This window comes from Platichthys flesus, chromosome 9, assembly GCF_949316205.1.
Source record: "Platichthys flesus chromosome 9, fPlaFle2.1, whole genome shotgun sequence".
Lineage (NCBI taxonomy): Eukaryota > Metazoa > Chordata > Actinopteri > Pleuronectiformes > Pleuronectidae > Platichthys > Platichthys flesus.
Window position 1 is genome coordinate 3,448,101 of NC_084953.1, and position 284,973 is coordinate 3,733,073.

General features: G+C 42.9%; 12 protein-coding genes, 1 long non-coding RNA gene and 1 other non-coding gene across 21 annotated transcripts in view; 9 read left to right on the forward strand and 5 right to left on the reverse strand.

Moving 5' to 3' along the window:
- Positions 1-33,524: 33,524 nt before the first annotated feature.
- LOC133961142 (uncharacterized) lies at positions 33,525-37,856 on the reverse strand. Its single transcript, XR_009921968.1, has 3 exons — positions 37,590-37,856; positions 35,886-36,094; positions 33,525-33,606 (listed from the first exon to the last, which is right to left on the reverse strand). It is a non-coding gene; the product is annotated as an uncharacterized LOC133961142 (long non-coding RNA).
- A 24,137-nt stretch (positions 37,857-61,993) lies between these two features.
- LOC133960787 (complement factor H-like) lies at positions 61,994-75,275 on the forward strand. Its single transcript, XM_062395626.1, has 25 exons — positions 61,994-62,152; positions 62,253-62,447; positions 62,620-62,725; positions 62,801-62,877; positions 62,973-63,155; positions 63,821-64,003; positions 64,139-64,333; positions 64,432-64,611; positions 65,112-65,276; positions 65,413-65,580; positions 66,073-66,231; positions 66,522-66,710; positions 66,796-66,981; positions 67,713-67,895; positions 68,030-68,224; positions 68,323-68,502; positions 70,459-70,620; positions 70,823-71,002; positions 71,466-71,571; positions 71,684-71,760; positions 72,746-72,934; positions 73,049-73,237; positions 73,439-73,618; positions 74,068-74,247; positions 74,660-75,275. Exons 1-25 carry the CDS (start codon positions 62,083-62,085, stop codon positions 74,848-74,850), a joined length of 4,068 nt encoding a protein of 1,355 aa, XP_062251610.1. The 5' UTR covers positions 61,994-62,082; the 3' UTR covers positions 74,851-75,275.
- Positions 75,276-76,244: 969 nt separating this feature from the next.
- On the forward strand, positions 76,245-79,980 carry LOC133961041 (complement factor H-like). 2 transcript variants are annotated; one of them, XM_062395978.1, is made up of 8 exons: positions 76,245-76,430; positions 76,531-76,725; positions 76,917-77,149; positions 77,910-78,092; positions 78,228-78,422; positions 78,521-78,700; positions 78,863-79,042; positions 79,639-79,980. In XM_062395978.1, the coding sequence occupies exons 2-8, from the start codon at positions 76,697-76,699 to the stop codon at positions 79,827-79,829; spliced, it is 1,191 nt and encodes a 396-aa protein (XP_062251962.1). In that variant the 5' UTR covers positions 76,245-76,430; positions 76,531-76,696; the 3' UTR covers positions 79,830-79,980. The 2 variants fall into 2 exon arrangements, with proteins under 2 accessions (XP_062251962.1, XP_062251961.1); XM_062395977.1 differs by having other exon boundaries at positions 76,247-76,430; positions 76,967-77,149.
- Positions 79,981-83,252: 3,272 nt separating this feature from the next.
- On the reverse strand, positions 83,253-101,596 carry aspm (assembly factor for spindle microtubules). Its single transcript, XM_062396228.1, has 26 exons — positions 101,245-101,596; positions 99,975-100,118; positions 98,045-99,584; positions 97,817-97,912; positions 97,606-97,701; positions 97,365-97,511; positions 96,664-96,903; positions 96,508-96,575; positions 96,294-96,435; positions 95,955-96,085; positions 95,626-95,801; positions 95,178-95,323; positions 94,231-94,316; positions 93,938-94,150; positions 93,218-93,422; positions 92,875-93,023; positions 92,574-92,702; positions 91,991-92,185; positions 86,118-91,397; positions 85,778-85,927; positions 85,468-85,659; positions 85,157-85,349; positions 84,350-84,504; positions 84,048-84,224; positions 83,760-83,932; positions 83,253-83,670 (listed from the first exon to the last, which is right to left on the reverse strand). Exons 1-26 carry the CDS (start codon positions 101,518-101,520, stop codon positions 83,568-83,570), a joined length of 10,602 nt encoding a protein of 3,533 aa, XP_062252212.1. The 5' UTR covers positions 101,521-101,596; the 3' UTR covers positions 83,253-83,567.
- Positions 101,597-102,196: 600 nt separating this feature from the next.
- trnah-gug (transfer RNA histidin (anticodon GUG)) lies at positions 102,197-102,268 on the forward strand. Its single transcript has one exon. It is a non-coding gene; the product is annotated as a tRNA-His (tRNA).
- Positions 102,269-104,530: 2,262 nt separating this feature from the next.
- depdc1a (DEP domain containing 1a) lies at positions 104,531-112,239 on the forward strand. Its single transcript, XM_062394672.1, has 12 exons — positions 104,531-104,684; positions 105,933-106,198; positions 106,304-106,442; positions 106,539-106,657; positions 106,822-106,952; positions 107,128-107,175; positions 107,255-107,392; positions 107,798-108,826; positions 109,378-109,550; positions 110,241-110,417; positions 110,669-110,875; positions 110,965-112,239. The coding sequence occupies exons 1-12, from the start codon at positions 104,637-104,639 to the stop codon at positions 111,100-111,102; spliced, it is 2,613 nt and encodes an 870-aa protein (XP_062250656.1). The 5' UTR covers positions 104,531-104,636; the 3' UTR covers positions 111,103-112,239.
- Positions 112,240-113,106: 867 nt separating this feature from the next.
- On the forward strand, positions 113,107-119,658 carry LOC133960276 (retinal Mueller cells isomerohydrolase-like). The gene is made up of 14 exons (XM_062394774.1): positions 113,107-113,245; positions 113,922-114,004; positions 114,286-114,436; positions 114,891-114,998; positions 115,258-115,399; positions 115,885-116,032; positions 116,413-116,494; positions 116,604-116,736; positions 117,320-117,462; positions 117,538-117,667; positions 117,915-118,029; positions 118,159-118,253; positions 118,377-118,488; positions 118,570-119,658. Exons 1-14 carry the CDS (start codon positions 113,235-113,237, stop codon positions 118,761-118,763), a joined length of 1,647 nt encoding a protein of 548 aa, XP_062250758.1. The 5' UTR covers positions 113,107-113,234; the 3' UTR covers positions 118,764-119,658.
- Positions 119,659-119,789: 131 nt separating this feature from the next.
- si:ch211-198n5.11 (methylcrotonoyl-coenzyme A carboxylase 2) lies at positions 119,790-124,986 on the reverse strand. Its single transcript, XM_062396239.1, has 13 exons — positions 124,838-124,986; positions 123,857-123,946; positions 123,513-123,677; positions 123,234-123,430; positions 122,976-123,154; positions 122,767-122,847; positions 122,493-122,671; positions 122,139-122,358; positions 121,954-122,045; positions 121,336-121,492; positions 121,097-121,219; positions 120,667-120,900; positions 119,790-120,574 (listed from the first exon to the last, which is right to left on the reverse strand). Exons 1-13 carry the CDS (start codon positions 124,855-124,857, stop codon positions 120,488-120,490), a joined length of 1,824 nt encoding a protein of 607 aa, XP_062252223.1. The 5' UTR covers positions 124,858-124,986; the 3' UTR covers positions 119,790-120,487.
- A 1,179-nt stretch (positions 124,987-126,165) lies between these two features.
- Positions 126,166-163,195, forward strand: fnbp1l (formin binding protein 1-like). 3 transcript variants are annotated; one of them, XM_062395975.1, is made up of 17 exons: positions 126,166-126,311; positions 146,848-146,963; positions 147,549-147,599; positions 148,252-148,399; positions 149,633-149,695; positions 150,732-150,836; positions 151,610-151,738; positions 152,276-152,422; positions 152,571-152,798; positions 153,598-153,813; positions 156,151-156,260; positions 156,564-156,696; positions 156,904-156,998; positions 157,104-157,282; positions 157,400-157,437; positions 157,906-158,026; positions 159,892-163,195. In XM_062395975.1, the coding sequence occupies exons 1-17, from the start codon at positions 126,288-126,290 to the stop codon at positions 159,897-159,899; spliced, it is 1,911 nt and encodes a 636-aa protein (XP_062251959.1). In that variant the 5' UTR covers positions 126,166-126,287; the 3' UTR covers positions 159,900-163,195. The 3 variants fall into 3 exon arrangements, with proteins under 3 accessions (XP_062251959.1, XP_062251958.1, XP_062251960.1); XM_062395974.1 differs by having other exon boundaries at positions 157,906-163,195; XM_062395976.1 differs by lacking the exon at positions 153,598-153,813 and having other exon boundaries at positions 157,906-163,195.
- A 56-nt stretch (positions 163,196-163,251) lies between these two features.
- bcar3 (BCAR3 adaptor protein, NSP family member) lies at positions 163,252-199,101 on the reverse strand. Of its 3 annotated transcripts, XM_062395971.1 has the most exons (17): positions 198,908-199,101; positions 192,191-192,365; positions 191,418-191,672; positions 187,024-187,066; positions 170,818-170,946; positions 169,683-169,808; positions 169,471-169,587; positions 169,003-169,235; positions 168,306-168,406; positions 168,056-168,178; positions 167,257-167,475; positions 166,075-166,670; positions 165,855-165,970; positions 165,451-165,622; positions 164,879-164,990; positions 164,527-164,730; positions 163,252-164,447 (listed from the first exon to the last, which is right to left on the reverse strand). In XM_062395971.1, the coding sequence occupies exons 2-17, from the start codon at positions 192,355-192,357 to the stop codon at positions 164,269-164,271; spliced, it is 2,892 nt and encodes a 963-aa protein (XP_062251955.1). In that variant the 5' UTR covers positions 192,358-192,365; positions 198,908-199,101; the 3' UTR covers positions 163,252-164,268. The 3 variants fall into 3 exon arrangements, with proteins under 3 accessions (XP_062251955.1, XP_062251956.1, XP_062251957.1); XM_062395972.1 differs by lacking the exons at positions 187,024-187,066; positions 191,418-191,672; positions 192,191-192,365; positions 198,908-199,101 and adding an exon at positions 180,143-180,525; XM_062395973.1 differs by lacking the exons at positions 187,024-187,066; positions 191,418-191,672; positions 192,191-192,365; positions 198,908-199,101 and adding an exon at positions 171,979-172,260.
- Positions 199,102-219,418: 20,317 nt separating this feature from the next.
- hps3 (HPS3 biogenesis of lysosomal organelles complex 2 subunit 1) lies at positions 219,419-231,906 on the forward strand. Of its 2 annotated transcripts, XM_062396075.1 has the most exons (25): positions 219,419-219,488; positions 219,963-220,162; positions 220,262-220,333; positions 220,933-221,026; positions 221,657-221,730; positions 221,824-222,036; positions 222,231-222,282; positions 222,458-222,546; positions 222,891-223,008; positions 223,209-223,362; positions 223,461-223,543; positions 223,747-223,921; positions 224,171-224,252; positions 224,350-224,501; positions 224,693-224,794; positions 226,420-226,528; positions 226,814-227,061; positions 227,924-228,101; positions 228,205-228,438; positions 228,839-229,036; positions 229,166-229,369; positions 229,930-230,034; positions 230,278-230,484; positions 230,594-230,681; positions 230,874-231,906. In XM_062396075.1, the coding sequence occupies exons 2-25, from the start codon at positions 220,085-220,087 to the stop codon at positions 230,999-231,001; spliced, it is 3,237 nt and encodes a 1,078-aa protein (XP_062252059.1). In that variant the 5' UTR covers positions 219,419-219,488; positions 219,963-220,084; the 3' UTR covers positions 231,002-231,906. The 2 variants fall into 2 exon arrangements, with proteins under 2 accessions (XP_062252059.1, XP_062252058.1); XM_062396074.1 differs by lacking the exon at positions 224,693-224,794.
- A 797-nt stretch (positions 231,907-232,703) lies between these two features.
- Positions 232,704-240,960, forward strand: LOC133960293 (uncharacterized). The gene is made up of 15 exons (XM_062394793.1): positions 232,704-233,006; positions 233,968-234,141; positions 234,240-234,275; positions 235,036-235,154; positions 235,378-235,543; positions 235,976-236,101; positions 236,438-236,481; positions 236,967-237,066; positions 237,141-237,355; positions 237,970-238,150; positions 238,341-238,424; positions 238,657-238,802; positions 239,098-239,339; positions 239,475-239,584; positions 240,233-240,960. Exons 1-15 carry the CDS (start codon positions 232,842-232,844, stop codon positions 240,371-240,373), a joined length of 2,049 nt encoding a protein of 682 aa, XP_062250777.1. The 5' UTR covers positions 232,704-232,841; the 3' UTR covers positions 240,374-240,960.
- A 6,128-nt stretch (positions 240,961-247,088) lies between these two features.
- Positions 247,089-256,308, reverse strand: LOC133961200 (integumentary mucin C.1-like). The gene is made up of 15 exons (XM_062396233.1): positions 255,607-256,308; positions 255,113-255,220; positions 254,847-255,014; positions 254,606-254,722; positions 253,717-254,007; positions 253,307-253,414; positions 253,041-253,208; positions 252,800-252,916; positions 251,560-252,198; positions 251,150-251,257; positions 250,884-251,051; positions 250,649-250,765; positions 249,631-250,050; positions 249,224-249,309; positions 247,089-249,070 (listed from the first exon to the last, which is right to left on the reverse strand). Exons 1-15 carry the CDS (start codon positions 255,653-255,655, stop codon positions 248,918-248,920), a joined length of 2,817 nt encoding a protein of 938 aa, XP_062252217.1. The 5' UTR covers positions 255,656-256,308; the 3' UTR covers positions 247,089-248,917.
- Positions 256,309-275,108: 18,800 nt separating this feature from the next.
- Positions 275,109-284,973, forward strand: part of ttc14 (tetratricopeptide repeat domain 14) — a 10,310-nt gene continuing 445 nt past the window's right edge. Inside the window, exons 1-12 of one of the 2 annotated variants that reach the window (XM_062395368.1) lie at positions 275,109-275,752; positions 277,421-277,551; positions 277,909-278,108; positions 279,134-279,218; positions 279,755-279,884; positions 280,313-280,468; positions 280,720-280,791; positions 280,903-281,022; positions 281,170-281,292; positions 281,797-281,914; positions 283,142-283,248; positions 283,468-284,973. The exon at positions 283,468-284,973 is cut by the window's right edge and continues 445 nt beyond it. In XM_062395368.1, the coding sequence (XP_062251352.1) occupies positions 275,619-275,752; positions 277,421-277,551; positions 277,909-278,108; positions 279,134-279,218; positions 279,755-279,884; positions 280,313-280,468; positions 280,720-280,791; positions 280,903-281,022; positions 281,170-281,292; positions 281,797-281,914; positions 283,142-283,248; positions 283,468-284,419 (2,328 nt within the window). In that variant the 5' untranslated portion in view covers positions 275,109-275,618 and the 3' untranslated portion in view covers positions 284,420-284,973. Of the gene's footprint in view, positions 275,753-277,417; positions 277,552-277,908; positions 278,109-279,133; positions 279,219-279,754; positions 279,885-280,312; positions 280,469-280,719; positions 280,792-280,902; positions 281,023-281,169; positions 281,293-281,796; positions 281,915-283,141; positions 283,249-283,467 lie in introns of both variants that reach the window. The other variant, XM_062395367.1, reaches the window with a different exon arrangement.

A 284,973-nucleotide genomic window follows, 5' to 3' on the forward strand; every position in this document is an offset into this window, starting at 1 on the left:
GCTTCTTTGTTCCCTGGTGTTAGAGAATGTAAAGGACTCTGTTGTGAGCTCTGTCAGTCTGGAGCCGGGTGTCATTAGGTGCCGTCTCTCCCAGAAACAAGGACTGTGATTAGTGTCCAGGCTGCCAGGCAGTAAATCTGCTCCTGAGGGTTCATTTGCTCCTCGACTCCCACCGCCATTAAACACCAGTGCCCAGTAAAACGATTATTCAGCGATAAAAGTTTTAATTGTGCCATTGTCTATGAAGAAGTTGGTGGGTGGATAATTAGCAGTCCTGAGGAGAGCCCACAGGGGGGGGGGGGGAGGGGGGGGGGTGCAGCAGCGGGGAAGTGTCTCAGAGACAAGTGTCACACAACAGAAGGGGAAACTTTAAACTGAAGTCGGCAGCAGGTTTTTCTTAATCACCCGGGTGAAATAATAATAAATAGTTCAACGTGTCTGCTGGATTCTGCTCGCCGGCACAATTCTCTGTGCTTGTGTGAGTGTGAGTGTGTGTGTGTGTGTGTGTGTGTGTGTGTGTCTTTTTAAACTTTTATGAAAGTGAGGATAGTTCTGCTCCTCATTTCTCTGTTTTATCTTTTAATGCAGAATGTTTTATGTTAATGATGATGAATATGGGAGGAGGTCATGTTTTCACCCGGTTGTGAGCAAGAGTACACAAAAAAAACTCATTCGATATCTATACAATTTGGTGGAGTGATGAGATGAAGGGTAAAGGAAGAAAGCATTACCTGGTGGTGTAGATCTGGATCAGGAGGCAGATCTACGAATGTTTTTTCACCTTCTTTAACATTTTGAGATGTTTTTACTTTTCAACATTTTCACAGTTTTCCGAAAGGAAATAATTCAAGGATCTGGATTTTCAAATATCTGTGGGCATAGTCGAGGTTTCCCACAGAGCCCAGATGTGACTCAACACCATGATGGCACCTGTCAGGTCCCGGCCCTTTTGCCAGATCTGGGCCGTGAGGAGACCTCTTGGAATTTGCTTGATGCCATTTTGGTCATATATTAACCATTTCCGACAGATTACTCTTTGCCTTGAGCACTGCCTGTTTGCCAGAAGATCCCCACATTTGTTTTTGTGATATCAAAATATATATTCTGCTCTAAAAGTGGACAAATTTGGACTCATCCATTTTGTCTGGGGGCCTGAAGTGCTGTATTATTTCCTGAAGTGGGCCACATCCATCTGCCATCTGGGCCGTGGTTATAATTGGAATCACATTGTGAAGATTCATCGCTAAACGCACTTATTACAAGGTTTTTATTAAGGGTCTTGACTTCAACATGTTTTTTGTGATGGTTCAATTTATGATCATTAAGATTCCAGTGCCTGATGAGTTGGTAGCCTGTGGTTACTATGGTAACAGAGCGTGGTCGGAAATACCTTTCCTCTCCAAACTGGTCCCTGTGGGAATCAGTGCAACCATGACAACCCATTAATGAAGCAATTAGCGTCTCACACAACCAACGATGTTTCCTGAGCCGCAGACGAGGAAACCAGTTTAGAAACCAGTGAATGAGTGTGTGTGTGTAGGGAAATGACTTTGAAACAAAAAATATACTTACACTTGCACGACATTAAATTCTGGAGTGTATTTTTGTTTCCAGTGTCTGGAAGCTGTAACCAGAAGTGATGTAGCATAACATAATATTTCACTTTAATAACTATGGATCCGAGTGAAGAGGTTGAAAATGTTTACTCATATAAACCACAGCTTTATAACTTTGATGCACTGTGTCCAGGAGTGTGAGGGACAGACCAGGGACAGGAGAAATGAAAGCCACAGGAGAGAAGCTGAGTTATGGAGAGACGGGAGCTGGTGGAGAAGTGGGTGGGGGGGGGGGGTGGTCTGAGGAGTGAGTGAACACGCCATAGCAGGTTAAAGATGATGCTCTACTGCTGATACTTCACATCAGAAAATCCATTTACCCTGTGTGTTCACGTTGTGTGTGCACAGCAACAGGACGTAGTGTCTGTGATTGGTTACCTCCTCATATAGAAGCTCACCGTGGCTCCTTCCTGTGCCGTTACTCGCTGACACATTTGAAACTGATTCACTTCCATAAAGATGCTGAAAATTACCCTCGTTTTGTTTTACAGGCACGTTTTTGATGAACGATCACAGTTGGTGTGAACCTCAGTGACAAAATAAAACAAAGTGTTTCTTAGCCGCTTGTGTTTTTTAGAGCTGAGCTTGTTTAATGTGAAGCGGCGGCACTAGGAAGGGTTTGGTTTGTAATAACTTGATACAGATAAAGGAAAATAAACATTTCATGGAAGTGTTTGCTTCCAAAGGATGTGGTAACATGGGTTTAAGAAATAAAGAGAAGTCTGGACAATTGTATGAAATGTTTGAAATAACTTTAAAGGCTTCTAAGCCCTATAATTAAGTAAATTATAATCTATTTGCTTCATAAAAGCTGTAAGTCGAGTCTCGATCTCTGCAAACAGCCTGTTGCATTTAAACTTTCATTGCTTTCCATTGTTTTGTAACCTCAGGCGGTTTACATTGTACCGTTAATGCTTTTTAAAAATGTGTTTGAACTGAAATTACGATTCAAACATTAGAACCGGAGTTTGTACTTCTGTCTTTGAGGGAATCAATGTATTTTAGACCTTGTGAGGACATTTTGAGAAAGTCAGTCGAATGGGATGAACTCATGATGGCTGCAAGACTATTGAATGAATTTTAAAGGTTTAAATTACTAATTAAAACTGGGTTAAGGTTAGTATAATGTGTTTGTAAAGTAGGATGAGAGCCTGTGGAATGAAGTGCGTAATAAAAAGAGACAAATAGTATTTTTGTGATTACAGGAAACAGCTCCAGGAAGATTTCATTGAATCAAAATAACCAGGTTGTGTGTGTTTGTGTGTGTCATGACTTTTGTAACGCAGCTCAGCCACCGTGAGTTCCTTTCAGTCACGCTGTGGATTAGCAGAAGGTCTGTGTGTTATCTCAAGAGGGCACACTGTTCAACATGCTGTGGAAATAGAGCAGGAACACGGTGAGATAATCAGAATCGTTCACAGCAGCAACCTGGATCCTCACAATCGTCAAATGGAGGTTTTCATACCTGCATCTCTACTGAGTTCCTTCAAGGGGGTGGAGAGAGAGAGAGAGGGAGAGAGAGAGAGAGAGAGAGAGAGAGAGAGATATGGTTAAGTTTAGAAACCAAAGACCAAGCAGCACATGTGCTGAACATCCATGGAGAGAGACAACACCTCTATTCACAGGTTCGGTACATGTTGTTTATGTGTCTTTATTTTTAAACGCCGGCTCCGGCCTCTGAGAACACGTACATACTGACAATCAAAAACCATTCATCTAAAATACACACTGTTATTGACAGATTATTCATTTTGATTATTACTATCGTATTTGCTATTGCAGTTTGCCTTTGTGACAATTTCTAAGCAAACTAAATAAGCACAAAAAGAACCTTCACAAATACAGAACAAATGTATAACTAAGAACCTGTTCTGGACAAACTGGGGCGACAGGAATAATTAAAGATGTTTTTAGGTCAAGCTCCCTGGTCAGTTTGGTCTGATTTTAAATCTGTTTGATTCACTTGACACAAGAAATACGTAAAGTAGGCTAACGTGGTTTCTATCTTTATCTTTCTGTTATTTTATACATTATTTCCTCTATAAAAACTATGAAGACATGGTCATCATTTTATGAATAAAACACTGTCCATAGAAAATGACTGAACTTTGCTCAGGAGGAAAATCAACACCCAGTATTCTTCTCTCTGGACAACAGAGCAGATCGATCTTTTTCCTCCCCTGACGCAGAAGATATTGATAGAAATGTCCCGTTACTGTGATCAGATGACCTATGACCTCATGTTCAGAATAATACTGAGGATTTTAACTCGTTAGGATCTTTTCCATCCTAATTAAAAACACAAAACTTGGAAGTTGACATCAAAACCTGTGCTGGAATTAAAATGCACCATTACGTTTAGTTTGAATCAAAACCACATGTGAGTCTTTCTTTTATCTCTGCATGGTTTTACTGTGTGCTGCCAATTACCATGTTATTTATATATACATATATATATATATATATATATATATATAATCCTACATCGACACATCTTCAAGTGTGGTGAGATCTCACTTCCTATGAGCCACATCCTGACACCCTCATTATCTCCCACTGTGTGATTCCACTCTACACTGTACTCTCCTCTGGTTAGTTAGTGGTAATATAATAATGAAATATGTCTAATGGGTGTAATCGTCAACTGCCTCTTTTCTTCACGACGGAAATGAGAGGACGAGACGGAGACACTAGCTGTGGAATTATTCTACGTGTCTAGTTTTATTTTTCTCGGTGAGCAGAAGGCAGCATATGAGCAAAGTGAGAAGCACTCAATCCAATTAGAAATAAATTGAATTCAAATAAAATGCTCAATATAATGTAATAGAGCAAAAAAAAAATTGACTCAGACGATTGTCACAGCTCTAGAGACACTTGAAGGAGATTTAAGAGGTTATATGATGATTCAGAATTCAAAAAAGTAAAAAGGAAATCATGACATTAGGAGAATAGTCATGATTTAATGAGAAAATGATATTATTCAAATACACTTTAAAGAAACCTCAACATGACCAAAAAAAGAAAATGAGGTATACCACAAGGGGCAGGGATGACAGGGACATTTGACCCAGAGCTCAGACTAAATAAACAATATTAAGACGACTCTGTTTCTCTGCTTCCTTTAATCTTCCCTCATTCATTCAACGTGATGGGACTTCACTTCCTGCCACTGGGACACGTATCATGCAGATGTTTTGGCATCTGTCTGTTCTCGCTGAAAAATTGGGCTCACGTAAAGTCAACTGAGAAATAATTTATCAAGCTCACTTTTTTTTTTTTTTCTGGAAACAAGAGAAGGTTTTTATGCAGAGCTGCAGGAACGTGGTGAGAAAAATCTGTTTTACTTTCATAATCTCTCTCTGAGGTTCGATTCGTGACACTCGGGGGGGGGGCTTGGCTCGAGTCCACAGGACTTTTTCTGCATCTTCATCAAAAGAGGGCTCAGGAAAAAAGAAGCAGCGATAATTAAAAATCACAGGCTTCATTGAGATGCAGCCCAGATAGCATGCATTCTGTGACGTGGGTTCAAACCAGCATGAAGACTGGGACTTCCTCGTGTTACTGGAATTTAATCCAGGACTTCTCTCAACTTGGAGGCTACAGGAAATCATGTCACCCACTGTTCTGAGAGATCTTCAAATAAACAGCAGCAGAGCCTGAAGAGGACAAACAGTGAGGAGAGATTGTTTATTTGAGGTCCTGTGTTTTTTACTGAAATGAAAGTCCAGTCTTGTACCGGAGGGTCGACTGTATCCCAGGATGTAGAGTTCAATTAATGCCGAAGTACAGAGGCTGTATTTTTAAGATAAGATATGATTTACTTTGTGCTTTGAGAAATGAGAAAGGAAAAGTGAGGGATGATTCAGTAAAACTAGTTCTAGGAGGTTAATGATCGATTCAACAGAGACTAACTTTATCTGAATCTTCACCAAGAAATCCCCCTCACCTCCCCCTCCTCTTCCAAACATAAAAACCTCTGGTAGCTCAAAAAACTCAGAAGGTTTAGTTTGTCCGGTCTAGGTTACTGTAGAGAGAACCTGCTCCTGATGTAAATATAAGGTATTTAAATATAAACGGCTCATTCTAAAGTAAAGACAATCACAATTTGTACAATTCATATGAAACACAGTAGTGAAAACATGTTCCACCTAAATCTGAACCTTTAAATTCGTAATAAATCTAAAGCAGAGGACCTGAGCTTGAAGCCGTGACACCACGTTCTTCTAAACTTTGTCCTGGTCGATCCACTAGATGACACATTTCACTTGATATGAGAAAACGTTGACCCGCTGATGGAGCTATAAATCTGGGGATCAATAAGAACCATTGGATATAAACGTGCGTGGGCCTGAAGCGTCCGTCCTACACGTGACAATAGATCCATCGGCCACTGGGATGTTCGAGACTTTCTATAGATCTGGAAGCATCAACAGGAAATACGATGCTGATAAAAGCCTGTTTCCACTCAGTTTATACATATAATATCCTGAGATGAACACTAAACCCTCTAGTTCTCTTATCGTGCACATGTTTACTGGGACATTTCTCTCATTATGGCTTTAAAGAAGATGTTTTACTGATCGTCTCTGAGAACCCGTCTCCACGTCCACTCTGCAGGACGTGTTCGGGACGAAGGGACATTCCTGACGTTGTCCTCAAGGTTTCCTCCTCTTAATCTCGCTGGCTGCTGATTTGCCTTCTATCAATATGGCTCAACATCTGCTCGACTCCCTGGAGAAATTAACAGTGATTGATCTCATTTTTTATTTATTTTCCTTTGGGGGGGGGGGGGGGGGGGGATCAAGATGCATTTTCCCTCCAGTCTCCCTGCAGGTGTGAGGAAACAAGCGAGCGGCGCTTCATTCGTGAAATTAATTTTCAGGCAGACACAGCGGAGGGAGGGGGGGGGTTGGCTTGTTTGAAATTGACCTTGTGGTTGTTGTAGTTCACTTCCAGGTAAGATGGAGGGTGGGGGGGGGCTGTAGTGAACCATGCAGCTGGTCCCTTTTCGAGGCGTTTTAATGAAGGAGGCTTCTGCTATTTGCAAAGGATTCATGGATTTATGTTTCGGGCTCTTTTGATGTAAATCACTCTCTGGTGAAACACACACGTATCTCAGAGGATAACACACTGCACACACATCCAGCTCCGACCTTTTCAGAAACCTCTTCTTTCATCAGCGTGTGATAATCGCTCCGTGTGGCCAAACGCTGCCGAACTGGAGACTCGATGATTCCCCGTCTCTGATTGATGCGGAGATGTGATTGATATGAAGGAGGCTAATCCTGGCTTGGAATTACCAGCGGTGCCGTGCGCTCATGCATAATGCATTATGAAAATGAGGGGGGGGGGATATCAATATCTTAATCATGTATGCATGTAAATAGTGTGAGACTGCCGGCTTCAAAGCAGATACCTTCAGATCCTATGTCCCTGCCCCGGCACCTGTTGTGCTAACTTTTCACTTCAGGATTTGGACTTTCTGCTTCTTTGATGAGTTTTGTTGACCCAGATGCACACGTGGTGAATTCAGAACCACCTGTTGTTGCTTTTATATCTTTTTTTTTGTTAATTTTGTGTTTATTTCTGTCATTTTGTATGTTTTGTGCTTTTAAAGCTGGGGTTCGTGATCCTGGAAAAGCATAAGCAGGCTTTGAATTTATGAACCGATGCATCCCACCCCCAAAACACCCCCAAAACACATGACTCGTGACTCAGTCATCTCTGCTCCAGCGCTGTATATCTGCACAGTGAGAGCAGATGGAGGGTTCATGCAGACAAAGAATACATCAAGACTTTATTTAGATTTTACAGTTTAACCCTGAAAACCAATAATACATTTAAATAAAAAGAAAACGCAAATGAAACCAAATGTATAAAACTTGAAATAACAGTGAATCTTTAGGTCTTTTAAACCTAATCTGAAAAAGTTACTATGAACTACTGCTCTCAATTAAAAGTTGAAGAGTAAAAAGACCAGTATTAAAAAAAATTGAACCAATCAGGTGAAGCAGAATTGGCAGCACTGGATCAAATGTTCTGAGTGACTTTAGTGTTCCTAACTTTACATGAGCTGCCGTATCAGTGATGGTCAGATGAATCTGCATAACAGAAGCTTTATCTCCAGCAGGAATGACCTTGTTGAGTTTCAGCATTGATCTGCACATCGACTCATCCACTCCGATAACTCGGAGACCCATTTATCACAGGTTTTATCCGGCTGCGGCCACATTTACCGACAGAAAATCAATCTATTCTAATGAGTTAATACACTGACGGGTCACGGCGGGAATACGTGAGCGTGAACGGGACCAGTCAGGAGCTCTGATTACAAAAGATGGAAATGCTTCCGTGATGGGGAAGAAGCCACGGGTGGAGACAGAAAGAGGTCGAATCAGATAAACGTGTGAAAAGCCCCGACACTGATTATTCTTCATTCTTATTCTCAGTTGGAGAAAAATGTCGTAACATTCAGGATGTGTCGCTTCGCTCTCCGAGGAATCCACCTCGCTGCCCGGAATGAATTTGGGAATTTTTTGCTTTTCAAACACTCAGGGGAGAAAAGCAAACACACACACACACACACACACACACACACACACTACAAAGCCTGACGAACATACAAAGGCTGCACGTGTGTGTGTGTGTGTGAGGGATTGGTTTTGATCTGCATGCTGTAATTCAGGCTGAGCCCAGCGCACACACTCACCTTCAGAGAGCAAGCGTTGCTGTAGGAGCTGAGTTGTTTCCCACCAGGCTTGTGTGTTGTGTTGCGTATGGTCTAACCACGCACTCCCTCGATGGACACAGGGGCAGGTGGGATTATATGTATGTGTGTGTGTGTGTGTGTGGTGTGTTTAAGATAAACAGGAGAAGCAGGGGAGGTTGTTTTCTTGTGTGTGTGTGTGCCTTGTGGATGTATCAGGGTTTGTCTGGATTAAGAAGTCTCTTAATTACATGGTCCGCTTGTTGTGTTTGTTTGTCATAGCCTCATTAGCCGTTCGCTGGGGGGGGGGGGGGGGGGATAAATAGTGAGCGGCAGAGTTGTGCTCGGCATCTTCGAAACAAAGCCGACGTAACAACGTGTCATTTGCAATCACAGCTTACAGCACTCACACGGAGAGAGAGTCAATACCTGCTAATGGACACCGGAAATCTGTAACCTGTCCCAGCGCCCGATGGCGACGCGGTTTATTCATCTCATCAACAGTTTGATTGAAGCTCACGAGGTCGGGTCCCGCTTCTTAAATTGATGCCGAGGTTTTTGTTGAGTCGTCCTCGCACGGTGAGGAGTCACTCTCACGAAGGAAACCATATTTGACTGGGTTTAGTAGAAGTTAGAATCCACTTTCCTCAAGGATTGGTTCAAACAAATCACCAAAATAAGGGCTGATGAGTCATGTAGGTTGTTTTGGTTTGTTTTATCATAACAAGCATTTATTTTGAAGGATTGTTTTGTTTAACACAGGCCCTAGACATGGTGAAAAAAAACCTTGTGCACACAAAAAAAAATTATAGATATAAAAAAAAAGAATTTTCATCAAATATACAAATATCCTTCAAAGCTGCTTGCACAGTCATTTTTCGTGATATCACTCTAAGGACGTGTACTAAAGGATTAAGGATTCATGACAAATACATTTTTGGGGTTTCTGCTTCATGTTCATGATACAAAAGTGCTTTTAATTAATCAATCACAGATGGACGTGTTACCATCTCCCATTCTCTTTCAAAGCCTTATGTGCCTGCACCATGGCTTCTTTAATGGTAGAATTCCCAGAAGGCTTCTCTGCTGAGGAAATGGTTTCACGTTCAGCTTGAGCAGATTGTGTGTGTGTGTGTGTGTCAAATGAAGTGTATGTGCATTGTGCGCCTGCATATCTACATATTACTCCCTTTATTAAGCAGCCGGTAAAAGTGAAATACTGCACCATTGATTTCTGACTTATCGATTTCCCTCTACCAGGATCAATCTTTTTAAATCGCATTACACAAACAAAAGAAATAAATGGATTGTGTCTAATCTATTTGAACTAATGTTTTCCTTTAGTCCAGCTGGTCTCTGCAGTCACTTCCTGTCTTCACCATCCAGGCTCTGAACACACAACAGTGAAGGTTCAGCTGCATGTCAACAGCCCACAGTGTGGAACATGCAGCAGGTATCAATACAGATTGAATCATTATTTCTGTCCCTTGAATGGGGTGACCTGCTGCAGGTCAAGAGGTCAAGAGGGAACGAGAGAAAATGTCTTAATTGGTTTATTCAGGGCGGCGGAGAAACTCAACCTCGTGGTGAAACTCCCCCCCCCCCGCAAGCCTGTAAATTCATGTAAACACAACAGCGGTGTTCAGTCTTCACCCTCAATTTTCACTGTTCATCTCGTGCTCGGTGACTTATGGATAGCGAGGGCCGGAAATGTACTGGAGCCGAGTGCGGTGGAGACGTGATCATCCACCCTGAACACAACCCGCCGCTCTCCGCTCCTGTGATAATGGAAGGTAGATGGCTGCCATTACGACCTTCCCTGTGCACGGCGGAGCACTGGGAGCCACGTGAAATCAAATTACCGCTCGAGAGGAGGTTCATTCTCTTCACCTCGACATGTGCGCCGCCCGTCTCTCTGTCTCCTCGCTGCTCGCTGCTTCCTTCAGGTCTGTTTTCTTTAGTTCTCTCCGGCTCTTCATCTGAACCCATCTGAACCTTTTGGACCAGGAGGGCTTGAATATGCGTGAAGGCCTGATTCTTTCCAATAAAAAAAAAAAAAACGTCCTTCCATAATCTATACTGGTTATCCTTTGACCTGGCGAGAGGCGGATTAGCACAGCTCTGACATAGGGAGACAAACAACCAGTCATAGCTACGATCAATCCAGTGTCTCCAGTTAACCTCCCCCCCAGTCTGCATGGGTCTGGATTGTGAGAGGAGGCTGAGAGAGAACATGCAAACAGCACAAAGGAAGGCACCGGTCAAGATTCAAACCAAGAACCTTCCTGTTTCCAGGCGATATTTCTGAAATGCAAAATAAAATGCACATTCTTTGTTAGAGGCATTGTTTATTCATATGGATTTCCTGACGTTTTCCAGGCAACTTTAAATATTATGACATTTGCAACATGCATGATCAATGAAACAATGGGCCCATGGGCAGAGTACTGGAGAGACCCTAGTAGGAGCAGGACCCCAGGCTGTGGACATTTGTCATGTTTCTGGTCATTTGTCATATTGGTCATATTTTTCTTTAGAAATGTATGAGAAAATATCCAAACAAAAACATATCCAAAGTATTCTGTTGTTATTTTGTGTCTTTCTGTGTTTGGTGTGTGTCTCTTTGTTGTTGTTCATGTGTGTCTGTTAATTTTGTGTCTCTTTTTGTACTTTTTTCTCACGTCTCTACGCATGTTTTGTGTGTCTGTTGTGTCTTTGTGCTTGGTGTGTGTATCTCTTTGTGGTCGTTTCCTGTGTTTTTTGCTTTGTGTCTCTTGTTTTCTCTCTTGTCCATTTGTGTTTGTGTTGTGTCTCTTTTTGGACTTCTTTCTCGTCCCTGTTTGTCTCACATGCTTGATTATTGTATTCTCTATTGTTAGGGTGAGGGTACGTTTTTGTGTGTCTATTTTTTTGGTTATTTTTGGTTATTTTTGTCTGTTTTCGTGTGATCGTTTGTTGTGGATTTGCATCTTGTTGTGTTACGTGATTCAACAATTCCTTCATACCCACCACTCTCTCTCTCTGGTAGGACAACTCAAGGGAGGTCAATCAGGTTCCGATGGGGGTCCATAGCTCCTCTGTCCCTCCGGCTCTGTCCCTCTCTCTTCCTCCTCCTTTTCATCCTCTCTCCTCTTTCTTCTGAGCCGTCCGTCTGACTCCTCTGTCCCTCTCTTGCTCCTCCTTTTCATCCTCTCTCTTCTTTCTTCTCAGCCGTCCGTCTGACTCCTCTGTGTAAAAAGGGACAAACTGGAGGAGCGAGCTCAAAGCCTGGCGATCCTCAGAGATCTCATGAATTCAAAACACTCATATCGCCTCCTCCGCCTGAAAGTGCTTGGGAGTGCATTCAGCGAGTCCATAAGTCACAACATTGTCAGAGCGGCGACGGTGATGCATGAGGACGCCGCTCCTCACTTCATTCCGGAGCAGGTTCCCTCCGTCAGATAAGCACAACCTTAATTCCTTCCGCTGGCCTAATGTGTTTTTAATGCAGCCCTGTGACTTATGGTGCTGTCAGGCGCGCGGCCTCATAGGGACGCCGGGACGCCAGTGGGCGGCGGACAGGGACCCGGGAGGAGGTGGCAAAGATTAATCACAGTGGCAGCGGCATTACACATTTGATCAAATCCGTATTGACTGAGACGACTGAGAGTCCGTGAGAGTCACAGAATCCACGATGCCCGGGCTCGGATGATGGAACCGCGCGGACTGACCTCAGAAACAATTTATGTCGTTGATACCAAACAGAGGCAGGAACATTTATCAGGTTGGCCGCAGAGATTATGAATTGATTGTGTGTTTACAAGCGTTGGAGACTTATTGTGGAATCAGCACAACGGCGATACATCGTCAGACACGTGTCACTTCGGGATCAACAGACGCTTCATTTGAAACCAGTGGGAATGTGCACTGTGTGGCTCCGCCCTCTAAAATGTCCCCCGGGGGAAATAAAGAGGACGACAGTGTAACTCCCACTCCTCCACACATTCCACGTTCACACGTCGTATCTTATAATAAACACAAGATTTATTTGTTTTCACTCAGATAACAGTGGTAGTCAACACAGGAAGTAACACTCAGAGAGAGAAGAGGCAGTTAAAGTCGGACTTTCTAGTTTTTTTATTTTTTCATTTTAATGTTTCTGCGCCGTCGACCTTCTAGAGGCTGGAACCATTTTGTTTTCAAGTTTTCTGTACATCCTATCTTTATGAACATCATATTTAAAAATACCTTTGGGGAATTCTTTCAAATTTAGTAGAATCATTCATTCTAGACTCATAAATGAACTGACTCAAATGTGGTGGTCAAAGGGGAAAGACACTGTGACTTTACAAACAATATTTATGGTCTTGTGAAGTATCAGGAACAAGCAAAGGGAATATCTTCAAATTTGGTACAAACGTAAATTTGGACTCAAAGAAAAACAGATTTGATTTTGGTGGTCAAAGGTCAAAGTTATGGAAACCTTGTGTTCTTACATCTTAAAACAAATATCTATAAGACAAGGGACAAGGTGTTGGGGCCAAAAGCCTGATGCTTTCCATGTCTAGTTTGACCAATCACGTTTGAGCAAACGTTGGTTGACCGCAGAATCCTTTCACATTAGACAATTTAATTAGACTCTCAGATGAACAGATTCGATTTGGGAGGTCAAAAGTCAAAGGTCACTGTGGCCTTGCGGGCACCATCACCTGTTGAACATCAACATCTCACATCCTTTAGGGATTTTCTGAAAATGTTAACCGGTTTACACTTAACACTCAAAGATGAACTGATTCGATTTCAGGATCCAAAGGTCACGGTGACGTCATTAGATTCGTGCATTTACTGGGACTTCAGTGTTTGGCTGAAGTGCAGAGACTGTAGAGGGGGGGTGTCGAGAGGGATCTGCCCTGATGAGCTCTGTTTACAACCACAGAGACGTTAATATCACAGCATTTTCTGTGTATGCAGGCCACGAAGGTCTGGTGTACCACCCTCCTTGTTGCTTTATCCCTCAGCCCAGTCTACCCCCCCCCCCCCACACACACACACACACACACACACACACACACTTGGCTATCAGCAGGAAGATAACAGGGACAGCAGAGCACCCAGGGTCGATTTATGAAAAAAAGGCATCTTCCACTCACACACACACGTTCAGCCCACGGGGGACCAGGCTTTCCGTGGGGAAGCGAACAACAGGCAGATAAAACCTCCACACAGGATAATGACATGCATGACTACTGGCAGCATGCACACGCGATGGATCCGTCCTGAAGGTGAGGACGTGTCCCGGGCGGAGGTAAACAGAGAGGAGGCCAGGGCCGTGGAGATGTGAGGGTGCGTACGTCTGTGTAGAGATGAGGGTTTGCTCAGGGTGGGAGGGCCACTGCCGGCTAATTGTGTTTTCTGCCGGTAAATCGGCCGGGTGGTGTTTCCCCTGCCACTGAAAGGTCACAGGTGCTCAGGGAGAACAGGCTCACACCTCTGCATTCTGGATGAGATGTTAAAAAAGGCTGTTTTCATTTCGTTTTTCATTTCCGGCAGGTTTCCGTCCGCTGCACTTTTATCTGAGTCAAAGCAGCAACGGCTCAAAAATATTCAACTCGAGCACATGTGCTGTTGAACTTTGACTCATTCAAAGGTTGAACTGGCTTCATACATTTTAACACAACTGCACAAACAGAGGAGCAGACAGCAGAGACACTTGAATGAAGAATAACAAGAGGGTCGACATGTAGCCTGCATGTAGGCTGTGCACGCCACAATCAGACAAACTGTTTTTCATTGTAATTATGCAATTCCTTAATGATGAATGTTTGGCTGATTCAAAATAAGCTGTTGATCGGGTCTCTAATCTTATTGGCTGCAAAAGTTATATACTGTATATGATGTCATCACTTTCTTTAACATTTTGTATGTTTCCAAGAGAATAATTCATGGATCTTGATTAAAAAATATACATTTAAAACACTTAGACCTACAAAAAACATATCAATAAATGCAATTATTTGTTTTGTTTGGAAGTTTGGTTGAACTAAGTTGGATTGTTGGACCTTTGTGGAGATAAGTTGAGTGCCAATCTATTTTTAGAGTTTTTAATGTGGTAATTAATTCAGTTTAAATTAGTTTTTATGATGCAATAAAAACAGCACAGACTCAAAATTATGTCACCAGTACAAGATGGCACCCCCCACATCTGGGATATCATGGCTTCACTTCTTTGGAGGAAGTGGAGATCGGTCCTCCATCTTTATTTACAGTTTATTTACAATGACTTTGCAGAAATACTTTTTTTACAAAAAAATAACTTTAATTAGGTGTGTGCAGGGGGAACGCACACACAAACACACACAGACACACACACCCACACACTGCTCTCCCTGGTTTCTCATGCCTTCTGACAGCTGTCGGTATCTTTTGCGTATCTGCTGACATTTGGCGGGAGATGCTGCTCCCGAGGCGACACCGGAGGGAACCGGGCGTAAACTGGAAACTCTGGTTGGAGCCTCGGAGTCCAGCTGACGGACGTTCGTTCATATCTGTCTCTGCTCGTCATCGATTCCATCACACGCAGCTGTCAGAGCGAGTGACAGCTGCTGTGGTTTGGCTGAAGCTCGTCCAGTTGAGCTTAGATGAAAACTGGTCAATATTAATTCTTAATCCTGCACGTATTCAACTGTTCACTCATACTTCCTCCTTTTTGGCCTGTGTGCATGTGTGTGTGGTCGTTTTCCACCCTCTCCCCGTGTGACATTCATTTGTGTTAGCTCATGTGTGGCCGCCGCGTTGGTGTTACACATACGAATGCTCATTCCTCTGAGCCGATGTTGTACTCGGGGACTAAGCCGTGGACAAACAGCAGCATTATTTATCTCATTAGTGATAAATATAACCCATTGCACTGCTACATCTGCAGGTAACAACACTGATAATGGCGCCTCTGCATTGTTGCCTCCTTTTCTTTTCCGTGCCTTTCTTCTCCCGGCCTCATTGCTGTGTCGGGAGCCGTTTCTGTGAACAACAGGCGCACAGTTTTATCTCCAGGCCATTTGGATTTTCACTCATTTTTTTTTTCCAAACCTCATTTCATCCGTGCTGAATGGTGCTATCTGTGGCTGCAGGCTAGGGGCTGTGCCTGCCTTCCAGAGCGGCTCCACAGCAGCCACATGGACACTGAATAACAATCATCTGCTGCTTTGATTGGACAGTTCATTACCACCTGACGTCACCGCTGTCGCCGTCCGTCAACCTGATTAAGATGGATACGTTTATTATGCCGGGATCTGTGCTCCGTGCTCCATCTGCTGCGGGGATATGAATCTGAAAACAATTTAGTATTGATTTTTTTTGCCTATCGATTTCTCGCTCTCATATGCCCCGGGCGAGTAAGAATTGTCCTGATTGGCTACATGGTCTCTGGCTGTGTTTATGTTCAATTAAAGCATGTGGGTCAGTGAATCCACCGCTCTCTATCCTCCCAGCCAGGGTCGGACTGACGCTAGAGCCCCTCCTGTGAAATGTGACTAGCTGAGTTCAACCCTCGTGCAAACCATCAGCCACTGGTTCTGGAGACTGGGTCTGTACGTTGATGTAACAGGAACCCCCCTGTTCATCAGAGAGGGAAGTTACAGAGATCAAAATATATACAGAAATATGCAAGTGACAATCTTTAATAAGTTCAACTAGACACGTCCACCCTATGAAACCACATTAGTGGTGTTGGTATCCTCACGTAACTTAGTCTTTAAATCACTCTTTATATTGGTCATTCAGCTTATTAACCCCTTACTGCCTGAATTAATTTCCAATTATAGAAAAAATAAGTTTTAGTTTTTGGCTGTCATACAGATGCTAAATTAAGTGGAGATTGTCAATTTCAATATAGCATTTACAGTAGATATAAAATTAAGGTATGAGGCAAATTAGCAACATAAGCGTAATGGGGCATAACTTTAATATAACACATTTCCCAGTCTCTTGTATATAGATTGATGCTGCTTTTGATTGAAATTGAATAACAACATATGTTTCAGTACAATCATTGCTGTTCCATCATCACAGTATTTAAAATACAGCTTAATACCTCAAAAATAACTTTGCTGCACAGTCCCAAGGGGCTAGTATTTAATGTCTACTCCGACCACTAGATGGCGGCAGAGTGCTTCCAATACCTTCCTTGGTATGTATAGTATTTGCACAATCAGGCACAATCGTCACCTCGGCGGCATTAAGACCGGAATGGGGTTTGAGGCAAATTCGCAGCATCCGTCTACAAGGGGTTAAGTTATAAGGTCTTAAAACAAAGCTCAATGGTACTTTTTGTTTGATGTTTCCACCTTCATTAAATGTAGGAGACCCCTCTGTGTTAAATGGAAGGATACGGGTATATAAGGGTTAGATGTCAGAAATAACAAGGGACTAGAAATACCGCCCTGTGGTTTCAGTCTACATACATTTTGTTAAACTTATATGAGGTCACAGAAACCTTTAACTACTGACATCTTATCAGTTAATCTTTGGAAATTTAACTTGAGATCTCGTGTTCAATTGGAAAAAAAAACGTTTTGAGTCCACGCACCACGACCTCTGACCTTTCACCGCTCAAATGAACATTTATGCCAAATTTGAACGGATTCTCGTGAAGAATTCACAAGACAAAATTAGGTTTTATGAAGTCAGAGTGATCTTGAATCAAACTATTAGTCCCACTGAGTGTTTCTGAAGAAATTCCCTCAAGTCGTCTTGTTCACAACAAAGGGACGAACAGACGTGCAGACGGACGGACAACCTGAAAACAAAAAGCCTCCTGCCACTCACTGTTTCAGGCGCTGAGGCATAACAATGTTAATTTAACAGTTGTGCACTTATTTATTGGGGGTTTTGTGTGAATTAAAGCCGATGTGAACCGATCAAAAGGGTTAAACTGCAAGAAGGCTGCACTGAAATATAGATGTGAAGAACAGAGCACCGCTTCCATCTTCCTTTGGAGCGAGAAATTCCAACAAGCTCCCGTTTTTTGTTTTTTAAATCCCCTAATGTAGTCACGGTCTGAGTTTCTCCAGACGGGCCAAAGTATTTCATGCAAACTAATGCAGTTTAGTTTGAAATGAAATATCTTTGGCTTCATTTTGCTGCTCTCTCTCAGCGCTGCTCTTCTTCCCTCAGTGTGTTTTCTTCTTCTTCACTCTGCACTCGCTGCTTTATCTCTGTCGCGGCTTCTCTCTCCCTCCACGTCTCCGTTTCCAAAAGGCTAATGCACTGAAGCAGATAATTACTCCCCCCCCACACCACCACCACATCCCCACTTCTTCCTAAACAGCGTCCCTCTCTTGCACAGAGAACCTGCATCGACGTAGGAAGTGGAAAAAGACAAATTCCCATACTCAGCGTACGGTGATAAACGAGGACACATATGTGGCAAACAAGCTGTCGCGGTGACATAGCTGAGGGGCATTTCACCCCATGACCAAAATAGATCTTTCTTTTTTTTCCCCGTCTCTTGTTTTCCCATCAAATCACATCACATCCTGCACCGTGGGTTCAAACGTCGTTTTCTTTCAACTCGGAGCGTCGCACAGAAGCCGGTAGTGTTTTTGTTTTGTGAGGAAGTCGGGGAAACAACATCCTTTCCCCCGACGGCGGCAGAGACAAAAGGTTAGAGCTGCAAAGAGTTGAGGAGTGAAGTGAAGGTCGGAGGTAAAATAAAGTCACGATAAGGAGTTTCCCATATTCACAAAGTTTTCCCCAAAACTCTTAATAATCCTGCCCTTAAATGGGAAATGCAAATTCCTCTCATCTCGTCTCCTGCTTGTTCACTGAAGTGTGAAGAAGACGACATGGTCCTCTCTCCTTGTTTCTTCTGCTTCCTGCAGCTCATTGTTTACGTCTCAGTGCAGAGCCCAAATTAATCTGTGGGGAGATATTGAACTAAATCTATTGTTTGCTGATGAAAAAGGAGTTTCAGTGACGTCCAGTTGACCCCTTTTTCCTGAGAGTGGTCGCGAGTGTGTGTCCTTTTTGTGTGACTAATAAAAAATGCCCCAAATTAATGTGACAAAGCGCTGCAGGTAGAGACGTGCATGTTCATGTCATATGAATTCCGTGAGGCTTTATCCTCCAGTAGAGATGAGTCACAGGTGTGTGTCGAGCCAGAGGAGGTTTTTCTTTTACAGTGACAAATGAGCAAGAGTCTAATTCTGTCTATAAGTGTATGTGTGTGTGTGTCTATGAATGGATGTGTGTGTCTGTGTGTGAAGGATTGTGTTTGGAGAGTTTATTAAAGGCCTGATTGATTTGCATGTATTAATTTTGTTTTTATCTGTGGCTGTTTTTATTTTCGAAGCCTCAGGCACAGTTTTGAACTTTAAGGTTGGGGGTTAATAAAAAATATCTTGGGGGGGGGGGGGGGGGGGTTGTGACATGAACAACTGAGGCTTCCTTTACATGAGAATGAATTATCAGGATACAGCAGTTGCATTTCAATAGGTCAAAAATCATATGTGTGTAAAGTGTCGACAAACTGTTGATCATCCAGTGTTTGATTTTAAATGTGTGCATCGTTGTGTGCAGACTTTGAAATGTGTCTTAGGGTAAAGAGCGACATAGATGAGCAGCATTCAGGCTGTCAATCTGTGCAAGGTGACTTCCAAGAGGTGTGAGAGTGAGGAGTTCGATATCATCACCAGATACCATCTCAGACTTCACTGCTCTGCCGCCGCCGCTGGAGAAGCGCCTCACCTGCATGGCCCAAAGCCCGGGGAGAACAGATTACTGGAGCGGTGTCGAGGTCCGGGGCTCTCAGGGCTGTGATCCCTGCAACCCAGCTGCAGGAGGACAGATGAAGAAGTGATTGTAGGAGGACAGGACTGAGAGGCGAGGAGGGGAAGGATGGAGTTCGGATCAATAATCAATGTTTACAATTATTATGACAGAGAGAGGGCAGCATGGTGGTTGAGTAGCTTCTTAAATGGATAAGCGGTATAGATAATGGATGGATGAATAACTGAGAGTCCATAATTTATTCAGGAGCATCCATGCACCTTTGTTTTTCTTCCTTTATTGAAACAGCAAATAGAACTTTCCTTTTCCGTTGTTTTAAAGTGATCGCCCCGAATAAGTGCACATCCAGTCTGCGGCTGCTTTACAGAACAAAAGAGTGATTCAACACACGGTTCACGACAGCGTTTTACTTCTGCTGGTGCAAAGGGCCTTCGTGCAGGAGATGAGCAAGCTCGTGGAAATGAGCAGAAGAAAGAGTCGGTAGTTAGCGAGCAATCAAAGACAGAGCAGATACTTGATATGAGAAAAAGGAGAGCGCCACCCACGAGTGACAGGTGAGCTCTGGGAAAACAGCAGCACTAAGTGTTTTCAGCTAAAGACGACAAAAGAGTCAGACACACACACGTCCTGAGGTTCTTCACACGGTGAGAGGTTGTTGCTGTGCCTGAATCGGAGGAAACTAAATTTACATGTTCACACGCTGATGATGCAGCGTCGGGAGCTGTCAGGGCCTCTGTGCCTTGCCCAAGGACAAGAGGGGCAAGGGATGGAACCAGGGCCCTTTTGATCACTGCTCCACTGTCATTGCACTGGTATTTTTACACCAGTAACAAGATAGTTAAGCATCAAACTAAATCAAGTTATTATTAGTTTTATGTAAATGCATAAATTCACAGTGAGTAGGTTGGTGTACGAAACTGTAGACAAAACAAAACATGTAACAAAATGTCTGCAGTAGACAGTATCCTTTACATGTAATTATATTTCTATTATTATTGTATTTTTCTCCCTTAACTTTCTTACTCTGCTTGATTTGTGTGTTTCATGTAGTTTTCTGCTCTTGTGTGTCATTGCTCTGCTGAGTTCACTTCTTTATCCGATCTGATACGGTTGCCTCATTGATTTTTCCAATTTAAGTTGTGTGCACTTTCTATATTGATCTATGTTTTTTACTTTTCTAAATGGTTTGTGTGTATTGTTATTTTCGAGTCCAGGATCCCAGCAGCACTGGAGGCACACGTGTGTTTCTAATGGGATTCCTCAAATACACTAAACTGAACCTGAATGTTCCAGAAATCAACTTCCTGAACATTTCCCATCGTCCCTTAGAGATGATGCTAACGACTCCCCTCTCATGTTTTAGGATGTTTAGAACATTATTCTGCAGGAGCCTGCGTTTGGTCGTTTTATTGATGGAGCTGCATGGTGTCTCCACCCCCCCGCCCCCCTCCCTTCTCTTGGTTATATAAGCATAGAGTTTATTTATTATTTAGTTTGAGTCAAAGTGAATAGTAATTAGCCATGACCCTGTTTGATGTTGCAACTGGGGCCTGTTAAATTGATGCTCTGGAATAACTCTGGGACCGAAATGAACTCAGTTCAAACCTGTTAATTTATTCATGTGGAGCCGATCGGCTCTCACATCAAACTTTGCCTCTTTTCTCTTTCCTCAGTTCTTCAAGTGTGTTTGTGCCGGAAAAGATACGAGCGATAAGAGCTGGTGAGATACGATCAGAATTATCCCCAGTACAAGATTACAACTTGTAATTTCTTAATTCACCGGTGATTATTAACAAAGCCCGGAGGTCGATCAGATACTGTTCAACAGACCAGAACCGAAAATGAGGCCGATAAGATTTTTGCAGTGGCTGATTTAAAAAAAAAGAAAAGGCCTGTAAATAGCGTCAGATTGTGTCTCATTATTTTTCCACAACCACATTAGCTGTCACTTTCATCAGCAACTGCAAGACTCCAGCAGCAAGTGGGAAGTGTTGTTGAAGGAGAAACTGAGCATCACATTTTTCTGCCTTTTGATGTGAAGATTCTCGGAGCCAGTTCTGATGGGTAATGATCTCATGTGGGTTCGTTTTTTTTGTTGTTGCATTGCTCGAGGTGTATATTTGCAGCAGTTTAATTATTTGCCGTAAAACACACACGAGGGTGGCGAAGGTTATGAAAAACACAATCAACAATGCCATATGAGTGCTCCCCAGCCATGGTGCTCCAGGGAATAATACATATTTATTTGAAATTATTCACGTTTATGAGCCATTAAGATTCTCGTGGCTTCCAGAGTGGAAGACGACACACGTGTTTTATGCATTCTAATGCTCCGCTGTGGATACAGAATCCTACAGTTCAAGTATTAGCTGCCTGCCAGTGTTTAAATATTGGCAGAACCATTCAGTCCGCGGGGGACTTGGTCGGAGACAAGGCACTTTCTAAGGACCGGCATTAATGAAATACTATTATCAAGCTCTGCACATTCCAAATACAACACCCACAACAACAGGCCTGTGGATTCCTGTAAGATCGGCAAAGTGACCGGTGCAGAGGTGAGTTTGTCATCTAAAGTCAATAAGCGCTGATTAATTTTCCCGTTCATGCTCAGGCACGTTCACATATATGGCTTTTTCCACTTATTACCACCCCCCCTCTCCCAATGATATCACCAGAGAAAGTACTGGGATAGTAGATGAGTCTGCAAAACCCCTCAGATTATGTTTTACATCAGCACTTTCTCCTGCCGCAGAATCGCTGATTTCACAACAAATTCCTGCTCAGCAGAAGTTCTTGTGCATTACTCGTGGGGGGGGGGTTCACACCTAATTGTTTGATCCAGAAGTTCAGATTTTTCAGTCTGAACCAAAATAGAGGATTTCTCCATCTGGATCAAACTTAACAAGGGTTTGGTTGCAAATACTTTTTGGGATAGTTCCTACTTTAGGGACAAATTTGCATAAAGTAGATTCAGCTTTAAACACTAGAAGAAGAAAAAGAAGAGGAAGCAGCTGCAGGATTAATTCAAGTCTTCACCTTGGACGATGTAATATCTGAACTACTAGGACATCGGGGGGGTTCATTTTGTTAATTTGAACGAGTTTGAAAAAGTTAGTGGTGCTCCATCACAACGTCATAACACAATGGTCGTAGGAGATGACGTATGTCACGTTGAAGTCTTCAGTTAGATCCCTAATTAATCAGATCAAATGTAAACAATGAACAAAGGACGTGAAGCTTGGTTTGGATCTCGGTCTCATGCTCATGCAGACGTCAGACCTGCACCAGCTCATTTCATCCAATCCCCCTCCCTGACTCTCTCGCCTTAAGCCAATCGAACTTGAAGTGTGCTGCCTCTCCTGTCTCTCAGCTGTCGGTTCAGTACCAGGATCAATGATTGACCCACCTTGACCCCTGCACCCCCCCCCCCCCCCCCTTCAGCAGCTCATCTCCCTCGAACCGTCCATCCAGAAGCCTTCGAGCCAACTTCGTGCTCCTCATCTCCCACATGACTTTCATGTCTTTACTTTTTCTCACTCTTTCCTTTCTCGTTAAGTCTTTTGTGATTTAAAGGACACGAGGCGACACGTGAGAGCTGCACGTGTCCAGTTCACTCGGGTCACATGTGTTACTGACATGGGATTAAGTCAGGTGCACTGACCACTGCACTTAACATGTAAAATTACTGATGACAGGACATGAAATTTTAATTCAACTCTCTTGACTTTATTTATTCATCGACGTATTTGAAATGTTAATGGTTATTTATCGTTTTTCACGACCTCAGTAATTCCATCCCTGACCTTCGTGCACTGACCATGACTCCCAGCTTCAGACTGGGAAGGAGACTGGATGTGCACTCACATGGAAGCTGGATGTTCTGTGTGTTTATCCAGCAGCTCTCTTCACATTCACTGTATGAGTGTCACAACTTCCTGCATCGACACAGCCGTGGTCGTACGTTTGTCCCGTGTGAAAGGTCGTCCCTGCCTCCTCCCTCCCAGTTTGTCCCCATGACTCCCCGCTGTGTCACATTCCATTCCGTAACGTGCACTTTGGAGAGTGCACGGTCCTCGGCGACACTCCCAATGCGAACCACTAAGGCATTTCTGTCCTGACATTCTGTTGATCCTCACGACAAGAGATAGAACAACCAGGAGAATCTCCACAGGGAGGTCGAGGGTCAGGCTCGGCTGCGGAACATGACCCCCGGAGCGAGTACAGCGACTTGCTCAAGGGCACTTCAGTAAGGAGGATGCTCGCCCTCCACAGAGGACTGGGCCACATTTGTCGGTCTGCTTTCTGGAGCCGTCCTCATTTTCATATCCCGCCGACTGATAATGTTGCTGCTTGGAATGTCTGAAGTGAAGGTCAAACACTGAAGAACATTCATTTCCACTGTTCTGGGCGAGCGTTACATTAATACTAAATATTTAATGGCTGCAACTAGAATTTAGCAGCGTTTCCTTGAAGCTCTGCTGTTTTTCCCAGATCATCACTCTACTTTCCGAGCATCTTAAATTGAGACGTATGGAAACGCTGCTCCTTCGTTTCTGCGCAACGTGAGATACGTTAATCGGACTCTCTGTGATCCTTTCAAACTTTTAGTGCACGTCTTTCGAATGCTCGTACAAAACATAAGACGTGAGAAATACATTCCGACTTTTTGGGGAGAGGCTCTGCGAGAAGGTAAAAACTTGGCACAGGGAAGAGCAACATGACCACAACCTCCTTCACTGCCATTTGTGTTGACGTTAGACACTTTCTCCACTCTGCGCTGCCCCCTAGTGGATTCACAACAATCGTTAAGAATGCGTGGAGGTACATGAGCAGTGACAGTTACTCTGTTTGAAAGGGACGTCCCTCTTCATAAGTAAAAAGGATAAATTCAGCTTTTACACCGACATGCACATCCCCTGTGCACGTGAATAATCACATGAATTGCTAATATGGAGATAAATAGCAAAAAGTGGACAGAGATCAATTTAGTTTTTTATCGCTTTGAAAAGAACATGTCATCAGTAGCCTTTGAAGTATCTTTTCAAACTAAAATATGATTTCTTCTTAAAGTTTTTATGAATGTTCGACGATGTTGTTTTATTTTTGTGAGTAAATTCATTATTTTCCTCCGTTTCACTGATTATTTTTCGTCTGCTGCCGATAAACCTCATGTGAATTTGTTTGGGAAAGAGTATTATTATTTTTAAAAGCATGAACTCGCTGTAACTTTGCTTATATTTTCTCAGGTTCTCTGCTTTTCTCATCAATTTCCAACAAATGAAAACACTGACTGCCCCCACAGTGAAATGAAAGCGTCGAGCCAGAGCGGCACACGGGGAAGCAGCTCCACCGCGCCTCGCCGCCTCGCCACATAAACCGCATCATGTCATGCTTTTCATACTAATGAGAGACAATTAGTCCTGAGAAACACTGAGCCACTCCTCCGTGTGTCAAACACAACACTCTCTGTTTAATGCCGCCTCATTTGTTATGCACCCAGGGCTTATTACTGGATGGATGGCTCGGGTCATGATTGTTGACTCAGCACCCCGGTATGAGACTTTAATTGCAAAACATGGTCTGTGGCGTGCGCCAGGCCGACCACGCACGTCTCCCCCGTGTACTATCAATACCGTTACATCACATCTATTAAGTGCGGCTTGGAAAAAAAAGAAGTGAAACTCGACTCAGTCAAGTGTTTCGTGTGATTCGTCCCGACAGGCCTGAGCGACTTGTCAGGATTCTTTGAAACTTCGTTTGTCAAACTTTCTCTTGAAATGTAAAGTGGAGGCGTGAATAACAAGAAGACTTCATCTGCTGCAGAGACGTCTGGTGAGTGTCATTACCGGAGAGCCAGGCTTTCTTTGTTTCCAGGGTTTTCTCATAAATCTCTGGAGAAAAATAAATCTGAAACGTTGGTTGACTTTTAAAACATATTTGTGCTTTTGTCCTTTGTTTTACGTGCGTCATATTTCTCCCTAATGTGCCGTCGATTCAAAAGAGCCACGGGAAACCAAGACCCCCGACTGGGAGCCCACGGGTTCTGAGCCACCAACAGCTGTCAACAGGAAATACACTAGTGCAAAAATCAAATACACAACTTAAGGAACTGAGGGGAATATGTTTTGTATTCATAAAGGGACAATACACATTAGTCGACGTGAGCATTTAAATCCATCATGTAAATGTGTCCGATTTAGGCTAATTTTAGTTCTGACTTCATATGAAAGTTACTACATGGATTCTAATCATATTGAAATCATAAGCTGTCAAAATAAAACAAAAACATACATTTTTTGGGATTCATTTTTGGCCACTTGGGGGCGACAGAACAAATCATAACCACAAAACACGTTATCCCCTCTTGATAAAAAGATGGCTGCTCTGCGTTTGCTTATTTTCTCCTCCAACCGACAAGTCCTGGAGTAGGAAACTAAGGGGAACTAGCAGATCAGATCGTTTAAGGAAAAGCCTTATTTAAATAAGGAATCATGAGCACTTGAAACATATGGTCGATTTTGTATGAATCGCTCGGATGCGGCTCTTCAACATCGTCACAACACTCATCACGCTGTAAAGATCCTTCAGGTCATGATTTATTTTTGATTTAATCTTCAGTGTGTTGAGCAGTAAATTGATAATAACTCGTTGACCAGTCATTCGGAGAAGGTTTAAAAAATTAAAACCACCAACATCTGCCCGGACGTCACACTAACAGGTTTTGATTCTGCTTCTACTGGGAGAGTCGATTTAACACTGACTGTGCTGTGTTCACCCACCACTGGATTTGAAATTCCACTTTTTGCTGATGATCACAGACTGGAGGCATGAAATTCATCACATGCACCCCCCCTGCCTCCGTAACCGCCCCCTCACACACACACACGCACATTTGCCTGTGTTGTGTTGCTATATGTTGTGATCATGAGAAATCTGCCAAATGTGATCAGTGTGACAAAGGTTTCTGTGGTACAGTAGAATGCCGCCGCCGCCGCCGCCGCACAGTCGCAGCTCCGGAAGTCGTGCTCGCTGGTGACTAACCTGATTCCATCTGACAGCTTTCACATAATCTCCCCATCACCCAACCCCCCCACCTCCACCCCCATCCCTCAAACACACAAAAAAAGGGGGATGCTGTGAAAGTGGAGACGGTGAATGAATCAGAAATGGTTTTCATTGCTGCTGCGGCCCTGAGGAAGTCATAGTATGGATTTTACTTTAACATTAAAAAGGAAACACATGATTAATGACATTATGCATCGTTGTGTATTTGTTGTGTTGGCACTGGGATGATTAATGTTCCAATTTCAGAAAGGAAACGTGTGAGTTGTTCCCTTTTTTGATTTGGCTTATCTCTGCTTACTTAACATTGGTGTTGTTTGAATGTTTGGGGCTGATTGGAGGTTTGGAATGTTTTGTTTCCACGTAATTGTTTTTTCTTTGCTGTTGTGTTGCTGAAATGAACGAGCGACTCTCTTCTGACGTTAAGGAAAAATAACCTCCAAACACACTGAGGTCCTTTGTCTCTTTGTCCTGAACTAGAGTCGTGTTGCCTCACGTCCTCAGGGGACGATTAAACACAAAGCTAAAAACTTCCAGGTGGGTATTTTACTCTGAAAAGACAGATTTAACGGAACCTTACATTCATTTCTATAACGTTTAAAGGAGATACTGAGGTTTCCTCAGAGGAGACAATGAGGCCGTTACCTCAATGGACCAAAGGTTGTTTTTTTCTGACTCAGCTCGACTGAGCAGCGCTGCCTCTGATTCATCTATTATTCAGAGCCTGAGACTTCAAATCAAGAGCACAAGGAAGAAGACTGAGTTTAATGGGCAGATTCTTGCGCGTGGATGAACGACAACATGACCACGTCGCGTCCGTCACTCGTTACCGCCACAGGCGAGCGAGCCGAGGGCAGAAGTAGAAACAGCTGAGCGATGCCGTCATCAGGGAGATAAACAAATGAGGAGCTCAAATGGAACAGAGAGCAGAACAACAACCATGGAGTGTGTTTCATCATCCCTCATTAGCTCCTGCACCTTTACAGCACACAGACTCATAACTTATCCCAGTCAGAAACAGTAGGAGGAAATATTAATTCTTTGCAAACCACCCAGTCGATCTCTGTCACCACACGTTATGGTTCCTTAAGAAGTGGGAGATATTTTCAGATCAGTTTCCTGGGAGTGCACTTGTTGTTCTGCCTTTTTTTGTTTTTTTTTCAGATAATTAAATTTCTCTCTGCAAACCCTTTATCAACTGCTCTGGGTTTTATCTGTCATTCTAATGAGGCTGCTGTTCCCCCCCTCCTCCCTTTGGGTGTGTGAAAGAATTTAAATCCATCAGATTATGCAGAACTCCTGCACATGGAAAAACTAATGAAAACAAGGCAGTGGGAAATTAATTTGAGTTGATCTGAAAGCAAAGTCTCTGAAGCAAAGAAGAAGAAAACAGGGGAGTTGGGGTGGGGGGGGGGGGGGCACGACTGAGCCCTGTAGAAGATCCTTGAAACAGCTGTGTTTCTGCACAGGCTCTAAGTTTCCCCCAGCAGTGCTTTAAAAGCTCCACTTTGAATACTAATATCACTTGTGCCCACTGTTCCCCCATTTACATTCCCCCTTCAGTCTTTTTTCCAAATCATTATCATTCTGATTAATAATTCTCTCTCTGCATGGCCTCTCCGCATAGGCTTATCATGAAAGTGTTGAGTAATATGCATAGATCCCATATTAGCCCTCTACAGGCGGGGCGGCGGGAGATCAGACCGGTATCAGAGGTGTCTTCTTCTCAGTAATTCTCGAACTGGTTATAAAGTCTCTCTGATCTCCTCAACCGCCGCTGCTTTGAAAATATGTTGCATTCAGTGAAGAAGATAAAAGACATCAGGGCTCCCTTGATGATGGATTAGACACCTGGTGCATCGGCGGAGGGGTCAGATTTCGGATTTCATCACGGTCTTCATCACTCCCACGGCTGCTGTCCACTGTAAATCCACACCCACACATATGAATACTTGGAGAAATATTTGCTTTTTCGTGCTCGAGTGCATAGCAGCTCATTTAGCTTTGTGTATTTTCACGTTTTCATTTTAAATCCCCCAAAAAACAATAATCGGCGATCGCAGGATTATCTTGGCAGATGTTTAAAAATAAATCTCTTTCCACTGCCAATTTAATATCTTGTAAGATATTGCATGTGATGGGTTGTTGAATCAAAACTTAAACTTCTCTCTCCACACTAACGACGGCTGATTCCTCAGTTCTGGGATCTGTGTTCTGAGGAATCATTTCCCTTTTGAATCCCAAATACATTTCATTGTGTGATCACAGAGGCTGAAACCTTTCTCGTGACATGGGAAGGAAATCAGAGATATTTTAAAACATTGAAATGATTAAAAATATTATCCCAGTGGAGCATGAGTGACCGATTTTAAAGTATAAATGTGGCCGGTGAAGATTCTGCAGAAACATGGATTCTGTGTCCCCCTCTCATTCCACACTCATGATTTTACATGATATTGAGTTGACCGCAGTGAGTCTGCTGTCACTCGACTTCTGTCACAGATTCTCCACGACACGTATCTTATGTATTTACATATAAAATCCAGTTCAAAATGACCCTGATTTGAATGTTTCTACGCTGATGATCCTGTTATTTACTTCTACAGTCCTACAGATTCTAGGTCTCACTTTGCCCATTGTTACTGTCCTGTAAGGTTTCGTACAATTTACCAGTAGCACAAGAAAAAAAAAACATTTAAAGGCAAGTAAAAAAACCTGAGATGAAAGAATGTACAAATAAATATCTAATGTAAAACCTTAGGTAAAAAGTAACCTGCAAATTGAATTATCAAATAAATGGAATGGAATGAAAGGAAAGCACAGAACTTGAGTAAGTTGTTCTTGGCCTCTTGGATAATGACTCCAAAAAATAAATCAACAACCGCTAAACAAGGCTCATTATCACAGTTAAAAACAGAATCATTAATATTTTAAAAACAATTATTTTCCTCTGACGACGACAAAATTAGGCCCCGAAGGCTTTGATTGGTTTATTGATCAACACCAAATGAGGAAGAACACGGATGAAGGAAACACGGGAGAAAAATAACTTCACTTTGTACAGTTCCTGTCAGAGACTACTTTAATGTTTCAGTACCTTTAACTTTTACTGGTGTTACAGATCGTGCAAGTTGCCCTAACCTGGTTCTATCCTAGATTTAGAGCAAATAGATACGTACATTATTACCATGCACATTTTAAATATTAGACATGAGGAAGAAGGTATCTCTAAATATATAATTTCCATTAAACAACAGCATTGCAAAGGTGATAAATACATAAAACAGACCAAAAAAAGAGAAAAACAGTCATATCTGCATTGATAACCATGGAAAATAAAAGAGAACGTGGAATGGAGAGCATTGATTGGTCGGCAGCTCACCGAGGGGAGAGGAGTTCAAAGAGGGAACCTGGTGCCGCTTTGCAAAAACAAACAAATCAAAGATTAGAAAAAAAATCCATCCTGCCCCTCAGTGGTAACCAGTGAGGAGAGGCCTGTACTGGGGAGATATGGTCTCTGCTCCCTGTGCAGGTTAAAGAGTCTCGGCTGCAGGTGAGATAAGGTTGAGTGACTGACACCGAACACACACTGAGCTGCAGCAGAAGGGAATGCACTTCGGATCACAGGCAGAATGCCACCATGTCAACAAACAAGTTTTATAATGATTAATATTAGACCTGTAGGGATAATTGTGGTGGTTGCACTGATTGAATCACTTATTTGTGAACATGTGAGTGACTGATTACTCTCTTTCTCTCTTTCACGGGCACAAGATTAATTAATAATGAAATCAAAATGCAAACCAAATTAATATAGTCCCAGAAAATAAAGAATTCGAGGCAAACTAGATTCTTCTTCATTGTGTATAAATAAATAATAATTTACGAACCGAAAACCAGTGTGTATTCGTTCATCCTGTTCTTTCACTCACGAGCAACAACAAGCTTTTAAAATACATCACTAGTAAAGGGAATTTTCACTTCCACCAGTTTTCAGTGAAAGTTTGTTTAATTTCTTTCACCATTTCTGAGTTTTCACACACAAACGCACACAAACATACACAAACACACAGGATGTGACCTGGCGCTGAGCTCCTCTCGACCGCGGCTCTGTTCATGATGGTTTCCTGTTTCATACTTGACTTCACTCTCGCCTGCAGGAGACCTTTAACGGGGTCCTGCTCTGATCCGCCGCCTCCACGAAATATCCTGGAATTCAATTCAGTAGTTTCTGAGTAATCCTCCTGACGGACACACAAACAGATGGCAACGAAAACACAACCTCCTCGACATTTAACAACGCTCTGTGTGAAAGATGTGGATCTGCACCAAATCCTGAGATTTATTTCTAAAACCATTGATAAAACATTTAACCTGTTGATTCTTTGTTGAATCTATAATATCCTATAGCTACACATGAGTGGTAGTTACAGGTTTGTAGTAAACAAAGTCACCACATTTCTATTTGGAGCTGCATCAAATTACACACTCGTAGATCCCACTCTCCTAAATAAGCTGGATCCTTCTCATCAGGATACATGAATTATTCCATCGGGAAATCTGTGAAAACGTCAAAAACTCATTAAAATGTGATGTTTTCTTTTTTGTTCCAAAACCCGTCCTTCCACCAAGTTTCATGGAAATATATTCAGTCGTTTTTGTGTCGTCTTGTTCACAAACAAACAAACAAACAAACAAAAAACAGGGAGAACGATGAAGGAAGTGAAACAGAAATCCTGGAGTCAGCCATTTGTCCAGATCCATTCCACATTAACTGGTTCTTTCTGTTTTCATGAATCCTCCTGAGAACGAAAGAAAACAAAACCTGCTCGGCAGAGATAACTAATAATTTGCGTCAACACGTGTTTCCTCTTGAATGGCTCCACAGAATAATTAATTGTAAAGTGACCTGATGGCAGAACATCGAGGACCTCATATAACTTCGTCTGAGCAACGTTCAGAGTATTCATTTTTGGTCCGTAATCTTTTTCCCGTGCATTGAAATGTGTTTTCTAATTAATAAAGCGATTCGGCTTCAGGCTGAGCGAGGGCAGCTCGAGTCGTTTCCTAAAATCTGCGTCCTTACAGGGAACCGTGGTGTTCAGGGGCCATCGGTAATTTAACTTTATCTTAATTAAATCAACGGTATTACCGTCATTATGTCGGTTTTAATTGCATGATAATAAATCCACTGAGGGTTTTCTTATTCTGTCCTGTTTGTGTTTCTCTCATACGATCGACCTTGAGTCTGAAATCCCTGCGTGTCCTTCATTAGTAATTACCAGCTGCGCACTCTTCTCCCGAGGTGTGTAGATGTCTGTTGCCTTTGTGGGCGTCATTGTCGCCCCCCCCCCCCCCCCCCGGCGCCAACAGTGCTGATGGTCGACACGCCTCTGCAGAGCAAGGCGGGGGGGGGGGGGGCGATCCGAACCTGCTGAACCCCACAAATCCCCCGTGTGAGATAAAGGAGTTGAATGTATTAGCGCCTCCAGAATGTGTCGGAGCTCTCTACGGGAGGACGACACCCGCCACTCAAACTGAGATCTGCCTGAGCGACTCCTGTCCCCTGTCCCCCCCCCCCCGCTGGGGTTCATTGTCACATATTCGACTTTATTCCCATAAAACTGGGAGAATATTCACGACTCACGTTGTCGTGAATATTGGCCTGTAGCTTGAGCCTTTGTTTGAATAGGGCTGGTTATTAAATTACATAAAATTATTTGTTATTGGATTAAACTGAGAATCAGTCAACACGAACAAGGTGCTCGTGGATTTCTGCTTCAAACAGACGCCGGTGTTTGTCAGACAAACAGTTTGTGTGTGTACTGTGGCAATCAGGGACGTGTGTGTGTGTGTGGGTGTGTGTGTCGTGGACTAACACATTGTTAGTTTAGGTTAAACAAATAAAAAATAACAAACACATTATATCCATACTCTAAGTAAAACAGGCTAACGTCCAGCATCATCCCTGGTGAAATAGTCTTTTGTTACTTCACCTCTGGTTCTGATCCTTCCTCTGGGTTTGATTAATGATCCTGAGCCAGAGCCACTCTGCTGCACCACGTTTTTTTATTTTCATTCCAATGAGCAGAAGAACTATGGTTCAATCCCCCCCCGAATATTTCCTCCTTGATACTTTCATATCTGGTTCAGTTCACATTCACAACAAGACTCTGAAAACTCACTAATTGCTGTGAGGTACTGTCAAAGTAAAGTTTTTATTTACTTCCTCCTTCGGGTCCGTGTGCATCAAAGTTTTTGACACTTCAAAATGAAAAAAACAACTTTAACTGGAGCACAACGCTGCTTTTCTTTTACTGGAAGTGAAAAATAAGACTCATTTATCAAGTTCCTGGAGAAATTAACTTATTTATTACAATGAGCATGGACACTGCCCCCCCTCCTCACCAACACACACACTGTCCTGCTGCTGTAATTACTCACTAGATATTTCTACAGCTGAAAATGGTCCCCGATAAATACACAACACTGTTCAGGTAATTTAAACTAATAAGAGACAGAGTCCAGATTTTTCATTCAATCATTTAGCCTCGGGATATTATCTCAACCAACGTGTGACTCAGGCGTCCGTCCTCCTCACACGTCTTCAGCCGTTTCATAATCCGCCCGCACTGCCGAGCATCGTAAGCCCGTGTTAACGCGGTGTTAACCTTTGCCGTGCACGTTCCCACGTCGGGGTTACGTGCAGGTTATGCCGTTCCCAGCAGGCGGGAAGAACTGGGAGGAAACATCTGACACTGGAGCGGCCCAAACAGAAAAACAAGTCACACTCGCTGATGATGCAACAGTTACCATTCACGGGAAATCTCTTTGTGAAGAGCAGTGAACCACGGGGAGTCCGACTCGCCGCCGCTCGACCAATGGTCCGTGTGTGAGGCTGCTGCCACTGTTGCATTCTGGGCAAAAGTAAATTAAATATATATATACAAATATATTATACGCATCAAAAAACATTTTCCTCTGTTTGTTTTTCCTCTTGTTGACCAGGAAATGATGGTTTAACTCACTGAAATTTACATTTTTTTAAAATTAAATGCAAAAGAACTCTATTGGACACATAAAACAAAAATAAACACTAACCACATTAGCTCAAGTTCTGGTTGAAAGGTGGAAATGATGTGGGAGTGATGAGATATAAAAATAAAAACAATAACAACCAGTGACCCTGAAAACATGGCGTATTGATCCTTGTTCCATGTGTGATGGATGGAGACAAAGCCGCTCCACCGTCGGGCTGCAGGACCCACAATGCACCAGTGCAGGCTCCTCACCTTGGAAAGCGACCACCACCCGCGGCTCCCCAGGAGAGGAGAGAGGGGGGGGGGGGTTGAGGGGGGGGGGGGGGGTCCAAGGTGAGATCATGAGTCCTGCTCTCAGTGGTGTTTCATGCCTCACAGTTCCGACCCTGACTTCAGATCAGCTCCATGGTCCCGGACCCTGCCGGCAAGATGTCACGATGTGAGAAAAGAGGATATTAAAAAGATAAGACGGAGACAAGAGAGAGAGAAGAGTTTAAAAAAAAAACTTTACGAGCTGAAGGAAGAGAAAGAGTCATTTAGACTCTGTAGATGCATATTGGTATTTTTGTTTTTGTTTTTGTTTGTCCTAATTCATTCAAATCTATGTGGATGCATGAATTCCACAAATCTATGTACGTGGCTGATTATTTTTCGAAATTTCAGAGTGACCTTTCCCAAAACCTTTTTAGTTTGAGTCTGATGGTGTTTGCTGTGATTCAATTGACTGTGGAGCCGCTTCACATTGTGTGTGTGTGTGTGTGTGTGTGTGTGTGTGTGTGTTTGTGAGAGAGAGCAAAACAATGACGTCAGTGTCGCACAAAATCCACTTGTTTGCTGGTGCAACTCCAGTCTGGACGAAAACCAGTAAACATGTCCGATGTGTGAAAAATCTGCCTTTGTTCTTTCTTCCAACACATAGAGTCTCTCTCACACACACAGACACACACACACACACATACACACAGACACACACACCAGCTCAAACCGTCCCCTCTCTGTGAGTAGATTGTCTGGATTTTGCTTATTTCATGGATTAGTTACAGGAGGGGCTTTTAAAATTGTATCCGAGTGAATGTTTTCGGGGGGGAACCTCTGTGCAACCTTGACGCTTCCCCACTGTCTGCCAGACTTAGGCTCATCTTCTCTGTAATGAAGCCAGACACAAAAGAAAATCCCGGCTCCTGCCCTGTACGCCCTGAATGCTGCGCTTCCTTTCTTTGTGCACAACAGAGTGTATTGGCTGTGCTGCTCGGAAGGTACACTCCAGTAAAACGTTTAATTTGATCCTGAAAGGGACAAAAACTACAGTGCACGTAGAAGGGGAATGAATTATTATTATTACCAGATACAAAGGTTTAAATCCACAGCTTGTCAGAAATTTAGGATGCAGAGAAATAATCCGAAAAAGATCGTTAATCACATGAGTGAGAATTTGTCATATTCGCCCCTTTTTCTAATATAAGCCATTTCCTGTCATAAACGTTTTATCTGACACTCTGAAAGGACAGGAAATCAGTTGGTGATTTTAAAAGCTCATCCAAATAAACTCCTAGCTCTGCTGTAAATATTATACGTCATTTACAGTATAATGGCTCATTAAAAATAGACGTACCAGGCTCTGTTGTGTAGGAATGAACGCGACGTGAGCAGGTGGCAGTCACCCAGTTGAAGTTTAATGACCAGTTGGGATCACTGGTACGAGCGAACCTGACAGGAACAGGAGTGTAAGTGCTTCCAGGCCCAGAGACGAACCCGTGCTGTGTTTCAAGTTGGTGGCGGCGCTGCAGGCCTCTGTCATCCACCTTGTCTGATCTCATTGTGCAGCTTAATAAAGCAGGTTGCATTAGTGCCGGGCGGGATGTAAACACAGACGATTACACGGTCCTGAACTCGCCGGGGAGATAAAGAGGTATTTGACGACCAGGGTCTCCATGAGGGTAAAGCCTCGTGTTAATGTCTTCACAGTGTTAACACGACACTCCACCGCTGTGGGTGTCTCTGTGGTTGAGTCGCAGCAGAAACTACACAACTTCAGTCACCGTCTGCATGGATTTCACATTTTTATAAAGTCCACAACCGTTTTACCAGGTGTAGTGCACATGGGCCTAAAGGTAGGGCTGCCATGGGAGTAGTGGTCACCTGTGTGTGTTGTTCAGACACATACTTTCTATCAGCAGTAGCTTCCACGTTCATCATGGAGCCAGATCACAGAATGAGTCGTATCACATGATGAGGATTTGGTGTTTAAGGATGGTAAAAACATCATGGATGTTTTGAAGATCCACTGACAGGTGGGTAAACGTGTCAGTGACAGCGGTGAAGAACACAAAGCTCTTTAATGAAGCGACAGCCCAACACTAAGTTAGAAAACCTTTATGATGATATATGATGATCATCTTTTTGTCATAAACAGTTGAATTTTTCATTTAAGAAGCTCGGAATCTCTTTTAGTTGTTTAACAAGTTGGCTCTAATAAGTCACTTTATGTATTTCACCCCTAAACAAAATCTGTCTGGAGCTGAATCTGTGAGACTGACCGTGTGGCTGAATAAATCAGCTTTTTCATGTGTCCTGATGTAATGTACCACAGGCAGCATTTCCTCATCCAGTTTATCTCTTGGGAATCAAACCCCCTGCTTCCGTAATGCACATCAAAAGGTTAGATCTGGTAACATCAAAAATGGATGTGTCCCTTACCTTTAATGAACGAGTCCGGGCCTCGAGGGCGCTCTGTTAAAAGTCTCACTTCAAAGTTTCACGGCCCTTTAATGGAAAACAGCCTCAGACTCAGCTCACCACTTCACTCCTCATGACCTTAACTCTCGTGTTGCAGTGGAGAACATGGAGTAAGAGTCCAGTGCCTCGAGATGCTGTGGGAGGAAGTGGAGAGGCGTCTCTGGTTTTCACTGAGAAACACAAAACATGACAAAATTCAAAAGTCCACTATCAAATGGGAAATTTTAAATTGAGAGAAACAGACAATAATTCAATTTCAACCGTTTTTACAGAACACATTTGAGTTTCTGAGCTCCGTCCACATCCTGCACCAGATGATTACCAAATTTTGGGAAAACCTGCTCAGACTCTGCACGACTCACAGGATGAAAATGACTCAAATCCATGCAGGTCTCTTTTTTTTTTTTATTCAAATCAGACTCTGCTTTTAGAACTGACAGAGACTAACACCTGTGAACAGCTGCACAGTGGAAATGAATCCCATATTCAAAACAGACGCATCTCATGACAATGTGGATGTGAGTTCTGGCGAACGTGAATGTGCTGCACCGGTGAAAGCCGTTGATCTCGTGCTCTTCCACGTTTGTGTGCCTCAGCCTCGGGCTGCCGTCTCCATGGCAGTGCTTTCTCTCCCCTGAGGATTTTCTGCAGGGCTGTTTCTTTTTCCAATTCACCGCGAAAACAACAGAGAGGTTTTTCTCTTTCTCTCTTTCTCTCTGGTCTTTTTACCTGGGACGAGTCTGGCTGCAGATTCCACTGCCAGTCGGTCCTGGGTGATTATTCTCCAGCGGTCTGGCAGCCTGTTGTCCACAACACAAGGGCTTTTTCTGATGGACTTGGCCCCACAGCTGGTTCCATTCAACCAAGACAGGGGGGGTTTCAGGGGACTTTTGGGGGCCCCAGGCAAATTAGAGCTGGGAGGCCCTTCACGATTAGCGTTGTAACTCTCAGCTCTGGGGCCCGGGCAGTTACCCGTTTTGCCCACCCTGTTGCAACGCCCCTGCCTAAGGATCTGGAATTATTTTTGTGGTTTGTTGAGTATTTTTTTCTTTCTCATTGTTTAGTGTCTCATATACTGATACCTCAGATACTGATACCTCAGATACTGATACCTCAGATACTGATACCTTAGGTACTGATACCTCGGATACTGATACCTCAGATACTGATACCTTAGGTACTGATACCTCAGATACTGATACCTCAGATACCACAATATGCGTAAATAATAATAAATATAGTCCATCTGTTTGGCAGCTGCTCTTACAAACAACTTCAAACTTTGTCTCTGAATTATGAGGACCAGAGAAAGTGCAGTGTAAGTTATTTAGATGGAAACATGGCTTTTAAGAATTGCCTGCCTTCCACACAAGCACTAAACAGCAGGAGGTTCAGACGCGTTCACATCAGCAACAAATCTTCTGCATTATTCAGACGAGAGGGGGAGCGGCAGACAAAGACAGAAGGCCACGTATTAAACTTCAATAACTGCTCCTATTTAGAGTTGTTTTATTAACAGTACTGGGAACCAGTCAGAGATGTTCAGCACTGTGAGCTCCAGCCTTCTTGGATCATAAGAAAATCTTACCCTCAAAACAGTGATGGATTTGGGCTAAACACTGCAGTCAGACACTGGCTCCTATAGTTTGATTAACAAGTAAATACCTTCTTGGATTCCTGCTTTGGGACCTGACCTCTGGAGAATCCATGTTGGGCGATGACCTGAGCGACTGTTTTCCTTCCTGGTTGACAGTGAAGGATACACACAGCAGCTCTGCCTGATCAGAATTCATCACAGGGCCCCGGGGCTGCGTGATCGTTCAGCTGGGGACCCAGAAGGTTCAGGGTCGGACTCCCGGGTCCTCTCATGGTCGCTGACCTCAGCAAGAACGTTGCACTTCAGCGCAGTGCGGATCGGCTGCAGAGACGTGAGGGAGCTGGACGCTGCACGAGGCTGGTGATGATGAACTTTGACCGCTCTGCCTCCGCGGCCACTTGTGTAGAGTTTATATCAATTAGGAGCAGTGACTTTTTAACGCTCGACTTGCTGCACATTAGAACGTGTTGTTACAGTTGAGTGGATTTTGAATCAGTGCCATTATACACACATACGACTGGAAGCAGTTTAAAAAGGTCTGTGGACAAACGGTGGGGGAAGGTTTAATTTTATCACACGTTTAGATAATTACTTCTATTATAATTATACATTTCTTCAATAAAATGTCTACAAAACAACATATATTTTGTTAACTCGTGTTCAAACAGATGAATCCCCAGTTTAATTCAAGGTAAAAGCACGTTTTGTCTTTTGTCATCGTTGTTTTGCTATAGCGACCCCTAGAGGCCGAAGTTACATATTGTACATTTTGACTTTTCTGCCTCAATTTATGGTGGAAACTTTAATTCGTGAATAAGGAAAATACAAAATCCTACTTATAGTTTCTAAAAAGAGTTCATTCACAATGGATGTTTGCCCTTTTGCATTTATACCATGCATGGGTCTTGGAGTGCACTTTCTGAAATGTCAAGCTGGGTTCCATGACCATGACAATATACTCTTACTCCCCCTCTCTCTCCCTCTCTCCCTCTCTCTCAGTGACTGGTGCTTCCTGAATCCGATTGGTTTTCAAATGAAGCCTTCAAGAGGAAGCGACCCCTGATTTGAGACAACCTCCCATGAGCCTTTGCTCTCATACTGTCGACCACCTCGTTACAATAATGTTGATTGATTATAAAGTTTTAATGATCATTCTCTTTCCTGCACTGGGCATGGGAATGAATCTGCAGAGGTAGGGACATATTGATTAGTGTGCAGGGTGAGGGGGGGGGGGGTTGTCCTAGATATTTACACCCACAGTGTATTTCAGAACCAGGGGTGAGCAGAGGTAGAGTGTGTGATAGCTGAAGCTGAGAAGAAATCATGGCTGTGGGGGAAGCTGGGGGCACTGAGAGGCACCGGGAGGTCAGGAGGAAGGCTGGAGCTGGGGGGGGGGGGGGGGGGGGGCAGTAGTCTGACTGTGTGTGTGTGTGTGTGTCACGAGAGGCCAGGAGTCTGGTCTGCCAGGAGTGTCGAGGTTGGAACTGGGTATTTAAGGCGGAGCTCTGGTCTCCAAACCCGCAATCAAACACACTTGATGGAAACAAAAAGAGAGAGGTAGACGGGGGGGGTGTGTCCAGATAAAGGTGATTTGTGGATGAAATGAAATTAGTGACATCACTGGAAATAATGGGATTTGTTTGAATATCACATTCAAACGTTTACTGAACAAATTGAGGTTGAGTTTTGAAATCAAGGTGAATCGTTCTCTCGTGTATTTGTTCTGTGTCTGTTCCTCACACGGTTTCACACTGAGCATCTGAGTGAGATTTTCAAAGCAACAAATTTTCATAATTACGAGTAAAAATGTAAAAGACGGCGGGTTCGTGTCTGATTGGTTCAACTGGGAGCCAATGGGATTTCAGGGAGGTCACTGTTACCGGGTTGTCACAGGCTTTCCAGCAGCCATGACGGGTCTGGTCACCTGTGTTTGTGTGTTTCAGCTGAATGTGTGTGTCTGTGCTCTGTTGTGTGTGTGTGGATGAGCTCTGACACATCCCACCCACACACACTCTCTCCTCCCTCTCTCCCCCAGCTTGGCAGTAATCGCTGGTTAGAGGCTCAGCTCGTCTCGCTGAGTTTAACGAAGGCTTTTTCTCCTGATGCTGAAAACATCTGAGCCGTCAGCAGAAACCACAGACTGATGCCCGGCCACATGGAGACACAATGTGCCCGCTGAGCCTGTGTACGCTTCTAGGTTTGTTGTTGTCGTGCAGGTCCTGTTGTTGTTGTTTTTCGGGGCTTCTGCATCTTAAGGCGATCCTGCAGCGTAGGAAGTAATTTGCGTTTTTCTGCGTGGGACCGTCACAGCATCACTCCAACACCACATGGATGTTCTGACGGACGGATGCATGTTTTCTGCTGAGATCTTTCTTGCTCTTGATGCCGACTTGTCCTTGAAATGTTTTGTACGCGCCAAACCTCAGCTTGTGTAACAAATAACACAAAATAAATGACTCCGGAGCTTCGAGCCACGCTCATCGATATACCAAAGTCAGACGTTAGTTGGCTTGGTAGCTAATCTTCAATTTAAAAACAAAGTGTGAATCAAATTCCACTGGGCATAATTGTGCATCTTCCCGTTAGAGGGTTATTATCTATATATTAAATAACATCTGTTAGGTCGTTAATAAACCCTTATGACAAAGATGAATTTGAGACTGATTACCATTAACATTATTATAAATAGTTATTAATAAATCAGTCTTCTCTGCATTGTTTATGCCGTGAAAGAAAAGTTTTAATATCGGTAAATGTTAATATACAGAAATCTCTATGGTTATATGGCTCATAACATATAAAGTTTTTATGGGCTATCCAATAAAACACGTGGGCTCCAGTGTGTTGGTCATTGATACCAATTTTAGAGCCCAAATTTGATTGGACAAATTAAAAGTCTACAACCTCGCCATGTTAGAGAAAGTGGAAAAGAAATCGATTCAGTGGTTTTTGAGGAGACCTGCTCACATTTGAGTTACAGCAACAACACAAGTCCCAGAGGAGTCGAGGATCGATCTGCGCTTCACATAACCTCCATCATTTTCAACATCTCTGAGGATCGATGAGAACACACCATGTTGAATCTGCTGAGTATTGGAGGATCTGCTGGATGTTTCACAAGAGGGCAACTCAGACCAGGATGGCAGTGATGGAGCGATGATTGCTCAGTTTACGTTCAGACCACATATCCCAGTGGCTGGAAACCCCGAGAGATCTGCGGGCCTCTAATGCCCATTAAGTCTTTTATTAAAGTGTGAGGAACAACTGCATCAGGACCCAGGAGACTCTTTGTCCGGGCGACTGAAAGGCATTGCTCCCTCATGCTTTAATAAAGGACTTTTAACTCCTATCAGAGCAGCTCAGCCCCCCCGGGGATCGCTGTGCACGTGGTCTGACCTGAACACAGGCTGAGCACTGACTGTTTTACGTCTTACTGTTAAAACCCATTGCACTTTGGACGAGCACCTGATTGTGTGGAGATTATCCGTCTCTCTTTAAAACCCTGTGTGGTGCTCCCACTCACAGCACAGCTCTGGAGGAAGCAGCCTCACACGATCCAACACTCTGCTCCAAACTGTTTTAGTGAAATTAGGTAAAGACGATCAAATAATAATGTAATTTCCATCAATACAAATATAACAAAAGTTGAATATATATATATAAATATATTCCTTAACTGTTGTGCAAGGGCAGTGAGGAGGTACAACTCATATCGATATTATCTCAAGCATTTTTGGCCTCATCCACCAGCCCTTGGTTTAAATCTCTTTTAAAATATGGGAGATGCATTATGAAACGTGCATCTCATTTCATACATGAGATGCACATTTGCACAGAATGCATTAGCAAATTTGACATTTGGGAGAAATGCTCATTGACGTCTTGCTGAGATAGATGAGATAATTGTTGCTTCTCTAATGCTTGTACGGTGAATGTGAAGCTAATACAAAAAGCTAGTTAGTTTTATGGACTGGGAAAAAAGGGGGAAATGCTTGTAGAAGAATCCAACTAAAACAACCTGGTCAGAAGTCAATGGTGCAGAGTTTTACTGGTGCTTTATAGTCACGTTTATCAAGATAGTGATATATGTGGCTTCGCAGGTTTCGCCTAAATCCAGCCTCACAACCATTGAGACCATTGAGTTTTCCTTTTCTAAACCAGGATTGATCGTCTTTCTCTCTCGCTGCCTAATTAAATCACAAATCACCTCGTTCTATCCTCTATCCTCCGTCTCTAACGATGACGTTCTAAATTAAACTGCAGATCTTCCAGCACTTGGAAGACGCACCGCCTTTACCCTGCACCCCCCGCGCTACTGAGAGCCATCACTTTCTCAGCGTGTACAAACAACACCTGCTCGGAGACATCTCGACCCGGCTCCCTCCAGCTGGTTATCTGTGTGGTCTTGACGGCTCATTGGCTTTATGATGATTACGTTAACTGAGATAACCTTTTCCTGCTTTTCACAGATGTCAGTAATTTGGGGAAGGGGGAGGAGGGGTGTGGGGAGGAGCAGTTTTGTCCCAAACGTTAATTTCAGGTATTAGTCAGGTCCCTTCGGTCTCCAGCCTCATCAGGAATCAATGTGTGCGGATGAAGTTTCCTCTTTTCGCCTTCCACGTTGTTCTGTGTCTGAAGGTCACATGACGACAACGTGATGTAGAGCGGTTCAGATACGGTGAGTTCTTCGTCTAGACAATGTCTCTGAATCATAAATACATATACTGCACTCTGCATTTTAATGTAGCTTCACGTTCAACACGATTTACTTCATCTAATATCTCTTTTGCCATTTTCTCTCCTCCACTGTATTTTTCCCCTGAATGCTACAAATGGTGTACGTTGCTTCTTAATGACCTTTTTCCTCTCATGCATGTTTTATGCAATGTTCTCATTCACGTTTGAAAAGAGGCTAATTCACTGCATAAATATTTGATGTGGACCTTTTATATCCCCACCTCCCACATTTCAATTAACTGCAAAACGTATCTTTGGGCTCCCAATGTAGAGCCTCCATGGAAACTGCCCCCCACTCCATTACCTTTATGTGTGTTATTCTTCCATAAAAACACGCAACACAAAGCATTAGGAAGATTGCATTTGTCAATGATTAACCTCTGAAAGCCTCCTTGAGCCGTTGACCACGTTCCACTGTGGCTGTGGCGAGGCCTGGAGTATCTGACGAGGCAGAGACAAGTGGTCACAGTTTCACGTGTCGCTTCGCGTCTCACAGAAACGCCTGCGTCGCTTTGACTGTACGACCGAGGAGGCGCCGGAGGCCACAGCGCCTCATCGATCACCCCCCCCCCCCCACCCCGCCCCCCTCCCCCAGGACTCACACACAGATTGCTGCAAATCGCCCGGGCAGGGCGGCGATCAATGCAAAGCTAAATTAACCCGAGGACAAAATTGACAAAGATGAAACAACGGGTGCTAAATTGGATATGAATTCAGATTATGATAAATAGCGCGGCTCAGGGCGCCAAATAAGGCTTGTTTGTTGGCAGCGGGTTCTTTGAAGGACGCCGAGTGGAACCGTTCTGCCTGAGTTGATACGGAACACAAAGAGAGTCCGACGGCCAATGAGAAACAAATTCATGTTCACCTTGTAAACTGTAGTTTCTCAGACACTGAAGCTGCAGGACATCATACTTAATGTAATAAAATGAAGAAGGGTCACAGAGGATAAGTGTCGTCAACAACCAGAACCACAATGAGTGTGTGTCATCGTCTGTCAGGGGGAAGGCTCCGGCACTTGATGATTAAATGAAACGACTGAATGCTGCAAATATAAGAGGTTTTTGATCAGTCCAGACAAATGTAGAAATATATTATCATGGAATAAAACTACTTTCAGGGAGTTTCTGTTACAATACAAGTGTCAATAATATTAAATACAACAATTATAGAAAATAACATATCTATACATGGAATGAAGGAAATACAAGAACTCACAGAACAGTGAGAGTTACTGAAAAGTATTTATCTGAACTTGAGAAAATGAAACATGTCTCTAATCTAACAACAGTCATTAATGCAATAAAAATGTCATCCTTGAAATGATGTCAATATGCGACTAATTTGCAAAGATAAAGATGTATTATAGGACGTGTAATTGCAACCAGATTGATTTATTCACATGCATTTGCAAATATGTTGAAACTGATGTGAGATATTTGCTTCCTGCCAAACTATGGTTCTGTCCCCGGAGCGGCGGCCTCGGTCCTGCCGGTCGTTTCCTTTTGCCCTGCGACTCCGCTGCCACCAATAAAAGCAGAGCTCGTAACTTCTGTGACTTTTTCTGTGGCTGCACAAGTTATGAGTGTTGGTCCGGGAGCAAAAGGTGGAGGTTTATTTTATAAAGGCCACAAAACCTCTTACCGGGGCGGCGGAGACAAATGTTGCCGATATGGGAGCCTGTTGTTTTCTTATGACCACGAGCCAGGGTGGTGATAGTGACTTAAAGAGGCTGCAGTTTATTATATTGTGTTGTGCACATTGAATTCAGCTTCTTCCACAGTATATTAATAAGGTCTGATTATAATTAAAAGGAGCCGGTATCCGTTTAACCCCCCCGACATGCAGAGAGTCAGCGGGCGAACAGGAAGTGCTGACAGGTCTCTCAAACCCGAGTAGACCCGAGCCGTCCTCTCGGCCTGTGACAAGCCGGTGAACCTCGACCAGTTTAACTGATTCTTTATAGAGTTCTGCCGCGCTCTCGTCTGAGGGAGAGTGTTGATGTGACTGTGTCATGATAATGAAGTTAGGGCCACAGAAGCCTGTCTCTGTGACTGAGTGATCGCCTGAGGGCTCCTGCCACCAGACCTCATTCATCACAGCGATGATAGTTTTCACTCTGCCCTCTTTCTCGCTCCCCATCTGTTTGCCTCTCTCCCTCTCCCTCTCTCTCTCTTTCTCCATTCCCAGTTCTCCCATTTGCATTTGTACCCTTTCAGACGTTCATTAACACTTGATGAATGCTGCGGCGCAAAGAGGTTTCCTTAAAGTCGTTTCGTCTGCGAGTCATGAATATTTCCTGCTCCCTCCACTCAACCCACATCACGGTGCTCCTTCCCCGGCTCGGCGTCTAATGCAGGTCATCTGTCAGACGCCCACTCCTTATTATCTGTTACCTCGCTGGATGTGACACAGTCCTGGGCACCGGCACCTCCTCTCGCCCCCACCCCCACCCCCAGGAACCCTGGAGCCTCTAAATATGGGCAGAACATGGCTAGGACTGCGTGGACTGATATCACATCACTGTAACGTCTCTGTCCATCGCTCGTTCGCCCCAAATGGGAGCGAGGACGGAGGAGAGGAAGGCAATCTCCTCCCACCTGAGTCAGGAGGTGGATTGGTAGATTGCTTGTCAGGTCACGTCCTCGCTAATACTCCTCCACCCTGACGAGCGTTTTATCTGTGTATCATAAACGATGTTTGAACGGGAAGCACATGGTCTATTTGCCGTCGGTTGCTTGGTTGCAGTGAATTGTAAGAACAAAGAACATCAACTGAGATTAATGATTTCTCAGCTTGGCCATAGCATGTACTGTAAAGATGGACGACTTGAAAGCCCCCTAAAGTGGAGCACAATCATCTGGATCGCCCCCTGGTGGCTGGCTCTAGTATTCACGGATAGAGCCATTTATATAAAACCAAATTAAGATATAAAATAACAAACATATATGGTAAATGTCCACACTAAAACTTAAAGGTAAAACAAAGCAACACAAATGATCTCCATTCACCGACATGAATCTAATTCACCGAATAAGACATCTGACCATTAATACTGTTCACTTTACCATATCCACGATTCAGGGACTCAGATACATCTAAACAACGTGCCGCCCTCATGTGGCCGCCCTCTATTCAACATTTCTAAACCTACCGCCCCCCCCCCCCCCCCTCCCGCCCTCATTTCATCTCTGCTGCTCTTTCAATCACTTCTGTCATTTCTTTCCCTTTCTGCCTCTTACCGCTCTTTCTCCTCATCCCGCTCTGCCTGTGCACTCTGCAGCAGCAGCCATTAGTCTGGAGTAACGTCTCTCATGCATTAACCATCGGCCCATTTTGGTTCCCATTAGATCTGCAATTTCTCAGAGAGGAGGAGCCGAGGTGTTGGAAGACAGACGATATGTTGCGCCGGGGCCCGATGCTTCCACAACAAGAAGGAGAAACCGTCTGGTGCTTAATAACAAACCAGCTCAGCCCACACCTCGGAGAAAAGTTAGCGCTTCACAACGGGAGCTTTCATATCGGAGGAGACACGGGAACAAGATGAAACGCACACTTCTGTCAGGATAACGGCTCGTGGGCTAATTGTGATTGGTTGATTTGCTGCGCCGCTGCCAGATGGAATACAGATCGAGGGGCCGGGGCTTTTTGATGATGCAAACATGAATGCAGAACACATCTAAAGTGATTTTTACAGATGAGAAAAGAGTTTGCATGTCTCACTTTGTATGAATAAATTTGAATTTCAGTCGTATCTGTTATATTGGAGTTTATTGCTTAGATTCATGTGTTGAAAGACTGAATCTCGAATTATCTATTATCCTGAAATTAAGGGGAGCTCCTTGTCAAATTCGCAGAAAAATGACCTGAGATCTTCCAGACACATCAAATCCAACATAAAATACACAACCTGGAATATGAGCTCAGGTGATAAATCCTCAGGAAGAGGAACAAGAGACAGAACAAATATTCATCTCTGTTGTTTTCTTTGTGGCATCTGACATCTGATCGTTGCAGCTGCATCCTGCTCATTACACTTGCAGCAGGTTTCAATTAACCCGCAATAAAGTGTGTAAATGTGACACGGTTGTTTCGAAATTAAATCCACGCGAGTGCCTGTTTCAATCAAAGTGGAACATTGTCATTACTCATTTAGATTATTTGTCCAAACAGCAGCTCCGTCACCTTCTGAGCCGGTGTTTTTCTCAGCTTTATTCATCGGATTCAGATGAACATCTGTGTCCGTACAGGTTGTTTCAAACAGAATTCAAATCCAGATGTGATGGTCTTCCTCAGCCGGTGACCGTCACGTGCAGGAGCGACTGAAGAGCCAGATGCAGATGAGTCACGAGTACGGATCAGACAAAGTGTTTGATTGTGACTGAGCAAAGGAAACTAACTGAGGCAAAACCTAATGGAAAACAAACACAAGTTATTCAAACACACAATGAACCATCAGGAGGACAACCGGAGGAGCACCAGCAGACAAAGTGAGGTGACAAACAGGAAAAGAGGGATTAAATACACAAGGTAACGAGACACCGGTGAAACTCATGAGGACGGGGCAGGACATCAACAAGGAGGGAAACCAGACAGACACAGGAAGTGAGGTGCGGTGAAACAAGGCATACGGGTGAGTAAGAAAATAAAACAGGAAATAAGGGAATGTTTAAGAACAGAACTCAGGGAGCAACAAACACAAGAAGAGGAACAACCAGGTGAGACTCCACAAACACAAACTGTCCCACAAAACGTCCATACCGAAATAAAACTTCCTTCAGAAGCTCAACACAGGACAGAAGCACCACCAGAGTAGTTTAATAACAACGTTTTTGAAGCTGTTTCAAGATTCTTATGCAATTAAGCATGTATTTTTTGAAATACACTCTTATTTTGAAACATGAGACAGGAAGCACTTGTTTTAAGCCCCTATGTGTCACGTTCATCCTCATATTCATCGTACATTGTACAGACGGCAAAATTATCGTACAAATACAATAACTGTCGTACATGTGATGTGTTCAAAAACCTTTTACTGCCTCAAATGGATATTTGCATTTTGAACAACCCCGGTTATGATTAAAACAAAAGCTGAAAGAGCACATTTAGTTTACACTGTCAATATTGAGGTTTCTCTTCGAGTCTCGGGGGAGAAGCTGCATCAACAGCTTTCATGTATTATCCAGGTCCTGTGACAAAAGGTGTCTTTAAACCAAAGAAACATAAAAAGCCCCAAAAGGCACAAAGTGAAGGTTTTGTTTCTGTGAACCGGTTTGTCAATCCACCCAGACACTCCTTCCTTTTAACTCCTCTGCTTCTGAAGTGTCTGCTCATACTAAAATGTTTGTATCCACAGCTGCCTTTCTATAAATGTACTTATCTAAAACTAACTTCATTGGAAGATATCTTTCTCTCCCAATGATTAAACTGCAGATAAAGTAAAATCTAGTTTAAACTGGAGACTGTTTGTTGATTGTAGTTCTAAAAAATAAAAGCATGATTTTCTGTTTCAACACTAAGAGCTGTTATCATGGATCATATAATACATTATAAAGCTATTTGTAGTTTCCTTAATATGTGAACATGTGAAAATGAACCTTACTTTGATGGCCAATCTAGATATGTCCCAGCACGCATGTAAAATACGTGAAAATGTATTTAATGACTGTATTTGACTGTAAATAAATATCCACCATACAGTACACAAATATCCACATGTACTTTTTTTATCAAGGGTTATAGAATGTGATTAACTGACAGATGCAGTGGACTCAGCTGCTGAAGGGACACGGTGAAAATTCTGAGGATTATTATTGCGTTACTGTGCAAAACCTTATGTAATTCTCAGAAAATAAAATCCCCCGTGACCCTCACAGGGCTCCGTCTAAATGGGATTTCCCAACTCTGGCCCTTTGTAGGTTTTCATGTTTAAAAAACTATTTATGATAAACCAACCAAACAAACATAATAAACACGTCCCGCAGGATAAACATAGCATCGACATGTAGGAGATGTGAAGCTTTGACCTGGATGCGGCGGCGGTGGAGGCGTCGCACTTACAGGATTTTCCTTCTGTGACCGGCTCAGTTAACACACGTTGGATTGAGCCCAGACCCTCGCCGCCTGCAGCCAGCGACACACAAACTCACCAGGAGACGCCAGCGCTGTATCAGCTTTGTCAGTCCCTGGTCGTCTGAGTTCCTGCCTCATCGAAACAGTTTGCATTTGCAATCCCTTGGCCGCACTCGGTGTGTGGAACCGAGGGGAGATACGCAGGCTGATGTCTCTATTTTGAGCTCTTGGTGCGCTGCCATCCTCACAAGGAGAATGTTTGTTTTCCTCCGCTCTACTAAAACAGTCTCTTTGAATCCCCGCAGGACTCGGAGGCTTCCACTCTTCCAGCCTTGATATTGATGCAATTTGATGTTCACATCTGTGTATCTGTAAGGCATTTTATTCTCTGGCTGGTTTCTTCAAGCACATATATATATATATATATATATATATATATATATATAAATATACTTTGGTTCCCCTGCTGGAGAGATGATATAATTGGCCCCAGATACAGTTCTTGTGGTACCTTTTCTGCTGCAGCCCGTCAGGCCTCATTAGTGGAGGCTAACAGAGAGCTCTCTTTGCGTCTGGATTTCTCAGCCACACGTTTTCTGTCCTTCAACGCTTGAGCTCAAGATCGAGTTTCTGTTACGACGTGAACATAAAACCGACTCACACACACACAAACACACACAAATCAACAAAGTCAGAATTGCTGTCCACCTGCTAACACATGGAGAAAGAAGAAGCATTGATCGGCAGTGTGTAGGATCAATGATATGGTTTGGATTCGTACACATTCAAAGTGTGTTTGCATTGAGCTGATATCTGTATCTCTCCCACACAAATATGTCTATTTTCATATCTATTTCTATATTAGTTGTGACGCCTGAGCTCCAGAATATTTCTATTTGTATCCTTAATTGTTTTAAAGTGCCATTTACACCCAAATATGTTGTATGCACAAGTTTAGTAGCTTATTCCATATATATATATATATATAAGTAATAAAACTTGATTTTTACATTTTACATAATAATGTAATGTGCTTTTAACTGCATCGTCAGCATTTCCTGCTAACATTGCAGTTTGAAAGCTGAGCTGTTAAAACACTTTGCTGAATCCAGCTGAAAACAAAATAAAATACAACAACTGTGGGTGGAGTACAAAGATGGAAGATTATCGCAGTGATGCCTTCAAGGAGCGGAACGTTTTGATCTTCTAATGGTCAGTTACCGACAAATGTCCAAGAATTGCTGAAAGGTATGGAGCTAGTATTTTAGTAATGTTATCTGCACGTGTGGAGACGCAGGAGAAAAGTAATCAAAATGGCCGCCTCGCCTGCCTCATTGTGGATATGGACAAATCTGGAAATCACATTCTCAGAACTTGTGTACTCATATCTGATTACGCACACATTTCGGAACACACATGAGCAGATTTCTGCATTGTCAAATCTCAGCATTTGCGTTTGTAATATAATGTTCTGTGTATTTATATGGTTAAACCTGAGGTAACACACCAGTGAGGTTATAACACATTCTTTTTAATCCTCATATATTTATATTTTCTTTATAACATGTGGTAATAAAAGTGAAAGTGGGCAAACACACGACACTGTCAAGGTGCAACCGTGACGCTCTACAAGCTTATTTAATTAGCAGATGAGCATCAGGGCTTCTAATGAAAATTAAAGAGCCCCTCAAGTGTTTATAGTCCCGGAGTCAAATTCAATCTCATCCCAACAATTCGCTCTTGTTCCGTCTCTGTGTTTTGAGAAAAGAGGAGAGAAGCTGATTAAAGACTCAAGGAAATGTCTGGCTTGATGACAATGGAGCTCATCTAATCTAAAACTAATCCCTTTTATTCTCTATCCTCCGAGACACAACCCCCCCCCCCCCCCCCCCGATGCTTCACTGACCCATCATCCCCTCTTCGTCCCCTCCCTCACCCTCCTCTCCATCTCAGCCTCCCGCTTACCTCTTCAGTCTTAATGCCAATTCCCAGAGGCCTGACAGTGCATATAACCCACGACGGCTTGATAAGCCCCTGATAAGCAGAATGTCTCCTCTCCCCAAAGACCCGGGGGTTTGAGCTCCTCTCGCTGCCCTCGCTTTGAGGTGCAGGTTCCTTCCCGGCGGAGGAGCCGGGGTCCAAAGCTCTCATCCTGTGACCCGTCCTGGAGAGCCGCTCGGAGCTGACGAGATCAAACGCAGAGGCATTGAGCTCAGGGAATAGAAAGATCTGTGCATGTTCAGACTGAGGAGGAGGGATGAGACTCAGCAACTTTCATGTAGCTGTCTCTCTCTCTCTTTCTCCCCTCTCTCTCCCTCTCTCTCTCTCTCCCTCTCTCTCTCTCTGTGTGTACATGTCCAGTCGGATGTGTTGCTGACTACAAATGTGCTCGGGCTCTCTGCGGCTCTGTGTTTTTCCTTTGCTGACATTCCCTGGCAGAGGTGTGAAGTGTGGACCGCAGGACGTTTGTAGGGATAACGTAAACAGACACATGCTGGTTCCCACAGGAAGGAGAATCACACCAGTTTGACAAAGGCATTGTGAAAACTCAGCGAGGTTGAAGCCAATGGAACAAATTGTGTTTTATTTCTCTGGATGAAAGGCTGGTGCACGACATTCCCTTCAATCTAAACTAATTCGTTCTCGTTTTAAAACCAAAAGATTTTGCGTTTTAGTGAGGAAGACATGAATATCTAGAAATAATTTCACAAAAATCCATCCGGTATTTGTTGGTCTCTTTTGCACTGAGTTAAAAAAAGATCATTGTGGTTTATCTTCCAGGGACCATGAATATCTAAAACATGATTGCCTAAATAAAATTTCAAGAAAATCACTGATTCTTGTGGCTCTAAGTCAAAATGTTTGTTATTTATCTTTCAGGGATCAAATTTCTTGATAACCCATCCAATATTAGGTGAGGTATTTTAGTTTTGATTAACATGGAGGACTAACTAATCAACAACCACCACTGGCCTCCTGTATGTCTGCCCATGAGTGTGGTTAAATACCAAGGACACAACCGAAAACCTCAGCCTGAAAAATGCAGCAAAGTGAGAAACACCTTTAGATAAAACTATTTTCCACAGAAGAGTTGACAGTGAGTTTGAGAATTGTCCCGAGTCACTGAAGCATTTGTTTGTCTGAGCGAGACGTCACTGTGGAGTTTTGCAAATGTCACTTTTCAACACTCACACAACATTTATTTTATCTCTGTAGCACTGGGGGAGAAGAAGAAGTGTCAAATCCCTGCACATTACAAACCTGAAAACAAGCTTCTTACTGCAGAAGCTTGTCTGTGCTGAGCTGTGCCTCCTCATCAGGAGGGACGGGGGTCAAAGCCCAAAGACCAAACATCAACACATGTTCTTCATCCACCTGGGTTTGAATGAGGGAACTCTGGCTAGAACATGTGACAAACCTTTTATTTTGTTGAATTTGGGAGAACGGACCCTCAAACATGAACAACTTCATTGCAATCCAACAAAAACCTGTCCAGATACCCACCTCAGAATCACAACCTGTAGGTGGTGCTAGAGAGGACGTCTGGAAATCCCCTCGAAACCACACGATGCTGGACCATGAAAATCCTTTTTGTAGATGTTGGAATATCACACTATGTATGTGAGGCGTCTGATGCGTTGTAATAAACTGATTCTGCATGTGAACAGGATAATTTGTTAGTTTTTTAGGGTCCAGTAGAGACCTCAGGTTCTTGTTTCTGCTCTAACCAGACCAGGTTCGAGCAGCAGGCTCTGGTCTCCTCGCCAAACGATAGCCAATTGGGCTCTAAGATTGAATATCTCGTCCTAGAGTGGTCTCCCAGTACATGCAGGAATGGGTCAGCTATGCACCATCTACATTTTGCATTTTCTTTATTTAAAAAAAAAAATGCGATTCCAAACAGACAAACTCTGCTGCTCAGCCGGACTCGATGCACGACGCTCTCATGACGAGGTCTTCCGTGCCTCTGCAGACGAGCCGGCTGAGGCATTAAGGAGACACGGCCTGGCAGAGACTCCCTTCGCTGATCACCAGCAGCGTAAAGAGCAGATAGCAAGTGACAACACAAGTCTCCCAGATAACCCAGTCTGGATTTAGGTGACAGCTACAGAGACTCGCTTCAAGTTTGAAGAGAAAGAACATTAGAGACAAAACGTCAAAGGTCAGAAGATAAAATGCCAGTGTTGACTGGGGGAAGGGGGAGGGGGGCGGGGCTTTGTCAAACACTCAGTTATTTATGGACAGAAGAAAACACAACCGGATACACACAGATAAATAAAAGTCACAGTTTTAAACTATCTGGGATAAATTAGGACACTAGAATCAAACTGAATTTAGATCAAAGCAAAACACGAGGCAGTAAAATGAAATTTTACAAACTTTTTATTTTAGCGAAAAAAGCACTATTCTGGATTCTTGCTCCTGCCCCAGGAAAAGTTTTTCAGCTGAGTTAACATTATATCTCCTTGAGTGGAACCTTTTCATGAATGTTTCATAAATCGTTTTCACCTCTGGGTCAGAGTTCCCTTGTTAAAACTTCTCCACAGAAAAACGCCAGAGTTTCCTGGTTTTTGATTCTAAACCTCATTGGGACCATAAATTCAAGCCCTGAGCTTAACGACAGAGTTTCACTCGGTGCTGCAGAAACTGTCACTGCCCTCGTGGACGCAGGTAATATTCTGGACACTTAAACTGCTTAAAGGACATTATTCTGTATTACAGTCCCTGGATAAATGAAGGGGGATTTATGCATCAGTTTAAAGGACTTCTACACTGACGGCCCCGTCCATTGGAAAGCTGGAAAAAAAATCACAAACATATCAGTTTCATTGATAGTTTGCTGATATGCGCCAAAATAGATACAAAAATATATTAATTTTCTATATAGTTCTATTTATATGATTGTATTTGTGATGAGGTTAATGCGTAAACAGTGAAATATGAAACCTCAATTACATTTCTTTGTCATAAAGGTTTGATCACGACATCTTAGGAGGGCTTTTAGATCTATTGGCAGATATATCAGAATCAAACATGTATTTTTACATCCTAATATAAGTATTGGCATTGGGCCACAAAACTCTATATTGCTTAGGCTCTACAAATTGTTTTACAACTACACTGCAAGAGTTAAAAAATCATTTTGCTTGAGACGTCAGCTCGGTATCAGCAGATATCTAGTTAACAAAAAGCTAACAACTCAATTACATTTGCTAAAGAACATGATTACTGCTCAAGCCTATGTTTATAGGAGACAAGGTTTGAATTGAACTTAAAGTCAATAACGGCGTCAGCGTGTGAATGGAGGAGTGAAGCAGCCTGTACAGTCGTATGTCTGTATGAAGGTGAGGGGCAGTGGAGAGGTTTTGATTGGTCGCTGAGGCCTGAGAAGCTGCACATGATCTGTTTTATCATTTCCATTTACCATTAAATACAAAATCACAGAGGAGCTTATTATAAATAATAAAATGATATTTGGAGAATGACGGTTTTTTGTCAGCGGTGGATTGATTTTGCTCGGTTGTCATGGAGCTGGCTCGGAGGCTGTGAATGGAGCTGTGAATTCATTTATTATTTTTTGGGGGGAAATATCATATGCTAATGCTTTTGGAAAACCTGTAATTTTCTTATCTTCCTTTCATTTCTCATGAATAATGATAATAATAATAATCCTTGTGTCCTCCGCTCGAGGTTTGAATCCCGTCTGTCATCACCTCGAAGACAGTCAGTGTTTACGTGGACTTCTCATAACCCAGAGCGTCACAGAGCAGCTCCTGCGATGAGTGATGAGTGGACGTGTCCCTGCCCGAGTTCATTAACGACAACATCGGGGAGGACAAACACAAACACACACACACACACTGACCCGCTTTCTGAGCACGAGCGCAGGAGCATCTATAAATAACAGCACAGGCAGTGAGTCGGCTCTGTTGTGCTCTGACCCGGCAGAGTGACTGATTCTAGATGGAGTCTCCAGGGGGAGCCACTGAGACATCAGGTCCCCGGTGTGAGTCGGTTCCAGGTGAAAGCTCAGTTTGGATTCCAGGAAGTTTACAACTTTGAAGTACATTATTGTCTTTTGGCTGCAAGACACAAGTTTTAAAAGAAAGAGAAGTTTCATCTAAATTCTATGAATTATTGTTTAGAATGAACCTTTTCTACGGAGGCCGCCATGTTTTTTAACAGTTCTTCAAACTGGACAAACCTTTTTGAGTTTTTATGACAACTGAAGCTGCCACTGGTTCTCTTTCATTTTTGGAAGGTGAAGGGTATGCGGCTGCAACATGACACTTCACCACTTGATGTCACTAGATTCTACACACTGAACCTTTATCAATCTGATCAGCAAATAGTCAGCGAGGGAAAATAATGTCAACCACAAAGCAACTGTTCATAAACTGAGCGTGCTACATCACTCATAATTCACCGTGCATAGTATTTCTATGCTGTAGTATTTCTCACAGATACGTGTGAAGTATTCATCGCACGAATCAGGAACGTTATTGAGCTCAGCGGGAGAATCGCACACTGCGATCCTCTCATTCCCTCTCAGCCCGTTCTGAACTAATGAAGAGTTATCACTGAGGTTAGTCGACCAGGGGAAAACCCTGTCGCCGTGTCCCTCGCTGAGGAATTAAAGTTAATTGACTGTACCGGGGATAAGGTGAAGGCCAGAAACAAATCAGTCTGCTGTTTGAGTTGCAAAGTCATCCCACATCCTCTAACTGGAGTATCACTTTCGAACCGTATAACATCACTGTCCTCTATATATTTTTTGTCATTTTTTAACTACTCCTAGTCTCAATGGTGCAGCCACTTTATGTGTTATATTCTTTTCCGGTAGCGCTATTCATCATTCGTGAGCTTAGGCCACAAAATCTGTGACTTTCTTATTCCAAAACCTTTTCTCCCAGAGATGATGAGTCCAGCGTCAGACTGGAGTATTCACTAACTCATTCCACTGTGGTGTTTTATGCCCTCGGTGTCACGCTGCCGACTGCTCTGCCGCTGATAAAAGACTGCTGAACTAAAACATGCTTAAACTCGGCCGAGAGAGAGCAGGGCCGTGTATCTCCCTGCTTATCGGGGAAACTGGAGAAAAGTGCAAATTCGTGAATTTTGAAGGATATACCCGGCCTGACGGGTCCTGATGGGTTCAGTCCCCGGGGCTGAGATACCTACGAGATTTTAAAAAATGCATATCAAACTTACCTGTGCAACTTAAGCCAAAAATCTTCGACCGAAAAGTAAAAGCAAGTGTTTAAAAGTCTCATGTTGTAGAAAGTGGGATTTGAATGTCTTCCTGGATTATTAAGCAGGTCTGGGTGATATGTAAATAGATGAATCTATTTAAGTGCTTCATGCACACAGAGATGCAGATATCCTTTATTCAGGAGCTTTGTGAAGTCACCATGAAACAGTCGTCGCTCGGATCCACAGTCAAACATGGGACAATTAGGTCTCTCCTGTTTTTTAAAGATGTTTTTAGTTGCATTTTTCACTTTTCTTGAAAGGAAATGTGGTGAAAATGTATTATGAATAAAGAGCAAAGTCAATTCTGATCTGCGTGAGATTTAATTCTGCAGCTGGAACATTGGTGATTTAGATGTTTCACACATTCACCTCAACACTTCAGATAGAAAAAACTATATTTGAAAAGGATTGTAAAGAATCCTGTGACAGAGGAAAATACTATTTATCATTAAACATAAGGAATAAATAAGAAATTGTCATATCTAATAACGAAAGTACAAGCGTGAAATGGTAAACAGATTCTCGCCTTTCATCATCACGCTGCTCACAGTGAAAACAGTTAATAATCTAGTAACATCTCAAATGATAAAGCAGAATGAGTATTTTCACTTTTGACATTTAAAGCACATCCTCTTGCCAATATTTTCAGTAATGGAACTAAGTGAAGGCTCTGAATATGAATTCCACATTTCGGTGTAAATAAGATCCGATGAATGAACATTGCAGGTTTTATCGATCGTCAGTCTCCCTCCTGTTTTCAATAAGTAAAGCTCCCTGTGCGATGGTGGGTCACATTCCGGCTCTCTTAAGAGACAAGGATGTGAACTCTGGAGCGACCTCCTGTTTCATCACCCCTGAATCATTCATTATTCCTTTGTGAGCGCGGAGCTGCAGGAGCCTCAGCTGTGCAGAACGGGATTTGAGTCCGCAGCCGTGTGTTTTAACAGGATCTCTCTGGAGAGGCCGCTGTAAGAAACATCAGCATCAAAGCAGGAGAAGCAGCGGAACATGTACACACGAGCAGCAACTCTGCAGAAAGCCGGCGGGCGGGCGAGACCGAGCTTATCACAACAATCTGTCACTTTCACACATCAGCCCCTTTGCTGGGTCGGAAGAGAAAATCTCTCCCTCGGTGGGGGGGAGGAAAAAAAAGCACCGCGAGTTCATTAGCCTGTGAAAAAAAAAGAAGAATAGTTAGTGCTTCACTGTATATCATTAGCATTAAGCTGGAATCCCGGGGGAGGGCTGGGCTGTTTGTTTGCTGTGGGCTTAAAGAAACGTTCACGCTCATCCTGCTGAATAAACAGGGCTCAGATCCTCCTGGCAGCCAGAGACAACGTGCTCACCGCTACACAAACACTCACAACTCTGCTGGAAGTTAAGCAGAAATATTCATGAGGTTAATTATGTCACATGGGTAAATTATTTATATCGTTAAGGCTCGAACATCATTTATATTTCACACTCGCTAAATTATGAACTCGATAGAAGTTTGGTCAAATTAGTTTTATTAGACTTTCTTATTAGAAGAATGATGGGCTATTTATATCAATACCTATTATTACTTTACTGCTGTCTTCTTTGCTGTAACATGGGTTTGGGTTAGCATGGGTTCCTTATTGTGGAAATTTAGGATTATCTCATCTTCATAATTGGCTTGATTCAAACTTTGGAGGGGAAATTGACCAGGAGACATTTTTCAATCCGGTGATCTGCGTCTAAAGTTGGACTTGACGAGAAACTTTAAACGCCCCTCGGTACCGTTAGTTGTTCAGCCGAGTTCAAGCGTTACAGATCTCTTGTCCCTTGCCGGCACCATCACCTCTTCTTTCCTTACTGAAATGCAAGGAGTCCTGGGATCGGTTCGGCCAGGGAAGGATCCACCGGTTAGAGCCTTGGTTTCCTCAGGGATGGAGGGACACATTTGAGGGAACGTTAGAAATTTGAAAGCTTAATAGCAAACGATCTTCAAATGCAGCCCCTGAATATGAACGCATCTCAGACGTGGCGTCAAACTCAGCTCTCAGTTCTCTCTGTGTGAATAAACAGTATTAAATGAGGGTTGAGCACAGAGTCACTGGAATAGAGGAGAGGAAATGAACTAAATACTATGATTATTGTGTTTCCCTCTTTATATCCTCTACATTTAGCTTCTTCACTTGCGACCACAACCACCCGGCTGAGTTCAGGTAAATTACAGGGTGAGAGGAAGTAATAAAACCAGCTGTTGTGCATTTGTATTCCCATATAACCGTAGCTCTAATAACAGGAAATCTGTACCTTAAAAAATATTCCAATTGATTTTTATATTTTTACTCATTCTTCTCTTTGCCACATTTTCCCTTCAGTTTGCTGCTGCGCCGTCCTTATGGACCGATTCTGTCCTCTAGTGGAGAAACAGGGAGAGGATGCAGCCAGACGTGATCCCTGAAGATTTGACTCATCAACATCCAGCCACATGTGCAAATGAAGTATTTTTTCCCTTTCTCCACACATTTATCTAATATTTTATTAATTGCAATTTGTTTGTAGGTTCAACAACACATCTACCATCACTACAGACCCAGAGTCAGTGCTTCTGCCCCTTGTGGGAGTGTGGGCGGCCCAGTGGGATTTAGATCCACTGTTCTCATGCTTTCCTCTCAGCTGCGTCTCTGACCTTGACCCGTTCAAACATCACTCTTCAACTGATTTATACTTAAATATATATTTTACTATATATACATCTTTAAGGGATCTCTTATCATCTCTCTATAAGGCTCAAAGTGCTTTACATAAAGTATAAATACAAATAAAAACATGTTAAGATATAATTCAAATAAGCTAATGAGCTGTTAATATTCCTTTACCTAAGATGTTAACGTCTATAAACTCGCTTTATGTTAATTTTTGTATTTTCATCAATGTTACTAGTAGCATGTATCTATGAGTGAATGTGTATCACAACGTGTTTTCTGCTCTGCAGCTGAATTTCTACCCAGATAAAGATTGTCTATTCTATTCTTATTAATATCAACCGGTCATTTCATTTAGAGGAACCAGTGCAATGATGAATAAACCCAACAATTACCACACAGTTTCTATAACTGCATTCAAACGAACTCTGTTTGTTCCAGAGAACAGAACTCATCCGAGTGTTGGCTGCATCTTGCTCGTCTGTAGTTTCACATCATCTGAATATTCGGCGCCATCTGTCTCGTCGTCTGCTCCGTGCATTCGCTACCGGTCTCTCTGCCCCAATGATCGACTCCATCAACCAGATTCAAGAAACATTTGCTTCTTCTAACCGGGAATTATTTCTTCATCAGTGTCGAAGATTATATTCAGCTGCATATGGAAATACAACGGTAAAGACTAAACTAAACTGTAGTGGTTTAATTTGATTAGACAAAGAAAATGTTTGTTACATTATTGATCTACAGTTTATTATCATTATAACCATTCTGTTTTGTCTGTGTGGATCAATGCAGAACTTCAAGGGGTCACTGCTGAGCAACTCCTCCACAGCTGTGTCCTTCAGTTGACAAGTCAGGGGTACTTGCTTTAGTTAGTGCTTCTCTGTCTCTCTCTCTATCTTCAAATATATACAATACGGTTCAAAAGTTTGGAGTCACTTAGAAATTTCCTTATTTTTCAAAGAAAAGCAATGTTTTTGTCAATGAAGATAACATTAAATTAATCAGAAATACACTCTATACATTGTTAATGTGGTAAATTACTATTCTAGGTGGAAATGTCTGGTTTTTAAAGAAATATATACATTTCCAGCCACTATCACTCCAGTGTTGTAATGGTACATTGTGATTGCTAATCGCCTTAAGAGACTAATTGATGATTAGAAATAGACGCCTCAAAGGTCCTCAACTGGCAGCTTCTTTAAATGGTACAGGCAAAACACCAGTGTCCAGGTCTACAGTGAAGAGACGACTCCGGGATGCTGGTCTTCTAGGCAGAGTGGCAAAGAAAAAACCATAACTGAGACTGGCCAATAAAAAGAAAAGATTTTTATGTGCAAAAGAGCACAGACATTGGACAGAGGAAGATTGGAAAAAAGTGTTATGGACAGACGAATCAAGGTTTGAGGTGTTTGGATCACACAGAAGAACATTTGTGAGACGCAGAACAGGTGAAAAGATGCTGGAGGAGTCCCGACGCCATCTGTCAAGCATGGTGGAGGTCATGTGATGGTCTGGGGCTGCTAAGGTGCTGTTAAAGTGGGAGATTTGTACAAGGTAAAAGGGATTTTAAATAAGGAAGGCTATCACTCCATTTTGCAACACCATGCCATATCCTGTGGACAGCGCTCGATTGGAGCCAATGTCCTCCTACAACAGGACAATGACCCAACGCACACCTCCAAATTATGTAAGAACTATTGAGGGAAGAAGCAGGCAGCTGGTGAGCTGCAGTCACCAGATCTCAACCCCATTGATCTGTTGTGGGAGCAGCTTGACTGTATGGTATGCAAGAAGTGCCCATCAAGCCAATCCAAAATGTGGGAGGTGCTTCAGGAAGCGTGGGCTGACATTTCTACAGATTACCTCAACAAATTAACAGCTAGAATGCCAAAGGTCTGCATGGCTGTGATTGCTGCAAATGGAGCATTCTGTGACGAAAGCAAAGTTTGAAGAACAAAACTAATATTTCAAATAAAAATCATTATTTCTAAGCTTGTCAATGTCTTGACTATATTTTGTATTCATTTTGCAACTCATTTGACAAATAAAAGTGAGTTTTCATGGAAAACCTCAAATTGTCTGGGTGACCCAAAACTTTTGAACGGTAGTGTATATATGTCTATATATAGACATATATATAGACATATATATTGTGTACAAATATGGGACACATACATCTTTACATACTGACAATAAATAATCAAATGAATAAAATGTTACTTTACACAAAAATCATGTCAACAATTATTTTAAAGTAAATCTTCTTTCTTTGTTTTTGACATTTTAAAACATATAATCATCCACCTGATCTTAATTAACATGAATAAATAGTCAAAATTATTATTTTTTTGACGAAATTTTTTTTTTGTCATAATTATATTATTATCACTGTTATTTCGTTCAAAATAGCTTTCAGTTGAACGAATTTATTATCTAATTAGAAAAAGTAAATAGAAAAAAGAAAGAATTGTAGATTTGGTAAATTCAAACTTAACCTATTCACAGGATAAAGGCCAAGTATATGTTGTGGTGTGTGAAAACACCTGACCTAATGGTGAACTAGTTCTGATAGAATCACACACAGTTACTACTAGGTGACGACTGTGTAGCTAACGTTAGCTTGTACACATTTGTGCAAACATAAACTTCCCACCTTTGTATTTATTTTATAAACAAGACTTGTTGCTTTATTGGAATGTCGTTTATTAAATTGGCCAAAATAAAACAATATCTCTGAACGTCCATGCTAATTTGAGCAATTAGCTCCAAGTATAGAATTGTATATAAAGATGCTTGTGAGGCTGCACTGACCTCCTATAGATAATTATATTTCATTAGACAATACAGATGTTTGGTTAGAAACCAACTTCAAACCCCTGGGAGTGGTTAAGAAGAACTTTTAGGAATTTATAGGGAGGATTTCTGTAGTTTCTGTCTCAAATACATAACTAATGTTGAGAGGAATGAGTTTGTTACAACATGTTGTCAGCGACACACACTGAAAACACAATGTCCAAACAGCGTCTGTCCAACAGATGAATAACATAAAGACGTTTTGAGAAATGACGGCGAGTCCTGCATTGCTCAATGTGCTGAACTGTCCAAACTGAGGCAGCAGCTGCAATATTTGTCCCTCTCAGTTTTTTGGCAAATGTTTCCACCGACGCAAGGTCGACAACACATTTCTACAAACTGAATCTGAGGAAATTAAGTTTATTTTCTGATTTTCTGACAGAACGATCGTAATTTTGATCCACTGCTGCGATGAAAAGCTGCTTTGCCCATTTTATATTATTATTTCATATTTACTTTAGATCGGCGGAGTCGGAGCTGACTTGCTGAAATGCAACGTATTTTGTTTGCGCAATTGATTAAAGCTAATGATTCACAGGGAAGAGAAAACAAACTTTTACAGGAATAATGTGTTTACACTGGATGTTAAACAAGAAAGATAATGACAAATAGACTTACTTTTAGTTATTTAACGTGTTGTTTTTTACCTTTAGTGAATTTCGGACTCATTTGAAACATTCTGCAGTATAAATCATATGCTGTATATGAACAGAGCCATATTATAAGGAACATATCCTGGAAATCCAAGCTTTTGTTAAGCTGTATGCTGTGTGTGAGGCCACTGTTGTGTGTGTGGTCACTTCCTCTATTTTCTTTCCCCCTGTGAGCCTGAGTTTGTATTTGGAGGCAGGATCAGACTTGTGTTAATCATTGAGCAGCCTGTTTTTGCACAATTCCCGCTGTGTACTATAGTGTTGCAGTCTCCAGTTTCTTCTTCTGTTTGGCAGTTCAGGGTAATGAGGATAAAATGCACGTAATAACCAGAAGCTGTGTCCTGTTGTTCTGGATGCAGACACTGACCTTCGTCAAAAGTCAAGGTAAGACCAAGGATTTCTTGATTATTGATTATTCAACTAATTCCTTGATCTTATCGATGCTGAACACGGTAATTATACAACTATGTATTTCTCTCTATAGTTCCTCCTGGTGGCTGTACACTTCAAGATTTTCGAAATGGGCCCTTGTTTGATTCCAATTTCGACACAACTGGTCTGGAGTCCCATTACCCCGCCGGGAAACAAATAAGAGTGAGCTGCAGTATTGGCTACAGTGGGTTTTTCAAACTGAGCTGTGTCGAGGGTAAATGGGTGACGAAAAACACGAAATGTCAACGTGAGTTATAAACTTTTACCAAAATAAGTATTTCAGTTTTATTCTGTTTGATTTACAGGTTTGAATTATAATGTCCAGTTATCAACTAATTTAGAGTATGTTTCATAAATGAAGGGAATATGTCTCGTTAGTGCAGAGTCGCTGATTTTCTTTCTCATTCCTATTTTTCAAGCGAGGTCATGCGGTCATCCCGGTGACGCCCCATTTGCCGATTTTCAACTGTCGGTAGGAGACGATTTTGTCTTCGGATCACAGGTTCTATACACCTGCCACAAGGGGTACGGAGATACCTACAGTCATAAACTCATGTTGTGCTTTCCAGTACAGTTTATTATCCCTTTTCTACGCCGTAGGTATCAAATGGTCAGTCGGACTAGCCATCGGCGCTGCTTGTCAGAAGGCTGGGATGGCGTTGTTCCCACGTGTGAAGGTGAGAGCTTTCTCTGTAGTGCGCCTCTTACTGTGCCTCCATTTCAAATCTCTTCCACTCATCCGATGTATTCTCTATCGTGTCTTCCTTTCCAGCCCAACAGTGCCCAGTTATCAAGGTGAACGACAACGTGCAGGTAATCGGGGACCCGGAGGAAGCCAACTTTGGCAACGTTGTTCGATTCAGCTGCAAGTCCAACTCGGATGTCCTGATTGGATCACAAGAGATCTACTGTAATGAAAGGGGAGAGTGGAGCGGAGAAGCTCCGATCTGTAAAGGTAAGCTATAAACTTAACAGATCACAGAACTGGTTGAGAATGATTGGACTTAGAAATCAACCTCAAAGGAATAGTTTGACATTTGAGTCCAACTTCTTGATAAAAATTAGTTCAGAAGAACAAATCTCACATCTGCTCTTTAAGTTACAGCGAGTTACAGTTAGCTTAGCTTAGCATAAAGACTGGAAACGCAACCATTTTCTCACAGAACGATCACTAACGATGGGTATAGTGAATTTAAAAGTGGTTTCATAATGGGTTTGTTGGAGGTTTGAGCTTTAAGGACCATTCTAGTTTTAATTGTGGTGATATAACAGCATTTAATATTTATATACACAGCTTTAAACCATGCAAACTCCACACTCCTTTATTCACCTATTTCTATAGGTACTCATTTCAGAATCACTCAGGCCAGAGGTTACCATTGATTCAATCTCTGTGCCCGACGACGTCAACAATATTTGGGGCTACTCACAATATTTTTGGGGTCCGGAGAATTTCTTTACAAACAGTGATACTTTTTCTACATTTTGGTTAATCTCTATCAACAGATTTTTGCAAATGAATGCAGACAGATTTTTGAAAAAAGCAGATAGCCGATGCATTGGGGTCACAATTTGATTTGGCTTTTCTGTGAGCAAATGTTGTGTGTTATTCTTCAACAGTGATGCGTTGTTTGGTACCTGTGATTGAAAATGGCAGAGTGCCTGGAGACGTAGAAGAGTACAAGGAACATGAAATCCTACATTTCCAGTGCAATCCAGGATTCCAGCCCAGTGACGACAGACCCTCAAAATGCACAAAACTCGGGTTAAGAGCCGGGTGGAACCCCACTCCTGAATGTGAACGTAAGTATGAAGTCAACGCCCCAAAAGTGTCATGTCAGCACCCTTACAGCTGAAAACTGGTGCTGTAGGGATGCATAGATGTCATGGTCACAGCAAACTAACCAGAACATGTACTTCATCTCCCAACAAACGCAGCGATAAGATGCAAACTGGAACTGCCATCAGTCTATGGAACCGAATATGAACCTTCTTCCAAAAGCGAGTTTTCACCTGGAGACAGAGTCACAGTGAGATGTGCAGAGAGCCACTGGATTTCTGACAAATTGCAAAGATCAACAGTGGTCTCATGCAAAGAGGATGGAAAGTGGTCTCTCAGACCCGTTTGCCAAGGTATGGAACAACGTGGCCTCGAGACAAACTCACAGGAGATAATGATTCTGAGTGTTATATGGATCACCTGAGATGAACCTGTCCCTCTCTTTTTCTAGAGGTGATATGTAGGAATCAAAGAGATCAGCACGTCTCTTGGTGGGACGTCTACTGGGGACAACAGTTGAAATTGGGGAATGAGGTTAGATATCAATGCAAATCAGGCTACAAGAAGACGGGTGGTGCCACCAGTGCCACCTGCACCAGAGAGGGCTGGAAACCAGATCCATTGTGTGAAGGTATCATCAAGTTAAACTTCTGCAAATGTCAATATAAGTAATTTTTTACTGAATGTGTTCAGGGTGATTCTGGTGAAGTCAGGATTTATGTATTTGACTCTTACGGTTGTTTTCCAGAACAAAGTCAACGAAAGGTAAAAACTAATGAAAGTCTTTTTGTTGTTATAGTTTGAATCTTTGCAACAGCAGATATTTGTCTTGTAAACCCTGTATCTAACTCCATGATCCCAAAGTGCCTGCAACGTAAATACAGGAATAACTGTTGGTAATCAAACTCATATCAGCCACTTTATTCATCAATAATCTTCCAACCAGAGACCCAGAATCTCATTTCAATTAGAAACTGTATTTTAACTGTAGGATCCAGGATGTCTAAGTTCAATTTCCCAGCTGCACAAAGGAGTGAAGGGAAATAAGTAGCTTTCATATGACTCACGGTAAACACAGCCAACGTGGTCAACAATGTACATGTCATGGATTTTCCACTCTTACTTTCTCAGCTATCACATGTGACAGAGATGATGTCGCGAATGCAGATATTATCAACCCCCAAGACAAATACAGAATCAAGGATCGGGCCAATTATGTCTGCAAGGACGGTTACGAAGGAGAGTTTTATCGCACCTGTGGAGAAAATGGTTGGAGCAGACCCTCACAATGTAGAGGTGAGGAAATGCACAACACTTTTAGTGTTTCTTTTTGTTTGCTTTTCCTTTTGATTACCATATTCCTGTTTTTCACATATGCATTTAGTAAAATATATCCACAAATTAACATCTCAGCAAAATGAATTTCTTGCAGAAAGAGGTTGTAAAAAACAAGACATCAGAGAAGCACACATTTACCGCAATGACAGGTACAGTTACAGCCACGGTGAAAGAGTTCACTACCTCTGCAATAAAGATGAAGATAGACGTTTCAGTATCGTCTGTGAAAAAGGAGTTTGGACCGGGATCCAGAGCTGCACAGGTGAGACCACACGACTCGACTGTCACGCTGGAGAGGGATTTTTTTAATTTCATTTTCTTTTCAATGCCATTTTAACATATCCTTTTGTTACTGAATAGTTGTTCTTTTATATGATTCACAATTTAATATATTTAATTTGTGTCTGTATTGTATGTGAAGCACTTTGAGCTGCAACTCTGATATGACAAGTGCTAAAAATGTGTTATTATTTTTTATATTATTAAAATTATATATGCTCGAATTGAGTATTCACACTCTTATCCAGTGCAAGGTTTGACCTGCTGGTGGCGCTGCTGCAAAACTCACCACAAACATAGGGGCTATCCTTCTCATCCCTGTCAAATTACAGAGAAAATCGATCTTGCAGTTTCTCAACTAGTTTCATGTGCAACAAAGTGGCTAACACTGTCCTCCCATGAGCCACAAACCACTGGAACCACTGGGACCACTGGGTGTTGTTTCTTTTGATCGATTCTTTCTGTTTTCTCACAGATTGTCCGAAAGCTGAAGTTTCTAATGGATTCTCTACTGGTCCGTACGGTGACAAACTGTACTACACCTGTAATGAAGGTTATAAGCTTGTCACCAGCGGCTGGTGGGCTGAGGCTCAGTGTCATGATCGCCTGTGGTCTGGACTTCATCTATGCATCGGTAATACACACAAGGTCTTGTTATAACCAACTCAAAGCAAAGTACAAGCAGTTGTCATGTACAGCTGGATGGTTTATATTCCTCTACCAGAAGTTGAATTTAACATTTTTAAACATTGGAGTTTGTCAAGGACCGCCAGGCGAACCGGGATTCAAACCGGTGACTTTGACACGGTGCACACTACCGCACTCCCATGGGATGCCTAATTCTTACAAGCGCTGATGAAAAATAATCTATTATTACTTGTTACTAACAACATGCAAAGCTGATTGTTATGGTGTCGCCTCCAGAGAACAACGCATGTGGAGAAGTGCCTGTGATCTCTAACGGGGAGGTGAACACTCTACGTACTCATCATAAAGAAGGAGAAAGCGTCACGATTATTTGTAAGAAGGGATTCACCGGCCAGGTGGGGCAATTAACCTGTCGTGCTGGAGAATGGACTTCAGAAGGACTGTCACTCACAGCAATCTGTGAACGTGAGTCCACTGCTGTCTTATCCAATGTAAGCACTTGTAGTAGGACCATCATTTGTAACTGTGCATGTGATCTTGTCTCTTTCAGCTGATGCCGAGTCCTGCAGCCCTCCACCGAAGGTTCAAAACACTGTTGTTGTGGGTTTGTATCAGAGGGAGTTCCTGTCCGGCTCTGACGTGACGTATCAGTGCCGGGACAGTTACCAGATGGAGGGAGACGCAACGATTAGATGCAACAATGGGAATTGGGAGAAGCACAACATCGTGTGTACACGTACGTATCTTTAATCTTTAATTCCACATAAAGCTAATCAAACAAGTGCTAAGACAGTTGCCACAATTCCACTAGTTTGTCCTTTCTTCTGTCTGAGAGACAAGGTCAGTGTTCATTCACCCAATCGCTGTCTCTGCAAGAGTGCATTACAAAATGATGCATAAGCTAATGAAACCTCAGGTTTGGGACAATTTGAAAATGTCTCTATTGTGCTGTAAAAAGTTAAAATAGTTTCGGTTCAGACGTAGTCGGGAAAATGTTTTTAAAAAGCGTCATGTCTAAATCGACGCAGGAAGAAAGATGTGACGAGCATTTCTTCAAATGAAAAAGATCCTTTATGAAAATAGAAAATGTGACATAAATCGATTTAAAACTTGAAATAGTCTCAGTCAGTCGTCTGAAGAGGAAATAAGACAGATTGAGTTAATTAAGACAAAATAAATATTGCAAAACTTACTGGATGTCTTGTAAATTTAAACCTCAAATTGTTACACAGAAGTGGATGCATTATTTACTCAGTGCTGAGATATGATAGTAAACACAGAAATCCTCTTCCACAGCGGTCTAGAGCAGCGATCCTGATTTTCTGTGTGAATATTGGTTAATCTCTATCAACAGCTTTGTGCATATGAATTCAGACACATTTTTTAAAAAGCAGAAAGCCGATGCATTGGGGTCACAATTTGATTTGGCTTTTCTGTGAGCAAATGTTGTTTGTTATTCTTCAACAGCGATAAGTTGTCTGGTACCTGTGATTGAAAATGGCACAGTGCCTGGAGACGTAGAAGAGTACAAGGAACATGACATCCTGCGTTTCCAGTGCAATCCAGGATTCCAGCCCAGTGACGACAGACCCTCAAAATGCACAAAACTCAGGTTAGGAGCCGAGTGGAACCCCACTCCTGCATGTAAACGTAAGTATGAAGTCAACATCCAAAAGTGTCATGTCAGCACCCTTACAGCTGAAGACTGGTGCTGTAGGGATGCATGGACATCATGGTTCCAGCAAACTAACCAGAACATGTACTTCATCTCCCAACAAACGCAGCGATAACATGCAAACTGCAACTGCCGCCACTCGATGGAACCGAGTATGACCCTTCTGACAAAAGCGAGTTTTCACCTGGGGACACAGTCACAGTGAGATGTGCAGAGAGCCACTGGATTTCTGACAAACTGCAAACATCAACAGTGGTCTCATGCAACGAGGATGGAAAGTGGTCTCTCAGACCCGTTTGCCAAGGTATGGAACAACGTGGCCTCGAGACAAACTCACAGGAGATAATGATTCTGAGTGTTATATGGATCACTTGAGATGAACCTGTCCCTCTCTTTTTCTAGAGGTGACATGCAGCAATGAAAAAGATCCGCATTTGAATTGGTGGGGCGTCTCCCAGGGACAACGGATGAAATTGGGGGATGAGGTTAGATATGGATGCAAATCAGGCTACTGGAAGACGGGTGGTTCCACCTGGGCCAGGTGCACCAGGGAGGGCTGGAAACCAGATCCATTGTGTCAAGGTAACATCAAATTAAACTTCTACAAATGTCAATATAAGTAATTTTTTACTGAATGTGTTCATTGGGATTTTGGAAGAATCAGGATTTATGTGTTTAACTCTTACGGCTGTTTTCCAGAACAAAGTCAAAACACAAACGAAGAAACTAATGAAAGTCTTTTTGTTGTTATAGTTTGAATCTTTGCAACAGCAGATATTTGTCTTGTAAACCCTGTATCTAACTCCACGATCCCAAAGTGCCTGCAATGTAAATACAGGAATAACTGTTGGTAATCAAACTCATATCAACCACTTTATTCATATCAATAATCTACCAACCAGGGACCCAGGAATGTCATTTCAATTAGAATGTCATTTCAATTGTATTTAAACTGTAGGAACCCGGATTTCTTTAAAGAGGAATTAGGACACTAATTTAGACAAAATAAAGCAGTTTAAAACTTGTAAAAAATATAACGTTGAAATCTTCTTCCACAGCTGCTCCAGACCAGTGATCCTGATTTTCAACGTCGTTCAACGAAGTGAAAAGAATAATTCATTAAAATGTGTTGTTTGTTCTGATTTAGGAGAAAGAAAACCATGTTTTGTTTTTCATACCAACGTCATGAGATCCTGCTACATGCAACCGCTGGAGTGTCCATGTGTCCCACTGGGAACATGCGATAACGTGATCTGATGTTGTGAAGCTTGTGTTGAATAAAAGAGGTGAATTATAAGATTTAAGGATTTGTTTGGTGGTTTAATTATTTCAGTATGGAAAGTGTATGTGTGTGTGTGAAGTATGAATACAAAACAAAGTGATGAAATGATCAAATCAAAGTCTTTGCAAGAATTTGATATGTATAAGAGATCAAAATAATGATAATGAGAGAGAATCAGATGGAATTTATAGCGAGATAAAATTGGAATTAAAATGAATGAATAACAATGATGAAGTTAAATCATTGACAGTGGGAGGAACTGGGACTGGGAGTGTGTGTCTGTCAACAAGTTTTTTTTCAGAAAAACACACAACACAAATTGTCCAGAGGATTGAATATATTATTTGTTTTGCTTCTACACAAACTGGTAAAAAAACTAAAGGGGGGGGGGGGGGGGGGCACATGCCATAACTGACTGTAGGGAGTTTAAGGTTCATTCTAGGTGAAGGTTAGAACAACAACAAAAACCAAGATAATAATAAAAGTTTACTTAAAAGTAAAAGTGAATAATTAAGGGGAGACAACAAAAAATACTTAAAAGTGATTAAACAGTGTTAGAGCACAAATATCAGAATACAAATGTTTCAGAGGAGAAAACTGTTTAATTAAAACATGTTAAAAGTTTAATCCAGTCAGTAACTTTCAAAGCCAGATCAACATTAAACAGTGAATTTCAGACCCAAGCTCCTCCTGTTGCCAGCTCAACTTTAATGCACTTGGGTGAAGGTCAATTCTAACATTTATCAGAGGCCACTGAAGAGAAGCCGAAACTGAAGTCACGTGTTCTCTGAAGGTGTGAATGAAGGTCGACACAAAGTCCTGGATCAACGAAGATTAAACAACACTCACACGTGGTTTCCAGTTACTTCACTGGCTGAATGGACTTTGAACCGTGGAATCAATGCTATTGCCACATTGAGTGCATCTTGTTTTTAGAGAGAATCCTATCAGACATTAAACTTTAAAGTCTTTAATGAATGAGATCGTTTAACGTGACGTTTATCAAAACCTCCCTGGAGCAAAAAGCGACCAATTAATCATGAATATTTCACAACTTCAGTCCGATTCATTTGGCCTGAACATAGTGAAATGTCAATTCATAGATTATGGTTAATGCGTAAGAACATTGTGCCCGTGGACTTTTCTGGACTTTTCCGTAAACCGTGCGATGTGAGCAGTGTGTGTCTGTGTGTTTGGCCATGCGTCATGTTGTGCTCATGCTGCCTGGCTCCCTCTGGGCAGTCCCATGCCGTGACCCCCTGTGCTCCCTCAGGATTGTGACTGGGGGACAAACACACAGGAACTCAGCTCAGAAAACAGCTGGACTCTGCACAGCTGCGCCGCTGAAATGCAACTGTCTCTAATTCTTGTGCTGCTCCAGTTGTGGGGCAACGTGGAGGTTTCTCTGTCGCAGAATGGTAAGTCGGACTTTCTCTTGAATTTGTTTTTGCACCAGGAGCCGAGAAGCAATGAGAGAATTCATCATTTTTATTAAAAAACAGCCTCTTTGTTTTCCACTCGCATATCACTTCTTCTGTACCTGTGTTGAGGAAAGACTCTGAATACTGGGATCTGTACCCGTTTGTTCCTCACCCGTGTCGTCATGTTCTTGTTTGTCAGTATGTTCCAAGCCCCCCGACGTTCCTCACGCCAGCGTCACCGACGAGACCAAAAGAGCCGAGTACCCACAAGGACACGTGGTCCATTTCACATGTGAAACTGGTTATATATCAGGTCCAACCATCAGATATATGTGCTCGAGCGACGGCTGGATGGCCCTTCACAAGGGGACGTGCTACTGTGAGTTCACTCAATTTCTCTCCTCCTGCATTTCGTTGCAACACACGAGATCCATCGATTCCTGTACGGAGAGAAACCTGAGAGAGATTAAAAGAGACGTTTGTCGGAACCGAAATGCATTCGTCTCATTTAACGATAACAAATGTGATGTCAGATTCAGATTAGTGTTCTTATCCAACAACACAACAGACCAGGAACACTGCGCACTGTGCACTTGCAGGATTAGGTTCACTTTTAAACACGCCATTGTTTTGTTATCATTTCAAGCACTGTAATTAGTATTTCATGTTTAAAATGAACAGGTTGCTGTCTCCTTGCTGAAGAGCTACTTGTTTGACTCAGGTCACGAGTGTGACAGGGTGGAGAGAGCTATGTACTCTCTGTGCTTTGTGTGAATGTGTGCGTGAATACGACTTATTCTGTAAAACTGGTCGATACAGTTCTTTGTTTTTCTTTTTTCCAGTGAAGCCATGTCAACTTCCTGAGGACACTCCCAACGGCCACTATCAGATTATCAACGGGGATGACTTTGTTTTCGGAGCAACCATCAAATACTTCTGCAATGAAGGGTGCGTGGACGTGGAAAGATGTCGCTCAGTCCTTTTTATATTTGTCTGATGGATGAGGTTGTTTCCCTTTTCCCCCTGAAAGCAGAAAGCTTCTCCTCTATGTGTGTTGCAGGTATCAAATGGTGAGCAAGGAGGACACGCGCACCTGTTATCTGGACAAATGGACCAATCATGTGCCAGTATGTGATCGTAAGTCCAACGTTTGTCGCTGTGCAGGAGAAATATTTTTCCTGCAACAGCAGACTTTTCAGTTATGGTTCTTTTTCTAGAACGACTGCTTTTTAAAAATGGAAAACTTTACATTATGTAGAAGATAAGTATGAAAACGTCCAATCACCACAGCGTGCTTCAACATCTTAGAGACGTGGGTTTGAATCCTGCCGTTGACTTTCTTTATTTCCCTCAGGATCAGTTGAGTATCTGTCTATTAGTGCGTGGAAGCTTAAGTTTGACTAAATCTGTGTCGTACATTTTGTCCAGCGCCTCTTTTGTTGTGGTTTGGTCCCAACTCCAACTGCTATGACCTTTCTGTGATTCGTGCACATGCGCCTGCCGGGGCTTCTGGGTATTGTAGTGCTTTGACCTGTCCACCATAACCCAGCATGTACATTTCAGTAAAACTAAGCTGGAAAAATACTGTCGAAACAACAGACTGAAACTAAAGATGACACAACGTGACAGCTCCTTAAAGAGAAGCCAAAGCATCTCCAACGCCCCCTGGTGTCTGGCTGCAGTATTGGTCAAGAGTCCTCTACGTTAGTGGATGGGACACAGACCCAAAGCTGGCTTCTGTCATCTTAGATGATCTTATCCCAGTGAAGAAGTAATTTTGGATTCAAGTAGTTATTTGATCGAACAGGCTTAGTTTCTAGACAGTGGAGACACGTCCTCCATCTTTATTAACAGTTTATGGTTAAAACTGGACGTCGACGAAATAAAAGATGTGTCTATAGTAGTTTGTAAGACCATGATTCCACAGTAACGTTGAGGATTTGATTAAAAGTGAAGGTGGACCCGCTTTGCAGCTCGGCTCCGTTAAGATTTAGGTTCTCCGATTCTTAAAAACTCGGATTATTTTTGATAAAACCAGCTTTTTTCATTTCCCAATCCCGTTGTTGTCTGCCTGAGCATTTCCTCTCCGCTGGGACCTGACTGACTGTTTGTGTTCACTCAGCTCTGAGCTGTGAGCCCCCTGCGGATGAAGAGATCACAGTAAAAGGTTTACCAGAGAACGACGAGCCCATACTTCCTGACCGCTTCCTCGAAATTAGCTGCAACGTTCCTGGGAAATATCTGAATGGCAGCACGATGCTGATATGTGGGAAAGACGGACAGTGGAATCATCCGCTCCCCACGTGTGAAGGTTTAACTTCTTTTTAACTATCCCTAAACAATTCATTATACCGTACAAAGTAGTTATGATTTATAAAACTTGGAGAAATTTTAACTTTTTTAAATCTCTTTCATTCTTTTTCAGATATCACTTGTGAGGTCGGAGAGATGCATCCTAGTCTCAGGGCAGATGGATTATCATCAGGAAATAAAACACTGAAGATTGGACAGAAGTTAAAGTTTCACTGTGAAGATGACTACAGTCTGGAAGGCGCTGATCAAATCGAGTGTTTAGAGACTGGGAAGTGGAACGTCCACTTTCCAACTTGCACTGGTACGTCCTCTCTCACTGGAGGATCATTTATAATCATCTAGATTTAAACTTTACTGAACAGATCCATACTATTTCTATACAGATGTATAATTTCAATGATCTTCAACACATGGGCTCATGAAACCCAAAACCTCCAATCTCTGAGTGTTAATGCTGCATTTTAACCAACTGATAACACTTCAATTCCTTTCTTCGAATCAGACAAATGCAAATTCACAGGAGCCCCGCACAACATGCACGTCCGAGGTCCAGGCTATCAACTCACTCAGGGACAAAAGTTGACGTTTTCTTGCCGCATGAGGAGTCACGTTCTTCGGGGCAAATCAGAAGTTAAATGTTTGGCAAACGGACAGTGGAGTGATCCCTTTCCAACATGTGGAGGTGAGCTCAGTCACTTGTGTCTGTTCTCTTGCTACTTATTTATGGAAAGGATGGGGATTCATCCTTGAGTGTTTCTGTCAGGATCCAGTGGTTTGTTAAGTCAAAGTTAATCCAGATGTTTATTTGTGAGACAGATCTCAAATGTGATCTTAATCGTTACCTCCAGAGAAAAAGAGATAACGTTTTCATTTAGTTTCCCTGGGGAGTTAGTTTGCAGGATTACGCAAAAACTACTGAACAGATTTTGTGCATATCTTGGGGGATCAGTACAACTGGGCTGATCCAGGAACTTTCTACTTTCTCTGCAGCATCTCCCACAGAATTCATTCAATCGAGGGCAGTAGCTGCTAGTAGCTGCTTTTATGGCCTCAAAGATAGTTAAAAAGTCTTAATTTTAAAAGTGTTACAACCGAACGTGTTCTCTCTGTCATGTGCCCATACACTCTCAGAGCCTCTGGATTGTAAGAAACCACCGCCTCTTGAAAATGGAGACACCAAGAACACCGTGCGGTTCAGCTACAGACACAATGAGAGGGTTGAATACATCTGTCAGTCTTACCACGACATGCAGGGAGAACCCTTCAAAAGGTGCAACAACGGTGAATGGACCGGAGAGATAAGATGCCTCAGTAAGTCATTTTTTACTAAGTAAGTCAAGTACTTCTAGTTTTAATTTCCAGTGTTTGGATGACTTCTACATAGCAAATCTACTGGAGAGGCAGTGAGCTTAAAACACAGACAAATTGAAGTTATGTCTTGATATTGGAAAAACTAAAAACGTCATATATGTGTTACAGGATTGAATATGTAATGTAATGAGAAAAAGATATAATTTAGCTGGAAAATAATGTAATTTAATTAGAATAAAGTCATAATAAAAAAGTCAAAGTATGTGTTATACGTTATAGAAAATATGGCTGATTACATGAGGGTCAGTGGATTTGAGTTTCCCACTTTAATAAATGATCTTGAACTGAGTCCAGCAGTGGTTATATATATATATACATGTATTTGGAGTCTGATGTGTTTGATCTGTTTCAGAACCCTGCACTGTGGACGATGAAGCTAAGAGGACACGCAACCTTATGTTCAGGTACAGTGGAAAGAATAAAATGTATGCAGCCCACGATGACTGGATCGAGTTCTGGTGCAACACAGGAAGACCTGTCGGCTCCGTGGGGATGCGTCAAAAGTGCGTGGACGGCGTGCTGCAGCTGCCCCTGTGCCAATGAAGGCTTTCTAGTCCAGTGGATGTGATAAACACTGAGGGGTCATGAATCAGTCAGGGCATAACTACTGGAACTGATGTCAATTTAATAATAACTGTTCTGACACAAAATAACAAGAAAGTGTGTTGTAGTATTCCACTTTGACTTTTTGTTGTGCTGAGAGGAAGAAAACACACAATTTACAGTTATTTCTGTGAGATTCCCTGAGATTTTTGGTATAGATTTGGTTAAAAGGGGAGAAGGTGAAAGTTTGGGTCAAACGTAAATTTAGACTTTTTGCTTTGTAATGGAAAAAACTCATTAATTACTGTTTGTCAAGCCCCAGAAAGCAGGTTTGGGTTTTGCTTATCAATAAAAATGTGTGTGATATAAACTGAAAATGACTGTTGCTACACTGAATTTCTGTCAATAAAAAAATCTTAATAGATTTTGTCAAGGTCCCTTATTGACTTGAGATTAATGATCTTCTTCTTTGGTTCATGGTTATGAATGTTGGATATTAAAGGGTCCATGTTTGGAAACAGATATAATAACTCACAACAGACAGACACTTACAAGAATCAATGGCTCTGACTGCTAGACGCACACAAACTGATATTACCCATGATCCTCTGCTTCCTGATCCCGAGGAGCAACACACTCACTCAAACAACAAAGTCACAAAACATTTCTTTACCTCAGATGTTTACATCTATGAACTCACTTTATTTAAATGTTTTATGTTCATCTATGTTACTAGTAGCATGTATCTTTGTGTAAATGGATATCTGAATGAATGATCAGTCTTTAAACCCACTTTATCACAACGTGTGTTCAAAACTTCTACCCAGATAAAGATTTTCCATTCTATTCTTATAAATATCATACCGTCATTTCATTTAAAGGAACCTGTGCAATGATGAATAAACCCAACATACTTTCATATTTAAATTTTTATTTCATATTAACTTTAGATTGGTTGAGTCGGAGCTGACTTGCTGAAATGCAGCGTATTTTGTTTGCTCAATTGATTAAAGCTAATGATTCACAGGGAACAGAAAACAAATTTTTACAGGAATAATTTGTTTACACTGGATGTTAAACAAGAAAGATTACGACAAATACAATTACTTTTAGTTAAGTAATCATGTTGTTTTTTACCTTTGGTGAATTTCTGACTCATTTAAAAGGTAGTGGAATAAACCCAACATACTTTCATATTTAAATTTTTATTTCATATTTACTTTAGATTGGCTTAGTCAGAGCTGACTTGCTGAAATGCAGCGTATTTTGTTTGCTCAATTGATTAAAGCTAATGATTCACAGGGAACAGAAAACAAACTTTTACAGGAATAATTTGTTTACACTGGATGTTAAACAAGAAAGCCTGTGAGCCTGAGTTTATATTTGGAGGCAGGATCAGACTTGTGTAAATCATTGAGCAGCCTGTTGTGGCACAGTTCCTTCTGTGTATTATAGTGTTTCAGTCTCCAGGTTCTTCTTCTGTTTGGCAGTTCAGGGTAATCAGGATAAAATGCACGTAATAACCAGAAGCTGTGTCCTATTGTTCTGGATGCAGACGCTGACCCTCGTAAAAAGTCTAGGTAAGACCAAGAATTTCTTGGTAATTGATTATTGAAGTAATTCCTGGATTTTATCGATGCTGAACACGGAAATTGTACAACTATGTATTTCTCTCTATAGAGCCTCTCCCAGATTGTACACTTCAAGATTTTTTAAATGGCCCCTTGTTTGATTCCAATTTCAACACAACTGGTCTGGAGGCCCGTTACGTCGGTGGGAAACAAATAACAGTGAGCTGCCGTACTGGTTACAGTGGTTTTTTCCAACTTCTCTGTATCGAGGGTGAATGGCAGTCGAGAGGCACGAAATGTCAACGTGAGTTATAAACTTTTGCCAAACTAAGTATTTCAGTTCATTCTGTTTGATTTACAGCGTTGGGTTTGAATCATAATGTCCAGTTATCGCTGAATTTAGAGTATGTTTCATAAACAAAAGGATTTCTTGTCATTAGTGCAGGTCGCTGATTGTCCCTCTCATTCGCCTCTTACTGTGCCTCCATTTCAAAGGTTTTTCCACTCATCGGATGTATTTTTCTCTATGGTGTCTTCCCCTCCAGCCAAAATGTGCCCAGTTATCCACGTGAGCACCAACGTGCAGGTGATCGGGGACCCGGAGGAAGCAAACATTGGCAACGTTGTTCAATTTAGCTGCAAGGCCAACTCGGATGTCCTGATTGGATTACAAGGGATCTACTGTAATGAAAAGGGAGAGTGGAGCGGAGAAGCTCCGATCTGTAAAGGTAAGAGAGAAACGCACACATGCATGAGCCATGACTGATACACCTGCAACACCTCCTGGCCGCCGTGTGGCATACGTGACAACCCACAGGAACCAGTGAGAGATCATCCAGTTAGAGTCGGCAGTCATACCAAGAATCTCCAGTTTGATGCAGATGCTGTGATGGTTTTTCTTGGCCGTCAATTTACGGCTGAAGTGCAAAGAGAGTGAAAAGATAACAGATATAAACTTAGCAGATCTCATAACTGGTTGAGAATAATTGGATTTAGAAATCAAACTTGAAGGAATAGTTTGACATTTGAGTTCAACTTCTTGATAAGAATTAGTTCAGAAGAACAAATCTCACATCTGCTCTTTAAGTTACAGTGAGTCACAGTTAGCTTAGCTTAGCATAAAGACTTGAAACGGCACCATTTTCTCACAGAACGATTCATGAATCATGATTTTTTTTTTTTAATCAATGGGAGTGATTTGGTGCAGTTACAAATAAAAATTGGGATAAATTATATTTAAAGGGCTTTCACTTCAATCACGAAAGACATGATTTATCAATGTGTTTTTTCACAAATGCACAGAAGTAATGTGAATGTTTCTAGTCTTTGGCATTTTACACCCTAGAGTGATGTCATCAGGATTAGAAGGGGGTGGAGCAGAGCATCGAGCATGAATAGCCCCCGGGGTCGAGACACCAGTGATGGTTCATCAATCAAAATTTGATTTGGCTTTTCTGTGGGCAAATGTTGTGTGTTATTCTTCAACAGGGATAACTTGTCTGGTACCTGTGATTGAAAATGGCAGAGTGCCTGGAGACGTAGAAGAGTACAAGGAACATGACATCCTGCGTTTCCAGTGCAATCCAGGATTCCAGCCCAGTGACGACAGACCCTCAAAATGCACAAAACTCGGGTTAAGAGCCGGGTGGAACCCCACTCCTGAATGTGAACGTAAGTATGAAGTCAACGATCCAAAAGTGTCATGTCAGCACCCTTACAGCTGAAGACTGGTGCTGTAGGGATGCATGGACATCATGGTTAGAGCAAACTAACCAGAACATGTACTTCATCTCCCAACAAACGCAGCGATAACATGCAAACTGCAACTGCCGCCACTCGATGGAACCGAGTATGACCCTTCTTACAAAAGCGTGTTTTCACTTGGGGACACAGTCACAGTGAGATGTGCAGAGAGCCACTGGATTTCTGACAAACTGCAAAGATCAACAGTGGTCTCATGCAAAATGGATGGACAGTGGTCTCTCAGCCCTGTTTGCCAAGGTATGGAACAACGTGGCCTCGAGACAAACTCACAGGAGATAATGATTCTGAGTGTTATATGGATCACCTGAGATGAACCAGTCCCTCTCTTTTTCTAGAGGTTACATGTAGCAATCAAAAAGATCCACTTGTTCATTCATGGGACGTCTACTGGGGACAACAGAAGAAATTGGGGGATGAGGTTGTATATGGATGCAAATCAGGCTACAGGAGAACAGGTGGTGCCACCATGGCCACGTGCACCAGAGAGGGCTGGAAACCAGATCCATTGTGTCACGGTATCATCAAGTTAAACTTCTGCAAATGTCAATATGAGTGGTTTTTGGTCCATATTTCTGAATGTCGAGGGCAGTGGGTGCTGGTAGTTACTTTTATGGCCTAAAAGAATAATAGAGTAACAACCAAACGTGTTCTCTCTGTCATGTGCCACACTCTCTTAGCTCCTCTGGATTGTCAGCAACCACCGCCTCTTGAAAATGGAGACACCAAGAACTCTGTGAGGTTCAGCTACAGACACAATGAGAGGGTTGAACACATCTGTCAGGCTTACCACGTCATGCAGGGAGGACCCTTCAAAACGTGCAGCGACGGTGAATGGACCGGAGAGATAAGATGCCTCAGTAAGTCACAACCACATTGTTTACAGGTAACACACGTTTTTCAATTTCCAGTGTGTTGGGACCTGGTATTTGTGAAGTACAGTTCGGCCCACATGTGTAGTCAAAGCCTGACAACATGTTTCTTTGTTCTGGAGACAAACCAGAGCCTCCAGAACTCAGTCTCACAGGGAGCTTGTAGTTTCAACCAGTATTGGTCACACTGAGATCCATGACCCATGAGGTCACCAGGCCAATATAAGCCCAGTCCCCCGTCTTTTCTTTCTCTTCTTCCTCTTTCAACTCAACTCCTTAAGCTCAATTCTCCAAGAGGAGCTCATCTCTCTTTCTGCTCAACTTCAATGGAGGAGAGGTGCAGCATAATATTAAGATTGGAATGAAGGATATATAATATGATATATAATTGAATCTAAAATGTACTGCATATGTGCAGTATTGTGATAAAGAAAGTTTCTGTTTACATGAGGGTCAGTGGATTTGAGTTTCCAGCTCTAATTTATTTTCTTGATCTGAGTCCAGCAGTGGTTATATATATATACAGTATATATATTGTTTATATATACATGTACTTGGAGTCTGATGTGTTTGATCTGTTTCAGGACCCTGCACTGTGGACGAAGAAGCTATGAGGGGACGTAACCTTATGTTAAGGTACAGTGGAAAGAATAAAATGTATGCAGCCCACGATGATTGGATCATGTTCGTGTGCAGCACAGGAAGACCTGTCGGCTCCGTGGGGATGCGTCAAAAGTGCGTGGACGGCGTGCTGCAGCTTCCCCTGTGCCAATGAAGGCTTTCTAGTCCAATGGATGTGATAAACACTGAGGGGTCATGAATCAGTCAGGTCATAACTACTGGAACTACTGTACGTCATTGTGCTGTGTGTCATTTTAATAAAAGCTGTTCTGCCTCAAAATGATAATAAAGTGTGTTGTAGTGTTCCACTTTGACTTTTTGTTGTGCTGAGAGGAAGAAAACACACAATTAACTGCACATTTAACTGTTATTATCTGTTTCTCTGATCCTCGGTTTATTTTGAAAGAAAAACAAGGAAGAAGGGATAGCAGTATGAAGGGATCATTGGAAATGGACCAGCTCACAGAAATGGACTCTGGCTGGAAAAGTCTGATACCGTCCTTTATTAGGCCACAGCAGAAAACCCCACTGGGGTAGAAATCGATAGACAAACTGTGGACAGCTAAATACATACTGGAGCATCCAGATGTCAAAGAGTATTTATTGGAAACAGACACACAAAAAACAACCAGACATTTCTCAATGTGAGATTCCCTGAGAAATTAAGACTTTTGGTATAGATTTGGTTTAAAAAGGAAGAAGGTGAAATTGGGACTTTTTGCTTCGTACTGGAAAAAAATACTTAATTACTGTCTGTCACGCCCCAGAGAGCAGGTTTTGTTTTTGCTAATGTTGTGAAATAATAGGTAGACTTGATGTTGGCTAATCTTCAAATATGATTATTAAAAAAATACAATTACTCATTAAAAATAATACAATTATTAATTAAAAAACAATAAAGTTATCAATTAAGAATAATTAAATTATTCATGAAAAAGAGTACAATTATCAATTAAGAATAATATAATTTGTAATTATAATTTATAATTTATCATTCTCATTTAGATCCAGATCAATTTGAAATCTCAAAATTCACTATTAAAGATTAAGTAATGAACTGTTAAGGATATGGAGTTCTTGACAGTGTAGAGGTTGGCAAAATTTACTGATGCAACATTAATGAAAGAAAAACATTTATCATGAATATAATAAAGAAAAAAGAAAAAAATTACCAAAAATGTGCTAACTAAACAAAGATGTGTATGTGAGTCTGTGTGTTAACATGTTTCCCAAAATGGTGGCTGACCAAAAGTTAACACCTTCCTGTGTGCTTCTAAAATGGTTGCTGGAGAACCTAAAGAAACAGCCCCCCCCCCCCCCCCCTTTAAAGTGGTTTTACGACAGGTAGTGGGGAAAGAGAAAGTTAGGTGAATAGATATGCGTGTGTCTGTGTTAGTGCTAAGTTAGACAAAGAGTGTGGACTGAAATGCAAAGAAAGACTGTGAAGAATATCCCAAACTAACCTTACTTTCGAATAACTTAAAACCCAAAATATCACAACACATATCAAACTCATAAACAATCACAGAATCGACTGTCCTGCTTAGCCTAGTAAAATTATTATGCCCAGTTGTGTTTCCCGTCCTTAGAAAAGGGGGAAAAAGAAGTTGCAGTTCAGTTCAGTTCGCAGTTCTGTGAAATCGTCTCGCCGGTTATGTGGTTTCTGCCTTAATGGCTCTGTTGAGCTGTGGGGCTCAGTTGCTGGTTGAAGTTCGAGTCGCTGCTAGGAGTTTGGTAGAGCTTGAGTTGCGAGGAGGTTTCCTTGGTGAGATGAGCTGGAAGCTGCACATTTGAGCTCCTCTCATTAGATGCAAAGGGGAGCCGAGCTGGAGAAATCAGGTTTCTCCCCTCGACAATGCAGGAGGAGAGGCTGGCAGCCTTCTCTCCTTGGAGGGTTTGAAGAAAAGATATCGAGGAGGGGGATAAGTGGCCTTATATTGGCCTGGGACCTCAAAGGTCATGGGGTCCAGATTGACCAATAGGAGTTGACCCTTGTGGCTTTTCACATCTCTGTGTGAAGTTGAGGAATCCTGGGAGACTGAGTTCCCTGTGCTCTGGCTTGTTCCGGAACAATGGAACATATGGTTTCAGGCTTTTGACTACATATAGGCCGAAGAGGAGGCCTTTGGTTTTACAAAAGCACAGTCCCAACAGTAATTAATAACAAATAATGTGAGTATATATATATATATATATACACTCACATTATTTGTATATGTATATATACATTTGTGTGATATAAACAGTAAAGGATTGTTGCTACACTGAATTTCCGTCTTAATAGATTTTGAAAAGATCCCTTATTGACTTGAGATTAATGCTCTTCTTCTTTGGTTCATGGGGATAAATGTGTGATCTTAAAATGTCAATTTTTGAAAACAGATATAATAACACAAACACACCACAACACAGCAAAATGATTAAATAACACAACAGACAGAAACTGACAGGAATATTACCCCTGATCCTCTGCATCCTGATCCTGTGGAGCTACCGCCGTAACAAATCCACCAAACTCTGTTCAAAATTCTTCATATTTTAATGGCTTCTTTGAAAAGTTCTCCATGTTCACACTCACTTGTACACATGTATAATGAAGGAAAACATCGGTAAACATCTGGTGAAGGGGATCGGTATAAAGTCAGTCTGTTGTTCTGTTCAGAGCCGTGTCGTTTCTCTGGTACAACCAAGGACATCGTTTGATCATCCGTGATCTGCACAATATGGAAAATGAATTATGAATATGATGGGGAGGTGTCGGTTGACACAGAAACAACAGTCACTCTGCGTCATGCTGAGTGCTGAGCTCTGAGCTTTTCTCTCAGGCAGAACGAGGAGTTGACTGCTCGTTGTCCTGGGTTCAGTTTCAGGACAAATACTCGAGTCAAACCAGAATTACAACACAAAGATCAAGGTTTTCATTTGGGTTTCTGTGATAACTGGTTTTCAGGATGGATTGTGTGTGATGTGGCGTTTGTCAGATTGGAATCAGTCAGGAGTTTTCTTTGTCTTCAACATTGAGAAGTCAATGAAAGTGTTGAATAATTAATTCTGACAAGAGAATAATTCTTGGATCTTGATTGAGTGTGTGAGCCCAATTCGTTTGTTTTATAATTTGATACCATTTAAAAACATATTTGATTAGTGTACATTTTAAGCCATTTCAGTTTACTAAAATTGTTACTGTCTAAGTACAATTTGACTTAATTTTGTTTTAATGTTTTGTTTCTACTATTTATTCTTTGCTATGTAGTCATCTCTTAATTTGAATGTTTGGCCTATGTGGTAGAGCATGGGTTCCCCAACATGAAGGTTGCCGGTTCAAACCCCACCCTTCCCCATCTGCATGACGAAGTGTCCTTGTCACGATACTGAACCCCTAAATGGCTCCTCATAAATGCTGAGTGTACTAGAAATGAAAGTCACAAAAGCGTCAGCTAAATGATATGTAATGTAATGTTTAACTGACATTAAAATAAATGTTACATTTTGTCAATCACATTTTATTTTTTTGAAAGGCACTCTGCAATAAAATGGTTAATTGATTTACTGAATACGTCCACTAGGTGCAGGGCGCAGGTTTGAGATTGCTGACATGTCTCAAGCTCTCAGTCAGGCTCCACCCCCCCCCACTGAACAAATGCCCAAACTCAAGGGTTCAAAATGGCCGCTCACAAACCAATGGACTCAAGCAGCGTGTGTGGAGATTCCTGATTGACCTGGTTTCCACATCATCAGAAAAGTACACCAAACCACCACATTTAAGAAACATATCCATTTTAATATATACATCAACCACATGGAAATGAAACAGTAAAAATAAAAACATAAAGCAATATTTTCTGAAGGAATAAAAAAAACGAGATGAATCAAGATGCAACATTTTTTCTATTTACAACACAATGGACAGAGCGTCGGCCACCATGTGAATGGCTCGGAGAGGGTCCGCGATGTCTTTCAGTTTGTCCTTCCTGAGGACCCAGTCCGGTGCAAACCTGAGGGACAAACACAGGATGGAAGTGAGCATCTCGGACACCAGCATGGTTCAGAATCAGACATGTTCAGGACACGGGTCGGTACGTACTTGGGCGCAGGTTTGGATTTACGAGGTGTCGCTGGCACAAAGAAGCTCCCGTTGATGGACGCGTTCATCTTCTGCTTGGTAACGGTTCTTTCTGCGTCCATCTTGTGTTTGCGAGCAGTGAGCCGGTAGATACTGCGAATCCTGTCCAGCACTTTGGGCAACTTCATAACCTCCTAGAGAAAAACAACGGAAAAAAAGTTGCATTACGTAAAAAAAAAAAAAAACCCCGTAGTTTACCATCATGTTATTTGATTAATTGTGTTAAATTGTGTTATCGTGGCTACGGACCACAGTGCGGCGCTTGTCTAGCAGCAGCAGGGCGAGAAGGAAACAGGCCTTGGTGAAGATGCTGCCGCCCTTTTCTGCCACTTTATCTCCGGCCTTCTCCCGATATCTCTGCAGCAGGTCCAGCAACGTCTCCACGGAGTTCTCCACCGAATACACTGCCTCAATAGTCTTATGGTACTGAGGAGGGAAACCAAGGAGGAGGGAGGGGCAGAAAGAAAAGGAGAAAAGTTATTTGCAACTGTGTCTAAACATCGGGGGAGTCTGAGAGGAAATGAAAAAGAGCAGCTGTGGGTGAGTGGTACCTTCGAGAGGTTGAGGAGGATCTGGATGGAGAAGGTGATCACGTCCATGCAGGGGACGCTGCGGTTGCAGCAGCGGATGAGCGTGAAGATGACGTTGGTGGCTCCGCTCTCCACCAGCCGCTCGCAGCACTCTGGTGACAGCCTGGTGGCGGTTTCTGTCAACACACACACACGTAACACGCGTGTTAGCATGTTTTTCTGTCCATGAAGCACAAAGTGTCGGCTTGTGCAAACTTTAACACGTTAACCCCTTTTAGAATGTCGCGAATTTGCCTCAAACCCATTCCGGTCTTAATGTCGCCGAGGTGACGATTGTGCCTGATGGTGCAGATACTACGCAGACCTAGGAAGGTATTGGAAGAACTCTGCCACCATCTAGTGGTCGGAGTGGAAAGTACATACTAGCCCCTTGAGGGTTATTTTGAGGTATTAAGCTGTATTTGAAATACTGTGATGATGGAACAGCAATGATTGTACAGAAACATATGTTGTTATTCAATATCAAGCAAAAGCAGCATCAATACAATAATTTACATACCAGAGACTTGTGTTAAATTAAGGTTATGCACCATTATGCCTAAATTTATATCTATAGTTTATGCTATATTGAAATTAACAATCTCCACTTAATTGGGCATCTGTATGATGGCTAAAAATGAAAATAATATTTTTTTTATCTAATTGGAAATTAATTCAGGCAATACGGGGTTAAAGTAAGACGACACGAGTACTGGTTGTTCTCACAGTTGTAGTAAGAGACGTATTTGCTGTAAAGGGCTGAATCATTAGAAATGTGAAAAGTCTTACCGAGGTTCTTCAGAGCCTCCAGGATGTAGGAGAAGTGTTTGTATCGCAGGAGGTAGTCGAGTGCGGAGGACGTCTTGTTGCACAGTTTGTCCTCCTCCCTGACGGCAGCCGACACTTGGCGCAGGCGGTGCCTCAACTTCACCAGCTTGGCATTGTCCTTCAGTTGGCGGGAGCGGTGTCCTCTCCACAGAGCCTGCAGGCAAAGGAAAATAAATATAAGAGCACAAGTCAGGAAGATTTTTTGGAACTAATTTCACTTGGAACTGCTGAAACATCCTCATCGGTGAAGCCTAACCCTCTGACTGCAGTACCTGAGCTTTGACAATCCCCTGCTGAACCCTCCTCTGGCGCCTGAGGAGGAGGAAGTTCCTGACCGTCTGCTGGATGACGGACGCAGCTCTGTGGCGACGGGCCAACCAGCACCGGACGGCTCGCTGGGCGGTAACCACTTTCCTCCGGTCCTCCAGGTACCGTCTCCTCTGCTGCGTCGCTCTCACCCATCGCTGAAACAACCACCACGGGAATCATTTTAAAACTTCATAAATCATCTTATTTAGATTTGAAAGGCATTTCTAATCGTTTTCTGTTTTGAACAATGACATTAGGAGTTTTAGTTTTTACCTGTACGGCGACGACACAGTGAATTTGTCTCTTGGCAGACTCCAAAGCCCAGTGAGCTCTCAGGGCTCGTTGGATCTTCATGGCACTGAGATGATGGAAGACCGCCGAAGTAAAACGGAGCCTCCTCTCTGCCATGGCCGCCTCCAGTGCCTGGAACACAACAACACAACGATTGTACAATGTTTATGTTCAGCCAAATCACATTTTAATCAAGTTTAGCTTCCTTCCAGGCAGGTAGTAGTAACATAGTGGAGAAATAAAGATACATGATTATCGTGATGGATTAATCACTTTACTGTCTAGTTCTATCAAACTGTGAACTTAAAGTAAAGGCCATTACCTGTCGCCTTGCGATCCAGGCTCTGCCGCGGCTCTGAAGCGTGATGGCAGCTCGCCTCGTTTGGATGTAGAGGTTCCTCTCCTCTTTGCCTCGCTGCACGGCCCGAACCCTGCGCTGAAGAGTCACAGCTGCCTCCCTCCTCCTCTTGAAGAGACGCCTCAGCATTAAGCCTCTCCAGCACGACTGGAGGATGGTGGCAGCTCGATTTTGTCGGCTAATTTCCCTCCTGACACGCCAGCCTCTAAGAGCAGCCTGGAGGACAATGGTGGATTGTTTCTTTTTCAGGAACGTTTCTGTGTCTCTCCTCTGAAGAACACGGGAGCGGTAGCGTCTCTGGATGATGATGGCAGACAGTCTCATGGCCTGGAATTTGACTTCCTCTCTGTGCTTTCTGAACACAGACTGGATGATGGTGGCTGCCTGATGACGGCGAGCAACTTCCTGTCTGACCTGCTGACCTCTGTAGGCTGCCTGAATGATGATGGCTGCCCTGCGCAGTTCCAGGTAACGTGTTCTTTGTGCTTTAGCTGTGACTGTTGCCTGATATTTTCGCTGAATGGTGAGAACAGAAGATTTAAACTTCAGATACTGCTTGTGTTCACAGTGGGCTCTGTAAGCTCTCTGGATAACACTGGCAGACTGATGCCTTTGTTTGACAATTCTTCTGGATTTCATTCCTCGGAAAGCAGCTTGCAGCTTAATAACAGCTTCTCTGACCTCATGATAATGTTTGACGTCCAGGTCTTTCTGTCTCTGAGCTCTGAACCTCTGTTGTAACACACAAGCTGCCCAACATTGTCTCCTGAAGGCTGACTGCTGTTTGTGTCTCCTGAAGTTTGTTTGTATGACAGTTGCTGCCTTGTGCATCTTGGAGATGTTGCGTCTCACACAATGACCTCTGAAAGCTGCCTGAAGAACAACAGCAGAACGTCTCACTTGCAGGAAGTGCTCTGCGTCTCTCCTCTGAAGAACAAGGGAGCGGTAGTGTCTCTGGATGATGATGGCGGACAGTCTCATGGCCTGGAATTTGACTTCCTCTCTGTGCTTTCTAAACACAGACTGAATCAAGGTGGCGGCTTGATGCCAACGAGCAACTTCCTTTCTGACCTGCTGACCTCTGTAGGCTGCCTGAAGGTTGATGGCTGCTCTTCGCATGTTTTGGTATTTTTGCATTTGATCTTTTGCTGCTACAGTAGCTCGAAACCTTCTCTGAACTGTGAGCACAGAGGATTTTAAGGTAAGATACTTCCTGTGTTCACAGTGGGCTCTGTAAGCTCTCTGGATAACACTGGCAGCCAGATGCCTTTGTTTGATGTTCCTTCTAGATTTCATTCCACGGAAAGCAGCTTGCAGCTTAATAACAGCTTCTCTGACCTCATGATAATGTTTGACGTCCAGGTCTCTCTGTCTCTGAGCTCTGAACCTCTGCTGTAACACACAAGCTGCCCAACATTGTCTCCTGAAGGCTGACTGCTGTTTGTGTCTCCTGAAGTTTGTTTGTATGACAGTTGCTGCCTTGTGCATCTTGGAGATGTTGCGTCTCACACAATGACCTCTGAAAGCTGCCTGAAGAACAACAGCAGAACGTCTCACTTGCAGGAAGTGCTCTGCGTCTCTCCTCTGAAGAACAAGGGAGCGGTAGTGTCTCTGGATGATGATGGCGGACAGTCTCATGGCCTGGAATTTGACTTCCTCTCTGTGCTTTCTAAACACAGACTGAATCAAGGTGGCGGCTTGATGCCAACGAGCAACTTCCTTTCTGACCTGCTGACCTCTGTAGGCTGCCTGAAGGATGATGGCTGCTCTTCGCATGTTTTGGTATTTCTGCATTTGATCTTTTGCTGCTACAGTTGCTCGATACCTTCTCTGAACAGCGAGCACAGAGGATTTTAAGGTAAGATACTTCCTGTGTTCACAGTGGGCTCTGTAAGCTCTCTGGATAACACTGGCAGACTGATGCCTTTGTTTGATGATTCTTCTGGATTTCATTCCTCGATATGCAGCCTGTAACACAATGGCAGCTTCTCTGACCTCTTGATAATGTTTGACGTCCAGGTCTCTCTGTCTCTGAGCTCTGAACCTCTGCTGTAGGACACGAGCTGCCCAGCGTTGTCTCCTGAAGGCTGACTGCTGTTTGTGTCTCCTGAAGTTTGTTTGTATGACAGTTGCTGCCTTGTGCATCTTGGAGATGTGGCTTCGCACACGATGTCCTCTGAAAGCTGCCTGAAGAACAACAGCAGAACGTCTCACTCGCTGGAAGTGCTCTGTGTCTCTCCTCTGAAGAACAAGGGAGCGGTAGTGTCTCTGGATGATGATGGCAGACAGTCTCATGGCCTGGAATTTGACTTCCTCCTTGTGCTTTCTGAAAAGAGACTGAATCAAGGTGGCGGCCTGATGCCAACGAGCAACTTCCTGTCTGACCTGCTGACCTCTGTAGGCTGCCTGAAGGATGATGGCTGCTCTTCGCATGTTTTGGTATTTCTGCATTTGATCTTTTGCTGCTACAGTAGCTCGATACCTTCTCTGAACTGTGAGCACAGAGGATTTTAAGGTAAGATACTTCCTGTGTTCACAGTGGGCTCTGTAAGCTCTCTGGATAACACTGGCAGACTGATGCCTTTGTTTGATGATTCTTCTGGATTCCATTCCTCGATATGCAGCCTGTAACACAATGGCAGCTTCTCTGACCTCTTGATAATGTTTGACGTCCAGGTCTCTCTGTCTCTGAGCTCTGAACCTCTGCTGTAACACACAAGCTGCCCAGCGTCGTCTCCTGAAGGCTGACTGGTGTTTGTGTCTCCTGAAGTTTGTTTGTATGACAGTTGCTGCCTTGTGCATCTTGGAGATGCTGCGTCGCACACGCTGACCTCTGAAAGCTGCCTGAAGAACAACAGCAGAACGTCTCACTTGCAGGAAGCGCTCTGTGTCTCTCCTCTGAAGAACAAGGGAGCGGTAGTGTCTCTGGATGATGATGGCAGACAGTCTCATGGCCTGGAATTTGACTTCCTCCTTGTGCTTTCTGAACACAGACTGAATCAAGGTGGCGGCCTGATGCCAACGAGCAACTTCCTGCCTGACCTTCTGACCTCTGTAGGCTGCCTGCACGACAACAGCGGCTCTTCGCATTTTTTTATATTTTTGCATTTCTTCTTTTGCTGCCACAGTAGCTCGATACCTTCTCTGTACTGTGAGCACAGAGGATTTGAAGGTAAGATACTTCCTGTGTTCACAGTGGGCTCTGTAAGCTCTCTGGATTACACTGGCAGCACAGTGACCTTGTTTGATGACTCGTCTGCATTTCATTCCTCTGAAAGCAGCTTGTAAGAGAAGGGCTGCGTTTCTCTTGGCACGCAGGTTGTGCATCTCCTGCCTCATGTCTCTATTGGCTCTGTGACGAGCTTGCAGTACACTGGCAGCCCAGCGTAGCCTCCTGTAGCAGCGTCTCTGCTGGTACTGTCGGAAGTGAGACTGAATTGTCACGGCTGCTTTGTGACGGATACGCAGCTGCTTTCTGACCTCATATCCCCTGTAGGCCGCCTGTAGACAAATTGCTGCCCAGCGCTTTGACAGGTAGTCCAGACGGTCTGTTCTCGCCCGGGTCGCTGCTCTGTACCTCTGCTGACAAACCAGAGCTGCCGTCTTTATTGCCTGGAACCGGTTTCTATCTCGAACAGCGAGGAACTTCCTTTGAATGACCGTAGCAGCTCGGTGCATCTCTGCAACCTGCCTCCTGGCCACGTGACCACGATACGTCGCCTGTATGACTACAGCTGCAGATTTCATTGATCTGTACATGTGGAACTCTCTGTCCCGGAGCCGTTTGGCTCTGTAGCGCTCCTGAATAATGAAGGCAGCGCACTTTGCGGCAAGGTAAGCCATACGCATTCTGTACATCCTGAACTGAGCTTGAATTGCTCTGGCAGCGTGGTGCCTCTTCTTTAGTTCTGCTCTGACTCTAAATCCCCGGTAGACAGCTTGAATCTGGACGGCGGCCTGCTTCAGCTGCCTGTACTGCTCTCGCTGGGTCCTGCCGAGCATTAGAGCTCTGTATCGACTCTGAATGATAATTGATGCACTCTGAAGGAGAAGATATCTTTTCCTACATATAAACATCCTAACAGAAAACTGGATGACAGCCGCTGCCTGGTGCCGTTTCCTCAGATCCATCCTGACTCTCACGCCTCTGAATGCAGCTTGAAGAGTGACACAGGCTGCTCGCGTGCGCAGGTACGATTTCCTCATCTCCTTTCCAGCCACGTAAGCTCTGTAGTGACGCTGAATGACGACAGCAGCAGCTTTCTTTGACCTGTACTCTGCTCGAGCTCTGTGTCGACGGTAATAAGCCTGGACCACAGCTGCACACCTGTGACGTTTCTCTATCCTCTTCCTGTCGGCTCTGCCTCTCCAGTGAGCTTGTACCACGAGTGTCGCGTTCTTCAGAGCCTTGAACTCTTTCAGTGTCTCACGGGCCAAAACTGCAGCTCTGTATTTCTGCTGAAGCACAGCGGCGGCTTTCCTCAGGGCGAGGTAGCGCCTTTGGGCGGCGTACCTCCGGAAAGCTGTCTGGATTACCGCTGCTGCCTTCTGCTGTTTCTTCACAGACTCCCGAGCCACTTTTCCACGATAAGCTGCCTGTATGGTAACAGCAGCACATCTCATCCTCACAAACGTGTGTCTCTGCACGTCTCTCTGCACATTGGCCCTGAACCAACACTGAATAACGACGGCGGCGCATCTCCTCTTTTCCACCTGCTTTCTGACAGCGAGCCCCCGGAAGGCGCTCTGGATGGTGATAGCCGCGCCGTGCTGTAGTTTCAACGTGTTAAAGCGGCGCCTCTGTGCGTGACCTCTGTACTGGGCTTGAATGAGTATAGTGCTTCTTTTGATCTGCCTGTATTGATGGAGACTCCTCTGCATTCTGAACCACGACTGAATCCTCACAGCAGCAGTCGTTCTTTTGGCCATTTTCTCATTGTACCAATTCTTAAACACAGCTTGTATCACTTTGGCGGCTCTGTTTTCCTTCTCCGTTTTCTGGGCCTTCCATCTCCTGTACACTCTCTGTAAGGTCACCGCTACACTTCTCAGGGTGAGATAACTCTCCCGGTCCCTGCGTGCGAGAGCCGTCGCTCGGGAGTGCTTCTGAAGGACGGTTGCCGCCCAGTAGATTCTTCCGTAAGCATCGGCCGCCCTTCTCATTCGCCATTGTGCCTGGACAACAATAGTGTAGTATCTGAGGCGATGGTAAGTCCTCATAGCTGAAAACGTCCTCCACTGAGCCTGTAAGGACAAGATAAGACGCAGCCATTCAAAGAACAATCACACAAGTGGGATTCGTTATGCACCAAGTGTCCTTGCTGTAACAAAATGGACAGACCAATGCGGTCACGGATATTGAGTGGACTACAAATTCAGGACCAACATCAGTGGGTCCTTGGATAAAATTCTTTTAGAGCCAGGAACAAAGTTTGAGGCGATATATAAAATGACAAAGTCAAAATAAAGACCTGAGAATGCTCACAAATATATTATTTTATATCCACAGAAGTCCCCCATCAAAATCAAGTCTCATATAGGACAGAGTATTAGGGCCATTTAAGGGGAAAATCTGACAATTAAAGGATTAGGTCATAATAATACAAGAATAAGGTTGTAACATAATAAACATCAAGTCACAGTTCTTATGAGGAAAAAGTCACAATTTACAATTATGAAGTTGATTTTGAACCCAGAAAGAATCACAACTTCTCCTTGATCCTAACATTTTTCTACATGTTCAATATGGCCGTAATACCTTTTTTTAAGATGCCGGTCAGAACGTCTAAATAGATTATCGTGTGTGTGTCTGTGTGTGTATAAAAATGAAAACCTACCTGGATGACAGTTGCTGCTTCGCCCTGCAGAGCCCGGACCTGAGCCTCTCTCTGCAGCCGCAGCCTGTTGCGAGCCGCGTGACCCCTCCACACGGACTGGAGGACGAGGGCGGCTCGATTCTGCCTCACCGCTCTGCGCCTCTGGAGAAAAGTCCTCACAAGCACCTGGATCTTCTCAGCCGCCATGTTTCTTTCCTGTGTCAAATAGATTTTTTTTTTTTAAATAAACGATTTAATTTGACGGGCATCTATCACAAAATGGCAAAGGGTCGTTTGAGTTTATCTACAACTTCTGTGATTAGTGGAACCTCAGCTTTTACTGAAATTCAACACAAGTTTTCCCCATGTTGTATTTTCTGATAAAATAAATACTAATATATACAGTAATTTATCATTAAATAAAAAACATTAAATCGATTATTGGACAAATTTGTATGTTTTTTTTATTTAATTTCAAAAACAGCTGTGGCAGATGTTACTCAAAAATCAAAAATAGCAATCTGTCACTTGACTGGAAACAGAATGTGGACGATAAATGACTTTAACATCAATGAACAGTGTTTGTAACAAGCAGGGAACTGACCTGGTAGAGCTGCAGATCCTTCTTCAGCCTGTAGCTCCTCCAGGCGCCCTGTATGACCCGAGCGGCTCTGGTCTCGTTCCGCAGGTCGAGCAGACGAGCGCATAAGAAGGTCAGGTAAGACATCACCACCTGGAAATACACACAGGTGAATGAAGGCAGAGCTGTAGTGCGTGGTTTTACCCGACGTGGTGAAATGCTTTATCCTTAAATAGAAAAACGAACATTTGGAAAGATAAATGACAGGTTTTACTTTTGACATAAAAACCCTGCTCTGTACACTCTTGACCCTTTGGTCTCTCACCTTCTCGCTGGGGATGGTGTTGGACATGTCCGCCGGGTTGATCATGGCAGGGACGCCGCCCAGAAAGGCCACGGCGGTGTTGACCAGTCTGAAGTTGTTCTTCTCATTTTCCAGCAGCTCTTTAAATGCCACTGACGGAGAATCTGGGCCTGTTCACAGAACGACAACCATCACAAGTCATTCTCTCCAATTCCACCAGAGCAAGCAGGTATGAAAACAATGTTTAAACACATACAGTTACCTTTATAACAATGATATACCATCATTTAAGGTGTAAAATACCAAGGCTCACTCCAGGACTCAACACAGATATCATATGCACACAGACACAGGACACACATACCGTTCAGGCCTGTCGGTGATGACTCAAAGGAGGCGTCCGAGTCGCTGGCTGAGCAGCTGAGCTCCAGGCGGCCCCTCGGCGAGCACTCCACGGTCTGCGTGGTGCTGTGACTGACAGCCTCCTCTGGCAGGAGGCCGGGGTGATAGTGGTGGATGAGGTGGCAGAGGACGCGGCCGTCCGAGAACGCCACACTGAAGTTCTCCACCTGCACAGACACACAGCAGACTTGATTCGCGACACGTCGGAGATTCAGTGAATCGTTGTAGAGTCGGATGTTGTGTTGGTGTGAACAGAAAAGTGTTGTTTTTCTGTGATCAAGGTTCATAAGGCACATAAACACAGGGAATCTGACAAACTGATTTGATTTCACTTCTTTCTGGCTGAGCAGCAACTGGAAACACAATGGATGGATCAAATCTGGAGGGAAATGGACCTAGCTCATTAGCCACGATTAGACAACAGCTAACATGAGACAGCGAGAGTGAGAGAGAGACAGAGAGAGAGAGAGAGAGAGAGAGAGTAAGACAGAGACAGCGACAGAGAGCACTGACTGGAGAAACAGTTATATAATACATCACATGGAAACCAAGTGGACAGATGAACAGTGAAACAACATCCAGCCTCACAGGACAAAATAAAAACCCGGACCAGTGTCACAACTTCAAACGTCAGTATTTCCTTTGGACTCTGAGCTGGAAATGTAAAACGCCATCAACTCGCCTTCAGTCCGTAGAAGTCACAGACGGCGCGGGTCCAGTCCATCAGCAGGGTGATCTTGGCGCTGCTGTTCTCGTACGGCAGCCTCGTCTTGGCGGGAGTCGGCTGAACGCCCCGATCGGCCCTCAGAGACCGAAGCCTCTGTTTGGTCCTCAGCGTTCTCCTCAGGAAGCCGATCTCATCTCTCAGCTGCTCCTCTTCCAAAATCACCTCCACCTGGACAGATTGTTTGAGATCAGCTCAGTTCACAGCTCCACAGGAACGGCTGGAGTTTACCGAGCAGCTGGGAAACACACATGAAACGTGAAGATGATCTTCCACAGGAGGCCCAGGGTCTTCTCTCGGTGTCCATCAACCACGTCTCTGGATTCAATGATGGATCCTGAAATAATAGAAACAAACCCCATGAGCTCAGAGCAGGAAGACATTGTATTCCCATGGATTGTTTAGAAAGATGGGAGGCATGACAGCTCCAAAAAAAGTGAGGCAGAATTATCTCAGTCGCCCCCTGGTGGCTGGATGTAGTAAACGTCCTTGATATGTGATCATGTCACCGATGCGGGCAGCACCGGTATCTTGGATATTTTGGTTTAATTTTTTCATCCTCGGACAAGAATTTATTTCCAGCTAATTCTGACAAAACTGATTAATTTCTCAATTAGCGAAAGAATTTTAAAGAAAATTCATTTTGATTCATCATCGTGGATTATTTATTTCATTAATTTCCCCTTTGAGCTTTGGAAGCTGAGGTAACAGAATAAACTACTATTAAATGAATCAAAACAGAAATAATATTGTCATATAGAATCAGTAGGTAGTTGCAGGCCTGTTTGTTAGAAAACCTTGATTGTGTACAACACCTCCATTACTGAATGATTTAAAGAAGCCCATTTAAAACATTGTGTATGTGAGTGTTAAGTTTAGATGTTCTTTCCTGAACTCTGTCAGATTCTTTCACATTCAGCACAAAATCAGACAAAAGGATAAACAATCCAGTTTTGTCCTTGAGCGCCTGAACAACAGCAGCCGAGTTTGATCAAACACTTAAGTTATGCAGTGAAATGTCAGTGCTCGGTGCTGGAGGTGAAGCTTTGGGCGGTGAGATGTTTCTAAATGTCAAAAATCTTGTTCAGTGTTGAAAAACATCGGGTGTCATCTTGTCGAGGGCAGACGCTGCTTCAGGTTCAGCGTCTGCCTCTGGTTTTTTTTTTTTGTCTTTGCTCAGGAGGAAAATAATACTCACCAAGTTCGTCCTTGAGGTCGACGTTTTTGCTTTTGAGCACTTGCAGGGCGACCTCCACGTTGTGGACCTTCTGCAGGCGGCTGATGGCCGGCAGGCGGAGCTTCGCCGAGAGACTCCAGTCCTGAACGAGCAGCTCCATCACACGTCTGAAAGGAAACCAGACATCAGAGAAACAGAGTTTAAAAAGAGGATCCATAAGAATCTTTGTTTACATCTAGTTCTGTCCTGTTGTCACTGTGACACTGACTTTACTCAAAAACAATTATGTGTTTAAGTTTTTCTACAAAAAAAGCAAGAGACATAAAGAGACCCTCCAGAAATCCGAAGCCCTGACTCAGCTCCACAGGACTGATCCTACTGAGTCCCGTGGCTGAATCCGACCTCTGCAAACTGCAAACATCCCAACAGGGATCGGAGGATCACATTAAATTTACAAAGTCTCACTCACACTAGACGGATGCCACATTTCAGGTCCACGGACAGATTCTTCACGGAGTAGTTGAACTCGTCCAGCGGCTTCTGGACGTGGGAGACGGGCAACCCGAGGTAGCCAAGGTGCCGGGGGAGAATTCCCTCTCCGCTCAGGAAGTCTCTGGAGAACGCCAGGAGAAGGTCCTTACTCGCCTGAACAAAAATAAATTACAGATGGGCAGAGATTTATATATAATCCATCAATATCTAATGGTGATAGGGACCCTGCTAGTGCAGGGAAACGCATATACATTAAATTATCATATACATGGTGGTACACTAATATTGAAGAAAATGTTGGCCCACCTTGAACTCTGCGTCCACACAGAACAGACAGGGGTCGTGCTCGATGAGCCGAGACTCTTTGGCCTTGTCCAGGAAACAAACCAGCAGGAGCAGCTTCTTCAGTGTGAAGCGAGACAGCGCCTCCTCGTGGCCTAACGCAGAAAATGTAAGTATGAAGATATACACAACACAGACGAATTGGTTTTGTTCTTGAATAAATAACTAAATAGTATAGAATACAAAAACCAAGTCTGGGAATTTGGATCTTATAAACCAGTTAAACTGTAAATTCAATCTTCTAGTAGTGACACATGAGAGACTTCAGTTCAAACAACAGAGCGACCGATGCTCTTGAGTTACCGTCTTTGTAGAGGTTGGGCACTTTGGCATGTCTGAACTGTGCGGCGATGTCTGGATTCCAGAGCAGCCGCTGGAGGATGAACATGGCCAGACCCAGAGCGTCACTGTTGCTCTCCAGCGAGATCAGCTCCCCGAAGATGGTCTGAGGGCCGACGACAGGTTTAGTGTGGATATCAACTGACTATCGAATGTTAGCTGAGGTCGTATCACTCACCTCCAGCCCGATCCGCAGCCACAGCGGATTGTACGAAAGAAGCCAGTCGAGCACTTTTTTGCGTTCACCTGAGAATTTCCACGTGAAAAAGGGAAATAAGTTTGATAGGAAATTCAAAATCACAACAAACTGGACATCAGCAGGCTTCATAATCACCGATGTCCTTCCACAGATGGCGATCTTTCCGGACGAGCAGCCGCCTGGCCTCCACCTCCACCTCCAGCCTCTGGATGGCCTTCACCATGGCGTCGGAGGTGAACAGCTGGCAGGCGGAGCGACGCAGGCGGTTCAGCTTCCGTCGGGCCGTGTAGGTGCTGAAAGACATCTCCTCCTTGGTGGGAGCTTTGGGCACGCTGAAGTTGTTGTCGTTGCCCATGGCCAGGGACACAGCGCTCACTACACAAATAAGACATGGAGAAGAATTAGGTGCAGGCTTAAAAACCTCACATGCGCTAACTGGAATGTGAACACTCTTAAAGCTACTTTTTTTAACTTGTAACTTTGGTGAGTGGGTTCAATCTCCTGTGAGAAGTGAGGAACTGACTGAGAGTCGCAGCTTCAACTGTCAGAATCAGCTCCAGGAGGTTGAGGAATAAAACTGAACAGAAGATCAGTTAAAAAAAAACATTTATCTCCTATATTTAGAAGGAATTGGAAACCTTTAAAATAAAGAAGAATTCTGCCAAAATCCTTGACCAGAAGCCGGGGAGCATGGGTAATATCAAGTTGTGCCTCAGGTCAGTGAGTGGACGGTGATAATGTAGAGAGGTTTCTTGAAGAGGTTTCCTCCTGTTTCCTTTTGCTAAGTCAAAGTTTCCCCATTGGAGTGACAGGCTGCCGTACAGCTGATCCGTTACCTTTAGCCACTTCAGTGTTGACTTTAAAGTCGTCCGGGGTGAGGACGTAGTTGATCCACCACGTGAATCCTGTCTCCTGCTTCTCAAGCCACCTCTCGTCAAAGAACATGTTCTTGGCAGCAAACGGCATTGGGTGCCTCGGTATGGCTGGAAGTGGAGGGGCGGGGGCAGAGAGGATGAAATATCATTTTAAAAAGATAAAACCAAATTACGATAGTTCTCGTGTGCTGCCGTCACATACCTGTGTGCAGCGGCTTAATGAAGTTCAGCTTTGACTGCGCGACGGCAACAACTTTTGCCTTCCTTGCAGATGAAGCGCATTTCAGAGACGGTGCAACTGTAACAAACAGAAAAGTTATTCCAGTGTGTGGGAAATGTGCTTCACTGTGAATGAACATCAATCCTCACGTCCACACAGACATCAACTCTTATTTGATCTCATCGTGTTCTACCTCGGGGGGTGTGTTTGGAGCTCGGCCGCTGGGCCTGGGCAGGAACCACCGGCCGAGTGCTCTTTAGAGACGATGCAGTTGTTGAGCGAGCTGAACCTGAGAGGGGGAAAAGCATCAAGCAAAGATCTTTGACTTTGTTTTTTACATTTTTACCAGCTGCCCAGGGAATAAGTCAAGGATCTTGATGAAAATAAACATCCAACATGTGTTTACTTCAGGTTTGCTCACCTGCTGTTCTCCGCTGTAAAACACTTCTCTCCTGCACCGGCCTTGAAGACTCAGTTTTTGCTGCCACCCATTTGCTCCTCTTGACCAGGTTGGTTTTCACCTCCTCCTCCACCTTCGTATCATTTCTCAGATACCTCTCACTCTTCCTCTTCTTGCCGTTCACTGCAGTGTGAATGGGAAACGCCTCTTCCAGGGTGGACAGAGGCGCAGAGGCATCTGGACCCTGCTCATACCCGTTAAGGTTTGAGGAGAGGTTGTGGTGAAGAGGGGAAGAAGAGGCTGTGGGTGACGCAGAGGTGAGAGTGAAAGAAATGGAAGCTGGGGCTGCAGGAGCAAGTGGGGAGGTGAGAGAGAAGGAGAAGCGTGTGGGAGCCATGGATGGAGGGGATGTGATGGGGAAGGTGATGGGTGTGGTCGGGCCATAGACTCCCGGGGTCGGGCTGGAGGAGGTGAACTCTGCCACTTGATGCGTGTCATCACACAGGCGGCTGATTCCTGTACTTCCTGTGTCGGGGTCTATAACAGGAAGTAGAGGCGAACTCGTCCCTGAGTCACACTGACTGCTGCTGTCAGACAGCTCCAGTGTTTTCTCCAGGAGCCGTCGCCTTGATTTCTTGATTCTCCTTCCACTGAGACTGTTCTCCTCCACCGGAGCTTTGCTCTTGATCACTGTGGAAGAGGTAAAAGGCACCTTCTTCACCATTCCTTTGTCCTCTGCAGCCTCCGAGGCCACAGCTTCATGCACCACGACCTTGTTGCTGACAAAGAAAGTCAGTCTCGGCTCTTTGGACTCTGCCAGCTCGGGGCTGTCCGGTAACACTCTGAGGAGATTCCTGTCAAGTCCCCGGCCGACACTCCCACTCTTGGATTCCAGTGAATCTGACAGGACACAGCTAGAGCCACTGCCTTGAGGGCTGGTGATAGTGAAGCTCAGATCAGAGTCAATGAGGGCCAGTGCGTCTTTCAGAGACAGAGCTGGGGCTCCAGGTAACTGGCTGTGACCATCATCATTCTGTCCTGTGGCAGAGAGAGGGCTTCCTGTCTGGATACGAGGCATGAGTTTCTTAAACCTCTCTGGTGTCCCAATGGGGGAAATCGTCTGGTTCAGACATTTGGTAAGATCTTTGTTTTCAGGTTTGACCCCCCAGGCGTCCGGGCTGGCGGACATGTCCATCAGCTTTGCGGCTGGGACGCGCAGGACGACGGGAGAGCTCCTGTGGACGTGATGGACGTTCTCCTGGTCCGACGAGGCCAGAGACTGTGGCTTCAGTTTGAGGTTTGAAGCCTTCAGCTCCTCCGAAGTCCGAGAGCGACGGTCGTCTACGGGACTCTGCTTGGTGAGCGACCTCTGCCGCATGGCTCTGCCCTCGTTGAGGGACACCAGGGGGCTGCGTGGCTTGTCCCGTTTGTACTGCGGCTCTCGGGAAACTTGGAAGGTTTTGTTGGCCGACATCTTCAGCGGGAGCTCGGCTCCCTTTCTTCGAGGGGCAGCAACTTTTCCACCTTCCTTTTTGTTTTTGATGGTGTCCCATAAGCTTTTCTGAAACACACACAGAAAACAAAAGAAACTCAAGGAGTAAAATACTTCTAGGATCCAACTTGCTGCAGATTTGGTCCCTTAGATTAATTTAATTAATTAACAACTCAGGTGTGAATTTTTGTTGGAGCTCATGGATTCCTTTTAGTTTTTTCACTTTCTTTAAAGTGAAATTCTCAGATAATTATTCATGTACCTTGATGAGACACATCAGATCAAATAACTCCCCTATCTGCATGCGCATTATATGAGCAATATATTGATGTGTATTGGACTTTTGTTAAGTTGCTATAGATTAAATGTATATTGCGAATAATTGCTGATATATTGAATTGCCCAGCCCTGCTTGTCCGGCTCCTCTGTAGCTCTCGAACGCCCTCCTGTCTCACTTACCTTTTTCCTTTTCGGGGCCTCAGCTCTCCCCAGCATCACAGCCTGGTGCTTGAGGACCCCGTTGGCGTTGAAGACGATGAGCTCTCTGATCCCACCTTCCTCTGCTGGAGTCCAGGTTATTGTCAAACTGAACGAGGACTCAGGCTGCAAACACACAAAGCACAAATCAACACCTGGCTCAACTTCAGGCTTTGCAAAAGATGCAGTTACAGCTTTTTTCAGATGCTATTAAACTTCCTGTGCAGCAGCCTAAAGCCTTGTGTTGACACAGCTTTTGAGACAATCACACCTTAAAGGTTTGCTGATTCTGTGGAAACTGTTTAAACAGGCATTCAGGGGATTTGTGTACCAGGCCTGTCTCTCTATGCACTTTACTGAACGCTGCATTTCTCTTTTTGGTGTGTTTTTGTGTCTGTGTTGTTTGTCGTTACATGTGTGGGTAGGAACTTAGTCCTGTAAAGTTATTTGTGACTCTTACTTCTGTAAACATAAACTTTACTTTCAGACCTTATTACATTTTCTTTATAAATAAAAGACAACAGAGCAAATGGGCCTGGGCGATCACATCAAGTAGCTTCATCTCAGTTACAGCAGTAAATAATATCAATATAATAAATAAATCCCATTACAATGGAAAGAGCAAGATGATGTAACACATCACCGACCTCTTCCAATAAGTTTATATCAATGTTTGACAGTCGAGGATCTCATTCCAGACTATTATTATTATAAAGAAAAATGATGTCGGACCTATAGTTTTGTAAAATGTGACTAGAAGGAGTGTAGTTGTGGTTGTGTTGTGTTTTAAAGAGGTGTGGCAGAGATGTGTGTTCATAAGCTCATTCATATGAGTCACTAAAAGACAGCAGAGCGATGGAGAACATCTAGAAGACGTGAACCTGGGCGATGAGAACATGCACATTTCCATCTGAGTTACTGAAGGTTATGAAAAACTAAAATCATATTATACTGAGAGATGAAAAATAGAAACGGTCTGCAAAAGAAAAATGACAAAAACAACTTCTATAGACAGTGAAAAGAAGATGTTAGAGCTAGTCAGGTTCTATCTTCAGACGGTTGTTTAAATGAATGACAGTAGAGGATCTACTTCCAGATAATTATTATAATACAAAATGATCTGTGACCATTGGTATATATGTAAAATTGGACTAGAAGGAGTGAAAGTGTGTATTATCTCGTTTATCATTAGCAATAGAAGCTAACTGACATGTTGGATCCCTCTCCCCCCCCCTTCTGGTCGGTTCCTCACCTGGATGGTGAAGCTGCTGTAGTCCACGGAGAAGCCTTTGCCCGACGGGATCTTCTCCACCCGGACCTCGGCCTCCACATCCTCCGACGGGTTCTCGAGCCGCAGCACCACCGACCTGGAGGTGCCGAGCTTCAGGGACCCGAACGAGACGAAGGGCGCTTTGGAGAACTGGATCAGACTCAGAACCGGGACGTTGTTCTCCTTGCTCATCTCGTCTCTCCTCCCCGGGCTGATCTCCAGGAACCCTCTCCGCGCTGCAGTCGAAGGTTCCGCCATTTTTTAAACGAGTTAGATTAGCACAGCAGCTAGCTACATGTTATTTGTTAGCTTGTTTTTAAAAAGAACGCATGTGTCCTGCTAGTCGCGTGAGCTTCCTACTGACACTCAAACGTCCAACACGCTTCAGCAACAACAGCGATCCCGTTTGAAATGCGGTCGTGTTGTTGGCGAGCCAATCACAAGCGAGGGACGGCCGCGGGCTGGCCAATGGGCAAAGAGTTTACAGCAAAGGACCAATCACGGCTGGCTGCATGTTTAAACTTCCACAAACCACGCCCACTTGTTCTGAGATCCACAAAAACGAAGATGTGCGTCTCGGATGTTTGCTTCTTTTCTCGAGCACAACTAAAAACAAAGGACTCATTTAATCCGCCCACTTATTTTTTGAATAATTTTTCACCAACGCCGAAAGTGACGAGTAAGAACAGGAAGTAGAACATCACTACTTAAAATCAAATTAAATACTTATAAAATAGCTTGGTTTTACGTTTTTCCTCTGTGTTAGAAACTAATACACGTGTTTCGTATCAGTGATAAAACTGTACACGATCTTTGTTGTATTTATATCATGTCTGGCTTCAGGTAATACTACATTATTATGGAACAACAATGCCACAAATAATTTGAATATTATTTCGTAGAATCAGTGGTCGTTCGTCCCCAGTGATAGTTCGCCGTGATCGTATAGAGGTTAGTACTCTGCGTTGTGGCCGCAGCAACCCCGGTTCGAATCCGGGTCACGGCAACATTTTATAGTATAAATCATCACTCATACATATATAAACTTACATTATATAGTGCACTGGAATTTAGTTCAATAGCAAATCCACATTGTGACACTTCGATACAAACCTGTATTGACTAAAATTAACAAAATGATGCTTGTAAAAGAGAGTGTGACAGGGTCTGTGGTCCACCATTTGAGAGTCCTGGATTCAATTCATGTAGAATTCCCCTTGGATCACTGAAATACTCATTATATTAAATCAATCATTTCTTTGTTTTGATATTATTGTTAAAATGTTAATTTTGTTTTATGAAAATAACGCTCTTATATACTCAGAACAACAAATAGTACCTGAGTGACAGTACTTTTCATGACTGCACAGGGATATTTCACATGTATTCAAAAAGTGACTTTACAAATAGAAGATTCTCATGATGACCAGCTGGGGGCAGCATTGCTCTCGGGTTTAAATGTCTAAGAAAAGCGTCTGGTCCACAACGTGCAGCATCTGATCGATGTATAAATCAGTTGTTTTGTATTCACGCTTCGTATAACAATTTTTAATATTTCAGGTCAATCGGTTTTGAGGATTTTGAAATTGATGTGGTGCAGAAACCTCTGAAATAAATCATGATTTATTATGCAGATGTTGAACAAACAAATCAGATTAAAATTGTATCATGATTTAAAACCAACATGCTGTATGGTGCTGTGTTAATTCAAATAACAAAGTTGAATATATCATAAGTCAAACTGTATTATTAATTGATCAGCTGTTCTCAGAATAACACATATCAACTTAACAGTTGTTTCTTGTTTAAAGACTGACAAGCTCTTTTATACAGTAGCTAAATTGAAATAATAACTAAATGAATTAAACCACAACCACCATGTTTTCCATATATGCACAAATACAATGATATGTATTCATAATTGCAGCTAACACGGCTGCTCACTGCTCTGTGTGTCCTGCACCAGATGGGTTAAAAGCAGAGGTTAAATGACTTTTCAATTGCATGAGTGTGCCTGTGCATGTCTGTGTATGTGTTTGGGATAAATAAATGTATCTTAATTTTAATCTTAATCTTAATTTATTTAACAAGGTTTTCAGGATTGTCTGTGAATGTTGAATTGAGTTACTGTACACTGAAGAAAAATCTATAATATGTAAACAGATTTCATTATTTATGCACTATTCATATTGTCATACTTTACTATTCGATGGTTTCTAGATGTCCATACTCCAGAAAGTGAAATTGAGTTCACGCTCAAATGCTTCAACCGCTGCAGAGAGAGATTTACAGCTGTTGTTTTCCTGCCTGCAGACATTAGCATGTCTATAACACTGGCCAGAGTCGACCCCACCCCCCTCAGAGACACCCTCTTTGAAAATGTCTCTATCCTCTACTGTCTTTTGTCTCCCCCTTAACTCAAACTCTTTGCCAGTTAAGAAGTGCTAATGTGCATTCAATGTGTCAGTGAATGGAATCAATCCCCAATTGTGCTCCAGATGCATCCTTCAGGGAAACTGGAGCACAGCAACCATTTAAACGAAAACATCATCTTTTGGGACGTCAGGGGCTCCTTATTACATTATATTTCCCAATAGACTTGATTTGAAAGTTTGAATCGGTATTTTATCAAAATGTCCTGGTAAACCCACCTTTCCTTTATGAATGAAGCTGAAAATATTTTATATTACAGAGTCTTGTTTAACAAAAATAATCTCCTGTGCCCGAGGAAACGTTACTTATCTTATCCAATCCTACCTAAAACATGAAAACATTTTGAATAACAATAATAGAACCCAGAGTTCCTACATAAAAGATTTAACTATAATGAAAACTTTCTGTGAGAGGATCATTGCGACTGGGGAAAGGGTTTACTGTCAGATTTATCCTTTAAAAGAAGTTTGGTTAAAGTATTAATGAATAATCTGATTGTATTTTGTAAGCCTTTTACTCACAGATGTAAATATTACTGAATAAATCTCTTCTTTTCTTTACTGGATTTATTTATTGCTCATTGAATAATACAAATCAGTTATTTATTTTATTATTAATTATACTTAAGTTATTTACTGTATTTTACTTAATGTTTGTATCTGTAACGAGTGTTTTCAATTTAAAAATAAATAAAAAAACTTTGATGGAGCCTGGATTTGTTTTCATGCTCCAGCCCACTTCCGTTCCGGGCCGCCCATGTGACCCGCCCCTCGTCCAATGAGCTGCTTGGATCTGGCGGCTCGTGATTTTGAACAGGACTCAGTCTCCAGCTCGGGTCCGTGTCAGACTCTGATCCGCAGCTTCTCCCGAGTTATGGACGTTTTCTCCGGTTCGCTCCTCGCGTGAAGTCTGAACCTCATCTCCGTCTCGTGTGATAGAATATGAATTCTCACGTGATCACCCCTGGACCGTACCGAGCCACCAAACTGGTGAGTTTTCAAAAAACCATAATAGCTTTGCCAGTACGAGCCACAGCTAGCTAACGGCTAGTGAATGTGTGTGGAGCCTTAACGCCTTTAAACGCGTCTCACTCTTCATCGCGAGGCTTCTGCAGCAACACAAACATTTGTGTATTTTTAATTGTTATTATTTCTGTCATTTAACTCAGGCGCATGTCGTGGTGCGCGTTTATTTACGACTTTTTGTTAAACTTTCAAATTAAAAGCGCTTCTGACGTTTCAACCCTGTTTTTTGGATCTAGGCCGTTTTGACACGTCTTGTTGTTTTTATACATTCGGTCACAAACTGAACTCATTGTGACAAACTGAGATGTTTTATTATTTAAAAACTGAATCAGCATTGTGTCAATGGCCACTTACTGTAGTGATAAACCCTCAGATACTGAAAGATAAGAGTCAAATGTGATTTGTGGCTAAATACATGTTTTATTGTAGATTTAATTTGATCCATTCAATCTGTAAAATGTCAGGTAGCAGGTCAATGAAAAGTGCACATTTATAAAGTATAAAGGAGGTAATTTACATCTGACATTTCTATTAACCGGAGCCATTGAACAATAAGTACAAGAAAACTATTAGTCGGATAGAAAAGCTATTTGTTTTTTCATTGTTTTTTTAAAGTGTAAATTGTTGTTAAAAAAAAGTCCAACATCTGCAGATTTGGGTCTCAAAAGAGAAAATTAATTTTTAAACTGATTTATTTTTTATTTATTTGACAACTGAGGACATCGTCTTCAGACCTAAAATCAATCATACGTGCTTTCCTCTATAATTGATGTTGAATCACTTTTTCAAAATTGTTGCTAGTCAACATTCTGTCAAAACAAACATCCGAGGAATTCCTTCCACAACCTCAGCCACGTTTCAAGTTAAAGACGGGAGGTTGTGTTGAATGGTGAAAACTCTCTGCCATAAAGAGCAACTCTATTTTGAAAGTGTTTAAGTTTGAGGCCACAACTAGAAACAGTTTATAATACAGTGTAGTTGGAGTTTGGACTGTTTAGGACCAGTTATTTATTATGTAAGCTCTCTGTTGTTTATCTTGATTTAGAACAAAGACATCATTCCCTTGTTTCTGTACCAAAGAGGATTGTTAATCTCAACCAAACTGCATTAATTCAACCGACTGGCCCATCACATTAAACTGAATCGCGTGACATCATCAGATCAGTCGGACATGAAGACATTACACTAAACTCTGTCCCTGTCGTCTTTCAGTGGAATGAAGTCACCCGCCTGTTTCGGTCTGGCATGCCCCTCAAGAAGCACCGGCAGAACTTTCGGCACCACGCCTCCTGCTTCACCGCCTCCGCCGCCGTGGACTGGCTGCACCAGCTGCTCCGTAGCAACAGCAATTTTGGCCCAGACGTCACCAGGCAACAGACGGTGCAGCTCCTGAAGAAGTTCCTGAAGAACCACGTGATCGAGGACGTGAAGGGTCGCTGGGGCACCGAGGACCTGGAGGACAGCGGCTCGCTGTACAGGTAGGCACAGTGGATTTCCTACACGTGGGTTTAGAAGAGACAGAGAAGTTTATCATGGTCCATTAAGTAGAAAATGACACTGTCCATTCCCCCCCCTTTTCCCAGATTCCCCTCCACCTCTCCTCTAAAGCCGATTCCCCGCCCGGCTCCAACCTCCAGCTCCATAAGGAAAAGACCTTCACTCAGGGACAAGGACGGTTTCTTCAGGTTCAGGAGTTTAAAGAAGCACGAGAAGGAGACACAGGTGAGCTGGAAAACAAGCCTGTTTGGAGTGGCAGTTATCAATGTGAAAAACTGAACGTATCCACTAACTGTGGGTCGTTTCTTTTTATTCCTCTAGGAAAATGTGGATCCTGCTCTCCAGACAGGGGAAGAGAATCATCCAGACCAGCAGCTGCATAGACGAGAGCTGACAGTGGAGGACGAACAGGACATCTGGAGAGACATCACCCTAACCCAGTACAAACTCACACAATGAGCACAATGCCTTTTTGTTTCATACAAGACATTTAAATCACAAAGTCACATTTCAACCCGTAGAATAACCAAAGACAACAATCCTCATACATAACACACGAGAACAAGATGTTGGATTTTCTTGTGTAACAAATGTTTGTGTTCAGCCTGCAGAGGATTCTGGGACTTGCGTCTCTTGAGGAGGTTTTAAACCAGCGTTCTATAAACCCCCACAACATCATCCACAATATGACCAAAGTCAACAAGCACGGAGTCGTCACACTGGACGACAAGACCGGTAGGTTCCTTCAAAAAAGTTTACGTCAGAATCAAGCATAAAAATGACCACAGACTACAGTGATCATATTTAAATTCTCTTAACCGTGTCCTGTTTAATGTACAGTTAAAAAACTGTGTTAAAAAAGTTAAAAAAGGACAATATACTGTAACTAATCTCTCCGCTACTTCTCCAGATGACCTTCCACACTGGGTCTTGTCTGCCATGAAGAGCTTGGCCAACTGTGAGTAACGACAAACTACCCAGGACAAATCACAAATTGTGTTTTTATTGTTTTTACTTGATGCCTCCTTTTCTTCCAGGGCCAAAGTACGACAGCGCACAGCCGTCCTACCCCGGCTTCGAGAGGGACGTCTTCAAAACAGTGTCCGATTACTTCTACAGCCTCCCGCAGCCGCTGCTCACATACGAACTGTACGAACTGTTTATCAACGTCCTGGGTAGGTGGACCACTTCCTGTTACTCCTAACCAGTATAACCATCTTGCTCACTGGATTCCCTTGGTGTCGTGGTGAAGGGAAACGATGCAGAAACGTGACACGGTTTTCAGGATCCTGTCAGTTGCGATGACATTCTGAATCGGTCACGTGGTTTCCAGTTTTGACCTCTAACGGTGCCTGTTTGACCCCTAACAGAGGGTGTGGTTGTCGTCACCTAACAGTGACGTGAGCGGCTCTGCTCGCTCTGTGTTTCGGTGTGTGCTTGTTGTCCGTGACCAGCTGATGTGCAGTGAAAGTTTAAACTAACTAAACTCTCTCCCTCCTCCTCACTGTCTGCTCACACTGACCCTGCCTGCTCCGCTCCGCCTTCTCTTCTTCTGCTTATCCACCTGCATCCGCTCTCAGTGTTCTGTGGGTACGTCACAGCACCCCCTACGTACCAACGCGGGAAACGCAAGAAGTCTGACCTCCCTTCGGTACCGCCTCCAGCCAAGGCATCGTTTCGCTCCACCGAGTGTCTCCTCCTGTCACTTCTCCGACAGGGCACGTGTGACGAGGGCGAGTCGCCCATGACGGACGTGCTCGGCGGGAAGCTTCAGTCGCGGATGGCGGCGCTAAAGGGCAGCGGCGCTGGCAACCCTCAGTTTGGAGGCAGCTGCACGAGCCTGAGTACATTCGTTTCCACGAGACCTCAAACCAGGAGCGGCTCGCTGGAAACCATCCTCAGTGACTCCGCCCCTCTCACCCGGCAACAGCTGTTCCTGTCCAATGAAAGCCTGGCGTCCTGCAGCCTCAGCAGGAGCCACAGTGACAGCTCGGCCATCGCGTCGCCCCAGAGTGACTTTACACCCGTGACCAAAGCAACCCCTGTCGCACGCGAACCTGCTGCAGGAGTTAGAGGAAGGAACAGACTGTCAGTCGCTCAGAGGCTGAATCCCCTGCGGCCGCGCAGCGTAGGCAGCTGTCTAGATATTGTTATAGAAACCAGGGAGGAGGAGGACAAGGAGACCAAGTGGCAGGGCCGAGCCGCCAGCTGCCTCAATGTAAACGCTCCTTCAGACCTGCAGCACTTCTCCGCAGCTTCACGCCCTTCCTTATCCTCCTTTCATCCCTCCTCATCCTCCTGTCATCCCTCCTCATCCTCCCTACATCCTTCCTCCTGTTCTTTCGATCCTTTCTCCTCCCTCTCTTCAACTGCTGTGGGCCGAGCACAAGAGGCTCATGCTACTGCAGGACTGGGCGGGCCCAGACCCGGCGGGCCCAGACCCGCCTCCAGTACCTCTAATCTCTGGATGCCTCCTGCCCCCGCTGCCGTCCGGCGCTGCCTCAGCTCTCTGGACGTGTCCAAGCCGCCTCGACCTGTTTCACTGTTCAAACGTCCTGTCTGTGTGCCCGCCAGCAGCTCCCATCCCCCGCAACCCAAACCCGAGCACAGTAAGACACTCTCCCCTCTACCTGTCTGTCTGCATGTCTGTCGATGTCTAATCACACTAACTCCACTAAACATCTAACCAGCACTGGTGGACTTCCTGAGGTTTAACGTAGAACCAGAGGATGAAGATGTGACTTGATTTCACTTGATGGTCGCCTGTGTTGTTTCACATTTCAGAAGTTTAAGGAAACACAGAGGGAATAAAGGAATAAGAGAAAGACGTTTACTTTGGACAGTGTGTGTTCAGTATTTTCAAAATGACTCCCAAAATATTTTTAGTATGTTAAAATCTATCTAGACCTTTTAATGACATATTAAAATACAGACAATGTTTATAAATCCAACCTGACTCATTTACCTTATAGCTGTAGATAGTTAATCTCATCATTAATCCATCAACACATTCATCCATCGTTAGTGTGGTGTAGCAGTGATGGATGAATGTAGAAGAGTGAGTCCACTGCCTTTTGATTCATCACAGTTTAAAGTGTAGAGCTCAACCTGCTTGTGTGATCATTACTCTGTGTGTGTGTGTGTGTGTGTCTGTGTGTAGGCCTTCTCCAGTCTCACTGTGAGCGCGTGGCCATCGAGGCCCTGCAGCTCTGCACCCTCCTCCTCCCCCCCACCTCCCGCAGGAAGTTGCAGCTCCTCATGAGGATGATGTCGCGCATCAGCCAGAACGTGGACATGCCGCGCCTCCACCCGGCCATCGGCACCCGGACACTGGTGAGTAACTAGACCGTTGTTGGACTAAGAGACAAAGCACCTGCGTGTGTTTGTTCTCTTGTAATGTTTGTTTTCCTCCCGGAGATCCGTGACGTCTTATTCCCGGATCGTGTCTTTGTGGCTGAACCGCCTTTGTCTTTAACTACCCACCTCTCTCTCTCTCCCCCTGCTGGTCTCTCTCTCTCTCTCTCTCTCTCTCTCTCTCTCTCTCTCTCTCTCTCTCTCTCTCTCTCTCTCTCCCCCTGTTGGTCTCTCTCTCTCTCTCTCTCTCTCTCTCTCTCTCTCTCTCCCTGTTGGTCTCTCTCTCTCTCTCTCTCCCCCTCTCTGTCTGTCTCTCTCTCTCTCTCTCCCCCTGTCGGTCTCTGTCTGTCTGTCTTTCTCTCTCTCTCTCTCTCTCTCTCTCTCTCTCTCTCTCTCTCTCTCTCTCTCTCTCTCTCTCTCTCTCTCTATCTCCTTCTCTCTCTCTCTCTCCCTCTCTCTGTCTGTCTGTCTTTCTCTCTCTCTCTCTCTCTCTCTCTCTCTCTCTCTCTCCCCTGTCGGTCTCTGTCTGTCTGTCTCTCTCTCTCTCTCTCTCTCTCTCTCTCTCTCTCTCTCTCTCTCTCTCTCTCTCTCTCTCTCTCTCTCTCTCTCTCTCTCTCTCTCTCTCTCTCTCTCTCTCTCTCTCTCTCTCTCTCTCTCTCTGTGCCTCAGATGGTTCACACGTTTTCCGGCTGTGTGCTGGGCAGCGCTGAGGAGTGTGATTTGGACGAACTGTTGGCCACCAGACTGGTTTCGTTTCTAATGGACCATCAACAGAGCATCCTGTCTGTCCCCGACTACCTGCTCGGCGCCATCAGTGACCACGTGCAGTACCTCCGCACAGCCCAGGTAAAACTCATCAAGTCATCCTGCGTTCATATGGACAAAAAACACATGATACTGACTCTATAATAAACAAACACAACACTTGCATGGTAATCAGAGACCAGAACAAACACCACAGTCTGATCTGAAGTTGGTTTATCTAGCTGGGCCTTTGTGAAATATTCTGAAACATCTTTGAGCAAATCTTCAGTTCAGGTTAAAACTTTATTTTCAACTCTGATGATGATGATGAAGATTCTTTTCACTGACCCCAGGTCCCCATCGACACTGGCTTTAATGTGGACAGCAGCGATGTGGTCAGCATCCCGGTGCCTGTGTTCGCGTTCTGCCGTCAGATCAGCGGAGCCGAGTTCGAGCAGCAGAAGCAGGCGTCGTCCCGGAAGGCCATGGAGGACTTACTGGAGATCCTGCTGACGGACCAGAACATCAGTGAGAAGGACAGACGCAAGAAACTGAAGCAGGTACAAGAAAAAACCTCCTTGAAGTGTCGATTCAGACACAGATAAGTCCTCATGTTATTCTCTTGAACATGAGTTGTGTTTCCTCTTAGTTCCAGAAGCAGTACCCAGACATCTACAGTCACCGGTGCCCCGCCTCCGGCCGCGAGAACAAGGCCGACAACAAGCCAAAGATGAAACCTGCCCTGCTCAACATCAAGAAAACCAAACCTTTCAGCATCCGGAACTAAATTTTACCAGGAGTCAGCAGCGTAGGAAGGTGACGGTCAACACGACGGTTGAGCTGCACGAGAACTGAACTGAAGCTGAACTGCTGAGAGACGATGGAGACCCCCCCCCCCCCCCCTCCTCTGAGCAGCCGTTAACTGTCTGTCGTTACATTGGAACTCCGTTAGTGTTGTTGGGTCTCAGCTATGTGGCTGGAGGAGAATCTACAAAGGTGTGTGCGTGTGTGTTCAGTGTGTGGGTGTCCTCAGTATATGTGTGTGTGTGTTCAGTGTTCAGTATGTGTGTGTTCAGTGTTTCTGTGATCAGTGTACATTTTGGGAAAAATATACAAGTCTGGGATCACTGGTACACGTGGGAAAACCTAGACTATAGATTAATTTATATGATGATGTCATTGTGACCAGCGCTAACGTATGAAGTGTATTTTTGTCGTATTTACACCAAACATAGATCCTCAAGTTTTATCTGAAATGCTTGTTAGACTCTTAACATCGTTTTTTCTCTCAGATTTGATTTGTCGCTCTTATCTTTCGCTTCCTACGGTTTAGTTTTTCTATTCTTACTTTAATGTCCTTGTATGTTTTTAGCAATTATAGAATTTTAAAGTTGTACCACAAAAGGGATTTTTTTAGATTTTCAAATTCTCCCATTCTTGATTATTTTTACATCTCTCTCCCCCTCGCTCATTTTGTTTAGTATTTCCGTGTCTGGTCTGGAGTACGTCCCGGATTCTGTTTATTGGACAGAGCGATGTTTTGCACTGGGTTTGTGTTGTGAAATGACCAGTGAGCTAATGTCAATCATCAGAACGGTTAATTTATACATATTTAATGGCTGATAGACTCCTTAAAGACGGCCTTGAGCTGTATGTGCTGCTCATAATGAGCGGAGCTGATGTCGATTGGGTTTTAATTCGTCAAGTGTCTGAGGAAAAGACTCAAAAGGTTTAGTTTTTATTTCTCTTACTCTATATGAAGTATTTGTACGACCCTGGTACGTGTTTGTCTTTACCTCAGATGTAACCATGTACACACTCGTCAGTGTTTTTGATGAAGACCTTTTACAGAGGATTCGTATGTTTTACTCTTCCTCATTGTTTACTATGCAAAGTCTTTGGAAATAAACCTGTTTCTATTTAACGACTTTGTCCTCTTTTCATGTGGTATAATAAACATATTTGCTCGTCCCTGTAACAACTACACTTGAATGTTGTATCGCAGATATTAATCAACAGAAATATTTTTCTGCTTATAATCCCAAACCTCAACAATAAAGCTAAAAAAAGACTTTATAGAGAACTTTAGTAAACCCTCACCAACATGGGTTGAAGTTTCTAAATGTCAAATTTATGTGACATTACACATCAAGACTTGTTTACAATATAGAAGCATGAAGTGCAAGTTTAGGGTTTCTGGGATGAACTTAACATTTCATTTCTGCTGCACTTGTTTTCAACCTGATCTGAACAACATGGAATGACATTAGATGACAGATCACGTCTCTTTTTAACGTACTGATGAAATCATTTGTTTTAAAGTCACGCTGTCATCCTTCCATTCAGCATCCAGCCTTCATCCATCAAAATGACAGAGGCCTCTCCCCCCCCCTTTCCCCTGCAGCTCCCTCCAGACGCAGCCAATTAAAATAGTTGAAGTGTTTCTAGAAGTGGTCTGGAACTAATTAGATAGGATTCCTTCTACACGGACGTCGCCGCTCAAACAGCAGCACCAGCACTTCGCTTTTAAAGGCCAACTTTATTGGTTTGACCCACATTGCTGGCAGGTCGCCGGGCGTTCGTGTTCCCAGGTTTACAAAGATGTTGTTCCGGGGCCCGGAGAACATTCTGCATGAGGCCGAGGGCCAGACGACTGAAAGGAGGAGAGACAAAGCTGGCCTGTTCTGGAGGAGGAGGGGGAAGGAGAGGAGGGGAGGGGGGGGGAAGAGGGAGCAAAGGGCATGAAAGGAGTGAACCAAGGAGAGGGAGCGAGAAAGGATGGAAAAGGGGAGGAGGATATGGATGGATGGGAGGAGAAAGAGAGCAGGGGGCTCAGTTTCCATCTCTCACCGCAGGACATCTGTGGCTGGTTTAAATGCAAACCAGAGTTTCTCCTGAGAGTGAGGAGCAAGCAGCACCATGGCCGGGCGGTGAGTCAAACCTTCCCTTTGCTTCTCTCCAAACCTGCGTCCGGTTTTAAAAACAGCTTTGCAAGATTCTCATGTCTTTGTTTCCAAGAGGATGAAGTAAGAGGGAAGCAGCTTCCAGTTGTGTTTTTGCTGCGAGACACAGAGATTCAGAGATTCAGAGACGTGCAGGGATTCCTCTGCTTCATCTCTTCTCTGCAAAGCAACGAGAAACCGAACTAAACTCTGAGTTATGGAACAAAACTCTAGAGAAAATTATTTTTAAATGCAGCAGTGAGAAAGAGTTTCAGCTGTTTTCGTTTTGTGGGAGTTTTGTATAATCGACTGAACTAAAACTGATTTCCAAAATCCTGCAGACAAGTATTTAGCATTTTACAACAACATTGAATCGGCTGTTGAGTAGATATGCTCATTGTTTCAGGAATCACTACTTAAACCAATAAAGTAGACGAACCACAACTTAAATGACCACAGCTCCAATTACATCATAACAAAGTTACCTGTGATGTAATCAAAATCTTGTGTTGTCTTCAAGGTAAAGAACGAACTTTCCGTCTCAGCTGAGCATTTATCTGCACCGATCGGTTCATGCACACATCAAATTCAAAGATCCACTGACTTAACTGTGTCTTAAAAACAAGTTTCTCTGTCTCTGCTCTGTTTCTGTTTTCCTCTGCAGAGTGGAGCATCCTGCTGCAGGCTACAAGAAGATCTTTGAGACGGTGGAGGAGCTGAATGAGCCAATACCTGCAAAGATCACTGGTACACACACACATACATACACACTCACACACACACTAACAAACACACACACGAACAAGCATGCTCATACATACATACAGCAGCCACACACACAGCCAAAGACATACTGTACATCAACACTTGAAATAATAAAACAAAAAATAATAATAATATAATCGTTTGTTTGTTTGTTCACATTCTTTGCCTAATTGAACAAAATGTGTGTGTGTGTGTGTGTGTGTGTGTGTGTGTGTGTGTGTGTGTGTGTGTGTGTGTGTGTGTGTGTGTGTGTGTGTGTGCAGGTGTGATACCATCATGGCTTGGGGGCAGTCTCCTCCGAATGGGTCCGGGTCTTTTCGAGATCGGGGCGGAACCTTTCAACCACCTGTTTGACGGACAGGCCATGATGCACAAGTTTGACCTTAAGGGCGGACAGGTGACCTACTACAGGAAGTAAGACTACAGTACCTTTCAAAATAAGAGCACATTAAAGCACCTTTAAGCATGTTTCTTTCTCGTAAAAGTTGTTTGTTAAGTATGGAGCTGGATAAAGACGTGGGTCCAGGTTTTCTTAAGGGATAAATGCACATTTTCACTATCTCTCTTCTTCTCATTTGATTAACAAAACATCTGTCACATGGGTCCTATTATGACTTTTATAGTCCTCATGCAGATCCAAACCCAGTTGCAGATTTTCTGATTCACTGTGGTTGCAGAGAGGTATGCAGATGAGTGCAGCCGAGGAAAGTCGCTGACTCTTGATTCCTGAAACCTGGAATATTGCTAGAAGAGACAAAAACGATAATCAGACGCAGATCCTCTTGGAGCCAAGACGTTTCACAATCTGTGAAATAACATGTCTGCACAGAAGAGATGCCTGATGCAGCAGTTCTCTGTTTGTGCTCAGGTTCCTCAGGACAGACGCGTACGTTCGTGCCATGGCTGAAAACAGAGTGGTCATCACAGAGTTCGGTACAGCAGCGTATCCCGACCCCTGTAAGAACATCTTCTCCAGGTAACACTACCAGGAGGAGGGTCCACCCTGAAGCCACTAACAAGATGTAACGTGTTTATTGATGAGTGGTGATGGTGTTGTGCAGATCACATCCTGTCTCTGTGCCTATGAACAGTATAATTGTAGTATATATATATAAATATATATATTTAAGTTTTGTATTCTGCCTATGCTGTAATGTTCACACTGTATAATAATGTCCAGTTTGCTCACAGTGTTATTTTTACACTGATTTGCTCATAGACCATCTTCTGTTCAGATTCTTCACTTACTTCAGAGGCATTGAAGTGACTGATAACTGTATGGTGAACGTTTATCCAATCGGTGAAGACTTCTACGCCGTCACAGAGTCAAACTTCATCACCAAGGTCGACCCTGATTCGCTGGAGACGCTGAAGAAGGTGAGAGCTGACGGGCTACTTTTTTAATTTCCCAAATATCGTAATGATTTTCTATTTCTGCACCTTTTTCTTTTCTACTTTTGTCATTTTCCCCCTTTGATTGTTCTTGTTCTTGTTGTTCTTATTCTTATTTATTTTTCAGAATAAAATGCAGCTCAATGTTTGTTACATGAAAAATGTAAAACAAATAGCAGCTAAAAAAAAGAAAATATTGTATAAAAGGATTGTTCTTAACTGTTAAATTACTATTAAAAGAACGATAAAAGAAAAGAATGTTGAAATAAAAAAAAAGATAATTTAATTTAATTTGAATATTTCTTACACATGTATATATGACATATTATTTATTGTTATGTACAGATTTTGTATTATGTATAGAATTGGAAAATATGCTGTGATTTAACAGTTTTTGTTGAACTCATGTCAGGGCCCCTCCGACAGTCGGATTCTATTCCCCTTCATCCCCTGTGTTGTGTCTCCATCAGGTGGACCTGTGTAAGTACCTGTCGGTGAACGGAGTCACAGCGCACCCCCACACCGACTCCGACGGATCCATCTACAACATGGGGAACTGCTTTGGCAAGAACATGAGTCTGGCTTATAACATCGTGAAGATCCCGCCTGCTCAGAGCGGTGAGGGAACGAGAGACTTAGGTCACAGGAGGAGATGGAAATGATTTTCTTTAGTCTTTTGTCTTTTATTAGTGAATCAACATTAAGTAACAAAAAGGACGTTTCATTGATGAATAGTGAAAAGATAGAGACAGAAAAAGAGAGAGCAACAGAAAAGGGACACAAAGAAAGAAAGAAAGAAAAGAGGACAAAGGGTTAGAATGAACAAAGAAAATTGAATTGAATAAGAAAGGGAGAATCCCATAAGCGATATATTAATAATGTATGATACCTTCAAAAGCTCCTGAAACTAAATGGACCCATTTTGTTGAGTGAAGAAGAAACAGTCGACTGTAATTAACTTTATTAACGATTCCTTCTCACTGACTCTGTGTTTCCAGACAAGTCAGATCCCATAGAGAGATCAGAGGTGGTGGTTCAACTGCCCAGCAGCGAGAGGTTGAAGCCCTCTTACTTTCACAGGTACCTGTCGTCCATCATCATCAACTCACAGATAAACAGCCTCCCTCTCACTCTACATTAATAAGACACGTGTTCTTCTTCTTCTGTCCGTGTGGTTGTGGATCTGCAGCTTCGGTTTGACGGACAACTACTTTGTGTTTGTGGAGCAGCCGGTGAAAATCAACCTGCTCAAGTTCCTGTCGGCTTGGAGCATCAGAGGAGCCTCGTACATGGACTGCTTCGAGTCCAACGAGAGCATGGGGGTAGGCAGGGGCCGGCACAGAGGGGGGGCAATGCCCCGAATGAAATCGGAGACACAAAGTGACCATAAAGAAATACAAAGTGACAACAAAGAGACACAAAATGACAATAGAGAAAGACAAAATGACCACAAAGATACTAGAATGACAGCCAAGACACAAAATGACCACAAAGAGACTAGAATGACAGCAAAGAGACACAAAGTGACTATAGAGAAACACAAAGTGACTGCAAACAGACACAAAATGACCAACAATAGACAAGAATGACAGCAAAAGAGACAAATACACTTAAGTACCACAAACATAAACAAAATAAAATGTCTCTGTGTCCTGACGCTCATTGTCTTACAATCTGTCCACAGCTGTAGGTCAATTAAAGATGGAAGTAGCAGCAGCATGGTTTTAATGTTTAGACTCAGTAAAAACTTTTTTACTCATTTTACAAATGTTGTCATCTTCTTTGAATCTGTGTGTCAATCTGGACGTTCATTTAAAAAGTGTTAACCCTCCTCTGGTGTCTGAAGAGAAGTGCATGCTACACGTGACCTCACATGTATGTTCACACGGGTCCATGTGTCTGTAGACCTGGTTCCACCTGGCCACCAGAGACCCAGCAGGTCACATGAGCAGCCACGAGTTCAGAACATCTGCTTTCAACATCTTCCACCACATCAACGCCTACGAGGACGAGGGCTTCATCGTGGTGGACCTCTGCACGTGGAAAGGGTGAGTCCGACCCTGTGTGTGTCTGTGTGTGTGTGTGTGTGTGTAGTCATTGTAACCCTCCCATTCTCTGTGCAGTTATGACTTTGTGTATGACTACCTGTACCTGGCCAACCTGAGGCAGGAGTGGGAGGAGGTGAAGAAAGCAGCGATGAAAGCTCCTCAGCCCGAGATCAGACGATATGTGCTGCCACTGGATTTACACACAGTGAGTACACACACACACACACACACACACACACACACACACAACTCGTCCCATCAGAGGATCATAAAATTGTTTAAGAATAACTAGAAAATCAGCATCTTTATAAATGGATCCCATGTGTGACCGCAGCAATTTGTGAGACTCCGCATTTCTGTCACAGCGTTCCACAGCTTCACCACAACTTTCTCACACTCCACATATAGAAGTGTGTATTCATATATGTGTGTGTGTGTGTGTGTGTGTTCAGGAGGAGCAAGGGAAGAATCTGGTGTCTCTGTCCTACACCACAGCTACTGCTGTTCTTAACAGCGATGGAACCATCTGGCTCGAACCTGAAGTTCTGTTTTCTGTACCAAGACTAGGTGAGAGACACACACACACACACACACACACACACACACACACACACACACACACACACACGCACACACACACGCACACACATGTTCTTACCTGGATGTTCTTGTTTTGACTGTGTCAGTGTCTCTCAGGCTTTGAGTTTCCACAGATTAACTACTCTCTGTGTCGGGGGAAGAAATATTCCTTCGCCTACGGACTGGGGCTCAACCACTTCATCCCTGACAGGGTAAGAGATGGAGAAGGCACATATCAGGCCCTGTGTGTGTGTGTGTGTGTGTGTGTGTGTTTGTGTGTGTGTGTGTGTGTTGTGCTGATTAAAACTGCAGGTGTTATTGTTCATCTGTTGCAGATCATCAAACTGAACGTTCAGACCAAAGAGACGTGGCTTTGGCAGGAGGAAGACTGTTACCCGTCAGAGCCACTGTTTGTACAAACACCTGGAGCCACACAGGAGGACGACGGTAAGACACACACACATACACACACACACACACACAAAAAGCTCAATAAAATCCTGTGTGTCTAAACACGTGTGTGTGCAGGTGTGCTGCTGAGCATCGTGGTGAAGCCCGGTGCCGAGAGACCAGGTTTGCTGTTGGTGCTTGACGCCATGAATCTGACTGAGCTGGCGAGGGCGGAGGTGGACATCATGATCCCTGTGACTCTGCACGGGATGTACAGACCTGGACCTCCGCTCTCATCCTCCTCCTCATCCTCATCTGAAGAAGACACATAATGAAATTCACTCGGAAATCTTTCATCGATGTATTATCTTTCTACCAAAGCCGATGCCGGAGTAAAATGTCTAAAAATGAAGAGATCATGGTTTTTATCAATTTACTCACTTACTGAAATATAAGAAAGTTTAATGAAAGTTATCATTATTATCAATTTCTGGAATTTTCTGGAACATTTATATAAACAGCATGTTGTTAATGTTATTTACACTAAAGCCTATTGTTGAGTTAATCTGCTGATTGTAATGTAAAAATACAGTTAAAGACCATTTTTATATTCTTATATTTCATAGTTAAAATGTGCAGATTTATGAAATTATCTTTGTAAAGCAAGAGCTACTATTAAATATATACAACAAGTTTCTGCAACAGATATTTTATAATCTTTTTTTTTCTTTTATATAAATTCAATTATATTATAACAATCATTTATCATTGGAAATGATATTGCTTGAAAAAGTGTATTTGTGTAATAATGTTGTTTGTTTCCCTCCGCACTAGAACAATAAACTTTACATCGACAGGAAAGATGCTTAACATGAAGAATCTTTAACAAGAGTTAAAACCTGATCCATATGAACAGATTCAATTTAAAGTGATCAATAAACAGTTCACTTATTAAATAGGAAATCTATAAATCTAAAAAGAAAACTTATTTTTCAAAGAGGCTGTTACTTACTTGTTGATAAACAGTTTTTAAAAATCTAAGCCAAAGGTCATGAACGGTTCAACTGAGAAACAAATGTCACTCTGCCCCCTTGTGGCCAAGAAAGTGAATTAATTCAGCATTCATTGTTTTGTGGGAATAATAAAAACTGTGTAATAAAAACATTTTTCTGTTTTTTTGGTAGCTTCAATGTAAAAGTATATTACTCTGCTTTTGTTTTACAAAAATAAAACCACAAATATTCAAACTTACTGCAGTGAAAATGTTTAAATTCATAAATCAATATGTCACTTGTCATATTTGTGGGGATCTCATCCTAAAGTAAGAGCAACAATCAAACACAAACACCAGCTTTGAGATTTTAAAATGTATTTACACGTTTCATTGTCTTCTATACAAATAAAAAAACTGTGATTATTTTACACTTATAATTACAAAACACAATTTCTTGCAATGAAGAAAAAATCCGTTGGACAGATTTATTTGTCAGGTGATAATCTATTAAATCAAAAACAAACACAATCTCTCCTAAAACAGACAAATGAGCTGTAGTTGGATCTTAAATCAACATTTAAAGAAACCATCAAAACGGTGAGAACTACTTTCCCTAAAGAGGCCACATGATTATCATTCTGACACAGCATCAACAGTAAAGAAAACTGCCTTCATAGTTTTGTGACTTTGTGGAAAGAACAAGTCAGAGTCCGGAGAGGTAGTCATTAGTCACTGGAGGTGAGAACCTGACTTTAGTTAGGCACAACGTCAAGCTTTACATCCACAGCTGTTCACAACCTCAAACCTTTAAGTGCATTTGATCCATAAGTCACTTAAAATATGACTCTAGAGAATTAGCGTGTGGATATTTTCTGTCCAACACACATGTGGGAATTCAGCACCTATTCTTCATGTTTCACCTGAAGTTCCACTCATACTGAAAACAGCACAGAGCTCGGTGTGAATCCTCTTTCCACACTGGAAACAGGAAGAACAATAAATTAATCAAAGTGATGGACGTGTGCCTGTAGTGTCCAGATATCGTGAGGAGGACGGACGCCTCTACATGCGTAGCAGTGGTTGCTGCACTTTTTCTGTAGAAAGCTGATACTGCTGCTGTCTGATGATGTCCAGACAGTCTCTGAGAACCTGGAAAGAGAGGAACAACATGAAATCAAACGATTGAAATCATATAGATGACTGTCGTGTTTAGACGGAGTGAAGCTCTCAGACTCTTTTACCTTCCTGGTGTCCTGAGGCAGAATGACTCCGTCGTCCCAGAGCCGCCCAGAGGAGAAGAAAGCTGAACTCTCTTCCTCTAATCGCAGATTCAAGTCGTCCTCCTGCTTCTTCCTCTGCTCTTCCTCCTGCTCACTGTCGCGAGGAAGCAGAGAACCAGAATGACCCGGAGCCGCCATGGACACTCTGGCGTTTGGCCACAGGAACAGGAAATTAGGGTCAAAGGCCCGTCCACACTGGAGAAGGAAAGAAGATTCAAATAGTTAAAGTTATCTCGTTTTTTACCCTTTTTCGATTTTATATGATATTGTCTTATCTTTCTTGTTATCTCCTAGTTTGTGTCTTCTTGTTTTGTATCTGTCCTCATGCAGCACTTTGTACCAGCTGTTTTGAAAGGTGCTGCAGAGGTAAAGTGCTTCCTCAGACACTCACCATGGCGTAGCTGTCAGCGCCGTGGCAGCCACCAATCACCACCGTGATTTTGGGGACGGAGGAGCAAGCCACCGCTGACAGCATCGAACCCTGAGCCTTCAGACGGTTACTGTTCATCTCCGCCTAGAAGAAAAAACACAGGAAATAAAATAAAGATATAAAACAAAGACTTCCTGTCCTCTCCAGAGACCGCTGGCTTTTCTTCCTGTATAAAGATGAGTTTCACAGGCCGTGAGTACCTGGGTCGTGGAGAGTGTTAGAGCTGCTGTGGGCGCTGTGTTCTGGAGGAAGAGGAGGGGGACGTCTCTCTGGTCACATAGCTGAACAAAATGACTTCCTTTCAGGGCAGCCTGGTACGACAGCTCTCCGTTGTTGGCTACGATCCCCACCAGGTTGCTGAACCGAAAAAACCCACATGATACATACTTGATCTGTGCAATACATCGATATTTCAACTCTTCATACACACAATATCATACTCTGTGGTTTATACTGGAATCATTCTTCTGTATCTGCTATGTTAGTTTGGAGAGTAAAGTTAGTAAAGTTTTTTGAAATCTTTTTTTAGTACAGGTGTGTACAGGCAAAATACATTGGCTTTACAAAACACAATATATGATGTTTTATTTATTTTATCGTTTTAATTCAGATAATCAAATAGTATAGACACATATTTTGTGAATGAGCTTTTGGTCATTGGGTTGTGTTCATTGCTGATGATGTGACATTTGATCGCTGTTGGTATTTCCTTAAATGCGGAGAGTTTTTATGGAGTAGTAGAAAATATGTGACGACCTTTAACCTTGTCAAACAACCACAAAATAATCAATGTGTGTGCACACGTGTGAGTCTTTTACCCATGAATCTTTGCAAAGCCGGTGATCAGAGTGTTTCCAAAACGAGCTTTAAACTCGTGGAAGCGGCTCCCGTCCGTCAGCCGACTGATGACCTGCACAGAAACCACCGGCTGTTATCAACGCAGAACCATGACTCAGTGAGACAGTGTATTTGTGACAGTTTTGTGTGTTTGTGCATTTTGTACCATTTTAACATCCAGACTATGGTTATAACTCAGTGGAGCGAGACCCAGAAGATCCTCTGAACTGTACAGTGGGTCCTCCTCTGTTTTCCTCCTCTTCATCTTCTCCTCATCCTCTTCCTCCTCCTCAGGCAGCTGGAAATTGAGGGTGGAAACTATGCTTCTGGTGTAATCGTACGCCTCCTTTTCATCCCAAGCAAAATGATCCACACAGCCACTCACTCTGAAACCAGAAGATAAATCAACCCGATGATGACTTTGTACTCAAACTGACTCATCTCATTATTCAAAGGTAATAATCTCATTTTGAAATCCTGTTCCAAGACTTGTGAGGGTTGGTTTGATTTATGGACCTACTCAGCATGAAGCTTGGCTCCTCCCAGGTCCTCTGGTGTCACTTCCTCTCCTGTGGCGGCCTTGACAAGAGGCGGTCCTCCCAGGAATATCGTCCCTATCCGATGCACCATCACTGCCTCCTCGGCCATAGTGGGGATGTAAGCTCCACCCGCTGTGCATGACCCACACACCACTGACACCTGTAGGATCATTAGTTTGCTTTCATGGAGACATTGTAATATGACAGAGGGATGTTTAAATTGTAAGAGGTGAGGCTTTAATGCAGATTTGTCACCTGTGGGATCTTCATGGCAGACATGATGGCTTCATTATAGAAAACTCTTCCTCCCTGGTTCTTATCCGGAAAGATCTCGGACTGGATGTTTACACAAACAGGGAATTAGGAACTCAAACAGCAGTCCCTTACTAGTCTTATTAACTAGTCACACTTATTAAACCTGAGGTGTGTGTGTGTGTGTGTGTGTGTGTGTGTGTGTGTTTCACCTGTAGTGGTAGGAAAGCTCCTCCAGAATCGACCAGGTAAACACAAGGAAGGCGGTTCTGCATCGCCACTTCTTGCGCTCTTAGTTGCTTCTTCACTGTGATTGGATACGCTGTGCCGCCTTTCACTGTGGCATCATTGGCAATGAACACACACCATAGACCACAGATCCTGCCGATACCTGGACACACATGTAATGTAAAGGCTCACAAGCTATGGATGTTTCACTTAGTTCATCATGAGGTGGAGCGGCTCCTGACCAGTCAGACAGCCGGCTGATGGGATGTCCCCGTAAGGCAGACCCAGACCCGCGAATGGTGACAGCTCTAGAAAATCTTCATCATCCAGCAGGAGGCGCAGACGATCCCTGACCAGTAGCTTCTTGTTTCTTTTTGTGTGCCTAGCAATGGCATTATCCCCCCCACCTTTCATCACCTGCTCCCTCAACTCGATGAACCTGACAAGAAACAGATGAGATAAATGTTGTGAATTTACATGATAAACAATGCAGTGGGGAGAAATCATCTGTTGGAACTTACTTCTTATGGCAGGCGTTGCTGTTTCGGAGGTTAGCTTCATATACATGCCGCTGGATGGGCTGCAGGGTGAGCTCAAGCACTGGGAAGGCACTGGGTAGAGATCTCCTCCTCTTCGCTACAGAGCTCATACAACGAACTGAGCACCTCCAACGCTGCTCAATCAACCTGTAACACAAGATTCATACATGAGGTGTGACAGCTGTAGAGGAGTATCTGAAATGTGAGTTGAAGAAACTAAAATGTCTGTTGCAGATTGATCAGATAGCAACAGATAGAGCCACAGCACATACTCCTTTATAAGTATCATTTAGTTTATAGGTCAGTAGTTATTCAGATGTAGTCACCTGCGATGTCTGTCTTCTGTTATGTTCTTTAAAATCCAAGATGGCGACAGGGTGAAAGGAGGCAGCAAAGCAGGACACACTCTCCCGCCACTACACAAACACAAACACAAACACAAACATTGGGTGTTCAGTTGTTAATCTGGAGCAGTAGTTATAAGAACAGAACACATAAGAGCTGTTTATCTATTTCATGGTGTTTTTTAATGACTGGTGGAGGATAAAATGCTTTGACTAATGATGGAGGCGACACACTGCTCACCTGTCACCTCACAGTTACAAGATCCTGAACTTCAATTACTTTACTTTTTACTTTAATGTAAACTGTTTATCACAGATCACACGATTCTCCAGTAGAAACCCTCAGAGGCTAAATGCTGCCTTAGGAGCTGGGAGATAAAACAATAATTCAATAATTAGGGAATATAATTTGTGTTAATAGCAACATAAGAAAGGTTCGACATATATCAATATATGACTCATGCATCGAGCACAGTGTGGAGGTATAACATACATGATCGATCGAACCATGATTTGTAAAACATGTTGCTGTTTATCAAGTGGTTGTCATTCTCATAAAGAAGAATTTCAAACTACAACCTTCACCAAGGTTTGACCCTGACCTTCAGACCTTATCGCTCTCACCTGTCGCTTTATTGTAATATAACTATTCTGCTTCTACTTCTGCAGTAAAAGCCTTTCGAGGCTAAATGCTACCCTCAGTTTTGAATGGTGGTGTTTAGCTGCAGCTTTAGCTGAGTAGAAGTTTTCATATTCACTCCTCCTGTTTGTTATATTCCTTCACGTTTTACCCAACACTAGTTTACTAGTATAACTAACTAGTACACAGAGTATGAGTCGCGTGCACTTGACCTGAAGTTATTAGCTAACTGTGTTTACAATAAGGAAAGTGTGTCAAAGGTCAAGAGACGCTCTGACAACTGTGAGAAAACATGCACGTGAAGAACAAGAAGCGGATCTTACCTCGTCAGGCAGCGGAGCATGTTTGTTTCCGACTAAATAATAAATAAAATACAGGAAAACTGAAAAACTCCAGTGTCTGAAAACCTCAAGAACAATAATCACAACATCACCATTCAGCCAGAGCAGCTACTTCCTCTTTAGTAAGAAGGCTGTACGGCTGGAGGGTAAAACGCTCTAGCGCCATCTACAGGCGTGGATGTGTAGCAACAGGGGTGCTCAAAAGTGCTCATTCCACAGAAATGGATTCATTTGAACAGAATATGACATGTATTGTTGCCTTATAGATGTATTTAAACAGATCAAACATACTGGATCTGTTACATATATCTGTATGTCTATATATCTGTCTGTCTGTCTGTCTGTCTGTCTGATGATTGCAGCTGTAATTACTCATCTTGACCAGGAGAGGAGGCTGCTCCACCTACTCATGAACAGTTTATTGTCACAACAATGATGTTAAACATAAAAACAAACTGACTTTTAGCTGTGGTGCTTTTAGTATTCAGACAAATAATAGGTGTTTTTAAAATGACTTTATTTACATTAGAGGGAGTTATTTGGAAAATGTCTGTACAGGCCTGTACAGGAGCAAGAAGCTTGTAGATGAGTTAAACGTACAAACCTTTCGATACCTTTCATCTTAAATGACACAATAAATAATCTGCAAAAATACATACTATGATAATTGTCTAGATAATACTAGGAAATAAACACCCTATTATGAAGCCATTATACCAAGATACCTACGGGCTCTATAGACTATGATAAGATAATTTTAAGGTATTATAAAAAACAAACTTTATTTCTAGTTGTCATTTATAACTCGAGAGAGCTCAACGCACTATAAATTAAGAAAACACATCCAAATAGAAAAAAACATTTTCAAATTAAAAAAACAACCGCATCAGGGGTCACAATGCATGTAAATACAGAAACGGGCTGCAAATCATGAAAACGTTCGCTGGAATGTTTCCGGGGGACCAAAAAAGTGATGAACCTGGGTATAATTTGTGAAGTTCCATCGCAGCTGACGAGTAGCAGACTTCAATAACTTCACAAAACATATCTGATTTCATTTGCAGTGTCGTCAATTTGATGTTTTCTTAATTAGCAGAGCATTGAGCTCTGTCGGCCACCTTAAAAGAAAAGTTAAATGTAAGAAAAGACAACGTTTTTTTTTTATTATTATTCTTGTGTTTTAACTATATTTGAAATAATATTAATTCTTCACTATTATCTGTGTATTATCATTTTGTGAGGGGGTGGGGAGGTGGGGCCGCGCGGTTAGGGCCCCCCCCGGTGTGCGCGGCCCTGCCGGTCCTGGAGAAGGAGGAGTGTTCATCGGTGGACAGTCAGGCAGGAGGACCGCAGTCCCGACGGCAGTTTTGGAGGCTCCAAGCGGGATAAAACTGCGTCTAATACGGGGAGAACCCAGCAGGGATAATCCGACATGAGTTGGGGAACGGAGCTCTGGGTACGTGTTGCGTCTTTTCTGCGTGTTTTCGACTCGTTTCGCCTTTGACACGGACAACAAGGAGACTCCTGGAGCAGGAAGGAAGGTGCCGTGTTACCTGCTAGCCGCTAGCGCTCGAGCTAACCGGCGAGGCTAACGAGGCTAAAGCTAATCTGTGGTGGTGGTGGTGCACCTCAGCGCGGTGACAGCGGAACAATAGGCGGGGAAGTGTGCAGACAGCGGCGGGCTCTTCCACCCGCTTCCCCTCTCGTTTCACGTGTACAACTTCCACCATGTCCACACTGGTGCTGGCTTTTCCCCCTTTGCGTGACTGGGAAGTTGGGAAGTTTGCATCTTGACGTGTGTTTTTGTTCCGTGTCACACCCTGTTTGAAAGGGAAGCTGGCCGGCGGCAGGGTGGAGGACCCCCGGGGCAGGGAGACCTCTATCCCGCTCCGGCTCACCTACCGACGCTGGCTCTTTGTTGCCCCTCCAATCTTTTGTCTTGACCTCCGTGCGATCAAAGAGGACACGTGTGTTTTATATCAGCCTCTTTCTACACAATCAAACTCAACGATGAGCTCAACAACACTCACACGTTGTAGGGTTCAGTCTCTAAATGCTGAAGCTCTGATCACAACAGGGACTGAATGTCTGCATCAGGCACCTCCTCAGAATTATTATATTATTATTTTTTTGTTGTTGCAGCATTGGGTTAAGTTGGGAAGATGTGTTTTTAATGATAGATATGATTCACAGGAGGTTGAGCCCCTGTGTGTGTGTGTGTTTTTGGGGTGTTGGCCATCACGAGCTGTTGTAACCAGAGAGCAGCATCCCCCTGTGTGTGTTTGTGTGTGTGTGTGTGTGTGCTTCACCTCCCAGTGATGAGACTCCTCTGCTGGATCTCATTGGTTATTATGTGAAGTGTAAAATAAGCTTTTCTCCTCTCGTCAGGAGTTGTTGTTGTGTTGCTGTTCCATCATTCATTCAGGTTTTCCATTCACCTTTCCTTTGCTTCTGGGTATAAGAAATGTGGATACAGTCACAAGTATGAATTGGTGATCACATTTAGATGGATGGACAGACTGGCGAGAGTATACGAGTACAATACTGCCAGAGAAACGCGGATTTGTTTACATGTTTTTGTATTTCTTTACTAAAGGTATGAAACAAGACCCAGGAGGTTTCTTTTATCATTAAGCCAAGTTTAACTTTTCAAATGGTTTCTGTTATCAGACTAATAGCCCATGTCCCAGAGTCTTTCAAGGTACAATGATACAGCACAAAGAAAACCAACCAGTCCTTCCATTAGAGAAATTCTTGCCAGTTTGTCAATCAACTACTTGTTTAATTGACTGTACATTTTAGTCCTCTGTTGTTAACACACTTTTTTCCCAGAACAAATAGGTTTAAGGAAAGACTCCAATCATGGAAAATGGATTGACTAAATTCAAGTTGTGAAGTTGAACAGTATTAGCTCTTCTCCTTTGCGTCAGTGAAGCAGAGCGGGTGATGATCTGCTGAGTGGAGACGCTGTCTAACAGACCGTCATAATCCCCCGAGTCCGCTGATGAGATTAATGTGCGAACGGTCTGATGTCAGATTACACATGATTGGCTGTATGATGTCAGATTACAGATTATTGTCCAGTGGATAAAATGTAAAACTGTGACTGGCTGTTGTGCTTTACACATGACGGCCTATATGTTGTCAGTCAGGATGTATTATATTCTAATTCCATGGTAATCTCCAAAACCTGATTAGTAACTGAGAATGCACTGGAGGTTCTGACTGGTTCATCATAGATGTGTGCATCTACTTTAATCCCATTAGAGTTCATACACAGTTCAATATCTGACTAATAATTGTATGTATTATTTAAAAGAGCAGATCAACATTGATGCGAATAAATGGCATGAAATTGAGAATAATTCGGAGGCGATACGCCCGTCTGTTCACATTAAGCACAAATCAACATTAGGCGATGATGTGTCGCTCCTCTTTCGTTTCCCTTTAAAGATAAATCTCACTGTGTGTGTGCAATGGCAAGAGACAGATATATCAAATAAATGGAAAGATAAACAAAATGTGAACTTAGAAATATGAAGAGCAACAATTGGTCAAAAAAACAAAACAAACCCCTATACAAATCAACCTCAATATCGCTCAGTGAAATTCATTCTGATGTGAAATCTTTTTACTCATCAAATCACAATTTTATGTAGCAGAAACATTTATTTTCCTGTCAATTCATCTTCCAAGCTCCCAGGCAGCAAACCAATGGACTAATTAATTAATAGACTGCACTCAGAAAGTCTTTGAGCCCACATTTGGCATCTTTACAAATAGTATTGAACAGATAAAAAGCATTTAGAGCTTTAAATAGCATTTGTATATTCAGTACAGGTTGGTGCCTCTGCTTTTGCCCTGCGTTCTGGCTCTAGCTCAGGTCTTTGAGACATCACAAAGCAAGCAAGGAACATCCTATTACCGTGCTGGCTTCCTGCCTTTCGATACACATACATACAGTAGGAAGTGTTGTTCTGAATTAAAGCTCTGTCTGCTCTCTGTGTGTGCGCTTAGTGCCAGGATGCTGCCATGCTGTGCTCTCGTCTGTCTGGCCGAGGTGAGTTGGAGGCCAGCAGAGCGCGGCAGCCAAGTCTGGCTGAAGGACAAGAGAGAATGACAGGCGGTCGTCTCTACTGATCGGACTCAAAGGCAAAGATAAGGGGATAGAGGATGAAGAGGTGGAGGAGCGAGCACAGGCTTAAAACGCTTGGCTAGACTTTTGATCTTGGCTTTAAAGAGCTGCCGGTCGTTAAATGGTAAGGAGACTGTGGACCAATTGTGGAAACGAAGATTCACAGCAGGCTTTTAACCATCTTCCAATTCGAGGGGTCTCAGGATTTTGCTGTCTTCACTTGTTGTGTGGATTTGGAGAAGGCTTATTGCTGTGATCCCTCAGGTGTCCTGTGGGAATGCCGGTGCAGGATGGGGCTTCATGGCTATTTGTGTGAATCATTTGATCCCTGAAGCAGGAGGGTTGTTTGTATGCTTGGCATCAGGTGGCAATCAGAGTCCAAACAACGTTGCTTGCTTTCCCTGCTTGGGTTTGTGATATTTATAGACAGTAGCTTTCAGTATTTCACTGGGCTACGTCTAGAAAGTGAGGCGGTGGTCCACAGAGGTTTCTCCAAGTAGGCCGGTTTGACCAGCTGAGCACCTGGTTGGTTTCAATATGTAATAAACATCTATGGTCGCTTGTTCAATTTACCTTTCTCTCTTCTCTTTGTCTCGCCCTCTCACCGATGGATGGTGCAAGGTGATGCTACCTTTTTCATTCATCTTTTCAAATTAAAAGCAGAGTTGTTTAATCGTTTCTTGACATGGAAAGACACAGCAGAAGCACTGTCTATTGTTCAATTCAAGTTTTGACTTGACTGAATAACAGCTACTCTGGACTGTTACTCTACATTTTCACTATGACATCTGATAGAACCGGGGATTCGATCAGGGGATCATACTACAGTATCAGTCAGCTTGCGTTGGACGTGGCAGCTTTAGTGCAAAAGTGAAAGCTTGAACCATACTGGATTTTTGTGGTAGATTTAAAAATGCTTGTTATGTAAGCAATGAACTCTGTGCCCTTTTTAGATTTTTACCTTACATTGTCTGATCCGATGTTGTTACTAGGTTTGGTCTGATGTCCTTATATTAGTAATCTGAATACATCTCCATAGGCTGTGGGAAATTACAATATTTAATAGACAAATTGATTAACAAATGAAACAAGAAACCACCTGTCAGATTAATTAGTAATGAAGATAACTGTGCTGGGATGTTTTCCAATGCGACATAAAAATCTGTTAAAAATCTTTGTATCTGTGGATGTGGACGTTCTTATGAGAGGTTCTTTAGAAGGGCAGTTCTTTGGTGCTTAGCAGGTCACAGCGGGTGTGAATCAAGTCATGTTGAAGCTGAGGGCACTGGCCTGCACATGACAAGCTGTTATACACAATCAAGCCAAGCTTGTCAACGTATTGTGTGTTTGTGTGTGGTTTTGTAGGTGTCAGTAAGAGAACTCAGGCCTGATTGTGCGAGAATGAAGCCACTTTACTTTGTTTATGTCTCGGGTGTGAGGTCGGATGTCGTGGTTAATTAACAAAATTGTGCTAACACGCATCTCCTGGAGACTGGGAGGATGATGAGATTAAAGAAGGAGGTGTGAGAGGAGGACAGAGGAGGAGAGAGCCCCTCGAGAGGAAGGGAGGAGGTTTAATGACGGGAGATGAGGGAGATATTTTCATATGGTCGAAGGCGGAAGGAGTGAGTTTACAGATACCATGGATTAGATGAAACTTTAATGATCCCAGTGGGGACATGGGCTGTGAAGCAATAAGAAGTAACAGGATACATCAATAATAGACTGGCTGTCAGTCAGAGGAGAGCTAAATTAGTTCATATAAACAGATCCAAACATTACAGAAGTCTATTTTCTTTATTCCAGCTTTATGTTATTAGTTGTTTTTGGGTTTTCTTTTCTAAACTGTAAAATATAAAGACTATCACATTTCTTTGTCATTAGGGTTTGATGAAGACATCTGAGGAATCGTTGCCAATTTCTTTGTAATACAATATATCAGCATCTGCTGGATTTTACTCCCTAATATCGTAATGGCATTGCCCCAAAAAAATCAATATCAGCTAGGCTAGAATTAAAATCAACACAGACGAGGGTACGTTATGGGATGTATTTGAGTTGTATATCAATTTTGTATTATTTAACACAGTTCTGATGGACATTTAAGTCTCTTGCTTCATATGTGCATCTCATTCTGTGGAAGTGATTCTTACAGAAACACACATGCACAGTTGTTGCCTTTCCCCTCTTGCTGTTTTTTTTTTTTCTTAGCATCTGTCCCCTCTGCTCCTCATCTCCTCCCTCTCTTCCTTCCTCTCATCCTCTCATCCTCCCATCACCTCCCTCTGGATGGGACCACAGCTGCATCCACCCAGCCAGCTGCTTGGCTGTCAAGTCCTTCTTGGATTCGGACGCCATCATACCCTGGATAAACCTGTTTACATGCATTATCTGACCTGGCTCTGTCACCTTTGTCCCGGTGCTTGTTGTTGGTGTAATGCTGCTTTTCTCTGGTGTAAAGCTGTGTCTGTATGTAGGATCATTTCTTTGGTCTATAACTTGGTCACAGTTGATGTCACAGCACTGTACAAAGCATCTGGTGGAAGTGCGGGTTCAATGAACACATTGAATTAAGTCTGGCCTATTCTTTGATATTTGATTTTGTTAGATTACATTTTTGGTAGCTTGTCATATGAAGATAAATTATAATTACTGTATCCGTTGTTCCAAGATCAGCTTGCATTATTACTTTTTTCCAGGAAGTAAGAAACTGAATCACTTGAGACAGAAACGGTTCCAGACCTCTCTAAAGAGTCATCACTGGTCTGGATGCAGCCTTTGGTCAGAGCTGCAGCTGCGCTCAGTGTTGTGGCGTCCTCCAGGAGTGAGTCTGTCAACTGTTTATTAGTCAGATAGAAATGCAGGCTTTGGGACACATGGAAAATTGGAAGAATACATGCTGGGAGTTTTTCTGGTGAATTTTTTCCTTAGACCTCCAACCCAGTCATTACACTAAACCTCTTCTGGATGGCCGGCTGCCGTCAGTGTCGGGCCTGCTTGTGCAACACTCACACAAGGTTCTGAATCCTGTTACTGATGACTTTACCGGTTTTCTTAGCAATGTTGATTAACTGTGACACTTGGTAGTTTAAATTACTTGAGTGTTAGTTCAAAGAAGTGGGAAACCTGGTCACGATAGAAGACTGGCTGAGATTCTGCAGTCATGTTTATTGTTTGGTTACCAGGAAACCCTTTAATATTTGTTATAGTTAGTTTTGTTAAATCAATTTTCACATTGGTGGAAGGGCACCTCTACTTTGCACGATCTAATGTACAACTTCTAATCCTAAAAGCAGATTTTCACCTGAATTGTCCATGTTAAAGAAGTAATACATTCGCAGGTCATGAAGGAACAATACCTACAGTACGATACATATTCATTGTTATTCCTTTCTCTCACTGGGCTGATTCTTGTTGACTAAAACAGCAGTGAGGTTATTGTTTTCATCCTGGCTGTGGATTCTGTGGTAAACCTATTGCTACAACAGCCTTTTAGACGTAGAGTTGAAATGTCCTACAGATGATGTCCTTTGGTTGCTGTGTACTAAACACATCAGCTGCTAAACCCACTCACCTGTGCTGCACTGATGCTATCTGTGCTATGGACTGATAGAAGACCAACTTTCTCTAGCTGCGTTTCCTCCGCAGGAAGTTTCCCCAGGAAGTAGGGACTTTGCAGAGACTTGGTCTTTTTCTACCACAGGGAACAGGCTCTAAATTAATTTGGGGATATATTTTTACACAGACTATGAGTTTATTTCAGGGGGTTAATCAGGGGCTCAATGGTTTGTATTCAAGTTGTTTCTTTTCTGATAGACATCAGAACAATTTAATCTCCATGTTTGTTGTTGTTGTGTTGTTGATTTATATAGTACCATTGTTGTTTTATAGTCTTCTGCATTACTGCCGCCTGATGGACTGTAGTGACACATATTGTTGTAACCGTTGGTTGTTTATACGTCAGCAGGCTTTGCCCAATCCCCCCTCATCTTTAAACCGTGGACAACACGCAGGCCAATAACGGTTTCCAGGAAACTTTGAGTTCTTTGAAAAAAATGTGTTCCTTGGACTGAAAGTTCTTGGTACTTCAGGTAGATAACGACTTAAGTGACATTCAGGCTTTGAGACAAAACACTAACTGACTGGCGAACAGACACAGGGACAACATGGTGGCATTTATAGGAAACCTCTGATTGTCAGCTCAGCTCCACGTTGAGGGATCTGGCGCTCTGTCTCTTTAGTTACCATTACTTCCCTTGGCTACCAGCGTTGGAGCATGAGGGATAAATCAAGCTTGAATGAATCAAGCACTTCTTTTGTTCCCCTATTGTGAATGTGTGTGTGCATGTTAGAAAATAGCAGTGGGTTGTATGTTTGCCATGTGAAGAAGAACCAGTAGCTCCTCTCAACCCACTGTAGAGTTGATGATGGCCCCTCTCCCTCCCTCTTCATCCTTATGCCAAATATCTTCATCTCCTCAACCAACCGTCCATTTTCTTTCTTCAGATCAGACCTTACTCTTAAGCAGAGGCACATTTATACGATGCTTTCCCACAGGCCCAGATGAAATAGAGTTTTAAATCAGTTTAATGTCACATGAGCCTCAAATATTAACCATGTGAAGCTGCTCTGTGAGTTTTCTCCTTTTTAAATTAAATCAGGCCGTACCCCTGGGCTACCGCACAGTTACTGTACAATATCTTGGTCTCAGTGCATTATAGTGTTCATAGAACTACACAACTATCATACACTGTTCCTCATATACTGTATGTATGTGTGTATTTATTGTTCTCTCCATCATGAGATGACAATAAAGGCATTGTATTCTATTCTATTCTAAATAGCACACACTTGTAGTTATCACTTCCCTGTATATTTTCCATTGAGGTCCATGAATTATGCCGTGGGAAATTGGTGAAAATGCCTAGATCTGCCTTTTTGTTCTGACCTATGCCAAGATTTAACAGGTTCTTTCTTGATTCATGTCTGACCCTTTTAAGCAGTTTCTGGGAAGTCCAAGTATTTACTGAGAAAATGGTAGTTTGGACAAAATACCTCCAACTCGTTCATGGTCTGCTGAAAGGAAACTACAAGTCTCTTGTGACTCCGGCTGCATGTCAACCAACCAAACATGGGATCATGACCTCAAGATGAAAAAAAAAAAAAAAAAACTCAAACAGCATTTTGTTTTTGTCTGTGGATTTCCTGGAACCATCCCCAGGGTTTCTGAAGGTCCCTATACCCCCTTGTGCTGAGGTAGCAGTTTGCTTTGTGCACAGGCAGTAGAAAAGCAGATCTATCAGTCAGGGGAGTCTATCCGTTGTCTATATTTCTGCTGCTGTGGTCAATATGTGCATGTGTGTGGGGGGAAAATGGCATGTGACAGGAATTTGGGACAATACACATCCTATGAATATACAGACATCATGTGCAGAAAGTGTTTATACACAGTACAAGTGCAACTAGGACAGCCCCACCCCCTCTCCCCTCGCTCGTCCCCCGTCTCTCCTCCCTCCGTCTCCCTCCCTTTTCAACATAAAGCCTGTTTGCATACAAGGAGACGATGTAAACTGGTGATAGGAGAGTTTTCCCAGGGTGTTGATATGCCCAATGAAGTTTCAGAGCCCAATAAAACTGCTCTGTGCTGCTCATTTGCACACATGCACTCACCGTAGCTGCTCTGCATGGAGGGTTAGTGGTAACCTAGGTAACCTCCTCGTGAAGTACACTGTGTACACCCCCCCCTCCCCCCCGGTTAACACAGCTACCCCACACCATAATATGTCAGGTAGTCTGGGTGCTGGATGAAAAGCAGCAGGCTGACTGTGAGCTGGTTTGTAATCCCCGGTGTTGATCAGATGTGAGGGAATATATGAATCTCTTCTAGAGAAGAGAGGTGATATGGTGATGGATGTGTTGTGCACGTGTCAAACCATTTTTTAAACAACTAACAATTTGCATGTTATTTTGCCAGAATCACACACAAATATAAATGGCAAAGTGGGAGGCCCCCTTGCACAGTGAGATGAAACAATGGCCTCAACAGGATTCAGATTTCTAGTCATTTTCGAATCAATTTAAATCCACCTTGTGACCAAATATTGTCTCCCAGAGCCGCCTTTAACAAACGCCACTTTGTGTTGATCTAGTCTGGACACGCCATTGTTCAGGGTTAACAAATTACTCACGTGGATGCAGCTACTGCACTGCAAGACACACAATGGCTCTATAATCAGCAGGGATTAACTGAAGCAGTAACTGATGCTGATGGTAACTGAGATGGTAGTAATAACTAGAAACGATACCTGCAGCCATAACAAGAGTAGGAAGTTAAACCTTAATGTGGAGAGATAATAATAATAATAAAAGCTCTAGTTTAGCATTTACACTGAAATGAGGAAGAGGCCGTTAGGTCCAAATTGAAGCTGCATCGATTATCGGATGAATAGTGGAAGAAAATAATCAGCAACTTGATGATCAATTATTCTTGTTGTTTATCCAAACAAATTCAGATCCACCGATGTGCAAATATGCCTTTTTTATCCTAAGTAAAGAAAATAACTTGGTCAGTCAAAACAAAGCATTTGACGACCTTGCCTTTGTCTTCAGGATCCTGATTGGTATTTGGATCAAAGATGAAATGTCTATGAATAGCTTAAATGATAAGAATAATAAATATAATTTGCATCTGTACCCTTAAAGCTCACTATTCATCATGTTTGATGTAGTTTGATTGAATCTCCTTCATATTAAATGGACTATTTGTTAGTCCATTGGTTTCACTCTTCTCATTGGAGTCACTCTGTTCCTTTTCCCAGCAGAAAGAGGCTCAGCTTGGGCTTCATGTACAGAGCTAATAATATCTTTTCCTGCATTTTTGTACACTCAGTCCATTTGAATGAATATTTTCTTATTGATATGTACGAGCATAAGGAAATTTACTGTCTGTGTTTTACCAAACACCTGCTGCTGCTTTGCTCGTCAAGTCAGAATGGAGGCAAATAACATAATTTATTTCCCCACAAATGACAGATTTTTGGTCGGTTGGTGTGAAATGGACTAAAACAGATGTTGTGTATTTGTCGTCTTAAAATATTGCCAGAACCAAAACCCAGTGTCATAGCCCAAAGTCAGCCACACTAACCAATGTGAACACGGCAAGGAGAAGGTGTCATGGTCAACACACACTGACTCAAACAGATGGGCGACTCATGCCAGACCCTGATTGTGGGACTTGAGTCAGCGGTAAGATAAATCAGGGATCCTGCGGCTCTCCTCTCTTAGATGAATGAGCTGTTTGTGGGTACGCATGCACATATGGTCTGATGACACAGCTCGATGGATTGTTGAACCGATACAGTCATCATCACATCCTGCTCTTTCATATTGGATTCACTCGCAAAGGAAACACTGTGGTTTATAGTTTGTATGTGTGTGTCTGTCTGTAGCCAACCAGCTTAGCCATTGATCCATCACTGCAATAAATACAACAAGGGTCTGGATCAGTTTAATCCAATTCCAGGTTGCAAAATTGTATGTATTCTCTCTTCTTTGTACTAATGCTAATTAATCTGTTATTAAACCCTTTGTCATTTTTGCTTTCTGTGTATTGGCAGAGAGCTGTGTCGAGAACCTAAAGGCAGCATTATTGTCAGCTGCCTGCAAGTTCAATCTAGCTACAAAATATTATTTATTACAAAAGTACCTTATATAAATAGTTGTCATCTCAAAAACAACAAAAGGTTTAATGGTTTCAGACGATACTTTAAGGTTTTTAAGTGCAATTGCAAACTGAATAATTCTGTTCTGACAAAAAATAATTTTTCAACAGGGCAACTGTAGAAAAGAAGAATTTTACCCTTTAATTAAAACAACTAATTAATTAATCAGGGAAATATCCGCTTATTGGTTTTTAAGGAAAATTGTTAGTTGCTAAATATTCTCAAAACTGTTTTCTGCTGAATTTATTTCAGACCTGATTTGATCCTGAAACGCATCGAGCCTTAAAGAGACCCAGAAGGATGGTTGCAGTTCTGACTTAACGAACAAGGTTTCTTCTGTTTCACCCTTTTAGGATCAGATAGTGATCCAGGAAATCCGCCGGGCAACTTTCAGTGTCAGGAGGTCGACCACACAGAATGACGCTGGTCAAGATCAGGGTTGAGACAAGGAGGGTCTGTCCGGCATTTACAAATAGAGCTGAGAGCAAGTATGTGGGAGTATTCAGCAAATCCAGTGACAGAGGTTATTGAAGAGTTGTCTATCTGTGATAATTATGAGTTAAGCATCCCTGAGACAATGGATACAATTTCATCATACAACAATTAAGCCTGTACCTAAGTTGAAATCGAATATGCCACATAAAACTGTGTTTTTTGACTAATTTGACTAAATAAGGAACCAATTTTGCTGCTAAACTCTGAGTAACACTTTAGAGAACCCAGATTTAACTGAACTGCAATCTAAGGATGAAGGTAATGTTGACTTTCTGGATAATTTTATCCACTTTGACCTTTGACAGAGACAGATATTTGCAAGATTCACTGGATTTGTTGGCTCGGATGAGGCTGCTATAGAGAATATGCCTCTTGCAAAAAGAGACTCAAAGACAGACTGTACTGAGCTGATGAACTAAGCAGTTAAAGTTAACCAACAGCATGTTGGCAAAACAGATCAGGACGAGTGTGCCGTCCTCTGGCAAAGGAGAGATCAGCAGCTTAAATGCAGTTGAAATAAAAAGATGTCATATTAAAAACAGTCACGTGTCATTAATGTGATTAGGTGTTGAAAATGGGTTGTATCCTGTGCTTGTTGGGGCATGTGCATAACTGGATCAGATTAAAATCTGTCTTAATGTCCAATCATCTGTCTCTATTCCTGTGTCTCTCCTGTCTAACCAGTCGGTCAGGGTGTGTATGTGAAGATGCAGGAAAGCCAGACAATACAGGGGATCGGGTTGCCATGAAACCTGACTAGCTAGCCACACACAGGAATGTACAGGTTGGGGTTTTCTCACAAACGGGTACTACATACAGTCGGAATAGAGCAATGCCGGAATGAATACTAAAACCTGGAAGTAAATTAGCATTTTATGCACTACCGGTTCCCTCTTGAATGTTTTTTGTTAGATGAATCACCAGTAAACGCCAACCCCCTGATCTTTTAACTCTTGGGAGTTTGAGATCATGAGGTATATTTATATGTTAATGTACTATGGCAAAATAAAATCCACATTTTCTGGTCATGTAGGCAATGTTAAACTAAAAAAAGCATTCAACAACTGCCAAAATAGCCAATTCCCCCCAAGGGAAGAGCCTTTACGAGCCTTAACAAGTCATTAAACGAGACAAACAAAGTTGTTGGAAACAATTAAACATCATCATCCTGACCCCTTCTTTATATGTTGATGCTGATTCTGTTTCAAACTGAAGTTAATTGTTTAAGAAGAAATGCTTTAGCAGATTAGCTAAGTGTGCTGGATCAAACTGAAAGTTGGAAACTACAGTGGTAGTGAAGTTATGTAATACAAAATGTGTGGTTTGTCGCCTAAATTATCATTTTCAAAACTCAGTAAAGTAACCTACATAAATTAAGATTATCTTCCTGTTAAGTTAAGTATCTACTTTTGGTTTTCAGAGTTTATTTTCTGCAATAATCCAAAAACCAGTGGAAAAGAAACCAACACGTCTGTGTTCGCCTAAAACAATACGTCAACACTCTGTGGCCTGGAATATGGACTTGGATGACCTCACCACTTATTTATGCTGTCTGGGATTCTTAGACTTAACGATATATTCATAAATAATTACCCTCAATGAAGGCAATAAAGTCTCTGGTGTGGGTCTGACACATTGCAGGGAATGGCCGCCCTGCTCCATTAATTTCCATTGGAATTAGCTTGAAGATCCTGTCGTGCAAAACCTGCATGTACTGGTTGTCATGCAAATTACTGCTGGTGGGCTAAGAGTTTCAAAGGGGTTGTTGTCTTTCACCCTAATGTAGCACATCAGCCTGAAATGTATAGAACTATGTATTGTATTAAAGAGACAGGAAGAGAGAGACAAGATGTGTATGCATGGCTGGCCTCAGAATAAGAGCATTTATTGTGGTAAAGCAGGTCAGGTGATTAAGTGGAAGGCATCCATGTTTATTATCACCTCGTGACACACATGCACTCTCTCTTTTTGCATATGTGCTTCACTGCTCTCCTGTTTTGCTTCGCTTACCAGGCCTCGGTCTTTCCAGTCAGCAAAAATCAACATGTTATGCATTGAGGAGCATGTGACTGGTTAAAGTGTGACTGTCACTGATTTATGGTCACACTGTCGATAAAGAGACGGCAGCAACTCCTTCAAACTGAGGTTTGGCCCCTGGCTCTAACTTGATCTGCTCCTAAAACCTGAATGAACTGTCAACCCACACACTTGTTTTATCAGTTTATTAGTGCAAAAATATCAAGAAAGTAGTATGTGTGTTCTAATGTGCAAGTTTATATAATTAATCACAATTTTCTAAAGCTTAATGTAATATTTTTGTGTTGCTTGTTCTGTATAACCAACACAAGCTTGTTATTCATCAGAATGAATGAATACAGATTATTAAGATGATCACTGAAATAGTTGCCTATAAATTCACCAAATTAATTGACTAATCATTTCAGCCTTGACAAAGACTTTAGTTTTTAAAATACAGAGCAGAGGACAGAGTCTGAGTTTGTTGTCGACACGTGTTTCCATCTGTTACAACTTTCCACTTGCTAATCCGTTTAGTGTTGAAAGTGAAGGGTCTGTGTTTCAGGTATTTATTAGCAGTTGAAATGCTTTTTCCCTTCTGCAGTTCTCTTTTGTAGGTTTGAGGAAAGAGTTTTGATGTTTTCCCCCCCGAGCACAGGTTCCCGTCAGACTCTGTGTTCGACTGGCCCACCCAATGAAAAACATGAAAGCAAACATTCCAGTTTGTCAAGACAGATTATTGTAATACGATGATGTTTGAAGGAGTTGTACTGTGTCATGGTTTTGACTTTACTCAGATATAAGATGTCTGTGACTGGGATATGAAACTAAACCCCATAGTTTCTCTCTTTGACCACTGTAACAGATGTATCTAAGCTCTATTTGACATAATTAATCTCAACTGTTGGACTGGGAAACAAAAATATCTATCAGTTGCATAACAGGAAGAAAACACCCATGTATTCACCTCAACTGAACTATTAAACAAACAAACTCACACAGACATGACAATAGTTGAAACACCTAACAGGATGCAGAACCACAAGAACTCATTTAATGCACGCAACAGTTTTAATTGTAGTTACACATGTCAGAAGTGAGGCAGTCCGCTTTTTAATTCATGGACATTATTGAAGTTTAGCTATTTCTTATGTGGTATTTGCTCATGTAGTTCAATCCTTGGGACTGGTGTATGAGATGATGCACTGTTAAAAAGTACTAGCATGGCTGTTTCATTATGTTTGTGTTAATATTGTCCCTGTCCCATCAGATAGACTCTGACTTTATATTACAGAGATTGCTCCAGGCAGGATTTAAAACCACAGGGTTCAGGGTGAGTGAGTTCACTGTAAAACAGTAGGTTGATTTTGTTGTAATCAGTCCTGGGGGAGAAGATATATAAAGTCTCTGTGGAAATTCTCAAAAGCCTCATTGACCTTTGCAGTTCCAACTTTTACATCCTTCATAAAGGGTTATACGCTGCTCACTGACTCAGAGCGGACTGAGATCCATGATGTGATCGCTCTCTGATTTATTCTGATCCACTGAAATATACAGTGTGACCTGTTATTAATCCTTTGCAGTAATTTCCTCTGCAGTTAGTGTGGATAACCAGGTCGTTGTGTGTGTGTGTGTGTGTGTGTGTGTGTGTGTGTGTGTGTGTGTGTGTGTGTGTGTGTGTGTGTGTGTGTGTGTGTGTGTGTGTGTGTGTGTGTGTGTGTGTGTGTGTGTGTGTGTGTGTGTGTGTGTGTGTGTGTGTGTGTGTGTGTGTGTGTGTGTGTATGGGGCTACATTGCTGCTGCAGTTTATATCACTGCAGGGGAAAGAAATAATATAAAGGTGGGGGTGTGTGTTTGTATGTGTGTTTGCCTGTGTGAGTGTGTTTGTTTTCAGGGCTTAGATACAATTGTGTAAACAGCTCATTGGCACTAATCTTAACAAGTAATTAAATTATCAACACAAGACAATCAGCACTTATGATGCTGTTTATAGCTCCATGTGACATTAAACTCCAAACATTAATTTAGATTGAGTGATATTGAGTTGTTTTTCTGCTGCTCTGTTGGTTTCACACTGGAGCAAGTGAAGGACTTTGAAGAGCTGCATGATCTCGTGTAGATCAGCCATTTGTCTAATGCACGGAAATGTGTTAATGGGACAGAAGCACTTCTTAATGAAAGCTCTGCTGGGAGTCTGGGATGAAAATACAGGGAACTTGAGGCCAAACCCTGCATCAGAGGTTTGGTAAACCAGTAGAAGAAGCTGGCCTCTTCCTCCAGCCTGTACAGAGAAGTCAGGAGGGGGTGAAGTGGAAAGCGTGCCAGTGCTCCTGTCTGTTTTGCCCATAGATGGCAATTTGAGACTTTTCCAACACAACAACCTTTTTAGTATCAAATCCAAGTCTATTCAAATCCAGATGGTCTCAGAAAGAAAGAAGCAAAGTGTTTGTGTGTCTGTAAAATACACATTAACTATGTAAGGGGAGAACGAGACATAATGAACAAGGCCGAATTGCAACAGTGAGCAATGTTATTATCAGGCCCAATTGTATAATGGCAGTTTGCCACGTTCACAGTAATTAATGGGAAACACTGAAGATAATGTGTCATAGTGGGTCCCTGTGAGGGAGATAACACAAACTACCAGCTGTCAGAAGGCCTCAGGTCTGTATCGTCAACACAAACAGTGCAGGTTCATTAGATCTGTGAGTTTTTAACGTGTCTGTGCTCAGGTGTGGATATCCAGGAAAAAACCTGATTCAATCCTTTAGACTTTAGAACATTGGTTATTTAGCCCATGTTACTAAATCAACAAGAATTTAATCAAATCAGGAGATTAGTGTTGATATCCTGCTCTTCTGCTGAAGCCTGATAGTTTAATTAAAATCACCCCATCTCACCTGGAGGAATACAGTAAATCCAATCAGAGGGGAGCTTTGGACCAAATGAATGTTCATCGCACAAGGATGCAATTTCCCTACGCCCCTCTTGTTTATCTGACCTCCCCTCTCCAAATCTCTCTCCGAAATGCCCATCATCTCCTCCCTTACACCTCCTCTTCAACCTACATACACACACACACAGACACACATATACACACACACACACACACACACACACACACACACACACACACACACACACACACAGACCTTTACCCCCTCAAATTCTTGGAAGAGACTTTTCTTTTCATTTTGTTTTCGAGGTAGATGAACACAGATGCAGTAACAACACACACACACACATACACACACACACACACACACACATGCAATGCAGACTGAGCCTGGGGGTCGTCTGTGATGCCAGTGTTTCAGACAAGTTGACATTTCCCACCCAGTCTGTGCCATGTGTGCATTAGTGTGTGTGTGTGTGTGTGCCTGCTCTGGAATGCCATAGTGTGTAATTAGTCTATTGTCCCAGCAACATTCTCTATGCTAATTAACCTTGCCTTGTCTCATGGAATGCACCCCGCCTGTCTGGCTCTCTGATTGGCTGGGTAGGGCCCTTCTTGCCCTCTGATTGGATTTCAGGGTGACTCCACAGTGGAGTCTCCACACAGGGCGTCTTCAGTCCTCGTCGTTTGGGAGCAGAATGACTAATTTATTCTCTCACCCTGCGATGGAAGCTCATTAACGCAGAGCAGTGGCTTTGTCAGTGGGAAACGCAGCAGAACAGACCTGTGACCCATTTTTAGGATTTAATCTGCACAGGAAACATTCTTTTTTTGTCTGCCAGTCACAGTGGCATGTGCCAAAAAATTAATTGTACAGCATTGTTGTTATAATTGCCCCCCAAAAATGTGTCTGTAGTCCAACTGATAGTGATTTTCATGCATGATATTGATATTTTGGACATCGATATTTGAGATAATTTCAGTAAACTTAGAATTTTTTTCATTTAGATTATTTCGGTGAATGATTGTGAAGATATTTACTGCTTAGGAACATTTTACAACCTTTCCTTTGCTTTTGGTTGGATAAAGTATTTTGTCTATATGAGATTTCCAAAATATCTTTTACACGTTAGCCAAAATATACAGAGATTGCTAATATATCTGCAATTACATAGTGTAAGCTAAATGGAAATGGCGAATGTTAAGACTTAGAGTAAATTATTCATTAAAGCTTGAACCAAATTTGTATAATTTTCCTAAACAGGCCATCTGACTCGATTGCATGTAGATCTAATGGTATTGGTTGAGTTGAAGCAGTTTTGTTGATCTGCAGGTGCATGAACATGCCTTTGCCTTGTGTGTCACCACATGACTCCTCACTCTGACTCATTTCACATCAAAAGCATCCTGCAGACTAGCGACAGGCTACATTTATAGAAAACTCTGCACTATTAAAGGCTGTCCTTAGCATTTCGTAGCAGACTGGGAGACCTCAGAGCCAGAGAAAATAAGCTACTGGACTCTGTGAATGGAAAGTGTTAGTTTCGAGGGCAGGTGCTGCAGCAGAATGGATTTCTGACCTCAGACCAGCTCCCAGATTCAGCCCTGCAGGATGTTGTCATATCCCCAGTGAGCCGGTCTCTGCTCAGCGAGCCACAAACTACAGGATGAGCTCATATTCTATTACTTATTCATGGACCCTGTCACACAGGCTGACGCAACCACAAACAGACTCGCTGGCTACAAGGAGGTGGACAGGCAGGCGTGTGCACACCAGGCTGGTAACAGACGGACCAGACAGCAGGCGTTTACCAGAGGTCGACCAGTGCGGCAGGATGCAGATAAAAACGGGACAAAAACAAGCCTCTTTTCAGATATGTTTGTGCGTGACTTCCTGCAGAACAGCTGCTTATCTCGGTCACTGCTGTGCATCTTGGCCGTGTCTTTTGGGGTTAATCTTTCTGTTTGAACCACAAAATAAGCCGGCCACTTTCTAAATGTCGGCATCACTGAGATTTTTTCAAATATGATCCTCGCTGTTGAAAATTTGCATCCGTCCTCAAAGAGACTGAATTCTGATGGACCATGTTTTCATACTGTCAAACAGTTTAGTTTAAATTTGCTGGCCATCTTTTCTGTATCTCTGCATATATATTTTATTTTTATTTGCTTTGTTATCTGTTTATGAATCAGTGACATTTTCTACATCACAGTAGAAATATGATGAAGGGTTGGTGACTCCTTGTGGGACGGCTGCATAAATGAAAACTAATTAATGTGTTTGTTTTGGCACTTTCTAATCTCATTTTTTTGTAACTGTTCCTTTTCCACATTGGAACAAATATTCAACAATATAGAAATATAGAAATCTCCCACCAACAGGCTCTGCACACTCACCCTCCCCACACAATATACACCGTGGCTTTAAAAGCACAATGCAGCTCAGCACTGCTATTCCAAAGTCTCTCTGCCGTCTTTGTGTTTGAGGAAAATGATAACAGACCAAACAGGGAGGTCCGCTGTTGAGCACTGTCTCCTATTTCCCAGGGCGACCCTTATTTGCCAAGCTACAGGTTTGTGTTGACACACAAACACTGAGAAGTAGAAGGGTAGTTAGGGTAGCTAACTGATTTCAGGACTGATATCTATGAGTCTGATATTTGGTGCGGCTTGATATAAGGGAACTGTTGGGCCTTGGCGCTCGACTGAGTGCCATTTGAGTATTGCGTATGTCCCATTCAGTACAAATGTTCACACACTTTAATATGTTATAAAGCATAGAGTTATCATCTAGAAAGAGTTTGAGAATGTTAACGTTGAGTCGTCTTCTTATAAATACTGCAGGAAACTTGATGCCTGAGAAATGTTGCTCCTCAGCAACAAATTGTCCGATGGTGTGTGTCCTCGTCAGAGCCACTATGGAAAAAACATAGAACCTTGCTGGCAAATGCACGACCACACAATAATAACATAACTCAGAGAGGATATCTCGCCAAAGGGCAAGTCGCTGCCTCACATTTTTCATTTTATCCAGTCATCTGGTAACTTATGATCTGGTAAAATATGAAAAAATATTGGAGACCTTAGTTCAAATTTGCCTTTTGAAGCTTAAAGTAATGAATGAATTTATAAAACCACAATTCTGACCCTTTACCCTAAACTACATCATATAATGGTCGAATAACAGACAGAACATGGTGGGAAGAGGGTGGATATGTTTGTTGTCAGTACAAATATACATCTCACCACAAATCAACCGCTACAAAAGTGTGTGTGTGTGGGGTTGTGTGTGTGGGGTTGTGTGTGTTTGTGTGTGTGTGTGTGTGTGTGTGTGTGTGTGTGTGTTCAGGGAGCTATAAATGATTGTGCTTTTCCAGTTGAGCAGAGCCATTGTTGCCAGTCTATCTGTCCTGAAGACACAAACAATCTGACACCAGCATGGTGGAGATGTGGTCGATATAATGCACAACATATTTTCATGATCTTAAATCAAGAGCCAAATGAATGATGTTGATAATAGAAACAGAAGAATTTCTAGATATTAAGGACTGTGTAATTTATACCCAATTCAAATTGCATTAACATCACACTCTGGGAGTGGGAATAAAATGTTCTTTGTGCTCCTCTGTGATTTAATTCCCGGCTCCGGATGGCATTTTAACCATTTTAAGCATAAGGGAACAGAATATGGTCTGTAATTGACATGCACATTCAGCAGGACAAAGACGAAAGCGAGACAAAGCCTCCCCAAGGGAACGCAAGAGAGTTGAGGGGGATGTGTGGAGGGGAAGAGGTGAAATAGAGCCAGTCAGTCAAATCTTATCACACAAAAACATGAATTATAGTTAAAGTGGGTATCAATGTGGTAGATTGTGAATAAGAATCTGCTTAGAAATCAAAAGGGGGAAAGGATGGTTCAGATCTTTTTAAAGTAATCCAGTGATGGTGGTCTGCACATCCCTGGTATGGATTGTAAACAGAAAGGGCAAAATCAGCTAAATGAATGGTCTCAGATGAGAATCTCAGTTCCCACCTGAAGCTGAGAGCATATTTGATGAGCAGGTCATCTAATGGTTCTGAAATAGGCCTTTATCTGTCATATTATCAAAAAACAGAAGAACAGAGGCTCATCACATCGTAAAAAACAGCTGTAATAATTACCAGGATTGCAAAATGACCCACATGTGCACTCTGAATGGGATTGAAATCACTGACTAGTGGAGGCCATTTTGAAGTTATTGTGCCTCCTCTAGAGCAATATATCCAGTCCGAACGGGGCTTTAGACTGGAATCCTTTGGTCTCTTCATGAGAATGTCAGTAAACTTGAATCCGATGGATGAAAGCTCAAGGGATGAGAGAAAAACAAGCCGACAGAAATAATCATCTTTTAGTTTTTCCATGACTTTTCACATTTGTCTCATTTGTAGTTTGTAGAGGTTGTGATTTGTATTGTGGAAGCTCATGTTGCCGCTGGCTGGAGGACATGTGTGTTTTATTAGTGTGAGGAGTCATATCCAGGAAGACTGCTGAGTCATGTGACCAGTTTTCCATCCTGTCATCAAACCAAGTGAACCTGTTATCAAGTCACTTTCACCAGCTCCTAAATCCTTTTAAATGGTGTTTGAGTCTGAAGAATGTGTGTTAGTGATTTGGTTTTGTTCTGCCAATTTGTATGAGTCAAAAAATACTAATTCCCTCCCCCTCCCCCCTCCCCCCTCTCCATCCTCAGGACCAGTTTGATAATCTGGACAAACACACTCAGTGGGGGATTGATTTTCTCGAGCGCTATTCAAAGTTTGTCAAGGAAAGGCTGGACATTGAGCAAAGCTATGCCAAGCAACTACGGTAAACACTCTCACACACACTCTCACACACACACACACACACACACACACACACACACACACACACACACACACACACCCTCCCCACGGGATGTCTAGTGACTTATGTATTTGTCATTCATTCTCTGTTGCAGTACAACTCAACATGCACAAATCCAGCATCATTAAGAACCAGTTGTCCCAGTTGTTACGAGAGTGATTTCAAAGAGGAAATCCCTTCAGAATACACCCATACAACAACACACACACACACACACACACACACACACACACACACACACACACACACAAAGAAATACACTGCGCTCTAGTTAAATCATTAACTTGCTGATTTGCTGCAGTTGGTATTTTTAGAGCCTGAGGAAATGGACAGGCAAACTCTTTGATGTGTTGGAATCTTTGATTCTTTTTAATAATATACCGAGATCCTCTGTCTCTCTCGCTCTCTTGCGCGCTGTGTGTGTGTTAGTGTGTGTGTTCCTCTTTGACTGCCTCCCTCTTCTGTTTGTTTACCGTCCTCTCCACCATGCGTAAAATATCAGACAGTATTTATAACCTCCAGGTCGGCTTCTCTTTCTCTTTTCAGGAGCTTGGTGAAGAAATATTGCCCGAAACGCTCCAAGGAGGAGGAGCCGAGGTGAGAAGAGTCAATAGACATGTTCTATGTCTTTTATTTATTTACTTCTGCATGCCTTTTCTGCCAGAGACATTTTTTTTAGCTCGACACAATGTGGTTTCATGAATTGTCTGCAAAATTTACAATTTTAAAAAGAGTTTGATTAGTCTTTTGACATAAGTGCAATAAAAAAGTGTTGTAAGAAATCATTTATTTTACATACACCACAAAACCTCAGTGTCCTTCCCCTAGCTTTCATTATATACAACAGACTTGGAAACAAATAAGAGTAAAACAAAGTAATTAAGCCTAATGTCTCCAATCTCCATTATTATCCTCAAAAAAGTTAATTTGCCATTGGAATAATAAGAATCTCTTTTTTGCACTTTTTGACTGAACAAAAAAAGGGATTCAAATTATCATAAAAGTGCTCAAAGGTGAAGCTGCAGCTCTGATTTATTCTCATCTGCAGCATGTGCAAAAATACTCTTTACTTTTAACATACAGTTGTCCTTTGTTAATATTACACAGCAGATAGCAGTGTGTCATTTAACCTTTGTCTTGGTTGGATACTGCATGGTAGCATATGTAGGCGGCTGCAGACCAGAAAGGAAGCGAAGTATGTGCAGTGTTTAACACATGTTCCGTGTGTGTGTGTGTGTCTGTCGTGCAGGTTCACATCATGTGTGTCGTTCTACTCCATACTGAATGAACTTAATGACTATGCCGGTCAGAGGGAGGTGGTGGCGGAGGAGATTGCTCACAAGGTGTACGGAGAGCTGATGACCTACAGTCAAGACCTCAAAGCTGAGAGGAAGCATGTGAGTTCCCTCTCATGTCCATACTTCACTGTTTTATGGATATTATTGAATTAAAAGTCACATAAGGTTCGGGTTCAGTTCCCAGGAAACCGGTTGCTTCCTGTCATAAAACAAATGTTGCTGTCTTCCGCCTGCATCCTCTGTATATGGATTTGTTTTCTGTTTGGCTCCAGTCAAGAGGAAGAATATGTCAGATGTAATGTCAACCATCTGTCGTTTACCTCACCGACCATCTGCAGATGCTATAAACTGAAAATCTGAGATCCACATGATTTGGAAGCTGAACCTTCATCTTGTTTTGTGCTGTAAAATATCAAAAATCCCATAAATTTTCACCAGTTGCCTGTTTATTAATGTTGTTGTACAAAGTTACGAGCTATTCTTCCAAGTTATTAACTTGTTCTTCATATGGCTGTCGTGAAATCAGAATAACAAATATTTTTATCTTTTCCTGTTAATGCGATGGGGGATTCTCTTCCGATTTGGTACAAACATTAACTTTAGTCATGGATTAACTGATTTGGTGTTGAAGGACACACAATATCAATATAGTTATACTTCACATTTTGATTTCATTAAATTTGTTTTAATTCAACAATTACTATTTGTGTGTCTGGACAAAAGTATGTGTGTAGACTGGACAGGAGTATTTCTTCTAATAGTCTCTCCCAACCTTTCTGGAGCTTTTAATCACATCACATGTTCTTAATGAGCAGGATGGAGTTTGATCAGTCGAATGTTACTATACAGTTTTTATAAATAAGGTCAGTAGCTGTCATGACTTCATTAAATCCCTAGAACCTTACAGGGAGTCTCCTCAGTGTAAAGTGAAAGTAAAGCATTAAAGTTCACATTTGACCTTGAGAAGTTGTAGTAGATTGACAAGATTTTTTCCTAACACAACATGAAAACTGTGGTTTCTTAATGATTCATACTTGATCTAAATCTTTTCACTTTCACAAATCTTTGACTCAACTTTTACAAGCAGCTGGTTCACAGTTGATTCGTCCTCGGTTTGTTCTTTTAACTGCTTTAGTCACTGGACTCTAGTTAATCCGTGGCTGCGGCCTCAGCACTTTTATGCACCTCTGGATCTTTATCATGTATGTTGCGCAAACTGTTCCTGCCTGTCTTTTTATATGTGCATATGATTGTGGTTTTGTATATTGATGTGAATTTTCTTGTGTTTCTGTCTGTATGTGTGTGTGTGTGTGTTTGTCTGCAATTGAGCAGCATCTTCAGGAGGGCAGGAAGGCCCAGCAGTATTTGGATCATAGCTGGAAACAGATGGACAACGTAAGTGAGGAGGGGCGGAGGGGAAGGTGGAAAGTGTTTAGTGTAAATATTCACTTGGGGACATCCAGCTGCACTCGTTTCCTACTTGTTTGCAAGAGGAATCCAAGAAATGCTAACAAAAAGGTAACTGCAGGTCAAATGGGGGGTTCTGTGCATTTCAGCCCAATTCCACACATACCGTGATTTGGCGAAGACACAAGCAAGACATTTCTGGCACTCGTGTATGGATTTACATCAGGAATAAGAACTACAGGCTCCTCTGTCCTGTCCTGTTCAAATATATGTAAAGTTTGATATTTAAATGTTTGTTCTTGACTGTGAAAAGACAGCAGTGTCCTTCTTCTCTTCTTGGCAAACTTCCCACACCACAGGGACTTGAGGACAGGGCCCAGGACACACGCACACACACACACACACACACACACACACACACACACACACTACAGATCAAAGCAGGGCCCATGTGCCACATTTGGACCATGACACCCTTCTTTTCTGCCCCTTCCAAGGCTCCAGAGTGAGGTTCCATTCGGTCACGTCTGAGGTCATTCAGCTGCACGTGCACAGTTATTTTCTAACAGTTTGCTCATTGCCGGACTTGTAATTGACCACCACAATTACATCAAAGGGAAAAAAGGCTGATTGCTGCTTGTTAAATGTGGACATAATACACCTCCAGTCACGTGTCCTGGCCTGGAGCCCACGAGCTGATCTGCTCTACTGCCCAACATCTGATTGAGAGTGTTCCCGTGTGTGGTCTGCACGACTTTAACGATACCTGGTGACTCGATTGTAATGTCTCAGCTATTCACAGTGTTTCCTTCACCACTGATGTGACCCAGATGGCTGGGCAGGAAGTAAACTATCACTCTCTGATTCATCTCCGTCGTACCTCTCTCTCCTCCCATTCTTACATATTTCCAGTTTTATTTTGTCTTTTGAATGTATAAGTAATGGAGACAGTGCTTTATGATGAATAGTTTATTCTTTGTGATTCAACATTGTGTCATCCCTGTGTATTCTTTTTGTTGTGTAGAGTAAAAAGAAGTTTGAGAGGGAGTGTAAAGAAGCAGAGAAATGCCAGCTGACCTTCGACCGGTTAGATAATGACATCAACGCCACCAAATCTGAAGTGGAGAAGGTAGGAAGCTCCCACCTGCTACACCGCTGCTGTAAATCTCCTTATCATCTCCAGGCTGCTGTTATAATTTGTCCTCGCCTTCTGTTTCTTTATTTGCTATCATAATATTAGCATGTTTATTTATTCTTCGCTGACTCGCAGCAAAGATCGAGCCACATTTAAACCCTTTAACTAGTGGATGATAAACACACACTTTTCCCTCATTCACTGACTTTAAATCCACGTTGTAAGTTTGATAATTCAGCAACAAAATAACTACAGTGACTTCACCTCACTCCCCTTAAGCCCAGTATTTTGGTTTACTTAAAGTTAGAAGCGTGTAATTGGTGCCTATGAAATTATACCATCGCTGTTCTTTCCCCCCCACATGATCACTGTATAATTAGACCTAAAGTTTGAAGGGAAATAAACAGTTTGAAATTGAGGTGAAGTCAGAAAATCCAGCCCAGTATGACTTTATTTTTATCTTTTTTAAATGAGCTACTGTCCACATATCGTTGTTATTTTAAGTGACCTAATTTATAAACAAATGTAACCATGGAAGTAACAAAGGAGTAAATGAGCTGTTTTCCCCAAAAGTCATTTTCATTCAAAAAAAGCTTCCATTAGAAAATATTTTGAACTTCTCTTGCAGCTTTTCTGTCAATGAGGCCTCTAGAGTTCTGTGTTGTGTGTTCACATTGAAAACAGAACCCAAAATATAGAATTGTAATTTTGACATCAGCTCGTGTGAATATAATGTTTCTTTTTTTTTATCTTTTTCTTTCTTTTAGGCCAAAGCCCAGTTATACCTGCGGACTCACATGGCCGATGAGAGTAAGAACGAATACGCCGCTCAGCTACAGAACTTCAACGGAGAGCAGTGGAAACATTTCAACAACGCCATTCCACACATCTTCAAGGTAAACCAAACATGTCGTATGAAGTGTTATACAATGACAGTCATTTCAATTCAATTAAATATTGTTATCAAGCTGTGATGAGGTAGCTTTTGATGTATTGGCTTTATTGAAACTTTCTGTATTCAGAAGATTTCATCAATAAGCAACAGAGAGATACCACAGCATGTTCTGTACTTACTTATGCTGTGTACCGTTCTGATTTTCGTGTGTTTTTTAGTTTCATCCCTTTATAATGTTTGAAATTAGCTTCACACTGACAAACTGGATGACATGTAGTGAATCATTCCTCACTTGAACCAGGATCTTGTTTAGAGAAAGTGCAGCAGCCTGTAAAGTGCCCCATTAAATGTTTATCTTAGCAGCGTGTCTCATGTAAACCATTACTGATATATTGAGTGGATATCTGCCATGTCCCAGGAAAAGAGCTTCCCACTCGGGACACGTTGTTAAACAACACGGAGATCAGTGTTCGTGTAAACAGTGCAGCATTTGGCCTGTTGCTGGTGTTCAATCCATTTCCTCCGCTCTGTGTTACAGAATCTGCAGGACATGGATGAACGTCGGACGGTGAAGCTGGGCGAGACGTACCGGAGCTTTGCTGAGGCGGAGCGGAGAGTCATTCCCATCGTCTCCAAATGTCTAGAAGGAATGGTTTCTGCCGCCAAAGCTGTCAATGAACGAAAGGTGTGTAGCAGAGTCGGGGAAGGAGAGAGAAAACTGTCCTGTGCCAATGAACTGGCACTAAATATAGGGGAGGGATGGGAGGAGGGTGAGGAGAAATTCATTTGACTTGTTTTATATGTCTCCTCTCTTTCTGAATCTCGTGTCCCAGGATTCACTCATTGTCGTGGAGTCTTTCAAGTCCGGCTTCGACCCTCCAGGCGACTTCCCCTTTGAGGACTTCAGCCAGAATCTGAGCAGGTCGGGTTCAGACGGGACCATCAGCAACACGCCTAAAGGAGAACGAGACAAAGACGGGAGCCCGGCACCGAGATCAGACCCGAAACATCCCACGAGCAGAACCAAGAACAAGCTGTGGCTGTTTGGGAAGAAACCAAAGGTAATAATGATATAATGAGATAATGATGCTCATTGTTGCTTCAAATCAAGGTTACATGGTCATCTCATATAGAAGAACTGATTCATTTCATATTCATCATCTACAGTTAAATAAGAGGGAGTTTTACTCTTATATATAAATACAGATTTTTAAAGACATGTTTGTAATCATTTCTCTTTTCAGATTCCTGAGTTCAATATGTGCAAGTGTACATAACAAAGCCCAACCCATCGTAAAGCTTTATCAGTCACATTGTCAGTCACATTGTCAACTAACTATGCAAAGTTTCTAGAACGAATCACGATAAGTGTTTCACTTTGTCCACACAGCCTCTCAGCTTGTCTCCAGTTTAAAGTTTTTTGTCTCCTTTCCGTTGTTGGTCAAAAAATAGTCTCACACTCCGTCTGTGGTATATTCTGTGTGGACCTTGACCCTCTTCATACAGACATCCCTGGTTAATCATTACCCATCGGCTGTTGGTTTATGTTCACGTCATGCGATCCCTTGCCACGATTTCTGAGGTGTGTTCCAGACACGAGTTTTCAGGCCCTGATCTTAAACTTCACTTTTCCAGAAAGTAAATAGCTTGTACTGAAAAGGAAACAATAGGTATTAACATTTTTGCCAAGATCTGATTGACGGTGACCAAACAACCCTCTGACTGTCTTCAGATCTGTCAGATGATGAATCCTAATCGATGCATGAAGATAAGATGGAGTTTGTAGCTATTTGTTAATTTGTTGACATAAATTAAGCTGAATTGATTAGTGTTAATATTGAATTTTGTTGTCCCCCCCAGTCCCCTTCCTCTTGTCCTCCTCCTCCTCCTCCATCATCTTCCTCCCGCTCCTCCTCCTCCTCCTCCTCCTCCTCCCGCTCCCGTACCCGTCCCCGGTCCACCTCCCACCCATTCCCTGCATCCCGGTTCGGTTCTGACCTTGTGAGCCACTATCTGTCTGAGATAAAGACTACAGTACCCAGAATACCCCAGAATTTGAAGGCCCTGCGGAGAGGGGTGAGAAAGGAAGTAGTGTTGAAGTGTGTCTGATCAAGACAGGTTGATATGATTTGTTTTTCTTTATATATTCCCTACACAGTGTCTGCAGGTTCTGGATTAATATGTGTTAAACACACGTTTAAATAATTTAAAGCTGTTCTGGTGTTGATTTGAATCATATTTTCCTAATTTGAAAACTTGCAGACACTCTGTGGTAAGGCTTCTCTCACTCATTCATCTGTTTTTGTCTTTGATGATTGTCTCTTTCTCTCTTTCTATTTCCTTTGATTTTGTGATTTTTTTTTCTCCCTTATTTATTTATTTATTAGAATCTCAATAGATTGGTTTCTCCCATCACAAGGTGGAGGCTCCTTGGTGATTCATGGTGTGTTGTGTGATTTAGGGACTTGAACGGTTTAGTGGTTGCACAGTTGTTGTTTTGGGGGGGGGGGATATTTACCAACATCAGTTGTTATGCTTTGATGTTCTTTTGTGTGAGTTTGCAGTGATGTGTATTGTTGTGTTTGCACTAACGGTCTCAGTTTGTGGTGAAACAGAACTTCCTGCTTCCAGACAGTTTAACACAAACTTGTAACACCGGCCTCGTTGTCTTTTTTATATATCTTCTAATATTTCTTACAGTATGAGGTCAGCAGCAGGATTACGTTTGAACATGGGACCATCTGTTAAAACATTACTCTATAGTAGTATAAAAATTAAAAGGAGCACACAGGAATCCATTTTAAAACTATTTATAGCATACATTTTCCTTTTTCACCAGACATAAAGAAGAAGTCATAATCAGGAAATAAACATGTAAATGTTTCTTCACAAGAATACGTCCTTTGTTTGGAATGAAAGCAGGAGACAAACCCAGAAATGAATCATTGTACAGCTGGAGGACAGAGTCAATATCCAGTAGTTAATATACATACGTGTAATGTACAAGTACCTCTGCTATAACAAGTGTAGCTGTCTTTAATTAATCATTAAGTATTGAACTTCTTATTTAATATATGAACTATTGGAGCCTCCTGGTTTACAATTGTTTTCTCCTGTCTGTGTATTGTTCCACCGACAGGCAGCTATTTTAAATCACTGACAACTAACCAGCATTCAATGTTGTGTGTCTCCTTTTACTGCGATGGTTAATGCGTCAGTGGTCAGTGAAGATGGTAAGTGAGTGACTGTGTAGAGAGTAGCTATATGAAGACCCAGTAGTGTGTCCTACACCGTTTAGGACTTCCCATAGTGTCCAGTATATACACCCAGTAGTGATGGTTAGCTAATGTTTTCCTCCCCCAGTTAGAATAGTTTTCCTGCACTCAGATAAATAATATTCACCAAACTACAAATGTGTTACAGCCTCTTAAGTGCAAATAGAGTTCCCCAGTTTTAGAGCCACCAGTTAAATCCACATTGTTCTGCAAGCTCTATACTAATTATTATTTTTAGAATGAAACACAGACGAACAACTGCTTTTAATAAATTGTGTTGGAATACCAAGTACTAGACGAACAAGGAAAAAAGTATTCAGCCATATTGACTGATTGAAAATACATTTATTCCTTTCAACAACTGCTGTTCCCAAGGTCCCAAGCAAAAATTCCCAACTCTGATGAGAGACGTCCATAACATACTCAGAAAAATTAATTTAAACTTCTGCAGTTCTAAGTAGAAGTTTTAGGCACCAACAAAACGTGAGGATGTGTTTAAAAGTAATGTCATGTATATTTAAACATTTTGTAGGGGGTGGGATACATCTTACTGATGTTAATGAATATGTTTTGGGTCATTGTAGAGCTGCAGATGTTCAACTGATCACACTGTTGGTGTCATGGCAGATGTTTAGTTCTCCCTCCATCAAAGTGCCTTAAACATTTGCTCAGTACTGTTCAACTGGGCAAATTTAATCTGCAGAGGAAGATCATGTGATATGAAAGAAAACTCCAGAAAAGATTAGTTTCATGGTCATAACTTTCAACTTGTACGTGTCTCGTGATGTTTGATTTATCAGTGAGGTAATTTGGAAACTGAGCGAGTGGCATTAATATCCAGGAGATTATTTGACTGTAATTAACTATTTCAGTTGCTACATGTTGATTAGACATGTTTATTTTCAAATCTCCTTCTATGGAAAGTGGTTTCAGTAACCAGACCAATCTGCAGCATCTGGCCTCAACAACCATCGTGGAAACCATTCAGTGGTGTAATTATAGTTTTAACAGATCCGTCCACACTCCAGAGGAACATGTGCAATTATCTTTATTCCGACCCGGGGCTAATCTCCTAACATCTTCAACTTTATCCTGACTTGGTTTGAAGAGATGTTAAAATGCTGCTTCTCCTCACCAGGCTCCATCTCTGGAGGATTTCAGTCACCTCCCCCCCGAGCAGAGGAGGAAGAGGCTGCAGCAGAAGATCGACGAGCTCAACAGAGAGCTCCAGAAAGAGCAGGATCAGAGGTAAGATGCTCAACTCTACACAAGGACCAAATCCTTAAAGGAACTCTATGTAACTTTGACTGAGCACCAGCGCCCTCTGCAGCTGCACATGGGTATTCATTTTTCTACTCACTGAACTGAAACACGACTGTATAACCCATGATCCCCGGCTTCCATAACCAGAAGAACTGCTTCTGTAACAAATCCTCCAAACTCCGGTTCTTCATATTTTAAAAGTTTCCTGCTGATTATTAGAGATAAACTCTGGTTTTTAACTTTTAAGTCTTTTTTTAACCTCACAGCATGTTTGTGTGTTTCTGTCAGAGATGCCTTGAACAAGATGAAGGACGTGTATGAGAAGAACCCACAGATGGGAGACCCCATCAGCCTGCAACCCAAAATATCAGAGACCATTTGTAACATGGAGAGACTGCGCTCGGAACTCCACAAAAATGAGGTAAAGAAGAGAGACGCTGGATTAAAATGATTTTTTATAAATGAGCATGATTTAAATTCTATTCAAATGCAGGTTCTAACAGCTTGTGGGGATAATAGCACCACCTCCTGGTCAAAAATGTTAAAAGATACTTGTGTGGTGTGAATGATGGTTTAGTCAATTAAAATATGTACTTGAATGTGGTCATGTGCTTTTCCCTGCTGACAGACTTGGTTATCAGAGGTGGAGGGAAAGCACAGCTCCAGAGGAGACAGGAGACACAGCGCCGACAATCACCATCAAGCCCCTCAAGGCCGAGAAAGGTAGAACTATTTCAAAACAAGCCCTGCTACTCAGTATCAGAACTTCTGTATCACATAGATCCATATCTCACACAACACTCACTCCTTCTTCCTGTTACCCATCAGCCCTGAGGGCAGCTACACAGATGACACCAGTCAGGAGCATCACACGCCTCACCCCCGCCGCCCCAGTCCCGCACAGCCCGGGAACCCAAACCCGGACCCTCACGAGTTTGACGATGAATTCGATGACGACGACCCGCTGCCGGTCATCGGACACTGCAAAGCACTCTACTCATTTGGAGGTAAGAACAAAGAGCCTAGAGTGTCTGTGATTTATGATCCTATAGCATTGAGTTTGTGATGTGTGTACTGTACCGAGACGTTTGAGAGCATCTCACTGTGCTGTGATTGGTTCATAGGTCAGAACGAGGGGACGCTGGTGATGGCAGAAGATGAGGTAACGTCAACTCGTTTTTCGACCTGTTCAGTATTTAATTAAAAGCCCTGTGTGTAGTATTTAGAAATTTCTTATATTATAATTGCTGCAGACAGGAGACGATATCCTTTCAAATCTAACCAGAACAAACCTGATTATTCAAATTGCTCAATCTACCTCATTGTCCTATAAATACATCCAATACCAATCTATGTATTCTATGTAATATAATTTATTTAAGTGAGAACAAGTCAAACTGTCAGAAGAATTGTTCTTTTATAGATTTGGACTTGACCAGGCTACTGTTTATATTAATGTGGTTAGAATACAGATATGACTGTGGTATTTATCTTCTTATCAAACTCTCCTAAAAAAGTGAAGATACATTTCACAAAAATATTAATCTGTTTTCATCGGTCGTCCACAATAACTTTATTAACCCACTTACTTAGCAAATGATTTGTATTAATTGGATCTCATTGCTCGTAGGTGTTGTACATCATCGAGGAGGACAAGGGCGACGGCTGGACGCGGGTCAGGAAGCAGAGCGGCGAGGAGGGCTACGTCCCCACCTCCTACGTAGAAATCACCATGGAGAAAAGCAGCAAAGGTGCTGTCACCTACATCTGACTCCACACTGTCCTCCGCCCTCCGCTCCATCCCTCTGTCATTCTCTCCATCTCAGCTTTCTCCTCCTCCACATCACACTACAAAGGAAAACCCCAAAAAAGACAGCATCTAAACACCTGCATGGACGTTCATCTCTTTCTTTTGACTGGTTTCCATCCCACCTCTTCATCCCTCTGTCTCTTTATGCGTCTGTCCTCTCGTGTGCGTGGGACTGTCTCAGAAGGTGAGCGTGTGAGCGCGGAGACGAATGGAAGAAGCTACTTGACCGTGTTTGTCTTGTGTTCGAGGCATTTCTCTGTTTGTGTGTCTCCACTGCTGTAGTGAGCCCCATGTTGAGGCTTCACCGCTTCCTGTCGATCAAAGTGTTTCAGATTGTTTAATGTAATATATTAGAGACTATTTTTTATTTTTATCCAATCTTTTAATTGTTCTTTCTGAAACTCACTGATTTTAAGCTCATTTAAGAGTCGACATAATTTGAAATGAAAAACATTATGCTGTTTTTTTCTCTGTGTATGTATGTGTGTGTGTTTGTGTGTGTGAGCGTCTGCGTGTGTGTGCATGCATTTGTGTTTTGTTTTTTATCAGTGCCATCACACTTAAGGTGGTATTACACTAACAGAGGTTTGTCTGGTTTCAGCCTCAGCCTCTTGTCTTCAGTGCAGTTTTCTTACAGACAAACTGTAGAAATTAAAGTTTTGAAGTCTTTTGAGATTAATTGATAAATTCAGAGAAGAGTTGAAAACACTGAAACCAACAATGTTTTTCTCATTTCTTTTCCATGAGGAGAATCCATCTTTCATGTATTCGCCTCTTAAACGACTGTAATTTGCATCAGATCTGAAGTCGTCTTGTGACCCACAATCACAGGCTCGAGACTCTGAGTAAACAGTTGATGTAAAGAGACGTTTCTTTTCCCCTCTGACTCAACGATTCACAAGGAAAATGGAGAAACGAGGGAGACGATAGAAATGTTTTCTATCTCCCATAAATCACCCGGTGACCTCTTAGATTATTTTGGGATTCTGTGAGATCCAAACAAAATAAACTCCCCGCTTGGAAACTGCTCTCGTGGGTCTTTACAGCAGCAGGATGGTTTCTGTAGGATTAAATAAATCTAAAGTGCTGATGAAGAAACCGTGAAATGCTGCGGTGAATTTAATGTTTGGTTAGAATATGATACTAATTCTACATTGTTGGTTTTGGACTTTTCATGGGAGTTGATCCACCCACTTCTTCTATTCTCCTGTGAAATCATACCCAGCCCTTCAAAGCCTAAAGAAATGATTCTAGTTCTTATACTTTTTCCAGGATTGTTTTAATTAAATGTTAAACTATTATGTAATTCTGGTCATTGTTTGAGTCACTGATTAAAGAAACAGCTGTGACACTTTTCTATCGACGTCCATGATGATATTAATCTTCAAAACCTTTTAAATTCATCTCTTCAGTTCCAGTTATTTGGGCCGAATCAGAGTGAGAATATCTTGGATTTCAGTGAAACGGCCGTAAGGTGTGTCAGACGTCTGTTGTTCTTCAGGTCCTCTCAGACAAATAAAGACCGAGAGCAGGAGGAGGAGGAGGATGAGGAGGAGGAGGAAGATGCTCTAATGACATGAACAGACACAATCTGCAGGATTCTTCAAATATTTGGGATTGTTTTCTTCCTTTGTCCAATTTCTGAATCCTTTCTCCTGATGGAAAATGCTGAGGTCGTTCAGTCTCAAACACAGTCTGTCTCTGTGACCACTTTTATTCTGTTGAAACTTAAATCTTCTCTCTGTGTGTGTGTGTTTGTGTGTGTGTGTCTTTTAGTAACTGGCCCTCTCCTCTATGTGACCGCAGGTTCCTGAGGGCTGCAGGGTGGCCGGGCGATTTGATTGGCTGGTGGAGGGCTCACGGTGATTGCTGATTAATGGTGGTGCGGGTACACGAGGAAGAGAGAGAAATAGGAGGGGGGAAAGAGAGAGAGAGAGGTAGAGAGAGGAAGTGGGCTGGAGGGAGGTTTGCATGTCTGCATGATCGGCATTCGGGGGGGTTACGAGAGGAGGAAGGGAGGGAGGGTTGTACCGAAGGTAGAAGATCCCAAAGCCATAAGCTGGCAATGATTTACAGTATTAATGATCTTACAGTTGGATCCTAACAGGAGAAGAGCTGTCGGACCAGGAAGTGATCACAAGCTCCATCTATTTGATGACTATGCTAAAGACGCAATATCCCAGACACTGTGTCCCCAGGGGAAAGTCATTGTGGTTAAGAAGTAGATTGACCTTGTGATGACCTCTGTCCAGCTCGTGAGGATTTCTTACTTCTCGTAAATCGTTTGGATAATTTCTGACTCCCGACACATGTCAGGGTGTTATTAACTCTCAGGCTCAGGTTCGCTCACAGCATCAAACTAACAGAATCCGTGCTGCGCTGCTCCGACTCACTCCCGTCATCATCGTCTCTGTCTGTGCTCTGTTGGTGATGTCTGCCTGAGCCACTCTGCTCCTCATGCCTGTCCTCACTCATCCAGTCGCATGTTGTTAACGTGTCATTATCAAACATGAGCAGGTGACCGTCATTGCACCTTCCTGTGTGTGTGTCTGTGCGTGTGTGTAACGTTGTTGAATGTTGAATGCCTTATCTTCATGATGTGTTCATGCAACCTGCAGCATGAGTTTGATTCCGTTGTTTGTTGAATGTCTCCCAAACAGCTGCTGGGTAATATCAGATACTCATTAGACAGATAGCAGGACTATCAGGTGCAAACAGGACCTCTCTCCTCCTCCTCCTCCTCCTCCTCCTCCTCTTCCTCCTCTTTCTCCTTCTTTTCCCAGCTTTCCTCCTCTCTCCTGTGGTTGTAATTCCACCAGCCGACCAGCAGGCGGCAGTCTCTCTTCACCAAAACCAGACTGGGCCCCCCCCTTTTTTTCTTTTACCATCACCGAACAAACCAGTGGAAGCTCCGGGGACGTCGCAGGTCAGATTCTGCCTTAAAACCCCACCTTGTTGTTTTTGTTTTTTCCATGGAGGTATTTTTCCACATACACACAAACATCTGGATGTTTCTGCCTCTGGACTACATCTCCCATCAGGCACCTGGGCTCGCCCCTCAGCTTCATCTACACGAAAAGTTTTTTCTCATTTCATCGGTTGTATTTTTGAATGTGACGACACACACGCATGAATCCAAACACGTGGACGCACACACAGGGAACGCCACTCACACCAGAAACACCGTTAGGCGTCCCGTACACTTTAAAGCTGTGTGATCACGTGTGTGTTACATGTGTGACGTTTGTTTTTACCATTGAATGATTTGTACATATTAACATCTCTTACGTCATGTTGAATGTTTTTAGGTTGATTGACACTTCATGAGACAAAAAGGTTTGAATGGACCCGATGCACTTTGCCCTGAAGTACTACAGCTAAGAATCTGATTAGAAATGAACGAGTGAGAAGATGAATGTGTGATGAAGTGTGATCTTTATGAATGAAGCTTAAGTGTAATTCTCTCTTTTTAAAATGGTTTTATACTGGTTTTCTAACTTGTCAGAAAACTTCCTTTTTGCCTGATTTTCATTCTGGTGATTTATTTTGTAACCACTCAGCTTATCTGTTCAAACAAAATGATATTTAAGACAATAAGCCACAAGCCTGTGTTTCTTGGATGAAGCTGTGAAATGTACAGAGCGATGCTGTAGATGTTGTTACTTGAACTCCCCCCCCCCCCCCCCCCCCCCCCAGTTTCACGACTCCACATTTCCTCCACTGTCCGTGACTTTTCCTCTATTGGACATTAAAGGGGTGTTCAGAGATTTTAGTATTTCACCAGTGAGAGAATAATAAGTTATATCATATCTTCATCTTTTTAGCTCCTGATGTTGCTCAAACTACAAATTTGAAGGACTTAACTTAAAGTATGTTGAGTATATTTTGATGTGTAGAATCTGATGTCGCGTCTCTGACGGCTTTCTGCTGATTTGAATTTAAATTTATTGGGGATTCAGTTCATACATGGCTGTAGCTTATTATTTACATCATTAATTAATCCATTAGAAATTCTCATCTATATAACTTCAGATGTCTTGTACTGCCGTTAATAAAGCAATTACCGTTAAAATTATTATTGATTTATTGTTTTTCTATTTGTTTGGTCCGTAAAATAATGATTAATATCAGAATCTTAACGAGCTCAAGCCGACGTCTTCTAGTTTTGTCGAATAAACAAAAAAAATCCCAAACCCAAAGATTTTCCACTTAACTCCGAGAGAAGTGAAGAATCTTTGCATTTTAAGCAGCTGGAGCAAGTGACGGTTTTAAATTTATTCAACTTTATCGATAAATTATTTCAGTACTAAAACCGATACTCTGCTTCTTATCGTAATTGTAAATGTGCACTAAGGCAAAGAGGATCGTCCACTGACGGTGAAACGAGAATAAACACATCTTCTTCACGTCAGATGAGTGATTGTGTTGCCGTCTGTTCAACTCAGTAAATGAAACAAACTGTTAAAGAGACATTTCACTCCGAAGACGTCTTGAAGTGAACTGCCCCTTTAAATCAAAGCTGTCGCTGACAAAACAAATCTCATTCACAGGTAATTTTCTTAACCGTTATTATGCCTATAAACACTGAGCTGCGTATTATAATAGCCGCTGTTCTTTAATCCTGAATATTATGCAGAAATAAATAATAACCAATCAGCTTTGACATGTTTAATATGATAAGAGTTCCTTCTTGTTCTCTGCTGGAACCTCTGCCAAGCTACTGTGAGCGTGCTGCTGTTTCTCGTCCAGCTAAATAAAAGCCCACGTGTTGCTCTTCACATTCTCATTTTCAAACTCGTTTATCGTCGAGCATGAAAATAAATGTCAATCTCTTTCCTATCATCAACTCAAACAGTCACAGTGAATGAAAATCAGCAGGTACTGGGTGTTTCAGCCGGATAGCAACACGTCTAATCCATGTAAATCTGTGTGTTCTTACCATGTTGTATATGTTTTAATAACCAATGGCAGTACTTCTCTCCATATTGTTGTGCACATGTTTTTACTTTGAATGTTGTCGGACACTTTGTGAACAAAATGCTTTTTTGTTTCTTCTTCTTCTTCTTCTTCCAAGATATTGTTCTAATAAAATAAGCAGCAATGAAAAGTCTGTTTGTTTCTGTGACGTTTTGTCGATGGTAAAAAACAACGATTTCCATTCCACAGTTAATTCGTCTTATTTATTCAATCTTAACCCCCATCGTTCATATTTAATATAAACATTAGAATTCATCAACATCTTTTTTACAGTCTTCTACAGAAAATATGTACAGTCCATTATTAACACACGCTTCAGATATTTACAGCTTCAGTCTCATGTTTACATATGTTTACAAATCGGCTCCTGGGCAATATGCACAAAGTCATGTTTTATTAATGTGTGTAACTGTAAAATAAAAGATTTCAGAGAATAAAAACATGTGAAGCTCAATTTTCAAATGAACGAGGAGTTTGGATTCTTTGATTCTTTGAAAGTATCTGACAGTATCTTTTTGTTCTCGCTTGTTAAACCAGCAACAAACGGATCAGAGTTAAAAGCAGATTCCAGATGTGGAGAAAAGGTTTGTTATAGAGTTAAATACACAAACTAACTGAAAGACAGACAGAAAAAAAGCCGACGTGAAGTATTAACCTGTGGCCTTTAGTGTGTGTGAACATGTATGAAAATAAGTTAATTTATTTCATTATAATCTAAACCCTGCTTTCTAATTTTAACTTTTAAACTAAGAGTGATTCTGAAAACAAAAAGCTCCAGAGCTCACAGACGTGTTCACTCAGCTTTTTAAAAAGAAATATGTAGAATATACTTGTATAAGGCCTGTTGTACCTTCACTGTGGACAAGTCTTCAGGCACAAGTCTTCTTTCTAAAGCTGGTGCAGTGATATGATTGGTCGAGATGGAACCAGGACACTTGGAGCTTTAAGGTGGATTAGAAAAGGCTAAATTAACAAAATGGTTTTTAATGTGTAGGAGAAATAAGAGCTTCTTTAAAAAAAAAGTTGTTCAAATGAGTTTGACTGTCTCTCGTGTCCCCAGTTCGTACAAGCTCCTCGGTGTTGCGTTCAGTGGCCGCTGGGCGTCGTACGTTTGATTCCGTGCTTCACTTTGTCTTCCCTTCATCTGGTTCTTGGCTCCACCTGCCGTTGACCCGCTCGGCTCCGGACTGAGAGTATGTTCATATATCAGATCAGGGTTTGAGTTTTGGGGGGGGGCTCCAGTTTCCGTGACAAGGCGGTGAGGATGAGAGTGAATTTGCTGAAGCGATCCGATTGGTTGACCGAGGCTCCGCGGCTTCCCCACAGCAGCCGCAGCTGGAAGTCGGTTTTGAAAACCTCCAGCAGGTCTTCGTCAGCCTGAAACCCTGAACACACACAAACACACATTATAACACAACATTTAACATTCAACATCTCTACAGAACGTATTGTGTCTGTTTCTACCTTGTAAGAGCTTCTGTGCGTTGGCTGTGTAGCTGTGTGTGTTGTGTGCGACGTCACGTGCGGCCTCCAGGTGGCGCAGCATGATGTCGCAGCCCTGGTCGCTGGTCTCCCACAGCTCCGCCCCCTCGGGTGTGATTGACGGGCGCTCCATCAGGGTGAGGAGGGGCAGCAGGAGGGGGACGCAGACCTCGGGGGGAGGGGAGGCTGGAGGAGGAGGAGGAGGAGGAGGAGGAGGAGGAGGAGGATGAGGCGGAGGAATGTCAGTCATGATGATGGGTGTGTTGTCCAGATGTTGTGATGACACTGTGTGTTTGTGTGTGTGAGTGTGTGTGTGTGTGTGTGTGTTGAATACCTGTGCCCTCGTACAGGTTCTTGTAGAAAGGCTTCAGTGTCTTCTCGTAGCTGATGGCCGTCTGTGTGTAGTTGCGTCTCAGAGCCGTCCACGTCTCCTCCAGTCGGCTGATCTGCACGGAGACATCAGCAAGTTTTACACAACTCTTTAAAAACAAGGTCTTTGGATCAGTTTCCATCAAAAGAGATGAAAAACAAAACCTATCAACTACTTCTTTTAAGGCAAATTCAATGAAGTATCTTCAATATTTCCTCCGTATATATTTCTGTTTGTGTACTCAAATATTTGTTGCTATGTCTATGAGAGAGTTTTCATCTAGAGTTTGTTTCAGTGTACTTATATTTGGGCATGTTGCCGGGATAACGGGTTAATAAATAAATAGATAAGTAATAGTGTAAGTGTATGAAATTCATGTGAGAGCTGGTTGTAATTAAGGATGAAGATGGTGGGGGGAGTTAAAGGGATTGGTAGGAGGTACTTATATTTTGTATTATGGTTTGGCTGTGTCCAGGATGTTGTGTGTGTGTGTGTGTGTGTGTGTGTGTGTGTGTGTGTGTGTGTGTGCTTTTTACCTGAGGCAGGTCCAGAGCCTTCATCAGGGCCGTGAAAGCGAACAGGTCGCCCACCGTGTCCTTCAGCTCCAGCGCCACGAGGATGATGCGGTTTAACGTGGACGCCCGCTCGTCCACGCTGCCCGTACATCCCAGAATATCCACAGCGACGCCTATCGCCATGGTGTGGTGTCTGGGCGAGACAGGAAGGACAAAGAGAGAGAGAGAGGGAGAGAGAGAGAGAGAGGAGGAGGATTATCAACACAAGATAACGTCCAGGTCTGTTGTGTTACCGTTTTCTAATTTGATCTCTCAGAGGCTGCGGGGGGGGGATTTATTTCCATGACAGTGCAACTGAACCATGGTTGTGTATAATGTGTGTTTTGTGTGTGTGTGTGTGTGTATAATGTGTGTTTGTTGTGTACCTTTCCATGAGGTCGAGCCTCAGCTGTCGACCGTGCGGCAGCGTCACCAGCTCCAGACCCGAGGACACGCCCATCTGACCTTTGAGCTCCGGACTCACTCCGAGTATCCTGACAACCTGCGGAACAGGAAGAGGTTTGAACTCAACACACACCGACACACACACACCACCTCTCATGTGTGTTCCTCTATGTGTTTGTGTGTCTGTGTGTGTGTGTGTACCTGGCAGTCGGCCAGCAGCAGGTGTCTGGCGATGCTGTGGTGGTTGTGCCGGAGCAGCAGCTCCTTCGCTCTCTTCAGCACCACCATCTCCAGAGGTTTGTTCTCCGGCGGCAGGAGTCGAGACCCGAACTCTGCCGGTCTGAACACGGACTCGGTCTCCACCACCGGCCGCTGGAAGCTGCTCTTCCACCTCTTCTCCTCCCCATCCTCCCCCCTGCCTGCATCCTCCTCCTCTTCCTCGCTGGTGTTCTCTAAGGCTGCGATGGCGTGATGGTAGGAGCTTCTGTCCAGGCCTCTCCGTCCTCCCTCCTCCTCCTCGTCCTCCTCGCCGTCTCCTTCCCTCCTCAGCCGGTCCACGTAGCTGCAGGGTGGCGGCTGGTGGGCGGGGCCGTGGTCTGTGATGGAGTCCGGAGAGATCGGCTCCTCCCAGCCCAGCGAGCTGCAGGACCTCAGGTCGGCGGGACTCGGCTGCAGCCGCTCGGTCCGGCCCGTCACCGAGTCTGTGTCCGGGTAGTGAAGCCGTTCAGGAGGAGAGAGGAGAGAAGAGGAGGAGCCCTGGGAAAACTTCAGAGGCTTCGCAGGAGGAGCAGGAGGTGCTGAGGTCACAGAGGAGAAGAAATCACATTTAGAGTTGAATACTTCTGATTGATTTGCATTAATGTGAAGTTCATAGAGAGTTTATCTGTGACGTCTGGAGCCATGTCACACTGATTTAGTTTATAAATAATAATACACTTACAGGAACATTATTAAAACAAGATCAACAGAAATGTTTTAAGACGAAAGCAGCTTAATGTCACAGAAACTTCATTTATTGATTGTTGATTAAGTTGTGGACATGTTTCTGATAGCAGAGAAGATTATTCTCTGATTACATCTTCCTAAATTATTCAGATTGAATACTTTTTTTTTTATCATATCATATAAGTGTAATCCTGTTTATTATGTTATACACATATATTAATTTATGTAAATGTAATATTCAGGATTACACTTGATGTGATTATTTTATATTTCCTTGTGTATATTTAGTAAATTGCTTCTTTGATGCTGTAACGTTTATTGGAGCCAATAAAGTAAGAATGAAAAAAAGTGAATGAAATAGATGCTTTGTTTTTTGGAATCAGGACTTTTTAAATCTTTAAAACTTGACAAACTAAATTCCTTAAATATGAAAGTCACCTCCGCTCCTCCACCCGGGCGAGGGAGCCTCCCCCCACGTGGAGTCTGGAGTCAGAGCTGTGAAGACGGAGGAGGACGAGTCCGTGTGGTTGCAGGAGGCGGACGAGGGCCCCAGCGGCTGGAGGCAGGGCGGGCGAGGGAGTCGAGCCAGTGGCACTTTGCTGGGTTTGGGAGGCGGCTTGGGACACAGCTGGCTGTCGGAGCCTCGGGTCACCTGACCTGCAAACACACAACCACAGGATGTCGTGATGACATCAGTCGACGTGGCAACAATCTGATAAAGACTCAGTGTAGTGAAGAGTAAACACAATCCATCTGTCTTTATTTACCTCTTAAATATGAATCTGAATCAGGAAAGCACGAGGTTACATTTAATAGAAAAGATAAAAGACAAGCAGCAGGTTTGAGTAAATGAGACTAAACCTAAAGATATATGATAAATGAACAATATTTATATATTTATACTTTAATCCTGTGGTTTCCACCAGTGAAGTCTGGGTTTTTAAATTGCAGGTGTTTCTCTTTTTCTTTCTGCGCCTCATGTGAAACACACTTTATTATAATATATAAATATATATAGAGAAGAACCTGGATTTATAACATCTGGAGAATAAGTACACTTCTTTTTCATAAGAAAAACAACTTCTGATTATTATTTGACAGTAACTGTGCTGTAATATATTCAGCAGTTATACTGATATGACGACACAATATCTGGAACTAGATCCCAAACAACAAGTGGACAATCTGGTTAAGTGCTTCTAAGTGTTTATTCTAATCTCCAGGTCGCTCCACTGACCTGCCAGAGGCTCGGCTGATCTCCGGGGGAACGAGGGGCTGAGCACCGGCTCGCTGCCCGTCCGGAACACCGGGGACTTGGGGCTGGGGCCAGGGAGGAGGGGGTCCGGCTGAGGCTTACATCCTGGAGGACCAGAGGGAAACAACCAGAGAGAAGGTGAGAGTGAGAAGAAGTGAAGGACACAGAGGGGATCACATCCCCTTTTTCAGCTTTTTCACTAGATTTGATCATATCATCATTTTGTACTGACCAAGAGGTAAGAAGCTTTCTGATTGGTGCGCCTTGAGGGGGCGTCGCCTCTCCTGGACCTGATTGAGACTCGCTGGTTGGCTGCCGCAGCGATCCTTCAACCTGCCAATGGATGAACACGTTTACATAGAGAAATCAAACTTATTAAGAACATAACAGAGGAGGAGGAGGAGGAGGAGGAAGAGGAGGAGGAGGAGGAGGAGGAGCAGGAGGAGGAGGAGGAGGAGGAGGAGGAGGAGGAGCAGGAGGAGGAGGAGGAGAACAGATTCAGAAGTAAAAAAACCTAGAGAAAATAAAACTCTTTTGAATGTTGTGTGTGTATTTATATACATGTAAATATTTATCTGTATTCACGTATTATGTAATATTCTATTATATATATTGATGGGCAGTTTAGTTTGCAAAACCAAGAATCCTGTGAGGTAATTTATGATTTTTTTTTAAATAAGTTAATATAAAACTGTTGTTAAATTATTACTATTAGTTTATTAATCTTTTATAAATAAATGCTTTAAAGAAAACCCTGTAGCTTAGTAAAATAGATAGATTGAAAATATATATAGTCAACCTCCTCCCTCTTGTTTAAAAAGTAAAAGAAGACTTTAAGGATTTAACTCCAGACAGCTATCAACCAGAGGCTGAGGGAACTGGTGTGAACGTGTCCATCACCACAGATTAACTTCCTGTCGTGCACCAACCTGAGCTGCCGGCTGCGGCCCACGCCGTTGTCCTGGTGCGTGTTGTCGTGCGCGGTGTGCGTGTTGTCCTGGTGTGTGTGTCCGTTGGTGATGTTGAGGCTGAGGCGTTTCTGACTGCGTCTCTCCTGGGCCATGAGCGAGTCCCGGTGAGTAGAGGAGAGGCCGTACTTCTCCTCCAGGCAGCGCAGGGGGAGGCCTCTGTTGATGGGCTGGAAGATGATGGCTCCCACCACCTTCCATTACACACAGAAGAGAAGTTAGAACAAACTTTATCAAACACAATGAGTGGAAAAGAGTTATTATTTCCCATTCTTAATAATGAATTAGACTATCATGGTCTGTGTTTGCTTTTCTCACATATTTTTTTAATTAAATCAGTAGTAATAGATAAATCAGGTCCATCAGGGAACTTAAACACTGATGTCCTCATAAACCTCGGTGTGTGAATCAAACCTTCCCTGAACTCACCTGTGAGACAGGTTTCCTGTTCCCGACGTAGAATCTGATGAGTGCAGGGACGCTGTCGAAGCCTTCTCTGTCCAGACGGTACTCCACCCGGGAGTAGGCCTCGTTCAGCATCACCACCTGAGGAGAAGGGAAGAAACCAACATGTTTAACTCGTATTCATTAAATCAGACAGAGAACTAAATGTGTGTTGTTGCTGAGAAACAGCGTCTCACCTTCTTGTTGATTTTAAAGTGCTGGGCGGCGTTTCTCCACTGGCAGGTCAGGACGTAACTTCCTGGGATGGAGAGAGAGTCACGGAGCAAGAAATCCCCGTCACGCTGCACCGAGTTCTCTGCAACCTGGAACGACACAGAGGCTTGAACAAAGGTGGACACATACACACACACACACACAGACACACACACGCAGACACACACGTATGTTTACAGTCCAAACATTTAATCAAACCTAACAAAGCTCTGGTCTTATAACTTCTTTCCTTATGAGCTCTGCTGCTGAGCTGCAGCGTTTAAAGGACCTGAAGATATTTGAAGATTATACATTTAAGTGCGACTTCTGATGAAGAATAAACCGACGGGTCGTCCACCCACCAGAAGGTCGGCGGTTCAATCCTCGTCACCCACTTGAGATTTAGTTTAATTGAAAAGTAGAACTTCATGGATCTCTTTACATTTTACTATAGTTACATTGACTGTCTCTCTCTCTCTCTAACTCCCACAAACACAAACTGAGCAAACACACAAACACACGCACACAAACGCACACACACTTTAATTAAGCTTGTGTTTGTATAGAATATAATGGTAGTTTAGTTTAACCAGAGGAAGCAGCTTATTAAAAATGATTACATCTCAGAGCTTTCACAGGGAACACACAATCTCTCTCTCTATCTCTCCACTCTCTCTCACACACACACACACACACACACACACACACACACACACACACACACACACACACACACACACACACACACACACACACACACACACACACACACACACACACACACACACACACACACACACACACACACACACACAAAGAGGCTTTTTCACACACTGACCTAATGTTACAACTCCCGCCTCATAGACGAGGCCACTGTTTAAGCCTTTAATCTTCCTATACGCACCGTGTGTGTATGTGTATGAGTTTTTGGGTGCGCATGTGTGGTTGTGTGTGTGTGTGTGTTTGTGTGTATGTGCGTGTGTGCAGTCTAATAATAAATGATCTGGTTCAACAAGTTTTTAACCAGGACTTTTACAGGGAGGGACTCATGACTGAGATTCATGAACGTGTTTGTGTGTGTGTGTGTGTGCACTGATACATGTGTGTGTGTTGTGTTACCTGTCTGGGAATTGCTCCGTGATACCACGCGTGGCTCCTGGGCTCCTCACAGTTCATCTTCAGCTCCTCCTCCAGCTCCCTGCGGAGTTTCTCTGAAGGACAGTCCAGGATGAACTGATCTCTGGAGAACTGCGATTCAGGAAGACACAAATAAAAAGAGTGTGTGATGACATGTTTAATGTTTCCTGCAGATTGTACATTTTACCAGCTGACGCTTCTGGTTTCCAGTAAACACCGTTTCCTATTCCCTTAGACAAATAGTAATAGAGTCAAAGGTCACAGGCATAAGACTGACGAGCAAATATATTTTTACTCTAAAGGAAGAGAGGCCATAGATGAAATGAAATATAAGACCAGAGTGAATAAATCCATCAAGGCCCCTAAATGCACCATTAACTCATAGTGGGTTCTTTCCTGACCCACAATGCATCCTTCACAGATCTCCCAGTAACTTTGTGTAGTTTATTTTTACAAGTTTAAATACGTGAAGTTATACTATTAGTTCTTAAAAGCTTGTTTAGTGTAAAGGAGTAAAGTTATGTCAAAGCTCAGTCTCTGTACTTTAAATTGTTGCATGTGTATTTTTAAAAAACCTGTAGAAACAGAATTTATGTAAAGTGAGTAATATTATAAGTATTAACTGCTGCACCTCTCACTCCTCCACCTGGAGCGGTCGGTGCACTACTAGTTTCATTATAACACATTTGTCTTTATCTGAATTGCATCACTCGATGAAGCAACACAACTTTCACACAACAGCTTAGTCCGGTGAAATGTGTTCAGGAGCTCAAATCAAAAGCCTTGACCCAGTTTTCACTTTTCTTTTATTCCCGAGTCAATTTAATTGTTCCATCCTGAGCTGACTCATTCAGGGTTTGACGAGCAACGTGTGAGAACAAATATCTAAAATATAACTAAACCACACTATACACAAACAGACACACACACACACACACACACACACACTGTGAACTATACAAAGATTAACAAAGACAGAGTTTGATCTGATCAGAAACCTGAGAGACGACAAACTGCTCCATCAGAGTTTGATCCGAACACAGAGCTCAGAAAGTGAAAGACAGGCAGCACATCCATCTGCACCATGGCAGACACACACACACATACACACAGACACACACTCACACACACACAAAGACTTACATCACAGCTGCTGGGTCTCTGCATCGCTCCGTCTTCATATCAAACTCATATTGATTCACACTCGATTCTTTCCTCACACTTCCCCACGCTCTCTCAGTCTTCTGTGATCTCTCTCTCTCTCTTTCTCTCTCTCTCTCTCTCTTTCCACCCAGTGACTCCTTGTGCGACCGCAGCGTCATGACCCCACCCAGCTGCCAGGACCTGCCTCTATACACACCTACACCTGACGCACACAAACACACACACACCACAGTGACGCACACCTCAGCTTGCTTCTTTTTAACCTGTTGCTGCTCACAGATGAAAAATGAATCTTCTATAGAATCATAAATAAAATCAAAACAAGTGAGAAGCTCTGCAGAATCCTGTTGAGAGGTAGAAGTGCTGCAGGCTTTTATTTATTATAATAAAATAAACGTCTGTGTATTACAAGATAGCAGAGTTTTACTTTCCCATTCTCTAAACACCAGCTTAAAGAAGGTTTATAAAAGGTGTGTGTCCACCAAAGGCTCCTGGTCTGTGTCTTGTAAGCCTGATTTAAACTGGGTACACAATGCAGATGACATAACAATAATAAAAATCAATCACTCATCAATCTGTCACACAACACTTAATCTGCATGAAGGCAACACAAACAAGCCTGGAGGAGGTGAAGGTGACGACAGAAGTGACCGGACAAGACAAGCAGCTCCAATGGATCAGAAAACTACACAACATCTGATACACCTGCCTGATGAAACCAGCTCTGTGAGGAAGACTGTGATCCAGATCCTCCAGATCCTCCTCCTTCTCCTCCTCCTCCTCCTCCTCCTCCTCCTCCTCCTCCTCCTCCTCCTCTCAAAAACAATTCTTGAACCATGTGCATGAAATTTGGAATATGTCTCTGATCGCCCCCCATGAAACTGAGACCATGTTGGTCCTCGCCTCTCCACACCACTTATTCTTTCTCTCTGTCTCTTTCTGTGGTTTCTCTACCTCTCTCTCTCTCCTCTTCCTCTCTCTCTCTTCCATCTCTTTCTCTTCCATCTCTTTCTCTAAAGTCATTAGAATAGACCCCTCTAGCATCCACGTCTCCTGATAAGACAGGAAAGCAGCCGCTCACATTACAGCCTCCACGCACAAAACAAAAAAGCAACACAGATCACGTCAGCCACTGATTCAGTTTGTTTCCAGTTTGAGGCCGAGGCCTGAGTGGTGTGACGCGTGCTGTGTGTGTCTGCGCTGGTGCGGCAGTGGAAAGCACCTGGGGCGGGGGAATCGAACGTTTCAGTCACGTCCGGCAGCTGCATTGATTTTACGAAACACGATGAGATTAAAAAGCTGATTGAACAAAAGTGAGCTCTGGATAATTGAGATCCAAGCGGAGTGGCCGCGTTAAAATGTGATTCAGTTATATAAAGCCTCGGCTGCATGAATGAAGGTTTATATTAATAGATCGAATAGAAAGTCAAACAATCCTTTGCACGTTAAATAAAATAATCCAAAATCAGAAAATGGAGAGAACTATTTCTTTATAAACTTTGCAGATGACGCTAAAAGTATAAAACTTCAGATTTTGGAATCACGATATAATGTGATGAAACAATACGTGGATCTTATAGTTTTTGTTTCGTTTGAATTATTTATTTATTTCATTCAATTTTGAAACTGCGATGTTGGAATAATAGATAATAATCAACAAGAGAATCAGACATATTTCTGTACTTCTCACCCTAACCCTTTCTTTATAGTCTTTTTATTCTACGTGTCCCTGTGACCCTTGAGCGATAAAGATAACAGATGAATGGATGATGATCTGTTGTTATTAAGAAGGTGAAATTCTCAGCAGTCTGACAAAGCAACAGGCTTTTCCTGTTGTACCAGAATTACACAACTGATTTGAACGAGAGGTGAGTTGAACTGGATGAACCCAGAGTCGTATGAACCTCAGGTTGACTTGAAGAACTCCGGTTCCACAGACGCAACTGGTTTCTTCTTGTTTATTTTGATTGTGTGTGGAGGAGAGGGACGCATAGCACTGAGGTAAACAGGACGTACAGGACGGTAAACATAAGGAGATGGATCATGTACGTGAGGAAGAGGAGGAAGAAGAGAGGAGGAGCACAGAGAGGAAAGAGAGAGCAGAGGGAGGAGAGGAGGAGAAAAAAAGAGTTGGAAAAAGTGGATGATTTTCCCTTATTTTACAGGACGTCCTTAAATAAGACGCTGCGACATGATGTCATCCTCTGCATTTACACTGTGTGTTTGTGTGTGTGTGTGTGTGTTTGTGTCTCTTTGTGTGTGTGTGCGTGAGTGTATCTTCCTACTCTTCTCTTTCTTCTCTCTCTCTTAAACACGGGACTAAATCCTAAACTGGAATCTGTGATGAACCATGAAAAGGAATGAAAGTGATCGTATTAAATTAAAATCCTTAAAACTTATGACCCATCGTTCTCCTCACGGGGTTCAATCCATCAACCTTTTGATTTAGAAGGAATCAGGGTCAAAAAGGAAAATTATGTGTATTTTATTGAATGAATATTTTTGAAACCACTATTTATTGCACTGTTTTCTATGTTGAAGTTATATGTATTGGTATAAACCAGTGTCTTTTGCTATATGAGTGGTTCTGTATCATTCAAATGTGAAAACAGAAGATTTACCGGTGCAGCCGACACAGTGTAAACCTGCAGATGATCACATGATCACCATCTCCATGTTTTCTCTGATTCAGGTTCAGTGTTTCTCCATCTCAACTCCAAACAAAGATCATTGTTCAACAGGATTCCCACTCTGACCAGATTTTCTTTGGATTTCCTGGATTTTTCGCAGAAGCGGTAAACATTTGTTTTTAACCCCCGGCCGGCGCCCGGGTTCACGGTGGAGATGACACGTCGGTTCAAACCCGGGTCGGATGCTTGCTGTGAAAATCCTGATCCACGCTGACCAATCAGAGTAGGCGGTGTAAGCTGCTTGTTGTTTGAGTTCAGTGAGGTGAAGACAAATAACCTTTTAGCATTATAACCGATTCCTCATCATCTCATACACACAATGACGCCCACGCGGACACACACTGGTGCACGTTATAATCCTGGTCTTGTGTAAATCCTGCTCGTGATGAAGTGAGAGCTGAGGGGACGGAGCCAAGACTCTCACAGGGAGACACCGGTGATCTACAGTTCATGTCCCACATCAGCGGCTGAGCTCAAACTGTAAAACATGTCAGGACGACGTTTACAAGCTCGATTTAAATCTCGTTAACAGGAAAAAAACAGAGCAGCGCCTGTCCTGTTAAAAGAGGCTGCAGAGGCAGAGCAGCCGATTGGATGCTCGTCTGCTGCTGCAATCGAAAACACACAGGGATAATCCAGGACACGTCTCTCATAGCCTTGTTGCAACTGTTTCAATCAATCAATCATTCAATCTGTGCTTTTCAGAATAAAAGCAATAAAATCAACAACGTTACACTAAGTAGAACACGTACCTCCAACAGTCCACTTTCATTTAAACTGGTCACACTCATAGATATCAATCTATACCTCCATCCATCCATCCATCCATCCATCCGTCCCTCTATCCATCCCTCCATCCAACTGTTCCTTTCACATGCCTGACTTTTTAAAATCAAGATTCATGAATTAGTCCAATGTGAGATCAGTGAAGATGGAAACAAACTGTTGTGTCCTCTACTCTGGGACATTATGGTTTCCAGGTTGTGATACTGTGGTGACTCTGTTATGGTTTTACAGGCCATATCAAACCAGGAGTGAAGGGTCATTAACCTGTGATGGATTCAGTGTCTGCAGCCTCTCAGCTCGTTACCTCCTAGAGAAGGTTTGTGTTGCCGTTGCAGTTTGTCTGTGTGTTTGCAGAATTACACAAAAACTACGAAAAAAAAATAAATTCTATTGAAACTTGATTTTCCTTTTCTGACACCATCTTCTTCAGGGCGAGATTGGAACTGAGCGTTGGTGTTGTAACAGTTGAAATGAGTTCATAAGAGGAGCGATGTCATCAGAGTGAACTTTCTGTTTCCCTCAGACGAGCTCAGATAATAAGTTCTGTGGAAGTTCCAGCATCGTGGGAACGGGGAGTTCTTTAGTCTTTGTCTCCAAACCGCTTCAGACACAAGGAGAGATTCTTCTCTCCAAGCTTCAGTGTTTTTCTTCATTTCAATTTAATGTCACATTCATTTCGGCACATTCCTAAAATCGTAATGAGACAAAAATTGTAAAATCAGGCCGTGGAGTTGTGACTCATTTTGAGGAACTGTCAACTCTAAGAAGAAGCGTCTCGTGACACTTGGAGAATTAAAGCTCAGAGTTGATTTGAGGAACCATCTGCAGCTTTCGGCACTTTGCATTAAAGTCCAAACTCAGCACTTAACTTGTTTGTCTAGCGTTGCAAGGGGAGATAATATCAGAGGCGTTTTCCCAGGGACGTCATCATCATTAAATGTCGCTATCAGCTGCTCTTTATGCTGTTTCCTCTTCTCTGACTCTGCCCCCCCACTCTCCCTGGTCTCTGCCCTCCAGGTGGCACCGGGTCTCTCCCAGGCTCCAGCTGCCGCCTGCGTCCATCCAGCTGCTACATGAAGGTTTAGCAACAGCTCCTTCTGAAACCGCATCGTTTGGACGCTGCAAAAACCTTTATTACTTCCTCCTCCAGTGACACGCAACACGCAACAGTGAGGAGATTCAGTGAAATCCTGTTACTTCTGCTCAGCTTTGGTATTTCAGTGGAGTGGAATGATAACCAGAGGGAGGATGCCCGCTCTCTGATTGGTTGGACGGTCTCAAAGCGATGGAAGCTGATGGTTTGAGGATCTTGTGATTTCTGCATCTCGACATCTTGACTTCATCATCCCGAGGTCTCCACCTTTCCTGTTTACTCACAACCAAATAGATGCTCCTTCCTGTGTTTAGCCCAGGAGGCGTCTTGCTGGTCAGTTTGGGACGGACTGAGATTTAGCAGCACAAAGTCTCCACAGTGGATTTAGCTGTTTGTATTTGATTCAGTGTTTATCTGAGACCAGGGTCACTACGAGATGTGCAGCACGTAGACGGAGCTGCAGGTCAGGTGTCCCGGGTTGTGGATTTTCTCCCACATATAAAGAGCAGGTTTGAGGTCAGAAATCCACCGGATTATTAAGAAACACACACAATTTTCCACAAATGTAAAACCAGCTGCTTTCAGACACGCACCGAACTTCCAATAATCCCCTGAAACTATCCAGAGGGGTCGAATGAGAGGACTCAAATGTCCGAGTCAGTGGAAGCGAACGTTCTCCAGAGTTTTTGGTGACAGCTCCCTGATAAAAACCTCTGGATAAGTGAGCCCATGTGAAAATACAGCAGGAGAATTCACAGCCGACAAAAGCAAAACTGAGACAACAACAAGAACACAAAAGGAAGAAGATGCAGAAGAAGACATCAGCTTGGAAACAAGGTTGAAGATGTTTTTGATTTTAAGATTAACAGAGTTTTTCCTGTTGTTGTGAACACGTCTGACTCAGTCGATCTCCTGCTGGGTTCTTAATGTGTAAAAGACAAACTCTGGAAAATATCAGGACCCAACTTTGAGAGTTCATATCTGAAAACGGCTCCAGTACCAACACGCTCTTTATATATTTATTGAGACAGACTTTCACACGTTCACTCAACAGCCATCATTCCCAGCCCTGACTGCACAATACTCACATCTGTAAAGATCTGTAAAGACATGACTGACGTTCTGGACGCAGATTTCAACTGAACTTTCTTCTAAAAGAATCTTTCCGGGAACAGGTTAAAAATGTATTCTTCCTTTACATGAACAAGCCACAGCCAACACTGAGCCTGACCCATGCCTCATCACACATCATCGGAGTCGCACCTCACTAATGCTCCTGTGGCTGAGCAGAGCTAAATCTCAGCGGCCAGGTTTCTAACGTCTTGGGAAAAGCCTGAAACCAGAGAAGTGGAGGCTGATGCAGCAGCATATAAATCCCCATAGTGTTGGAACGAGATGTTCAAAGACTGAGCCCCATGAAGACCTGCTGTTGGGGGGGGGGGGGGGGGGGGTAAAGTTTAAAGATATAGTTGATGTCTGGGCATGAGGAGAGAATATCTGCAAAGAAACAGCATAAAGGATTTTCTCTGAAAAGCCTCCCTGAAGCACTGGCCTGTTCGAATGAGACTGACAGGTTTTTAACCTTTGCAGTTTGATGTAATTAAAGCTATAACACTTTCATATTGTCCATAAATGAATATTCACTGACAGAGAGACAGGCTCCGTTGTTCCCTTTGTTCCAGACTGGGTCTGTGGTTCAGGGTGTCAAACAGGTCAGTGACTCAAAACACCAGTAACTTCTAATTCACAGACACAAAAGAGGAGAAGCTTGTGTCCTCGGTTAAGTGGCAAAGTCCCAGAGAGACAGATGGAGGAGAGGAAGAGGAAGGCAGTGGAAGAAAACCCCCGGCTTTTCTGGATCGCAAGTGAAGACATGTTGGGAGATCCAGAGAGGAGAGCTGGAGAAGTATCAAGGTCACAAATACAATATTAACACACTGACTCCTGCAGACAATCATAACTTCCTTGGCAGAGGAAATAGAGAGTTACAGACTCCATTCTTCTCTGGTGAAGATTTCAAATCACTGAATCGATAAAACTTTGTTGATTTCATCTCTGATAATCGAGGGATCGGGAGATGGGGCTTTTTTTTTTTATTCAGCCTAATTTTGAGATCTAAAGATTTTAACTCGTTCTTCAGTAAGTCATATTTGATATTACAACATACAACTTTAGAACTACAACAGGTATTAACATGAGCTCTTAACCTGTTTTCAATATGAAGATAGAATTAGATGTTTAATGGTCTTTTCCTTTTTATCTGAGATCACTTTCTTTAAACATTTCCATATCTGCAAAATGCATTTTTGTGTGGTAATTGTGATGTTTGAGAAATTTAGTAAATCCTTAGCTCAATGGAAATCTAATGATTTAGAGAAAATAAATAAATAAAACATTAAAATACATGAAAAAATTAATGTTTCTATTTCTTGTTTCTGAAATCCAGTTGTTCCTCTCACATCACATGTGTTGTGTGTTCACACTTTGCTCCAACATGTGTTTCCCTTCATCCAGACACATTTAACTTCTGATCAACCTTCTCCTCACAGATCCACACGTCCACCTTCAACCCGCTGTACCACCGCACCGCTCCATCCAATCACCCTAATGGCATTCATTCATTTCAGTGGCGTCATAAAGAAGACAAACTATCACCGGTTAGTAATTAATCACCCGGCGTCCTCGACCCGCTGCGTCCACGGCCATAACTGTCAGTGTCTCTCACACCGGCCATCACACACTAACCTTGTGTGTCTGCCAGCTGAGCTCTGGTTATGGATGAAGCCGGCTGTATATCTCACACACTCACACACACTCACACACTGACCGACTCACACAGTTCGACAGTCACACAGTTGGTCATTTATGAGAGCGTCTGGTCAGAGTAATAAAAGCCCAGTGTTCAGCTCACAGAGCGACTGAGGGAGAGAGGAGGACTATTCACTGTGATTAGATTTTGCTCCGGCTGAGACGCCTGCACTTTCCAGATTGTTTTCTCACAGATGGACTTTTACTTTCTATTAGGCTGTTTTCTGAAATGTCTCACTGTGGGTCATCTGTTTTCCTGTGGTTGACTTTAAACAGCAACATTAACAGATAAATACGCTTTAAAACTAATCTCCCCAGATATGATGTGATCAATTCTTTAAAAATAATAATTAACTACCACTTAAAGGTTAAATTTTAAACACCCACTTAGGCTGAATAACAATGTTCACTGCAGAGGTTAAGGCAAAAACACTGAGGTGGAAGAGAACACTGCATAAAATCTGCAGAATGAAAGCACGCACAACAACATGTGCACATGTGTACTTGCAAGACAGCTGTCCATATAGGATCGTACACACAAAAAATAAGATACACAATATAGGGAATTGATATTTCACACAAGAACACACACACACACACACACACTGGATAATGTGCAAAAACACTTAGAATAGCACTTTTGCCTCATGCAGAATATAAAGGATCCATAGAGTAAAGTAAAATGATATACACTTGAATGCATCTTCTCTCTCACACACACACACACACACACACAGACACACACACACTGTGCTGTTCCTCTCACCTTTGCAGAAATGACCGAGTTCTTGTGGTAGAAGCAACACAGAGCTGCTGTCAGGGTTTTCAGGTCGCATCGCTCCGACATTCTTGCAAACTTCCCTGAAGCGACTGGAAAACCGACTGGGAGCCCGGGAGCAGCCTCCAGCAGGACGACACCTCAGCCTCAGTCCCCCCCACTCCCTCCCCTGACTACAGACACAAGCTGTGGCTCTGATGCCCCCTATCAACCGACCAGTCCATGAAGGATTCCAGTTTGCATCTTCCAAGAAAAGTAAAAAAAAAAAACTGAAGGGAGGAGAGGACTGAGCTAAATGCAGAGTGGTCACGTGCACTTGGAACCAACGTGGAGGAAAGAAGTGTGTGAGCCCGGCAGCATCACGTCACCTCCCTGCCTCTCTCCTCCCCGGTCCCCTGCAGAGTGGCCCCTCCGCTCTGCCCCCTGCTCCAACGATCCACTCCTACACACTGCTCCTCTCTGCTCCGCCCTCACCGGCTCCATATAAGGGGCAAAGACAGACCCATGTGTTCAGCTTTGACCCAATCACATGTGGATTTACAGGGAGTGGCCCAGAGTCGGTCTCTTTATAAACATGTGGATGGAGACACAGAGGATCAGAAGGAATTTAGAATGTGACTTTTAATTTCTGTTATTTAAAAATAATAGGATACAACTTAACAGGTAGTTTTATTTTAAATGTGTTATTTATGATGTTTGGACATGAGACATTTTTTATAGAAGTTGAAGCTAATTTGCTTCTGGACTCTGAAACTAATGATTATTGTTGTTCTGATTGTTGTTTTGTACATTTTTTTATTTGGTCTATAAAAGTCCAAACAAAAGTATTTAAAAAAAACACTTCTTCATTCATTAGGACCGAAATAAGCTGAGATAATAAATCACTTCCAGTCCAGCAACAAACTTTTCAGAGGAATAATCCACGGGTCCTGATTCACCATGAGGAAAAATGTAATGACAACAAGCGCTAAAGGTTGTAAAGTGAAAATTAATCCAAAAATAGAACTGCAACAGGTCAAAGGCCAATAATTGTGTGTGTGTGTGTGCTGTGTGTGTGTGTGTGCTGTGTGCTGGCCATTTGTGCTCCTTAATGACTCCTAAGTGATTACACCCACACACTCGTTAAGTGCCGGAGCTTTTTCCTCCAGTTCACACACTCGCATGGGAACGAGTGCACGTAGAGAACATCCAGCAGGAACCAGAGAAACCAGGAATATTTATACCCGGGGTCGTGTTCACTCTCAAACACCCAGATCCATTACACAGTGAGGGTGACACCCCAGCAGAGACCAATTCAAGGGATGTTTCACCACAGAGGAAGAAGCCACTAATTACAGCATGAACTCTCCGAGGATCCACGAAGGAAATCCATGTAGAAACATTCCCTGGGGCTACGCACAGCAACACACACACACACACACACACACACACACACATAGAACTGCCAACCACAGGAGCCCCAAATCACAAGCTAGGCTAAAGTCCACCTTAAAATACACAAATCCGTCGCTCCAGGAATGCTCTGGAAAAACAACGGGGGACAGAAATCGGCGTGCTGTGGTTCTATGTTTTCTATTTCTATCTGTTTGTTGTAACTTTCAGATGGAACCGAGGAGGGTTAGGAGCTTTTTCCCCAACTGCAGACGTTATATTTTTAATTTCTGTTATTCAAATGGGTTTTATTCTACATGTGCACAGTAGTTGGAGCCCATGATGTTGAATCATGTGCATCCGGTCATGGTAATAAACTGCTCAAACGTAAACGACAGTTAGATTAATGGTCGCCCACATACTCCAATCAAGTTTTTTATGTCGTATTAAAGCCGTTTTATAATCTCATAAATTAAAACATATGATGATGAATGATGGGGAAATCAAAATGAGCTGTGGATCGTGTCTCTACAGTTATCGATTGCAAAGGTTAATGCATTCCTGCAATCTGTGATGTCATTTCCTGTCCTCGTTGTGACGTCATGACCACATCACTCCCACTATACGATCATAGATTATATTTCCATTTTTATAAACTGCAGATCTGCTGCAGAGATTCCAGGAAAAACACTTTAATGAACGAGGCATTTTCTAACTTCATTGTGACGTCACTCATTGAGGGGAATCATTTTCTTAGCAAGATTTAGATTAATTGGTGAGAAAGTTGTGTTTCTGAGCTACTTGATCCACAAAGACTCACAATAACCCGATGATGCAGTAAATTGAAACAGAAATTAGAAATATAAGGATCTTTAAATAAAGTAAATCATCTGTTTTCCTCACACAGTTCGGTGATTTGTAGTCAATACATGTTATGATATCATGTCTCAGTTTGAGCATCACTATCGCTCTGTCCCAGCGTTCATCAGCCTCTAATAACTGTGTGTGTGTGTGTGTGTATGTGTGTGTGTGTGTGATGTGTCATTGATCGATAGTGGCCTTTGAAGTCAGTGGGTGCAGTGTATTTCATGTGACTCAATGAACAGGAAACAGAAAGTATTTTTTCTGACTCAGATGTTAAATGTTCACACACATTCATGTTTCTACACGCTGCACTCTTCTATAGTATCACCCACACGCTGATGGAACAGCCATCAGGGGCCAATTCAGGGTCAGGGTGGGGACAAGAGGAGCTGGGGATCGAACCACTGGTGTTAGTAGGCGACCCGCTCTAACTCCTGAGCCACAGCCAACCTGTGAAATAGTGCAGGCGACGGCACATAGACCATATACGGCAGACGAGACGTGTATTTCCTGATTTACAGGTCACCTGCGTCGAGGAAGTAAAGTTTGTTTGAATCTTTGTTGTTGAGCCAGATTACCCCAAAGCTACAGGATGGATTAACACAAAACATGGTTTGACATTCTTGTTTGTAAAGTTACTTGCACGATATTAAATATTTGTAGAAAGTACATATTTAGTTTTCAGTCTCTCATCTGAAGCGTGAGCATAAATAATTAACCCACTACTCTCAAACTTCAAGTGTAAATTTAAAACATATCGAGCTTCTGTGTTCAACAAAGGAGAAAACAACTGGAGACACTTGGGGGGGGGGGCTATGAATTGTTAATCCTAATCTATAGTGTCTGACCCAGTTCTCATATTGATCATTACCCAGAATTACTCTTTCAACAGCTCCAATAATCCAATAAAGAAAATCTCTCGTCAGTGGCAGATCTGGGATTCTTAGAAAAAGAAAACGTGGTGTTCACGCTGAATTCAGGATTATAAAATTCTATAATTCTGAATGAAATACACTGGTCTCATTCACTCGTCTGTTATTGCTCCTACAGCAGCTTGTTTACTACACGATGAATGAAACACACTCGACTGGAATCCCTCAAACAATCATGTGGCACAATGGGAACGTCCAGAAGTGGAACTACCACCGAACTCAACAGGATTACTGAGGTTTTAACAGGAGATTATTAAGGTAAGTGCAGCACGTTGGTGTGTGGCTGCTGCCCAGCTGCCTGCTCGCCCCCCCCCCCCCCCACCCCACACACACATTGATTGGCTGTCCAGTTTATTGACTGACAGGCTGTCACGGTCAGTGGAGCTGAATAGCCGGCTGGTAGAGGGGGGGGGGGGGGGGGTCCCAGCGGGTCGGATGTTTGCCTGGTTGAACTCGTGCTGACGGACTGGGAAGGTGATGCTGATGAATGTCACTCTGAGGCTTGGACGTCAGACACTGATGGTTTGAGTAAATCTGACCACTAGGGCGCAGCAGAGGGTGTCTACCAACAAGCAACACGCGTCAGCTGACGGTCAAATGAATCAATTAACTAATTAACTGAATGAAAAAGAAATTGATGAGTTAAGTAAAAGTCACAATATTTTAATTACTGTAAAAACAAAGTTAGGACATTATACAAATCATAATTATAATAGTAATAATAATGATAGTAAGAGTCTATAAAAGTGGTTATAAAATAATAAAATATCTAATATGAAAGCGAGACCCTGCATTACATATACATAAAAACTGGAATTGGGTAAAATGAGGGAAATCAAAATGATCAAAGAACGTTTGAAGCTTTGATTTAAAGGAAGCGACTGACTCTGCCTTCCTGTTGCTTTCGGTGTGAACATTCTGCATGTGTGTGTGTGTGTGTGTGTACTGTACACTGTGAATTGTCATCGTTGAAAGCTTCTTGGACCAGAGACCACACACACACACACACACACACACACACACACACACGTGTACACACACACACAGAGGATTACTGTTTCTTGAAGCTGCCTCATGAGGTTGTAGAGCAACTCGACTCAAAGACAGAGAGAGAGAGAGAATGAAAGAGAAGGACTGAAAGAGGAGTTGTGTCACTGAGGATCAACAGGAGAACAGACTCTCTCTCTCTTTCTTTCTCTTCTTTCTTTTGCTCTCATCAAAGACCATGAAACAAATGTGATGCTCTTTATTGCCACTTCTGGCAGAATAACATATTTTGACCACTTTAATTGATCATATTCTCCTTAATTAACAATAGAATTACACGTTATTCCAGTTTCCTTCAAAACTAAGAATCTGAACACTGCACTTGTATTTTCATGGCTTGATTTTATAATTTTTTCTATCTTGTATTTAAAACCATAAATGTAATAATGCCATCTCATCTCTCAGATTAACTATCAGAGGATATGAATTCATAAACATCCATATTGGTCGGGCCTTAGTTTAATCAAGATATCATGTTATATTATTTCCTAAAGATGTAGAGATCTTGACTTCTGGTTTGTTGACTGTCACAGTGGAGGCTGATGAGCATGTGTGTGTATGTGTTGAGTTACAGGAAAACGCAGACACAACAAATACCGCAATAAAATGTCAGACAATGTTTTCTGAACTTAAAAAAGAGGAAAAAGAAGCCAGATGAGATGATGAGTCATTTATGGAGATCGCTTGAGAATTTCTCGTCTCAGCCGTTTTTCATGTCGTACTTTTCTTAATTTCTGCCGGAACCTTTTCAGAGTAATTTCAGTAGTTTAAATTTATAATTTAAATTCAACCCAGAGGCCATCACTTCAAAGATAAATCTACTTCCTGTCTGTGAGGGGGAAAAAGCAGCTAATGGAGCAGAATGCAGAAATCAAACGTGCAGCTCTGGAAACGTTCATGAGCAAAGAGAAGAGAGTGATGACTTTATACAACTGCTCTCAACACACACTTCCTTCCCTGCAAACGTCGTCCTACACAACAACCAGAGGCCTGATTGCACCAAACAATACAAGGCTCATTGCCCAGACACCATTAATGTGCTTTTGACCTTTCACCACCGGATATTACACAGAGCACCTGAACTGTCTGTGCACGTGTATACATGTGTGTGCATGTGTGGACGTATGTGAGTGTTTTCAGCCACATTGGAAATGCAAACACACCTGGAGGACCAGAGCTGACACGTTCAAACATATTCTATAATACACTGGATTCAATAGCTCCATATATGGTCAACACACACGCACACACACACACAAAACCGAACTATTGACACTTGCTCACAAGCCTAATTTGAAATACACAAAAGTGCTATTTGTGTGAGTGTGAGAGTGAGAGTGAGTGTGTGTCTGTGTGTCTGTGTGTGTGTGTGTGTGGTTAGGTTAGCTCCCACATGTGCAGCCTGCTCTCGTGGGAAGGCCTGAGTTTGCTTTTCACACTGAGGTGTCAGCATCCAAACATATGAGCTAATAGTTGGAGGAAAAGAGGGATGGATGAGAAAAGAGGGATGGACGGGAGAAGAAAGGAGGTGAAGAGTCACAGATGAAGGGACAAACACACAGGACAGATGGGGTCTGTGCTGTCTGGTGCTGATGTGAAGTTATGTAACTCCAGCTGAAATGATCAGTGTGTGCTTATTCAATCTATCAGTCTGGAAAAACTCAATTATTATTTTTCTTTCTCAAGCTAAGTTATTTAAACATTCTCTGGTTTTCAACTACTCAATTAACTAAACATATTTACTGAAGCAGACTCTGAAGGAAACTAAAGAAATATGAATCCTTAGCATCTGATGAAACTTGGATTCAACCTGAGTTTGGAGAGGACGTCTTCTATCGAGAATGAAAAGTAGATCAAAAGTAAAAGTGAACTTTTATTCTACTTGTATAAATCATGTTTTCACCTTGTTGTGGTTCTTGAATTCTTTATATAGGCCGTGTGTCTGTCTCTATTTGTAGCATCAATTTGTTTTTAAACAGTGTGATATTTATTCATATTCCAAACAAGGTCATATCTGATTACAGAATAAGTAAACACCTGTTGTTGTTATTTACAGATTTGATTCCCTGCTCATTTCTCAGCTGGTTGTGTGTCTTAAATAAAAAAGAAAAGCAAACACACAAACAGAAAAAACACATCAAATGTCAATGAGATGATAATGTAACAAGAGAATGACCTCTCAGTCATCACGTGTGTGTTTGTTTGTGTGTCTGTGTGTGTGTTAATATGATTTGCAGCAGGTTGACACCCAGCACAGTGACACTTTGTATGATTTATTGTTGTATTATCCTCGTAGCTCGGCGGCAACTGGATTTACTCGATGATGTGGACACCTCAGATGTAAATGATGTTTCATATCCTGCATTTGTCACTTAAATTATAATATAATCCAATAACCTACATTTTGACCTTTGTTTTACCCGGAAACCGAATATTTATTCTATTTAAATGGATTTTAAATTACAAGCATTGACAATTGTGTTACTTTGTACAACCCGTCCATCAGATTCTCTTATCGTTGTAAAAACTGTGCAGCTACGTGAACAGACCTCAAATCAGTACAAGGGGTCTCCATTTAAAACACACTGTGCAGAATATCTCAGGATTTCTTAACTTTCAACACCTTTGTGTGGCATCACATGAGGATGTTCCTACCTTCACGTAGTCCACCGTGTGATCCGGGCCGGCAGCAGGCTCCCTGGGGAACACAGACAGAGACAAGGTCCGGTTTAGAGAGCACATCTCGCTACTGGGAACCAACACTCCTGCGTCCTCTCGTAGCCTGATATTCACTCCAGGGAAGAAAAACGAAGAATTCTCTTGAAAAGCTAAACGCTCTTAGGTCCTCGCTCGAAACCGATCAGGGTCCAGACGGGTCCCAGGCTGGTGCTGATGCTGCTGCTCCTGAACAACTGGAGTCGGCTCCTTGAGGGAGGTTCAAGAGAGATGTGGCACTTTTCGGAAAAAGGTGAAAATAAGTTTCACAGGTCCGACATGTTCTAGATTAGGAAAGTTCAGATCTGTACAGAGAGAGTTGATGAAATCCCAAAAGTGCTCAAACCCTGGGACTCTCTCTTTCTGCCTCTCTCTCTCTCTCTCTCTCTCTCTCTCTCTCTCTCTCTCTGTCTCGCTCCGTCAGAGTTTAACATGTTCACTCTCTGCCTCCCTTGCTCTCTCTCTCTCTCTCTCCTCCCCCACCACAACACACATAGCAGCCACACGCCTACCCTTCTGAGTCCACTGACAAATTCACAGAGAGGTTAGAGGGAGAGCACACACACACTCACAGAGACTCACACTCACACTCACAGACACACAACATTTTTGCATTAATCCCTTTTTGCATTTTGTTTTTCAAAACTCTTCGTTCAGGGACCACATCAAACAGCAGCTCGTCATCCTCAGTCTGCATCATCCTCTCATCTGGCTCCCACTGCACTTTTCCCCCTTTCTTTAAAAAGTCAGAAAACATTGTGAGACATTTTATTTTGGCGTTGTGTTAATTACTACTCGTGCACATACTCCACGTATTTCCAGAGCTCTCCATCTCCCGACAGGAGGCTTACAGCCGGGGGGGCTCAGTGAAGGAGGTAATTAGGTTCAAATCCCCGAATACGTTCGCAAAAAAGGTTGGTAGTTAAAATCCCCTAAGCCTCCGCTGGTGTTCCCACGGGAATATTAGTCCAGTCCATTACTTACCAAACCAAATATGTTTATCTCTAAGCCTCTCAGTTTTAATGTGGCTCCACGTAATGAGCAGGGTTTAGTTATGCAACCGAACAGAAGCCTCCATTCACAACAATGTCAGATCACTATCCATATAGGTGGAGTGCTCGGGTTGCTGTGGAAGAGCGGAGTGTGGCCAACGGTGCTCTAATCCGACACATTACATTACATTACATTACATGTCATTTAGCAGACGCTTTTATCCAAAGCGACTTACATTTTTAGAACACTCATCATTTTATGAGGGGCCATCTAGGGGTTCAGTATCTTGCCAAGGACACTTAGGCATGCAGATGGGATAGAGTGGGATTCAAACCGGCAACCTTCTTGTTGCAGAGCACCCGCTCTATCCCCTAGGCCACGCTCTCCCCACATCCTGACACACACACACAAAGACACACACACAGTGCTTCAACACAAACCACTCAACCAATTTTCCCTTTCATTAACTGTGTTTTATGACAAATTAATAATCACACCATCCTTTCTTTCTTTTACATTTCTTCTATAAATCAATTTCATGTGTAGGATTGTTTTATCCTTGTCTTCTCAGTCCCATCCATCCATTATCTATTCTTCTTATACTTTTGAGGGTCACAGGGAGGCTGGAGCCGATCTGACACTGGGTGAGAGGCGGGGTACCACAGGGCCCAGAAAGGCTGAGCAACTGGGCCAAACACTGCTCCACCACTGGGTGCTATTCCCGTTCAGTTTAGTGTTTATCTGCTGCTGAAGATGAGGGAGAAGAATGATGAAGAAAAACGCAGGAAGTTTCTGTGGTCTCCAACAAACAACTAAAATCAGACAGCTCAGTTTGATACTGGTCACTGGGGTCGGTGGTGTGTGTTGCTTCACTGGGGTCACTGGTGTGTGTTGCTTCACTGGGGTCAGTGGTTGGCTGGACCTTCGCCACCTTCACCGCACCAGCCACATGCCCCTGGTAACCCTGCCCTGGCTCTTCTGTCTCAGGCGGCTGCAGTGACTGTCACTGAATACCAGACAACACCCATGTCAAACCCTGCTGGAGCTGAACGTCCTATTTCTCCTTCAGGCAGGTCAAAGGTCAGTTCATCTCATCAAGCGACACTTTATTAATCCTGATTCCAGCTCTTTAAGACGTGAGACGTGTCGTGGTTGTGAGAGGGTCGACCATTCCAGACGACCACAGGCCGACCACAGCTAACTTTACCTTTTTTTTCTGTTCATGTTGCAGAAACGACATCAGACGCTGGATTTCTTTTCTTTTTGTCATGTGACCACAAATGTGACCTGTGACACGGACAGAGGCCGAGCAGGCAGGACCCAAACAGCCGAGGGAAGAAGTGGAGAGCAGGAGCAGGCAGGGCAGCGGCAGGCAGCTCTCGCCACAGTCTTTTTCTGGCTACTGTTGTTCTTTTGCACTTCACCACACAATACTCAGCACGACCACAACTGGCTTCACTTAGGGACTTCACCATGATTGTGTGTGTGTGTGTGTGGGAGAGGGAGGATGAGAGAGGAAGAGAGGGAGAGTGACACTGGAGGCAATGGAGAGAGTGGGTGAGCAGCATGCAGGGTCTGCAGGCGGCCCACAGAGGTCACTGTGCTTCCACTGTGTGAAGTCTCTGTCAAAATCTAATTTAATCTACTGTTTTCTATGTTCTTAAATCACACAGTATAATGTTACTGCTTCTCCTGATGTACAGGAGTCTGTTCCTGGATCTGTCTCACCACTTTCTAGATCTGTGTCGCTAGTGATGATTGACAACTTCGTTAACAACATTTTTCTAAGGAGTTTATGTCTCAATTTCTAGTTTCAAGTCTTCTTCAATACAACATGATTTTCATTTATTAGATTAAGTTCCATTTAGAGTCAGAGATACAATGGATATGGTGTGATTGACAGCTAGAACCGTCCAATGGGTGCAGTTCGACCTGTTAACAATGGTCTTAATCACTGTTTTGGGGTAAAAGATCTGAGTTACTCCAAACACAATCAACAGATGAAAGGAGAATTAAAAGGATTTGAACTTCCTCTCTTTTGTCTGCACCCTCCTCTCATCCCTCTCTTTCTACTTTCCTTCTCTTTCTTTCTACTATATCCATCTGCCTCCCGTTCCCTCCCCCCTCCTCCTCTCCTGGTGGTCTGCCGAGATGCCCACAGAGTGACCAATGGGGAGCTAGTGCAGCATAAGGTCAGGGGTCAAAGGTCAGCTGACAGCATGAGCAATGGAAAGTCAAGACCAACTGGCCAGTGGTTACATACCTCAAGGATACAGTGTGATATCTGTGTGTGGAAAAACAGGAAAGAGCTGAGATGTTTAACACCATGAGTGGGGTTGAATGTTTTCAATAAGTGTTTTCTATATCAGTCCCCTTAATGTATCATAACATCTTTGGTGGAGGTCATAAGTAAAATAAAACATAGATCAAATCAAAACATACAACACGGTGTCAATCATATATTTATAAGCCTCATTTTTAGATGTGAGAGGATTTACCTGATCTCCAGACAATCACTGATGTTTTCACTAAGATCATCTCCGGATCAACTGGAACATTATGACTGAAAAGACATCTGAGTCTCACATTTCAAAAAGGAACAAGCACAAGGGCTCGGTAACTAAAGAAATGAATCAAACACAGAGCGAGAGCCTGAGAGCTTCTTCATGGAACCAGCTGCACCGGCTGAATCCGACCTGGACAAATCGTCCTGCCGTGTGTCAGCGGTTTGTGAAATGGATCCAGCACAGAGGCAGAGAGATGGAGCGACACACAAAGAGTTCACAGTAATCTGGGATCTGTCCTGCCACACCCTGACCTACAAAGGTAACCCAACTGCTGGGGGCTACACACACACACACACACACACATACGCTCAGACACACACACACGCAAAGCTGGCTACATCAGATACAGTATGTTGTAACTCTACACTAGAGATGGGAAGATGGGAGGACATGATGAGGGAAGAGGTGAGTGTGTGTGTGTGTGTGTGTGTGTGTGTTCTCTCTGAAGTCGAGCTATCTGCTACACCCCCCCTCAGGGCTCACTTCACTACCTCTCCTTTCTCCATCCAACTCCCAACCTCTTCTCTGAAAGTTACATTTTTCTAGAGCCTCCACGATCTTCTGAGGCTTGAACGTAAAGTTCAATTTACAATATATAACAAAAACACCTTTTCAGACATGAACTCTAAACTAACTAAGATAAATCATCTGTGGAGTCTTTCTTTAATTGTCTCGTGCTTTTCATCCACATCTCTTCTCCTTCATCTCCATCGTTATCATCATAGATAGATGAGGTAACAGATTTATAAAGACAAGTTCCTCATCAGTGTTTACCTGTAACCGTGGAAGTCTTCCAGGATGTTCTGGACCAGCGGAGACGTCAGAGGTTGATGGACGTGCCCGGGAGACAGAGGCGTGTTCCCACCGACGAACGCCTGCGTGTGATTGGCTCTGGGGTCCCAGGTGTAGTTCCCGTGGGTGGGGTTGTTACCCCCCCTCTTGCGGCGAGGCATCGTCCCATGGATGGAGACGGGCTGGTAGGCAGCGGCGGGAGGCTCTGAGAGGCCAGCGCTCTGCCCTGGAGGAAAACTAGGGGGGGGGGGTAAAGAAGAGGAAGAAGAGGAAGAATTTGAGAAGATTTTTTTTATGCTTTGAAGGAAATCCCTGTCCAGATGGGATCATGTCCACGTAAATCTCCTCTTAATCATTTGGTTTAACGTTACAATCAGACGAAAGCAGCTCTGAGGTAAGAGGCCATGCTGAAGTGGAAACAAACAGAAACATTCAATGGCCTGTGAATCATCTGGTTTTTACTTTCTTGACATTTGGTGCATTTTATCTAAAAGTTTGGCTTTTACTCAAGGTTTGAATTATGGGTTCAGGGTTTGTTTTCAAATGTTTGAAATGTTCAACCACCTATAATCCGGGGGAGACCAAACAATATGAGTATTTCTGATATTTGTTTTCATGGGAACCAGCTTGAGTCTCCTCAAGCTGAGTGGGCTCATAGAAAACACAAAATACTAAAAGAACAAATTATTTCTAGGCTCATGTGAATCATTATTTGAGAGAGACACAGAATTTTGCAGTCAACCCGACCAACTCACCCCGGCCTGGAGCTGAGGAGGTCCATGGAGGAGGCGAGCGAAGCCTGGAGCCTCCTGGAGGAGTAGGAGCTGCTGCTGGGGGCCCCAGGGTGGGCGGGGCCTCCCTCCAGGTTGTGATGTGCATGGAGCGACCTGGGCAGACTCGCAAAACGCCCCTCGGCCATCATCCTCAACTCTGGAAAGAAACACACACACAAAAATGTTAATAATACAATTCTGACCTATAAATCGATCCAATGTACCTTTTAAAAATGGGAAATTAACTGTTTCTGTATAGCGTCGATCCAAAGTTGCATTCACCCATTCACACAGCACTTTGGAGTTTTGGAGAAAAGATTTGTGTAACCTGGTAAGTAACACAATCAGAAGGGTCATACGTAAACCACTGTGTGACACACTTCTACAAAAAGACACATGATCTGAAACACACACTGACATACAGCGTTCACCAAGATGAAATATTATGATACACAAACACACTCACACAACGAGAGTCCGTACAACAGGTGCCTGAACCAATAAACTCACATGGTGGAAGCATACTCTTACACATCATCATCACACGAAAATACACACATTGCCTGGGGGGGGGACATAAAACTTGTCATTAGATAATAAAAGTATTTTGAGCCTGGTAATTTGACTCTGACTACACAATGTTTCAAAGGCTGACGCAGTGATTCTACATTTTTTAAATCCAACGCTCAAAAAGAAAGTATTTGTCATTTAAATACTTTATAAATCTGTATTTTGTATGAATTTGCCGTAACTAGCAAAGACCAAACATATAAGTACACACGGCTCTTCAGATTTAGTTTAACACCTGGAGAACTGAGCAGAAAGCTGGGAGTGAAATCCGATCAGACGCATCGGCCTGAAACATCGTTTTGAAATCTAACCCTCGGATCTATTCACTCAGATTGTAACTGAAGATCTTCTGAACCAGTGAATGTAAAACACGAACAGTCATGTTTCCAACACATCTTCTGTTCTGTCTTTGAAAGATTTCAATGTAAAAACAATTTTGCTCGGTGGAAGAAACAACCAAGATTCTATGTAAACAAGATATAAACAACCTGAGGTCTGACTCCAGGTCAGTTATAGATCCTCTGAGAACGCTTCAACTGCTTTAAACACATAAACCACCAACTTCATATTTTGAGTTATTGTAGGAAATTGTCATGTGTTGCTCACGGGGTGAAGATCTAATCTGGTGACAGACCGACCAGTGGGTACAATTCCACAGAGATGAACATGACAGATAGACGGGCAGGGATGGAAAACACAGGAGGGATCTTGATGAATCCCTCTGGTGCGTGAAGATGACGAGTGGACGACTCGCCATCCTCTGCCCTGAGTCACTCAGCCGGCAGCAGTTAGTCAGCGCACAAAACTAAAATAACCTGAGCTGACGAACATGTCGACAGATGGAAGTCGGAGATTAGAGAAACTTGTACTCTATCTTTAATCTCAGCAAACTGGAGAATCGCTGAGCTGATGTTTGTTATTGTGTCTGCGTCTCAACAACCTGATTATGATCGGAGATGTCATGTATTCCAAAGCAACAGTCAAATATAAGACAGGAGTCGAGTGAATCAAAGAATATAAACTAACATGTTTTATCTTTTAACGTTGTCTGTTTTCTATGTGTTAACCAACTTCTAAAGCTTTTAGAAATGTCTCTGTTCTCAGTTTTTAGTCGAAAACTCCACAGTTGAGTTTTTGGCTACATCAACACGTTTTCAACATTGTTTCCGAACATCTCAGTTTCTGCAGATCCAGATCAAATTGTCAAAAGTAATCCAGCAACACTGATGGACGTAGTCTGGAGAGGCAGGATTTTGTAACTTTTGGAAAACAATGTCAGAGAAACCCACATTCACTTCCTGACAAACACACAACATCCACTTTGACTAACATGGACGACAGATAATAACACTTTCACTAACAGCTCCACTTCGTCGTCTGCTCAAGTTAATCCCTCATCTCACAGTGAGAAGATCTGATCCCTGTTTACACACACGACCATTGTTCATATGGATGAAGATGATTTACGCTAAAGGACGAACCACAGGCTCTTATCTTAAAGAATTTAAAAATGAACCTTAGGCCTAGACTAGACTGCTGCAGGGGACCAATGAGCTTGTGATGATGAATATCAATAAAAATGCAAATGGTTTAGAGAAAGGAAAAGCTGGCCAGGTCAATACACACACACACACACACACACACACACACACACACACACTGTAAAAGTCCTGCTAAGGCATGTTAGGTCAGAGTGGGGATGAAGAGAGAGGCTGGACGACAACAGGAGAAAGACCTATTATGAGACCTTCAGGGATGGTCAGCTGTGTGTGTGTGTGTGTGTGTGTGTGTGGGGGGGGGGGGTCCCTGACCATCTGCCAGACACACACGCCTTCCTGCAGAGGAGAAAGGAGCGACTCCCCCTGAGTGGAAAGGCAGACAGCGCTCACGCACATGAATAGTCCGTCAATTAATCTTGTAAATAAATTATTCACGCTGAGAGCAACAGGAAGTTATTTCTTCAGGGAGCGAAGGTGTGAAAAGTCTCACTCTCCTTCCATCTCTCTTTTCCTTCATCACCGTCTCCATCCATCCCGTCTACTTCAGATTCTGCCTTCCCCCCCGACTCATCAATCTTTCCTTTTCTTGTGACCCCCCCCACCCTCCCCGCACAGACGTCCCCTCCCTCCCTCTGTCTGTCCATCATGAGGTCAGCACTTCTTTTTGCCTCCTCACTCCATCACCATCTTTCTGTCCTTTGTCCTCCTCCTCTTTCTTCCTCCCTACAGCTGCTCGGCGCCCGGTCACTTCGCCCTGCCCGTCACACACACACACTCACTCTTCTATTCTTATCAGGACACTGCACCGACTTCCATTCATCGTAGGACAAACTCGAACTTTCATCTTGATCCCTCTTACAACCTAAACCATTCCTCTTCAGGACTTATCATTTGGACCCTGTGAGGATTATATGCTGCTTCCAGATATGAACTGAACTTCCCCTGCCTGACTCAAAGTGAGCCCACGTGAGAAACAAATCCACAGCGAGTGACTGGGTGAGGTTTCTACGTGAAAGTGGAAGAATACAATGAAAACATCGAGTTTCGAGAGCTTTTGGTTGTAAGGGCTGAATCTTGATCTGTGAACCACGTGATTTCCGCAGCAGAATTTATACGTCATGTCCGGCCTCCTGCTGCTCCACAGGCTCCGCCCCCTGGCACAAGTGTTTCAAGTCATTTTCCTGTTGTTGTGAACGAGTCTGAGCCGGAAAATCTCCTGATGTCTCTCTCCTGATGTCTTAACACGCGAAAGACAAACTCTTACACTCCAGTTTTCCAGAGTTCATGTCTGAAAAGGGCATTTTGTGACATTATCACACATTATGTGCATTTTCACAATGCACATAATGTGTGTATTGTTGGTACGCATGGTTACTTACAGTTTAATACAACCTTCACCCTCCATATTAATCCAGGCTGTAAAGTGTGCGTCTCCTTCATTGCAGTTCTAATATTTGACTGAACACCTTGACCGTGTTCTGAAAGACATAATACTCTGAGAGGACTAGTGAAGACCTTGGGACTGGAACACACAACACACACACACACAAAGACACACAAGGTCTTGGGTGGGAAACGATGAACAGGAAGAGGAAATGTCAGTGTAAACATTTAGACTGGAGGCCGCTCATTAGAACGGATCAGCAGCAATAAAACAAACACTCTCTCTCTTTCACTCTTTCACTCTTTCACTCTCTCACTCTCTCTCACTCTCTCACTCTCTCACTCTCTCCTCAGCTCTCGTTTGGTCTCACAGGGCTGAAGGACACAACTTGATTCAATCAAACGAGGCTCAGTTCACTTGAATTGAATGTTCTGGTGCCTCTCCTCTTCTCTTTAGAAAATCCTGATGCATCATCAGCAGGAGTCTGGAAGCTTTGTTGTTAATCCTCTGAATGAGTGGTTTTAAAAACATGGAGTCTTCAGCCGGTTTAGTTTAATTCCAGGAACATAAGAGCTTCAGTTATTCAGGATTGGATGAAGATGGGATAAGAAACACTAAATAATAATTTATACATGATATAAGTGTTTAAATAGTGACTGTTACATGTTGCACTACTGCTCTCTCATCACAATCACACACACACACACAATAGGGAGGACGAACACACATACATCTACATGCTTGGGAATGAGGGCTTTCCTCTAGCTGGCTTAAAGTGTCTTCCTGCAATGGCATGCAGACACACACACAGACTCACACACACAGGAATACACACTCACACACACACACACACACACTAGTGCATTAGCAAAACCACCCCTGGTCAGAAGTGAACAATGGGAACAACTGTCACATGACCACAGTTTAGAGCCGGCCTTTGTTAGTCGGAGAGAGAGAGAGAAGTGTCCTACTGCGCTCTTCAGTGCGTGGGGCCACCAGTGTGTGTGCGTGTGTGTGATTGTGTGTGTGTATGTGTGGAACATATTAATGAGGCTGTTATTAAATCCCACAGCAGTTTAATACGGAATCTCCCACCCTCTCTCTCTCTCTCTCTCTCTCTCTCTCTCTCTCTCTCTCTCTCTCTCTCTCTCTCTCTCTCTCTCTCTCTCTCTCTATCTCTCTCTCTCTCTCTCTCTCTCTCTCTCTCTCTCGTGTGTGTGTCTGTTTCTGTGTGTGTGTGTGGCATTGACAGAGTGTAGGGAAAAATCAGTCAGTGAGTCAGTGACACATGAGGTACACACACTTACTACATCCATACTGGTGCACTAACTTATATTTATGCGAGTTAGGAGACAACAAGTCATCGTTCCTCATGTCCAACAACACTACACAACACAAAAAAACTATCAGGTAATGAACTAGTCAAAGTTGATACAACTAAAGACAGGTCTGGCTCTTCTTGGTTAGGAACAAGTCATGTGTCTGCAGGATGAAAGTGTTGTGTCCTCTCTGCAAACACGACAACTGTGCACCAAACAAGCAGGCTGGACGTTTATTAATTTCACTGTACACATGTGCTACTGAGGCCAAAACAAACCAACACTGAACCACAATGCATCAAACCAACTGTCTCTATTAACGTCTCGGCAAGAAGCAACAAAACAATCAGAGTTTCATTTCCTGTTCTATTTAAACCCAGGCGCTGTTCATCTGCGTCGGTCTGACTCTCAGAGAAGTTGGTTTGTGTCACACTTGACTTTGATTAGATAAGAAATTGATTATTAGTAGTTATGAATAATAAAATAATATTTGTGTAACAGCTGCTCCTCTCATTAGCACCCGATTGTTTCATCTCCATCCTGTTCTATTATTATCCTATGATTTGTGTATATACAAACTTTTTCTGCTAATTCAACAGTAGTAGTTCAAACAAAACTACTTTTGCACAAAGTTTCACAAAGTTGTGTTGCTAATAATATGTTTTGCTTTATTACTTTCAAGCCATGGAGTCAGTGAGTCTGTCCATCATCCAGTCAGTGAGTCTGTCTGTCTTTGTAGAGACCATCAGGTCACATATTGCTGACGGCTGGCTGGAATACCAACCACCTCATCCCAGCAGGGCAAGTAACACAACACCACACACACACACACACACACACACACACACACACACACACACACGACCCTGCCTCTTGAAGTACACAGCTCAGCCATCACCCAGTAAAGCTCTTTGGATCTGACCCAGACACATTTCAACTTTTAATTAAAGTTTAAAACTCAGTGGCACACGACAATGACTAACGTCTGAAACAACCTGCTGTGTGTCTGTGTGTGTGTGTAATACTGTACAACATGCATGACAGGGACACTCCACACACACAGATGCACACACATGTCCGCCTCTGTCATCGCCCTGGGGGTGGCTTTCTGTTTAAAGACAAGTTCTTGCAACTGAAGGTCAGAATGTTCTGGAGCAGGAAAGTGAAGCTCCCTCTGATAAAAGACGTCTTCCTGGTTTGTTTCCTTTGATCTATTTTGATAACTCACAAGTCACTGTGACACTAAATGGCTTCACAGCTGCATCATGTCATTTATAACAAAGTGTCATCCCAGCTCTCTCAAGAAAAGGGGATTTTTCACATGCATCCCAGAGATTTTTATTTCTTTGGTAAAACAATCCCTGATGAGCAGGAACTCATCATTTATGGTTTCTGCACAGAAAAAATAACTTTTTCAAAACGTTGAAGCCAAGTTAAACACAGCTATAGTGAGTAAACTCATTCAAGTAAATACAATAACAAGCCAATTACAGAACTGTTGTTCTTATCTGTCATATCTCATGTAATTATCCGCTGCTGGGTTTTCCATGGTTAGCAACACCAATCCCAAAGACCACAGCTACACCCTGCGCCCTGGGATGGAGACCTATTACTCAAAAAGTCCCTGAATGCAAACTGTAAACAATTCAGGGTGAAGAAAGGGAGAGAGGGATGGAGAGAGGGACGGCAGGGAGGTGAAGAGAGGGCGAGGGAGGTGCGGTGAAATTAAACACAACACACAACGAGAGAAATGAAATTAAATGAAATAAGGAACCTAAAATTAGAGGAAGTGCCTGAAAGACGCAAAGACACAAAAATAAAATTCAGAGATTCACCTCTGTCTGTCCAGTTGCATACACACATTCCTACACATTCCTACACACACACACACACCTACATACTGTAGACAACACATTTTCACTCCTACCTGTCAGAGTGACCTCGTCCTTCCTCCCCTCTGAATCCTCTGGTGTATATTAGAGCTCTAGTTGCTTGTATCAGAGTTATTCATAGTTAATGTGACTGACTGACTGACTGACTGACTGACTGACTGACTGACTGACTGACCGGCTGGAGGACTACACACACACTCACGCTCTCTCAGACAGGCAACAACAAGTAGCAGCTTAAGATCCGTAGCCCTGCCCTCCTCTGTCTCCCTCTGGGGAGTGATCTGCAGCCCCCGGCCCCTCCTCCTGTGTTTGGGAGGAGTTGTGATTTCTTTCTCTCTCTTTCTTTTTTTTGAAATACCCAACTTGTGTCTTCTCCACTCCTGCCCCCCCAGCACTGAGGAATACCCCCCCCTCCTCATCCTCCTCCTCCTCCTCCTCCAGCCTCCCCTACACACTCCCCCACCTCGCCTCTGTGTTCCCTGCACAGCCTCACATTTCATGCTCCAAGTCTTTTTGTTTGCGGCCTCTCGCACCCGCAACCAGCGACTGCTCTGGCACTTAGAGGGAAGATTTAGATGTGACCTAATGTGTTGCTATTTGCAGAGATGGGGATGACTATGGGGGACGGGGGGTGTGGGGGGTTGGGGGGGGGGGGTAATGGCGTGATCTTGGCATGTTTGAGCAGCTTGAGGTGCACTCTGGACTCATGAAGTTTAACGGCTGGAGACGAGTGTTCGGCTGGAACATAAATCAGCTCAGTGCCGTGAGTTTAGAACCAGGTCCAAGCAGCCGTCACACATGTGGGCGCAAATGTCAACATGTAATGTGGTGGGACAGTTTGACACGAGTAGAAGAGTGTCAGGTATGAGGTCATGTTGAGTGTGTGCGTCCGTGTGTGTGTGTCCGTGTGTGTGTGTTGGCCGACCCTGAGGACGACACTCTCTCCTGTCTTTGTCCTCCTGTTCCTTTGTATTGTCTAGTGTTGATAACACCCAGACACGTGCATGAGAGTGCATGTGTGTGTATGTGAGTGTGTGTTTCCTTTCAGACAATACAACGAGCCCATCCTGCTGCTGCCATGAAATCTGGCATGATCAGACGGCCTGCATGGAAACACACACACACACACATACACACACACACATACATGCATGCACAGAAAAGTTGTAGGAAAAAATTGGAAACACGAGCACATGCACACACACTCTCACACACACACACACACACACACACACACACACACACACATGAGGTTTTTAAATAACTTGTCTGGTATTCTTTACAACTTTAGATATTGGACTAACAACAATCATCTATTAAATGTTAAACACAGTAATATGCTAACTTAGCATGGACCAGTCTTACATGCTGCAGCTGAGTGGGTTCATTTAGTTTTATAACACATTTCAAAACAAGAACAGACAGATGAGAAATCAATGCTGGATTCTTCTCCTGAGAATCTGACAGTTCTCTTTCACACACACACGTCAGGATTCTTTATGCAGGTGTGAAGGTGCTGTTTCCAGGAAGCTGCAGTGAGTCAGGAGTAACCTGTAATCATCTCCTGACTCACCTGGGCGCTTTCCAGAAAACACATGCGTTGGCGATGGGGGGGCAGGGGGTGTCATCGGAGGGGCAGAAGTCGAATCCTTGACTGACACATGTCTTGGGGATTTAACAAACCTTATAGTGAGGCAAAACACTTATCACGTTGACCAAATGATTTTTCCATCGTTTGACTGGTGAAATCAAATCATCTTGTTTTGCATTTTCTTCTGAAATGGTCTCGTTAATGTAGACAAACAAATCCGCAGTCTGCACTAAACATAAAGAAGCTGCGTTCAGTGTGATGGACTCTTATCAAATCAAATAATTATGAATTTCCATCACTTTTACTCGTCTTTCTTATTTTTTCTTTTCTATGTAAATGATTTTCATATCGTCTTCTACTGCTTTTAAAATTTGTCTTGATACTTTTATATTTTATGAGAACATTATTAAATTCATTTTTGCCATTTTCACATCTGAAAGTTTGAACAAAGCTTCATATCTTTATTTATATCTGATCTGGCTAGATTTAGTTTCACAATCACTCTTCTATTGTTTAATGCTGTCCCAACTTCCTGCCATATGAATTACATAAAGTTTTTATTATTATCATTTCTGTCTGTTAGGATCCTTCTGTGATGACGGCTCGATGTGGAGCACGGTGACATTTCCTCCTCTGGGAATTCACCAGCTATATTTAGATGATTTATTATGAGTACAGGACTAATTGTACCATTTGCACAGGAAGTGAAACCAGATCAAGGCTCACGCTCCACATTTAAGAAAAGTCAGCTGACCAAAACATTTATTTACCTCCTTTTTTTAAATTGTTTTTGCAGAAAGTGACGTGATGGATACCATTACGGCCATTTCCTGCACTTCCTGTTAACGCCAGTCCTCCAAGCCGAGCCCTGCTTCGGCACTTTGGTCCTCCGGCAGAATCTCGTGTTGGCACAACGCCCCGCTGAGTCACTCACTTCCAATTACTGACCAGCAATCCACCTCAGGGCGCCGATGTTTCCCAAACCATTAAACAGATGGGTTTGGCTTCCACACCTACTGAAGCTGCAACTTGTGCGTAATTGGATTTGAAATCTTATTGATTTATTTCCCTATGTTGTTATGAGAGATTGGAGTTTTCTGGAAACTCCTCAGAACGATGATTTGAACTTTGCAAAGGGCAATTTCATAATTTCATCCTCTTCATTCTTTCTCCGATCACCTCCCCCCCAGCCCCCACCTCATTCCATCCACTCATCACCTCCCTCCTCCCTGTTCTCCTCCTCCACTCCCGTATTCCCCTTTATATCTATCCACACACATACTTTGTGTGTTTCCGTGTGTGTGTGTGTGTGTGTGTGTGTGTGTGTGTGTGTGTGTGTGTTTCCAATCAGAACGGTGTGAAGCGTAAACATCAATGTTGAGACCACTCCTCATTCCTCTGGTTGCAGCCCCACAGTCTTAGAATCAGAAAATAGCATCTGTCAAAATGTGTTTGTTCAGGTAGAATTTAAATCTATAACCTTTCAAACTTGTGCGATATTAAAATAATCTTGTTAAAAATCAAATACCTTTGAATATACAATGATTTAAATGTATTTTTAAATAAAATCACAATTTAAATTCTTTAGAACAGTGACGGGTCTAAACATCCAAAAACAAAAATGAAAGAAATCTTGTTATGATCGTTTTTGATTTATAAAGATAAATATCCCGGATACTGGCATCTCACACTTTTTTCTTCATCGTCTTCTTCATTATTTAAACTTAAACTCCGGTGTTCGTGTTCTGAAAGCATCTTTTTTATTTATTTACTTATCTTGGATCAGTCTCATTCTGTTGTTTTGACAACCAGGAGATTTGAGCAGAATGTCCACGGCCAGTCGGTGTGACCGACACACGCAGACAGAAACAAGGAGATGTTTATGGTTCTAACTCAGAGTCCGTCACCTCCACAACAGAGATTAACCTGGTTCAGCCTGTGACTGAAGGATTTAATATGGAAAGGTCATTAACCTGTAAAAGCTTCTATGATGCTGTGAATTTCTGTGATTCACCAAAACTAAATCCTTCCTCCTACTCTGCAGGGAAAGTTTGAGATTCCCAGATTAAATGTGTGTTATGTTCCATTCCCTGGACACTGATAGAACAAACTGAGTTCTCTTGACATCTATTTATCACTAAAGCAGTTCTGCCTCAGCTCCTGGCTTGTGAAGAATGTGGCATGCGCTTGCCTCAGAGGTTGTTAACTAAAAAAACAGATCTGCAACAGCTGGTTGAAGACACGAGGCCAATTTGAACTTCTGGCATCGTGAGCATCGCGAGGTCACGGTGCGATAAGTCTCTGGGAGCGCTTGAGCTCGGCTTTAAAAACAGCTGACGAGCCGGAGGAACAGAGGAGAATGGAACTCAGTGGAGCGCATTCCTCCGCCAGGGCCCGATGGTCCTCGCCGAGCAGGCCCCTGAATGTGTGAATATGAATATGTTGTGTTTTTGTTCACCTGGTTGTGTAAAGAATACTTTGATCCTTCGAGCATCAAACACTCTTCGATTCCTGATTTATCCGTGAAGCACGACGGGGTGCGATGGACTGCAGTGACGCAGAATAATCAAATGCATTCAGTGACTTTTATTACCCATAACTGCAGCTTCATTGCTTCACTGCTGTTGATGTATATGTTCAGAGCTCTTCTGCAACATGTGATTGCTACACACACAAGGAGAAAGTCACTCAGTAAGCACATAACTCCATCACGGCCCGACAGGCCCACTCAGGAAACCACATTCAAATTCACAAGATCCACATTTTTACTTGGAGCCGCACCAAATTACACACACTCGCACTATGGTGGAGAAAGTGATGGTTCCAGGATCCACCTCTTTCCTGATCCAGGCCCAAACTTTATGGGTTCTTTCCCATCCCTCCAACAAGGTCCATGGAAATCTGGTAAGGAACCAGTTATCAAATGAAATAAGGGACGACATGAACTCCTTAGTGCAGGTGAAAAATAAACAACACATAAAGCTCTGACCTCTTTCAACAACACAATGGAATTTGTGTAAAGACAATTGACCTCCCTGAGTATTCTGTCACTATGGGAACATCACTGTCCACCACGCACACAAACAAGCACACAAAGTGTCTGCACCTGTTGTCTCACACACAATACCCACAAACCCACACACACACACAGACACACACACAATGTAAAACTTGTGCGTTCTGGTATTCACATTATTAACTTCCTCAGCTCATGAAATTCAGAGACAAAACAGCTGCTCTATGTGAATGAATGATGAAGACTGCAGTCGATCTGATAAAGCTTAGAGCTGTAAAGAGTAATAATAACTCTAATTGTGTAGCACTTATCTTTAACAAGGTTACAAAGGGCTGCACAATATGAATGGCAATAAAACAACCTGAGAGTTTCCCTCATTCTAACAAACACATCTGAGGTAAAAGTTCATCTTATAAACAAAATGAAAGAATCTTAAAGACTAAAACACAGGTGCTGCTTTTCTGATGCCTCCTCTACTCACCCTCTAATTGCTCTAATTGGAACATCTCTACTCCTCTGCTGCATTGCAGTTTTCTGCCAACGGGGAAAGTACCTGGCACACACACACACACACACACAGACACACACAAACACACGCACCTATTCCCATTCTACACGCGTAATCATACACTATAGCCAACAAGCAGTAAACAGTGAAATGAATCTGTGGCTGGATGCAGTGAGTGAGTTTGCAGGAGCTTTATGCTGAAGGTGCTCTCACAGGAATGCTCTTATCTGGGTCAAATGTTGAGTTGGCATCTTCGGAGGATGCCGTGCATGCGTGTGTCCTTGTGTGTGGGTGTGTGTGTGTGTGTGAAGGATACCATTAGCCGAACAAATCTGGCCTTTGTGGTAATGATAGGGGTGGCAGGCTGCCAGGCAGACAGATAATACCACGGTAGTTGGTGACTGAGTGATTTCAACTAGAGGCTGTTTCACCTCAGCGACGCTCCCCCCCCCCCCCCCCCCCCCGGCTGCAGGTCCAGGCTCCGGCAGCGTCCGCACACCGAACTCAGGAATGTGAACATGTATATGTTTTTAGAAGGACTAATGTGTGAAGTCCGCACCTGCTGTTTAGTGCATGTGTGCGACTGTGATTACTGCCTTTGTTTCACATGTATCGCCTGTCAATCAAAAGGTGCTGGTATTGATATTAATTTCCATGTTTTTATATGTCTAATGCATGTCCCATTTTCCTCAGAATGCTAATTTAACTTTCGAACTAAAACAAGGCTTTACCCAACGCAGCTTGACGACTGTTTTTGTTTCTAAAGACCCTCAATTCCGGATGGTTGAGCAAAATACACGTGTTAACATTGAGACAGGAGGAGACACTATGTCCTCATTGCTTCATCTAACACATTCAGAAAGTCTTGTCTCTGAGAAGAATTCAATAAAGACGACATGTGTGAGTTACTGAAGCAAAGGAGACACTTTTTTATTGTTTCACTCATGAAAACACACACATTTTGATTTTGTCTGCACAAAGTGCTGCAGAGCTGCTCCTGTACTCCTCACACAGAGAAGTTAACAAAGTGCGGTCGTCACTTGTGTAAACTGGACTCAGTCACCAAGACAACAGTTGTATTTCACGGTATAATGCATGGGAAACTGAGACAACAAAGCAGCCTGTCACACACAGACACACACACACACACACACACACACATTCAATCACACACTTCCAGACGTGATTAAACTCAGCGGGCCTCAGCACTCTTCTCCCAACTTACTGACAGCTTTGGAACTATTCCCTCTTATGTGTGTGTGTGTTTGTGCGACACACTATTGTCCTCCCGCAGACAACCACCCCCACCCCCCCACCACCAACACCAGCAGACCCCCCAGGCATGAGCATGTCTTTACATGACACCGGGGCTATCAGTCTCTGTCGACTCTCTGGGCTCACACACAGAGACAGAGAGATGGTGCAGACCTACACAACACGGAGCCACAACCAACAACCTGATCACGCAGATAAGGGAAGGATGATGTTTGGTCAACCATGTGTTTGTGTGTGTGTGCGTGTGTGTGTGTGTGAGTACCTCTCCTCCTCTCTCGCTCCTGGAGGAGGCGTAGAGAAGTGAGGAGGTGCAGGCGGTGCAGGTGGTTGTGGACTCCGAGCTCCAGCAGGTCGTACTCTGAGAGGTGGAGCAGGTCCTGGAAAACACAAACACACACACCACGTTCATTTGAAAGGCTGCCACTAAAAAACAATTTCATAATCGATTCACCTGACAATTGTTTCCCCAATAATTTGTTTTGTTAATGAAATGTTGAAATACATATATTTATTATATTGAATATATTATATCAAACCAAAGAGAAGGTAGAAAGATCCAATGGTATAATTCTACTGAGAGTTTTCACGTTATTAAATTCTTTATTTCTCTTATTCCATCCATAAATACAAACTGTTGCCATCGGGTCCATTGTGAAACAGGAAAAATATCTAAAACATCAACAAATAGATTTGCAAAGACAAGAGAAAGTTTCCCAGTTCATGAACAAAGCCTGGAGTGAATTATTTCAGATTTGCAGTTTTGCAGGTTGTGAGGATGAAGTCACCGAACACTGTGGTCCCATTCTTCAATTGACTGTGGTGTCCACTTGTCCTTGAAGCAGTCGAGAGTTGTGTAATGAAGCTTTAAAACCAAAGTCACATAAAATAAAATGTTGCACAGTAATTGAAGCTGTTGGAAACGGTCTTATGCATTTTTCTGTTTAACAGCTGCAGCCTGTCATATGAAACACCACCTTCACTTTATGACCATGTTGTCGTCATGTCCGAAAAATGACACGATGAGATCTGCCCCCCCCCCCCCCCCCCCCCCAAACCCTCAGGCTGCAGCGTGAACTTTGACACGGAGCTCATCAGAGTCTCAACCCTGACTTTGACCCGTGTCCGACGGTCACGTTACTCATGTGACACTTCAAGAGCCAACGAGAATATTTCCGGTGAAACTACTTTGGTGTCAAGTTGGGACACAGACAGTCAGTCAGTCAGAGACGGGGACACTGTCTCACATGTCTTCCCCCTTCAGGTCCCTTCCCTCCGGGTGGCTCCTTCATCTCCACCCCTTGTCCTCACGTTTTATGACTTTGCTCAGTCGTCTGCAGAGCTCGACCTTGTGTCCTGGTTTTAGAAAGGGGACTAAGCCTTCATCAAATGTTGCTCTGTTTCACTTCCTGTATTTACAGAGCGTCCCCGACAGACAAAGAGAGGGACGAGCTGATTGTGACAAAGCTCTACGACTTTGTCCCTGATTCAGAGATTTATGGCTCGGAGAAGAAGAGGCTTAATTTTTGACAGAACATGTGTTGCTCAGGTGTTTGGATTATAAGTGTTCAGTAGGGGGGGGGGGGGGGGGGGTGAAAATACCACTTTGAGAACACTTGTCCAACACAAACAAAGAGCGGTCATGGTGTAACCCTCTCTCCCAACACAGAGGAACTATTCCCAGAGGAGCAGTTTCGGGCTGGAAAGGAAAACAACATTTCTCTCTGGGGCCATACAAAAATATTTGAGTCCTTAAACTTAAAGAACCACAGCCTATTACTCTAAACAAGCATAACAATAATTGTATATGGGCTTCTACTGCATATATATAAGAAATATGTATTGTATATACTGTTTGCTCGGTTGACTGACCAACGACAAATCCATATCGATGGCCTGTTAAAACATCCGTAAAAATGTTTAACTGCTGCACTCCAGTCCTCCAGGTGGCGCCAATGCAGATCATTATACATCAAGGATCGCGCTATATGAATTGAGTAGTTATCAAATCTAAACTTTAATTCAGAAATCCTAGTTTTTAAGTCATGGAACAGATTTCACAAGCTATCGGGGAAATTGACAGATTGAAACAAAATACTAGAGCATTTAAATCACTGGATGTTCATTGCCCAAAGGTCCCTGTACTTTCATAAAGATCTTTTTAGTGGTTAAATGTTTTCTAAAAGACAATTTAGACCCTGGTTCCTGCACTGGAGACACACAAAGGATCCAGTGGAGACAACGTAGCTGCAGATTGTCACATGGGAATGACACTGTTGTGTTCTCTGGTGGAAGTTAAAGGCAAAAACACAATCTGTCTAGACAATGCGGTGGCTCCAGCAGGACAGAAGAAAGATGCTGAGGCCGCTGGTGCCCGCCTATTGTCCAGAAGTGTGCCGGCCCCGCCCCTCGTCCTGCTCCTGTCATTGTCTTAAACACACAAACAAACACAACCTTCCTCACTTCAACCCTCAGTGTGGCATTAACGGTAATGACCCCTGAAACAGTGAAGGAGAGCCACGAGTCTTTGAACCGGAGCTCCGCCTCATACAGTAATGGAGCTACAAAAAAAAAAACACACACTCACACACACATACACACACACACACACACACATGTGAATGACACACACTGTCATCACAGGACACTGCAGCTCAAAGCAAGGCCTTGTTTTGGTTTCTCAACAATACGAGTATTCTCCTAGTTCATCACAAACAATGTTCTGTTTGGATAACACACACATGCACAGGGCACATACATGAATATTAAGACACAAGCTCACACACACACACACACACACCTTAATAACAGCCGGTTGCACACGTGCACATAAACACACCCACGGTCACCCGTTCAATTGCACACTTGCACAGTCACACACACACGTACACAAAAGATGGAGGAAAGTAAAATAACCTCTAAAACAAATGCAAATACGCACATACACAAGACACAGATACACACAAAGACTCCCACAGACACACACATCAACACAGTATAGGGGCATGTGTCACTCATGTTAACAGCTGATGTTTTGTCTTCTTTAGCCTATGTCTTTACTGAGCTGTTGAGGCACGTTGAAGGCACTCACAGTGTGTGTTTGTGTGTGTATGTATGTGTGTGTGTGTATGTGTGCGTGTGTGTGTGTGTGTGTGTGCGTGTGTGTATGTGTGTGTTTGTGTGTGTGTGTGTTCGGTGTGTGTGTGTGTGTGTCTGACATATCACAACCCTAATCTCTCTGCCTCCTCCTCCTCCTCTCCCGCCATCGCTCTCGTCTCCCTCTTGTGTCCAGAGGCAAGTTGACATGTTTTCTTTTTGCAGCTCACGCGGCGCTGAACCACACCATGAGCTCTCGCACCAGACCGGTGGACGGTTGACACAGCAGCTGTGAATGTTGGTTTTGCCGACATCAGTGTTGTTGCAGCGATAAAGGTGCAAGTGAGAGAGAGAGAGAGGAGACACGGGGACGGTTGTGGATATTTTACACCTCATCGTGTCGCTGGAATCTGAGCTTTTTTAAATCTATAGTTGTGATGTTAAACTTGTTGTTGTGGTTTCACATCTTGATTTAATTTAATTCTCTGTTCACAGTGTTATTAAAACACTGATCCATAAAAATCTGCATTGTGGTTTTGATGATAAAAGCTTGTGGGAACGTTTTGTTTGAGATTACTTTTTCCTCTGAACCATAAAATGAAGCGCAAAACAGTTTGTAGTGGTTTCTAAACTCATCTGTGGTGAATCCATACAGGTCAAAAGTATAAAATCTGCAATATTGAAAACAATAAAGAGCCAGGAAATGATCTTTGGTGCATGAAGCTGTTTGGCCGTGTTAAAGATGCTGTGTTAATGGTGCCGGCTGCGTTGGTTTTACCACAGTGAGTGTTGTGTTGAATACCAGCCTGGATGGCTAAGAAGCACCGAGCCGAATATTGTTGATATAATATCCAGAGAAAGATTAGCGATGCTCTGCTGAGCCCATTATGACGAGAGGACGGTGGAGCAGGGTTTGAGAAAGAGGCCACGAACAGAATCATGGGTTTGAGTTTTAAAAAGAAACTCGATCTCCGTCCAGGCTGACTCCCCGGAAAGAGCCTCGACAGAGATATTGATAAGTTCGTCCCCAACAATAATAAAAAATAATAAATTCAGTTCAGATGACTTTCATAAGACTTTTCTTTGAATTGAAAGAACTTTGTTCATTAAATGTCACTGGTTATTTGAAGATTTAAGATCAGAAAGTTGCATAACTGTAGAATTTTAAGATAATACTTCACACAGCAGCTTCAGTCTTCACTCTCTTTATGGTTGAATTAGACCGAAACACTTTTTCGTCTCAACTCGTTTCTCTGCATCTCTTTCAAAAGCTTTCACCCCCATTACGTCTTCACTAATGACACCAGTGCATTCTGGGTAAACAAATTAGCAAGGGGGTAATGGAATAATTCATGTCTTATTGGCCAATCAATCTCATCTCCCAGCCAATGGTTGTTAAGCATTCAGAATGAAGCGAGTTAACGGCTGGATGTTAAATCAGCCTCCAACACACATCCAGTCTAATGGGCCGGTGGTGATAACGTTTTAATCTGATACTTTATCAGGCTGCTGTGGGAAACTATTAAAGTGGTCCGGTTAGTAATCAGAAAAATATATAAACATGTTATGATATAAAGATGAAATGCTCCTTTAAAACAGACGAGTAAGGAACAATTCATCTAAAAATGGATGAAGAAATAACATTCCACACAAAATCTGACTCAGTATTTTCCAGCATTTCAAAATCTGTGACCAGCAGTGTTAACAATCTATTCTTAACAACACTAAATAGTTTGTGATTGTAAGTACCTACACACAATGTATTTTGTTTTTAATCTGGGGGAGGACAGATTTGCTTTCTTTGTTCATCCAGACTTTTTGTTTTGTTAATTTTCTTGCATTTCAGCTGTTTCCCAATTTAGGGATTAAATCCATTTGAGCACTGACTGTTCTGCATCCGGCCAAACAACCCTCAGGATTCCCTGATGATGATAAACACAAGCTGTGGCATGAAGAGGAGAGCAGACCTTCTCATATCGGATTGGCCTTCCCCGTCTGCACGCTCTACTCGACACAATCTACGAAGGACACGTAGATCCAATCCTCCGAGTCCTCTGAAGGCTGTGCCCCTGTATCAGGACACAGGTTTTGCTTTTCCAAGAGTTGTTGTGAAAACTAGAATTACATTGCATTACCTCTACACCATCATATTCCTGCTCCAGGCCTGTGCAGTACTGCGGCAGTCCCAGCTGGCTCAACCATCGGGAGATAGACTGGTGCTTCATGCTTCCGCAGACGCACGTGCACTCTCGCACACTCTCTTCTTTCAGATGGGACCTGAAACAGAAGGAATAAAAAGAGCAAATTGAGTTTAAATGACGAGTGTGACAAACAATCCAAACAATGTTCGATTAAATAGTTGTGTGCAATTAGTACGAGTGATCTAATTAAAACAAGCCCCACAAAACAAGATGAGTCCTCTCTTCTCTGTTGGACGACCCTTCACTGCTGACTCCTCTGGAATCTGACAGTTTACTATGAGCAGGATGTGGAAAGTACAAGAGGACATGAATGATGCATGTGAACGATCACTTCAGAGGCGTCTGGGAGAAGGAATGAGAAACAGAAAAGTTGTGGGAGGCTTCGCTGAAAACATCCAAACTAGTTGCAGAAACTACACCTCATCTCATTTTAATGAGGCGATTGGTAAAGCTTGGTTTTCTGTGTGTATCACATGTAATCTGACCGTTTAGTTTCCACAGCCCAGCCGCACAGCAGCCAAGTCCTGCTCTTTATCAGCCTCAGAGTCGATTAGCAGCAACACCACCCTGCGAACACCCCGGGGTGATGAGGCCTCAGTCTCAACAGGAGGCTGATACCGAGGCTGAGACTCCGTGTCTGTGCCGCCAGTCGAGATAGAGTCTCAACTTCTCGAGACATTACACAGAGAACTGGGGGAACTGGATACTGGGAATAAGAGGCGATATCACCCGGCTTATCGAAATCACCAGGGAATTCTGTACTGTGCTGTGACAACACATGAACACAAGGTGATGATATAATAATTCATGACAATGTCAGGCTAAGATAAAGCTCAGTAAGTATGGTGTATATATATATATATATATATATATACAGGGTGGGAAATGTGCTAATTAAAAATAGTCTCCCTTTAGAAAAAGTTTGTTTGTGTCTCAAAACTGTCGGACTACATGACAACAGTATATATGCAAAACCACAACACTGCAGAAGAGGTGTGAAGGTGTCATGGCCCCTGACACCTGACAACAAAACTCTGAGCTCCTTGGCTATCGTCTCATGACAAACAATCTTTTAGGACTTCCGTTCTAGATAGTGGATAATCTGTGCCGTCTTCAGTTCACCGTGCACAGTGACCAGTCCGACCAGCAGCACGAGACACCAAGTCCTCCGCAGTGATACTTATTGTGGGTGTTTTAGATACAGGAGACATTTTGTTTCATCTCTATTAAATGTTATCCTCATTTAAATAATCTGACAGCCGAGGCATTTTAATCAATGTGTTACATTCAAATCCACTTGCCTTAAATCAGTCCTTCCCATATTGTCCAGTCCAGCCGCATAAAACCAGATGAATCATAAACCGTACGGTGAAATTTACATGAATTTACATCAGATCCTGGAATCCATTGATCCATAATTTTAAACTTAGCATCATGGAATCTTTAATATTGATCTAAAATGTTGAGATAATGTTGCTCCGGATCAATAAGAAGCTAATTTCTATTGATTAAAACAACAGTTGGTTTCTCTGCTGCACGTGAGCACCTGTGTGTTGTGTCATTGTGTGTCAGCATCATTGTGTCCACTGTGTGTTGAGTGTGGTGACACGTCAGCGGCAAAGACAGGACAACGGAAACCTTGTCAGGCAAAGAGGCGGTGACTGAGCGTGTGCGGTAACCCCCCCACCCCCCACACCCCTCGCAATCACGTTAAGTGATGTCACAGGGAGGTACATGATGTCACAGAAGGTTGTTGGGGCCCCACAACAACGAACCACTCTCCAGGGTCCATCTACACACACACACCTACACACGCACACACACACACACCCCTTCACTCACATCAATTCAATCTATGAGTGTGTCATCATGTAGATTAGAGAGGAGCAGTGGTTCACACAGTCGATGGACTCCTGTCACTGTCATTTTCTGGTTCCACCTAATGGAGGACGAGGGGTCGTTCAGGGGAATGAACGACCTCCATGTTCCACCAGGAGCTCAGATACAGTTCGTACACGGCACCGAGCGTCACCAGGAGAAATCAAACCTTCTTACCCGATGCCAACGTTAAACTGAGCACCGTCGTTTCTAAACTCCACCTCCTCCACGGTATGAACACCAACAGATCAACCTTCTCATGAAACCTGATGACCTTTAATTAAATCTTAAGTGAACTTCAAAATTATTATAAACTCCCATCAGCATCAGGATGATAGATTTCATTTCTGTTTGTTTTTGATGGATTTCTAAAGGTAGGCTTTTTAATGAGATGAGTAAGAGAATTGGATTTGAACTTTCTATAGGACAGCCAGTCTTACAGTATGCTTCCATCCATTCTGCTGTTCAATTGGTAGTTTGATATCAGAAGATATAAAGCCAACCCTAACCCTAACCCCAATTTAATAAAGCGGCACTATGAACCTGACCTCTGGACTTGTACAGTCACAATTGAACTCTATTATATAAGGGTTGTACTGCTGTTTAATCCAGGCAGCAGCTCCAGAGCCACATTCAGGGAAACCCACAGACACATCAACTCCTTCTGCCTCTTTTACAGCTCAATATAAAACCTCACAACCTGGCGGATGTGAAAGCTGCGGGTGAAGTTGTTTGAAGGAGCCTGGTTCACTTTCCCTGATCTTAAGGGATGTCCCAGCTGGAAACGGGTCTGAGCAGCAGAGCCCTCCTTATAATTATCTTTACAACGTCTTGCAGCTCGACTTCGGTTAATTGAGAAGCTTGTGCAGCGGGAGGGAGGATGCCAATGAAACCAGTCTGTCTGTTTCTGTGCATCTTTCAGCCAGATGATGCATGAAGCTACCGAGCTGCGCCGGCTGTAGCCAGCAGCCGTGTGTCATTTCAAAGTGTTGAGGCTTGTTCCTGATATTACGAGCTGGGTTATCTTGTAAAGTTTCTAAAGGGCTTTTCACGTGGCTGCAGGAAATCTCGGTGAAAGATCACAGAAAGTTTCCAGACCAACTAATGAACAAACTTCCAATTCAGCTTTAAGGGTTGGAAGAAAAAGGTTTAAGGAACACAGCACATGCTAGGAAATATTATAATATTATAATAAAGATAGGATGCCACCAACTGGCCAAAGTGAAAACCTTGAGGGGGGAACTCTCTCTTTTTTTTAACAGCTTTTTAATCACAAGGTAAAGAACATGATTGTAGTCATTCCCCACAGCGCTGGCACACGAAGGAGCATGAAGGAAACAGTCTTACCCAGGAGAACCAGTGAACAAGTTCACCATCAAGGAAACTGAAGCCGTACTCCATCCCTGGAGGGTTCTTCTTTCTGTCCAGTCCCATCCGACCTCCCCCCCTCTCCTCTCCCTGTTGGTTTGACCTCAGCTTTCTCCCATGACCACATTTCTCTAGAGCCTGGTCACAGCATCTATTTCTCTATAGAGTATAAATAGAGCTATTCCCACTCAGGGAATGATCTAAACAGGCCTGGCTATGTGACAGATATTCACAAAATACCAACACAACTCCAGCAACAAAGAGCAGACAAGCCCCAAACCACATTAGAGGACGGTTTCCGTTTTACTCAGTCACCCTCTAATGCCTGTATTGGCTGCCTCTTGTAGTCCAAGGGCATCCACTTAGCCAATCACATTAGACTGACACAATCCAACCGATTGAATTAGGCCGCAAAAAATAACATCAGCGTGACCACCAAGCCAATTCCAGCTCCCGCAACCGAGGCAGCGGATGTTTGATTATTTTCGAGGGAGGACGCCGCCCAAAGATGAGACACCTTGACTGTTAATAATCCAGGGGGCAGGGAAGGTTGATTCCTATTTGTCCTGCATGAGTGAAAACATGGAAATTAAAATGAAAACAGGAAAGTCAATGCACCAGTTCACGTTAAAGATCCAAGATTCGCCAGATTTTTATATTATAAAGGGCAATATAGGTAAAAACCCTAACATCTGGTTAGTATATTATCTGGCACAGTAACACTATCACATATGATAAAAGTCAATGATAATATTGTTTTAATGTTGATTTATCATCCAATAACTCTGAATAAAGATGCGTTTCCACCACTTTCCATTGTACAAAAGAGAAACCAAAATATCTCAGGACAGGCGCCTCCATCTTTCTCTGGTGTCCATCTTTATACAGAGTCTATCATCCTGTGGCAAATCTATCATAAACTAAAGTTCAATGAATTAATTACGTCTTATAACATATGTTGCCAAAAATATGTAGATGAACCTTTTATTATTACAAGGTGTTATGTATTGATTGGACATAAATTGTGATCTAACCCCCCTACCTCTCAAGTATAGAGCGACACATTGTGTTGAAGCAGCAAAACAATTCTAATCGTGTGTCTTTGTTGGACTCGTCCATTAAAAATTCACAGAACTACAAGCGAAGCATTGGATTAAATAACTGGTCCAACCTCAAACCAGCTCTGCTAATCCGTCGTGCAACAACAGTGATGCACCACATCAAGACGCACACGAGTAACATCACACCTCTTACATGACATCCAACAATGTGCATTGATGCTGAACTTGACCTGAGCACAATACATGAAGGCAGGGACACTCTGCGTATATGTCCTCTCCTGAACTATTCCTGGAAATAAACTTTTGACTGGAGGTGGAACATCTTCTTGTGGTTGCGTGGTTGCTTTGAGGACGTGTCTGAAGCTGTCGGATTGTGTATACCTGTAGGTTACAGTGACTACAGAAGCAGCTGAGGAGCATATTTCACTGAGGATCAGGTGAGAAACGGAATAACTGCTTTTATCCCTGCCTGATGAAGTGGCAGTTAAATCTCCAAACTTGATCTTTTTCCTCTTCTCCTGTAGCTTTCCCATTTTATTCAAAGTCTCAAATTTTTTATCCTCCCAAATCTTCCCAGGTGCACGTGAGCTGAGACTAAACCCCTGCAACAGAAGAGTTTGGGAAAGTGACAACAACTGGGCGACACCTCTCTCTCTCTCTCACACACACACACACATACACACACAGGTGGATATCATGCATGGCTGGGCTTGCACCAAGGCAGCTGCACAGCAGCAGACATCTATATTGTCTGAAATGCAAGATGACTTTCTGTGGGTCTGTGCTGCAGGCGGACGGCTCATTATCATACTGCAGCACAGGGTTTTCATCTTGCCTCCAGGAGGTTGTGATTTCATATGAAGTCTTCTCAGATGCTAATATTCTCTCCGTTATAAATTATTTAAATAATTAAAAAGTGTCTCTGCATTTCTTTCACAAGCCTCAAGGAAAATGCTCAGTGTAGTTACACATTTTCCAGTCTAAGTTCATGTTGCATCAAGTTCAACCTGTACACAAATGTCTGAAAGTATGAAGTATATTTGATGGATATACAGTTTACTGGGTTTTGATCCAAAATATTTTCAGGAGCTGTGAACCAACAAGTTTCTGCATCTGCGTTTGCTGCTTATTAAAACATTGCATTTGAAAACCAGTCATCACTTGTATGAAAGTTTATCATCACCTCCACCCTGGAGGTTATGTTTTCACCCTCATGTCTCTTGTGTAATTTGTGGGAAAGGAAAAACTACTTAACCAATTTCACCAAACTTGTTGGATGGATAGTGCGTCTGTCTGGGATGAATCCATCTCATTCTCGGTCAACCTCCTTTTGTGTTTTATATTTCTACTCAAAAGCTTTAGGCGATCCAGTGAGGTATGTCCTCTTGAGGCCCTAATTTTGTTTCTCTTAAAAATGGGGGAAGTCTTACTTGTAAGATGTACATTGTTATTGCATTGGAGTGACATTTTGCATATAAAAAAAAACTCCAGTTCATGGTTAAAATGAAGAGGTTTTTTATCAAAATATAAAAAAAGTTGCTATCCCAAAAATATTCCGTGGATAGAAATGATTTTAAGAAAACCTGCACAAAAAAAACAACTTTTAATGGAATGTAATGCAAATTTGTGATCTAGTAATTGTGGCTCGATGATAACAGCCTAAAGATAGGAGGTGGGGGAAGAAGAAGGGAGGTATAATTTGCATGACTCAGCTCTGAGGTAAGGGCATTCCTCTGGGGAGCTGCTTGGCTCCTGCACAAAATCCTGTAGAGCTGCAAACAGATCAGAAGAATCTGAGTTGTTGTGCAGGAGCAACAGAGATCATGGCAGGAGGTCCAGCACAGAGGAATCTTTTTAATTTGAATTTCTATAAATGTCATAGTGTCATAGTGTCAGAGTGACCATGATTAAAATAATGTACAGCACAGTTTATTCCATGCAGGGCCATGCTGGATGCTAAAGGTAAACAGGAGTTAGTTGTGTGAAAATGCATCTCTGTGAAAAAGTCCCCTTTTCCAACTAGGCACCAAGTGTGTTGAAGTTTCAAATAGTCCTGAATTGTTCTCTCACTCTGCACAGACATGCATCCTGTCAAGGATAAACTGAGCTGGAATCTGCATTTCCTTCATGTCCATCAGTGAAGAGACAAACAGTCTTACCTGGCAGGCGCTGCAGATCGATGCACGCGGTGCTGCAGGGACTCTGGACCCTGAGTGCTGGAAGTAAAGCAGCAGAGTTGATGCAGGACACTTTAAACCATCCTCCTCTGAGCACGTTCAGCTGCTTTCTGCACAGCTTCATGTAGACCACCTCAGCTGAGGTCGGCAGGAGGAAGCCACATCCCACTGAACCCCACACATACCTGTCAGAGAGAGAGAGGGAGAGAGGAGGGGAGGGGGGAGAGGGGGGAGAGAAAGACAGAGAGAGAGAGAGAGAGAGAGAGAGACACACAGAGAGAGAGAGACACAGAGAGAGATACACAGAGAGAGAGATAGAGAGAGAGAGACATACACAGAGAGAGGGAGAGAGGGGGGAGATAGTCACAGAGAGAGAGAGACAGAGACTGAGACTGAGAGAGAGAGAGATGCTACAATCACCCCCCCCCCCCCAGGCCCCACCCCCTTATTCAACACTGGGTTATAATGCAAAATATGGGAATCCTAATTATAATTTTTATTATTATTATTAGTAGCAGTAGATTCTTTGTCTTTATGTGTATTGCAGCTTTCAAAACATCTGTTACAAGTAAAGTGCTCTACAAAGAGAAAGAGGAAGATCTAAATCTAACAGCATTTAGAAATCAAAGACAGCAAATCATAAAAATAAAAGTCATATTTTAAACGTATGTGTCAACTGTCGCATGAAGAACATAATATACTTATTATATTCACTCAACATATAATAAAACTGTTGAGTGTTTTTCAGTTCATATACTAAGTGACTGTGTAGGCGTGTGGTCCCAGTCAGTGCCCCCCCGAGGCCAGAGGGTCGAACAGGTGGTGACCAGGGTGAGAACGGCCTAATGTGTTATTACTGAACCTTAAATAACACACTGGTCACACTGGTCCAAGTGCACTGGTCTGAGTCTGGCTACTGGAACACAAGCAGCATTACAAGCACCCGGGTAAAGATGATGAACTTATTGTATCGTCATTCCCATCAGACTGATTGTTATTATACAGGAAGCATTTGGCCGATCATTTCCTGTTATGGTGCCAAGTTTCTTTTCTCACAGCAACTTGGGCAAAGATATAAGATTGTAGATGACCTGTATGTATAAATTATTATATGACACTTTTTAGATTTTCATACCACCAAATCTGGTGAGATTCTGTCCACCAGGTGGCGGTGTTGCACAACACAGCCCAAGCTAAAAACATTAAATGATTTTTTACCAGAATCCACAACTTCAAATTTACTTCTTTACACATTTTCCTAAAGACAAAATACTGCAAATCAAACAGTGAGTTAAATGAAATCTGTACAACACTTTCCTTCTGGAACATAAATATGATTTGATTCAACATTAATTAACATCTGTCCTGAATAAAATGTATATTTATATATAGAAAGACTTAAAACTGACCTTAAAGCTGCACATCTGAGTGAAGTCAGTGAAAGAAGTTCTGTCTGTCACTTTGAGTTTCCTCAGTTAAAAGATTAAAACTCAGCTCCTGTTTCAGAAGGCTGCTGAGAGCTGATGGGAACATTTCACGAGTTTGAGCACAACCTGGATCTGGATCTGAATCTTTTGCAGGAACCTGGATCTGAATATTTTGCAGGTGAGGCCTTTGCAGTTTCCATCCAAAAGTGACTTCCTCATTTACTTCCTCATTAATTCCTCATTTACTTCCTCATTTCTTACAAATTAATCTCTAACGTCTGGACTCACCTCATGTTCACAGGAGAGTCTGAGATCAGCTGTTTGTTTGGAGACAGATGCTGCTGGACCAGATGCTGTTGGACCAGAAGCTCTGTGGCACACTCCTCTCCACCAGGAGGCGCCATCATCACTTTTACTCCTCGGTATTTAAAGGTCGTTCTGATTGGCTGAACAGAACCAGGTGGCTGGGAATGAATTGAAAACAAATCATAATCGTGGTCTTTAAAGAATGAACACTGCTGCTGCTCCTGTGTCAGAATAAACATTACATTAACCTTCTCTATATTAATTATTCAAAGACTTTTCATTTATATGTAAGTGTAGGACAGAATATGTTCCTCTGTTTATAAATGCTTGTGTTAAAAGTATGATAATAACAGCCTGGATTTAAATAGTGACTTTCCCACTACCTCGATTCACAAAGTAAAGAAAATAGAAAAAGGTATAGAATAAAATAAAAAATAAACATTAACTTCCTAGAGATATCATGTAAATGTAACTTCTGCTTTTTGATGATTTTTATAAATAAATAAAACAACAGAGGCAGCTCCGCCCTTTGAATCTACGACAGCTCCCCAGCCAATAGGAACCTGGGACACAGCACGAGCAGTAGCAGCAGCAGCCAATGAGCGTGCAGAGGAGGCGGGGCTCTGTGTTGTTGTGCTGGACTTCCTGTGTTGCAGCGTGAAATCAATGAAGTGCAGAGAGAAGGAGGAAGAAGAGAAGAAACGCAGCAGAGAAGGTAGATGATCAATAATCCATCCTGCGCTTTGTGTCCAGGGTTTAATCCGCGAGTGGAACGTGAACGCACCGATGATCAAACTTTGTTGATTTGAGTTTCAATGTGAAAAGAGCTGCTGATGATCACAAGACTGAGACATGTGATATCGATTAAACTGGTCCAGGATCTGCTGTCACACAGGGAACTGGACAAACACACGTTCAACTCAGAAGTTATCTCTACTTTTTGAGTTTGTTGACATGTGTCTTGATGTTGTCGTTTCTCTAACTTCGTATTTCGATGCTCTTATTGTGGTGGGTTGGTTTTTAAAGTAGCAGCATGTGACCAGGTTAGAGAACAATCACACCATCATGTGCCACAAGTGATAAACTTGTGTATTTATCTGCAGGGTGACTACAAAGCCACGTTCTTTTGTGTTGTGATGGAACATTGCATTGATGTGAATGAGTAAAACTTGCTTTTTGGTGCCTCCAGGGGGAAAACAGAGGAGGAAGAGCTGGATGGGTTTCTCTGCCTCGTCACGTCATCAATAGAAGAAGAAGAAGAAGAAGCCACAGTGTGCGGCTCACACCCATCTCCGCCCTCCACTGAAGTCGATGAGCTCTCCACGAAGCAGGGCCAACATGGTGCACGTGTACAACTGTCATCCCTACGCCTCGCAGCAGATCGTGCAGGTCGGTGGAGCCGCACTCGCACCGAGTCACCGCTTCTCAAACATGTCTGTTAATACGTCTCATCTGCTGTGTGTGTCTGTGTGTGTCTGTGTGGGTCAGGTGGAGCAGGAGCCGGGGCTGGTCTGCTGTGGAGGTGGAGCTCTGTTCGTGGTGGCTTCTGGAGGATGCAAGGTTTAGCATCAATATTTATTTATTCGTATATCTGCAAGAACCTTTATTTAAATAGAGACTCACATGTTCTGAACTGTGCATTCATCACATCAGAGTCATTCATACCTCACGTCTGTAATCATCACTGTCGTCTAGATGCTTTAACTTCTCAAATGGATCCACAGACAAAACACAAGTCAGAGGCGCGCGTTGAAAGTATACAATACAGAAATTAAAATATGTGCACACACAATTTTCCAGACTTTTGCTAGTATTGTATTAATATCTCCACTTGAAGATGAAAATCAATCGATTGTGTGTTGATATTAAATAATTAAAAAAGAAAATCTATTAATTTCCACCATTATTTTCATTTGTGTCAGTGAAAAGTACATTGTTAATTAAACCGGATAAGACCAGACAAGGGGATTTCTTTCAGGGTTACTTCCTCTTCACTCTCACTGGGGTAGAAATAATGATTTGCATAGCTGGTATTTAATAATCAGAAGTTAAACGACAACATTTTGTGCAAATATTGTAGAGTATTATCTTAATTTGTAAGTGTGGAGCATGCAGAAACGAGGAGCTTTTAAATTCACTGACTGTTGAACTGAACCAAGGTGGAGGCGTACAGTGTGGAGCAGGAGGGCTGCCCGCTCATCTGCCGCTTCTCCACCATGGGCACGGTGAGGAGCATCCAGCACAGCAAGACAGGTGACCACACCTCCTCCTCTTCACCTCTACCACATTCCTTCTCTCTTCCTCTAATTCACTCCATCTCTCCACCTCTAACACACTCCATCTCTCTACCTCTAACACACCTCCTCCTCTTCACCTCTAACACACTCCATCTCTCTACCTCTAACACACCTCCTCCTCTTCACCTCTAACACACTCCTTCTCTCTAACTTTAACACTCCTCCTCCTCTTCACCTCTAAGACATATCCTCCTCTTCACCTCTAACACACTCCATCTCTCTACCTCTAATTCACTCCATCTTTACCTCTAACACACTCCATCTCTTCCTTTAACACACTCCTTATCTCTTCCTCTAATTCACTCCATCTCTACCTCTAACACACTCCATCTCTTTACCTCTAACACACTCCATCTCTTCCTTTAACACACTCCTTATCTCTTCCTCTAATTCACTCCATCTCTACCTCTAACACACTCCATCTCTTTACCTTGAACACACTCCATCTCTATCTCTAACACACTCCTTCTCTGCCAAAACGTCACATTCACTGGAAGCATCTTTTCCTTCAGCTGACAGCAGTCCTGCTTAAAGTTTGAATTAAGGAGAACATCATCCACATTTTCCTTTCTACCTCCTCCTCCAGGAGACTACCTGGTGACCATTGAGGAGAAGAACAGCGCCACCTATCTGAGAGCCTACACCAACTGGAGATACCAGGTAAACGCCGACCAGTCAAGCACGTCAAGTACCTGAAAGTACTTTGTGCGGTCGATATAAATACATTCAAGTTTTTTCCTGCTCTCCGTTCAGGCCGAGGGGAAAGCCCGTGTTGGGGTGCGCTTGCTGGGCCACCTGCTGCGTGGGGCGTCTGTGCGGGGCGGAGTGCAGATGGAGATCATTGAGATCCCTCTGTCGGAGCGCCCTGTGGCGGTGGCCTGTTGCTCGGTCACTGGGGACCTACTGGTCGGCTGCGAGAAAACCCTGGTTCTGTTCACGCTGAGGAGACCGAACCAGCAGAACCTGGTAAGAATCCAGCTAATGAGGGAGTTTACCAAAATGAAACAGCAGATTTACCTCTCACCTCTTTTTTGGTCTTATTTCTTGATCCTTCAAACATGTATTTGTCGTAGGTGACCAAATTTTATCAATATAAGCAGATTCTTTGATTCAATAAATGTATTAATGGCCAAATTTTTCTCTCTCTGGGAAAATGACAGCAGAGTCAAAGTCCCTGGCCGAACACTCAGCAGAGCTCCAGTCAGAGTCAAGGTAACTCACCGAAAGACACACAACACATTTCATACAGACGCTCATTTAGTTTCTAGTTATCACCTCAAAAGATGATTGAAAACAGGAAAACCCTTTCATGCAGGACCTTGAGGACTCTTCTTCAGTTTCCTCCTCCAACCAGTTTGACCTCCGACCCTTTGTTTTCCACTCGTAGGTCAAACCTCCAGTTCAAACCAAAATGTTTCCATCCTGGACTTTGAACGCTCCGTCATCGTGCACCTTCCCAAAATGTCCCTTAAACAGGTATTTCAATCTCTTCTTCAGTTTAAAAGTTTTTACCTGTCATCTCTTTTTCCCTTTGTCTGCTGCACCGTCACAGCAGTAAATAAAAGCCATATTTAATAGCATATAATAACAACATACATCAGTATAACTACTTTTTATTTTATCCGATATTATTATATAAATATGCTGAAATTTGTTCCTTCACTCACTTCAACTTTGCTATAATTCTTGAAATGTGCATTTAAAAGTCTAATTTACAGAAATATGCCTGAAACAAAAACATACACATCCTAAATAATTCTCTATAATTAATCTAAAATTGAATTTACTCTCTTAAACCCCTCCTGTGCTTCCCCCTGCAGGTGGCGCTGTGTGGAGGATATGTTGCCGTGCAGGCGGAGCTGGAGGTGCTCGTACTGAAACTGGAAGCATCGTCTGAACCTCAAACCCCGGATGACTCCTCGGACACAAACACATGTGGTAATTACACACGTGACCTCATCAGTGTTTACCTCATCTTTAATGCTTTAATGCCACATCTACTTGTTTTTGTTTATGTTTAGTTCCCAGACTGTAGAAAGACCCATTTTAAAAGATCAATAATAATAATAATCCTTTATCGATCCACATTGGAGGAATTCTGGTATATACACATTTTTCATGTGTGTGTCTGTGTGCAGACGATCCTCTGGAGGACCAGTCCGACCTCCTGCTCATTCCGAGGCAGCTGGAGTTACTGGGCGATCGAGCTAAAGACTGTGACATCCCTGTCAGCATTGAGAAGACGGGGCTGGAGGACAAAGGACAATACACGCTGTCATATGTTCTTTTCAGGTGTGTGCGTGTGTGTGTGTGTGTGTATTTGAGTTTGACCTTCATATCTGCATTGAGAGAATATTGTAGATTTAACTTGGGTCCTTTTCCTCCTGCAGGCGTTTTACTCCAGAGTTTTTCCAGGGCTGCAGTGTGGAGGAGACGCAGCTCCACTCCCTGCAGCTCTACCCGCTGTACACCAGTGAGTCCAACAAGTGGCAGGAGAGGAAGAACCAAGATGACACACACACACATTAATTAAACAACAAAACTGACTCAATTACTTGGAGTTTTTCTGCTGCTCTGCATTTTTCACCCTTGAAAGTTTAAAAACTGTATCAGAGACACAAGTTGAAGCCGTTTGGGTGTGTGTTGTTATCATGTTGTGTGTCTGTGTCTCTGCAGAGAGCCAGTTGGCGTCCACTGAGGAACCAGCGTGTGTGTTCTGCTTCTTCTCGCTCCCCAACGCCGGCTACCTGTACAGTCTGAAGGGCGGAGTCGAGCTGCTCTCAGCCTATCAGTATCCAGAGAAGGTCCTGGAGGCGGTGCTAACAGACACCCTGCTGCACGTCATTACCAAGTAGGTCCCCAGTCCCATTTGATATGGAAATCGTTTATTCTTTACCGATCATAAGTACTTGATACTTTAGCAGTTTACCATGCTTTATATATATATGTATTAGTTTTCATACAAACTCTGAAAACATCCAGATACCGGTTCTAAAACTCTCTTTTTTTCACTCCTGAGTGATCCTTGCTTATTTTACCATATTGTGAACAGTTGAAAATGAGTTGTCCAATGTGTAGTTCTGTGTTTTGTCTCTGTTAGGAATGCGTTGCAGTGCTTCACAGTGCGCTGTGCGGCTGTAGCAGCCAGGATCGACGACCCCTACATCGATACCACCATGAAGGTATGATCCTCATCCATGACTCGTGTGTACCTGAACCCAGATCCTCTCTCTGTCTCTGTTTCTAAACATGTGTCTGTGTGTGTGTCTGTGTGTGAAGGCCTGTCCGCCCTGCAGCCTGGAGGTGTGCGCCCTCCGGATGCAGTTGTTTATCGGCCTGCGCTCGGTGTGCGTCTACGGCCGCCACGTCATCCTGCTCTCTGCCGCCGACATGGAGACGCCAGACGAGAGCGAACGCAGCACACAGCGCCGGTAAAACACACACACAGACACACACACCATATACAGACCTCAACACATGAACACACACATAAATTGTCCGTCAGATTGTTCCCGGTGGGCAGCAGAGTACGTTCATTAGGGATTTCTCAGCGCTGTGATGTGTGTGTGCAGTCAGGCATGTATTTATAAACCTGTTTACCGCGTGTGTGTTGTGGTTTTAGCGAGTTGAAAGAACACACCAGGCTGACTGGTATTTTCCTGGCGGTGGGAATCGACCCCGCAACCACGCCGGCTCTGGAGAGCTTTCTGTCACGCCCCTTCCTGTAAGACAACCCCAACACCCCCGCCACCGCCACCCCCCACCCTGAGTATCTGTTGTCTCTTTCAGTCAAGCTGCAGCACCAGGAAATCCCTCAAAACAAAAAACCCTCACGAAAAATGATTATGAACCAAATCCTGAGATTCGGTTTCAACGAAAGACAAAAGCTTTTTTCTCCCAGCGTCCTGTGAACCAGCTGGCTTGTGAATTTTTACATTTTCCAGTGAAACCAGTAGTACTAGTTGCAACTTAATAGTGGTTATAATCTTGAACTTCTCAAGGAAGTCAAGACAAGGTGGTTGCAATAGAAGTTGTTTTTTATTGTTGTAAATACTAAAATATTTTTTACATTTAAGCTAATTTTGTCAGGTTTTCACCATTTCATTCTGTAATTATGTCGTTAATACATACTTCCCTGCTAAATGTCATTATTAAGCATTAGATAAAAACTTAAACCTCCTTCATATGCAAATGTTGAGGCTTTACATCAACTACTACCAATTATTTCTGTTCATTTATGAAAATACAATATATAAATATAATTTATAGTTTATTGATGATTCAAATTTCTGTGTGACTTTGCAGCTTGGTCTAAAAGTGACAACTTATCCTGTTTTAGCTCCCAAACTTAGACGACCATAACCTGCCTAGCTTCCCCCAGTGTGTGTGTGTGTCGGTGTGTGTGTGTGTGTGTGTGAGAGAAAGACGTTTTACTCACAGACTAATCATGTGTGGATGAAATGAAAAGAGCTGAGCTTATTATAGAATAATCCAGCTTCATGACACTGATGAAAATGATGCAGATTTTATGCCACATGATGCGTCAAAGCTGCCATGACACACTCAAACATACACACAAACACAAACACACACACACACACACACACACACATATTATTTACACGTTAGCTTGAACAGCTCACTAACTATTAGTTTGTGTGAAATAAGCTGTAGTTCTACATTAAGTAATAAACAGTGATTTATTACATTCTACAGTGTTGATGATGCAGATGCTGTCGTCTCCATCATCACAACATCTCCTCCTCCTCCTCCTCCTCCTCCTCCTCCTTGTCATTCTTTCACATGTGTCATGACACAATGAAAGAATCCTTTTCCATCTTCGTTCATGGAAAACTTGTGTGTTTGTCTTCTGTGTGTTTGACTTCAGTGTGTTTGTCTTCAGTGTGTTTGTCTTCAGTGTGTTATCAGTGTCAAGTAAAGAAACAGTGACAGATTTAATTCCCTTTCTACAACAGAAGAAAACAAGAAAGTAAAGGAACAGGAGGAGAATTAAACAGGTGTTATTGACGTTTCAGAGTAAAAGACAAGACTCTGGATTACAGATGTAGTAGAGATTAAGTAAATTAGGCAATAGATAAGGTAAGTTAAGTATAAACAGAATATAAAGGTAGGCAATAGAATAACATTTTTTGGAATAAATGTGAATATTGCACAGTTATGAAAGAGGCCTTACTTTCCGACAGCTTTAAGGAAACTTTAAATAAGAAAACCTCAGATTCTAGATTCAAGACACCAAACTCTCCCTCTGAGATTAACTTCCCAATTAGCTTGGATTAGATTTATCTCATTTCTCAGTTTGAATGAATATCTCTGTGTGACTGACCCCAGGAGCAGGAAGTGGACGATCTCCTCTCCTAAAGAAACCAGTGCAGCCGCACATGGATGGAACCTGTACGTGGTCGACACCGTCTCGCCCCTCGTGCTCTACCGAGAGATGGTAACGTCACCTTGTTGCTGTCTATACTCTCTTATTCTCTCTCTTATTTCCTATGTTTCTTTTAATTTTTCTGTTCTGCTTTCTGTAACTGATGAGTATGAGCCGTGGGGAAATAAAAAAATGAATCAGTGCCGTAAGAATGACTCAACTTGTTTCCATCACAAATCAAATAAGAAATGACTTTGACTTTGTCTTACTGCTCGATAGGATTGTCTCACACTGGTTTATGTTTGTTTGTGAGTCTGTACGATGACCTGTGTGTGTCTGTGTGTGTCTGTGTGTCAGGTGGAGTACAGCCGACACTATTCAGAGACCAACCCACAGGCCCAAAGCCTTCGACACCTCCTCAGTGAGGCTCACCTCCTCCTCTGCGCCTCCTCACTGCAGCAGAGCAGCGAGGGCGACCACACGGTGTCTCTGCAGAAAGATACGGAAGGACAGACGGAGGGACAGACACAGACACAAACAGACAGACAAGAACTGCAGGAGGCTCTGAGGCAGAACTGTGCACAGCTGGGAGACTGTTACAGCAGGTGCATGATGGGAAAATGTTCTTTTTGGAAACTGTTGAACTGAACTGTCTTACGTTTGAGAAGGAAAACCCAGAATGAACTTTGAGTTTCAGAGCTTTTGGTTCCTGAGTCTGATCAAAATCTGTTTAAAACTGAAAACCTGAGAAATCTAAATACCAGGAGAGAGATAGAGAGAGAGAGAGACGTGGCTGTCAATCAAAGTCACACTAACACAACACACCTACACACACATGCAGGCTAAACATCCTTATCTCTTGCATCTGTTAACCCTAACACTTTTATGTAAAACCTTGCTGAAATGGCAACAAATAGAGCTTTGCACTTTATCTGCAGAGGATTCACTTCTGTTCCTTTCTTTTTATCTTACTTATCTTACTTTAGTGTGAGAAATCTCTGTTTGTGTGTTCAGCAGTTGTGTTGCTGGGGGAACAAGGAAGTGTATAATTTAGTCTGTGGATCATGTGTGTCTTATCAGCTTCACACTTCTCACGTGTATAGTTAAGGTCTTGAGGAACAGGAAGTGTGGAATTTGGTTTCGAATTGAACACGTGATACCTTCAATATGATAACGATAAGAATGACTGGTTCTCCAGTTCAGGTTCTGCGTACTGAGCCAAGCCTCATTGACGTTTGAAGAATCAGTCGATCAGTTCCTAGGTCCATAGAACCAGTAGCAGGGTTCCATGGACCAGTAGCAGTTGTTTACTTGATGCGGTTCAATTCCTGCAGGTCGCTATTGTTGTTGCAGCCACAGGTCAAACAAACAGCCCGTTCCAAAGAGGCATTAGATTTAATCTAATTCTCAGATTTGCTTTCCTTACCACGAATATCCTTTTGTTTCTCTCTCTCCCCTCCTGTGAAGGGCGAGCCAGAAGGACTGTCACCAGGCTCTGCCGTACTACAGGATGTCCGGACTGTCAGTCACAGAGGTCATCGTCAGGAACCGCCCCCTTCCCAGCAGCCCTCACTCCTATGGCCTCGGCTTCCTGTTCTACCTGAAGCACTTCCTGTTAGAGGAAACGGAGCAGACCCTCAGTCAGGTACACGCTCGATAATTAACACATTTAAAATGTCTTAATTTGGGATAAACAGCAATAACTGTAAAAGTCTAAGATTCAAAATGACAACTTCCTACTCCCACAGGAATCAGCCGATGAGGTCGTTGACATTTTCAGCCAATCAGATCCCTCAGAGATCATCAGCGTGTGTGCCAGCCCGTCCATGACGAACATCAGTCCCGCCCGGACGCTGCGAGTTTTCCAACATCTGGAGGCCACAGCTGGAGTGTCGGTCCCACTGACCATCACGATGGCAACCATGATGCTGCGTCTGGACGACCTGCCGCAGTTCACACAGCTGATGGACAGACATCCTGAGGTGAGGAAGAAGTGAAGAAGAAACAATAACCTGAACTTCAGTCTGTCTGTCTGTCTGTCTCTCTGTCTCTCTGTCTGTCTGTCTGTCCTTCTATCTTTCTGTCGGTCTCTCTGTCTGTTTGTCTGTCTGTCTGTCTGTTTGTCTGTCTTACTGTCTGTCTGTCTGTTTCTCCGTCTGTCCAGCTGTCTTACTGTCTGTCTCTCTGTCTGTCCTTCTCCGTCTCTTTCCGTCTGTCTGTCTCTCTGTCTGTCTCTCCGTCTCTGTCTGTCTTTCTGTCTTTTTCGTTCACACCTGAATATGATAAACGATGTGCTTCAGCGCAGTCTGTTCTGATTTATGTTCCACTGGATTGTGAAGATAAAGTTTGTGTGTGTGTGTGTGTGTGTGTGTGTTTGTTCAGATGCTGCTTGTGTACGGTTTCATCGACGAGCCGAGGCTGCTGCTTCACGGTGGAGGCGGCGGCCCGCACGCACTCGTCCGTCCCACATCGCTGACTCGCCAGCTGGCAAAGTCCCAGCCGGGGCTGCTGGTAGCCGGCATGGTGGCTCTGCATGAGAACAACAAGGCTCAGCTGGAACAGGCCGATCACATCTTCAAGGTGTGTGTGTGTGTGTGTGTTTGTCGCAGTGTCTACCTGAATAAGTTGAACATGAAAGATCCCAAAACGAGAACAGCATTAAACACTTGTTGTGTGTCTTTGTGTGTGTGTGTGTGTGTGTGTGTGTAGGAGCTGGGCTGTGAGAATTGCTTACTGGTGGATTTCTGGGAGGCGACGCTCATGGCCTCTTCACAGGAAGCTGTCATCCAGGAGCTCCTGTTCCGACTGGCTTCGGTCTACATCGAGCGGCTGACGCACACAAACTCAGACGCACACTCCGGCCTCCCTCGCACTCGTCCACCACGCAGGCCGCTGAAGAGCGCCGACGATCTGGTGAGTTTTATATTTGTATTCGCCTCCCTGCCGGTGACAGCTAGAGGCCAGAGGCACTATGTTGACTGGTTGTCCGTCCTTGCCACACGAACACGATAGCTCAATAAAACCCTGAGAGAATTTCTTCAAATTTGGTAAAAATATTGACTTGGATAACATTTTGGAGCCATAGGTCAAAGGTCAGGGTCACAGTAACCTCAGGTCCCTGTGAATAGTAGCACGGCCTGTAATGAATTTCATTACATCTGGTGCAATTCACTTGGTTACTGAATATCTGATTCGATTCCGGTGGTCAAAGGTCATGTTGGCCTCAAAAAACTTGTTTTTTTCCTTTTGAATGATGATTCCTCAAGAGTGCTTTAGTGGTCAAAGGTCACAGTGAGGTTATAATAATCTTGAATCAGTGAACATGTAGAAATATGTATACTGGAACTGCGCTGGTTGGCGGAGGCTTACTCACGCAGTGCGGTAATTCCAGTTCCATTAGGTAAGAATTTGGTTACCTGTCAAAACTAACGATCAGATCTTCTCTGAGATGACAGCATATTTCTGTGTTTCAGATCAACTCCAGCTCCCATTACGGCTCCTTGTACCCGTGGCTCACTGTTCTGTGTCCAGCTCACACTACCAGCTTCCAGCACCAGGAGGCGTTACACAAACTGCAGGTAATTTGTGCCTGAACATGACATTGTTTGCTACTAATTCAGCAGCATATGTGAAAAATTACCACCACTTGATTCAACCCAGATGTAAATGAGCGATGGAACGTGAGCTGTGACCTGAGGAGACTATTTCAACATCATGATAACTGATCAAATGGATCCTGTTGAGCTCAAAGATCAGCTCATGTATTTCAGTTATTGTTGTGGAGTGATTTGAACTCTCATCATTCCTGCATCTCTCCTCAGTCTCTCCTGTGTGGTCCGTCCATGTCCATTGGTTCTGTACTCCCTCTGTTGGAGCGTCTGTCGGAGGACACCCTGTGGGGCTTCAGCCTGCACCTCCTCTGCGCGACCAGAAGGGGGCAGTTTGACAGCAGCATAGAGAAGCTGCTGGACCGATGTCCTCAGGCCATCATCGCCTTCGCCAACCACCATCTGCAGGACAGACACATGGTGCGTGCTGACCTGTCCCCCCCCCCCCCCCCCCCGCACTGTATCACGGCTGCATTACAGTTTCTCTTTGAGTGTCTCAGAGTCTGACAGCCATGCTGGATCTTTGCAGGCGCTGTGGTGGAAGAAGCTGCTCCCAGAGCTGTGCAATCGCACGAGAGCTGCAGGGGACAACAGCATCCTGCTGGCTGCTCTCAAAGGTAGAAGCACCCCCCCCCCCCCCCCCGCGAGTACAGTCAGTCAAAAGCACCAGGCTCTTATTCATTAAAGGCCAGATGCCTTCCTGCATATTTACTTGACATGGTTGAAGAGAGAAAAACCCTCCAAAGACACATGAGGTCAGATGAGGAGAAAAGCTCTGTTAATGTGTCATGATGGTTTCGTCCCAACAGAAACACTGGTTGTGGTTGCCACAGAGACCAGCCCGGCACAGTTCCTGGAGCTCGTACCGGACGACGGCACGGCGTCCTACTTCCTGCCTCACCTGTTGACATGTAGCCAGAGACACCTGCTTGCCTGAGACACGCAGACACGCACGATAACACAAAGACAAGTGTGTCTCCGCTGGGGGCTGAAGGTCAAAGTTCAACTCAGGACGGTCGTTTGTTGAAGATGAAAGTGAAAGAGAAATCCTGATTCTATAACAGGAGCACAATGACCGGCCCTTTGGTTGGATGAGCCAAACAAACACAGTGATTAAAACTTCAATGACAGTAATTCACTAACAATGACACACACTATAAATACATTTTACTGTCATCCTGTCAGTATTAAAATGGGGCAGCCATCTTACAAGGAGGAAGGGTTTATGACCTTTACATCAATCAGTCATCAGGGGATGATTGGCATCACTTGTGCGGAGCCATCATTATTAACTATGATCTGAACAAAACCCTCGGCCTCAGGCTTTGTTGGTTTACGATGAGACATAATCACAAACATTCCACGTTACGCCCAAGGACTGAAAAAATGATAGCAAAACCAGGACCAGGAAGTAGTTGAGTATTTTGAACTGTGGTGAACCGCCTGCAATTATTCTTCTGTGTCATTGTTTGCACGGAGCTGTGTTGAATATTTTAGCGCTTCATGATTTAGGATTATGGAATTAACCTTGAAATATTCGATATCCTGACATAGTTTCACCATCGTCAGTGGATGAGATGAGAAGACAGAGAAATGTCTTGGATTGTCCCCGGAGCATCGAGCGCTTTCCATTTCACCCAAATCGATTTAATTTAAATAAAAATTAAAATTCCTTATTCCTTTTTCTCCCAACAACCAAAATCTGAAAATTCCTGCTACTTATTTATATTCAGTAAAGAACAAAAGTAAACTGTATCTCACACATTATTAACCTGAGTTGCATGAAGTTCCTGATAATACATTCACTCCTGCAGAATAAAGGAATGTTGTGCTGCTGCTTCAGTTGACTGACATTGATTACAGATTATTGTGTGTGTGTGTGTGTGTGTGTGTGTTTGCGTGTGTTGTGTGACCTCAGTTTCATCAGAGAGAGGGTGTGTGTGACTCTAAACAAACACTCAGCACTTTTGTCTTTGCTCCAAATTCTAAGATTAGATCACGGTCATCAAGTCAGTTAATGTTCGACAGCCGAGTTCAGGAATCGTCCTGATCTACTCGACGAGCAAAAACAACAAAGTGTATTGTTATAATTATTATTTACAACATATATCGCTTTTTAAAAGTGCATTAAAATATATATTAAATCCACAAAACGAAATGTAAATGTAAAATGCAAAAAATAAATAAATTAGTGCAATAAAAGCACAGAATAAAACATATCTTCGTGAAGTCCTTTTTTGCATATTTTATATTTATAAAGTATTTTGTAACATGGTTAAAATATTGGTTTTAGTATATATTGGTTAAGTAATTAATTAAAAGTGACTCAATCATCAGGTTGTGTGAAGAGGAATTGATCAGTTTCATTAAAGTTGTTTATTTGTAAACGTCTCATCTACACTCACTCCTCTGTATTGAATACCTTACTTTAAATAACTCAGTTCACATCAGTTTAATTCTAAAGATGCTGCTCAACCAACCAGAGCTTCTCGACCTATCTCTGAACCATTGACACCCTCAGAGCTGTCATCACAGGACCAATCACAGCCGGAGAGGACGACCCGGAGCCAATCAGAGCTGTGGACCTTGATGCATCTCACCTTGAGTTAATAAGAGCTCAGCTGTTCACATGTTTGGAAGACCACCACCTCCTCCACCGCCACCTCCTGCTCCTGAGGGATATATCTGGAGGTTCAGTAGCTGAGTGAGGAAGGGACTGGAGGAGCAGAACAACAACAAGGCAGGATCACAAAGAAGAAAGTAAAGAGTTGTAGGAGATGAAGCTGTGTGAGAAGAAGATGACGTTGGCGACCATGACAGAAAACATAGAGATGGCGCTGTTCTCTTCAGAGGAGCTGTGCATGGTGATACTAACACAGGAGCAGCAGGAGCAGCAGGAGGAGCAGGAGCAGCAGGAGGAGCAGGGATACAACTTCCAAATGGTGGGTCGTCTGAATCTCTGCAGCTTCAACTCAAGCTGTAGTTTCCATGTGTCTGTGTTCAGCAGGAGCCTTCAGTCCAACACAAAGTCCAATGTTCTGCGGGGGGAGTGTGAGGAACATGTGAAATCTATAGGCGCTGATGAGTTCATTTGACTGAGACTCACAATATATCATTTGAATCGCAGATAAAAAACGTTTTTCATTTGTTCCTTCTGGGATCTGACCTTTACTTTTATTTGTCCTGATTTTAAGATGCTCAGGTCATTTCAACTGAATTTTTAAAGGTAACAATGTCCCTGTTATTCTGGATCAACCTGAGTGAAGTTTGAAGTTTTTAACTCTTTGTGGTTTAATACTTGACAAACATTCTGTGCTCGCACAATGCATAAGCAATACATTTACATATTGGACCTTATGCTATATTGCTTTTGATTCAAACTATATTGTCATAATTATTGCCACTTTATTTTAATGCCCAACCCTAGACTACTGTCCAAAGTTTTCAGTGGGACCTTTAAGAATTTTGAAATGTATTTCTGGAGAAAACTGGTTTCAACACCACAACAGAGTAACATAATTGTGTGTACTTCTTTTTTAGCTGCTAATATGTCACAATTCCAAAAATCCATCAAAGGATTATAGTTGATAATCTGCCTCTGATAAATATTCAATTCCAACAAGAACAGAAACAAATTACTTTCGATCGTATAATAACTGGACATGGAGGAACTGTCCTGTTTTCAAGGGTCACAAAACAAGATGGCTGTAAATCCACTGCTGTCATGACAGAAATGTTTTTGTGTGTGTGAATTGGATGAAATGACCCTTTACACCATAAAGATTCTTCAACAATATCACATTTTAGACACAGACTGCAGCGAGAAACAAGATCTGAGTTGCTGTGTTAGTTCTGTAGAATCCAAACTGTTGTTTAACCTTCTCTTCCTCATCTTATTCTCAGAGACGCCTGGAGCATCCTCTGGACCCCAACTGGAAACCAGCGCCTGAGATCCAGCCCGAGGTCCAGCCCTGGCAGCAGGCCAATCCCAAATCTGAGGCCCCTTCCAGGGAGGAGGCTGAGCCCGGCAGCCCGGTCCCTGCAGCCTGCATGGAGGAGATCGAGATAGAAATGGAGGTGAGTGGTGAAGATGGATGTTGGGTTTGAAACATGTTTATGAAAACATGTTTCTGTTCAATGAAACCTCCGTTCATTTGGTTATTTTCTTTCTGCAGGTGTTACTTCCCTTCAAAGTGTTTCAGTCTGTGAAGGTAAAGTCACATGATCCTTATGTATATCAGTGATTCACAAAACAGCTGGATTCAAATGCACAGATTTCTCCTGATAAAAGAAAACCTTCACTCCCCGTTTGAATGTATTTAACTTTGAAGAAGTTACAGTGATCAAACTAATTAAATCCCTTTTTATACATGAACAATGAGGAGCAGCTGCAGTTCAATGAGTTTGTTGCTCAGTGAAAGAATCAGCTTGTCAATCAATCAACACTTTTCTTTTGACCAATCTATTGTCTGACCTAAATCCCATCATATAGTGAAGTGTTGATTAGGTCAGTCACAGATCAAAATCAACTGAAAGTACATTTTAAACTTGGATATTTAATCATGTGTAGATCACTTGGTCTTCATGTATATGCATAAATTATTTATTTATTTAGTATATTAAATGTCAGAAAATAAGGATAACGTGCCTGCTGCAAATTTCTACAAAGACACAAAAGAGTTTGTCATTTGATGAAATTGGTTTATAATTATTTGAGATACAGAAAAGCAGTTTAGTTTATATTACTTCAATTGTTTTTGTTTTTAATTATCAGTTGATTGACTCTTTAATCAATCGAAAATTGCAATGCTCGTTTTCTCTTTTGGCTCAGTTGTTTCCTGTGATACTTGCAGCAAAATCTTAAGATTAAAAAAAAATTCTGTTAATGGCAAATCAATTTTCTGTTTGACGTGAACCTTGTTAAAGACGTATTGTGGTCATGTGACATGTATCCGTATTTTTCGGTTGCAGCTGTTGCCAAACAAAGTGCGACGTGTGAAATGGAGGCGACTGGTTCCACAGCGGTGTGGACTGGTGGTCAAAGACGTGGTGTGTCTACCCAGCGACCTCGGCCTGGCTCAGCTGGAGAGGTGAGTGTGTGACGTGACATCTGCTCTCTAGTAGAACACGATCTGTCTGAACAATTAGTGAACCACATGCAGCTTCCAGGATTTGATGTTTTTTTTGTTTGTAAATATTCTTAAACTTTAAATAAAAGGATGTGGAGCGACCATTTACTGTTTTTTGTTTTTCTTGTCTTATTGGTTGTATTTTATGTTAAAATAATGGCAAAAAATGTCTCTGTCCCTGTAGACCTATCGTTCCACAAGGCAAAGAAAGGGCAGCACTGGCTGCAATGGGAATGGTCGCTCGCATTACCATCGACTACGGTTGGTCGGCTAATCAGATGGAGAGTCGGCTGGCGATGCTCTTCAAGGGGAAGTTTGAGAGACAAAGGTTTAACTTCATGTATCTACAGGTGTGTACGGTGAATTCTGTTTATATTCATTCATTCTATATGAGATTCAGAGTTGAACCCTGGTTTTCACAGATTCAATTTAACACAAGGTATTTCTTAAGTTGTCCAACCGTCATGTTACAGAAGCAGAGGGGAAAGTAAAATAAGATTACATCCGTAAAAAGTACTTAAGAAGTAAACATGCACTACGAATACAGACAATATTAAAAGATTTAAATATGCACAGTTTTAGGACTGCACATAAAAAGCACTAGAAATTGAAGACATTGAAGTTTACCTTAACGTTGGTCAAGTAAATGGAGACAGAATTTTTAAATCCAATATATAGGTAATTATGAAAAAAATCATAATTGGACGTTTAGTTTAATGTAAATGATTCAGCATTTTAGTCAATTTTTTAGTGTATTTATATTTGATGGTTTGTGTTCCCAGTGTTTGCAGGGATCCAGGGCGCTGTTCGTCCCTGACACCCCCGCAGACGGCTGGACGGGGGAGCAGGTGCTCAGGATTGCTGGACATGGACCTTTGTATGTCTTCCACCAGCTGGACGAGCCCCAGGTAGCAGGAACCACCGCCGCTTTACTTTATGACTCAGATTCACATCTCATCAGTTTCTGTTCTAAATGTTTGTCCGTGTGTGAGGAGGTTTCTCGTTTTCAAGAGTTCGATTCCCTTGAGGCCCGTCAGCCTGCTTTAGCTCTCACCACACAGGGACCTGTGGAATGTAATGATATTAAATACATAAATGATGTAAATATATGTGATGTGAGTGTTCTGACAGAAATGGGGATGTACTATCGGTATGTTGCTTAAAAAGCGGATCTTGGAACCAATTCCCTTTTTAATATTCACATGTTTCCTGCACACTGGAGTTAAAATACTTTCTTTCAACAGGCGGAATGTGAGACGTCTGCAAAGGAGATGCTTGTGGTGAACAGGTGAGAGAGAAACTAGAAACGGATCCATATGGATATCTGGGGGGTGATGCCGATACCGTTATTGGGGGATTTAAAAAATGTCCGATGCCAAACTATCGGCTGATTTTTATTTATGTTAGAAGCATTAGCAACGATTTCTAAGACGTTGAAATCAAACTCTTTTGATGAAGAAATTGAACGGAAATCTTCATTACCAAATAAATAGAACCTGAGAATAATATAGAAAATAATAAAATGTACATACACTTAAATGTATGTACATTGGTGCACTTGTTTGTAAAGTGCACCAACCACACCAAGGCAATTTCCTGTATGTGGAAATATACATGGCAATAAAAAGAATTCTGATTCTGATCATTTCTGCATTATTTATTCTGTAAAATAACATATAATATATGTAATATACAATAACATCTGTCGGGCTCCATTTAAATGAACCGTATTACTGAATTACATAAATGTACGAGCTTGCTGTCTCTTGTCAGGAAGGAGTTTTGTCGTGAAGCCAACACAGAGAGCCGCCATGGTGGAGACAATCAGCCGGGAGAACAGATGCAGCCTCTTGTGTCCAGGACCACGGACGAGGTGAGTTGATTTGATGAAACAGTCCAGAGAAATTCTACGAACAGAGGGGACATGATTTCTGTCTGTCCCTGTAGATCCCACTCGACCTGGACACTGTCCTGAGACTGTTCCGCCAGAAGAACATGAATCCAGATGTAGAGACCCACATCCAGGTGAGGAGGAGTGAGCTGCTCTGCGGAGCTGAGGAGGTGGTGATGAGTCCACGTTTCAGTTTCCGGACGACACCCATCATCTCCTTCAGTGGCGAGGAGACCCAGGACCACGAGGAGCCGCTCAGAGAGTTCTTCAGGTTGGGATTTACCTTGAATTTTACCTGAAGAACATTTTAGATTTAGATTCAACTTTATTGTCATTGCACAGTACAAGTACTTATACAACGAAATGCAGTTTAGCATCTAACCAGAAGTGCAAATAAAGCAGTTAAAGTGCAGAGTATTATGTGTATTTAAAATGGATTGTAAATAAATAAGGTATGTGCTGTAAGAAATATATATATATGGAATAGTACAGTATTAACAGGTATTGTATGATATAAGAACTATGAGCAAGATAAATATATAAAAATACTATAGGCAGGATAATACAGTAGTAGAAAAAGTAACAGTGTAGTGCAAGTGTTCAAATGTTTGCTATGGTTTTACTGTGATAAGCTGCTTCTCCATGTTCCTGGTGTTTCTCTGTGTCGACTAATTATAAATCTGGATATTTTGGTTTTCAGACTGAGCCCCATCATGATAAAACTTATATTTAAGCTGATATTTTCAGACATTAATGCCAGATCACTCTGCCTGTCACACTTCTTTATGCACAAGGTGACTTATATTAAGTTACCTATGCTCTTTGATACAAAGTCCATCACCTAAATCATCCATCTCTGACTAAAGATGAGTTCTTCTCACACAGGTTGACTCTTCTGGAGCTGCTGCAAAGTTCTGTCTTCGAAGGTCGTCCAGGACGCCTGTACTTGACCTATGACCTTGCAGCTCTTGAAGACAGGAAGTATTACCAGGCGGGCGTTCTGATTGGCTGGTCTCTGGCTCATGGCGGGCCAGGACCACGTTGTCTCCACCCTGCACTTTACCAGGTCGAGTGCTACACACTGACTGACCTACGTGACACAGTTCATACATTAACACACACGTAAACTGGAAGATAGACTTAGAGGTTGTTTTTTGTATAATTTTATAAAAACCAAAGATTCACAGTGGTAATGATGTCAGAGTGAAACTGTTCATGGTCCCTTTTGTAATGCATTTCAAACCATGTACTTACAGTGGATGTGTGGCCTCAATCCATCCATGGAGGACTTCAGTTCGGAGGACATTGCTGACGCTAAAGTGCAGGATCGATTGCAACAGGTAGCGCACACAGCCACATACACACACACACACACACACACTCCTTTTTATTTAATTTATCTCAGCACATGAAGGGATAAGAGCATAAATAAACGTACATACTACACTGGACAAATGTATTTAACCTTTTCTCCCTTCTCTATAAAATATAAATGTTAATGTGCAACTTGAAAAGGAAAACCCAATCTGCTGGTATTTTTGTGTATAGACATTAACAATGTTCTTCTTCCAGTTGCAGTGTTGTACTGATGTGAAGCTGCTGTCTCCCAGTCTGTGTGACTGGGTGTCGAGCTGCGGAATCCCTGGGATCTATTCGGCCAGCTCCAATCAAATACCAGCCATCTATATGGGCATGGTCAAACACTGCATATACAACAGGTACATGCACACACAGACACGCACACATACACTAGGAGGGCACTCAGTAGAGCTCATACCACCCCTCCATCGTCATAGTGGTGAGTAGATAATGAGGGAAGTTTAATTTTGGGGTGAACCATCCCTTTTAACAAGGTGCAACACCCTCTGTCTTTAACCCTCGGCTAGATTTTAATAAGAGTGAGGGATTCCTCTCCCAGTACAGACAGAAGTGCAATAGATCAACAAAGAAAGAATAATATACACAAAATATGAGAGTCTCATTGTCTAACCAAGTCCCTCCGCTGTCTGTCAGAGTGGCCAGTATGATCTCCCAGTTCACCGAGGGGATGAACAGCTGTGGTGGATTGTGGAACACGGTACAGTCCCACTGGGAGGCATTTGTCCCAGTGATGACGAGCACACCGCAGGAGCCTCTGACCCTGGAGGAGTTCAAGCAGCTCTTCCACTTCTGCTACAGCCACGAAGGTTCCCCGCTGAGGGCGTCTGAGGAGGCCACAGTGGGATACTGGGAAACGGTGCTCACCTTCATAAGCAGTAAGCACAGAGGGATGGATGGAAGTAAAGCTTAAACATCCCTGTGGTTCTTCTGGAAGTTTGCTGTGTCTCTGAAGTACTTCAGCTTGTACGGAGAGCTTTTTTTTCAAATAATTACTCTGTGTGCTCCATCAGATGATCAGGCAGAGTTTTCCTTTGAGGACGTCCTGGCCTTCATCACAGGAGCTGATCACCTGCCTCCTCTTGGGTTCCCTAGGTTGATCTCTCTGCTTTTCTACTCCCAGGTAGATATTCCTCAGATCAGACTCAGATATCAAGCTGTCCTGAAAATGTTGTCCACAAAGAATTCTCAAGAATTTCTCAGCTCAAACTGGAATGACTCTAGATCACATGATTCCCCCAAGGCCTCATAGTACCTTTAAATGTATTCAAGCAGCACAATACTGCATTCATAGAAACCTGTTCCACAACTATAGGACTATCACAATGCTAAGGTAAATTCCTGGATCTGTCTTGTGCCAAGTATAATCTTTCCACCAAGTTTCGTTGAAATCCAAAATAAATTTGTGTAATCCTGTGGTCGAATAAACTTGAACAGCGATATGTTGCATTCCCCCCCCCCCAGGGCCCAACTGTCCCCTGATGAAAATTGTAAATTCATTAGATCTGTATATTTTATTGGATCGGCACCAAATTACACATGGTCATATCAGGCCCCTCAACATACCAGATTTATTTATATGTTTTCCTCAACATCCTTGATATATTCCAGAACTAAACAAAAATGTTACGGCTTCTTCCTTCCACTTAGTTTCCTCCTTCAAAGACAAGCCATATAAACTGTTCTCCTTGATCTGATTCATATTCTTGATTCTTCAGTTTCAAGATCAATCTTCATGTCACATTTCTTTTGCTTTGAATCCTTTTTCCAGGATGGTCTCCCCCACGCCTCCACCAGTGCTCTGGAGCTCTTCCTGCCGAGGGCCGTGGCGGGAGCTGTGGATCTGCTGGTGCTGCTGAGCAGAGCCGTGCACGAGGCCCTGGGCTTCACAGGTCTCCAGAGAGACGGATAGGACATGTGCACGGAACTGATGACAGGTTTAGGAACTGGAAGCCCTCCTGAAAACTTTGGGTCCTGCTGAGAACTGACTTAGTGGCGCTCAGAGGATTCTGCCAGACATTAACGATGAGACTTCGAAGAGAGTTGCATCACGGTGAGGAGGTTTAAGTGCTGGTCTGTGAACAGTTAGTAGCTTTTGACACTTTCACTCTTGCAACCTGAGGACAAAGCTGAGCCCAGTTTTTGTTTAAAGATTCATTCATTCAGAGTCGGGTGTATGAGAGCGGCACACACTCATTTATTTTGTGTAATGGAAACAATTCAATTGTGGCCTTAAGGTATGTATATGATAGATGAGGCTGGATGAATTGTGTCGTATTGTACGATACATGCACAACTATAGTCGTCACAAATTGATTCCACACGATACGTTTTCTTTTAAACTTTTAATAGTTATTCAAAAAACAATCCTTAATTCCTGTATTTCCAGTTTGTACATATTTTCATACAGATATCTGTGACGTCTAAACAGAGCAGCTATTATTTGTAATTTCATACACTGAGCATTGTTAGATAATCAACATTTTACCTCTTTTATATCTGTTTCAAAACCTGTTTAATTGGTATTCTAAACAAATTTTATATATATTGTGTATGCTTTCAAAAAATAATAAAAAAAAGATTTATTAAAGAATAGAATGAATTCATGATTATATGCCTCTTTATTTATCTTTCGAAAGGATATATGAAAAACATAACTGCTTTACTCATTCACCAAGTGTCTCAACTCAAGTTTTTATATTTATACATTCATATCTATGGGGGGGCTGGAGCCAATGTGTACAATTCATGTCAGAACAATATATAAGAACAATTGTATTATAATATTGACTGTCTGAAGAGTCCCTGCAGTAAGAAAGTAAGACATGACGGATACAGTTTAGGATCACGAAGGATTTAACTTGCTCTTACTCGTATTTAACACTTCATGCTTCATTAAATTGCCTAAAAACCACAATAAATAATAAATATCCATTCCTTCATAATGCCTCGAGACCTTGAAACCGAAAGAATGATGTGCTTACAGAGGCTTTATAACCTTCATGAAGAAGGGCCACCACCTGACTAACAAGCAGTGCGTTCACATATGCTATACCTCTGGTGCACTGGAAAGACGAGCCTGGGTTAATTCTTGACATGACAAGACAAAGGAAGTTCACATTCATTTGAGGTGACGTTGAACTCTGCCAGTAAAAGTGACAGAACATTCCTATTGTAGGTCCACCTTTTAATAAGGAAGCTCACCAAGGTTATTGTTGCCGGTGATCTGTGTTATTTGTTATCACATTTACGAAATGAAAGGAGGAGTGAGCGTGAAACTGTTTTGAGAGTTTCCTGTCTACTTGGGCCAGCATGGCAGCTACTGCTCCAGTTACAAAGTACGGGATCTCCAGACAACAATTAATAAAGAACACCTCTTTGACAGATCAAATTTCTTGGTTTGAGATTCCCAGTTTACTGTGCAAACAACTTGACATTTGAGTCCAATGCACTTCTCTATTATTTACAATCCTGGGAAATAAAATCAACTGTGCTGTGCTGCAAATATTTTCCATGTTATTTAACAAAAATAAAAAGTGCATGAGGAGCCTTCCAAGTTTCTGCATTTCCCCCAAAACACCTTCACATTCACCTTGAGCACAATCCAGCTGCTTCTGGTGGTTTGGAAATAGATGTGGATCTTTGCAGCACAGTGGAGCACAACTGCATTTGATGTGTTTAACTTATTGTCACAAAACTCAAATATTTCTTTCCATATAAAATAAAATCATAATGATGAACTGCCCTTTTACATTGTGTTAAAACTATACCACCAGAACAATAGTTTTTTTAACAGTCTGTCTCCATGGAGCTTCTATGGGGCAACTCTGACTCTTTTAATGGAATTCACTTTCACTGTGAAGGCTGTGCTGTTCAGTAGCGTCGTATTCATAAACTAAATGGAGAGAAAAACACAGAATAGACGATCAATCTCATTTCCTTCATCCCATCCATTTGTATTGTGTGCATACATTGTCGTGGCTTATATTGAGTGAAGAGATTTAACGAAAGAGTTATTTTAACATTTCTGTTTTACGTACCTGATTGATATGCTCAGCGATGGTTCCATTGCTGAGCTCACCAGACGAGGTGATTTTCATTTGTAGAAAGATTACTGCTGCAGGGCCTGAAGGGATTGTTGTCAGGGAAGTGGTTGTTGTCGTTGGTGTAGTGGTTGTTGTTGTTGGGGAAGTGGTTGTTGTCGGAGTAGTGGTTGTTGTCGTTGGGGAAGTGGTTGTTGTCGGAGTAGTGGTTGTTGTCGTTGGGGAAGTGGTTGTTGTTTTTGGGGTAGTGGTAGTTGTTGTTACAGCCATGGTTATAGGGGTAGTGGTTGTTGTAGTTGGGGTAATTGTTGTTTGGGTAGTTGTTGTTGTTGTCGGGGTAGTGGTTGTTGTAGTTGGGGTAGTGCTTGTTGTCGTTGGTGTAGTGGCTGTTGTTGTTGGGGAAGTGGTTGTTGTCGGAGTAGTGGTTGTTCTCGTTGGGGAAGTGGTTGTTGTTGTTGGAGTATTGGCTGTTGTTGTTGGGGTAGTGGTTGTTGTTGTTTGGGTAGTGGTTGTTGTAGTTGGGGTAGTGGTTGTTGTCATTGGGGTAGTGGTTGTTGTTGTTGGAGTAGTCGTTGTTGTTGTTGGGGTATTGGTTGTTGTTGTTGGAATAGTGGTTGTTGTTTGAGTAGTGGTTGTTGTAGTTGGAGTATTGGTTGTTGTAGTTGGGGTAGTGGTTGTTGTTGTTGGGGTACTGGTTGTTGTTGTTGGGGTAGTGGTAGTTGTTGTTACAGCCATGGTTATAGGGGTAGTTGTTGTTGTAGTAGGGGTAATTGATGTTGGGGTAGTGGTTGTTGTCGTTGGTGTAGTGGTTGTTGTCGTTGGGGTAGTGGTTGTTGTCATTAGGGTAGTGGTTGTTGTTGTTGGAGTAGTCGTTGTTGTTGTTGGGGTATTGGTTGTTGTTGTTGGAATAGTGGTTGTTGTTGGAGTAGTGGTTGTTGTAGTTGGAGTATTGGTTGTTGTAGTTGGGGTAGTGGTTGTTGTTGTTGGGGTACTGGTTGTTGTTGTTGGGGTAGTGGTAGTTGTTGTTACAGTCATGGTTATAGGGGTAGTTGTTGTTGTAGTAGGGGTAATTGATGTTGGGGTAGCGGTTGTTGTCGTTGGTGTAGTGGTTGTTGTCGTTGGGGTAGTAGTTGTTGTCGTTGGGGTTGTGGTTGTTGTTGTTGGGGTAGTGGTTGTTGTAGTCGGGGTTGTGGTTGTTGTTGTTGGGGTAGTGGTAGTTGTTGTTACAGCCATGGTGGTTATCGGGGTAGTTGTTGTTGTAGTAGGGGTAATTGTTGTTGGGGTAGTGGTTGTTGTCATTGGGGTAGTGGTTGTTGTCGATGGGGAAGTGGTTGTTGTAGTTGGGGTAGTGGTTGTTGTTGTTGGGGTACTGGTTGTTGTTGTTGGGGTAGTGGTAGTTGTTGTTACAGCCATGGTTATAGGGGTAGTTGTTGTTGTAGTAGGGGTAATTGATGTTGGGGTAGTGGTTGTTGTCGTTGGTGTAGTGGTTGTTGTCGTTGGGGTAGTGGTTGTTGTCATTAGGGTAGTGGTTGTTGTTGTTGGAGTAGTCGTTGTTGTTGTTGGGGTATTGGTTGTTGTTGTTGGAATAGTGGTTGTTGTTGGAGTAGTGGTTGTTGTAGTTGGAGTATTGGTTGTTGTAGTTGGGGTAGTGGTTGTTGTTGTTGGGGTACTGGTTGTTGTTGTTGGGGTAGTGGTAGTTGTTGTTACAGTCATGGTTATAGGGGTAGTTGTTGTTGTAGTAGGGGTAATTGATGTTGGGGTAGCGGTTGTTGTCGTTGGTGTAGTGGTTGTTGTCGTTGGGGTAGTAGTTGTTGTCGTTGGGGTTGTGGTTGTTGTTGTTGGGGTAGTGGTTGTTGTAGTCGGGGTTGTGGTTGTTGTTGTTGGGGTAGTGGTAGTTGTTGTTACAGCCATGGTGGTTATCGGGGTAGTTGTTGTTGTAGTAGGGGTAATTGTTGTTGGGGTAGTGGTTGTTGTCATTGGGGTAGTGGTTGTTGTCGATGGGGAAGTGGTTGTTGTTGTTGGGGTAGTGGTAGTTGCTGTTACAGCCATGGTTATAGGGGTAGTGGTTGTTGTAGTTGGGGTAGTGGTTGTTGTCGTTGGTGTAGTGGTTGTTGTCGTTGGGGTAGTGGTTGTTGTCACTGGGGTACTGGTTGTTGTAGTTGGGGTAGTTGTTGTTGTTGTTGTTGTTGGGGAAGTGGTTGTTGTCGAAGTAGTGGTTGTTGTCATTGGGGAAGTGGTTGTTGTCGCTGGGGTAGTGGTTGTTGTCGTTGGGGTAGTGGTTGTTGTTGTTGTTGGAGTAGAGGTTGTTGTCGTTGGGGTAGTGGTCGTTGTTGTTGGGGTAGAGGTTGTTGTCGTTGGGGTAGTGGTTGTTGTCACTGGGGTACTGGTTGTTGTAGTTGGGGTAGTGGTTGTGGTTGTTGTCGTTGGGGAAGTGGTTGTTGTCGCTGGGGTAGTGGTTGTTGTTGTCGAAGTAGTGGTTGTTGTCGTTGGGGAAGTGGTTGTTGTCGCTGGGGTAGAGGTCGTTGTTGTTGGAGTAGAGGTTGTTGTTGTTGGGGTAGTGGTTGTTGTCACTGGGGTAGTGGTTGTTGTTGTTGGGGTAGTGGTTGTGGTTGTTGTTGTTGGGGAAGTGGTTGTTGTCGTTGGGGTAGTGGTCGTTGTTGTTGGGGTAGTGGTTGTTGTTGTCGTTGGGGTAGTGGTCGTTGTCGCTGGGGTAGTGGTTGTTGTTGTTGGGGTAGTGGTTGTGGTTGTTGTTGTTGGGGTAGTGGTTGTTGTTGTTGGGGTAGTGGTTGTTGTCGTTGGGGTAGTGGTAGTTGTTACAGCCATCGTTATAGGGGTAGTTGTAGTTGTAGTAGGGGTAATTGATGTTGGGGTAGTGGTTGTTGTCGTTGGTGTAGTGGTTGTTGTTGTTGGGGTAGTGGTTGTTGTCGTTGGGGTAGTAGTTGTTGTCGTTGGTGTAGTGGTTGTTGTTGTTGGGGAAGTGGTTGTTGTCGCTGGGGTAGTAGTCGTTGTTGTTGGGGTAGAGGTTGTTGTCGTTGGGGTAGTGGTTGTTGTCACTGGGGTACTGGTTGTTGTAGTTGGGGTAGTGGTTGTTGTTGTTGTTGTTGGGGAAGTGGTTGTTGTCGAAGTAGTGGTTGTTGTCGTTGGGGAAGTGGCTGTTGTCGCTGGGGTAGAGGTCGTTGTTGTTGGAGTAGAGGTTGTTGTCGTTGGGGTAGCGGTTGTTGTCGCTGGGGTAGTGGTTGTTGTTGTTGGGGTAGTGGTTGTGGTTGTTGTTGTTGGGGAAGTGGTTGTTGTCGCTGGGGTAGTGGTCGTTGTTGTTGGGGTAGTGGTTGTTGTTGTCGTTGGGGTAGTGGTAGTTGTTGTTGGGGTAGAGGTTGTTGTCATTTGGGTAGTGGTCGTTATTGTTAGGGTGGACGTTGTTGTTGTTGGGGTAGTGGTTGTTGTTGTTGTTGGGGAAGTGGTTGTTGTCGGAGTAGTGGTTGTTGTCGTTGGGGAAGTGGTTGTTGTTGCTGGGGTAGTGGTTGTTGTTGTTGGGGTAGTGGTTGTGGTTGTTGTTGTTGGGGAAGTGGTTGTTGTTGTCAGAGTAGAGGTTGTTGTAGTTGGGGTAGTGGTTGTTGTTGTTGTTGTTGGGGAAGTGGTTGTTGTCGGAGTAGTGGTTGTTGTCGTTGGGGAAGTGGTTGTTGTCGCTGGGGTAGTGGTTGTTGTTGTTGGGGTAGTGGTTGTTGTTGTCAGAGTAGTGGTTGTTGTTGTTGGGGAAGTGGTTGTTGTCGCCGGGGTAGTGGTTGTTGTCGTTGGGGTAGTGGTTGTTGTTGTTGTTGTTGGGGAAGTGGTTGTTGTCGGAGTAGTGGTTGTTGTCGTTGGGAAAGTGGTTGTTGTCGCTGGGGTAGTGGTTGTTGTTGTTGGGGTAGTGGTTGTTGTTGTCAGAGTAGTGGTTGTTGTTGTTGGGGAAGTGGTTGTTGTTGTCGCTGGGGTGGTGGAAGTTGTCGTTGGGGTAGTGGTTGCTGTTGTCAGGGAAGTGGTTGTAGTTGGGGTAGTTGTTGTTGTAGTTAGGGTAGTTGTTGTTGGGTCAGTGGTTGTAGTTGGGATAGTTGTCTGGGTAGTTGTGGTTGTAGTTGGGGTAGTTGTTGGGGTATTGGTTGTTGTTGTTGTTGGGGTAGTTGTTGTTGTAGTTAGGGTAGTTGTTGTTGGGTCAGTGGTTGTAGTTGGGATAGTTGTCTGGGTAGTTGTGGTTGTAGCTGTTGTAGTTGGAGTATTTGTTGGCGATTGAAGTGTTGTAGCTGTCGTTGTCTCAGGTGCTGCTGTTGTTGCATTAGCAGTTATGTTCCCTGTTGATTTTTTTTTAAAGACACGTTACGAAAGAGAGAAAAAAAAGTTAAGGAATTCTGAATAGAAGGAAATCAAAGATGACTTGAGCATGACACACATCCTCTGTGTCCTCTGAACAAACTGCCTCATTACAACCGAGTGGGAAACTTATCAATCCATGTGTTTTTGTGCTAAAACAACCAAAACCTTGTGGATAAGTAGATAAAGTATAAGAAGAAGGACGACATATCAGATTTAAGTTTTGTTTCTACACATGCAGGTTTAATAATTTGGTGGCATTCAAACAGCAGTTTCTACCAAGTTTAATACAAGGAAATAAAAGGCTGCTGTTCAAACAAAGTGAACAAAATGAACTGAACATATTTAAAGCACAACATGGAAAACTAAAGGACTGAGCTGCAAAGCAATGCCAAGCTCAAGTTTACCTAACAACCATGTTCTGATCGAGTTCTATATACACCATGTCTAACAAGCCACTGCTGTGAACCAGTTCAGAATCAATTTCAAGATTTGCTGACCCAAGCCTGGAAAACCAGCTGTAAGCAGCATCTTCATCACTACCATTTGACACCAGGCTTAACCCTAGAGAAGAAGCTCCAACCCAGTGTCAGAGAGCTGCTGTGATACAACTCTTTAATAATTTAATGTTGCCTTGAAAGGATGTCATGCAATTTGAAATTGGCCTTGAGTGAAATTCTGTTGGTCTTTATTTTATTAGCCTTTATTTAACCATGTTAGTCCCATTGAGATGAAGAGTCTCTTTTACAAGGTGAATTTATATTTTCTCTTTTGTAGTATTAATAACAATCCGATGTAAGACATGTATACAGTGTGTTAAAGTGCTGCAAATAAACTAATGAAAAATCCACTCAAGGTGAGAGAGTGGAACCTGAGTCTGCCGGCCAGGATTAACAGTTGTGTACATGTTCATGATTCTCCTATGTCCTTGACAAAGAGCCATTCAAGTATCAAATGTCATCTTGGAAATGAAGTAAACCCAATGAATTGTTTCTATTCAATCCCATGTAATCAAGTAATTACTTGATTCATCTGTGGAAACCCTTTACTAAGTTTTTATAACTTTAGGATGGTTTAGTCCAACAGTCGTATTTTTTATTATTCTCATGATTATTCTTAATTAATCCTGTGTTATAACGTTTTGCAACAAAATAACACGTTTTCTTTTCGCAGTTTAATTATGTTTTCTTATCTTGCTTGCAGCAAATTATATTTATTTCATCAACAACAATAGTACGTTTTTCAAGCAGACACCAAAAGCAGGAAAAAACATATAACACAATTTTTCAGAATTTCAAACAGATATCGCAGATAAGCACACATGAATCACTAATCACCACTGAGCTGATCTTCAAGTCCTCTACAGTTTACCCTCCTAAATTACTTATCATAAAATGCAGACAATAATTGCAATGAATTCTGACCTTCGGCACAGGAGGCAAGAAAATATCCAAGCAAAAACATGCAAAAGAGGATTGTTCTCTCCATGATGGGTCGTGTTACTCCGCACAACTACAAGAGCAGAGAGGTAGTTTTTCTTTGATTAGTATTGTGCCTAAGTTGTGCTTTGCTCCTCCTTCAGATACAGAGAGTGTGACAAGGTAGCAGTGACTGAGGCTGCGTTCATATAACCTGAAAAACCAGGTATGCTCACATTTATGAGAAATGAAGGGAGGAGTGAGCGAGAAACTGTTTGAGAGTTTCCTGTCTACTTGGACCAGCATGGCAGCTACTGCTCTAGTTACAGTGCATGGGAATTACAGACACCAATTAATTAAAAAAACATCTCTTTGACAGATCAAATATTTTGTTTTGAGATACCCAGTTTACTGTGAAAATAACATGATACTTGAGTCAAATGCACTTCTCTATGTTTTACAATATTTTACATGTTATTTAACTAAATAAAAGGTGCATGTTGTGAATCTTTGCAGCACAGTTGAGCACAATTGCATCTGTTGTGTTTAGCTAACTGTTTATAATAAAATCATTATGATGAACTGCACTTTTACATTGTGTTGAAACTATACCACCAGTACAATTGTAGTACAGTCACTGTCCCCATGGAGCTTTTACCCGGGAAGCCTGACGCTTGTAGTGTCTGTTGTAGTTGTTGTAGTTGGGGGAGTGGTTGTTGTTGTTGTTGTTGTGGCAACTTTGACCCTTTGAATGGATTTTACGTTCACTGTGAAGGCTGTGCTGTTCAGGAGCGTCATTCTCATAAACTAAATGGAGAGAAAAACACAGAATAGACAACAGAAGATCAATCTCATCTCCTTCACCCCATCCATTTGATTTGTGTGCATGCATTATCGTGGATTATATTGAGTGAAGAGATTTCACAGAAGAGTTATTTTTGAACATTTCTGTGTACGTACCTGATTGATATGCTCAGCGATGGTTTCATTGCTGAGCTCACCAGACATGGAGATTTTCATTTTGAGATAGATTATTGCTACAGGGCCTGCAGGGATTGACAACGCTTAACATTTGGAAATCGATTTAAAAACAACAATAAATAAATAAATACTTATTTTTTCTGAAAAGACTTGTGAAAAGAGTAACTGTGGTCGCTGGTGTACTTTTTTTTTAACAATGTGGTATTTGTGTCAACTGATAACAAATGAATGAATGAAAAATACATAACCACCATATTATGTTTTAGATTGTAATTTATCTCCGGTTGTAACTTGGGAATTTCTCCTCTGAAGATCAATAGAGCCTCCTTATATTTTCCAGGATATTAAATTACTTCTTGAAGTCATGACAATTTGAAATCAGTTACCTGGGGCTGAGGTGGTCGTGGTTGTTGTTGTTGAGGCTATAGTTCCTGTGGTTAGAGCTGTAGTTGTGGTTGTTGGGGTAGTGGTTGTTGTTGTTGGGGTAGTGGTTGTTGTTGTTGTTGTTGTTGTTGTTGGGGTAGTGGTTGTTGTTGTTGGGGTAGTGGTTGTCGTAGTTTGGGTAGTGGTTGTTGTTGTTGGTGTAGTTGTTGTCGTAGTTGGGGTAGAGGTTGTTGTTGTTGGGGTAGAGGTTGAATTGATTTCTGTAGTGACAGTGTTACACAAACTAGTCCCACAACAGGCTGGTCCACTGGTAATGTTACCGACATCCTGCACGAAAGGCAGTGACCCCAGGCTGGCAGCAGCTGCACACAGATTTGAAGATGAACAGCCGAAAGCTGGAGAAGTGCCGTTCTCAGTTGTCACTAAAGAGGAAAAACAATCGAAGGTTTGTTAGTTGGATAATTTCAGAGAGACTTCTTCACTTTAAGAAGAACTTGAATTCACGAGGAAATGTATTTTGATGACAGTAGTTTAACACTAATTGTTGCCATGGTTACGGTAGTGCACGTGCACTTCAGGAACTCGTGACATCACTGATTTCATTGTTTTAAGTTGAGTTCCAGGAAATCGTGATGGAAAATAACAAGTAAATTAACTGAGAAACATTTAATAGTTTGGTCCGCTTTTTGGGATGGAACTAATTTTAACTCCTTTATATCCTGTGTGCTCTTTAAATCTCAAACATTATGATGATCTTAAGATGATGAGAAAGTAAATATTTCATAAAAACACATAATGCAGTAAAACGTAAGTTTTTAATCTCTAATGTTATGGATCATAAATACAGAGTAACACAGATGATACAGATTTAAGTAAAGTGCTTGAAAAGTTTAGTACATGAGTAAAAACATGTTTATCTTAAATCTTCACTCTTTAATATGAATATGTTAAAAATACTTAGAGGTAGTAGAACAGGTTTGAAGTAATCGTTTAAATGCAGCATATAAGAAGAAGACTTACCAACAGCTTCAAAGCAGCGATCCTCTGTTCCCCTACATTGTACTGAAGAGCTGCAATCAAAGGTGGTGGGGTGACAAACGTGACACCGCAAACTGTTAAATGCTGGAACCACAGGGACTGAAACAGACAAAACATGATACTGTTTATTAGAGGAAGAGAGAAGATGTTATGGATTAAAAATAGAACATGTCAGCACAAGGATACAGATTAATAAGATTCATCTACATCTACTTACAAGGCAGAGTGTTGGAGTTGCATCTGTCTGTGTTGCAGCATGTAGCACTTACAAGTGAACTTGAAATACCCAAGTTAACTGAAAATGTCTGAGAGCCTGTGGCTGGACACAGGGAGGGGGGGGCACAGGCCTTGTAGATTTGCTGTCCAGGAGTCCCAGATGAAACGGCTGCAGAGTCAAAGGTCAGTTTGTTAATGGTGATGGAAAGCACACGTCACTTTGCAGTACATGTATTTCCCTGGAGAGTAACTTGCAGAGAAGTTTACCTTGACTGGAAGCTGTGATACACATCGAGCCTGTGGGACATGTAACTGCTGATGTGTTTGAACAGGTAACATCTGCATCTGTGCAAGTTTCACACACAAGTGCTACACCTGCAATGTGGAGAAAAATAGTCAGTGATATGTTGATCTGATCCAAATTGTGGTTCATAAAGGCTCAAAAATCATCTTACTGTTCAAATGGAGTTTCAGACATATGGGTTTTAATTTAAATATAAATAGACAATAAACACATGACTGTAAATCATTTAATCTGTTTCCTACCTGTTTAGTCTGTTTCTAGTACCGCTGTACTGTAACTTGAGAATTTCTCCTCTGAGGATCAATAGAGCATCCTTATATTTTCCAGGATATTAAATTTCTTCTTGAAGTCATGACAATTTGAAATCAGTTACCTGGGCCTGAGGTGGTCGTGGTTGGAGCTGTAGTTGTGGTCGTTGGGGTAGTGGTTGTTGTTGTTGGGGTAGTGGTTGTTGTTGTTGGGGTAGTTGTTGTTGGAGTCGTTGTTGTCGTAGTTGGGGTAGTGGTTGTTGTTGTTGGGGTAGTGGTTGTTGTTGTTGGGGTAGTTGTTGTTGGAGTAGTTGTTGTTGTTGTTGGGGTAGTTGTTGTTGGAGTAGTGGTTGTCGTAGTTGGGGTAGTGGTTGTTGTTGTTGGGGTAGTGGTTGTTGTTGTTGGGGTAGTGGTTGTTGTTGTTGGTGTAGTTGTTGGTGGAGTAGTTGTTGTCGAAGTTGGGGTAGTGGTTGTTGTTGTTGGGGTAGTGGTTGTTGTTGTTGGGGTAGTTGTTGTTGGAGTAGTTGTTGTCGTAGTTGGGGTAGAGGTTGTTGTTGTTGGGGTAGAGGTTGTTGTTGTTGGGGTAGAGGTTGAATTGATTCCTGTAGTGACAGTGTTACACAAACTAGTCCCACAACAGGCTGGTCCACTGGTAATGTTACCGACATCCTGCACGAAAGGCAGTGACCCCAGGCTGGCAGCAGCTGCACACAGATTTGAAGATGAACAGCCGAAAGCTGGAGAAGTGCTGTTCTCAGTTGTCACTAAAGATGAAAAACAATCGAAGGTTTGTTAGTTGGATAATTTCAGAGAGACTTCTTCACTTTAAGAGGAACTTGAATTCACGAGGAAATGTATTTTGATGACAGTAGTTTAACACTAATTGTTGCCATGGTTACAGTAGTGCACGTGTAATTCAGGAACTCGTGACATCACTGATTTCATTGTTTTAAGTTGAGTTCCAGGAAATCGTGATGGAAAATAACAAGTAAATTAACTGAGAAACATTTAATAGTTTGGTCCGCTTTTTGGGATGGAACTAATTTTAACTCCTTTATCTCCTGTGTGCTCTTTAAATATCAAACATTATGATGATCTTAAGATGATGAGAAAGTAAATATTTCATAAAAACACATAATGCAGTAAAACGTAAGTTTTTAATCTCTAATGTTATGGATCATAAATACAGAGTAACACAGATGATACAGATTGAATTAAAGTGCTTTAACAGTTTAGTACATGAGTAAAAACATGTTTATCTTAAATCTTCACTCTTTAATATGAATATGTTAAAAATACTAAGAGGTAGTAGAACAGGTTTGAAGTAATCGTTGTTTAAATGCAGCGTATAAGAAGAAGACTTACCAACGGCTTCAAAGCAGCGATCCTCTGTTCCCCTACATTGTACTGAAGAGCTGCAATCAAAGGTGGTGGGGTGACAAACGTGACACCGCAGACTGTTAACTGCTGGAACCACAGGGACTGAAACAGACAAAACATGATACTGTTTATTAGAGGAAGAGAGAAGATGGAAGTGTTATGGATTAAAAATAGAACATGTCAGCAGAAGGATAGAGATTAATAAGATTCATCTACATCTACTTACAAGGCAGAATGTTGGAGTTGCAGTTGTCTGTGTTGCAGCATGTAGCACTTACAAGTGAACTTGAAACACCCAAGTTAACTGAAAATGTCTGAGAGCCTGTGGCTGGACACAGGGAGGGGGGGGCACAGGCCTTGTAGATTTGCTGTCCAGGAGTCCCAGATGAAACGGCTGCAGAGTCAAAGGTCAGTTTGTTAATGGTGATGGAAAGCACACGTCACTTTGCAGTAAATGTATTTCACTGGAGAGTAACTTGCAGAGAAGTTTACCTTGACTGGAAGCTGTGATACACATCGAGCCTGTGGGACATGTAACTGCTGATGTGTTTGAACAGGTAACATCTGCATCTGTGCAAGTTTCACACACAAGTGCTACACCTGCAATGTGGAGAAAAATAGTCAGTGATATGTTGATCTGATCTAAATTGTGGTTCATAAAGGCTCAAAAATCGTCTTACTGTTCAAATGGAGTTTCAGACATATGGGTTTTAATTTGAATATAAATAGACAATAAACACATGACTGTAAATCATTTAATCTGTTTCCTACCTGTTTAGTCTGTTTCTAGTACCGCTGTGCTGTAACTTGTGAATTTCTCCTCTGAGGATCAATAGAGCATCCTTATATTTTCCAGGATATTAAATTACTTCTTGAAGTCATGACAATTTGAAATCAGTTACCTGGGCCTGAGTTGGTCATGGTTAGAGCTGTAGTTGTGGTCGTTGGGGTAGTGGTTGTTGTTGTTGGGGTAGTGGTTGTTGTTGTTGGGGAAATGGTTGTTGTTGTTGGGGTAGAGGTTGAATTGATTGCTGTAGTGACAGTGTTACACAAACTAGTCCCACAACAGGCTGGTCCACTGGTAATGTTACCGACATCCTGCACGAAAGGCAGTGACCCCAGGCTGGCAGCAGCTGCACACAGATTTGAAGATGAACAGCCGAAAGCTGGAGAAGTGCCGTTCTCAGTTGTCACTAAAGATGAAAAACAATCAAAGGTTTGTTAGTTGGATAATTTCAGAGAGACTTCTTCACTTTAAGAAGAACTTGAATTCACGAGGAAATGTATTTTGATGACAGTAGTTTAACACCAATTGTTGCCATGGTTACAGTAGTGCACGTGCACTTCAGCAACTCGTGACATCACTGATTTCATTGTTTTAAGTTGAGTTCCAGGAAATCGTGATGGAAAATAACAAGTAAATTAACTGAGAAACATTAAATAGTTTTGTCCGCTTGTCGAGATGGAACTAATTTTAACTCCTTTATCTCCTGTGTGCTCTTTAAATATCAAACATTATGATGATCTTAAGATGATGAGAAAGTAAATATTTCATAAAAACACATAATGCAGTTAAGCGTAAGTTTTTAATCTCTAATGTTATGGATCATAAATACAGAGTAACGCAGATGATACAGATTTAATTAAAGTGCTTTAAAAGTTTAGTACATGAGTAAAAACATGTTTATCTTAAAACTTCACTCTTTAATATGAATATGTTCAAAATACTTAGAGGTAGTAGAACAGGTTTGAAGTAATCGTTTAAATGCAGCATATAAGAAGAAGACTTACCAACAGCTTCAAAGCAGCGATCCTCTGTTCCCCTACATTGCACTGAAGAGCTGCAATCAAAGGTGGTGGGGTGACAAATGTGACACTGCAGACCGTTAACTGCTGGAACCACAGGGACTGAAACAGACAAAACATGATACTGTTTATTAGAGAAAGATAGAAGATGGAAGTGTTATGGATTAAAAATAGAACATGTCAGCACAAGGATACAGATTAATAAAACTCATCTACATCTACTTACAAGGCAGAGTGTTGGAGTTGCAGTTGTCTGTGTTGCAGCATGTAGCATTTGCAAGTGAACTCGAAACACCCAAGTTAACTGAAAATGTCTGAGAGCCTGTGGCTGGACACAGGGAGGGGGGGGCACAGGCCTTGTAGATTTGCTGTCCAGGAGTCCCAGATGAAACGGCTGCAGAGTCAAAGTGCAGTTTGTTAATGGTGATGGAAAGCACACGTCACTTTGCAGTACATGTATTTCACTGGAGAGTAACTTGCAGAGAAGTTTACCTTGACTGGAAGCTGTGATACACATCGTGCCTGTGGGACATGTAACTGCTGATGTGTTTGAACAGGTAACATCTGCATCTGTGCAAGTTTCACACACAAGTGCTACACCTGCAATGTGGAGAAAAATAGTCAGTGATATGTTGATCTGATCTAAATTGTGGTTCATAAAGGCTCAAAAATCTTCTTACTGTTCAAATGGAGTTTCAGACATTTGGGTTTTAATTTAAATTTAAATAGACACTACACACATGACTTTAAATCATTTCATCTGTTTCCTAACTGTTTAGTCTGTTTCTAGCACCGCTGTACTGTAACTTGTGAATTTCTCCTCTGAGGATCAATAGAGCCTCCTTATATTTTCCAGGATGTTAAATTACTTCTTTTAAGTGGAACAAACAGCTGGTGAATATCATTAGATCGTTAAAGTAATTAAAAGTAATTAAAAGAGGTTATGTTGTAGCTGATGAATCACTATTGTTGAGATAATTAGTTACCTGTGCTGGTGAGCGCCCAGATGAGGTTCAGAGAAAGAAGCAGCTTCATGACGACCAGGAAAGTTCAGCAGATTCCTTATACGACCTCTCATCAACACAGAAACACTTGATGTGCTCTACAGGTGTTGATCGCCTGTAAGACTGATACGTGTCTGAGTATCTCAGGGACTGGGCGTGTTTCCATTTTGACATTGTGATCATTCAGACTGTCAGTCCCTGTTTTGTCACAGAGGAAAACACGTCAACACGCCTCAACACACCCATTTTCATTTCACATGTTCACATAATCAGGATTGTGCATCAAAAACAATAAATCATAGAAACACATTTCCATCAGGAACAAAAACTCATAGAGAAATCGTATCTATCTACCTGACAGTAATTTTTGAGTTTAACAGACTTTCGCTAAGCATCTTTAAAATGGTTTCTGAGGCAAAAATCAATGATCATTTTTGGCATAAGCCGCGGTTCAAAGAGAAAGAAGTCTCAGCTGTTGGTCACACCTTATCAAAGAACATTCCTAGAATTGTCACATTGTTTTCTCGGTTTCCAACATCTGGAATCTTGTTGAACTGGTAATCTGCGTTTAAAAATACTTCACTATTCCAGTTAATGTGTACACTGAACAAAGCCTAACCTTAAATTTCAGTAAAACTTACAATATGAACACAATGTACAAGTGGTTCAAGTTTAATTTAGATATAAGTAAAATATTACTCCAGAAATGTTTTTAAGAATATAACAAACTGTGCTTTTCCATAAATGTCATCATGTCACCAGGCCTACATGTAGAGAGAAGCAACACAGGCTTTCAATGTGTTGAGCAGAGAGCTGACTGCAAAGATTCTGACTGATTGTGACTATGGGTCATACACTCTTCTCACTTTTACCAGCCCGAGTTCGGAGTAGAGGCTGCATGGATCTATCGGTGCATGTATGCAGGAGGTGTTTATTGTATCAGTATGAGATTAAAAAGCCATACATATATATATAACATATAATCTCTCTGCTGCTGTAACAACTGAATTTCCCTGGTGTTTGGATCAAGTTTTATCTTAACTTATTACATGTTTATATTGATAAATAATCAATAACTAGAAATAAACTCTGGAGGAGGATGTTTCTCCAGCTAGCAGCTAACAGCAACAGTTAGCAGACATTTTCTCTCAGTTTTAAAACCTGCTCCTGAGAAACATCTTTAATTCAGTTATGTTTTTATACTTCAACTTGAGGTTAGGACAACACCAATTGAACATTAACTTGACTTTACACCTCAGTCCGTCGGCTAATTCTAACACTAATTTACATCTAAAGTTCACCAGACGTGGTGATTTTCATTTGTCGATATATTATTGCTGCAGAGCCTGCAGGGACTGACAAGGCTTAACATTTGGAAATTGATTCAAACAACAATTTATATATAAGTACTTATTTTATGTGAAAGGAATCCTTGTGAATAGAGAAACTGTGGTTACTGATTTTAAGAGTTATAAAGGGACATCATTACTAAAGGTGTTTGACCACATATTAAAGGTCTTGTAAATTGCAATATTTAAAAATTCTTAAACAAATTATATAAATACAGATGCCAATGAATGTCTTGTTAAATATTCAACAACAATAACACAGTTGTTTTTTATGGATACATTGTCTGTTTTTAAGTTGTTAATGAAGCATAAATTGAATTTGACACTTGTTGGGTAAACGTTTAGGGTAAACCTATAAAGTTTCCTAAGCAAAGACCAATCACATAACATCAGGAAACCTTACTTTCTGGAATATTGCCCAAATGTTTTTTTGGTCTGTATTTTATTAGCCTTAATTTAACCATGTTAGTCCAATTGAGATGAAGAGTCTCATTTACAAGGGAAATTTATATTTTTTTCACTATTAATTACAAAAGTCTGTCAGACAGGATTAACAGTTGAGTACTTTTTAATGATTCTCCTATGTCTGTTAAGGTGTGAGTCAGGTTCGGACCCCAAAGCAGACACAGACGGGTAAATAGTCGAAGAATGAACAGAGTTTATTGATGTCAAGGCAGGTGCAGGCTGGAGCGGCCGGGTGCTGGCTGGCTGGGTGATCCTGGACTAGACCAAGATGAGACGCTGAGCAGAGAGTCACCAGGAGATTCCGGTAGGAGGGAAACACAGGTTAGATGGTATCCAAAGGCAGTAAAGTAGAGAGCTTCTGCAGCGCACATGCTGCCGTCGTGTAAGGAATTATCCGGCACTGAAGTGGTGGAAAGACCAGGCCTTTCCACCAGGAGAGGCAGTGGTCTAGTGGCAGAAACTTGGACTATGGGCATAGAAGGTCTCTGGTTCTTCGCTGGTTCGACTCCACGGAGAGACAACAAAAGACGAACCTGGATTGATCTGTCCAAAAATTCAAGAGTCGCCCTACCCTGTCTAGTGCCCCTGTGCAAGGCACCTTACTCCCCCAACATCTGCTCCCCGTGCGCCGTACATGGTCGCTTACTGCTCTGTGTGTCCTTCACCAGATGGGTCAAAAGCAGAGGTTAAATTTCCCTACCTGCATGAGTGTGCCTTTGCATGTCTGTGCATGTGTTTGGGATGAATAAATAGTTCTTAATCTTAATCTTAATCTTAATCTTTATGGGGTGGATGATGAGTAGAGATTGATTGCAGGTGTGTCTCGTCTGTAGCAGCCAGAGCCAGCCACGCCCCCTGCCACAACCAACCTGCACAGGGAGAAGAAGAAGGGAAGGAGGAGACAACAACAAAACCACAAACAGCACACGCAATCCTCACAATGTCCTTGACAAAGAGCCATTCAAGTATCAAATGTCATCTTAGAAAAGAAAGAAAGCCAATGAATGCTTTCCATTCGATCCAATTTTTCAGTAAAGTAATTACTTGATTCATCTGTGGAAAACCTTTACCAAGTTTTTATAACTTTAGGATGGTTTAGTCCAACAGCCGTATCTGTAATTATTCCCATGATTAGTCTCAATTAATCCTGTGTTATAACGTGTTGCAACAAAATAACACATTTTCTTTTGGTTTAATTATTGTTGTCTTATGTTACTTGCAGAAAATTTTATTTATTTCATATTCATAATTTAAATGAATTCTGACCTTGGGCACTGGAGGCATGAAAATATCAGAGCAAAACTAACCAAAAGAGTTACCAAAGATTGTTCTCTCCATGATGGGTGGTGTTACCAGTTCTTGAAAAATAATTACAACTCGTCATAGTTTGCAATGATTGGTGAGAAATCCTTCATGAATTAACTTCTTGTTTATCTATCTTTGAAGACTACAGTTTATATTGTAAGTTGGAGTTCACACATGGGCTTTAAGGACAGTATGCACTTACACATATGAAAAGGTTACTTAAGTAGAACTTGAACACATATGACACCATGATGTCATATGTATAAGAGCTGTAGTTGCTGTGAGTTATTATGTCAAAAACGCAGTTCTTCATGATGTGTTGGCTCCAGTCAAAGTCGTAGTTGGGGTGGTGGTTGTATTTTGGGAACTTGTTGGTGTAGTCTCGGTAGGGATTGTAAGTGGGGTGGTGGTTGTTGTTATTGGGGTAGTTGTTGTTGTTGTTGGGTTACTAGTTGGTGTAGTTGGGGTAGTGGTTGTTGTAGTTGGGGCTGTAGTAACTGTGGTTGGAACTGTATTTGCTGTGGTTGGAGATGTATTTGCTGTGGTTGGAGCTGTAGTTGTTGTAGTTGTGGCTGTAGTTGTTGTAGTTGGGGCTGTAGTTGTTGTAGTTGGGGCTGAAGCTGCTGTGGTTGGAACTGTAGTTGCTGTGGTTGGAGCTGTTGTTACTGTGGTTGGGGCTGTAGTTGCTGTGGTCGGAACTGTAGTTGCTGTGGTTTGAGCTGTAGTTGCTGTGGTTGGAGCTGTAGCTGCTGTAGATGGGACTGTAGTTACTGTGGTAGGAGCTGCAGTTGCTGTGGTAGTAGCTGTAGTTTCTGTTGTTGGAGCTGTAGTTGTTGTGGTTGGAGCTGTAGTTGCTGAGGTTGGAGCTGTAGTTTGGACAGTAGTTGCTGTGGTAGGAGCTGTTGTTGCTGTGGTAGGAGCTGTAGTTGCTGTAATTTGGACTGTAGTTGCTGTGGTAGTAGCTGTAGTTGCTGTGGTAGGAGCAGTAGCTGCTGTGGTTGGAGCTGTAGTTGATGTGGTTGGTGCTGTAGTTGCTGTGGTTGGATTTGTAGTGGCTGTGGTTGGGGCTGTAGTTGCTGTGGTAGGAGCTGTAGTTACTGTGGTTGGAGCTGTAGTTGCTGTAGTTGGAACTGTAGTTGCTGTGGTAGGAGCTGTAGATGCTGTGGTTGGAGCTGTAGCTACTGTGGTTGGCGCTGTAGTTGCTGTGGTAGGAGCTGTAGTTGCTGTGGTCGTAGCTGTAGTTGCTGAAGTTTGGACTGTAGTTGCTATGGTAGGAGCTGTAGTTGCTGTGGTAGTAGCTGTAGTTGCTGTGGTAGGAGCAGTAACTGCTGTGGTTGGGGCTGTAGTTGCTGTGGTAGGAGCTGTAGTTGCTGTGGTAGGAGCTGTAGTTTCTGTGGTAGGAGCTGTAGTTTCTGGGGTAGGAGCTGTAGTTGCTGTAGTTGGGACTGTAGTTTCTGTGGTAGGAGCTGTAGTTGCTGTGGTTGGAACTGTAGTTGCTGTGGTTGGGGCTGTAGTTGCTGGTGTTGGAGCTGTAATTGCTGTGGTAGGAGCTGTAGTTGCTGTGGTCGGAGCTGTAGTTACTGTGGTTGAGGCTGTATTTGCTGTGGTAGGAGCTGTAGTTGCTGTGGTAGGAGCTGTAGTTGCTGTGGTTGGAGCTGTAGTTACTGTGGTTGGCGCTGTAGTTTCTGTTGTTGGAGCTGTAGTTGTTGTGGTTGGAGCTGTAGTTGCTGAGGTTGGAGCTGTAGTTTGGACAGTAGTTGCTGTGGTAGGAGCTGTTGTTGCTGTGGAAGGAGCTGTAGTTGCTGTAATTTGGACTGTAGTTGCTGTGGTAGTAGCTGTAGTTGCTGTGGTAGGAGCAGTAGCTGCTGTGGTTGGAGCTGTAGTTGATGTGGTTGGTGCTGTAGTTGCTGTGGTTGGATTTGTAGTGGCTGTGGTTGGGGCTGTAGTTGCTGTGGTAGGAGCTGTAGTTGCTGTAATTTGGACTGTAGTTGCTGTGGTAGTAGCTGTAGTTGCTGTGGTAGGAGCAGTAGCTGCTGTGGTTGGAGCTGTAGTTGATGTGGTTGGTGCTGTAGTTGCTGTGGTTGGATTTGTAGTGGCTGTGGTTGGGGCTGTAGTTGCTGTGGTAGGAGCTGTAGTTACTGTGGTTGGAGCTGTAGTTGCTGTAGTTGGAACTGTAGTTGCTGTGGTAGGAGCTGTAGATGCTGTGGTAGGAGCTGTAGTTGCTGTGGTTGGAGCTGTAGCTACTGTGGTTGGCGCTGTAGTTGCTGTGGTAGGTGCTGTAGTTGCTGTGGTCGTAGCTGTAGTTGCTGAAGTTTGGACTGTAGTTGCTATGGTAGGAGCTGTAGTTGCTGTGGTAGTAGCTGTAGTTGCTGTGGTAGGAGCAGTAACTGCTGTGGTTGGGGCTGTAGTTGCTGTGGTAGGAGCTGTAGTTGCTGTGGTAGGAGCTGTAGTTTCTGTGGTAGGAGCTGTAGTTTCTGGGGTAGGAGCTGTAGTTGCTGTAGTTGGGACTGTAGTTGCTGTGGTAGGAGCTGTAGTTGCTGTGGTAGGAGCTGTAGTTGCTGTAATTTGGACTGTAGTTGCTGTGGTAGTAGCTGTAGTTGCTGTGGTAGGAGCAGTAGCTGCTGTGGTTGGAGCTGTAGTTGATGTGGTTGGTGCTGTAGTTGCTGTGGTTGGATTTGTAGTGGCTGTGGTTGGGGCTGTAGTTGCTGTGGTAGGAGCTGTAGTTGCTGTAATTTGGACTGTAGTTGCTGTGGTAGTAGCTGTAGTTGCTGTGGTAGGAGCAGTAGCTGCTGTGGTTGGAGCTGTAGTTGATGTGGTTGGTGCTGTAGTTGCTGTGGTTGGATTTGTAGTGGCTGTGGTTGGGGCTGTAGTTGCTGTGGTAGGAGCTGTAGTTACTGTGGTTGGAGCTGTAGTTGCTGTAGTTGGAACTGTAGTTGCTGTGGTAGGAGCTGTAGATGCTGTGGTAGGAGCTGTAGTTGCTGTGGTTGGAGCTGTAGCTACTGTGGTTGGCGCTGTAGTTGCTGTGGTAGGTGCTGTAGTTGCTGTGGTCGTAGCTGTAGTTGCTGAAGTTTGGACTGTAGTTGCTATGGTAGGAGCTGTAGTTGCTGTGGTAGTAGCTGTAGTTGCTGTGGTAGGAGCAGTAACTGCTGTGGTTGGGGCTGTAGTTGCTGTGGTAGGAGCTGTAGTTGCTGTGGTAGGAGCTGTAGTTTCTGTGGTAGGAGCTGTAGTTTCTGGGGTAGGAGCTGTAGTTGCTGTAGTTGGGACTGTAGTTGCTGTGGTAGGAGCTGTAGTTGCTGTGGTAGGAGCTGTAGTTTCTGTGGTAGGAGCTGTAGTTGCTGTGGTTGGAACTGTAGTTGCTGTGGTTGGGGCTGTAGTTGCTGGTGTTGGAGCTGTAATTGCTGTGGTAGGAACTGTAGTTGCTGTGGTCGGAGCTGTAGTTACTGTGGTTGAGGCTGTATTTGCTGTGGTAGGAGCTGTAGTTGCTGTGGTTGGAGCTGTAGTAGCTGTAGTTGGGTCTGTAGTTGCTATTGTAGGAGCAGTAGTTGCTGTGGTTGGAGCTGTAGTTGCTGTGGTTGGGACAGTAGTTGATGTGGTTGGAGCTGTAGTTGCTGTAGTTGGAACTGTAGTTGCTGTGGTAGGAGCTGTAGATGCTGTGGTAGGAGCTGTAGTTGCTGTGGTTGGAGCTGTAGCTACTGTGGTTGGCGCTGTAGTTGCTGTGGTAGGTGCTGTAGTTGCTGTGGTCGTAGCTGTAGTTGCTGAAGTTTGGACTGTAGTTGCTGTGGTAGGAGCAGTAACTGCTGTGGTTGGGGCTGTAGTTGCTGTGGTAGGAGCTGTAGTTGCTGTGGTAGGAGCTGTAGTTTCTGTGGTAGGAGCTGTAGTTTCTGGGGTAGGAGCTGTAGTTGCTGTAGTTGGGACTGTAGTTGCTGTGGTAGGAGCTGTAGTTGCTGTGGTAGGAGCTGTAGTTTCTGTGGTAGGAGCTGTAGTTGCTGTGGTTGGAACTGTAGTTGCTGTGGTTGGGGCTGTAGTTGCTGGTGTTGGAGCTGTAATTGCTGTGGTAGGAACTGTAGTTGCTGTGGTCGGAGCTGTAGTTACTGTGGTTGAGGCTGTATTTGCTGTGGTAGGAGCTGTAGTTGCTGTGGTAGGAGCTGTAGTTGCTGTGGTTGGAGCTGTAGTAGCTGTAGTTGGGTCTGTAGTTGCTATTGTAGGAGCAGTAGTTGCTGTGGTTGGAGCTGTAGTTGCTGTGGTTGGGGCAGTAGTTGATGTGGTTGGAGCTGTAGTTGCTGTAGTTGGGGCTGTAGTTGCTGTGGTAGTGGCTGTAGTTACTGTGGTTGGAGCTGTAGTTGCTGTGGTTGGATCTGTAGTTACTGTGGTTGGGGCTGTATTTGCTGTGGTCGGAGCTGTGGTTGCTGTGGTCGGAGCTGTAGTTGATGTGGTTGGGGCTGTAGTTGCTGTGGTTGGGACTGTAGTTGCTGTGGTAGGAGCTGCAGTTGCTGTGGTATGAGCTGTAGCTGCTGTGGTTAGGGCTGTAGCTGCTGTGGTAGGAGCAGTAGCTGCTGTGGTTGGAGCTGTAGTTGATGTGGTTGGTGCTGTAGTTGCTGTGGTTGGATTTGTAGTGGCTGTGGTTGGGGCTGTAGTTGCTGTGGTAGGAGCTGTAGTTGCTGTAATTTGGACTGTAGTTGCTGTGGTAGTAGCTGTAGTTGCTGTGGTAGGAGCAGTAGCTGCTGTGGTTGGAGCTGTAGTTGATGTGGTTGGTGCTGTAGTTGCTGTGGTTGGATTTGTAGTGGCTGTGGTTGGGGCTGTAGTTGCTGTGGTAGGAGCTGTAGTTACTGTGGTTGGAGCTGTAGTTGCTGTAGTTGGAACTGTAGTTGCTGTGGTAGGAGCTGTAGATGCTGTGGTAGGAGCTGTAGTTGCTGTGGTTGGAGCTGTAGCTACTGTGGTTGGCGCTGTAGTTGCTGTGGTAGGTGCTGTAGTTGCTGTGGTCGTAGCTGTAGTTGCTGAAGTTTGGACTGTAGTTGCTATGGTAGGAGCTGTAGTTGCTGTGGTAGTAGCTGTAGTTGCTGTGGTAGGAGCAGTAACTGCTGTGGTTGGGGCTGTAGTTGCTGTGGTAGGAGCTGTAGTTGCTGTGGTAGGAGCTGTAGTTTCTGTGGTAGGAGCTGTAGTTTCTGGGGTAGGAGCTGTAGTTGCTGTAGTTGGGACTGTAGTTGCTGTGGTAGGAGCTGTAGTTGCTGTGGTAGGAGCTGTAGTTGCTGTAATTTGGACTGTAGTTGCTGTGGTAGTAGCTGTAGTTGCTGTGGTAGGAGCAGTAGCTGCTGTGGTTGGAGCTGTAGTTGATGTGGTTGGTGCTGTAGTTGCTGTGGTTGGATTTGTAGTGGCTGTGGTTGGGGCTGTAGTTGCTGTGGTAGGAGCTGTAGTTGCTGTAATTTGGACTGTAGTTGCTGTGGTAGTAGCTGTAGTTGCTGTGGTAGGAGCAGTAGCTGCTGTGGTTGGAGCTGTAGTTGATGTGGTTGGTGCTGTAGTTGCTGTGGTTGGATTTGTAGTGGCTGTGGTTGGGGCTGTAGTTGCTGTGGTAGGAGCTGTAGTTACTGTGGTTGGAGCTGTAGTTGCTGTAGTTGGAACTGTAGTTGCTGTGGTAGGAGCTGTAGATGCTGTGGTAGGAGCTGTAGTTGCTGTGGTTGGAGCTGTAGCTACTGTGGTTGGCGCTGTAGTTGCTGTGGTAGGTGCTGTAGTTGCTGTGGTCGTAGCTGTAGTTGCTGAAGTTTGGACTGTAGTTGCTATGGTAGGAGCTGTAGTTGCTGTGGTAGTAGCTGTAGTTGCTGTGGTAGGAGCAGTAACTGCTGTGGTTGGGGCTGTAGTTGCTGTGGTAGGAGCTGTAGTTGCTGTGGTAGGAGCTGTAGTTTCTGTGGTAGGAGCTGTAGTTTCTGGGGTAGGAGCTGTAGTTGCTGTAGTTGGGACTGTAGTTGCTGTGGTAGGAGCTGTAGTTGCTGTGGTAGGAGCTGTAGTTTCTGTGGTAGGAGCTGTAGTTGCTGTGGTTGGAACTGTAGTTGCTGTGGTTGGGGCTGTAGTTGCTGGTGTTGGAGCTGTAATTGCTGTGGTAGGAACTGTAGTTGCTGTGGTCGGAGCTGTAGTTACTGTGGTTGAGGCTGTATTTGCTGTGGTAGGAGCTGTAGTTGCTGTGGTTGGAGCTGTAGTAGCTGTAGTTGGGTCTGTAGTTGCTATTGTAGGAGCAGTAGTTGCTGTGGTTGGAGCTGTAGTTGCTGTGGTTGGGACAGTAGTTGATGTGGTTGGAGCTGTAGTTGCTGTAGTTGGAACTGTAGTTGCTGTGGTAGGAGCTGTAGATGCTGTGGTAGGAGCTGTAGTTGCTGTGGTTGGAGCTGTAGCTACTGTGGTTGGCGCTGTAGTTGCTGTGGTAGGTGCTGTAGTTGCTGTGGTCGTAGCTGTAGTTGCTGAAGTTTGGACTGTAGTTGCTGTGGTAGGAGCAGTAACTGCTGTGGTTGGGGCTGTAGTTGCTGTGGTAGGAGCTGTAGTTGCTGTGGTAGGAGCTGTAGTTTCTGTGGTAGGAGCTGTAGTTTCTGGGGTAGGAGCTGTAGTTGCTGTAGTTGGGACTGTAGTTGCTGTGGTAGGAGCTGTAGTTGCTGTGGTAGGAGCTGTAGTTTCTGTGGTAGGAGCTGTAGTTGCTGTGGTTGGAACTGTAGTTGCTGTGGTTGGGGCTGTAGTTGCTGGTGTTGGAGCTGTAATTGCTGTGGTAGGAACTGTAGTTGCTGTGGTCGGAGCTGTAGTTACTGTGGTTGAGGCTGTATTTGCTGTGGTAGGAGCTGTAGTTGCTGTGGTAGGAGCTGTAGTTGCTGTGGTTGGAGCTGTAGTAGCTGTAGTTGGGTCTGTAGTTGCTATTGTAGGAGCAGTAGTTGCTGTGGTTGGAGCTGTAGTTGCTGTGGTTGGGGCAGTAGTTGATGTGGTTGGAGCTGTAGTTGCTGTAGTTGGGGCTGTAGTTGCTGTGGTAGTGGCTGTAGTTACTGTGGTTGGAGCTGTAGTTGCTGTGGTTGGATCTGTAGTTACTGTGGTTGGGGCTGTATTTGCTGTGGTCGGAGCTGTGGTTGCTGTGGTCGGAGCTGTAGTTGATGTGGTTGGGGCTGTAGTTGCTGTGGTTGGGACTGTAGTTGCTGTGGTAGGAGCTGTAGTTGCTGTGGTATGAGCTGTAGCTGCTGTGGTTAGGGCTGTAGCTGCTGTGGTCGGAGCTGTAGTTGCTGTGGTTGGGGCTGTAGTTGCTGTGGTATGAGCTGTAGTTACTATGGTTGGAGCTGTAGTTGCTGTAGTTGGGACTGTAGTTACTGTGGTAGGAGCTGTAGTTGCTGTGGTAGGAGCTGTAGTTGCTGTGGTAGTAGATGTAGTTGCTGTGGTTGGAGCTGTAGTTACTGTGGTTGGCACTGTAGTTGATGTGGTAGGAGCTGTAGTTGCTGTGGTCGTAGCTGTAGTTGCTGTAGTTTGGACTGTAGTTGCTATGGTAGGAGCTGTAGTTGCTGTGTTAATAGCTGTAGTTGCTGTGGCAGGAGCAGTAGTTGCTGTGGTCGGAGCTTCAGTTGATGTGGTTGGGGCTGTTGTTGCTCTGGTAGGAGCTGTAGTTACTGTGGTTGGAGCTGTAGTTGCTGTAGTTGGGACTGTAGTTACTGTGGTTGGAGCTGTAGTTGCTGTAGTTGAGATTGTAGTTGCTGTGGTAGGAGCTACAGTTGCTGTGGTAGGAGCTGTAGTTGCTGTGGTAATAGCTGTAGTTGCTGTGGTAATAGCTGTAGTTGCTGTGGTTGGAGCTGTAGTTGCTGTAGTTTGGACTGTAGTTGCTGTGGTAGGAGCTGTAGTTGCTGTGTTAATAGCGGTAATTGCTGTGGTTGGAGCTGTAGTTGCTGTGGTTGGGGCTGTAGTTGCTGTGGTCGGAGCTGTAGTTACTGTGGTTAGGGCTGTAGTTGCTGTGGTAGGGGCTGTAGTTACTGTGGTTGGAGCTGTAGTTGGTGTGGTTTGATCTGTAGTTACTGTGGTTGGGGCTGTAGTTGCTGTGGTTCGAGCTGTGGTTACTGTGGTTGGGGCTGTAGTTTCTGTAGTCAGAGCTGTAATTACTGTGGTTGAGCCTGTAGTTGTTGTGATTGGAGCTGTAGTTGCTGTGGTCGGAGCTGTAGTTGCTGTGGTAATAGCTGTAGTTGCTGTGGTTGGGGCTGTAGTTGCGGTGGTCTGAGCTGTAGTTGCTGTGGATGAGGCTGTAGTTGTTGTGGTAGGAGCAGTAGTTGCTGTGGTTGGAGCTGTAGTTGCTGTAGTTGGGGCTGTAGTTGCTGTGGTAGGGGCTGTAGTTACTGTGGTTGGAGCTGTAGTTGCTGTGGTTGGAGCTGTAGTTACTGTGGTTGGGGCTGTAGTTGCTGTGGTAGGAGCTGTAGTTGCTGTGGTTGGAGCTGTGGTTACTGTGGTTGGGGCTGTAGTTACTGTAGTCAGAGCTCTAGTTACTGTGGTAGGAGTAGTAGTTGATGTGGTTGGAGCTGTAGTTGCTGTGGTTGGGGCTGTAGTTGCTGTGGTAGGAGCTGAAGTTACTGTGGATGGAGCTGTAGTTACTGTGGTTGGAGCTGTAGTTACTGTGGTAGGAGCTGTAGTTGCTGTGGTTGGAGCTGTAGTTGCTGTGGTCGGAGCTCTAGTTACTGTAGTTGAGGCTGTAGTTGCTGTGGTTGGGGCTGTAGTTGCTGTTGTTGGGGCTGTAGTTGCTGTGGTCGGAGCTGTAGTTACTGTGGTTAGGGCTGTAGTTACTGTGGTTGGAGCTGTAGTTGCTGTGGTTTGATCTGTAGTTACTGTGGTTGGGGCTGTAGTTGCTGTGGTAGGAGCTGTAGTTGCTGTGGTTGGAGCTGTGGTTACTGTAGTTGGGGCTGTAGTTTCTGTAGTCAGAGCTGTAGTTACTGTGGTTGAGGCTGTAGTTGTTGTGATTGGAGCTGTAGTTGCTGTGGTAAGAGTTGTAGTTGCTGTGGTAGGAGCTGTAGTTTCTGTCGTAGGAGCTGTAGTTTCTGTGGTAATAGCTGTAGTTGCTGTGGTTTGGGCTGTAGTTGTTGTGGTAGGAGCAGTACTTGCTGTGGTTGGAGCTGTAGTTGCTGTGGTTGGGGCTGTAGTTGCTGTGGTAGGAGCTGTTGTTGCTGTGGTTACTGTGTATGGGGCTGTAGTTGCTGTAGTCAGAGCTGTAGTTGCTGTGGTTGGTGCTGTAGTTGCTGTGGTTGGAGCTGTAGTTGCTGTGGTTGGGGCTGTAGTTGCTGTGGTAGGAGCTGAAGTTGCTGTGGTAGGGGCTGTAGTCACTGTGGTAGGGGCTGTAATTGCTGTGGTTGGAGCTGTAGTTGCTGTAGTTTGGACTGTAGTTGCTGTGGTAGGAGCTGTAGTTGCTGTGTTAATAGCTGTAATTGCTGTGGTTGGAGCTGTAGTTGTTGTGGTTGGTGCTGTAGTTGCTGTGGTTGGAGCTGTAGTTGCTGTGGTAATAGCTGTAGTTTCTGTGGTTGGGGCTGTAGTTGCTGTGGTAGGAGCAGTAGTTTCTGTGGTAGGAGCTGTAGTTTCTGTGGTAATAGCTGTAGTTGCTGTGGTTTGGGCTGTAGTTGCTGTGGTTGGAGCTTTAGTTGCTGTGGTAATAGCCGTAGTTGCTGTGGATGAGGCTGTAGTTGTTGTGGTAGGAGCAGTAGTTGCTGTGGTTGGAGCTGTAGTTGCTGTAGTTGGGGCTGTAGTTGCTGTGGTAGGGGCTGTAGTTACTGTGGTTGTAGCTGTAGTTGCTGTGGTTGGGGCTGTAGTTGCAGTGGTAGGAGTTGTTGTTGCTGTGGTTACTGTGGTTGGGGCTGTAGTTGCTGTGGATGAGGCTGTAGTTGTTGTGGTAGGAGCAGTAGTTGCTGTGGTTGGAGCTGTAGTTGCTGTAGTTGGGGCTGTAGTTGCTGTGGTAGGGGCTGTAGTTACTGTGGTTGTAGCTGTAGTTGCTGTGGTTGGGGCTGTAGTTGCTGTGGTAGGAGCTGTAGTTGCTGTGGTTGGAGCTGTGGTTACTGTGGTTGGGGCTGTAGTTACTGTAGTCAAAGCTCTAGTTACTGTGGTAGGAGTAGTAGTTGATGTGGTTGGAGCTGTAGTTGCTGTGGTTGGGGCTGTAGTTGCTGTGGTAGGAGCTGAAGTTACTGTGGATGGAGCTGTAGTTACTGTGGTTGGAGCTGTAGTTACTGTGGTAGGAGCTGTAGTTGCTGTGGTTGGAGCTGTAGTTGCTGTGGTCGGAGCTCTAGTTACTGTAGTTGAGGCTGTAGTTGCTGTGGTTGGGGCTGTAGTTGCTGTTGTTGGGGCTGTAGTTGCTGTGGTCGGAGCTGTAGTTACTGTGGTTAGGGCTGTAGTTACTGTGGTTGGAGCTGTAGTTGCTGTGGTTTGATCTGTAGTTACTGTGGTTGGGGCTGTAGTTGCTGTGGTAGGAGCTGTAGTTGCTGTGGTTGGAGCTGTGGTTACTGTAGTTGGGGCTGTAGTTTCTGTAGTCAGAGCTGTAGTTACTGTGGTTGAGGCTGTAGTTGTTGTGATTGGAGCTGTAGTTGCTGTGGTAAGAGTTGTAGTTGCTGTGGTAGGAGCTGTAGTTTCTGTCGTAGGAGCTGTAGTTTCTGTGGTAATAGCTGTAGTTGCTGTGGTTTGGGCTGTAGTTGTTGTGGTAGGAGCAGTACTTGCTGTGGTTGGAGCTGTAGTTGCTGTGGTTGGGGCTGTAGTTGCTGTGGTAGGAGCTGTTGTTGCTGTGGTTACTGTGTATGGGGCTGTAGTTGCTGTAGTCAGAGCTGTAGTTGCTGTGGTTGGTGCTGTAGTTGCTGTGGTTGGAGCTGTAGTTGCTGTGGTTGGGGCTGTAGTTGCTGTGGTAGGAGCTGAAGTTGCTGTGGTAGGGGCTGTAGTCACTGTGGTAGGGGCTGTAATTGCTGTGGTTGGAGCTGTAGTTGCTGTAGTTTGGACTGTAGTTGCTGTGGTAGGAGCTGTAGTTGCTGTGTTAATAGCTGTAATTGCTGTGGTTGGAGCTGTAGTTGTTGTGGTTGGTGCTGTAGTTGCTGTGGTTGGAGCTGTAGTTGCTGTGGTAATAGCTGTAGTTTCTGTGGTTGGGGCTGTAGTTGCTGTGGTAGGAGCAGTAGTTTCTGTGGTAGGAGCTGTAGTTTCTGTGGTAATAGCTGTAGTTGCTGTGGTTTGGGCTGTAGTTGCTGTGGTTGGAGCTTTAGTTGCTGTGGTAATAGCCGTAGTTGCTGTGGATGAGGCTGTAGTTGTTGTGGTAGGAGCAGTAGTTGCTGTGGTTGGAGCTGTAGTTGCTGTAGTTGGGGCTGTAGTTGCTGTGGTAGGGGCTGTAGTTACTGTGGTTGTAGCTGTAGTTGCTGTGGTTGGGGCTGTAGTTGCAGTGGTAGGAGTTGTTGTTGCTGTGGTTACTGTGGTTGGGGCTGTAGTTGCTGTGGATGAGGCTGTAGTTGTTGTGGTAGGAGCAGTAGTTGCTGTGGTTGGAGCTGTAGTTGCTGTAGTTGGGGCTGTAGTTGCTGTGGTAGGGGCTGTAGTTACTGTGGTTGTAGCTGTAGTTGCTGTGGTTGGGGCTGTAGTTGCTGTGGTAGGAGTTGTTGTTGCTGTGGTTACTGTGGTTGGGGCTGTAGTTGCTGTAGTCAGAGCTGTAGTTACTGTGGTATGGTCAGTAGTTGCTGTGGTTGGAGCTGTAGTTGCTGTGGTTTGGGCTGTAGTTGCTGTGGTAGGGGCTGTAGTTGCTGTTGTAGGAGCTGTAGTTGTTGTGTTAATAGCTGTAATTGCTGTGGTTGGAGCTGTAGTTGCTGTGGTTGGTGCTGTAGTTGCTGTGGTTGGAGCTGTAGTTGCTGACGTTGGGACTGTAGTTGCTGTGGTAGGAGCTACAGTTGCTGTGGTAGGAGCTGTAGTTTCTGTGGTAGTAGCTGTAGTTACTGTGGTAATAGCTGTAGTTGCTGTGGTTGTGGCTGTAGTTGCTGTGGTCGGAGCTGTAATTGCTGTGGTAATAGCTGTAGTTGCTGTGGTTGGGGCTGTAGTTGCTGTGGTCGGAGCTGTAGTTGCTGTGGATGAGGCTGTAGTTGTTGTGGTAGGAGCAGTAGTTGCTGTGGTTGGAGCTGTAGTTGCTGTAATTGGGGCTGTAGTTGCTGTGGTAGGGGCTGTAGTTACTGTGGTTGGAGCTGTAGTTGCTGTGGTTGGAGCTGTAGTTACATTGGTTGGGGCTGTAGTTGCTGTGGTTGGAGCTGTAGTTGCTGTGGTTGGAGCTGTGGTTACTGTGGTTGGGGCTGTAGTTGCTGTAGTCAGAGCTGTAGTTACTGTGGTAGGAGTAGTAGTTCCTGTGGTTGGAGCTGTAGTTGCTGTGGTTGGAGCTGTAGTTACTGTGGTTGGAGCTGTAGTTGCTGTGGTTGGAGCTGTAGTTGCTGTGGTCGGAGCTGTAGTTGCTGTGGTTGGAGCTGTAGTTGCTGTGGTCGGAGATCTAGTTACATTAGTTGAGGCTGTAGTTGCTGTGGTTGGGTCTGTAGTTGCTGTGGTTGGGGCTGTAGTTTCTGTGGTCAGAGCTGTAGTTGCTGTTGTTTTAGTTGGGGTAGTGGTTGTTGTTGTTTTTGTGAGGGATGTGGTTGTTGTAGTTTGGGGAGTGGTTGTTGTTGTTGGTGTTGGGGCAACTTTGACCCTTTGAATGGATTTCACGTTTACTGTGAAGGCTGTGCTGTTCAGTAACGTCGTTCTCAAAAACTAAATGGAGAGAAAAACACAGAATAGACATCAGAAGGTCAATCTCATTTCCATCACCCCATCCACATGTTGTTTTGTGTGCATGCATTATCGTGGATTTTATTGAGTGAAGAGATTTAACGGAAGAGTTATTTCAACATTTCTGTTTTACGTACCTGATTAACATGCTCAGCGATGGTTCCATTGCTGAGCTCACCAGAACTGGTGATTTTCATTTGTAGATATATTACTGCTGCAGGGCCTGAAGGGATTGACAACATTTGGAAATTGATTTAAACAACGATGAATAAATAAATACTGATTCTATATGAAAAGACTCCTTGTGAATAGAGTAATTGTGGTCACTGATTTTAAGAGTAAAACAGGAAAATCATCACTAAAGGTGTTTGACCACATATTAAAGAAGCTCTTGTAAATTGCAGTGTGTTTAAAAACTCTTAAACAAATTATATAAATGCAGATGAAAATGATTGTATTGTTAAATATTCAACAACAATACCACAGTTGTGTTTTATGGATACATTGTCTGTTTTTAAGCTGTTAACGAAGCATAATTTGAGTTTGACACTTGAAGGGTAAACATTTAGGGTAAACCTATTAATTTTCCTAAGCAAAGACCAATCACATAACATCAGGAAACCTTACTTTCTGGGATATTGCCCAAAAGTATGTTTTTTTATTTAACATTGTGGTGCTTTTGTCAACTATTAACAAATGAATGAATGAAAAATACATAAACACCATATGATGTTGTAGATCGTAATTTATCTCTGGTTGAATTATAATCCTTCCAAAGTTCTGTTTTACAGTCATCACACTTGGATAATAAACAGTATGAATTCATGACAATTTTAAATCAGTTACCTGTGGACGGAGTGGTTGTGGTTGTAGTTGCCATGTTTGGAGCTGTAGTGGTTGTTACTACACTTGTTGGATTAGCAGTTGTGGTCCGGTCTTGATTTTGTAAGAAACGTTATGAAAGAGATAGAAAAAAAGTTAAGGAATCCTGAATAGAAGAAAATCAAAGATGACTTGAGCATGACACATATCCTCTGTCTCCCCTGAACAAGCTGCTTAATTACAACCGAGTGGGAAAGTTATCAATCCCTGACGACTTATCAGATTTAAGTTGTGTTTCAAAAAATGCAGCTTTTTATTATTCGGTGGCAATTGCAGCAGCAGTTTCTACCAAGTTTTATACAAAGAAATAAAACGCTGCTGCTCAAACAAAGTGAACAAAAGGAACTAAACCTATTTAAAGCAGAACACAGACTATATTTCTGTAAAACCAAATCACTGAGCTTCAAAGCGATGTCAAGCTCAAGTAAACATAACAACCTTGTTCTGATCGAGTTCTATAAACACCATGTCTAACAAGCCACTGCTGTGAACCAGTTCAGAATCAATTTTACCAAAGATTTGCTGACCCAAGCCTGGAAAACCAGCTGTAAGCAGCATTTTCATCACTACCATCTGACACCAGACTTAACCCAAGAGAAAAAGCTCCAACCCAGTGTTGCTTTGATACAACTCTTCAATAATTTAATGTTGCCTTGAAAGGATGTCATGAAATTTGAAATGGCCTTTAGTCAAAGTCTGTTGGTCTGTATTTTATTTGCCTTGATTTAACCTTTAGTTAGTCCCATTGAGATGAAGAGTCTCTTTTACTAGGAAAATTCAAATTTGATATTTTTTAGTATTAATAACAATCAGATGTAAGACGTGTAAACAGTGTCTTAAAGTGCTGCAAATAAAAAACAAAATCCACTAAAAGTGAAAGAGTGGAACCTGAGTCAACCGGCCAGGATTTACAGTTGTGTACTTGTTAATGATTATTCTAAGTCCTTGACAAAGAGCCCTTCAAGTAATAAATGTCATCTTGGAAATGAAGTAAGCCCAATGAATTGTTTCCATTTTATTCCATTTAATCAAGTAATTACTTGATTCATCTGTTGAAACCGTCCAACAGCCTCATCTGTAATTATTCTCATGATTAGTCTTAATTAATCCTGTGTTATAACGTGTTGCAACAAAATAACACATTTTTTGGTTTAATTATTGTTGTCTTATCTGACTTGTGTTATCTGATATTTATTTCATCAGATAACAATAGTAAGTTTCTGAAGGAAATACCAACAGCAGGAAAAAACATATGACAAAAATGTTCAAAATAGATATCGCAGAATAACACACATGAATTACCTATCACCACTGAGCTGATCTTCAAGTACTCTACTGTTTACTCTCCTAAAATACGTATCATAAAATGCAGACAATAATTGAAATGAATTCTGACCTTGGGGACAGGAGGCATGAAAATATCCAAGCAAAAATATGCAATAGAGTATTGTTCTCTCCATGATGGGTCGTGTTACTCCTCACTACTACAAGAACAGAGTGGTAGTTTGTCTTTAATTACTAGTGTACTTAAGTTGTGCTTTGCTCCTCCTTCAGCTAACCTGAAAAACTAGGTAATCATCAATTGGTGAGTGTTTCAGGTCATTATGCATTTGATTTTTACAGAGATGAAAAGGATACATGAGGGGAACTTGAACACATAAGACAACATGATGTCAAACATTACCCGAACATGAAACTATTGATTTGATCCTGTGGAAACCTTGTTTTCATCATGAAGTGTTTTCTCCAGTGAAAAGGGTTAAGGTTGTGGCTTTTTTTGTGTTTTTGATGAATCAGGACTCTGTTATCATTGTTGTCTGACAGGTTCTTCATTTATAAACACCACAATCCTCTCCAATTACATTCTCAGAGATCAACCCTACACAGGATCTTATTTTTGCCACACCACAAAAAAAGAAGAAACGTTGCACAAGACTGCAAGACTGTGGGGTAAATCTGGATCACATGGGGTGTTTATTATTGTTTTCTTGCAAATTTACTTCTGCTACTTCCATATAAAATATTAAATCTCCCCACCGGACGTGTTTGATAACTCTAAGTAAACCTTAAATCATGTGGATATTATACCTGGAGGAGACATGCAACACCAAACATGAATAGTGTTTATTACTAAACATTCGTTCCAAAAGAATAGCTTTAATATCATGAACAGTTGTATGTTCAATAGAAAAGATCCTCTTAGTTATAGTGTATTCCAAAATCGGTATCACCATCTTAAAAAAAAACAACATTATGATAAAAGGACAAAACGTTTGATAAGAACTAACATTCTCAGACGATAGATAGATAGATAGATAGATAGATAGATAGATAGATAGATAGATAGATAGATAGATAGAATTCTAGATCAGAATTATTTTTATTGCCATGTATATTTGCACATACAGGAAATTGCCTTGGTGTGGTTGGTGCACTTTACAAACAACAAATTAAAAACAACAATATCGAACAATATAACAATATTAAAAAAAAACAATATATACAGATATAGTTAGACAAACAGACAGACATAGATAGATAGATAGATAGATAGATAGATAGATAGATAGATAGATAGATAGATAGATAGATAGATAGATAGATAGATAGACCTTCTTCATGATGGCTCTTCCTTTTTTTACAAACATTAAACAATATTGATTCATTGGTTATTTTAGATTTATTTATGATATAGACAAACATTTGAGCTCAAAAGGAAAACGAGCACACAGGTAACAAATCAAATCCTGGTGACTAAGGTTCCTACGTGGGGTTGTTTCCTCCGGACGGCTGCAGTGTGACACGCCATGCGCATGCTCAGTTCGTCTCTTCCTGTTAGCTTGCTGCTGCACTGCTCAAGATGGTGCCAGTGAATCTATAGTTGTGATTTGTCTCTCGGGACGTTGGAAGATTGTTTTGCGAATCGTGACATCAGTGCGGCGATGTGAGTTTTCACGCAGACAACAAACTAGTAAACAATCCTCTTCCGCGTTGGCGCGACACTTGTCTTCCACGGTTTATCGTGTTAGCCAGTTAGCCGAGCAGCACCGAGCCCCCGCTGTAGTTTAACAGTGGAAATAAAAACTACGTCTCCGCGCGGGACATTAACAACACTACAACCGACCACTGTGTACACGCGCGTGTGTGTGCTGCGAGTGGTGATTCGACAGTACACCCCCCCCCCCTCCAGCGCAGGACATGCGCCACGTTAGCTAGCTCGCTTCGTCCTGCACGCTCCAGTCCGCGCTGAGGATGGACAGAGACCTGTTGAGACAGTGTCTCGTGTTCCACGGCGAGTCCCTGTTCAACAAGCTTAAGTGCGAGCAGACGGAGAACCCGGACTTCCAGGCGGTGGCGCCCGACCTGTGCAAAGTCACGAGTGAAAGGTGAGTCCCACACGTCCCAGTTGTCCGATGAACAGGGAGAAGATGCGTCTTTAAAGGAGTTCGTGGATGTTTCCTGCACGTGCACACGTGCGTTCACCCAGAAACGACCCCTGTGCACATGTATCTGGATTGAAATCAAAAGGAAACCATCCATCAGTGTGTTACAGGGGTTTAGACCCCGCCCACACTTTGAGATCTCACACGAGAGGGTTCAGTGATTTTTGCAATAACAAGCCCGAGGCCCTGGATCAACTCAGCAGCTTCCTTATCAAACCACAGTCCATGATGTGACCGGTTGAGTCAGAGCTCAGCTGCCAGGTTTGTAACCACAGTGAACTGGGTTGGACACATCACCCCGGCTGCAGCCTCTTGACACAGGCTCTCAATACGATTGATTTAAAGCTTGTTTAAATTACTTTCATGGGAACATGGGGATGTCACACACCAGTATATCAGAGCTGTTTTGTCCCCATTCAACCCTATCACACTTTGAGATCCTCTGACAGGTTCTTGGCTAAAGACTGAAGGGTACAGAGCTTTAAAAATACAAACCCCGAGGCTCTGGAATAACTCAGCAAGTTCCTTTTTAAGTCAAAGCTTAAGCACATTCCAACATTTAACCTGATCCTAGTTTCTATTGTTGTAATGTTTGGTCAAGCTTGACTTTCTGCCGCACCTTTAGTGTTTTCATTTGAAAGTTAGTCAGAAAGTTGTGACTCTTGGCTGCACAGAAGTCATCCAGAGCTCCCAGAAGTTCCAGGAGTATCTTGAAGATCCCTTCAGACTCATGTATTATCAATTTCATGTTAAACTTGTGGAGGTATTCTGCGTCTTTATATCTGCGGTTGGTCAGAAACGATTCCTGTGCACATTTATCTAGATTAAACAACGTTTTTCCTTATCATGTATATCACCCTATTAACTATATACTGTGTATAGACGTGTATAGCTGCTGATTTTCCATCAAATTTTCATTCTTTGACTGGTTTTACAATAAAAACAATATTGATTTGAGCATTATTTGTGGTTTTACAAACATAGTAAGACCGGCAGATAGCATTTTTAAAGTACTTTGTACTTAGTTTCTTGATTCATATAGTAATAGTTTGATCTATAAAATGCCTGAAAGTAGAGAACGTGTCTGTTACAGTTTGCTGAAGCTTAAGTTTAAATCTCCTCAGACCTCAGAGTACGAGTTTTTTCCCAATCAGGAAACCAAGGCTTAAACATTATATCACTTTCAGGAAATCACCACATTTGAGAAGCTTGAACTAATGAATATGAATAATATTTACTTTGAAATTAAACGACTGTCTGAAATGAAATCAATCTATAATCAAAATCCTTCGGAGTACTTTTTTTTTCTTGAACAATCCATTGATCATTTCAGCTCCAGTCTTATTTTGAGGTCATTTTCATTATTTGTTGTTTCTGCTCTCTGAAGGTTTTGTGCAACTCTAAAATTAATATTGTGTGAATTTTGAGGTCTCTAACCAAACATTTATTTCTCCAATGACATCATTCCAGACAGTCTGCAGTAACTCAGTGTTGTATATTAAAGCTTTTACAATAATGTTCACTGTTCTGGAATGAATTAGACAATGATTAGTTTGTCAAGTAATAATTTCAAGGAGCCAATTATGAATGTTTCTGCTTTCTGTGCAGCAGGGGAGAGGAGCAGGGCAACCCCCTTGTGGAGCAGTTCATTGCCAGAAAGGCTGACATCCTGTTCTGTCCATCATGGAAGACCACCACTCCTCAGGAAGAGGAGCACGAGGAGCAGGAGGAGGAAGCTACAGGTCGGTGCTGGTTCCACCTCACGTCTCAGGCCACATCTACACCAATGTGTCAGATCTTTAGAATGCCATGTTGAAACGAATGCTCAGTCTTATCCTGCTCTCTTTGTTCACCTGTACTGTTCAATACTGGTTTGTGTTGCCCATCAGGGCTTAAACCAACAAATTATTTCATTATCAATCTAGCTTGTTTGTTTTGTCTATAATAGAAGTCAGAAAATTATGAAAAATACCTGTTGTATGTTTTAAGAGCTCAAAATCATGTCTTCAAATGTCTTGTGTTGTTCAAACACTGATCATATCACTAGTTTCTCATTTCCTGCGTGTTTGATTTGTATTTTCTCCCTGTGCTCTTCTCAGAGCCCTATGCCATCATGCCACCACTGGAGTTATTCATGGAGGTGTCATACGAGGAGAGAAGATCCACGCTGTACAGAGATTTGGAAAAGGGAGACATCGTGGTGGGCAGGATCAACAACATAAGAGATTACGGCTTCTTTCTCACTCTGCTGTGCATGGCAGGAGGACTGAAGAGAGACATAGAAGACCTGGAGTTGTCGGTGAGTCAGAATGCTAAACTAACAGTCTAAATGACTCATAAGTCTTCTCACACACTTAAAATGACCTACTTACACTTCGGGTGATGCCTCATATCATTAAATTAAAGAAAGAGAAAACTGGATCTATTAGTTTATCCGGATCCGCCCCCCAAACAATTCATTCTTGAGTAATGGACAAAAGATCTGTTCCAAAGAATCTTGGTTTCAAACTCCTCCCTGCCACCAAGTTTCAATAGAATTAGATGAGTAGTTCTGAGGTGATCCTGGTGACAGACTGATAGACAGCCTTGGAAAAGTAAGCAGCTCGGTGAAGGTAATAAATAATGCTTGCCAGAACCAACTGTGTGGTTCTCTGGGTTTCTGATGGTTCCTGGTATTCACATCCTGAGCGATGAGAATCTCAAATGCATTCACACCTGAGATCACCAGAGATGGAAGCTGATATCAGGTCTGAACTGGGCCTGAGTGACGGCCATCACTATTCCACAGTGTGTTTTTTTAACCATAATATGGATTAGAACTGTAGTTGCATAGGTCTACTCGCTGTATAGAACTGTGCACCAACCCTGCCTCTGCACAACACAACTGAGAAGGCAAGAAATTCCTCAAGTTAACTGTTGACAAGGCACACCTGTTAATTGAAACCATTCCAGGTGACTACTTCATGAAGCTGGTTGAAAGAATGCAAAGTGTGTGCAAAGCAATTCTCAAAACACAAGGTGGCTACTTTGAAGAATCTAAAATATAAAACATATTCTGGTTTGTTTAACACTTGTTTTTGTTTAAAAAAATTAGCCATTGAATGAGAAGGTGTGTCCAAGCCTTTGACTGATAATTTATAAAACCATCACATCCATGAGTTTTTCTAAATTGGGATGAAAACCCAATGCAGTTTCCCCCTAGAACCGTTTCACTTTGAGCTTCTCAGGTATTTAGTGCCTTGGGTAAATGCTCTGATTCCTCCTGCTCCCCTGAGCTTTCTGGATTCTGAACTATTGAAAACGTGATTTCCTCTTCACCTTCAGGCTCTGTGTCACATCAGAGAAATTCCCTCCACCGGCAACCACGATGATCCTCTGTCCTACTACCAGATCGGTGACTTCATCAGAGGTTGGTGTCTCGTTTCGCTTCGTCAGTTTAGTTAGATAAAGTTTGCATGTGTTCCCTAAAGTTATGAAAAGGCTCTGATCCTTATAGTGACATTTGTGGCTAACTGGCCCATTACTGATAGCCATAGCCACGTGTACCTTTTGTAATTTCTTCCTGGTTTGCCTCTTGCTGGTGTTTAGTTGCAGGCCGTGGTTCTTATTTCACACTGAGTCAACACACAAGTGTCTATTTAAAACAGCATGGTGGGATATTACCCGTCATCAGTGTGTTACTGCCCTCTTGTGGCGTTGTATATTAACACCCAGAAAAATAAACCATAAACACCAGTATAGGCTGCAATAAAGACTTATGACTCAAACTGGTTTGTTTTTATAACAGGATTAGTACTTTTTTATAACATGTATTTGTCATTTATCATGTAGAACCACATAGTTTTGTTTTGTCTGTGATTATTTCATGTTTTTCTCAATCTTTATTGAGGACAAAATAAGTATAAACAAATGTCCTCCTAAGCTCTGTGCTTTGTTCTTCCTCAGCCGGGGTGAAGGACATTGACCGCTACCAGGAGAAAGTCACCGTCTCCCTCCAACAGGCATCTCTGTTGCCCAGCTTGGGGCACGTCAAGCTGGGGGTCATCACCCGAGAGGAGCTGCCCGTCCACTACAGGTAACACAACAACATGATTATACAACACTGAAGAGACAGTGGCAAACTAACACAAAATGAAACCAACAACCTTTAACAACGTTTTAACAAGGAAGAAACATAACCAGACAGAAAAGAACAAGGTTAAAACAATGGCACATGAGCAAAGAAAATGGAAAAATACAACAGATTAAATAGCTTCAGCCTGTTCTTCACTTCATTCTCACTTCTTTAAATTGTAAATAGAACGGTTTTATTTTCGGCTAACACTCTTTACATTATTTGTTTACAGCTTGATGTGATTTTTGTGACTTAAACGGAAAATAAACAATCCTATCAAGCTTACTACGACTTGAACAACCATCATGTTTTTCTGCATAGATCCTCAGTTTTTCCCGATCTAGCACAGGACTCTTCCACGTTGGTTCACTCTGAATCTTCTCTTTCAGTCGCAGCCTCCGTGCAGCCAGTGACTCCAGTGAGACGTATGAGTTTATTCTGAGGCGCTGCCATGGGTACCACAACCCCTCTGTAGTGGAGTACCTGCTGGACAAGGTTCGAATCAGCGACACCCACCCGCCATCAATGATGAGGGGACTACAGAGGTAAACATATGGGGGAATGAGCTGCTCAACATCAGTGATTGAATTGTTGTTAACTGTCAGTTTAACTATGAAAGATTCCCAATGTGCTTCAGAACCTGGAAAACTAAAAACAGTGAAATTGATGCATTTTTGAATATTTTCCACTAAAGGGCTAATAAAGATCATCTGTCCCTCAGGTTCTCTCTGTAAAACCTTGAGAGGACTGATGTGAAAGTCTTCAGAGTTCTTACCTGTGTCTCTTTTCTCCACAGTAAACTTTTCCAGGCAGAAGATTTTGCCACTGCCATCAGGAAGAAACAGTCTGCATCCTGGGCCTTGAAGTGGTAACGCTTAACTTTATCAATTTTGACTCCAGCTCACACATGGATTTCTCTCTCTTCTCCCTCCGGCTGCTTCTTAATGTGAAAGTAACCTTTATTTTTCTTTCTTTTCAGTGTACGTGCAGGTGTGGACCTCTTCAAACATGGCCGTCATGTGGAATCTATGAATGAATATAACAAAGCCTTGGAGATCGACACTAACAATGTAGAAGCACTGGTGGCACGGGGAGCTCTGTGAGTTGAATCCTCATTTTAATACAGGATATTTTACAGATTCTTATATTTACCAGGGTCTTTGTCATTTCTACTTTATCTGTTTTTATTTTGATGAAATGTAAAAAAAAAACAAGTTTACATTTGTAAAATAAATTGTTTCCTCAGGTACGCTAACAAAGGCGGCATCATGAAGGCGATAACAGATTTCGAGAAGGCTCTGGAAAACTGTCCAGATCACCGCAACGCCAGGAAGTACCTCTGCCAGACGCTGGTGGAGAGAGGAAAACAGTAAGCACTTTATTCTGTGTATTGACTCTGTTAACAGTTCAGAGTGGTGACATCAGAAGTCAATAATGGTTTAAGATACAGTTACTCAATATAGTTTTTGATAAACAAAACATGTCTGGGCATTACCCCAGCTTAATTAAAGCTCTTTCCTCATCTGCACATGAGCCTCAGTGTTTCCACTTTCTTGCACTTACAGTTAAATTCATATTTAGAAGACGGCTGAAAACCTAAAGAGTTTGGTGATTACCAGACTCTCATGGAAAACCGAATTGAAGTCACACAATGTGACAGAAATCGGTTCAGGAACAGATGAGTCAGCATCAACCGCTGTGATTTGTTACAGACTAAAGAATAGGACAAGGTAGAGACAGGAGTGGCTCCAGGAAGTTTGTTAATTATTTGTTACTGTAAATGTAGCTAGTTAATAATAGTTCTCGTGTGTGTGTGTGTGTGTGTGTGTGTGTGTGTGTGTGTGTGTGTGTGTTTGTGTGTGTGTGTGTGTAGGCTTGAAGAACAAGAGAAACTAGTGACAGCGGAGGGATTGTACAGGAGAGCGTTGTCTCTGGATGACTCGAACCCTGAGGCACAACAGGCCCTGCACAAGATCACAGACGCGATACAGGTGAGTGGGACCACCCTACTTGACCCGGGGGTTTTAAGGGGAAGTTTGCAGGTATGCACGAAGTACATCGCATACCACATGCAAACAACAGTGGGCATATCAGAGCTTGATGCTCTTATATTCAAATACAGTAAAACAGATGATGTCAGAAAACAAATGAAGTAGTTGATGAAGCAAATAAACAAAACATTTTTTACAAGAAGCAAAATATCTAAATAAAAGTTGAATGTGGTTGAAATCAAAATGTCATTAAAGAAAGGGGACAGAAATATATAGAAGTATGTTTTCCTATTCCAGTTATTGAGCCACTACCTGCACTCATTTAAACATTTTGCTGGTTAGTAGCAGCTCGTCCATTTTCTATATCAAAGGAAATATTCTGTATGTATACTGTCTGTTTTAGAAGTATGGATTCGGGAAATGTAAACCGTCTGTATAAGCCCAGACTTTCAATGAAAGGATCTCATGAGAGAGCTGTCCATGGTGCTGAATCATGTCCGACTGCATTTACAATGTCAGATACGTTTTTTTCAGATGTTTTTTCTGTCTTTTACGTTAGCTCTCATCACACTGATGTACTTGCTGCTGTTTGTAATACTGATGAAGTGTTTTGGTGTGTGTGTGTGCGTGTGCAACCACGGAACTCTGCCCTTTGACCCTTCGACTGCCACGGCCTTGTCACCTGTCTCGTGTGGGGGGTGAATAAATCAATAACTGCACAATGACAACGACTTCTCTTCTGGACACTGGGCGTGCTGCCATGTCTCTGGTCCAACACGGTAACGTTGAAACCGTCTCTCTCTCCCCTCTCTCTCTCTCTCTCTCTCTTCCTCTCTCTCAATGGGGAAAAAATGCTGTTTATTTTCTCTGCCCTCTGTCCATCCATCCAACCACCTGTTCGCTAACTTCCTTACTCCTGGAATCGAATCACTTTTCCTCTGGTAAATACGTGTGCATTCCTCCGTCATTCTGTCTCCCGTGTTTTTTAATTGCGACACTCTTCTGTCCTTAAACTTTTGATTTTCCTTTTCCTCTCCACTTTCTTATTCTGACCTACATAACAAAATAAATAAATGAATGAATGACTGACCGAATGCCGTTTCTTTGGGGCCTCGGGGGCATGCTTCTGGGTCATGGTGTTTGTGTGTCTGTGTTTGTGTTTGATTTAATATGTCTCTGGGATTTTGCGTGCCTTTGTGATGCCTTGCCTTGCTCGGCGACGTGAAGAAATCGATTCGCCTGCAAGAAGAAGCTCTGGCTAAGGAGCAGGTGAAAGATAAGAGCGGCAAGACCAGCGCCGAGAAATTGCGTAAGATCTTAAAAGAAGAGAAGAGGTGAGTTGGTTCTTATCTTTTAAAAGGTACGGGAACGATCAGTCACCACGTACCGGGTCCCTAGTTTTAATGTCATGTCATTCTGAAGCATTAATAACATGTTTTTTAAAACTTATTTTGTAGTTTCAAATGCTGGTAAGGCCATTCAATAATGTAAGTAATATTAAATGCAGCCCGATGATCAGGATGAGAATATCAGTGGATTTATATTTCCCTCAGAATGAAGAAAAAGCGGAAGAGGTCATCATCTTCCTTGTCAGCGTCCTCAGCTTCCTCCAGGAACTCCTCTGCTTCCTCATCTTCCTCCTCCTCCCGTAGGAGGTCCAAAAAAAAGAAAAAGAAGCGTAGGAGGTCTGAGCGTGGAAGTAAACGCCACCGTAGGATCTCCTCAAGGGGGAGCCGGGGGAGTGAGGAGGGTAAGAGTGAGAGAAATGGGGGGAAGGATGAGGATGAGGTGGAGTGGTTTCCCGCACCTCCAAACACCTCCGCCACCTTTCTCAACAAGAAGGGAGGCCCAGGGTTTGGAGAGGGGGATGATGAGGAGGAGGTAGAGGAGAAGATCGGTGAAGAAAGACGGATCTCTCAGCTTTATTCTTTGTCGGCAGCCTCAGATAACGAAGAGTCGGACTCCTCACGTAGAGAAACCAAGAGAAGGGAGAGCAAGGAGAGCAGGACGGGGAGAAGGAAAAGCAGAACCCCAGAAAGAAAGGATAGACAGAGCAGAAGTAGCGAAAAGAGTGATGAACACAGGGAAAAAGAGAAGGAGGATAAAGGGAGAAACAGTGACTCCAAGAGGAGGAATAGCTTGGATGAGAGCAGGAAGCGTAAAGTATCGTGCTCATCAGTGGACTCAGAGTATTCACGGAAATCTAGTTTCTCTGGTTCTGCTTCCAAACTCCTGGAGAACAAGTCAAAGAGGAACTCCATCGATGGCAGTAGGTATGACAACAGAGGGAGGGAGGACGTGAGCGAGGTAGAAGAAGTGAAAAGAGAGAAGGAACCTAGACAGGGGGGGGCGGAGGGAGGATTGGGTAAAAGTGCTGGAAATCAGAAGGAACAGAGAGGTGTGTCCGGGGAGAGCTCGAAGAAAGCCCTTCCCTCTAACCTCCTCGATATCTTCAGCCAGATCGCGAAGTTCCAGAAGGATAAAGGAGTCGGGCCCAAAAAATAACTTCAAAACAAAAGCCCAGAAACAAGTGTTAAAAAAAAGAAATGGAAGTTTGTGCCATTAATTCAACTGAGAAACTGTCGATGTGGCAAAAGGAGGGATTTTGATTTGAAACGTGAAATTCTTTCTGGGGGATTTAAGGCCTGTAGTGAGCTGTAATTTTTGCTGGATAATAGTTGTCATAAAACATGTTCATCTGAAAAGATTAATAATTAATAAATAATTGGAGAAAAAAATGTGAAAACTTCATATTACTATTGTGAACGCTGGTCATTAGTGAAAATTCATTCATTTCTACTTGAGATATCATATTTAAAGATAAAGTGACCAAATATGATTTAAGTATCAAAGACTATTTAGTCAATATCATACATGAGCTGTGGTAGTTTCCCACTTTACAAGCTACTGCATTAGTTGTCCTGTATGTGTCACATCAGCTGCTACAGGCTTTAACATGTGGTGTTCTTTGTTTATCTCAAATTGAGACTTTTCTCTTAAAGGTTATATATATATGTATACTGTATATGACATTTACTGCCACTAGATGTCGCTCTCTC

What these genes read in the sequence shown, in the direction of transcription:
- LOC133960787 (XM_062395626.1), top strand. Translation starts at nt 62,083, where the DNA reads ATGCACGTAATAACCAGAAGCTGTGTCCTGTTGTTCTGGATGCAGACA. An exon ending in CTATACACCTGCCACAAGGG is followed by an intron (nt 62,726 to 62,800) that starts GTACGGAGATAC and finishes TCTACGCCGTAG; the next exon opens with GTATCAAATGGTCAGTCGGA. An exon ending in CAGACCCTCACAATGTAGAG is followed by an intron (nt 65,277 to 65,412) that starts GTGAGGAAATGC and finishes AATTTCTTGCAG; the next exon opens with AAAGAGGTTGTAAAAAACAA.
- LOC133961041 (XM_062395977.1), top strand. Translation starts at nt 76,361, where the DNA reads ATGCACGTAATAACCAGAAGCTGTGTCCTATTGTTCTGGATGCAGACG. An exon ending in TCTCAGCCCTGTTTGCCAAG is followed by an intron (nt 78,423 to 78,520) that starts GTATGGAACAAC and finishes CTCTTTTTCTAG; the next exon opens with AGGTTACATGTAGCAATCAA. An exon ending in ACCAGATCCATTGTGTCACG is followed by an intron (nt 78,701 to 78,862) that starts GTATCATCAAGT and finishes ACACTCTCTTAG; the next exon opens with CTCCTCTGGATTGTCAGCAA.
- aspm (XM_062396228.1), bottom strand. Translation starts at nt 101,520, where the DNA reads ATGGCGGAACCTTCGACTGCAGCGCGGAGAGGGTTCCTGGAGATCAGC. An exon ending in GGCTGCGGATCGGGCTGGAG is followed by an intron (nt 96,436 to 96,507) that starts GTGAGTGATACG and finishes GTCGGCCCTCAG; the next exon opens with ACCATCTTCGGGGAGCTGAT. An exon ending in CCTGGATCGCAAGGCGACAG is followed by an intron (nt 85,928 to 86,117) that starts GTAATGGCCTTT and finishes GTTGTGTTCCAG; the next exon opens with GCACTGGAGGCGGCCATGGC.
- depdc1a (XM_062394672.1), top strand. Translation starts at nt 104,637, where the DNA reads ATGAATTCTCACGTGATCACCCCTGGACCGTACCGAGCCACCAAACTG. An exon ending in CGTACCGAGCCACCAAACTG is followed by an intron (nt 104,685 to 105,932) that starts GTGAGTTTTCAA and finishes GTCGTCTTTCAG; the next exon opens with TGGAATGAAGTCACCCGCCT. An exon ending in AGTACCTCCGCACAGCCCAG is followed by an intron (nt 110,418 to 110,668) that starts GTAAAACTCATC and finishes CACTGACCCCAG; the next exon opens with GTCCCCATCGACACTGGCTT.
- LOC133960276 (XM_062394774.1), top strand. An exon ending in AAGCCCTCTTACTTTCACAG is followed by an intron (nt 116,495 to 116,603) that starts GTACCTGTCGTC and finishes GTGGATCTGCAG; the next exon opens with CTTCGGTTTGACGGACAACT. An exon ending in ACCACTTCATCCCTGACAGG is followed by an intron (nt 118,254 to 118,376) that starts GTAAGAGATGGA and finishes CATCTGTTGCAG; the next exon opens with ATCATCAAACTGAACGTTCA.
- si:ch211-198n5.11 (XM_062396239.1), bottom strand. Translation starts at nt 124,857, where the DNA reads ATGCTCCGCTGCCTGACGAG. An exon ending in ATCAGCCGGCTGTCTGACTG is followed by an intron (nt 123,155 to 123,233) that starts GTCAGGAGCCGC and finishes ATGTGTGTCCAG; the next exon opens with GTATCGGCAGGATCTGTGGT. An exon ending in CTGCCATGAAGATCCCACAG is followed by an intron (nt 122,672 to 122,766) that starts GTGACAAATCTG and finishes ATGATCCTACAG; the next exon opens with GTGTCAGTGGTGTGTGGGTC.
- fnbp1l (XM_062395974.1), top strand. Translation starts at nt 126,288, where the DNA reads ATGAGTTGGGGAACGGAGCTCTGG. An exon ending in GCTGGAAACAGATGGACAAC is followed by an intron (nt 149,696 to 150,731) that starts GTAAGTGAGGAG and finishes TTTGTTGTGTAG; the next exon opens with AGTAAAAAGAAGTTTGAGAG. An exon ending in GCCCCTCAAGGCCGAGAAAG is followed by an intron (nt 156,999 to 157,103) that starts GTAGAACTATTT and finishes GTTACCCATCAG; the next exon opens with CCCTGAGGGCAGCTACACAG.
- bcar3 (XM_062395971.1), bottom strand. Translation starts at nt 192,357, where the DNA reads ATGATGGCCGAGGGGCGTTTTGCGAGTCTGCCCAGGTCGCTCCATGCA. An exon ending in TGCTGCTGGCCGACTGCCAG is followed by an intron (nt 165,971 to 166,074) that starts GTACACACACAC and finishes CCTGTTCCGCAG; the next exon opens with GTTGTCAGGATACTCGGAGT. An exon ending in AGGCTCTGGACCTGCCTCAG is followed by an intron (nt 164,991 to 165,450) that starts GTAAAAAGCACA and finishes GTCTCCGTGCAG; the next exon opens with ATCAGCCGACTGGAGGAGAC.
- hps3 (XM_062396075.1), top strand. Translation starts at nt 220,085, where the DNA reads ATGAGCTCTCCACGAAGCAGGGCCAACATGGTGCACGTGTACAACTGT. An exon ending in CATCCAGCACAGCAAGACAG is followed by an intron (nt 221,027 to 221,656) that starts GTGACCACACCT and finishes CTCCTCCTCCAG; the next exon opens with GAGACTACCTGGTGACCATT. An exon ending in TTTCTGTCACGCCCCTTCCT is followed by an intron (nt 224,795 to 226,419) that starts GTAAGACAACCC and finishes GACTGACCCCAG; the next exon opens with GAGCAGGAAGTGGACGATCT.
- LOC133960293 (XM_062394793.1), top strand. Translation starts at nt 232,842, where the DNA reads ATGAAGCTGTGTGAGAAGAAGATGACGTTGGCGACCATGACAGAAAAC. An exon ending in AGATCGAGATAGAAATGGAG is followed by an intron (nt 234,142 to 234,239) that starts GTGAGTGGTGAA and finishes TTCTTTCTGCAG; the next exon opens with GTGTTACTTCCCTTCAAAGT. An exon ending in GAGATGCTTGTGGTGAACAG is followed by an intron (nt 236,482 to 236,966) that starts GTGAGAGAGAAA and finishes GTCTCTTGTCAG; the next exon opens with GAAGGAGTTTTGTCGTGAAG.
- LOC133961200 (XM_062396233.1), bottom strand. Translation starts at nt 255,655, where the DNA reads ATGAAGCTGCTTCTTTCTCTGAACCTCATCTGGGCGCTCACCAGCACA. An exon ending in CAACTCCAACACTCTGCCTT is followed by an intron (nt 250,766 to 250,883) that starts GTAAGTAGATGT and finishes TGTCTGTTTCAG; the next exon opens with TCCCTGTGGTTCCAGCATTT. An exon ending in CACGACCACCTCAGCCCCAG is followed by an intron (nt 249,310 to 249,630) that starts GTAACTGATTTC and finishes CAATCCCTGCAG; the next exon opens with GCCCTGTAGCAATAATCTAT.